The sequence below is a fragment of the Mauremys reevesii genome, linkage group 7, assembly GCF_016161935.1.
Source record: "Mauremys reevesii isolate NIE-2019 linkage group 7, ASM1616193v1, whole genome shotgun sequence".
In the NCBI taxonomy this organism is placed as follows: domain Eukaryota; kingdom Metazoa; phylum Chordata; order Testudines; family Geoemydidae; genus Mauremys; species Mauremys reevesii.
Window position 1 is genome coordinate 43,167,375 of NC_052629.1, and position 288,358 is coordinate 43,455,732.

At 41.7% G+C, this 288,358-nt stretch overlaps 4 protein-coding genes and 1 long non-coding RNA gene across 24 annotated transcripts in view; 4 read left to right on the forward strand and 1 right to left on the reverse strand.

Moving 5' to 3' along the window:
• Window positions 1–10,129: 10,129 nt before the first annotated feature.
• Window positions 10,130–29,048, forward strand: LOC120369469. 3 transcript variants are annotated; one of them, XR_005583173.1, is made up of 6 exons: window positions 10,130–10,328; window positions 10,677–10,758; window positions 17,412–17,690; window positions 18,291–18,384; window positions 28,521–28,581; window positions 28,789–29,048. It is a non-coding gene; the product is annotated as an uncharacterized LOC120369469 (long non-coding RNA). The 3 variants fall into 3 exon arrangements; XR_005583175.1 differs by having other exon boundaries at window positions 18,294–18,384; XR_005583174.1 differs by having other exon boundaries at window positions 17,573–17,690.
• Window positions 29,049–30,463: 1,415 nt separating this feature from the next.
• TET1 (tet methylcytosine dioxygenase 1) lies at window positions 30,464–155,042 on the reverse strand. Of its 4 annotated transcripts, none has more exons than XM_039481019.1 (12): window positions 154,738–155,042; window positions 137,815–139,638; window positions 130,520–130,570; window positions 101,491–104,038; window positions 97,150–97,240; window positions 96,432–96,525; window positions 65,470–65,678; window positions 63,525–63,675; window positions 60,605–60,694; window positions 60,083–60,220; window positions 42,713–43,052; window positions 30,464–32,807 (listed from the first exon to the last, which is right to left on the reverse strand). In XM_039481019.1, the coding sequence occupies exons 2-12, from the start codon at window positions 139,510–139,512 to the stop codon at window positions 31,666–31,668; spliced, it is 6,552 nt and encodes a 2,183-aa protein (XP_039336953.1). In that variant the 5' UTR covers window positions 139,513–139,638; window positions 154,738–155,042; the 3' UTR covers window positions 30,464–31,665. The 4 variants fall into 4 exon arrangements, with proteins under 4 accessions (XP_039336953.1, XP_039336954.1, XP_039336956.1 ...); XM_039481020.1 differs by lacking the exon at window positions 154,738–155,042 and adding an exon at window positions 154,512–154,642; XM_039481022.1 differs by lacking the exon at window positions 154,738–155,042 and having other exon boundaries at window positions 137,815–137,981; window positions 138,786–139,487.
• Window positions 155,043–172,014: 16,972 nt separating this feature from the next.
• SLC25A16 (solute carrier family 25 member 16) lies at window positions 172,015–202,300 on the forward strand. Of its 5 annotated transcripts, none has more exons than XM_039547545.1 (9): window positions 172,015–172,443; window positions 174,841–174,933; window positions 177,219–177,352; window positions 179,341–179,404; window positions 189,115–189,236; window positions 189,990–190,056; window positions 191,004–191,166; window positions 192,043–192,111; window positions 200,459–202,300. In XM_039547545.1, exons 1-9 carry the CDS (start codon window positions 172,365–172,367, stop codon window positions 200,613–200,615), a joined length of 948 nt encoding a protein of 315 aa, XP_039403479.1. In that variant the 5' UTR covers window positions 172,015–172,364; the 3' UTR covers window positions 200,616–202,300. The 5 variants fall into 5 exon arrangements, with proteins under 5 accessions (XP_039403479.1, XP_039403481.1, XP_039403483.1 ...); XM_039547547.1 differs by lacking the exon at window positions 172,015–172,443 and adding an exon at window positions 176,728–176,799; XM_039547549.1 differs by lacking the exon at window positions 172,015–172,443 and adding an exon at window positions 176,731–176,803.
• Window positions 202,301–207,462: 5,162 nt separating this feature from the next.
• DNA2 (DNA replication helicase/nuclease 2) lies at window positions 207,463–247,786 on the forward strand. Of its 3 annotated transcripts, none has more exons than XM_039547542.1 (21): window positions 207,463–207,865; window positions 208,898–209,077; window positions 212,345–212,528; window positions 213,692–213,837; window positions 216,119–216,250; window positions 217,428–217,647; window positions 219,246–219,363; window positions 219,681–219,846; window positions 221,361–221,555; window positions 222,748–222,975; window positions 224,400–224,516; window positions 224,614–224,723; window positions 227,036–227,145; window positions 227,891–228,115; window positions 230,088–230,281; window positions 230,379–230,468; window positions 230,560–230,761; window positions 242,752–242,841; window positions 243,450–243,632; window positions 244,338–244,484; window positions 246,573–247,786. In XM_039547542.1, exons 1-21 carry the CDS (start codon window positions 207,783–207,785, stop codon window positions 246,627–246,629), a joined length of 3,177 nt encoding a protein of 1,058 aa, XP_039403476.1. In that variant the 5' UTR covers window positions 207,463–207,782; the 3' UTR covers window positions 246,630–247,786. The 3 variants fall into 3 exon arrangements, with proteins under 3 accessions (XP_039403476.1, XP_039403478.1, XP_039403477.1); XM_039547544.1 differs by lacking the exon at window positions 207,463–207,865 and adding an exon at window positions 208,096–208,195 and having other exon boundaries at window positions 208,898–209,088; window positions 246,573–247,785; XM_039547543.1 differs by lacking the exon at window positions 207,463–207,865 and adding an exon at window positions 208,210–208,262 and having other exon boundaries at window positions 208,898–209,088; window positions 246,573–247,785.
• A 4,296-nt stretch (window positions 247,787–252,082) lies between these two features.
• The window catches only part of RUFY2 (RUN and FYVE domain containing 2), a 66,397-nt gene continuing 30,121 nt past the window's right edge, over window positions 252,083–288,358 (forward strand). For 6 of the 9 annotated variants that reach the window (XR_005582741.1, XR_005582740.1, XR_005582738.1 and 3 more), the window contains exons 1-11: window positions 252,635–252,790; window positions 256,611–256,784; window positions 258,142–258,259; window positions 264,034–264,135; window positions 268,297–268,420; window positions 279,704–279,765; window positions 280,229–280,294; window positions 284,133–284,202; window positions 285,477–285,578; window positions 286,429–286,545; window positions 288,050–288,217. Coding sequence is in view for 4 of the 9 variants with exons in the window: in XM_039481143.1 (XP_039337077.1) it covers window positions 252,709–252,790; window positions 256,611–256,784; window positions 258,142–258,259; window positions 264,034–264,135; window positions 268,297–268,420; window positions 279,704–279,765; window positions 280,229–280,294; window positions 284,133–284,202; window positions 285,477–285,578; window positions 286,429–286,545; window positions 288,050–288,217 (1,185 nt within the window). In the remaining 5 variants the exon portion in view is untranslated. Of the gene's footprint in view, window positions 252,344–252,633; window positions 252,791–256,610; window positions 256,785–258,141; window positions 258,260–264,033; window positions 264,136–268,296; window positions 268,421–279,703; window positions 279,766–280,228; window positions 280,295–284,132; window positions 284,203–285,476; window positions 285,579–286,428; window positions 286,546–288,049; window positions 288,218–288,358 lie in introns of those variants that run through there. The other 3 variants (XM_039481144.1, XR_005582739.1, XM_039481146.1) reach the window with 3 other exon arrangements.

The following is a 288,358-nucleotide window of genomic DNA, read 5'->3' on the forward strand; positions in this document are numbered from 1 at the left end:
TACATAAGTCAGCCCTTGCTGGGAAAGAAAGACTGGTGAGGAAACAACTTTAAATAAAATCTGTAGCTTTTTAAAGTTAGGGCTTAACTATTAGAAACTATATTTTTAACTTTAACTATTTCTATCTTCTATTTTGTATCACTTAACCCATGTCCTTTTGTTAATAAACAGGTTTTATTTTTATCATAAACAAACTTAGTGTTGTGTTTAAAGGGAAGGATACGGTTACCAGACTAATAAACTATAATATACTGATTTATTTAAAAGAGCAGCAAAATGATTATCTTCTGTGAATACCTGGTGATAGAGGCTATGCATTGCAGAGGAACATCTGAGGTGCTCAAGGGCTGGTGTTCACTGATAGTTCACGTTTGAGCCACGAGAGCCGTGAGGAGTTTGCTGCTAAGGAATACAGACTCATTTAGCAGGAAGCTACACACAGTCTAAGCTCCAACAAAGCTCACTCATACTGAGACAGAGGTAACAGTGGCTTAGAGCTCTGAGTGTTCCCAGCAGCATGTTACACTGTCACAATACAAACTGGAGCTGTTTAGAAAGGGGGTGGTGTTGAGGTGGATGGGGGTTACATCCCGAAAGCAGAAGAGAATGCATTGGCTGTCTGAGGAAAAGTTAGTCACAGCACTCCTTTCTTCCTAGGAAGATTATGAAATTTTTATCATCTGTGGGTACGTCTACACTACAGGATTATTCCGATTTTACAGAAACCGGTTTTGTAAAACAGATTGTATAAAGTCGAGTGCACGCGGCCACACAACGCACATTAATTCGGCGGTGTGCATCCACGGTCCGAGGCTAGCGTCGATTTCCAGAGCGTTGCACTGTGGGTAGCTATCCCGTAGCTATCCCATAGTTCCTGCAGTCTCCCCCACCCCTTGGAATTCTGGGTTGAGGTACCAGTGCCTGATGGGGCAAAAAATCATTGTCGCGGGTGGTTCTGGGTACAGCCTCACCCCTCCCTCCATGAACGCAGCAGACAACCGTTTCGCGCCTTTTTTCCTGGGTGAACTGTGCAGATGCCATAGCACAGCAAGCATGGACCCTGCTCAGCTCAATACCGCAATCGTGGACGTTTTAAACACCTCGCGCATTCTCGTGCAGTCTATGCTGAACCAGGACCTGCAAAGCCAGGCGAGGAGGAGGCGGCTACGGCAGCGCGGTGATGAGGACATGGACACAGAATTCTCTCAAACTGCGGCCCCCTGCGCTTTGAAGATCCTGATGGTAATGGGGCAGGTTCTAGCCATTGAACGCCGATTTTGGGCCCGGGAAACAAGCACAGACTGGTGGGACCGCATAGTTTTGCAGGTGTGGGACTATTCGCAGTGGCTGCGAAACTTTCGCATGCGTAAGAGCACTTTCATGGAACTTTGTGACTTGCTTTCCCCTGCCCTGAAACGCCAGAATACCAAGATGAGAGCAGCCCTCACAGTGGAGAAGCAAGAGGCAATAGCCCTCTGGAAGCTTGCAACGCCAGACAGCTACCGGTCAGTCGGGAATCAATTTGGAGTGGGCAAATCAACTGTGGGGGCTGCTGTGATGCAAGTAGCCAAAGCAATCATTAAGCTGCTGCTATGAAAGGTTGTGACTCTGGGAAACGTGCAGGCCATAGTGGATGGTTTTGCTGCAATGGGATTCCCTAACTGTGGGGGGGGGGGTGTAGTGAGGCGGCCTGGCTCCCGACGGCCCCTGAGAGAGAGGAACCAGAACAGCCACCTCAGTGGGCGGAGCCACCACCACCTGTTCCCGCCCCCCGGAAGTCAAGGGGCGGGACAGGAAGTATAAAAGCCCGGCCTCAGCACTCAGTTGGAGCCCAGCGGCCGGAGAGGACGGACGCTCCTGACCGGGCTCCTGCTGGACCGAGCCTGCCCCGAGCCAGGTACCCTGATGCAGACGGACCGAGCCTGCCCCGAGCCAGGTACCCTGACGCAGACGGACCGAGCCTCCCTCGAGCCAGGTATCCCGACGCGGACGGACCGAACCTCCCTCGAGCCCGGTACCCCGAGGTGGACCGCCCGAGCCTCCCTCGAGCCAGGTACCCCGAGGTGGACTGGCCGAGCCTGCCCCGAGCCCGGTACCCCAAGGAGCGGCCCGAGCGCCCCCTTAACCCGAGTCCGGAGGAGCAGCCCGACCTAGACAGCCCTCAGCACGCCGAGGAGCCCATGGTGTGGGACCCCGCTGCCGAGCCCAGCGATGAGCAGGTACCCATGGAGGGGGAGATGGGAAGTAGCCCGGGGGTAGCTGACCCCAGTCTGGCTACGACAGAGGAAGAGCCGATGTCGGTGTGTTTCGGTCAGGACCCCACCGACACAGCAGCAGACTGACTGCCGCTGTTAGGGCCCCGGGCTGGGACACAGTGGAGTGGGTGGGCCTGTGTCCCCCCTGCCACCCCACTCACGGGTGGCAGACTCCCCCTCCTACCAGCGGTCAGGCAGAGAAGCCTGCACTTACCTGCTGTGGCTCAGCACCTAACACAAGGACCTGAGCCCCGGTATCGTTGTGACTGCTCAGCTCCTGCGACAAGGACCTGAGCCGTGAACTATTGTTTATTGCCCCGCCCTGACTAAGGGCCTGGGCTTCCAGAACTATTGCCGTAGCTCAGCTCCTGAGACAAGGACCTGAGCCCCTGGGACTATTGTTTGTCGCCCCACCCTGACCTAGGGCTGGGGCTTACTGACCATTGTTGCTCAGCTCCTGATGCAAGGACCTGCGCCCTGAACTATTATTGCTGCTCAGCTCCTGCTGTAAGGAGCTGAGCCTAGAACTGCTGTGTTTGTTGCCCCGCCCTGATTGAGGGCCTGGGTTTAGCTTGTTAACTTTGTTACTGCTCAGCCTGCAGTGGGATCTGAGCTCCCTGGACTCTTGTGTGCTGCCCCGCCCTGAGCTAGGGCTTGGGGCTTACTGACATTGTAACGGCTCAGCTCCGGCTGCCAGGACCGGAGCTTAGAACTGGTTTGCTGCCCCGCCCTGAATGAGGGCCGTGGCTTATTGACTGTATGGGTGCTCAGCCTGCGGGAAGGATCTGAGCCTAGACCTAGTGTCTGCTGCCCCGCCCTGACTGAGGGCTGGGACTCATTGCAGTAACCGTGTGCCTTCTGTTCAGCCCCTGCTTGAGGGGCAGAACCCCAAGACCTTCAGAACCCGGAGACTGATTTGGGCCGTGTAGTGAGGCGGCCTGGCTCCCGACGGCCCCTGAGAGGGCACGACCCCAACACCGGACTATTACACGGGGGTAGATGGAACCCATATCCCTATCTTGGCACCAGAGCACCAGGGCACCCAGTACGTAAACTGCAAGGGGTACTTTTCAATGGTGCTGCAAGCACTGGTGGATCACAAGGGACGTTTCACCAACATCCACGTGGGATGGCCAGGAAGGGTTCATGTCGCTCGCGTCTTCAGAAGCACTACTCTGTTTAAACGGCTGCAGCAAGGGAATTACTTCCCAGACCAGAAAATAACAGTTGGGGATGTTGAAATGCCTGTTGTTATCCTGGGGGACCCAGCCTACCCCTTGATGCCATGGCTCATGAAGCTATACACAGGCAGCCTGGACAGTGGTCAGGAGCTGTTCAACTACAGGCTGAGCAAGTGCAGAATGGTGGTAGAATGTGCCTTTGGCCGTTTAAAGGCGCGCTGGCGCACATTACTGACTCGCTCAGACCTCAGCCAAACCAATGTCCCCTTTGTTATTGCTGCTTGCTGTGTTCTCCACAATCTCTGTGAGAGTAAGGGGGAGACCTTTATGGCGGGGTGGGAGGCTGAGGCAAATCACCTGGCTGCTGATTACGCGCAGCCAGACACCAGGGAGATTAGAAGAGCACACCAGGAAGCGGTGCGCATCAGAGAAGCTTTGAAAATGAGCTTCATCACTGGCCAGGGTAGGGTGTGACTGCTGTGTTTGTTTCCCCTTGATGAACCCCCACCCCCTTGATTGACTCATTCCCTGTAAGCAACCCACCCTCCCCCTTCGATTACAGCTTGCTTAAGGAAATAAAGTCACTATCGTTTAAAAATCATGTATTCTTTATTAATTCATTATAAAAAGAGGGAGAGAACTGAGAAGGTAGCCCGGGTGTGGTTTGGGAGGAGGATAGGAGCGAAGGAAAAGGCCACTAAAAAAATTTCACATTAATGACAGCCTTTTGGTTGGGCTGTCCACGGGGGTGGAGTAGGCGGGTGCACGGAGCCTCCCCCCACGCGTTCTTACACGTCTGGGTGAGGAGGCTAAGGAACATGGTGAGTCGGGAGCGTGGTTATACAGGGGCTGCATCGGCACTCTGTGATCCTGCTGCCGTTCATGAAGCTCCACCAGACGCCGGAGCATGTCAGTTTGATCACGCAGCAGCTCCAGAGTTGCATCCTGCCACCGCTGATCTTCGTGCCGCCACTTCTCATCTCGAGCGTCTCTCCTGTCCTCACGTTCGTCCCTCCTATCCTCACGTTGGTCCCTCCTGTCCTCACGGTCACTGGCATCTTTCCTGTACTTTGCTACCACGTCCTTCCACTCATTCAGATGCGCTCTTTCATTGCGGGTCACTTCCATGATTTCGGAAAACATTTCTTCTCACGTCTTTTTTTTTTTCCGCCGCCTTATCTGAGATAGCCTTCGGGACGGAGTAGGGATGCTTGAAAAATTTGCAGCTGCATGAGGGAGGGAAAAAGGGGAGAGAAGTATTTAAAAAGATACATTTTACAGAACAATGGTTATACTCTTTCACAGTGAACAGCACTATTCACCTTACATAGCACATGTGATTTCACTACAAGGTCGCATTTTGCATCTTAATATTGAATGCCTGCGGCTCTGGTGTTACAGATCTCACAGACGCAGGTCCGGGCATCAGAATTCAGCTTGCATGCGGCCATGGTAAGCCACTGTCTTTCGGCTTCTGCAGCCTTCATATATACACAGTGCTTTACCCCTCCCCCCACCGCATGGCTCGTATCATGAAAGCTCACTGCTAATCACCCCCTTCCCCCGCACCGCACCGCGTGGCTAGTAGCTGGGATGATCCCTGTTAGCCAAACGTGAAAAAGCTCATCGCTATTTCACTCCTCCCCTCCCCCCGCTTGGCTACGTGCAAGGAAGGATTTTTTTTTAAGCAGCAGGCCACGAACCCAGTAGGAAAATGGGCATCTCTGTCCCCTTAATTAAATTCCTGATTTTCAACCAGGTTACCCTGAGCGATATCACTCTGCTGAGGATAACACAGCGAGATAAAGAACAGATGTTTCTTGAATGCCAGCAATCACCGGGACCATACGCAGCTATGTTTTGTCATGCAATGATACCCGATTACTTGCTACATGCATGGCGTGGTAAAGTGTCCTACCATGGTGGACGGAACAAGGCTGCCTTGCCCAGAAACCTTCTGCAAAGGCTTTTGGAGTACCTCCAGGAGCGCTTCATGGAGATGTCCCTGGAGGATTTCCGCTCAATCCCCAGACATGTTAACAAACTTTTCTAAGTAACTTTACTGGCCGCGAATGCATCCCAAGTCCTCAGGGCAAATCAATCATTAAAAAACGCTTGCTTTTAAACCATGTTTTATATTTACAAAGGTACACTCACCAGAGGTCCCTTCCATGGCTTCATTGTCTGGGATAGTGGCTTGGGAGGGCTGGGAGGGTAATTCCGTCTGGGTCAGAAAAAGCTCCTGGCTGTTGGGGCTAACGGAGTGCTGTGTGCTCTCTGCAAGCTCGTCCTCCTCTTCTTCATCGTCATCTTCCCCGTCCGCAGAATCCTCAGCCATGGCTGAGATTACAACCCCCACCTCGGAATCCATGGACAGGGGTGGGGTAGTTGTGGCGCAGCCCCCTAAAATTGCATGCAGCTCAGCGTAGAAGCGGCATGTTTTTGGCCCTGCCCCGGACCTTCCGTTTGCTTCTTTGGTTTTCTGGTAGGCTTGTCTGAGCTCCTTAACTTTCACTCTGCACTGCACTGAGTCCCTGCTGTGGCCTTTATCCGTCATAGCCTTAGAAATTCTTTCAAATACTCTTTCATTTCGTCTTTTGGAACGCAGTTCTGTTAGCACTGAATCCTCTCCCCATATAGCAATCAGATCCAGTACCTCCCGTGCAGTCCATGCTGAAGCTCTTTTTCGATTCTCAGGAGACTGCATTGTTAACTGTGCTGATGAGCTCTGCGTGGTCACCTGTGCTGATGAGCTCTCCACGCTGGGCAAGCAGGAAATGAAATTCAAAAGTTTGCGGGGCTTTTCCTGTGTACCTGGCCAGTGCCTCCAAGTTCAGATTGCTGTCCAGAGTGGTCAGTGGTGCACTGTGGGATACAGCCCGGAGGCCAATACCGTCGATTTGCGGCCACACTAACCCTAATCCGATATGGTAATACCGATATTAGCGCTACTCCTCTCGTCGGGGAGGAGTACAGAAACCGGTTTAAAGAGGCCTTTATATCGATATAAAGGGCCTCGTAGTGTGGACGGGTGCGGCGTTAAATCGGTTTAACGCTGCTAAAATCGGTTTAAACGCGTAGTGTAGACCAGGCCTGTGTTCCTGGTATCTGGCCTCTCCCCACACTGAGCCATGCTTCCCAAGCTAGGGGAAATGTGAGTGGGAGAAGGATGCAGTTGGGGAAACAGTGTGGTGTCCTTTTGCTGTGAAGAGGCATGGGCTCTGTGTGGTGCTCATCTGAAACCTGTCAAAATAAAGTTGTGATGTTTCTTTCCTTCTCCATTTCACTGTTAGGCAGGCATGGGGACAGGATTTTCTGGTGATGCTGCAGTGTAGGGGGGATGGGGGCTTTCTTCATTTGCATCTCCCTTTGCTTGGAAACTCATCTACATGTGAGAATATAGGCAATTCCCAGTCAAATTGCTTCCCAGTTGTGGAAGCATATTTCAGCAACTACCTCTGACCCAATGGAATACAACTGTATCTAATGTTAAAACTATAGACCTGATACTACAGCTTATTCATCAAAACATATTTTAATATTCTGGTCCCCACAAAGGCTAATAGTAATGGGCCTTATAAATGCTGATCGCTCTTGGAAATGTAATTCCCTTGGTCTAGTCCTACATTAGCTCATGTTTTGGGAGTGTCCCATCACAATTTCAGGCATGAGATGGGTCAGAGGACCAATTTGATATTGGGTACTAAGCTGGAGCCTTCCCTCTTAAATGTAATTCTTAGATATGTCCCTAGTAGGTGGAGATTATGTGGTAACAAGGCAGCATGGCTCCAACATACAGCTGTGGTAGCTAAAAAATTTAATCCTGCAAAAATGGAGAAGTTGATCTCCACCAAATATTGATGCCTGGCTTGGTGCTATGACTAACATCACAGCTAAAAAGCAACTGCCCCTCCACAGAAAGGGAATGCCTGAAAAATTCAAAGCAATTGTGCTGACTTTTTAGAGGTCTGTTTAAGATATGTTGCTTCCCCGCCCCTCTCTTTATCCTAATCCTCTTTATTTACTTTAAAAGCAGCAAAGAGTCTTGTGGCACCTTATAGACTAACAGACATTTGGGAGCATGAGCTTTCATGGGTGAATACCCACTTCGTCGGATGCATGTCACTTTATTTACTTTGTGTGTTATGGTGAATCTTGTATTTTGGCATATTTATTTTTTCCAAATACAATCAATTTTGTTTAAAAACCTCACAGGTTGGTGTCAAGGACCAGCCCAGTTCAGAACAGCACAGCAGCTGGCTTGCTCCCTGACTAACCCAGTTGCACTGCCTTGGAACAATCAGAGTGGCCACAGCCCCTGACCTGCTGCTGGTTTAGCAGCACTGCTTACAAGCCTGGGCCCCAGAGCAATTAAGCGGTTACTCAATGTGTACCATGCTTACAGCTGTGAGAGAGGGGTCCCTTGAGGGAAAGGGGGGGGGGTGTCTGTTTCTCTTTTTGTAGTTTCAGTTCCCCTCTCATTTCTATCTGAGAGACAAGGAGCCTATATGGAAGGAAACTCCTGGGTGTTTCTTTGCTAAAATGTAGATTTGAAGACTCTGCCTGCTTTCTTGCCAAAGAATGACCACTTAGCAGGTAATGGTCCATCAGCCTTGTTTACACCTGACTGAGGCATCAACTTGCCCTTTGTGGCTGAGGAACTGGTTTGGCCACTCCCCAGGCTTATCTGGAAAATATACTTTTAGTCATGAGGTCAGTTTATGTTTTATAATTTCATGTACAATGCTGCCACATACATTTTGCTAAGATATTACTCCTTGGGGAATTCTGCACCAAAAAATTAAATATTTTCAAAGACTGCAAAATTATGCATATTTTGTCAAAATAACAATATAATCACACCAGTTTCAATTATTTTTGGTCATTTATTTCAAAATACCTGTTGGCATATGTCTGTAACAATACACACAACAAAAAAGATTCAGGAAATATTTTTTGACAAATAGATTCCTTACTAGGCATATTAATACAGTAAAAATTTACACTACAGTACAGAACCATATTTTCCCCCACCCTTCAGAAGCAGTGCAAAGGCTTGGGGGTAATGGAGATGCTGAGAGAGAGGGCAATAAATTGCTAGGGAAAAGCCAGCGTGTGAACTTGGAGGGTTGTTGGGTATGGGTGGGAAAAGTATGGAACAGGTTTTTTTGGGGGGTGGGGACAGGGAGGGATTGTTAGGGAGCTTCCCTGCAGACCTTGGCTGCCCCCTAGCCTCTCCCATTCAATCAGGCACATCTTCCCCAGTGCCCAAAAAGTCCTTGAACCCCCTGTCCATGTGTCCCTCTACCCCCACTCAAACATCTACTCCTCCCATACCATGTGGCCCTTCACCCCTTCCCTTGTGGCTCTGTCTCCCATCACCATGTGTGTCTGTGCTGCCATCCAGCCACTCCCCTGTCCCTATGTAGCTCTACACTCCCTGACCCATCACCATGTGGCCCTGTGCCTCCACTCCCATTCAGCTGCTGACCCAGTCTGTCCTCCCCCACTAGCCTTTATGAGTCCCATCTGACCCCTCCACGCTGTCTATCTCCCTATAACCCCTGTCTCCTGACTTGGCCTGACAGGCACTGCAAAAAAGGCAGGCTCTTTCTCTTCCCTAGCTGGCTAGGAGCTGCTGCTGTGTTCTATTGCTCCAGTACCCTCTGGTGGGCAAAAGGCGGAACTGCAGAAACATTTCAGCAGAAGCTTTTTTCTGCACACACACACACACACACACAAATGTGCATGGCTCATTAATTATGCACATGCAATAGCACAGAATTCCCCCAGGAGTAATATTATTGATCAGCAATTTATGAGTGTTAAAAGGGTACCTCAGAAGGCTGATCTTGTACAAACATTACAGTAGTGTGTAGGGCATGAACATGGGTATATTCTGTGTCAGATGTCTAGATAAACTTTATGGGCCTTTGTGCTTTATAAATACATAGGTCATTTCCATTTATCTCCCCCTAGATATCTCCCAGGAAAACCACTTAATACTTTTTCGTTCCTAAAGGCCATTCTTGTCTGGCACAATATAGTCCTTTGAACCCCCTGGTCTCACATCTCACCCCCTTGAGAGGTTACATACAATCCTGGCCAACAAGAATACATAAACAATTCACTTAATATAACAGATCTCCCCAAAGACACTTAAACTTAATTCAGTAAGGTCTCCTAAGGATATTGCAGGAAATGTCTGTATCTGTTACAACTGTCATGAGGGTCTTACAGTCTAAGTGGACCTCTGGGATTTCAGCTAGAAATAATAAAACAGTTGACAGTGCCTTTTGACACAAGTTGTGCTATACATTACTGAAACATGAGGGCCTGTTTTCCAGGCATTAGGCAACACAAGGAAGCAGCGTAATGTATTATCCTTCTTTTTAAACTGACAACAAGGGCCAGATTTTTTTATAAGGGCAAGATATGAAGCATGAGCATATGTGCCAAGGGCAAGCATGCCTAATTCCTGTTCAAGCACAAACTGTTTTGCAGTTACTCTTCAGAAAGGCAGCTCCTGTCAGAGAGACTGTAGAACTCCACTGTATGGGAGCTATAATATAGCAGAACACTTCTGCTATGACTAGTGTATAGTGGTCGCCATGGAAAAAGTCCATGTTTACCTAATTACCTTGCTATGGTAATAGAGATCTAGAATAAGAATATTCCAAGGTACCTCAGCTACAGCTCTGCCAGCAATGAAACCATGCGCATATGAGATGGATTGAGGAGGCTTAGTTTTTGTTGAGCAAAACCCAAACCAGCTCTGATTTTCAGACAATCAACATTTTGGGACAAAATGTCCCTGTTCTAGTGAGCATAATTTTGGCAATCTAAAAAATTCATTGCCAAAACACTGAAATCAATGGTTTCACATTAACAGGTGAGGCTGTGGCCATGAAGATTAACAGTGATAAAAAATGCTTTAATTTTAGGACCTTTTCTTCCATGATGTGCAAGACATTTTTCTAACCACTGTAGCCTGATTCTTTGATGGTAAATTATTGTATTGGTTACCAACTGGTACCAATTCAATGAGGAGGGTTCTAGTTCCAGAATCAGACACAACAGAATTAAAACAAATTAGTTCAATAACCTGTTGCGAATCCCAGGGTGTATGGCAAAGCAAAGCCTTAGCCACTTTTATTAACACAATCAGTAAAGACAAGAAAGCTCCAAAAATCACATAAACATTCCTTGCATATGCTCATATACTCACACTCTTCCGTAGGGATCTGGAGGTTAGAGACAAAGGACCAGCTCTGTCCCTGGCATGCAAATGAGTCCGATGGTCTAGACCCCAATGCCCAAAGGTCAGTGGTAGATAATCACAATGAAAAGCTGAAGGGTCAGTGGGTTGCCTGGTATTGTTACGTACTTACTCTCCTCTTAAGCAAGCTATTCCCAGTTTCCCAAAATCTAGGGTAACTGTCAGGCCATTTTATCTGTGCTAAGGGTCTTAGGCCTGCATCATTATACTAACCTGCTTAAGCGAGTGTCTTACAGGATACAAGCCTGTACGTTCCTTGGGTAAAATAAAAGGCTAAGCTAGCTCTATTGGCTATGCCACAAGGAGGTAGTTATTTCACTGTACTTATGATGTGTAACCCAAATAAAAAAACATGGAGTTACATTTCTGTGCTATTCCTTAGCTATGTAGGTGTTATTACTGGAACCTGTCCTCTGTAGCCATTGATAGGTTTATTAATGCACCTTTTTCAAAAAATCAGGAAAAAAAATTCAGATTCAAATACATTTCCAGCTATCTTACAGTGCCAGGAAAACCTGAGTTTCATCAAAGTTAAGGCAAGTATTTTTTCCTTTACACTTGAATCATAAAGAACAGGAATAGTATGCAATCTGCTGTACAAATGTTCTTGCACAACAGTTTTTATCTGAGGCTTTTCTTGAAATTGCATAATATACTGAAGCTTTATATTCCCTTAATGCATGAAACACCCATTGTTAAACATTTTGGTACATGGAATTATATTAAATATTTTACAAAAGTGTGTCTTGTCTGGCTTGAAGCCACAGATACAAGGAAAAAAAAATCAGAGTTAACTCAACCTTGTTATGCTTAGGTATTGTAACTCATTATATGTAAAATTACTGTTAGACCTTTTTACTTGAGTGGCTAATCTAAAATCAGGGTGCAGCAGGTGTTCCAGTTGGGAACAGAAACCGACAAGGGAGTCAGATATTTTCTTCTATGCAGCCTGATTGATCTACACAGGGCCGTCTCTACCATTTTTGCCGCCCCCCAAGCAAAAAAAAAAAAAAAAGCCGCCCAGACTGTGTTGCCCCAAGAATGGATGGAATGCTGCCCCTTAGCATGTGCCGCCCCGGTCACATGCTTCCTCCTCTGGTTCCTGGAGCCAGCCCTGTATCTACAAGGAATATACAAAGTCCTGTTTTTCTGAACACAGTAGGAATCAAATAGCACGTGACAGTTCCTCTTTTTGTTGTTTCAAACCTACCTTTTCAGCCAACGTTCTGTACCAAAAAAGCTTTTCCTCCTAGGTTTTAACTCAAGGCCTCCTTACTGTGCTTCTAGGCTTTCTGACTGGCTTTCTCCCTTTGCTTCTGTGTTGTCTCTGTCCCACCCATACAGATAATGCCTTGTAGAGCTCTCGCTCTCTCTTCCCCCACCAAATCCAATTTACTGGGGGAGATTATATGCTCTTTTTGTTTTAGGTGGGGCTGTTGCTCACAGATATCTAAAATTAGAGCTGAAGATCACAACAGCTCTGTTGAGGTTTAACCCCTTAACATTATCCTTTTATTTTTAAGAGCTGTGAAACTAGGTTACATGTAATGATCTGCCATAGAGTCTCAAAATGGAGTAAGCTAAAAATGGAGTTTGCTGCCTTAACTTGGAATTTGCTTATGTCAGAGCATTTATTTGGGTTTCCCCATTCACAGTTTAGACTGTGTCTCTGGCTACACCTTTGCATCTGTCCTTTTGGGGATGGATAATTTGCATGACTAGTATGGATAAACTGCCTCCCACTAATTTTGATCAGAAGAGCATTTAAAGTGCTGATTAACAATTGCTGCAATGTTCTGTTCAGTTTGAGTGGCTAATTAATTTTACTTTGACACTTTGTTTTGTTTGGCAATTGTGAGATGTTTAAATTCTCCTTTTTCCAAAATAGTGTGTGATATTTATTTATAATCCCTTTAGGTTGCCCTGTTCCTTTTGATTTCTGTTGATGCTGGCCATGCTTTGTTTTTAAAGGGCAACTTTATTTGTTCTTTGAATTCTGACTTTTCCTAGCTGCTTCTTGCAGGCTGCATCCTTCCCAGTTACATCTCCCAACACAGGAGCACACACACATCACAGTCCCTGCAAGAGCCCTCTCGCATTGCCCCACTGTATTTTAAGGGGGCCATAAAGCATTTATCTCATTCTTCCATGTCCCTCATTACATAAGTAAAAAACATGGCTATTTTTAAAAACAAACTTCAAAAACAAGTACAAATTACAACAATAGTAATAATTTTGTATATTATATCTGTAAACATTAGGAAGCCATTTCTAAAACTTTCTATTCCAGTGTCTTCACACATGTATGCATCCTATGCGCCAAACCATATTGCTTTAGTGGGAGCTGCGATCAGCCGAACTTGTGGACGCTGCAGGAAAACAAACCATCCTGGCCCATCAGTGGATTTCCCTAATGGGCCACGTGTCAAAGGTTGCCAGATGCTGATGTAGTGGATAGGGCCCTGGATTAGACTCCAGAGACCAGGGTTCAGTTTCTGACTCAGTCCCAGACTTCCTGTGTGATCTAATCATGTAATCTAGCCTATTCTTGTAACTTTTTTCTTTAAATTGAAATTAGAAGTGTATGGATAGGAGAAGAGAGGGATCCTTTTGGGGAGGGATAGCTCAGAGGTTTGAGCAGTGGCCTGCTAAACCAAGGGTTGTGAGCTCAATCCGTGACAGGGCCGTTTAGGGATCTGGGGCAAAAAAATAGTTGGAGATTGGTCCCCCTTTGAGCAGGGGGTGGGACTAGATGACTTTCTGAGGTCCTTTCCAACCCTGATATTCTATGAAAGTCAGACTATCTGCCAGATGGCTGAACCACAGCCCACAATGTTTTACAATGCAACTCACAACTGCCTTCATCTGTATCATGTACAAGGTGTGACAATGTAAAAGGGTGAGCCTGCCCTGTACTGCCTCCTGCTAGCCAAATATGTCTCTGTAGCACCCTGCTTCAGTTTCTCTTCTTGCAGGGCACAGTCCAGAGTTAAAGACAAAAATTCCCTGCTGGGGTTCAGCTTTAGCAAGTTCAAATAAACTTGAAATAAAGGCTCTCTGGCCTGTAGTCTCTTCTCTTGGGTTCAGGGATTGCCCAGCCCTCTTTCCTTGGGTCCTGTGTTTCTCAATCCTGGCCTCCCTTTGGCTTCAGGGGCCACAGGTTGCACAGCATCACCGCTTGGCTTCAGGGGCCACAGATTATTAAACAAGATCAGATTACACAGGAAGTCTTGGGGAGGGGGAGGGGCCACAGAGGGAGCAGGGCTAGGGTATTTGGTTTTGTGCCAATAGAAAGTTGGCAACCCTACATGGGTTGTATGATTGTAATTCCTTGTGGCTTGTATTTCTGAACTCTCAGCACCTCCTCTAGCAGCTTCCTCCAGGAACTCTTTCAGCAGCTGCCTCTATCATTCTTTCCCTTACCTCCCTAGGCTAAGAGGTCTACTGCTGTCTCCTCCATTCTTTTTATGTGTTACTGTGAAGCAGACTCATCTACTGAATCTAACTGCCACCTACAATATTCCCGGTATGTTTATACAACTATGCTCTTACCCGGCTCTAAAAGTAGAGCTTTTTTAATGTTACCCCACTTTCCCAATACTCTCACTATACCCCTCATAGTATATTCTGTCACCTTAAAGCATCTGAATTCTTCAGAGCCTTTCTTTCCTGGGTTCAACTGCTTCTTTAACCTTACATGTGTTACATAGCCCATCTTTGTGTCTCTGATCAATAAAAAGTATTGTTCAAACCACAGTGACCAATTAACAGTATAAATACAAGTACTTCACCGATCCTTTCCTAACTCTGGAGTAGTGCATTATCCTCTCTTTAGGGCACACTTCATAGAATCTTCTTCCTCTTTTCTCCTTGATCCACAATTCTTGCCATTCCTTTTAAAATCCTTTTAAAAACTAAGCTCTTAAATTCCCCCTTACTCAAAGGAATCTTTATATCAAATTCTCCATTTTAAAATATTTTTCTGCTTCTTTATCTGCCATTTCATTGCCAGGTATCCCAGTGTGTGTGCTGTAATCCAGGCTAGTATTTTGTTCATGTTGAAGCCTACTACGCTACTGTCAAAAACAATATTTAATGTTTTGGATCATGCCTGCTTTCTGAGGTACCCCCTTTAATTGCCAGGATAGCTGATGGAGAATCTGAAAAGATAAACAGGTGCAGCTAGGCTATATGTCCCTTATCCATTTGAATGCTAATATTACTCCTGCCAATTCAGCTGTTGTAATGGCTACAAAATTATATATTCTTTGAGATTTCATAACTTCAGTTTTAAGGATGCAAAAGTCTGCTCACACTCTACCTGTTTTTCATCTCCTCCTCCATTCTGAGGGAAGAGACAGTGTGTGTATATATACAGCCTTCTTCCCCAAAGAAGGCTTCTTTGTCCTGATTGGCTGGGAGAGATGGGAGCCTTGCCCCACCCACTCCACAAGGCTCCTGGTCCCAGGCCCTTCAACCATAAACAGGTGTTGGACTGACAACCAGTCCTCACTACCTTAAGGGGAGAGTCACTCTGTTACACTCAGTGAGACTGAGAGTTTCATGGTGATCCATCTTGATGTAGCAGATTGCATTGCCAGCTGGTACTCGCAGCTTCCCCAGATAAGAACTCGGTATTAAAAATGAGGATGGCTGCATTCTGCTCTAGTTTATGCCATTCAGATGCAATCCTTAACTAGATGCATATATTAGTGCACAATCAGCCTTCTCTACAATTCTTGTTAAAAGGTAAATGGACTAGGACTTGCGGCAAACCATAAGAAAAGCTCACTTGCCTAACAATTATGTAATATTCACCCAGATATAACAAAGCTCAAGTTACCTGAGTTGGCAAAGTTCCTACAGGTGGTAGAACCAAGTGGCCAAGGTATGCTTACCTTTAATAAATATAATGAATGCCGGAGGAAGTACAAATAATTAACACATTCTCACTGGGACAAGCTTTAAAAGCTTCACACAACGATTTCCAAATTAGACCTACGACCCACAAAGTAATCTTCCAAGTAGTATACTGTATGACTTCATTTTATATACCATTGTTCACACAAACTGTATTCCCATAATGTTTCACAGAATTAACTATTGCAGTAATTGCCTAGTTCAGCCACTGACTTCCATGGAATGACAACAGGGATGACTCAGCCCAAAAGTTAACATAAATATGTTAGTAGACAAAAAAGTTAAAAGGAATGGACAACATATGGTTCTGGATGAATTTTTAAATTAGATGAAAAGTGAGTGAGAGAGAGAGTTTGAAGGAGAATGAGGCAATAGAGGAAGGCTGCTCAAAATGTTGGCTACGCTATAGAGGAGAAGGCTCTTATTCTGGGCAATGAAAACCTCTCTTCACAAGGGAAGCTGCAGTACAGACAGAAGCAGTGCAAGTACAGTCAAAGTACAGATTTTTGCATACAGCCCTGCTAGGTTCAATTAATATTTGGACCAGCTGTTGCCTCAGCTATGGAGCAAATCCTCACAAACGCTCTGATTAATAATATGAATGAGCTGAAATGATAAAGTCTTGAATAAAAAAAATCCCCATAACAATGGAATAAAAAAAGTGATGGATTTCTTTAAAAAAGCAAGGAATTGAAATTTAACATGTTTCAGCTAGTTATTTAAAGCCCATTATGTGGAAACAGGACAGAATTATATTGTAGGACAGGAGCAATGCTGCCTGGAGACATCTCTGCTCTGCAGTAGTGGGACTGTAGGTCACAAAGCAGCAAGACAATCACTAAAAACCCCTTTCTCTGCCCAAACCCTTCACTTCACACACATATGTCTGGAGGCTCCCTGTGACTGACACGTCTGGAGGCTCCCCTGCCAGCTGTATGAAAGCCACGGAAAGTTGGCTTTCATACAGCCGAGCATGCTGGCTTGCCTATGCATGCTCGTTCTATTAAAGCCACCTGCCACCACAGAGATTTTCTTTACTATGTATAGAAAATATGTTTGGTCTCAATGGCTTTGAAATGTCAATGTCATGTCCTCACTTTGACAGTTTATGGGATCTTTTGGTAGGAAGTCCCCTTCTGAAGGTGTGTCTGTGCCTTTCACTAGGACAGGTTCTGCTGAGCCAAATATTGGTTCACAAACTTATGAATATGTCTTTGTTTTTATGTAACATTTTAGTTTAACATTTGGTTTTAATCAGAAGACTTCATTTTGTCCTCAAAGGAGGAGAGTATGGGAAATGCTGTTTCTAATTTTGTCTGAGAGGAAAGTTATTTATTATTATGAAAATTAATAAATTTAATGCAAGCCACTGTCTTCCTGTCTTCGGAGAGTCAACAGTGTTTTGGGATTTGTTTGAGGGGTTTTTGGTCAGGGTTGGTGTGTGTTTGGTACTGCCCATCGGCTATTCACAAGAGACAGTTAAGGGAGGGTACTAGGACAAATACCCTGATTGTGGGAATAGCTCACTAGGAGGTCCCTGGACCCTGGGAGGTTGTCTGCCCTCTTCCCCAAGCCAGCACACATTTGAATACTTTAGGAGAAACCTGGTTCTTCATGGGGCTTTACTTGGTAAATCAGGAGCCATTTTGAACCTGGGAAAGGCTTTTTCACTTACTCATCTGTAATCCCATGATAACACAGATGCATGGGGAATGGAGTCCCTATGTGCCTCTATTCTGGCCAGCTTATGAAAGGAGACCCCTCCCCACCTTTCAGGTCTGAGCTGCTTTCCCTGGAAGATCAAGTGTGTGTTGGCTGAGAAGCAGAGTGGCACAATTCGTATTCTGCAGCTGTCTGCATTCCGGGTCTCCTTCCCTGGCAGAGCAAGGATCTGCAGGGCTGAAAGCCAGACAAGCCCATTTCCTATTTTGCTGTAGCTGGATGGCTGGCTTCATTGAAATAACAGGCTTCTCCTCACGCCCAAACATGCTGCAGGGAGAGAGCACAGTGAGAGCTTCTGTTCAGGAAAAATACCCCAGCAAACACTTCCTCAAGGTAGGAGGGCAAAGGAGAAAAAGTATAAACTGTGAATTTAAAATCACTTGCCCATTAACAATGCAAATGATTTCCTGGCAAAGGGGATGCTTGCTTTTGCCTTTTTAGAGACCTGGAATCTCTGCCGTTTGGAAGACTTACACCTGAGCAGGCAGTGGGGGGTTCTCCTCTTCTTGAGAATCCTCATGCTCCTGGTTGAGATGTCTCATGACCACAGTGTGGTGGGAGTGTCGAGGATCTGCTGTACAGTCCAACTCAAAGTCTTATGCCCTGGCAGAGTGAGAGTTGGGGCTTGGAGCAGCAGGACACAGATCATCCTTGGTGGCTTCTGAAAAGCTGCCTGTAACACCTCTTGGACCGTCACCTGACTCAGTGCTTGCAGGGCTTTTCCACTACTGTGATGGAGGCATAGAGGGAGCCTGCTGAAGGTGGGCTGCACCTGAGGAACCAGAGGGCTATACCCTTAGTGCTACAGAGTTTCCCTAACTGAGGGACAGCAGTGCTAGAAGCTGAACCAAAGTTGCTATTATATGAAAAAAGATACAACTTAACCTTGTAAAACAAAATGGTCACAAGAAACTTAACAGCCAACTTCTGCAGCAGGAGGCAAAATTTCTGGTGGCCTAGATGGAAGAGGTGAAACTCCATCCTGCAGCCTCTACAAGCAACCTTGGACCTCCTCTGAATGGCACAGGTGAGAAATACTACCCATTTGTTAGGAGAGCAGCTGGGCAGCAAAATATAGCAGAGATGAAGGTTCAGATTCTGCCCTTTGGAAGAAGTGCTTTAGTTAAGAATTTTGGGTAACTTGTCTGTTATACAAGCAGAGGAAGTTGTACCAGGATTATGATCATTCAGAAAAGTAGATCAGATTGTGAAGAGATTTAGATTCGCCTTCAGAAAACACAGGGTCATTGTTCAACCAGTAGCTAATGTCATGTCTGGGATTAGATTTAAACTTTTTTTTTTTTACATTTATTTCAGTGTCATGGATCCAAAACACAGAGCAGGTTTCCTTAGTAATTTTTTTTTTTACGTTAAAGCACATATGTCAATTCTTAACCCAAAATAGCATTAGCTAAAGCACAATTTTGTTTGTGGTTTAAAAAAAAATCAGGTCTGAGTTTAAAAATTCACTGTAGTGCAGGAGATCTCTGCAAAGCCCTGCCTACTACTTAACTCCCATTTTAAGATGTAAGTCAAGTTTAGATGCATGTAGAACTTTGTGTGCCCTTTGCACTTCGCAGAATTTAACCCTCAATGAATAATCCTAAAGATTGTTCTACAATGGAGTCACTGGAGTGATATTTACAAAAATATGAACCAACAGTATTCAATGGAAATCTATGACCAGCATAAAAATCATTAAGATATCACAGACAGTATTTGAACTGCAGTACCATGCTCCTTCAGTCTAGTTATCAGATACTGGGATGCTTTTAAACACTGAAAGATAGCCCCTACCACAAATAAATAAATAAAAAAAATGGAGTTGCTGCAATAACTAATGTAACTCATATGCAAAATATGTGACAAGAACACTACAATTTAAAGCTCTATGACCCTACAAAATTAAAGGTACATAAATATTCTATTACCCTTCATACATGTTTTACAATATTGACATGTGAAAATTAATTTTACATATTCAGATAATAATCTGCCTCCAACTTTTGACATAAGGTGTATATTTGGCTGTGGAAAATATGTATCTGTTGGAAGAGTTGTTAAGTATGATGTGGAGAAAAAGTGGGGGGTGAGGCTGGTGGATCAATCACTATAAAAAGCCACAGGCCTGTATCTGCCCAGATTGGCAAGGAGCCTTCCTGTAATTGAAACCTCAGACCAGGAGAATTTCCTAACTTTAGAGGTTCCAGTTTTCAGAAAGAACTTGAAAATACAAGCTTTTTGGACTGAATTTTTGTAATTAAAAAACAAAAAAAAAAAAAAAAAAAAAAAGAGAGAAAAATAACCTGAATGGTCACAGTCTCCTCAGATCAGCTGAACAGAATTTTTCTGTGTAGTACTGTATTAATGGAAGTAGTGAGAGCAGAGCGTCAAGCCTGAGAGTTGCCGTGGGACACTTTTTGCAACAATGTTGGCTAACTTTTTTTTGTCTTTTTTGCTGAAAAACAAGAATTAAAATTTTTTGACCACTGCTGTTGCTGCGGGGCTTTGTACTGGATACCTCAGCCCTGCAAATAAACAAGCAGGGATTGGTGAGAGAAGGGCCAGGAATCCCGAGAGATACTGATTCCACTTGCTGATTCCCCCCTCCAGTGCAGCTAGCCCATAGGGTTAGATGGGATCAAACTGTACTCCTGGACTCCAGCAGGGGTGAATCAGTCAGTTTGTGTTCACCATAAATAAATACCCAAATATAACCAAAAGTGTTAATAATAAGATTTGAAAATGTTGTTGGGGAATTACTTCACAAAACTGACAGTACTTTTATAAGAAAACTAATGACAACTACTTTTTTTTTTAACCCCTTCCTTAATAAGATGAAAAGGATTTTTTTATTTTACGAATTATAAAAGAGAAAAGATGTATTCAGTGTACAGAATCCAGAGACTACCATGATTTTGGTGAGCATAACTGCCTCCAAGGCACAGCATATTTGGCTGAAAGATTATTAGCATCCTCATATGTGCTACAATATCAAAATATTCCTAGCTATGGAATCAGTATTTATTGCTTGATTAAAAAAAAAGTTTTATTTAAAAGTAAATTTTAAATACTATTTGTTTCAGCAATAAGTTCAATTATATGGGTGTAAGATTTTGTTCTACATTACATACTATGGCCCTGATACTGGAATAAGATGCAGGGGATGAGGGCCTGTAGCAGCCCTGTCCTCTTCAAATGACTTCAACATGCATTTTGCCTTAGCAGGATCAGGCCACATATGATCAGGAATCTACTCTTTTTATTTGTGTTTGGAAACACAAAAATAGTATTGCTATTTTGAAATGCATATTTACAAAACAGAACGATTTGGTAAATATAGGAAAGAAAAATTAGACTACTGAGTGCAAAATAGAAGTATAAAATTTATTTAAAACCACCCACAAAGTTCTGTGTAATCAGGAATGATACAATTTGTAATAGTCTTTTTTTAAAAACTCATGACAAGATTTAAAATATATTTTCAATTACAGTATTCATTTAGCCTTATTCAGTTAGGACGATAAAAAAATGAAAATTTACGTTCTAAACAGATGAGACACACAAGAAAAATATAACAGAACAGACAATTTCCACAACAACAATCTTTACATGTATGTTTCAACACTATTATCAATATTTCAATGCATCTTGCTACATAAACATGAAATCGTGTACAACAACTGCTTGCACCAAAAACATAGTTTAAGTAAGTCTTTCAAGTAACATGCAGTCACAACTCAAGTCTTCAAGTACTGCTGGTAAGAGTTCCCTTTGCTGCAGAGAAGATTTCAAGGGTCAGATCCTCACTGATGTAAATCCACATAGCTCCACTAACTTCAGTGGGACTATGTGGATTTACACTAGATGAGAATTGGGTCCCAAATGTATGAGAAATGAAGTAACTTTTTAACTTTCTTCTGTACATACTGTGACATAATGAAGTGCTTTTTCTTTGTTTTTTTTCTCCATTAGGAACTAAAAACATGTTAATGTTAAAAAGAAAATTGTATTTTGTCTTTCAAAAGTTATTTCATTTTTTCAGGTCTAAATACAGTAGGTTGATAACACCAAAAAACAAAAAAATAAAACACCACCACCAAATCCCCAAAACACAGAAGTTCAAAGCTGCAAAATAAATATTAAATGCATTCCATATAAAGAAAATCAAGAAATATACAGAATATATTGATCAAACAAAAATCAATTTTTCTGCTTTGGCATACTGTACCTTTTTAGTTTTTTCATAAAAGTCAGGAGAGAATCAAACTGCATTCTCGGAATGTAACATTGTAGCCTTAAAAAATAATGTTGTTGTGTCTGGTAATGCCAAGTTTTTAAAAAGCATTTATGACATGCCATGATATTGTGACATTACCAAGAACTGTCCCCTTCCAAACTCAGCAAAGAAATAGTAGAATAATTTAATGTTAAAGTATTAAATGTCCAATGTTAATATTTAAACAGATTTTTCTTTTAATTATATTATATTGGAATATTCAGTTTGCTTCTCTGGATTTGTAATAATTTTTTTAATCTTGGGAGATATTTTGAGGACTAGAGGCTTATAACATTCAGAATGCAAAGGTTGCCATGTGTTTTGCTAGAATTATAAAGTGACAGTCACAAAAGTAAAAAGAAGTCTGTTATAGTGATGTACAGTATCACCACAGTTTAGACATGTAAGAATGAAAAGCAAAATTTTTTTTCTCCCCAGTATTTACTTATTCGTAGGAGATCATTTTATAATTCCAATACAAAGTATAGGATTATAAGGCTCAATACTTGCTAATGCAAAACTCACACTGGCAGCAATGGAAGTTTTGCATGACTCAGGCATGCAGGATTGGGCTAATGATTTTGCTGTCTAATATCACCAAAAGTAGGGTGGTGAGAAAACTTTGGCTTTTAGCTTTGTGCCTCACATTTCCCTCTAGTGTGGCAATATTACACAGTATAACAAACCTCACTGGATCTTATGTCAGCAGAGAATGGAGCTGAGTGAATTCTCACAACCCCGCTTCAAGTGGTCAAGTAAAGCTGTCTAATAATAATAATAAAAATGTTGTGAATAATTATTTGAGGAAAAATTGCCTAAATTTGCAATTATTATTCACAATCCTACCAGTTCTATAGCCAGGTCGCTAATTTGAGGTACAAATCCCTTACCACATTCTTTTTGTAGGCAAGTGGGGAAAGAAGGTCAGCCTACAGTTGGATATCTAAATCCTACAAAAGAAGCTAGATTAGAATATCTTTCTAAACTACATTTCTAATTTTCTCTAAACTAAACACCAGCGTAAAGATTTGGATCTCGCTGGCCATTGTGTGCAGCAGAGATATTGTAAAGAAGATCATCCACTGATGATTGCACAGTCAACTTTGAGGCTTGATTCTCCGTTACACTAAGACTTCTTTACACCACCCTGCTAGAGTAAATACACCTTACTATGTGTCAGTTTCATTCACTTCCACTTTAATGCCATTTTGTTCTCCCAGAGGGGTGTTAAAGGGCCTTAGCGTAAATGAGAAAAAGGCCCTTTATTTTTATATTTTTAAAAAAAGTTTGCATTATAATAGTATATAACAAGAAACAAGTAAGACATCTAAAATGTTTATCAAACAATTCATAAATTCTTCCACAGTACAGTATTAAAATGTTCTGTGGCAACAATTGTGATATCAATAAAGTGTCAAATGATTGACATCTATTCCAATGTGAAGCTACAACAGCAATTTTTTAATACATTCAGTCTACTGCATGTGACATCTCTATGTAGCTTAATTGTCAATTGTGTTGTTCTTCCTATGCACAGAACATTTTGGCATCTATTTATAACAGTATTATGCCCTTTGACTTTATGTGGAAGGCTGTAACGGTGCACAAAGTCGGTAGAACAGTTGAGTGATACTATAGCCACATTTAAAAATGTTGTCAACCTGAAACAGTGATTGATGTATGACTCAACATATAAACAATTTAAGGCCCAATCCTGCAGTCATTGCAAATAAATCATTGGGAGCTTTTAGCATTTTAGAATTAGACACCAATAAACACTGTGTCATTGTACCATCAATTTCACTTCATTTGAATTAACTCTGCTGGTTCGGAATCACACAACAGTACAACTTATCTTGATATAGCAGCCTTCATACAAAGTGTTATAAAATGCTTAACAGAGGCAGAAGAGAGAAAACTTTCAAGCTGGGCACAGCAACTCATAAAAGGAAAAATGACATGGATGAAAATCCAGTAAGAGAAAAGAAAAGAGTTGACATTAAAAGTGATAAACATGCAAGTGTTCTTGCAGATTAGCTATGGTGGGGGAAGAACTGAAGTATGTAGTACTGAGTAGGATCTAGTGTCATTTGTAGGCTAAAGACAATGGGAAGATTTGGGCTAAAATGTGGCTTATGGCTACAGCCCATTTGGGATGGAGGGAGTAAGAGAAGACTGGGGAATAGTAGGAGTCCCAAAGAGAATTGTAACAGAGTGGAGACGCACACATCTAAACTGGAACCCCTACACCCTTTCACAGAGTGCAGTTTATGTTCAACTCCTTCCTGCTGAAGCCAAATCAGCCCTGCTTGCTGCTGTGGAGGGAGGAAGAAAAGGCAAATCCATAACTCCACTCCTCTTTGGAGAGTCTAGTGCCAGTGGTGGCACTAACTTTATGAAGTCCTTGAACTTCCCACTGGGACTATGGCTGATCCCTGCACAGGGACAAATAGAAGACACAAAGAAACACCATCTCCTGCTTGTGGGTCTTTGCAGGAACAGTCATAATCTTATCTGTTATGTTAAGATCTGAACAGAGTAAATCATACAGAAGGAAGGACAGAATGCCAGAGATACAACAGTACAAGCAAAGAATGATCTTCAGCTGTGGAGAGCTGAGACTGGGGGCAAAATGGACTTTGTTGGCTATATGTGGATAGAGGGTCAGAAAGGTAGGGTGCCAAAAGTTTATGGAGAGTTTTGAAAAATAAATGGTCAGTTTACAAGTGGATATGAAGATTGATAGTGAAGGTGAAGGGATGGACTGAAATGTCCCTCTTTCTTGTCATGAAAAAGTAATTTAACTGCAGCATTCTGGACTCCATGGAAGAGTAAGGCTATAACAGGATGATAAAAAAAGGGAACTATCAGCGTTAAGACAGAAAATGATTGACATGAATATAGATTTTGAAAGAGTTACATGAATAAATTCTTGTAACATTTCAGAGATGGAGATAAACAGATTTACAGCCAAGGGAGAGGCGAGATTAAAAAACAAAAGTCAGGAGCACGGCTGATGCTTACATTGCTACCCTTGGGAGCAAAGGTCTGTGCTAAGGAGAATTAGAAGACTTGTATGCAGGAAATTATAAGTCTTTAAAGCATTCAACAGCAGAAGGGTATAGGGTCACCAAGCACTGACAGACAAAATGGGTAAATACAGCAGATGAGCTACAAAGGAATCAAAGCATGAACTGAGCAAATTGTAGAGTTCGGTGTCATCTATACAGAACAGAAGTTAATGCCTAGGGTTGAAGCTAGCAAATAAAATGTCCTAGAGGGAGAAGATACAGTATACACTAAGAATTATCTCCATTATTTAGAAAACAAAGCAGCACACAAATGACACTTAAATATTACACTCAAACGGAAACATTTTACTAACTCCTCTGAAACATCTAAAATATTTTAATATAATGATAAAGTTAACATGAAGTGAGTACTAACTTTGAATCATTCACAGAAGGAAAGAGGCAATCTCTAGCATAGACAGAGGACAGAGTCTGATCTCAGTAACACCTGCGTATATATGGAGTAACTCCACTGACTTCAGTAGAGTTACTCTGGATGTACCTGAGGGTAACAAATCAGAATCTGGCCCATAATATTTAGAGGCTATTCCTAATCTTCTACATACTTGTGCCTAATTAAATATTATTAGAGATTTTTTTGGTCCCTGGGATAGCCTCAAGTGATACACGTCTCTCGTCTGTCAGAGTGTCAGGAGAATAGCATTCATATAGTTTTACAGCAGCATACATCAGTACCATATAAACAATATAATTCAAGACAATTTGTCTAAAATATCAGGTAATCCCAGAAAACTCTGATCTGTGGTTTCACTTCTACTCCACTAAAAATACTGAGCAATCAGAATCTCAGTACTTTTTACACTGACCATGCTTCTAACATAAGATTTAAAAAAGGAAGAGATGGATATAAATGTGCCATAGTTTTACAACTACTAAAAAAAGATTGTGTATTTGAAATTTGATATATCTAAATAAACAGTGGTGATATGGCTACACACTACCTAAGCAACCAAGAAACAGCTTAAGGAGCAACTCAAGTCAGGGCTCACAAGCTGCATGCAGTTCTTCAGAGCCTGGTTTATAACTATTTGGGGCTTCATATATCTGATTAGTCCTCCACTTGCTCTATCTGGATCTGAGGCAGAGTGAGCGATGATAGCAGTGCTCACATCTCTGTCCAGGGTACATGAATCTGGCAGATGTAAGTAAGAGTGACCTCTCTTTTTCCAGAGGCCAGTACAGATGAATAGAGAAGAAATTGATTCCGCCAGAGGAAGTGGAGGAACGGAATTAACATACATCAGTACACAGTGACATGATGTGATGACATATCCCTATCAAACAGAAATTGTTATGGCACAGAGATTGCAAGGCAATGCCAGAATGTCATAACACAATTATTGTCTTTCTTTGCACTTTACTTTTTGATGATAAAGTGGCCTTATAGCTGTTACTGGTTGAACAGCCACTTGGTTAAATTAAAAAACAGTTTCCATATGTGATTAGCCTATTCCTCATCTATAATTTCACAACGCGTGATCAAGGCCTTTCATAATGTGTTATGGTTAGCCAGCCAACTCTTCCATAGTAAGAAATAAAACACGACGACAATTTTACTGCAAAGACCTGCCACAAAGATCTCGCTACTGAAGAAATGCTATTTTAACTGCCACAGTGGATGTGAGAAGCTATTCATTTAATACTGCATGAATATCACAAATGTTGATACATGTAAATAGGCTGAAAATGGCATATAAATTAATTTTTCAAATATTGGGAGGGAGTATGTGTCCATACTACAAGTATTTCTGTGCAAATTTGAGAAGAAATGAGCTATTTATGCAGCCTGTAAATTAGAAAGCATATTTTTTTACTTGGCCTGACCAGGTAGCTGATTTCACACAGAGTCATATTGATCTTCCCCTGTGTAATTTAAGGTAGGATTGTGCCCTACCTGTTAAATATAAAAATGCAAATACAATTTTGTTAACAAGCTTTCCTAAAAATTCTACATTTAACTAGAAGCATATTAACATATTGGCCCAAATCCTACTGCATTTGCATCTGCAGAGCTCCACTAACTGCAGTGGGGTTGCACAGATGTGAATGAGAGTAAAACTTGACCCACTAAAGTTAGCATAATACTGTAATGGTGTTTGAAAGGTTTTTAAAGGAGAAAACAATTGTGTATTATGTATACTAGTAAGCATTAAAAAGTTGCCATTTACCTACAGTTACCACACCGTATCAGAGGGGTAGCCGTGTTAGTCTGGATCTGTAAAAGCAATAAAGAATCCTGTGGCACCTTATAGACTAACAGACGTTCTGCAGCATGAGCTTTCGTGGGTGAATACCCACTTCTTCAGATGCAAGACTATGCATCTGTATTCACCCACGAAAGCTCATGCTGCAGACCACCGTGTTACTTCAGATACTAGAGTTATTTCCTATTTTAAGCATAGGGACACATTCTGGTAACTAAGCATGACTTTGTTCTAATGGTGGTCACTGTAAGTGCAAAACATTGATTTATAAAATTAGGATTATTTGCAGAAAGATATGATCACATCTTAATTGTAGCTTATGAGCAATTAGTCTTTGTATGAGTTTTGTACAGTATTATTACAATATTTGAGGTGAGCTGGTGATATGGCCTTATAGTCATACTCTCTGCTACTATCTAAATGTCAGATCCCAGCTTGGTACCTCATTCCTTGGATCAGCATGTGCAGGAGAACTGCAGTGGTGACACTCACAATTTCAATGGGAGCTATTGTACTATTGCAGCAGTGGCCCCCTTAGAGTCAAACAGGGGGAATGATATTCTCTAGAGAGCATCACTCCTTTCCTCCAAAATGAGGTGGTGTGATGGTGCAGGGCCTATTAGAGGGAGGGTATAGGGATATTCCTACTGGAAAATCAAAGGTTGCTATGTTGTGTCACAACAGTCCTTGGTGGTATATTGTGAGGTGATATAAAAGGGGAGGGGGGTAGACAAACTGTTGTCAACTATGAGTTACATATTTGGAGCCCTATAGTGCTGTCTGTCTAGGAGCATAAACTCCTATTGAAATCAATATAAGTTTGTTACAGATCAAGGGAAGTATACAGTTTTTCCTAGCTGTCTCGTCTTCAGCAGGGCCGGCTCTAGACCCCAGCGCACCAAGCGCGTGCGTGGGGCGGCATTTTGCCGGCAGGCGGCTCCGGCGGACCTTCCGCAGTCATGCCTGCGGGAGGTCCAGCGGAGCCGCGGGACAGCTGACCTCCCGCAGGCATGACTGCGGAGGGTTCGCTGGTCCCGTGGCTCGGGTGGACCTCCCGCAGGAATGCCTGCGGATGGTCCACCCGAGCCACGGGACCAGCGCACCTTCTGCAGGCACGTCTGCGAGAGATCCCCCAGAGCCGCAGGACCATCGCCCAGCAGCACGCCCCCTGTGGCGTTCCGCCCTGCTTGGGACGGCCGGATTCCTAGAGCCGCCCCTGGTCTTCAGATGTGGTTCCTGACCTGGCTGGCCAATCTGGAAGGATCCTGCTGCTGCAATGTGCAGGAGGTCAGACTAGATGATCATGATGGTCTTTTCTGACCTTAAAGTCTATGCGTCTATGAGGGTGAGAGGAAGTCATAGAGCAGTTGTGTGGGATGGAAGTGAAAGAGTCACTTTCTAAAATTTGTAACTTTTAAGAAGACAATATTGTTGCAAGTACAACCTTACCCAATACAACATTGATCTGTGTGCACAAGACTGATAAATATTCTGAAATGTTACAATAAATAGCACACAGCTGTAAATACAGTAAATAGATGTATTTCTCATACTGCAGTATATTTACTAGAAAATATTTGCTTTTCAGATCACAACCTGCCAAGCGCCACATCAGGAAATAAAACTTGGCCAGCTAATTTTCTTATTAGGTATGATTTACCAAAATGTCATGTTAAAAATTTATTATACATTGTAAAGACAATATAATTTTGTTTGAACAGTATATTTTAGCTGTATCAATAACCTTAATAAAGCAGTCCTGAGGGTTTTCTCAGCTATCAATTAATAACATGAATATCTGTTGTTATGTTAAGACATACTGTTCTCTTTTAACATTGCCATTATGAATCTATTAGGGCTGGATTTCCCTGTTGGACTTGCTGAGTCTCTACTGATAGTCAACTGAGAAGACAACCATACTTAAAGATGCCATTTAAGATGCACCTCTTCTGCTTTCCAGCTATTTGAGGAAGCTGCTGTTTTCTCTGTTAATTGTTTTTAGCATTTGAACTGCCTAATCACACACAAGCCTAAAGGTCTGGAAGGATTCAAATGGAAATTCCAGCCATTTTAATATTTCTTGAATTTCTTGTCAGCAGAATAACGGTCCTGAAACTTTTCCTACCACATTTGAAATAAAAATGGTATTTAGTAGAATTGCTGAGAAATAAAGAATTCCTTCATTCTGCACTATACATGCATATGGCATAGTGAAATTATTGTGAAGCTAACGTGTCTAAATCTATCAGTGTTATCAGTGACGCTTACTAGTAACAAAGTAATCCTTCTGCTAGAAAATTGACCATGATGCTAAACAAGGGTACTCAGATAGCAAATATGTTGTTGGAGCAACTGGAGCAACTTAAAATACTACTTACTGTATATACAGCTGTAATTTTTACTATATCTTAGCCTCACAAAAAATAGACAAGTTTTAAAATGGAAATCTAAGGCACACAAAATACCATAATGATTTAATGTATACTGTACTTTACATATTCAAAAAGCAGAAAACTGCTGGTACAAAATGATGGCATAATATTGACTTTTTTATTATTTATAATCCCTTCACATCCTGTACTTGGACTAACAGGCTTTAAACTAAAATTTGCAGCATATGGGGTTTTCACAAACTTTACTTTGAGCTAGATAAAATACAAAGAATGGGTCCAATCCTCCTGTCCTTATGCCACCAAAATTCCTGTTAATTTCAATAGTCAGTCTACATAAGGATTTTAGATTTAGCCCAATATCATTGGAACTGCTCCTACGTGTAAATATTTTCAGGATCAGGGTTCTAGTTAGCACTGTGTGTAAAAAATAAAATTCACATATTCATTGTACCAAAACTGTAAATATCACAATTATAGAACTTCTCAAGAAAAAAGCACCTTGTCTAGGTATTAGATAAAGTGGATCTAGACATTTCAGATTATTTTTGTTACAGCACCACTGCATTATAGTATTATCAAGTATATTATTGGTATAAGTTCTCAATAGAAAATACTAACCTCAGTTACATCTATGGGGTTACGTAAACTGTGAGGATTCACAGGTAAAATTAAGGTAGAGCTTGATCCGTAGGATCTCATCCCACAACCATTATGCACAAGAGTAGGCCTTACTTGGGTAGTCCCACTAATTTTAATTGGACTGAGAAGGTGAGTAAGGCTTGCAGGACAAGGTCCTTACTTAAACAACTTTTTTGTCTGGTGATTAGATGATTCAATAAATAAATTATAAAACAGAAATGAGGAGGAGAGGAGAATCAGAGAAAGAAGAGTGGGATGGATACTACATTATTTATGAATGGAGTGTCTACTTTTCCTCATTTAGCAAAATGTAACCATAATCATTTGGTGATGTGTCAATTTTCCAACTGAAATGCAGAACATAAATTCAAATGTTTGGAACTAACAACTGTTTCCATATGAAATGTATAAATCATTGTTGAAAATGATACAAAACATGCTTCTAAAAAAACTGAACTGAAAAAGCATTCTTATTATCTAGTGAACATTCTGGAAGGGAATTATCAACTAAAAATTGCTGTTAAACATTAGATATTTGAAAATTTCTTACTTTTTTAACAATTAATTTGTCATTTTTATAACTTTTTTTCTGAACAGAGTAAGGCAACTCTAGGGGGTACTGTTTTTTTTAAAATCCCAAAACGATCCTACTCCTGAGGCATTAGGAACATTTGGTTGTGTCACATAACTTGCAATGCTTTAGATGAGTGAGACTAATGTGCTTATTGCTCAAATAAATCATAATAATTTCTGTCTTAAAAAATTAATTATTTAATTCCCAATAGCAACACACATTGACAAGATGTTTCTTCATTCCATATTTGTAAATAATTAAAAGTTTCTGCATTTTATTACTCTTCTGTTTATATGTAACATAAAAATCTTCAACGGAAAAAGGGAAAGTCTAAAAACAATCAAATATGTTATTAGCATACATATTGCAATTGTAACAGTATGGAAATCTACACAGCAAGATCAAAATGATTTCTTCTGTAGAGTATGCACAAACCTTAGACAATATGATCCTTATACTATACTAGTTCAAGTTAATTTTAAAAATAGAAAGTGCTTTTAAAATATATATTTACAGCTTACAAACAACTTCCAGCCATCACTAGTGATAACTTCATTTTATACATTATGAAAACTCTAGAGAGAGAAAATTTCATTGGTTCTCTTAAAAGGTTTATCTGTAATTTGGACTTTTTAGCAATGATTGGAAGTTGTTGGAGCAATGGCACCATGAAGTAATAATTCAGCTTATTTTTACTGTTTGATGTGGTTAAGCACCAAGAGCTGTGTAGAGCAATCACTGTATAACTTGATTTTACATCATAAAATGTGAATCTGTTAAAATCCCTATAAATGACTTGTTCTGTAGTAAACAGATTTGATTTAAAGCACCAAAATATAATTTCCTAAAGGTAATAAACTGAATGATTCAATCAAGGTTAATAACCTAACCAAAATCTTCTTTTATAACATATTAAAACTATACAATTTTTTTTGCTTAAAATGTGCTCAAGCACCACCAAATGTTAAAATATAAAGTCACAGTTTAAGATAAATCCCCATTTTTACCTCAGCCTTAAAATGGTTGAGATGAACAAATAGTAAACTACACATGACTCTGTTCTTTAACAGCACCTTAAAGAAATACTGTATAACACTGCACCAAGGCAAGGCATCAGCTACTAAAACCTATGCCCAATGGTTATAGGGCCCTGCAACTCGAGTGAGGGCATAAGAAGACACTGTTATTACATTATCTTGAGTTACTGTTAATGCTCTGCGTGATGGAATTTGGTTGAACTCATTTTCTTCATAGAAAATCTCTCTGGTTTCACTGCTCTGCTTGGTTTTCCTGCTGCTAGATTTTAGTTCACTATTTTCAGTCCCTAATCTTTCTGCTTCTTTTTCCTTCTCTTTTGCTCTCTCAGCCATCTTTGCTTCCCACATTGCTAATCCATGTTTTGGCTCATTTAAATTTTTGTGTTGGTAGAAGACTAAAGAGATTCGTGTGGGATGACTGCGGTTTGGTTTCTTAATGGGTGTTGTGGCATGGAGTTCACGTCTTGCACATTCAATTAAGATAGAACCGTGAGAAGGTGCCACAGCAACACCACCAATATCATTGTCCAAAAAATTGTGCTCACTGTCTGACCACATTTCCTCAGCTTTTTCTTCAGAATCCATTGCTTCTGCCAGCACATTTTTTTGCTTTTCATCACTAGCTTTGGAATCACAAATCTGTTCTTGATGGGAGCCACCTTTTTCGACTAGACATTTATGAGATGTGTTAGCTTCATTTCTGGTTACATCCTTTGCCGGAGAGTTTAATGGTACTGACATATCACAAGGGTTGATCGACTGCGAAGGAGCATTTTCTAATTGAAGTTGACAATTTTGCTTGTTGTCTGGTTGGTGTTCAAGTATACTGTGCAGGGGGTCTTTAAGGGTTGGGTGGTCTGAAACACTAATATCTGGAAGAATTGGTGGCACACCATTCCTCTTTTCATTCAGCAAAATTCCAGTATAATCTTTAACTGACACATCAAAATTCTTACATTTAATATAAGGTGTGACATGAGGTTGCTTACTACTGCATTCAAAATACCCGTAGGGAACTGAAAAATCTTGTTGAATATCAGTCACTGCTGTTATGCTAGGCTTATGTGTTAATGACGAATAAGGATGTAAACTATCCACCTTAAAAGGGGAGGAAGCAGTATATTGTTTTAATACAGAGCAACTTTTAGTAGCATTTGAAGTATGTTTCAGGGCATAAAGATGATCTGAAGTCTCCATTTTTATTCCAGGTTGCAAAGCATCTGTTTTGTTCCCTAAAAAAAAAAAATAAAAAAAAAAATGTATACCAAAATGTAAGTATCTTTTCCTTGTTCAGTTATTCAAAATATAGCTATTACAGTGATGTTTCCCACTTGTTCTATAATTTGGAAGATATGGACAGTGACTGCATTTTTTCAAAATGATCAAATTTATGGGACTATTTGTATGACTTTAAGGCATGCATGAGTATTTGCTGAATTAGAGTCTTAATCACTTCATTGTAGACTGGTCAGTGCCGGTGTATAAAACAGAAAATGTGCATAAAGATCTTGCCTAAATTATTTTATTCATTACTCTGCAAAATATTCTTGTATCGAATAAGCGCCATATGTAGAACTATCATAATTCAGTGACTGTTTTACCCCAAATTATGATCCAAGAACATGTTTATTTTAGCTTGTTTCCAATTTAACACAAAAACTTTCCTCTATTACAAGAACTGCTTAATTAAATAGCAGATTATTATTCACACAGTTCAATGGATTTAGCTGAAGATATGATCCAGGTAAATCCACTTTTGCAGAGTGGCAACAACTGATTTGGCTCTGTCTTCTGTTTGTTTGCCAAAGACTAACGTGGTTCCAAACATACTGGGCTCAATTTGTGTCTGTTCTTTAGTCATAGCTAGTCTTTCTTGACCTGTTGCAAATTGTGCACTTTCATGCGATGCCCTCCTCAAATGGCTTGTTCTTGTAATAAATAAGAGTTTGAGCTAAAGTCATAGGAAAGACTCCCATTAGCTTTGATGGGCTTTGGATCAGGACCTGGAATTGTTTAATGGCTGCCTTGCTGACAAATTGGCATGCCATAGAGAATTCTTGAACATTTTCGTAAAAGATAGGTTCTCAATAAGTTTCTTCTGTGCCCCATAAATATATGGAAGCTCTAGTATCTGTCTAATGAATACTAACTACAGAAGTATTATTCCCTTTAGTTGATGGTGATACATATATGCCTAACTAAAATGAAAGAAAAGGAAACTGAGGTGAAGTCAACACATAATCCAATTAGTACACAGGTGATCTAATTTATGGAGGTTACTTATCTAGATTGACATTTCTGAGTATTAAAAATCTTATAGTTCTTTTCTTTTAAAGACCCCCTCAATGAAATACAAAATAAAACATTAGTCATTTACTTAAAAACAATACAGACACCTTCCTAAAAATGTAACACAGTATGTTTAGCCTAGTAATTAAAATGGAATCTGAGTGACATGGTGGGTACATACCATAAAATCAAGAGAGAAACACAAATACATTTAAGCTTAGTAAAGACAGAAGAATCACAATTAAATTCCCAGTTGCTGGAAAGAATTTGACATTGCTTGGTGGTTACTAGTATATATTCTTAGTCACCTGGCAGTGAACTCCAGTTGAAAAGGCAACTGTGAATGTTGAGACTACATTTGACATAGTGGTAGAAGTTAATATTTTCCACCTAGAGAATATCCATATTCAAGCAGAGAAACACAAAAACATATTTTTTTGTAGATCTTGTAATATGTGGAGCTACAAACTCTTCTGAAAATAAAACCAAAACAAAAGAGACAAGAGATGGTTATGACTGGAAGAAAAAAATATTACAAAGGAGCCTGAAAAGTTAATTCAAAACTATTAGAGACACAGAAATTACTAAGTGTATATGTAGTTTCCAGGGACCTTCTCTCTCCAAACAGAAACTGGACTACTGGAGTTGTCCAGCATTTTGCCCTGTTTTGGTCTCACAGTTTGGGACCCATTTTTATTGGCATATAGGAACCAGCTGAAAAGCTTAGCTACAGAGCTTTTCATCTTTAAATTACTGGTTCAATTCTGCTCCAACCTAATAGAGACCACAAAGTCAGTACCATCTGATGGCAGTTTGGTGACACATATGGACTGAGCAAAGTCCAAGGAGTGAATGGTTATGAATAATCCTTTATCTTTAGAAGTGATTCATCCAGAACAGAACACAGGCACATTAGCAGGACTATGTGAGGAAGTTTGCAGTATCTCTACCTTTCTTGTACTTATTCTGTGCATATATGATTTCAAGATCTGTGAAAATGGGCATTTTTCCCAAGCACAAAAGTTTTTAAATTATAGAGGTACTCAGATCAGGAGGTGTAAGGTATTTGCAGGGGTCAGAGAGGAGAAAACCTCATTTAATACTCAGTCATCCACAAAGGACTCCCCAGAGCCAGTCACTATATATCAATGCTGCATGCATGCTGTACCTGCTCAAAGCAGCATCCAAACATGGCCTGAGACATAGGCGCCAACTTCTATGGGTGCTACAAGGCTGGAGCACCCATAGAAAAAAATTAGCGAGTGCTTAGCACCGCTGGCGGACCCACCTATCTACTCCTCCCCCTCCCTCCCAGTGCCTCCTGCCTGCTGCGGATCTGCTGTTTCGCAGGAGGCACTGGGAGGGAGGGGGAGAAGTGGGGATGGGGTGTGCTCAGGGGAGGGGACAGAACTGAGCGGGAAGAGGTGGGGTTGGGGTTTGCGGGAAGGGGTGGATTGGGGATGGGACCTGGGGCTGAGTGGGGGTTGAGCACTCCTAGGGAAAGTTGGAAGCCGGTGCCTGTGGCCTGAGGGTTGAAAAAAGCTCTTCCTCATCAGCATAAAAACCAACAACAATAATTTAGGGTCTCAGCAGAGCAAAGTATGTGCTTAACAAAGTTCACTCAATCTGCTCCTGCTACCACAATATTAAAAAAAAATATATGCAAATTTTATCTGATTGAAAAATTTGTCATGATCACTCCATGGGCACTTCAGAAGCAGGAATACATTTTATAATAGGAAGAGAAGATATATTATGAGTTATTTGTGGGTACTCTAGTGAAAAAAAAAAGCAGAGCTAAGATCAAAGGGGAGCTTTAATCTTAATGGTTTAATAAACACTTGAAAAAAGTACTGTACTATTTACCATTCATTTTCCCCATAAAAGGTTTATAGTGACTTACTTAATGAAGAAAGAGGAGAATAAAGGGGTAAAAAAAATGAAATAAATATGATCAAGTGGCACTCTGATTATAAGTAGCATGAGATAAAGTCAGAGTATTGTATTCTAAGGCCAAGAAGTCTAAAGACTATGAAGAATTGTATTCCCAAACCAAAAAGAAAAGGCCTTTGCTAAATGGAGTTAAGGGCATAGGCGCCAGGTTTGTATAATTTTTGGTGGTGCCCAGAACAGGTCCAAGCAGAGCCCTCCCGTCCATAGGATGGACCGGGGTGACTGGCCCGGGCCCCACGCTTTGGGCGGCCTCACGCTTCAGGGGGATGCGGAGTCCAGGGGGATTAGCGGGGGGCCTGGCGCAGGCAGCAGTGAGCGATGGTATGGCATGCAAGGATGGTATTGTATGGTATTGCCACCCTTACTTCTGCACTGCTGCTGGGAGGATGCTGCCTTCAGAGCTGGATGCCTGGCCAGCAGCCACCACGCTCCAGCCTCCCAGCTCTGAAGGTAGTGCAGAAGTAAGGGTGGCAATAGTAATTTGTGCATCCAAATTGACTTCAATTCACAGACTATAAATTCTCTAAAAACAATCCACTATAAAATACAAGCCTCTCACAATAGACACCACATATATCCCTCAACTCACCTGGTTACAAAAGCCCAGGAAAAGAGATGGGCCTCGTAGATGAGCTAAAGGTCAAAACATTCAAGTTCTGTGCAACCAATGGGGGCTGGTGAATACATCCCATATTCTTTTACATGACTGAATTATGCTGTGGCTTCATTTTGCTTCCAGCTGGCTGCAGTTGAATATCTAGCAGCAATGAAGTGAAAGAGCAATATTAACCAGCTTCTAAAGTCTGTAGCTGGCTTACTTCCATTCTCTGGCTCCTTTGATTAATCACTTCCCAGTTCTTTTCAATTTTTCCTCTAGCTTTGATTCTAATGACATACCGTACTCTTGGAGCCCAATTAAACAGTATGATCAAACTGCTTTGTTGTTGCTCCAGTCCTGCACAGCATCCTAAAACTACCTTAACAGTCTTTCTGAATCTCCTAGTGGCATAGCTGTCGGGGGCGGCTCCAGGCCCCAGCATGCCAAGCACGTGCTTGGGGCGGCATGTCGCGGGGGGCGCTCTGCCGGTCGCCGGGAGGGCGGCAGGCGGTTCCAGTGGACCTCCCGCAGACCTGCCTGGAGGGTTCGCTGGTCCCGCGGCTTTGGTGGAGCATCCGCAGGCACGCCTGCGGCAGGACCACTGGAGCTGCAGGACCAGCGGACTCTCCGCAGGCACGTCTTCAGTAGGTCCACCGGAGCCGCGGGACCGGCGACCAGCAGAGTGCTCCCCGTAGCGTGCCGCTGTGCTTGGGGCGGCGAAATAGCTAGAGCCGCCCCTGATAGCTGTGCTGTTGGGGAGGTTAAATCCTTCCCTGCTCGGCCACTGGCATAGGGTGTGTGGCCTGGGCACTTCATTGATCCCTGGCTGTGGGAACCAGGGGCAACCAAGTTTGAACAGCCTTCACAGAACTCTAGTGTGCATCAGACACCAGCCCAGTCCCAAGCCAACTCCAGAAACAAGAGACTATAATGGTTGCTTAAAGCTATCTTTACCCTTCCCATTTCTCATCATCTTACTGCTCCATGTACAGCTCATCTGCATTAAGGAATCTAGCCCTTGATTTTTATAGGCAAATCATAGTCTGAAGTGGAAATGGAACTCTCTCACTATATAAACATAACTTGATTAAATGCTTCTTTAATAATATATTCATATAGTTTTCTTAAAATTAAAGTGGACAAATTTGGATATACAGCTATCTTTAACACTGCTGAAGTTCTTTGAAGATATTGCTGACAGATAGAAATGGAAGAGTCACAGGATTAATAACAGATGTCAAAAAGTATTTGAGAAAGCAGTTAATTTCTGAGGTATAACCTACAGTAAAATATCAGAAAACTGGAAATAAAATAGGGTGCTGGAGAGAAAGAGTAGTTGTAGTGATTACAAGTTTGGTGGCACCTCCACGGTCAGTTGGAGGATGCATTTTGTACATAACATATAAATGACCTGGGAAACCATCAAAAACAAGATAATCAAATTTGTGGACAAAACTAAAACTGGGGACAAAGTTAATAAGGAAAAAGGTAACCATGTTCCAAAGGATTTGTATTTCTTAGGCAGCTGGGCCAGCAGATGGCTAATGCAATTTAAAGTAAGGTAGAAAAATGTAAAATAATTAGTCTAAAACCAAACTACCAACTAAGTAACCAATGAAATAATCCAATGTACTAATCAGGAAAAATGATCCAGCAGGTATATTAAAATCTCTCTAGGGAAAGAGTGTAATTTTTAGTGCCAAGCTTCAGGGACTCTCCTTAATATTTTTAGGAACATAGAAATTGCCGTATCAGATCAGAGTAGTGATTCATTTAGTCCAGTAACCTGTTCCTGACAGTGGCAACTACTTGATAGTGGAAAGGATGGTGAAAAGGTTACTCCCTCATTCTCCAGCTTGTGGGCAGGGAGGATTTCTTCCTAACCCTTGTACCATCTTCTGTTAGTTGTCAGCCTCATGTGTCCTGAAACATGAGAGTTTGTATCTTTTAGATAAAATGCTTATCCCATCTAATGTAATAGTGGCTGTTCTCATTTTCCATATCAATTTTTAATCCTTTTAAATTGACTAAGATCTTGTCCTCAATGATACCTTAAGCAAGGAGTTCCATAAGTTAACTATACATTATGTAAAAAAGTATTTCCTTTTATTAGTTTTGGACTTGCTACCTTTCAATTTAATTAAATGTCCCTCTGTTTTTATATTATGAGAAACATTAAACAGGAGCACCTGAGCTGCTTGCGTTGTAACATTCATTGTTTTGTCTAACTCTTGTCATGTCACTTCTCTAAACTACAGAGACAATCCTTGCTATCTTCTCATGGGGACGTTTTTCCATGCTTCTAATAATTTTCTAATTCCCTGTCTCTGAACCCCTTCCATTTCTGCTGTATCTTTTTTTAAACTGTGTGATCAAAACTAAACACAATATTTCAGGTGAGGATTGGTAAATTTCTTAGCTGATAAATTCCTGTCTGCTATCAGAATTGTGGAAGATGCTGCTACATATGGGCTATTCCCCTCCAGTGTAGTTTCCAGAGGCAGTTCAAAGCTGTAGCACAGCCCATGCTAGCCAAGCTCCTTCTCTAGCCAGCTGCCAGATGATTCATTCCAAAGCTATGCAAAAACTTGTAAATACAACTAATAACAATAACGTCAATGCTAACCAATAAACTGTACAGTAGACTATGGTCTACAAGCATAACTATCCACATTAAATACTGTTCCGTGACTAGAAAGCCATCCAGGGAGGGTAGAATTCTGGGAGATGCTGCTAGCAGAAAGGAAATTATCAGGTAAGAAAGTGATTATTCTGCAGCCCAACATCTCCCACCATTTTGATATGTATGGGAAGTATCAAGCAGTGAAAAGAACTAGGGAGGAATAAGAAAAACAGAATGAGATAGGGAAGACACCTCCCCGCACCCCGGGTTAATTGCCAAAATGCCAGTGGTATTACTGGACCACTATTTGCAGTACCTTTCTACCAAAGGAGGCCTCTGTGGAGGACAGAAAGTCCACTAACCCACTGTGCAACTGAGCTTGCCTGAGGAGTGCACAGTTCCAATCACTTGGGAGGATAGTCTAGCATGGCTAACACTTCCCTCTCAATAGTCAGGCTGTCAGATGTGGACAGTCTGGGTCTGGATGGTGGAATGAGCCTCTCTAAAGGATGTCTGGTCTCACCCCTAGCTGCAATGGTGTTTCCCATTTCAGTTCTATCAGACTGGATAACTCTGGTCTCCTTTGCCAGTGCAGAGCTAGCATTATCACCTTTGCGCCTTCTCACTTTATCTTCTGGATCATCTTTTCTAGAAGTGGAAAGGCAAGGAATGTGTATAGCAGGCCTTGTGGCCATCTCTGTGAAAGAGCATCAGTCCCCAGGGATTTGGGATCTACTTCCGTGGTGAGGAACTTCAACTGCCCTTTGTTCTTGCGATTGGTGAACAGGTTGACTGCCAGAAGGCCGAACTGCAAAACCACAGTGAAGACTTCCTGATTTAGGCACCATTCTGAGCTGTGCATCTGTTGAGCCAATCTGCCTTTTGATTCAGTTCTCCTTTTAGGTGTCTTGCTCTTATGGAAGGGAGAGTCCTCTCTGCCCATTCCATTATCTCCACTGCTTCTGTGTGTAGAGTTACACTCCTTGTTTCCCCACGGTTGTTGATATACAATCACAGTAGTCATGTTGTCTGACTTGAATAGAACATGTTCACCCTTTAGGCAGTCCAGGAACTTTCACAAGGCTAGCTTGGTAGCTACGAGTTCCAATGGATTGGCTTTCTAGTACCTTTCTCTGGAGTTCCAGGTATTCTGCACTGTCTTGTGCCTGAAATACGCTCCCTATTCTGTCAAGCTGGCATTGGTTGTGAGTACCTGTGAGTCTGGAAGGCATGTGGAAAAATCCTTGTGGACATTCTGTGGATCTGTCCACCATCTTAGAGAATCCAGTACTCAGTTTGGGACCAGTACTCAATCCTGCATGCATGCTGGTGAATGGTTCCATACCTTCAGAAGAAAAATCTGCAGGCATCTGATATGGGACCTCACCCATGGGGTGAGTCCACAAAACCAGAAAGCCCAGTAGCTGTAGACACTGAGCTATGGCCAGTCTTGCTCTCTTTACCAAGACGGATATCAGGTTCTGGATCTTGTGGAATCTGTCCGGTGATGGATAGACCTTTGGCACGGAAGTGTCAATTTCAACTCCCAAGTGAACTATCTTTGTGGAGGGAGTCAAGGAACTGCTCTTGGTATTTATCATAAATCCGTGTGCTTGAAGTAGATTCAGTGTCCAAATTGTGGCACTCTGTGGTGCTGCTTGGGTTGGAGCTCTAATCCTGATGTTCTCTAAGAAGGAATACAGGTGAGTGCTGTGAGACCTGAGTCTATCTATTATTACCACCAGCACCTTTGTAAAGACCCTGAGCCTGGGTCCAATGAAAGCCAAATAAGAGAGTTTGGTACTGATAGGACTGTGCCATATGCAAATCTCAGCAGCCTGCGAAGGCATGGTCACATGGGAATGTGGAGATACACATCTGTTAAATCCATAAAGCAAGGAAGTCCCCTTCGAGACAGGGATGCTACTGTTGAAGCTAGGGTCTCCATCTGGAATCTAATTTTCTTCATCCATTTGTTGAGCTGCTTGAGATCCAAGATTGCTCGATACCCCCATCCCTCCACCTTGTACACTTCTGGATAATCAAGAAAATGGAGTATAGTCCTAAGAATTTTTCTTCAGAGGGGACCTTTTATATATTCTCCTTTATCCAGGAGATGCAAGATTTTGTTTAACACTCACTCATGTTTGATGGGATTGCTGTCTCTGGTGAAGATTTAGACAGCCGTTAGGTTTGCCCACTATCACTTGCTCAGGTTGGATCTGGATTGTAGATGCAACCTTTTTACCTATGGTTTCAAACACTTCAGGGCAACCCCCTGCCCACCTTTGTTGCATTTTTTCTGTATCCTGCTCAGAACCTGAATCTGAGAGCTACCTTCCTCGGAGGAGGAGGTGTCTGAGGATACATCTACACTGCAATAAAACACCCACAACTGGCCCATGTCAGCCAATTTGGGCTCATGGGGCTTGGGAGGGTCCCAGAGCCCAGTCTCTAGTCTGAGCCCAAAAGTCTACATTACAATTTTATAGCCCCATGAGCCCGAATCAGCTGACATGGGCCAGCCACAGATGTTTTACTGCAGTATAGCCAGACCCTCAGAGCCCAGGCTCCAGCCTGAGTTTGAGTGCCTGCACTGCAATTTTTAGCCCCGCAGCCTGAGTTCTCTGAGCCTAAGTCAGTTGACCCAGGCTCTCAGACTTGGTGTCATGCGTTTTCATTTCAGTGTAGACGTACCCTTCATCAGAGGATAACTACCTCTTAGATTTTTTTATGCCTTTTATTTTCCTTTTTGCTATTTTTGGATTTTTTTTTTAGCCTTTCTGGCCCGCTTTGCAGGTATTGTCACCTGGTTGTGGACAGAGCATCGTCTTTTTGTGGCTTGCTTTATGCAGTGCGTTGAGCCCTCTGAATACATCTCCCTCAGTGTCCTCCACCTGAGGGTCCCGCTCTCTGTGGCTGGGGAGTTTCAGTATCAAACTGTTATCTCAGATAAAGCAGTGTAAATCTAAAGTAACTTAGAGCGTAGTGGCGTTATGCCACATTTACAATGCAGAAAGTGAGATCAGAGATTCCCAAGAGAGAGATGTGCTCATTTGTATCTCTTTATAATACAAAGCAAAATCTAAGTGTGCTTTATTCAGCCAGTATCAGATTCTGCCACTCCCTTACTCTCAGTATTTAAAGGAAAAAATTAGAACGAGAAATATTAAAACTTTTACCTTTAATTTGATAAAATTGACTTCTTTTTGCAAATCACTCGTTTTGTTGCACCAGCCATATAATCAAAGTGATGCAAATAAGAAAACTATAGTCAATTCATACTCCTTATGAAGAGAAAAACATCACAAACAAGCTGCCACACAAAATGTGGAGAAACAGTCATTGTACTTCTTTGTATAAATGACTGACATTTAGAGAACTCGCCCTGAAGTAACATTTCAAGATCTTCCTATGGTCATTATTAGAATAAGCAAACTCTGAAATCTTTCCATTGTCACCATATCATTATCTATAATTTTTACAATATAGTACTATGCATAAGTTTTTGTGTGATCACCTGCTCCCTTCTGCAAAAATATCTGAATATAGTGACTCCTCCACAAGTCTGTAGAAGGTGTAATATGCAAATATTTCTAAAAAAGTGAATGCTGAGGAGGCAACTGGTTTTGTAAATGAGATAAGACACATAGCACAGTATAAGTGTCACTTACCTAAATACTGTGAAGTTTTACCAAGATTTTCAGGAGCTCCATTTTTCTGCTTTGCTGGTGTTGAATATTTCTTATCTGCTAATGTCTGCTTTTCAACTTGAGTTTTCTTTGTATCTGGCTTCTTTTTCTTTGTAGCTCTAAGTGGCTCAGCTAACATCCGTACTTCTCTGGGAAAAGCAGTAAGCACCTGTATTGCTCCTGCTTTTATCTTAGCTTCCAGTCCCTCTTCGGTGCCAAATTCATCTGTCTGTGAAATTTTGTAAAGAGGCAACACATGTAGCTGTTCATCATTCGGTATCACCCCCACTGAACGGTTATCTTCTTTTGTTAATGTGCAGACCTGACCAAAAAAAGAAGATATAAATGAAAAAATAAACCTCTGTTTACAAGTTATTTGAACGCTTAATCACGTAACTGGATTTATGGCCCTAAACATTCCCTACAAGATTCACAGTAACAAAGAAACAGGCCTTTTAAACACATACATTTGACAATTTCAGTGATGGTCTGAAAGAGGATTTAAAATAGGGATGGATTAACTGGTTCTTACAGAGTAAGAAGAAATAGCTCCCAACTCTAATTCAAACCTTTGTAAAAATTTGGTTAATTAACCCTCTTTTCCCAACACTGACTCCGTACTGTAATAAAGTGATGAGGTCCAGCAAATCTACAGTCTCTCTGTTCAATAAAACTATATGCTGTTCTAAGATGCAAGATTTGAAAGGAGAAACCTGCTTGGATTGAGCCTGATAGGACCCCACGCCAAAGTTTTGGATAAATATTAGGGGTATTTATTCTAATAGTTCAAAACCATGGCTGAACCTTTAAGGTGCTTCCAAACTTCTGGACCTCTGGAGGTTTGGCTGTTACTAATGCAATAAATTCACCCTAAAAAAAGTTATTAAAATTGCCACTACCCTTCTTTCATAACTACAGAAGCTTTCTTAACAAGAGAAACATAGACTAAATTTATCTTGTTACATTCCATGCACTTCAAAGGATAAATTTTGCTGTACATGTATAAACAAGTTTATGATTAATCAATGTATTGATGGTATTCATAAGAGAATGATTAGTTTTCACAAAAATATACTGCATTACTAGAAAACCATGCATGAATGTTATGCCTTAGCTAATTTTCTATTTGTCCTGTGAGGTACTGACTGCACACATATAGCCATTGGAGCACCTCCCAAGTATGAGAGATGCTTTCTAAATAGAAACATGTCATTTCATAAGAATGTAGGTTATATGTGATCCCAATCACTGATGTTGAACCAAAATTTCCAGACTCCTGTCATCTTGCCCATAGTTCCAGGAGGGAATAACAATAATAATAAAACGTTTATTTTACAGCACATCTGTCATAAAATGCATCACAAAAATTATTTATAGAATTAATAATATAATTAATAAAACTAATAAAAACCTAAATTAGTAATCTATTTAGGGATCTATAAAGAAGTTATATACAATGCTGAATGACTGCAGAACATCAGAGAGAGAAAGAATTTAAGAGGCATAGATAATAAATGACAACTTTTTAGGTGATATTTTAAAACAGGATTTAGAGAAGGGCTCTTGAGAAGGGAAGATGAAGGAACAATTAGAAGCTGAAGAGTGGCATATACTGTTATGTTTGTCCACATTTACTTAACTCTACTGGCCAGCCTGTTGACTATGGGGTGGTGGTGGAGAGGGAGGAGATCTTCAAAGACAAAAATAGCAGTTAGGCATCTAACTCTCATTAGCTTTCAATGGGAGTTATGCACCTGTGCCTTTGAAAATCTTCCCCTATATCTGCAAACATATCTGCGTACTAGCCTCAAAAACATGTAAAAATCAAGAAGATTGAATCCATAAGAGAAAGTTACTTACCTTATAGTAAATGGATGTTCTTTGAGATGCATGGTCCCTATCTGCATTCCATTATGAGTACACATATGCTCCATGTGCCTGGAGCCAGAGAATTTTGAAAGCAATGTCCTTTGGTCTGCACATATGCCCTGGCTCACCTTGTGCCTCCAGTCCAGGAGGTAAAAGGCAGGATGAACCGATTGCCTCTCCAGTTTCTTCTCCACCTCCACCGTGAATCAAAGAAGAGCCGAAGCAGAGGGGAAAGAGGGCAAATAGTGGAATACAAATAGGGACCATGTATCTCAAAGAACCTCTAGTTACTAAGGTAAGTAACTTTCTGTTCTTCTTCGAGTGCTGGTCCCTGGGTGTATTCCACTGTGGGTGACTGACAAGCAGTACTCAAATAGGAGAAGGGTGCGAGAATGTAGATGGCTGAGGCAAGTGAAGGACTGCCATTCCAAAATGCACATCAGTGGAGAAGGCCTGTACCAATAGTGTCTTGCAAATGTGTGGATGGAGCACCATGTAGCTGCCTTGCAGATATCAAGCAGAGACAGCTCTTGAAGTGATGCCATAGACATTGTTGGCGTTCTTGTGGAATGAGGAGGGGGAAGATTAGACCGCTGATACAAGAGCAAAATGGGACACTTTCTGATTTGTTTTGTTCTCTGCAGGTAAAAGGCTCAGATTTGCTGAACACGGATGGAAGGAGCCTCCTTTCTTTGGAGGGTGCATGTGGTTTTGGGAAGAACACAGAAGCATTCACCCCTTCCCCAGGGCCACCAGTAGGGGTTGGGCCCTGCCCCGCTCTGGAGCCACAAACACCAGCATAGCAGGCAGCCAGTGTGAGTTCTCCCCTTTCGCAAGGGCAGTGGAGCTCAGGCTTCCGGCTTCAGTCCTAGGGCGTTGGTGGCAGGCTCTGGCCATGGGGCTTCAGGTTCCAGTCACAGGGCTTCGGGCTCCAGCCCCAGGCTCACCCACCTCCCTTCACCTATAGCCCCCGCTGCCTTTCCCAGCCCATGGTCCCTGCTGCCTCCCTACCCACCTCTCCAATTCAAAGCTTAATTTGTTCTCCGGCTTGGCAGGGGTGAGTAAGTCTGCTGTGAAAAGCAATATTAACAAACCTACAAATATCAGTTTTCACAGGAGCAGACTTACTGGCTAGTCAGTCTTAAATAAAAATAAAAAACAAACAAACCCGAAACAACAGAAAAGAGAAGAATGTGTAAGGCACCTTATTTTGTTTCTATTCTGTTTAGGTCTAGTAAAGAATAGAGACAACTGTACATTATTTTTATTATTGAGTCTGAAAAAAAACCCTACACAAATAAATTACAATGATTTGGACATGTATATATGCATATTTATTTGTTTTTCCTAAAGTTAAGTAAGTATTTTAGGAAAAATTGTCAGAGTGGCCACCAGCAAGAGTTGGTGGCCACATTCTAAGGCCACCAAAAAATTTCTTGTGAGAACCCCTGATTTAGGGTGTAAATGTAAATGTAATGGTACATCGTCCTTATGGAATGCAATGTAAGGACGATCCACCATCATTGCCCCAAGCTCACCAACCCTTTTGGCTGAGGTGATGGCTACCACCAATGCAAGCTTCCTGGATAGGGGAGACATGAAACAAGAAGCTAATGGTTCAAATGGAATCTTAGTGAGTACAGAGAAAAGAAGAATCAAGTGAGAAGCCATTGAGAAGCAGACTTTGTAATAGGCAGAAAGGTTCAGATTAGGGCTTTCCAGAATCTGCTAGTTACTGGGTGCACAAAAATTGAGTAGCCATGCAAAGGTGTATGGTATGCACTGACTGCTGCCAAATGGACCCATAAGGAGCTGATGGACAAACCTGCTGTCTTGAAGGAAAAAATATAGTCCAGGATAACAGGAATACCTGAAGCTTCTGGGGGTATACATCTCTGATGCTCCCGGATAGAAAAATGCTTCCACTTAGATAGGTAACATTTTCTAGTAGAATGCTTCCTACTGTTAGAAAGGATGTTCTCCACAGCTTCAGAACATTATCACTCTAGGGATGTTGTCCACCCAAAAACCAAGCCCTGAGATAAAGCGGACATGGTTTGGGATGTTTGATCTTGCTATTCCCCAGGGTCAGGATATTGGGAAATATTGGTATAATGATCAGTGTCCAAGATGACCTGAATAGGGGGCTCATGAACTAAAACTGTCTGGGCCAGCTGAGGGCAAAAGAGAATAACTCATAACCTTTCCTGTCAAATGTTGTGTAAAACTCAAGGCAGGAGTGGTGGCGGAGGGAAGGCATAGTTCAGATAGTCTGACCTGGGAGAAATAGAGTATTGCCCTGTGAGTGGCAACCTTGGTTCCTCTAGAACAGTATATGTAGCATTTCCTATTTGTTTGGGGGTGAACAGTTCCCTGGTGGGGGTCCCCACAGAGAAAAAATATTGTTCACCACCAAGTTATGTAGCTCCCACTTGTGAGACAGCAAAGTATCTGCTGAGAGTCTACTAGCATGTTCTGGTTCCTGGGAAGGTAAACTGCCAACAGGGTAATCTGATTGCCAACACACCAGTTCTATTGACTGACCACTTCTGCATGCAGGGGGACGGCTCACGCTCCTTCCTGTTAGTTGATGTAAAAGATGGTTGTGATGTTGTCTGACATTATGAGGGCATGGTGAGTTTGAATGAATGGGAAAAAGGCTTTGCAAGCCCTCTGATTTGCTTGCAACTCCAGAACACTGATGTTCATCCTGGGCTCTCGATATGTCCAGGTGCCTGGGCTGTACATTTGTCCATATGTGGGCCACAGCCCAACAGCGATGTGTCAGTAATGGTTGCCCTGGCCAGAGCAGAAGCAAGGAAGGGAATGCCATTGCATATGTGGCGGGGATTCTTCCACCATAACAGGCACAATATCACTTTGGCAGGCAGTCACTATGGTGTTTATGAACTGCCAGTTTGGTCAGTACACTGTTTGAAGCCACACTTGTAGGCAACAAAGGTGGAGTCTTGTCAATTGTGTGACGTAAATGCATGAAGCCATATGACCTATGACAGAGATACAAATCTTGACAGGTACTCAAGGGTTGCTTATGACCTAGCTTGAAACCTGTCCCTCAGCAGATAAGCCCTTGCTGTGATTTAATTTAAGGACACCTTGATGAAGTCTAAAGCCTGCATAAGGCTGAGGATGGATTTTTCGGCATTTATGCTGACCCCCAAAGAGGAGAGGAGTTGCAGCATTGTCGAAGTCGACATATAGGTATTCTGGCGTGGAGATGATGAGCTAATCATTGAAGTAGGGGAAGATGGTGAAACCACAGTGTCTGACATAGGCTGCTACTACAGAGACCACCTTAGTGGTACTGTTGGTAACTGAGGCTCTTGACGATCACGCTTCGTTGGTTCCAGTGGATCTCAGTGTTTGTGTTTGGGAGGTACCGGTGCCACCAGATTGCAATCCAGTGCCAATGAAGCCCTAAGCTTGTGGGCTTTCTTGTCACGACTTTGAGACTTAGGATGAACTAAATTCTCTTGGGCTGAGCTTAGAGAATTGCTCAGTTTAGAAAGGGCTGAATCCAACTTCTTCAAAGTGGATTTGAAGGAAGATTTAGTCTCATGCTTATGAGAAAGCTCCCTGCTCTCCCAACAGGGCCCCGCCAAAGGATCTGTGGGGATAGACTTTCTGGCTCCTGAGTTTGGACCTCATGGCAGGAGATGCACTCCTTGCTTAGTCAGACCAATGTATGGGGTTACCCCAGCCTGGGTCCGATTATGGCCCCATGGCCTTTTCCATTAGGTGCTTCCTAAAATGAAGTTCTTGCCCTTCCTGGGTATGGCTGGGGAATGAATGCAAGATACTGCACCTCACTGTTATGTGGGCTTCCCCAAGGCAGTGTTGGTGGTCATCACTGACCAAGAAGGATCATGGGCCGGAAGCACAATTTTTGAAGCCCAGAGTCCTAGGGATAGTCCAGTACCAAAAACAAGGTACGGGGGAGGGAGAGGGGTTCTCACCTTGAGAAGGCTAACTATAAAACTAACAGATACAACTTTTTAACTCTAAAACTTCTAAAAACTATTTACAGATATCTAAATATGTTAATGGATAAAGGAATAAAGCTGAAACTTTGGGCACTTGAGGTTCCAACCCAGACCATACTGCGGTGAGAAGGAACTGGGGAGGTGGTTGGTCTGTCCTGCTCTTTATCTCCATGGTTGGAGGCATGAGGTGAGCCAGGGTGTATGTGCAGACCCATAGACACTGCTTTCAATATTATCTGGCTCTGGGCGCATATGTACCCACGATGGAATACACATAGGGACCAGCAGTCAGAGAAGAATGCATGTCTATTTTAAAAATTAAAAGCCTGGTGCCACTTGTGGTGGCACATGTGTACATGGCATGCATTTTTGCACATCAACAGACAAGTGCCTGAAAATCAAGCCTTGTATGTTTTTAATATTTATTCTCATCTCCTATGTTGGAATCTTATCTGGGAATTTCACTTCTTTTAACCATTTTCATCTTTTCAGCTGACCTATAGGGCAGGTAGGGACAGGGAAATATCTTTTTTTCATTTGGCCCTGCATGGCAAAATGTAAGAGGAAAAAATATGGAAGGGGGAAGCTCATCCAAGTGAATGTCTATTTATATGACAAAACCAACACAAAATTCAGCACAAGTGGCAGTTTTTGTTCAATGAGGTCCAGGACTTGCACTGAAAGACTGTTACAGGTCAGGGTTGAGGTACATTGGCAGAGCTGTGGGTATGGACAGGGTTACTCCACAAGACAAAGCATTAAGACTATATCAAATAGAACAGTACACTTATTTACAAAATAATTGAGACATTATTATGCATGTATCCAAAATGCAGTGATGGAAAGTTTAACATTTAACATAGGTAAACTTTCATTCTAAGCATCTCACTTATATACCTGTGCATCTAAGACGAAGAATCAAATAGCAAGCAGACCAGACTAGTCTATGGGTTCAAAAATTAGTCCTAGAGGGCAGCAAATTATGATCCAAGAGTCTTTTAGATGCTCTAAGAGTTTGTAGAGAAAGCAGAGAAGTTCACTTAATGTGAAACATTAGGTTCAAAAGCCCTTTTATTAATCGTGGACTCTACATAAAGTAATCCATTGGAAAACCTTTGGAATGTACTGCTGAGAGCATTCAAAGTAGCTTTTTACATGAATTACTATTAGTATTCTATTTCAAACCAATCAAAGCAGATTGAAAAAGACAAAATGCTATATTATTTTGGATTTTAAGTATGAGTTATGTCCTCCTGCATCTCCTGCTGTACTAAATATTTTTTCCAAAAAGACACACTAGTTGGATCATCAAGGACACTTAATAGCCAAATGAGAAAATGCTAGCCAAATGGTTTGTTTGGATATCCAATAAACTTGAAGATAAAAACAGTTGCATGTTCAGATAGAAGCTGTTTTATACCCCTGCTCATTTTTGTTACCTTTTTCTGTACCTTTTCCAATTCTAATATCTCTTTTTTGAGATGGGCTGACCAGAACTGCATGCAGTATTCAAGGTGTGGAGACACCGTGGATTTCTGTTCTTTTTCTAAGATGTACCCATAAATTGAATGAAACGATTAAACCATTTGAAGAAACATCTGTAGCCAAAGAGTTCTGAATCCTGTAGTTCTTTGATCTGCGTCTTTGGCCACTTGAACTTCTTGAGTTGAATCTGATGTAGCCTTTTCCACTACATCATTAGTAAGACAGTTGTTTTGAACTGAAGATGCAGCAAAGTGGGCAAAATGCATTTCTGAATTACTAAACTAAATTTCCTGTATAGTTCTTCTCTATGTAGATTGAGAACAGAATAGATGTCCTTTGGGAACAGAATAGATGTCCATTCTCTCAGATATGCTGCATCATCATCTAGCTCTGCAGTGGCCTGCTAACATGGTCTCAGCACTTTGACAAGGCTATCCATTAAGGTCCACTCAAGTCATAAGAGTGATTCACCAATTTCACAACTGAATTACTTAGCTTACTTTACTTTTACTATTTTCTGAGATCTACAGTAAGTAGTTCTATTGGATTATTACAGACAGAATACGTTTACATTAGGTTATGGAAACAGTTTTGGAAAGCATTTCTGAAGCTCCTCTGCTTTTACGAAATGGAAAAAGCAGCAATTAAAATCCTTCCTTTGAAATGATATTGGTATTCTGAACAACCAGAAAATGCATTTATAGAAAGCATGGGACATTTTCCACAAATAGCTATAATTAGTTATGGTATGTATCATGTCAGGTCATTTATCCTTGACAAACATCCCATATTGAAGCTTGTAATACTGTATACCATTTATCAAACACATTACTGATATTGTCCAGAATAGTAACATACAGTCACCTTTATCCATTCTGAAAGGGCATTTTAGCAACTACTACAAATGTCTGAACTTGCATGAAAAGATGATATGATAGATTCATAACCAGAAGAAATTCAATGAGCTGTTGGGGATAAATATTCATTCCACACACTAATTCTAATGCATGTCAGTAGAAAAGTGGTCGTCTGATTCTTTTTTAGGAACTATTGATTGACTAATAGTTGATTGACAACATTTACTGAATCTTGCCTACAATATACTCTATATTATCCTGTGAAATTCTCACTCTGTCTGTAGAAAAGGCTGAATCAACTGTTAATCAGTTCTCCTAGTGAAATTGGTATTTTATTCAGAAACTGACCCCTTGCCTAGGAAGAAATGTTTAACTTTTAAACTCTTTATGTCACAGAGTGACTGGCCCCTTGTGATGGAAATAGTCCAGAGCCCTTACACCAGAACAGGTACTCCGAGCTGAGCAATTAAGAGGGTGGAACTGCACCTGGTTGATAAAGGGTCAAAGAGAGTTCAGTGAGGACAGATCTAGAAGGGGAACTATGTAGTAAAGCTGTACAGAAAGTCTCCTACCATGGTCCCTACAGAAGGGTGCTGGGGCTGGGTCAGAAGACCCCAACTGAAAGTTTAGTTTTCCTTTGGGAGATTACAAAGAAGGCAGGGCAGGCCAGGCCTTGCACCGTCTAGCTGCTCAGACAGCAGGAAGGGACAGTACCTCAGGGAGCATAAGGCTGGGCAGAAGATTTATTGTTTGTTTGCTTTTTGCAAATTGTTAATAAAGAAACCAGGCCCAAGGAGGTCTGTGATTAGATTAGCAAGACTGTAAGGTGTTTTGTTTAAGGAGTCCTGAAGAATGGGAAAACAGACGGAGGGCACTGCAGAGGCACTCTTGGCTGTGAAGGCGGGGTGTTCAGGTGCAGATCACTCTATTATACTTTACTATTGACATTTGTTTTGTTTTCACAATGAAGTCTGTACTAAGGACTTCCAATAAGCAACTCACTGACATAACCATATAAAAAGGTATCCTTGAAGTTTCTAGCACTATAAATTTATTTACTTTATTTATAGACCATCTCCAGCAAACAACAAATTGTTGCAGGTCCATTGAGTAGGTGCTTGTAACGAATTTTTAACTGCAGGTTTCTCCATGGAAAAAGCTGATGGTAAGCTAAAAATGAAGCCAAACTCAGTATGAAAGATTTGTACAGGACACTTAGATTCAGCCAGGCAGACAGCTGTCCTACCAAAGTGTTTTCAAAATCACAGCTTTGCCAAATGAATTAATACTAGTATTAGGTTTAGTAGTACTGGATGTTTGTGTGGAACTTTTGTTGGACTTTTCACCAGGTGGGTTAACAGAGATTTAGTGATTTTGATTAATCTAATGACTTGCAGTTATATGATAGCAGATGGAGTTTTACTGCTACTAACACAGAGATTGAATGACTGTCTTTAAATGCGGAAGGGTCTCTGTACTAATTATTATTATTAATTTGTATTGCAGTAGCATCTAGAGGCCCCAACAAAATCAGTGCTCCATTCTGCTAGATACAGAGTAAGGACAGTCCTTGCCTTAGAAAGCAGAGCTGACAGTCTAAATCTAGTTTATGGATTTGCATGTGAAAAGAATAATGGATTTTAAGTTGCATGGTTTAAAGTCTTTATTTTTCACTGTGGACTGTGTGTTTTTATAGAAGAACTCTTCCGCTTTTTGGTTTTCATTTCATGTTTATGTCCTCATTGTCTGGAATGGAAAACATTAGATACTAGGTTCTAACAATTAATCGCAAACAGTAAATCGGATTTAGAGAAACATGTCTTCAGTAAAGCATCATGCTGATACAGATAAATAATAGTAATAATAATTAACATTGCGGAACGTTATCTTTGCCATACATTTTGCATACAGAACCAAAAACCAAACCTCTGAAGAACCAACATCATGAACTCAAAGTCAAAGGATGTTTTTCACTTCCTTATGACCGGTTTTCTTACATAGTAAAAGTATGTGTGTCCAGTAGGGTATTGTTATTATGTTTGTAGCAAGAGCGGGTTTTTTGTTCTCTGCTGCTGACATTTTAACTTGTTTACCATGCAAAGTTGTGCAAGTCAGCTCTGCTTTTGCAAGTGTGTTTACAGGAAATTCCAGGAAGCTCTGCCAGCTACACATGACGGTGGAAAGACCTACTTACAGCATTGAACTAATGGAGGGTCGTCATCAAGACCAAATATGGAGGTATTTTTATTCTTTTTAAAAGATGGACTGACTGGTCTTTTTAATCCAAATAAGGCTCTCATTTTAAAACAGCTGTCATTGACACCAGCTTTGCTTTAAACATGAACTACAAATAAACCCTGAAAACACCTTCTATTTGTGTCACATGAGCACAATCTCACCTTCAAACTACCCCTTCTCCTCTTTCGGGTTCCTCGAGAGATGTAACTGCTGTCTCGAGCTTTACTTCAGTGCTTCAGCTCTTGTTCTATGGAAGTCCTGGAGCATGGATTTGGTTCTCAGGGGCTCAGACTAGTCTATTCACCCCCATCCCTTTCCTTTAAATTATTTGATATAGTTCTTCAACGTTTCTTGCTAAGTAATAATAAACTTTGAGAAAACACACATTAAAACAGGAATTTACTTAAATCCCTATGCAACAGCTCGATGAGAGCTATGACCCTACAGCATGGTGAGGCAACATCATTAGAGCTGGCTTCAACCAGATATGACTTTAAGGGCCCTAACAAGCGAAAGTTTGATTTTGTATAATAAAGTGCTGGGCGAAACTAGAGATCCAAGACAAAGCCTGACTAAGGAAGAATTCTGCAAATATTGCTAATTTTGAGATTTGTATTTACAGTTCATCTTTAACAAGGATTGCTGGGAGATAGCAACAGTAAGTCTTGCAAAAATTAGTTCACTAAGGTAGAACCTTCTGCCCAAGCAGACGACCACTTGGAAGGGTGCTTTACACACATCTCCACTAACCAAACACCATGAAACAATCTGTGAAGCAAAGAGAAAATTTTGCAGAGATTTTCTCTTAGAGCAATGTCTTTCAGAGGTGAACAGAGTAACGGTCATGCATTCCCTCAAAAGTGCTTTCTGTCTCTAAAGAAAACTCAGTTAATTCCCTCATAGTCAACCAAAGCTAGTGGATAACTGTCACAGTCCTACTGGTCCACAATACACAAAGTAGAGCAACTTCAATTACTTTGTATGCATTTGCCTACCAATTCTCCTTCAGCCCAAATGCACAAATTTTCATGAGGGATTGTGGCATGAATCAGCAGTAATCATCCCTCCCTTTTCATATCCTGTTCTATAGCACTCCTGAGGAGCTAGAACCTGCTTTTGATGCATTTGTACATATTTTAAATATTGTTCATATTTATACAGTTTGTACAAATTTCTACCAAATCCCTTACCCGTAACTGCTTGATTTCCAACATCTTGTCCTCTATTGGCTATCATGTAGTATACAATATGGTTTTGAATTACAGAAAATGCACTAATACAAGGAAAAAATAACCTCCTTGAGTTAATTTCTGGTCCTTCCAATTTTCATCTCTCTTGTGATGAAGTCACCAAGTTTTAAAGTGCTAAATAAAAGTATATTGGCCAACTATAGTAAACCACGGGTTCTCAATCTTTCTCTTTCTGAGGCCTCCCTAACATGCTATAAAACTTCAGGGACCAGTGGGGGTAGGAGGTGAAGAGGGATTCAGGGCTTCAGCCATGAGGGAGGTGCCTTGGGGCTCTGGGCTTCAGCTGCTGGGAGCTTCTGTGCCGTGGGGCAGTTGGGAGCTTAGGGCTTCTACCCCATGGGGCACTGAGGCTTGGTGCTTCTGCCCTGCAGGGTGGGAGAGTGTGTGTGTGCGCGTTGTGGCTTCAACTCTGCGCATTGGAGGATCTCCAGGCTTCAGCTATGGGATGGCGGGGCTCAGAGCTTCCTCTCTGCTGGGTGGCGGGGCAGCAGGGCTCTGGGCTTCAGACACAGGGGGTAGGGCTTGGGGCTTCCACCCCATGGGGTGCCGAGCTTTCTGCTCTGGATAGTCCAGCTAGTCTAATGCCGGCCCTGCCTCGGCTCGCAGACCCTGGGGGGCTGCAGACCCCTGATTGAGAACCACTATAATAAATCTCAGCCGTTTATCAGCCATTAACCAGATTAACTATCAACCCAAATTTTTCAAAAGTGCACACAACAACTAATGCATGCATGAAAGTCGGGGTAGTGTATATGAAAATCTACAATTTACACATGTGGATTGGATAGTAGCACTATGCAAGTTGAGCACGTGCTCTTTAGTTGGATGCATTTTGAAAATGTGGGCCCTGATCTTTAAAAACTACTGCACGTGTACCATATGAGGTAGTTAGGATGGGGCTGACCCCTGAACACTTCCAGTTTTAACAATAAAGCACTTCTAGTCTTATAATTCAGTTCTTCTTAGAATATCCATTTGTGGCCAACTGATACTTGTGAATTGCCTGTAACTGCCACAAGTACCACACAACACAAGCAATATTTCCTTAGGAACAAAGGTCAACAAGGGTTTGGTTTTTTTGTCTACACTAGATGCAGTATATTTCTGGCTCCACTGTATACATGCCCAGTAAGGCAATGCTAGTTTAAATATTTTGATAGTCCTTATCCTCAGGGCTTTAATTGTTTTTCATTCTGTATAAATCTATTAGTTTTACTTGGTGCTGTAGGGGGTGTGGTAGCCAAACACATTTCTTAGCACCTTTGGTAGCTACAGTATAGGCATGTACGTGCTATGCAGGGTACCTGGGCATAGCTGCATTATGTTCCAAAACTGCAGTTGTTCCATATCATAGGTTCTGCTACTTCAATTAGTCTTTGTCTCTGACTTAAGAAACTAATATTAAAAAAACTTAACCAGTTAAATAAATCCAGTCTCACCTGATCTCCCTCTTGCTTTTTGAAATGACTTGGTTGATATGACTCCTCTGGCACTTGACAGTATGCTAATAGTGATTCCACTAAGATGTGATAAAAAGAGTTTCCTGTAAAGCCATAGCTAACACAGGCTTCTCTGACTTCCTCTGCAATCCTAGGTAGTATTTGGCCAGTACTATGCAATGGCTAGTCTTTCAAAAGCCCTCAGTATCAGCCTCCCATAAGGGTGGCATTTTTTGTTTTTTTTCCAACAACCACATCAGAAGTCAAGATGAGTTGATGAAGGTAGTGTGACTTTAGGTGGAGCTAGATCTTCAGATCTCAAGGGTGCAGCCTGGTGGTAAATTTGCAGTGTCCTAATCAATTTAAACCATCTCTTATTCTGATCTTCTCTCTTCTTATCTCATTCTAGAATCCTACGGATGGAAAAAATCCTATTAGATTATCTAGTTCCTCCTTCTGCTATGCAGGAGTGTTTCCTACAGAACATCTAAGTACAAGTTGCCTCGGCCAAGTTTTAATAATTCCAGTGATGGGTATTCCAGCACTTTCCTTTATTCAAATTATTAAAGAATTTTCCTAATGTCCTGCCTAAATTTTCTGAATGTTAATTATTATTCTCCACTTAAAGCAAACCTGGACAATTCTGCTGTCCTTAACAGTGACATATTTCAAATTTGTAGATAAGTATATCATCCCATCTTTATAATCTATCTCTACAGCACTTACAATTCTCCTTATCTTCATAGGACAATTACTCCTTTCCCTTAACCATCTTTGTTTCTCTTCTCTGCATCTTCTCTGGTTTGTCAATCTCATTTGAAATACTGGTAGAACAGTGAAAAACATGCATGGTACTCCAAATTAAGTAACACTGATGCTATATAAAGAGGAATTATTGCCTTCTTAACCTGTGATATTACACATTTACATGTCTGGCATCTCCCTTACGTAGCTTTGGTTCACAATATTATTCCAAAAAAGAAAAGTTTACTGCATTTTTCCCAACCTGAACCTCATTTTATGAATCTGTCATTTCTCTAATCTCTCTAGTTTGATATTTGGGGTGTGATTCTCTTCTTGCACCAGATTCAAAATAGTGTAATTTTGTTAAATTCAAATCACTGACTTATGGTTTACACTGTGTGCGTGTGTCTAACAGAGAGGAGAATCAGGCCCTAGATTTGTACTTTATATCCTTTCAGTGTTTGCAGAGGATTCAAAGCCAGGAGAAGTTACATCTCAGTTTAATTTATTTTTTTTTGCTTCCTCTTTCAGGTCATTGACAAAACTACTAAAATAAAATAAAACTCCTATGTTAACACTTGTGAAATCCAAACTGATTGCAGTGCCATTTATAATTATTCTTTGCCCATCAGCCATTTTTCAGGCTTTTTAAAAAAGTAGTGTGGCTTATGTTTATTTGAATTTAATTTTTTTTGTAATAAACGTATTAACACATGGTTTCTAATGCTTCAAGAGGTCCCAATATGTCTCACCCACTATATGAGCTTCATGTATCATATTAGTATTCTACGTAGATCACAAAAAGTGATCAGACTCATATGGCATGATTTATTCTTCATGAACCTTCATGCTGCTTATTGTTCATGAACCAGAGTTATGGGGTACTATTTGTGCTAGTAAAGAAGAAATCTGTAGGCACCCGTGTGCTGTTGTGAGAGTGAGAAAAGGCACTCTTGCCAAGCAGTGAAGACAGTGTGAAGAGAAGCTGAATGGGCAATTTGAAAGGTGCCATCATCTCTTCTTTGCTCACTAACTTCATTCAAAGCTAGGGAATGCTTCTGCGGTAGGGTCTGAAGTATGGCAGTTTCCTCACAGCCATTGACCCTCTCTGTGCAGGTATCTTTTGCTACCCTACCAACCTCTCCTTCCTATTCAGAAAGGCCAAAAGGAAACAGGCAGCAGCCCTTGGACCACAGAGTCACTGATTTCAATGGATTTACACAGGCATGAAGTTGACCCATTTCAGCTAATCCTTTGAAGCAACACAAATACTTGAGAATAATTCAGATTGACACCTTTAATTCTTATACATCTGTCCTTGTGCCATTCAACTGTAATCATGGCTTCCACCTCACCATGGAACACTCTACCTGGTACCTGAATCATCCTAAGAAGATTGTTAAAAAGATAACAAAAGAGTCTGATGGAGTGAAAATGATGCTATATTTATTGGGTAAAAAAGGTGCTTTCATAAAGATAAAGTACATCCAGTATTTCCAAATACACAGGTTTCTACCCTTGTAGAATTTCTAAGTATTTTTACACCACTACAGAGCAAAAAGGAAATATTCACAGCTGCCCACTGGTTAGCTTTTCCACATAAATATAGTTTTAATACCTTCATTTTTTTGCTCAAATGTGATCTCCACAGAATCAATTCCCATAAAATAAACTAGATTTAAATTGCTCTAGCTAAAGATGAAGTTAATAAAGAATATGATTACACAACTAATTTGATTTGGAAAAATTCACAAAACATACTGCATATGAAAATATTCAAAGAAATACAGAAGCGTCCCTAATGAACATTTTCTGGTGCTGAAATAACACCAATGACTCTAAATAAATAAATGTATATTCAGTTGATCCCAATATGTTCTTTTAAAGGAACCTATATTAATTTAAGATCATCTAAGACATTCCTACTCTGATATACTGTATTTTCCAACATCATCATCATTTATCTTTTCAGGATCTATTCCTAAATAGGTGGTAGTAGACTTAAGTTCCATGTAATTATGTCTTTTAATATGAAATAATATTGCATGTACCAAAATAATCTTATTTTAGATAGAACCAAGTTATATTAGCATACAAATGTCAAATATACAGTTTAATCTCCAAAGGCAAGACACATTTTCAAATTCTGAATTCTTAAATCTTCCCTCTGAATTTCCACACTGAGGAAGTTGTAGTTCAATACAGTTACACTGTATGTACTTTAATAACATATTGGTTTTATACTTTTCTGTAAGGTATATTTTGTGAATAAGCTATTTCATAATCTTATCTGAAGATATTCATTATTAGCAAAACACTACAAGTCAATTCAGGTTTGCTGTTCATGGATAGCCGTTAAAGACTCTTACAGCCTTAAAGCCAGAGATCCCTATCCAACAAAGCACATGATTAACAGTAAGCATGTGAGTAGTTCCAGTTAAGTGACTGGGACTACTCACACGCTTAATGTTGGGCACATGCTCAAGTAATGTGCAGGATTGGGCTATATTTCTTAAACTACAGGAATATAACATTAAATTTTAATTTTCCAATTTTTGAAGAAGACACTAACCCTAATTAAGGCAGAGATTTTACATATACTTTTAAATACAGAGATTATGCTTGAATGCAATTTCCAATGACATTCACAAAAGCATCCCAACTATGCAGGAAGTGCTTGTAATTAAAGCTCACACTGCTGAAAACAATATATTTACAAAAGCATTCTTGGATTTATTTTGTTCTGAGCTTACCTGTCTTCAGGCCTCATTTTCTAAAAGGTTATTTAATAGAAATGGTGTTCCTTGTCTCACTTTTTTCCACTAATCATACAATAAACATCTATGGTATCAACCACATATCACGGAATGACAACTAGAGGGATTCCTTCCACACTGGGACTATGGGAGACTATTCCCCTTAATTAATACCACAAAGACTTTTTAAAATAACTCCAGCACATGCACCATGATGTTACCTGGTCTATTTTCCTACCAATAGCTACACCAGCCCAGAGCCTGTCAGGCACCATGGTGATAAGGAAGGAGAGGTTGGTGAATGTGAAAACCGGGAGTGATAAAATGTGACAGATAATGAGCTCATTTAAATAAGATGGCTGCAGGGCATGTTTCTTTTATTTTACTTCGGACATCAAACCTTTACTTTGAATATGTTACCTGTCCTGAGGTAGACTGAGCATGCAGGACTTGTATATCTGAGATAACTGTAGGTATTTTATCCTAGATTGCACCTTTGCTTTTCTTATTCTGCAGAATAACAAGGTGAATAATAATAAGACTTCTGCAGGCTAAGAATAAACACACCCAACTCCTGTGGATATTTATACGAAGATACACTCGTAATATTTTAGCACCTTAAATGCTTCATGCAAATGTATCACTAAATGAAGCAGCATTTAAAAATCACAACAGAAAACAGCACAAATGAGAAAATGAAATGTACATACCACAGTGCTTCCATTGTGCATGTTGTGTGTGTCCTTATGGGCGTGGGCACAGAAATCTATACAAGCTGTAACACCAGAGAAAGGCCTACCATCCTTGGATCCAAGCCGACAGTCTGGGCCCATGTGCTCATTTTCCACCTAAAAATAAAATAAACTAGGTTTATTTGGAGATGGCACTGAGAAACTTCAGACTCCGTGGGACACACTAGTATTGATTTTTAACTAAATAAAGGTAATCAGGTAAACTGCTTTATCAGAAAGTAAATATTTCATTGTGCAACTTGTAATTAATGTGACATTCAGTATAAGACATTACTAAGACAAACAGCTGAGCCAGATTTAAAGAATTATTAGACTCCTATAAATAATAAAAACTCTCTAGTTACAAAATAATTTACCAGGGTTATTAATCTTCAAGACATAATCTGAACAGCAGTTGGGGTCAGGAAGACATTTTCTCAAGGACACAGCATTACAAAATTAAGGTCACTTATCACCACTGCCTGAATCTCACAGACCTACCTGATTCTGAAAAGCATCAGGAGCAAGTTTCTTATAAAGTGGAGCCACATCAGTAGCTAAAGTTTGCAAATTATTTTCAAGATGTTCTTCCTACAGACAAAAATATTTACAGAGTTATAATTTACTTGGAACATTTAGCCCAGTTTGGAGAGGTACGGACACAAACCATCGAAGTCAGGAAATTCAAAATGAACATGGCTTCAATTTTATATTTTATTTATTTTACTTCTGTGGTTCCTGTGGTTAAAATAAACCTGCTGTTTGACATGGCAAAGTGTTAAAACTGGTAAAAACACTGTAAATTAAAATAGTCAAACAAATAACAGAGTAGTATACAATTCATGTTTGCTAGTGGATAGGGGGCACTACTTCATAATCAGTACACAAGGGGTTAACTTCAGTTTCGTTTTCCCCTTCACTTGCACAGGTAGTCTGGGAAGAGCAATAAAGCAAACATTCCAGAGACAGAAGTGAGTTAATGCCTGTGGGAATGCTAGCACACCCATGTGCTGAGTACTGGGAGAACCCCATCTTGGGGAATCTTTTTAATATGTTTTTGCTTGTGGAAACTTGTTTTGATTTAAACTGGTAAAAGATCTGCTCCACCTGAAAAATCCTACTCATTACTGCTGCTTTATATCTGCAGAGTCATCTCACCAATTTAGTACATCATCTTCAACTCCTGTTCGGGAGATAGCTCCTCCCACTGCACCACAGCTCTTGATTGTTTTATCTGATAATGACTGCCTTGGGAGGTATACAGGGGTCTCAATTAGGGCGTGGACTGAGGAGGTTTCTAATAGAGGGACAGGACTCTTTTCCTCATAGAAACAGAGGTATGAAAATTGGATAAACTAGATGCCTTTCCATGAGAGGGTAATATTTAAGCTCTATTACTTGCCCCAAAATGTGTGTGTTTTCCCCAAGAAAATCAGCAAGTGGCTGGGGAAATCGAAGAAGGCAGATGGAATAGGGTGACGTGCTCCCGATTATTTTTTTAAATGTGAAGACCAGACTTTTGCACTTGCAATTCCAATTGCAGCCTTACAAACACATTACAAAGCAACAAAGCATTATAACTTATGTTCTGCATGAGACTTTTCCTTCGGAGAGTGCATGTGTAGCTACATGCACACACGCACGTTTCAGTCTTGAATTAGATTTACATAATGGCATCACACTGTGAATTCATACAATAATCAATTTTTTATCTAGAGCTAATCCATGTTTCTTCTCGACTGTATTCTAGGTAACAGATCTTTAGTTTAAATCTATACTATATGCTATTCTTACCTAAATGTATTATCATACACTTCTTTACATTAAACCTCATCTGACTCCGTCCAGTGCCTCAAATGATCAAACGATCCAAATCTCTCTGTACATTGAATCTATCTTCTTCTTTATTTGCTATACCTCCTAGTTTTATGTCATCTGCAAAATGATCAATATCCAACATTTAGCTAAGATGAAGAAATACCTACTTGTTAGAATTAGTGACAAACCCAAAAGAAGGGAATAAAGGTTTTGTGATGACTTTTCCCTGAATTTTTTCCTGTATTTTTTTTTTAAATTGGAATTGGAACTCATTATCTGTGAGTGGAAAGGTGAAAAATGCAGGACTTATAGGAAATATTTAGCTTCAGTGGTATACAGAAGATTTGGGTTTTTCAAGGCTGACTGTTGAGAAGGAATGAATGTCAAAACTGCACAAAAAAGCATGAAAACATCCTTATTGTCTGAACCTGAACAAGTTGGATGTTTGGGTTCTCTGGCAGCAGTGGGTGGGACAGAGTAGTAGGAGAGGTTCACTGATGAAATAATATACAAGTATATATTGAATCCAATTAACTAAGAATAATGGCAACTTGCATATGATGTGTTTAAACAATATGTATTTTGAAGCATATCAGGATATCTGATCAAGGTGCAAACAATCTTTTCCTTCAGACCTCCAGAGAGAAGTGAAGCTAGAGACAGCTAAGATCAGAACAAAAGGGAGCTTGAGATTATTTTCACGTTCCCTCATGCTGGGTGAGCAAGCATGTCACTGCATAAGACAGGAGTCAGCTGTCATTTTTAAGAGCGTAAGTTTAATGGTCTTCACCTTTCGTTGTAAAAAGCTTCCCAACAGCATAAACAAATCCACTGGACACTTTTTAGTAGTGTACTTTTTGAATAATCAGTTTTTATATTTCCTGTGCTATACAAGCTGTCCCTTATCAGTCATGTTCACATGCAATAATTTAACAATTATTTGACTGCATCACGTTTAAGGTCATGTATTATCTCAGGGTCTCATGGAGGCATGATACCCAAAAGAAAACCAGTCCATTATACATGGTAGACAGGAGAACCAGTCCATCAGCTGGGCTGACAGCAGTGTGAAAGGGGCAGAACCCAGGGATGCCATTAATTTATTCTAACACAAGATAGGGAGACTGTACTACAGGAATGCAATCTTTGGGTGTCCAACAGAGCTTTACCCTTTTTTATTTGGGTGAGCCCTGAATTGACACAATGTACAGGCATCTAGGAGTGAAGTCTGTAACAGGCTTTCTAAAGGTGTTACTCTGGTATTACTGCTTGTAAAACTATTTTTTTGTCCTATTAGATGTTCACATAGTACATTTCACATGAACACAAATAAAATTACACAGTGTTGCTAAACCTGCACCCAGGAACGAATCAAGAGACACATAATAGCCATATGAAAATAATTTTTAGGGCATTACATTGCATAGCAAGATACACTGAATTTTCATCAAGTGGTGAGAAAGGTAAACGTATAAGTTCTATAGTGGAGGGGGCGCAGGCAAAGGTGCATGTATGCATATGTGATGAGTAAGTGGACATCTGTAGACTCTACCACTAGTTCTCTAAACATTCCTATCAAATTCTTTTCAGAGAAAGAACTTACTTGTTTAGGGTCATCTGTGAGAAGTCTAAATTTCCTGGGGTTTTTGCTTCTGGCAAATTTACAGCCATTGAAATACATACTCCATGAACAGCCAAATGAGAATGAGGCTCCACAAGTTTCAGGATCAAGTCCTTGACATGCACAAGTGCGGCTACAAGACAGGTAATTGCATGACAATCAGCCGGCAAAGCAGAAACTTTCGTTAGATACATAATTACTTACATGACTTCTATAATCCATAATGAAATAACTGAATGATTTATAAATATATCTGAAACCTTCAATCAGTTGTTTCTGTTAATAATTATCTATTTATGAAAGCATGATTGGCTTATTGTTCTTAAAGAGTCACTCATAAGTAACTCAAGCCTCAAAACTTGTATCTAACATGAAAATATATATCTCCTTGTTATACCCACCCTACTGTAATTTTGACTTCTCCAGCTTTGACTAATTAAAAAAAAATGCAAGTTATTACCACTCTTATTATAGCTGTCCCGCAGCCCAATAAATACTGTCCAAAGCTCTGACTGTGTGTGGAACAAGTATATCGAAAGTCATCCACATTTTGAAATGAAAGCATGCTAACACGGAGAAACCATTAAAAATAAATTAGATTTAAGTCACTGAAGAGTTGTAAAAGGATTCTGATTAGAGACAGGCCCTCCAAGAATCTGCACTGAGGCAGAGCTGCTCTTGGTGTCTGATTTGGCTGCTGTAAACTTTCCAGTCAATTTACCAACCAATGGGATGAATTAGTTTCATTTCTGATGTGCAAAGGAACATCCCAGGCTTGAGTGCCCAGGCTCTCTCACCTACAAAGCTCAAGAAGTTTGATCAGAACCTACTCTACTCTGAGCAGCACAGCATCAGCGGGAATGTAGCAGGGGTCCAACTAATGCAGAACCTTAGAGCATGCAGGGAAAGGTTTTGTTTTTGTCTTTTTTAAAGTCTGGACATCTGTATAGAAAACTCATGTGGAGAAAGAGAGAGACAGCCAGGCTTTTGGGGAGATGAGAACTGACTCGAAGAAGCCAAGCTGGTAACATTGCTCTGAGGATGGCTGAGCTATGGATGCCTGTAAAAGCAGACAGTTCTTTTATAGCTGGGTAGCTAGGAGAACTGTGGAGACAATTGAGCAAGGTGAGTGTGGAATAGGACAAAACTACTGAAGTACGCTCTATTTCTGTCTAGAAAAAAAAACAGTAAGAGGCCTCCATCACCCCCCCAGTATCTTGGTGTCTGCATTTATTTCAGAAGCCCCATGTTGCAACATATAAGATAATGGCAATCTTCAAAAACAAACCCATAAAACCATCCAATCAGCAGAAATCAAAATCAATACGAAGTGTGGGTACAACTAGCTAAAAAGCGTAAGACACTTACAATTTTCCATTTACAAGAGAGCTTGAAAAATTTTTACATATAATTTAAAAACCACCCCATTTAGAGACATTATGGGCTAGACTGTACCTGATATGACATGCACTGATAATGGGGTAGAGCCATACTGCCTGAGGGGGAAGTCCTGGAGCAACTGTACCACCAGGAGATGCAATTCCTCTGGGACTCCCACCACACAGAATAAGTTTACACACTGTGCTGTTCCTCAGGGAGGTGCAGTGTGCTTTCCACTCATAGTCCAACCAAAACTGATACAGGGTGGCAGTCACATTTCACCTCCTTCCCATCTCTTTGGGTGATGAGAGGCCTTGGATGTAAATAGAGGGAGCAGTCCGTGTACTCTCTTAGCACATGCATACCTGGTGCACAGTCTGGCCCTTAGTGAACAACAGGAATTGAACATCACACTAAAATGACACCCAGTGGTTTGTGTTTTAAATAAGCTTATATATTTTGATTTTTAAATCAAATACGTTTCCTTTTATGCAGACCAACCTACAAAACAAGGAGAAAATAAACAGGTGCTATGAACATCACTTACTCTTCATTTAATGCACATCTACGGCTTGTGGGACAGCCATATTTTCTGAGACTCTGTGTCAGTTCTTTATATAATGTATCAGCCAGAAGATGAGGAATCCCTTCCCAGGCCAAAATCAGAATCACTATGACGGCAGTTTGGCAGTGATGTCCTGCACGCTGACGTACCAAGCACAGCAACTTTTCCTCATCACTACTTCTTCGTATCACCTGCAAGAATCATTTTATTCATTCTTAGATTAGGAAAGGATATATTTCTAAGATCTTGATGCCACATCTTTACTCGCAAAATAAACCATTACTGACTCACCATATCATCTTATTATGCATTACTAAATAAATAAATTACATTCAAAACAAAAAACAAAAAAAACAAACCAAAATACTTAAATAACAGCTATGTATGTACTTCTCCCATTGAAGTCAAGAGTCATTTTTGGGACCTGTCCAATTAACTTCAATGCAAGTTGCATGCATTTAATTAACAGCAAAATTTAGCCCTAACACTGTTAAACAAGCTAGCAAAAACCAAGAAGAGCCAAAGTTAATGTTCTATAAACTTGGAACTTCCTAACTTTAGCTCATTTATATCACAAGCTTAATATTACTGAAACATTCTGTATTAATTGTGGATTTCTATTCTCTATGCTGGAATGCCCTAGATTTGAAACATTCTAGTAGGAACCACTACTGCCCAAAGAGGTCCCACAATCATGGGCTCTGGAGAGGACCATATCTTACCCTCTTCTGTGGAACATGTTTCTGTATTGCACTCTGGGCTGTGTAAGAAATCAGGAAATTTTTTCTGTGCCCCATTGGGTAGAAACAATCAGGAAGATGGGTTAAAAAGAAAATAATTATAGGGGAAAATGACAATCCTGGTATAATAGATCCACTGAAAACCTAATCTCTCCTGTGAATTGATATTGTAATGACAAGACTACCTCTAAAAAGTAAAATGCAGGTACATAAAAGAACATATCACAAAATTACATATACTTATGTGTTAGGATAGTTTCTATAGTTATTACTGGAGATCATATAATTAAAAGAAAGCAGTGAAAAGAGGTACATTGTTTTCTCCCTTTTGGCAATAAAACTATGAGTAAGACTTTTCCTTGATGCTGTTTATGTCAATATAGGCCTTAAAATAACTTCAAGAGAACTTGGAAGTTAGACTGTGTTCTGTTGGTCACATAATTTAATAAGTTAGCCAACTTCACTCATTTGATATCGCATACTGAAGACTAGATAGAATACAAGATCATATTATTCGTGATGCTGCAGAAAGGGAAAAAAGGGATACTAAATACCTCTAGTATCAGAGGGGTAGCCGTGTTAGTCTGGATCTGTAAAAGCAGCAAAGAGTCCTGTGGCACCTTATAGACTAACAGATGTATTGCAGCATGAGCTTTCGTGGGTGAATACCCACTTCGTCGGATGCACCTCTAATTCCTCTGTATTTAAATTGTAAATTTTTTAGGGCAGGGACCATCTTTTTGTTGTGTGTTTGTACAGCACCTAGCACAGCGTACTCCCAGGAAAATTCTGTGCCACTGTGCACATGCAGAATTCATGTCCCACCCAAGAATATTTTTTTCTCTGCAGAAAATATGTTCTGCTGGAGAGGGGCTGCAATTATGCCTTTCGCCCATTAGGGGCTGCTGTGTTGCCAGAACAAAAGACAGCTACTCCTAGGTGGGAGAAGCCCTGCAGATAGGGCAGAGAAGAGGCTGTGTTCCTCACATAATCCTCCCTGTGGGGCCAGGTGGGGAGCAACAGGATGGGGGGAGACAGGCAGTGTGGGGTACATCGGGCTGCTGGGGGAGAGGTCACAGGCACCCCCAAATTCAGATGGGCTAATAGGGAGGATAGATTGGGGCAGAGGCTGAATGGAAGTGGGGGTGCAGAGACGGGGGAGGGGGTGACTGAGTGAGGGTACAGGGCCACATGGGGATGGGAGTAGGGAGTAGCTGGGGGGGATGCAGAGATACATGGGAATGGGGCGGGGGCCACAGGGCCACTTGAGGATGGGGGAGGGGTGGCTGACTGAGGGTGCAGGGCCACATGGGTACAGGGGGGCAGAGGGGTGCAGGGCCACATGGGGATGGGGAAAGGAGGGGTGGCTGAGTCGGGGTGCAGTGACAAATGGGGACAGCAGGAGGGGGTGCAGGGACACATTGGGATGGGGTAGATGTGCCTGACTGAATGAGAGAGGCTAGGGGTCAGCCAGGGTCTGTATGGGGGAGGCTCCCCAACTCCCTAACAATCTCTACCTACCCCCCCCCAAAAAAACCCTGTTCCATACTTCTCCCATCCACACCCAAGAACCTTCCAGGTTCACTCCCAGGCTGCTTCCCAGCAATTACTTCCCTCTCCCTTAGCTCCTCCTTTATCCCTGACTCTCCCAAGCCTTTGGACTGTTTCTAAGGGGGGCAGGAAATACATTTCTGTATTGTAGTTTAAATGAATTATTACTCAAAGTTCTGTATTAATATGCCTAGTAAGGAATCTATTTGTCAAAAAACATTTCCTGAATCTTTTTTGTTGTCAGTAGTGTTACAGACATATTTCCTGACAAGTATTTTTAAATAAATTATCAAAATAATTGAAAATGGCATCATTATATTGTGTTATATTGACAAATAAAATATGTAGAATTTTAAAGTATCATGCACAGAATTTTTAAATTTTTGGCACAGAATTCCCCCAGGAGTAACAATGGGGTCCTGGTCCATGCCTAGTAATACAAATAATAATAGATAATCAGGAGTACTATTGACTTTATAAGACATGCAAAATTAAGGAAAAATTTGCTTGCTATCCTACTCCTATCTGTTCATTAGGTATTTGCCATAATTAGAGTCAAAGATACATTATGTCATTGTAGTGAGGCGGCCTGGCTCCCAACGGCCCCTGAGAGGGAGGAACTGGAACAGCCACCTCAGTGGGCGGAGCCACCGCCGCCTGTCCCCGCCCCCCGGAAGTCAAGGGGCGGGACAGGAAGTATAAAAGCCCGGCCTCAACACACAGTTGGAGCCCAGCGGCCGGAGAGGACGGACGCTCCTGTTCAGGCTCCTGCCGGACCGAGCCTCCCTCGAGCCAGGTACCCGGACGCGGACGGACCAAGCCTCCCTCGAGCCAGGTACCCGGACGCGGACGGACCGAGCCTCCCTCGAGCCAGGTACCCGGACGCGGACGGACCAAGCCTCCCTCGAGCCAGGTACCCCGATGTGGACTGGCCGAGCCTGCCCTGAGCCCGGTACCCCGAGGAGCTGCCTGAGCGTTCCCATGACCCGAGTCCGGAGGAGCAGCCCGACCTAGAGAGCCCTCAGCACGCCGTGGAGCCCATGGTGTGGGATCCCGCTGCAGAGCCCAGCGAAGAGCAGGTACCCATGGAGGGGGAGATGGGAAGTAGCCCGGGGGTAGCTGACCCCAGTCTGGCTACGACAGAGGAGGAGCCGATGTCGGTGTGTTTCGGTCAGGACCCCACCGACACTGCAGCGGATCCACGCCGCTGCTAGGGCCCCGGGCTGGGACACAGTGGAGTGGGTGGGCCTGTGTCCCCCCTGCCACCCCACTCACGGGTGGCAGACTCCCCCTCCCACCAGCGCTCAGGCCTAGAAGCCTGCACGCACCTGCTGTTGCTCAGCTCCTGTCCGAGGACCTGAGCTCCTTGAACTATTGGTTGCTGTCCCGCCCTGACCTAGGGCTTGGGCATACTGACTATTATTATTGCTCAGCTCCTGATACAAGGACCTGAGCCCTGAACTGTTATTGCTGCTCAGCTCCTGATACAAGGACCTGAGCCCTGAACTATCATTGCTGCTCAGTCCCTGCTGTAAGGACCTGAGCCTAGAACTGCTGTGTTGCTGCCCCACCCTGACTAAGGGCCTGGGCTTCCTGACTTTGTTAGGGCTCAGCCCCTGATGTAAGGACCTGAGCCTAGAACTACTGTTTATTACCCACCCTGACTAAGGGCCCGGGCTTCCGGAACTATTGCCATAGCTCAGCTCCTGAGACAAGGACCGGAGCCCCTGGGACTATTGTTTGTTGCCTCACCCTGACCTACGGCTGGGGCTTACTGACTATTGTTGCTCAGCTCCTGACGCAAGGACCTGAGCCCTGAACTATTATTGTTGCTCAGCTCCTGCTGTAAGGAGCTGAGCCTAGAACGGCTGTGTTTGGGGCCCTGCCCTGATTGAGGGCCGGGGCTTAGCTTGTTAACTTTGTTACTGCTCAGCCTGCAGGGGGATCTGAGCTCCCTGGATTCTTGGGTGCTGCCCCGCCCTGAGCTAGGGCTTGGGGCTTACTGACTTTGTAACTGCTCGGCTCCGGCTGCCAGGACCGGAGCCTAGAACTGGTTCGCTGCCCCGGCCTGAATGAGGGCCGTGGCTTATTGACTGTATGGGTGCTCAGCCTGCGGAAAGGGTCTGAGCCTAGACCTAGTGTCTGCTGTCCCGCCCTGACTGAGGGCTGGGACTCATTGCAGTAACTGTGTGCCTTCTGTTCCGCCCCTGCTTGAGGGGCAGAACCCCAAAACCTTCAGAACCCAGAGACTGATTGGGGCCGTGTAGTGAGGCGGCCTGGCTCCCGACGGCCCCTGAGAGGGCACGGCCCCAACCTCGGACTATTACAGTAATAAACAACAAATAACTAAATAATAACAGGTAGACTAAAATTAGCTTGGGAAGGACTCGTATTCTCCAAATAAAACTGATGGGGTACATCAGTCTCTCCATAGGGCATTGCCATTCCCACTGAAGGGTCAAGGTTCCATTTATGAGCTTAAATAACCACATAGTAGGAGCTTGGACCTCTCATGGGTAATACTGGGACAAATCTCCTCTTCATAGTCCATTCACACCCAAAACTGAACTATTGAGAGGTACCCCCCACACCTGTTGCAGACATCTGATCCTTAAACTGCTGATATTCTGTTCCAGTATCTGTGTGAGACAGCGAATCAACCAACCAGTTTATTTACCTGACTACCCCTTTTTGCTAACTAGGATTACCTGTTACAAAGGACAAGTAGTACAGAAATCATATATATGAACCCTAATGTTGTGAGAAAGTCATGAATCACAAATGCAGTAACAAGCATGTACAGGCACAGTATGGCAACCGCGACATCATGACAGAAATACAAGAAATAATATACAAGGACACAATCATTCATTACACTACACTACACAGAAAACCCAAACATTCAGCATGTGGGCAAGATAGTGCAAATGCAAGAAGCCTTCACCTGCCCATATGATACTTTTAATGTCTGGGTCAACATGTGGGTTGCCTATCAGATCAATGACCCAGCCTCCTTGTTGTTGCCACACGAGTCTAACTGTAGTACACGATCCTTGACCTAGTCATCCATAAGCATATGAAACATTCTGACTAGTTAATGTGAGGGGCCAGCCACCTTTGCAGTTTCCCTGAAAACTCACAAACAAACAGAGGGTGTTGAACAGATTTAATATTAATGGATTCAGAGGCAAACTGTGCCAGCTTAGCTGGAAAAGTAGGCACTATGCTCATTCGTGTTAAGAGAAAGGCAGCTTCAAATCATTTAAATTGAAAGCTGAATAATACACGTAACAAACACTGATATACCTTAAATTTAACAAAAAGCCTACTAAGTACTTCTAATTGCAGTACTAATCCTCAAAAACAGTCCTGGTAGCGACTAAGCAACCACAATTTGTTACATAGGCAAAATAACAAGAGTAGGAAAATACTTCATTTTCCATTTGGTCTAGGTTGGAAGTATTTACAGGAAGTTTATTGTGCCTGATATACAATACAAATAATTTAGAATTCATGACAGTTAATATTTTATAAACTTTTTAAAAACATAGTTCTTCCAACTCAACAAGAGAAGGAGGATTTAATGTAATTGTTCAATATAAAATATGATGTTTCTAGTCTCCCTAGTCTTTCTCTTTCTCCGGTTTCATAACTGGTATGAGAAAGGTGAATACCTCAGTTTCTCAGTGCAAAAGAAAGTTGTCCTTTGTGAGCTCTAATACCTTTTTAAACTGCAGATGTACAGTTCAGAAAATATGATGGACAGGAAAATAATTTATAGAGCCATCATACCTCCCTGGAGTGCAATATGACTGGAATTTGCTTCTTTATGTATGCAGAAAATAATGTGATACCTTTACTGGCCCCCCAAACCACATTATAATACACTGCCTTTCAGGTCATAAAGATGGCAAACAGATTTATCAGTTGTCTGAGTTTTATTTTTGTGGCTCTTCTGAAATTATGAGTATACCATATGCTCTTAATTGTATCGTGTTGGTTTGATTTCTGCAGCCTTAGTGACTTCTTCTCTTTGGGCTTGGCTACACTTGCAAGTTGCAGCGCTGGTAGAGGCTTTCCAGTGCTGCAATTAGTAACTGTCCACACCTGCAAGGCACATCCAGCGCTGCAACTCCCTGGCTGCAGCGCTGGTTGTACACCTGGTCAGGTTGGGGTGTATCGATTGCAGCACTGGTGATCCAGCGCTGCTCATCAAGTGTGGACACACATCAGCGCTTTTATTGGCCTCCAGGGAATAAGGAGATATCCCAGAATGTTTTTAACTAAATTACTCTCTTTGTTTTGTTATGCAGCCTCTCTTTGTTTTGTTGTGAACTCCGATGGGAGCTCCCTTGAACTGCTTATCTAAAAAAACAAACAGTGATCACAGCAAACAGGAGCTATCTGTACCTGGCTGTGAACGATCAAATGAGAGGCAGGGAGTGAATGTTTGCTTGACAGAGAAACAGCGTTGGATGCAGGCTGTTTGCAATTAAGACTAAGGGTTTGCGAACATTTTGTGATTTTTCAATCCAGGAAGCTAACACACAGTGTTGGCTCCAAAAATCCACTCTCTCTATCTTCCCCGCTCCCTGTCACAGTACACCACCCTCCACCCCCCTCTTTTGAAAAGCACGTTGTTGCCACTTGAATGCTGGGATAGCTGCCCATAATGCAGCACTCCCAACAGCGCTGCAAATGTGGCCACACACCAGCGCTGGTAGCTGTGAGTGTGGCCACACAGCAGCGCTGTTCCTGCACAGCTGCATGACCAGCGCTGCAACTCCCAGCGCTGCAACTTTCAAGTGTAGCCAAGCCCTTTGTATCCAAGGTAAGGTACTTTTCTCGCCTGGTAATCTAGTTGGAATTCACCATGAGGCTAAATAGTTACGTTCATTTCCTCCCTGCCAGCAGATGGTGACAGTGCTGCTAGAATTCTGGTGTAATGTAATTCCCCATATAAGTAGAGCATGCCAGCTCACATTCCACAGCTGACTGGTTGAACTCAGTAAAAAACAAACTCTGTCTCTATTAACACCTACTCATTCCACAAAAGCAACACCACATCCAACTTTAAGTCACATAACAGCAAACATTAGTTAGATGTCTGCACGGCTTGAGGGCAAATCCAGCAAACGAAGTTAGCAGGTAATTCTTGCAATATATCAACCCTTCTAGCGAGGCAAATTGCCAGAAAGAAAGAAAGAAAGTCTCAGAGTGACTTAACTGTGAGCTCTATTACATCTTTTTATTCATGGATTCCCAAAGAATTATTTGCAGGCCAAGAGCAGCATGTTGAGCTCTATAATACACAGGGCTGCCCAGAGGATTCAGGGGGGCTGGGGTCTTCGGTGGCGGGAGGCCCCTGCTTTGGCGGTAATTCGGCGGCGGGGGGGGTCCTTCCGCTCCAGGACCCGCCGCCGAAGTGCCCCAAAGACCTGCGGCGGGACCCCCGCCGCCGAATTACCGCCAAAGCGGGCCCCGCCGCCGGGTCTTCGGTGGTAATTTGGAGGTGGGGGGTCCTTCCGCCCCGGGGTGGAAGGATCCCTGGCCACCGAAGACCCGGAGCGGAAGAAGCTCCGGGGGCCTGGGCCCCGCAAGAGTTTTCTGGGGCCCGCAAAGCGAGTGAAGGACCCCGCTCCAGGGGCTCCGAAAAACTCTTGTGGGGGCCCCTGCGAGGTCCGGGGCAAATTGCCCCACTTGCCCCCCCTCTGGGCGGCCCTGATAATACACCTCTCCAGGGCTTACAATACAGCCTTGACTATTATAATGTAGGTGGAAGTCAGCTGTCCACTATTTTTCCCCATGTGCAGGGATGGGCTTCTGGAATCCTGGGTATTGGCCAGCTGGACTGCTCCTCCTTCCTTCCATGGGATTTGCTCTTACAAGTGGGACCCTAAAACATTCCAACATCACATTCTTTTCCAATGCACTCTGAGATCAGAAGTAATGTGGCACTTGACTTCTGACCAGGCATTCTACAAAGCAAGTAAAATCAAGGTTTCACTTGATTTCTGAGGAACACTTAAAGTACTAGTTTTGACCTATAAAGTCCTAGATTGATTTGGGAGCTCACTACTGAAGAGACTACCTCTCTCGCTGTGCAACAGGAGGCAGTACAGGGTTTTTCAGTGAGGAATTCCGAGCTCTGGTATCCACTTTCTGCATTGATTCCTCTGGATCTAGATTTCATAACCTTCAAGATACCCCCACAAAACTCACCTGTAATCCCAGCTGTTTCCTGGGCAGAACAGAGGATGCTACTGAACAGGGTAAAGTTACAAAAGAAGACATGATATTATGTTGGTTGTTAGGGAGATTAACAAGTATAGTTTTGAGGTTTATAACCTATTGAACTTATTTTGTTTGGTAAGGTTTGTTTTTAATTGTATTTAATGCATCTAGAGTTTATGAGAGCCGAATAAATAAGCTAAAATATGTACTAAAATAGGACTAATTAATTTAACAAAGTATTGTCACAGATGGCATTTTAGATCCTGTAGCCTGCAAAATATGCCCAAACTGAGCTAGGCAAAAACTTTATGCTTCACCAGTATATGCCAATTCAGCGGGGAAGGATGTTATTCCACTCAATGGAACTGATTGAGAACTGGGTACTCAATGTCACTTAAAAATCCTAACTGCACTGACTTAGGGGGAAGGGATAGCTCAGTGGTTTGAGCATTGGCCTGCTAAATCCAGGGTTGTGAGTTCAATCCTTGAGGGGGCCACTTAGGGATCTGGGGCAAAAATTGGTCCTACTAGTGAAGGCAGGGGGCTGGACTCAATGATCTTTCATTTCTAGGAGATCCCTTCCACTTCTAGGAGATTGGTATATCTCCAATTATTACCTTTACCTTAGGAAACAAATGCAATCAATCATTAATACTAGTATTAATAAAAATCAGTGAGTAGTGATATCCTATCAGATGAGTAGAGAAATCAAATTTTACAAATGTCAGTCCTAGATATTGGCTAACTTGCTTTAGAGTGAAGGTAGAATGGTAAAGTTGCTGCTAACGTTCAGTTACTTTTACCACATCAAGACAGTGTATCCATGTTCAGATTTTTAAAATGTTAAGTCTTTTCAACATTTTACTTTGTTGCACTGAACAAGTATGATATAATTCAATCAAATACACAAAGAAATACTGTTTTTAAAATGGCACTTTCAGATTTGTTTTGATGATTTGTCATTTAGGGCACCCTTTTTTTTACTGCTATTAATATCAGAGGGATTTCTAATTGCTCAGTTACATTCAAATGTCTGCTTGTATCAAATGCTTTACTGAAATCTAAATAACTTAAGATCACTGCATTCAATTTTACTATAAACTGGTAATTATCTGAGTGACTGGCATGATCTGTAAATAAGAATCCATACTGCTTATTGTTCATCAAGTTTTACTCTTAAGTGCTTACAGATTGACTCTCTTATTGTTTGCTTTAGTACTGGACCAAGAATTAAAGTTACACCAAATGGCTGATCATTTCTTGGATTACTCTTTTTATGCATCTTAAAGATGAACAGTACATTTTCCCCTCCCGCATTTGACTGTTGTAAATGAGTTAAACAAGAGAGTTAAACCGTTTCTTTGCCTAGCCCTTATGAAACCTTAGATCAGGAGTAGGTAACCTATGGCATACGTGCTGAAGGCGGCACGCGAGCTGATTTTCAGTGGCACTCACACTGCCCGGATCCTGGCCTCCGGTCGGGGCGGCTCTGCATTTTAATTTAATTTTAAATGAAGCTTCTTAAACATTTAAAAAACCTTATTTACTTTACATGCAACAATAGTTTAGTTATATATTATAGACTTATAGAAAGAGACCTTCTAAAAATGTTAAAATGTATTACTGAAGCGCAAAACCTTAAATTAGAGTGAATAAATGAAGACTCAGCACACCACTTCTGAAAGGTTGCAGACCCCTGCCTTAGATGCATGTATTCTTTCACTGTTTACAGGGCCGGCTCCAGACCCCAGCGCGCCAAGCGCGCACTTGGGGCAGCGTCCCGCGGGAGGGCGGCAGGCGGCTCTGGTGGACCTCCCGCAGGCATGCCTGCGGAGGGTCCTCTGGTCCCGCGGCTCCAGTGGAGCATCCGCAGGCGCGCCTGCGGGAGGTCCACCGGAGCCGCGGGACCAGCGGACCCTCCGCAGGCACATCTGCAGGAGGTCCACCAGATCCGCGGGACCAGCGACCGCCAGAGCGCCCCCCGCAGCGTGCCGCTGTGCTTGGGGCAGCACAAATCCTAGAGCCTCCCCTGACTGTTTATCAGTTCTTTTCATCAACTTGTTTGGAAAGCACCTAGCATACTTTGATGTTACAAACATACAACAGCAGTAATAATCTAATAAAACTCTCATTAGAATATAACACAAATTCCATAGTCTCAATGTTTTATTAAAGACTGAGATGAAGTTACTGCGTGTTGCAGCAAACATGAACACTCTAATATTGAATTCCCCATCTCATTTTAGCTTTGGTTCTGTTCTCTGCTTGACTTGTTATTTACCCCTAATATACTTTTAAAACTAAATTTATTTCCTGTAGTTAATTCATTTTTCACATTTGCCATTCAACTTTTCTCAATGCAAGTTTTTATTGATACCACATACTCATGCCTTCCTCCTTTCCTTTTTTTATTATTTTCACTATTATAATTTCTCTGTTTCCCTTGGTCATCAAAGTAGTCACAGCAGCATTTTCTTATTCTTAGGTAAGACAACTGCTTCCTGTCATTTATCTGTTACAGTATCTCTTAGGTTCTTCCATTCCCTCTGCATCATTTTGCTTCCAGTTATTTTTACACCTGGGTCCTCCTTGCCTGCCTCCACACTAGTTCATTTGATTTTCTACATTGTCAGACAGTTAGGGTATGGCTACACTTACAAATCTGCAGCGCTGGTAGTTGCAGCGCTGGTTGTCCAGCTGTGCAGGGCCAGCGCTGGTGTGTGGCCACACTCACAGCTACCAGCACTGGTGTGTGGCCACATTTGCAGCATTTGCAGCGCTGTTGGGAGTGATGCATTATGGGCAGCTATCCCAGCATTCAAGTGGCAGCAACGGTGCTTTTCAAAAGAGGGGGGTGGGGTGCGGCGTAGTGTGACAGGGAGTGGGGGGAGAGAGAGAGAGTGGATTTTTGGAGCCAACACTGTGTTAGCTTCCTGACTTGAAAAATCAGAACATGTTCCCGATCCCTTACCCTTAACTCTTAACTGCAAACAGCCTGCAGCCAACACGACTCCCTTTCTCCCCTCTGCCCCCGCTGTTTCTGTCAAGCAAACACTCACTCCCTGCCTGCCTCATTATCTCATTTGATTGTTCACAGATTGATCACAGCAAACAGGAGCTGTGTTTGTAGATAAACAGCTCCTACGGAGCTCGGAGTTCACAACAAAACAAAGAGAGGCTGCATAACAAAACAAAGAGAGTAATTTATAAAAGCATTCTGGGATACATCCTTATACCCTGGAGGCCAATCACAGCGCTGGTGTGTGGCCACACTTGATGACCAGCGATGCAGCACCAGCGCTGGAATCCTTATTCCCCATGCTGAGTGAGGTGTACGGCCAGCGCTGCAGTGTAGCCATACCCTTAGTGTATCTGTTTACTATAATGGTCCTCCCTCAACAGAATAGACTGTTACAATTATGCAGAATAGGATGGCTGTGTTTGCAATTGTAAATGAATTGGCAATTAAAGTGCTTAAAATCAATCCCATCTTACTTATTATTTACATTGGATTATATGTATACAGGATATTAAAGGAGATATGCTATGAACATATCAAAGCTAGTTGCTAAATTTGCTTTCCAGATTGCAGAAAGTGCAGAAATTAGTTGGCAAAACCTCTCCCAAGAGTTTTGCTGATATTACTTATGATGCTGGTGATGCAACTGACAAAATAAGGAAGTAAATAATATGTTGCTACCATCTGATTAATTTTGCTCCTTAATGTATAGAAGACTGAGAAAGGAAATCAATATTTGTGGGATGTGAAAGGATAAAGCTGTTAGGAAAAGAAACAATTTTCAGACTTTTAAGGTTTTATTATAAAAGATGGAATGCAAACACATACACGCACAATAAATACTAGGGAAAATACTGCCTGTGTTATCTGAAAACAAATGGAAATGGCAATTAACTTTTAAAAGTTAATTAACTTTTCAATTGCCGTTTTAATTTTATTGGGCTGAAATTTGACATACACACTATAAAGCCAGCAAATAACTTAAAAATTTACGATGGATGGGTGATTTACTTAGTGTGCAATTATACAGTCAATAAAATGGGTTTGCAATGGTTTTAGATGTTTTTCTAACTAAAAAACTTCCTAATTTTACAAGATTAAATTTTGCAGCCATTTAGGGCTAGATTTTCAAAAGGTCATTTTGGCCAAACTGTAACTATGAGTATTCATTTACACCCATCAGAAAATTGCCTAATTTACAATGACTGTAAGCTATAAAATGTGTTTTGAATGTTTTAAGTGAAATCTAATACTTGTTAAAACTAGTGGACTAAGCACTGCAGATTGAAACCTCCTAGTCTCAGACTAAGCATAGGCAGCAAAGAGGACCAACTCCCCACAGTGTTCTGCCAACATCCATCAGTCCTATTCTAAAAAGACAACTTTTGGACATGAGTGTAAACTGAGTCTGTATGACCATTCTATCCTTCACCTCTCTGCTATTATAGCCTTTTCTAAGAACAACCAGTGATGACTGCACTGAGACCAGCAACTCATTCCATGTAGTTTTGATAGGAGGCCCATACATATTTGTACACAAAGCTATACTAGGTATCATACATACAATATGCTTGATTTTTTTTTTGTACTTTCTTTCAGTGTTGCATTTGTCACCTACTAGTCCTGCACTACTTAGGATGCCAAATCTTCACAGTATTTTACAGCTGGTTTTCACTGCACTGAGTTATTTTGTAACGTAAACTCTATGCATGACATAATTCGTATTTACTGTTTATATGTAAAACTGTAGGCATCTGAAATAACATGTTAATTTGCACATTTTTTTAAAATCACAATTTCAGTCTGTCTGTGTTCAAATTGTTCCTAACCAGCATCTTTTATTTTGGATCACTGATAAGAATCATGCTTTATACTAAATGACACTTTCTTTTAATTTTTAAAGAATTAAATGTGTTTGGTCTCCTGCTCTGATTTATTATGGTATATCCATGGGTTCAATCTAATCACACTAGAGGAGATCGTCAGGTCTTATTTAAATAATTCATCTTTTGGTTAGTTAAAATAAAGATGTCTTAGTGAATAAACTATAATAGGGGAAGATTTTATGGGTAACTGATGAGACAACAACCTCTTGGTCAGAGCAGAAATATAATAAACAGTTGTTATGAAATAAATGATAGCTCAACATATGTTGCAAAAGGTAGAAGTGGGCATCATTTTCTTCAGGAAATACATGGCCCAGTAACTAGAATGGGATTACTAAAGAACTATGTCATAAAAAACTGAACTTCCTCCAGCAATTAAGCTAAAAAGTATAACAGAAACAATAGGAAAAGCCCATCTCCCAACCATGAGCTAATTACACTGCTGCTAAAAAAGCTCAAGAATATAAGTGATATGGAGACTCTCATAGGAACTACTTTGCTCTTTCTTAGTTCAGCTCAGTAATACTATTGGTGCAATTTGCTTCAACTGTGCACATGCTTTAATTCTACTTACTTGAATTATTTCTTTAAGATTGCTGAAGTAATTGTCTCAACCATTTGCAGGAGCTCTGGAATAAGGAATAAGTTCTCTGTGAATAAAAATTACTTGATGTATATTTTCCCTTAAAATAAGCCAGTCTATCTAATTAGCATGTGCATGAATTAAGGTACACAAGTAGGAAGAATTAGGTTTTTTGGTTGAAGCCTAACATGTTAGGTGCTGAACTGTTGTGTGAATAACAAATTACTTTGCAATTTGTTAAAGATTACCAGTATGGATCAGTTAAAACTCAAATACAGTATGAATGGGACACAATCAATTAAATATGAAATTTTACTTGCAAGTAAAATATGAGAACACAGGAAATTACTGGACCAAAAAAATCGCGTGACCCAACAAGTCCTCGTTAGGGCTATTTCATTTTCCCCATTCTCTCCCACCACTCTGCTCTGGAACTGCATGCCTCTCTCTCTCTCTCTCTCTCTCTCTCTCTGTTGTCCCATAAAAGTGCACAGATGTCTCCTTGTGGGATTTTTTTGTCTTTTTTTTGTGTAAGGGTTTTTCTTGTGTCTCCAGGTGGGATTAGACTGGAAGCATATCTATTCCCATAACTATTCTATTTGTGAGTTTGTTCTGTGTGAATTGCCTGTTTATTGACAATTTCCTAATCTGTAGACTTTTTTGACTCTCCTAAGCAGCGGGAGCAGTTTATTTGTGTCAACATCTCTCAACTACCTCATTCATACAGTCTGATTTTCCACTGCCTTTCACTTTTGTAGTCATTTACACCGGTGCAACAGGAGTGCAAAATGGGTGTTAAACATTACCTGCTGATCTGATAGCTTTTTATACACTGGTGTAAATAACTACAAAAGACGCAAGGCAGTGGGGAATCAGCTCCTCTAAATCCAGTGGCTAAAGCAGATTGAAACAGGAAGGGGAACTCTCATTGCTCAGTGCTCCAGCCAAAGAGGATGGGATGCTACTCCTACGTGGCAGTGAGAGAAGGGGATGCTCTCACTTTGTTTTTAGCACTGGAAGTGGGAGCACACTCTCCTCTGCTCCCTCATTCATTAATCGCTGTATACATCTATTAAATCATGTTAAATTCTTATCTTTTCCATTGAGAATATGTGATATCTCTTTACATTTACCTTGTCACAGAGATGGTTAATTCATTTTTAACCTATATGACCCATGATGAAGCTTCTCTAGAGTACTAGCAGATTCTCCGTGAGAAGTGAGCATAGTATGATTATTGTCCTTAATATGCTGAACCTATAGAGCAGTATTTGAGATCTTCTTACAAAGTGTTTTACAAAATTTAATTACGCATCATAATACTCCTTTGAGATAGTTACAGTGAGCACTAAGAGGAGTTTCCTTACCTGTAACTGGAGCTTCTTCATGATGTGTGGTCCCTATGTGTATCCCACTATGGGGTTATGCATGTGCACCATGTGCCCGGAGCCAGAGAATTTGAAAGCAGTGTCCGCTGGTCCGTACATGCAGCCTGGCTCACCTTGTGCCTCTAACCAAGGAGATAAGAGGCGGGGTGGACTGACTGCCTCTCCAGTTTCTTTTCTACTGTGATTCAGATAAGATCCAAAGCAGAGGGGAAGGAAAGTGGGTAGTGGAAGACAAATAGGGATTACACATCTTGAACCTCCAGTTACAGGTAAGTAACATCCTCTTCTTCTTCAAGTGATGGTCCTTATTGTATTCCACCACGGGTGATTGACAAGCAGTACCTAAGTAGGATGAGGGTGTAAGGATGTAGACGGTAGAATACTGCTGTCCCAAAGGAGGCATCCGCAGAGTAGTCCTTCACCAGGGCATAATGTCTTACAAATATGTGAATGGAGCCCCATATGGCCACTTTACAGATGTCATGGAGGGGCACCTCCTGAAGAGATGCCATAGTTGTTGCTTGCACTCTAGTGGAATGAGCTCTTATCCCATGCAGGGTGGGACGTTTGAAAGCTGACAGAATAGAATGCAGCCAGTGGAGATTGTCTGGGTAGAGATAGCGTGCCCTTGGATTCTTCTGCTATAGCAATGAACAGTCTCAGGGATTTCCTGATTGGTTTTGTTCTCTGTAGGTAGAAAGCCAAGGCCCGCTGAACATTGAGGGAGAGGAGTCTTCGTTACTCTGCAGAAGCGCACAGTTTTGGAAAGAATACAGGTAAGTGAATGGACTGGGTAAGGTGAAATTTTGCTTTCCCGGAAAGCAGACTGTTGATAGGGTGATTTGATTGCGATACACCAGTTCCACAGGGTGACTCTTTCTGTACACAGGGAGAAAATCTCTCCCTCCACCCCGCCACTGATGTAGAAGACAGTCGTAATGTTGTCTGACCATAAGGAAATAGTGAACACAGATGAACAGAAAAAAGGACTTGCATGCCTTCTGGACTGCTTGCAACTCCAGGATATTGATGTGTGGGGGTGAGAACAGATTTTTCAGTGTTTACGCTGATTCCCAGTGAATAGAAGAGACACAGAAGTATGGAAGTTAACACATAGGCTTTCCGGCAGGACTTGGCAACAAGGAGCCAGTTGTCGAGGTAGGGGAAGACAATGAGACCATGATGTCTGACCGCTATTGCTGAGAATAACTTGGTAAAGACTCGTGGTCAGTCACTCTTCTGAAGGGGAGTACTCTGAACTGAAAATGGTTGGAGCCTACCATAAATCTGAGAAAGTCATTCATCCTGCCCACAGACGCTATGTGAAGGTAGGCATCCTTCATATTAAGAGCCGTGACCCATGTGCCCTTTTCTAAAGATGGAATTATCGCTGCCAACAGGACCATACGAAATATGAGTTTGCGAATGAAGCAGTTGAGATGGTGGAAGTAGAGGACTGGTCTCAAATTGCCCTTTTTCTTGGGTATCAGGAAGTAGGCTGAATAAAACCCTCTCCCTTGGTATTGAAGAGAGACGAGTTCTATCACTCCTCACTGCAGTAAGGAGTTCACCTATTGTTTGAGATTACTGTCATGGCAGTGGTCTCTGAAAAGGGGTATAAGAAAGGGGGTTTTGGAGAAAGTAGGGATGCAAGCTCTATCGTATAGTCAGAGTGAATGACATTCTGCACCCACCCTGTTCATTGTTATCATACTCCAGGTGTTGGAAAAAAAGTGCTAGGTGACCCTCCAAATTTTGTGTGGGGGTAGGAAAGTGTTGGGCTTAGTGTTTTGCGACTCTTGAGCTCCCGTCAAAAATAATATCAAGCCAGGGGCTGAGACTGACATCCCAAACCTGTTGCACAATGTGTAGGGAAGAGGGACTTTTAAACCCTCAGCCTTCTACGTGGTGGATCACAGGGCCTCTAATGGAAAAACTGCAAAGTCATTTGTCTTAGGTGAAACTTCCTCTCAAGGGCAGGTGTGTATATCCCCACCGAGCAGAGGGTAGCCCATCAATCATAGGTGCTAGAACTAGAGATGTGAGAGGTTCTGCTGCACACCCTGGCTTGAAGTGGTTTCCATTATATACAGGGTTTACAGTTTGATTCAATGGCTATCAGCACCCCCACTATAAAAACTGTTCCAGCACTCCTGCCTGCAATCCTTCAGGGTATGAAGGGACTTGTTTGTCTTCTGGTTGAAGAGGTGTGATTAATTGACGGGTAGGTCCTCAGTGGTATTGGACCTCCCTAAGGAACACTGATGCATGGATCCTGGGGTTTGGGAGGAGCCAGAGATGGTGGTACTGACAGAACACAATCTGGTATCAACGGAGCCCAATGCTTATGGACTTTCTTGTTGTGCTTCTGGAGGACTTAGGACATCCTAAATCCTCCTGGGCCGAGCCGATAGGCTTGCTTACTGCCAAGTCCAACTTTTTTCTGAAGTGGACTTAGAGGCAGACTTAGTCTCATGGTTATGAGAATGCTTTCTAGCTTCCTGACAAGACCCCACGTGGGGTCTGTGGGGGTAGATTCTCCGGCACCAGAGTTGCACTTCGCAGCAGGAGGTGCACTGCTTGCTGAATCAGACCGATTAACAGAAGGGGGACATTTCCCTGAGCTGGGTCCGATTCAAGTCTCATGGCCTACTCCATGAGGTGTTTGTGGAGATGAAGTTCTAGCCCTTCTCAGGTACGGCTGGGGAACGATCAGCAGATACTACATCTCGCTGCGATGTGAGCTTCCCCAAGGCAATACAGGCAGCACTGGTGGTTGTTGTTGACCGAGGATTGTCGGCAGGAAGCCAAGAGTTTGAAGCCCAGAGTCTTGGGCACATTTCAGTACCCTAACAGGGTACAAGGCGGGGGGAGGTCCCCCTGGAGACTAATCTAATGCTAAACAATAACAACTATAAAAATTGTTAAGCTATTTACAAATTAGATTATTCCTATTTTGTAGAACGAAGCCAAAGCTGTGAACAGTAAAGGTTCTGACCTGAACCATGCAGTGATGAGAAAGAACTCGAGAGGTGGTCGATCCTCCCTGCCCTTTATCCCATCAGTTAGAGGCACGAGGTGAGCCAGGGTGCATGTGTGGACCAATAGATGCTGCTTTCAAATTCTCCGATCCGGGCGCATGCATAACCTCACAGTGGAATACAGATAGGGACCATCACTCAAAGAAGAATCCAGTTTACAGATTAGTAAACTGAGGCACAGACAGGTTAAGTGATTTGCAGAAATAGGAACAGAATCCAGTCTCAACTCCCGCTGCCCCTACTCCAGCTACCAAACAACTTCCCTTCCTGTTGTATTAGAATTTCAAACCAGTGCAGTTTTCACCATCAGAGAAACATATTTTCAGAATTTGTATTCACTCATTTGGTTCATATATCAGGTTTTTGTATATTGGCATTCCTAATATCTGACTTGTGTCCATTTATTCTTTTATTTTATTGCACTATGTCTGATTCACCACTGGCCTAAGGCCCATGAGGAACCTTGTATCAGTGGTGTAAATTTGGGCTGCTAATGTGAAGTCCTCACTTGTGTCGGGGCCAGGCAGTGCCAAATCAGGGAGCTTCAACTGTATTGAGGCTTTTACCTTTACTGTAATATACCTTTATTACCTGTACTCCTGCTGAAAATGCAGAACTTTATATAATGTATCTCAACCACAGAGGGAAGAATGGCCTGGGTAATTGTAATTATATTATTGGCAATATTTTCACATTAATCTTCAATTTAGAAAGGGCTTCAAAGTCCTTATATAACAGGTTAGATTGTGGTTTTGAAGCCATAATCACAGCAATGGGAACCTCACCCATACCTTCTCCCACCCAAAGCAATTCTGGTTGATTCAGTCAAAATTCTTTCAAGAGCATATACCAGAGCAGCCACTTGTACACAATTTATCTAGGTTTAGTGTGTGCTCCCTTGCATACTAGCTCCACCCCACTCAACTATGTGGCATTTCCTTCTGCCTTCGAGGTGTTGGGCTGATGCTTGACTTCCCCAGCCTTTACACTCAGACAGTACAAAGACTAGGATTGTGACTGGTCTCTGTGAAGGGGCACAAGGGATTAAGGTTTCTTCCATCCCTTGCCCTACTTGCGAATCCATGCAAGGTCAGACACAGGTAGACCCAAATAAAGCAAAAACACTGGCTGTACACACTGACCAAAATGCTACTTTCGACTGAGATCGGACAGGATCACACCGCAACACTGAACAACACAAGAGTGAGCACAAAAAACAATTTGTACATTATTAATTACAGAGATATGGGAAAATAAAAAAAACAATGTTAACCCTACTGAAAAACAACCTACCAAATTAAATTCATTTAGGCCCAATCTATACCAGTCCACATTAATACAAAGCTCCAGTGAAGATCCACTATATCAGTGTATGACAGGGCTTGCACTGCTGCTATTTACCCCAGTAAACTATAGAAAAGAGGGAGCAAAGTGAGGAAGGGCCAGGTTTACAGTGTACAAACATAATCAAACTGTGGAATTTACTGTTACCAGAAATCAAGGCAAACAGTTTTGAGAATTCAAAAAATGATATTGATATGAATAAGTATGCACTAATTTATCCTTGCGAGATATTTAGGTCAAAAGTTACAAGGAAGCAACCTTCATGCTCAAGTACTTAAGGTGTATATTTACCGTGATTAGGAATTTTTTATGACATAGGTGTATTTACGGGGTGTTTCTGACTTCCCATAAACCATCAAATACAGGCCACTACAAGAGAGAGAATTCTGGAAAGAATTCTGAGCAATGATTTGCTTCAGTATGGAAGATCTTATGTATTTATAACAGAGTAAATAACTGTGAACAATATAAACAGATTAAGAAAGACTTGGTTCTTTTAATTGATCAGGCTAGCCTGAGATAGCAAATCCTTCTGAATTACTAGTGGAGTATTCTTAAAGCTATCTTCAAAACAGTGTAAGGATATTAGTTCAATAAAAGCTATACGGTTGACTTTTTTATAGTTCTTCAGAACTCTGGTAAACCTATGATTAGATATTAAAATTCTATTCACTAATTTTTCTAATTTAATTAGCATAAATTGTTTCTGAAGTCTGTAAAGAAATCTGTTTCCACAGCTATTCGGTTATCGCTCCAACAAGTCTGCCAATTTTCCATATCTTCATAACATGAAATTTAATATATCTGCTGTCCTAGAGATTCAGTTTTTGATCAACTTTTGTCTTTAAACAGTTCCCTTCCTTCTCTTCTTCCATACTTGCAGGTGGAGAGTTGGCCAGTGAATATAAAGAATATGGAATCTTCAGTGGATTAGGGTAAAAGTTTATAATTTATCATTTTAGCTTTCCTTTTTTATCTTATTACTATTAACTTGTATTACAGTATTGTCCTGAATCAAAGTCAACCTCAGGTCTCCATTGTGTTAGGTGCTGTACCTACACATAGTAACAGAGTCCTTGCCTTAAAGAACTTGCAATCTAACAGACAAAACATACAAAAAGTCTTGACATTTTATTATGGAACTCTATGCTTTATGAAGTTTTACCCCAAGCATAATCATAGTTCTTGGGACAGCTCTTTCCAGGAGCTCTAACAGCCATAACCCACTCTAAAAGGGACAAGGAAGAGTGGAGTGGAGGCAGAACTACGGTCTTCACAATCCTTGATAGGAAGACCCCCACACCATAGTGTAGTTCCACTCCACCAATTACTTACCGCTGTTCCTGAATGACAAAACTGACCTCCAAAACCTCTTTCCTCCTTTCCTTTGTAGTTAGTATAGGATTTCTCCAGCTATTTCTGTTACTTACACAGTACGTCCAGACTACCCGCCGTATTGGCAGGTAGCGATCGATTTTTCGGGGATCGATATATTGCGTCTCATCTAGATGCGATATATCGATCCCCGAACACACTGCCGTCGACTCCGGAACTCCACCGGAGCGAGCGGCGGTAGCGGAGTCGACACGGGGAGCCGCGGACATCAATCCCGCGCCGTGAGGACCCGAGGTAAATTGATCTAAGGTACTTCGACTTCAGCTACGCTATTCACCTAGCTGAAGTTGTGTATCTTAGATCGATACCCTCCCCCAGCGTAGACCAGCCCACAGATTCCTCTATGTAAAGCAGACTTTCTGTTATATTCTCAGTAATGCTGCTCAGACATTATGACTATAGTTTTGCTTTCCTTTCTTTCAGAGCACCATTCAAATGTCTCAGAAAGTATTTCTTCAAACAATAGAGGAAATTAACATTATCCAACACAAATAGTCTTGAAAAACATAATACAATGGAATTCTTCAAACTTTCCATATCAAATACTATCATCTTCATGTTCTCCCATTGAATTCTATGATGGGCAGTGTGTCTTGTCTACCTAACATGACCTTAATCAGCTATAGTAAGTTTATTTAACATTTAGTGTTATATAAATTATGCTTTAATCTTGTAATTTATGCTGTGTGACAGTTAGCTTGTGAAAGGAGATAGGTCCCTTTACATAGTAATGAAACATTCTCTTCCAAACAGTAATGAAGGCTATCAATAGGGCGGATGAAACTTTTTGTGAATGTCTTAGATACCTCCAGCTAGTTTTACATAGTCAAAGTGGGACAGAAAACCTTTAATTAAATGATCATCAGTGTTTGTGACAGCAGATAGGAAAGGAAACAAGAAGCGATATCAAAGATATGATGCCGGTATCAAGAGGGGACAGAGTCCTGTGGCACCTAATAGACTAACAGACGTATTGGATTGGAGCATAAGCTTTCGTGGGTGAACACCCACTTCATCAGACGCATGTGGTGGAAATTTCCAGAGGCAGGTATAAATATGCAGGCAAGAATCAGTGTAGAGATAACGAGGTTAGTTCAATCAGGGAGGATGAGGCCCTCTTCTAGCAGTTGAGGTGTGAAAACCAAGGGAGGAGAAACTGCTTTTGTAGTTGGCTAGCCATTCAAAGACTTTGTTTAATCCTCAGCTGATGGTGTCAAATTTGCAAATGAACTGAAGTTCATCAGTTTCTCTTTGGAGTCTGGTCCTGAAGTTTTTTTGCTGCAGGATGGCTACCTTTAAATCTGCTATTGTGTGTCCCGGGAGGTTGAAGTGTTCTCCTACAGGTTTTTGTATATTGCCATGGTGATCCAGAGAGATCCATGACTAACACAGCTACCCTCTGATACTTGTATCAAGAGGGTATTCCATGACACCAGGGACAGGAGGAGGAAGAACTTAGTACAGTGCACACAAACTTCCTAAAACTAAGCTGACAGGCTAAAATAAGCCCTTTTTTGTTATTTCCCATGAGACTGTAGCCACAGACTACCCTCAGAAAAGATTGCTGCTGTTTCATTAAAAGGTTAGTATGTGGGGAAAGTCAGGCTGTCCCTAGTAAAGATGGCCAACCATTGCCTATTGTTTTTGTTGGGAATGAAGCCAGCTGGCTACTAGGAAAGATGGCTGCCCTGTATGCTATATGTTTAGATAAGTTTACTGCGAAGACGGACTATGATGATGTCAGGAAAAACTCCACATATCAGAGTCTGCAATGCAAAACCTATAAGTGTTGCTATTGGAGCTAACTTAGGGTATACACTAGAAACGCTACAGTGACACAGTTGCAGTGCTGTAGCAGAGATACTTACTACAGGGACAAAACGAGTTCCATCACTGTAGTAAACCCACCTCTCCAAGAGGCAGTAGCTAGATGAATGGAACAATTCTTCCGTTGACCTAATGGTGTCTACACTAGGGCTTAGGTCAGCTTTATTACATCGCACAGGGTGTAAAATTTTACACAGCTCTGAGCAATGTAGTTAAGCCAACCTAACTTTGCAGCATATACCAGCCGTAAAATGCCTCCGCTCATAAGTTAAGATTGATATTACTATGACCCCAAAGAGTATTTTACAACGATCTTACAAGCAAAATTCTGTTCTCACAATTGTTTTATAAAACAAAAATTACAAGAAAAAAGTTCACTTTCTTGTACCATTTCACAGTTGTCTGTAGCTTTATTTTGCTAACCCAATTTCACATTGTCACATAAGCAGCTAATAACATGGATTTAAACTCTATACTTAGCCAATAAATCTTAAGCGATCTAATTGTTTCAGGAATTCTAGGAGTGATACACTGACCAAGTTCTCTGTGACACAGAAAATAACAGGTTTAAAATCCTCTACAGTTCACTAATTCCGCTTATCTCCTACCTCCATGCAAAACCCCAGCGGCTTCTTCAAGACTTTTTAGTGTATATGGGCCCAAGCCAATGCACACTGAAATCAACAGAAGGGATTCATGGGAGGTGGATTATACAAAAAAGAGTTATACTCGCAAGATAGGTATCAGATACACATAGAGCCTGATGTTGCATCCACTGAAGTTAGTAACTACAGTGGTTCAGGATCAGGCCCAGAGTGAACTGCTCATGATCAACCTATACAGAAAATTAATCAGCAAAATATTTCACATAAATTAACTACAGTAAATCTTGATTTGCCATCAGACAAGGCTAAATTAACTGAGTAAATTATTTCCTATGAATGATTCACTCAGCTCTTGTCACAAACACTGATAAGATAATGGAACCAATTGTGTTCACTTCATACATCAATGGCCTGCAATAAAGAATGTGCAGTAATGTCATGTTGCTTCTACTATACAATTGGGCTAGCATTTCATACAAACAAGGACAAAACAATTCAGAATGACTAAGATCAGGAATACTGGCATTAAATGCTTTATCAATTCAGTATGAAGAAATGTAAGGTAATGACATTAAGTACAAAAAAGCAAGTAAAAGAGATGCATTCACTTTGGCAATATGGCAAAGAACAAGGAGATAGTAGCTGATCACATATTTATTACACATACAATTTTGAAATCTTAGGCAAAATTCTGACCTGGAGTATGTAATAAGCCAACACAATTTGATGATGAATAAACAGAAGTCACAAAAATGCAAGTCTGTGGAAGTTATTCTGTCAGTGTATAAGAATATAATGAGCCCAATGTTTACATTGTTACACGCAGTTTAGCTCATTTGATTATAAAAACAGTATTACAGGTACTGCTGACAGCAGCCAAAGTGCTAATGGAATTCAAAGGGGGAAATTATGGTCCTACTGAAGTCAATAGGAAATGGAAACTCCTTATTCTTGTCCACTTAGAGTTAAATATGATCTATGAGTAAATTTTTAAATTTAGTTTTCTCTCATCACATTCACAACATTATTTGCTTCATGGTGAGTAACGGTATTTTGTGACTGTGATTGGTGAAGAATATTGAAAACATTTGATATAGACAAATTTTACAACAAAATTTCTTCTGCCATGCTCAAATCCCAAATATAGCCACTTTCCGTGAACATTTTGCATTGAGAATATAAATTGTAAATTCTGACACTAAGTATCTGAACTGAAAATAGTATATTTTATATGGGATGGAACTCTTCTTAATAACAGAGGGAAGAGGTTCCTAAAACCGCTTACCAGAACCTTTGCACAGTGCCAGTTAAACTAGCCAGACAAGGATCAGAACGCTCTCATACTAACTAGAGCCAAAAGCTGAACCTCACACTTAAGAGTTCACTATTGCACCACATTGTACTCACTGGTTTTACAGATTAGGAAATATGGAATTATACAATAAATAGGGCTGTCAATTAATCGCAGTTAACTCAGGTGTACAGGGCTCACTTTATATTATTATTTTTATTACAAATACTCGCACTGTAAAAAAGACAAACAAAAGAAATAGTATTTTTCAATTCACCTCATACAAGTACTACAATGCAATCTCTTTATCGTGAATGCAACTTATAAATGTAAATTTTTTTTACATAACTGCACTCAAAAACAAAACAACGTAAAACTTTGAAGCCTACAAGTCCACTCAATTCTACTTCTTGTTCAGCCAATCGCTACGACAAACAAGTTTGTTTACATTTATGGGAGATAATGCTGCCCTCTTCTTATTCACAATGTTATCCGAAAGTGAGAACAGGCGTTCGCATTGCACTGTTGAAGTCAGTGTTGCAAGGTATTTACATGCCAGATGTGCAAAACATTCATATGCCCCTTCATGCTTTGACCACCATTACACTGTACACTTTGTTTTCCGTGTTGTAATTGAAATCAATATATTTGAAAATATAGAAAACATCCAAAATATTTAAATAAATAGTATTCTATTATTGTTTAACAGTGTAAATAAATTTAAATTAATCATAACTTTTTTTTTTATCGTTTGACAGCCCTTGTTGATAGGAAAGATCAATTCCTGTGGGGTCGATTTCCCCTAAACTGTGAGATTTGGAAGCATGCGTTCCAGCCTATCAGGGAGACATCTGTAGTAATGATCCTCGTGGGCGCAGGCTGCAAGAATGGAACTCCCCCACACCCCTTTTGTGGATCCTTCCACCAGTTTAGAAAATTGAGGACCCTCCAAGGTACAGACGCCTGCCTGGATAGACTGTGGTTGTTCGAATGTAGACAGTTCTCAGACATTCCTGAAGACACCAGGAATGTAGTCTTGCTAAGGATATCACAGATGTACTGGCTGCCATATGGCCCAGAAATTTCAGGCAAGCCCTGTGTTGTTTGTGGGCTCTGTTGTATTGCTGAAATGAGGCTGGACATTGTGGCAAATCTGTCCTTTGGCAAGTATGTTATGGCAGTGGAAGAGTCCTGAGGGGCCCCAATGAAGTCTATTAGCTGAGTGGGTGTGAGGGCAGATTTTTCCTTGTTGATGCAAAGGCCTAGTGAGTGGAACAGAGAGAGGGCTGTGCTGGTTGCTATCTGTACTTCAAGAAGTGAGCAATTTTTCAGGAGCCATTCATCCAGTAGGGAAAGATAATTATTCCCATCTGGCAAAGATGGGATGTGGTGGCCAAGAGAACTTTGGTAAAGACCCTTGGGGAGGTGGAAACGCCAAAAGGTAGGACGTGATACTGGTAGTGGTCCCAGCCAATCACAAAACATAGGAAACATCTGTGCAAGGGGTGTATGGTGATATGAAAATAAGTGTCCTGAAGGTTGAGGTGATAAACCAATCTCCCAGATCCAGAGAGGGAATTATCACTGCTAGGGTTACCATCCTGAAGCATTGAGAGCAGACAAAGGTGTTCAAGGTCCTGAGATCCAGAACTGGTCTCCCACCCATCCCCTCTCCCCAGATTTTCTTTGGGATGAGGAAGTATCAGGAATAGAACCCTTTTCTGACTAAATCTGGGGGAACATATTCAATCGCTCACAGTGTTAGGGGGGATTGTATCTCCTGCCTCATGAGAACCTTGTAAGTAGGGTACCTGAAGAGGGACGGGGTAGGGAGGGGCATGGAGTAAGGACGGGAACTGGATGGAATAACCTGTAGAAATCACCTCAAAGCTCCACCTGTCTGAGATGATGAGCCCCCAGGAAAATAGAAAATGAGAGAGATGGTCCCTATAAAGGTGCAAGGGGGAAAGGTGCAGCATAGGATCCAAACTAGGAGAGTGTTCATGACCCTCAACCAATGAGTCAAAGGGGTTGTTTTGAGGATGTCACTTTCTGGGAGTTCGCTGTAGAGCAGTGGTTCTCAAACTTTTGTAATGGTGACCCCTTTCACGGTGCAAGCCTCTCAATGTGACCCCCCTATATTTAACCCCAGTTTGAGAACCCCTACAGAGGTTGGTCCATTCTTAGTGAATCTGGGCTTCTTCCTAGAGAGTTCAGCTGTTCTCATGTGCTGGTAGTGGAATGTGCAAGACCATTGAGCCATCTGTAATCTACTGTATTTTCCCTTTGCCGAAGGTGGCCCAGAGAGCATAGTGTGACCTGAGAATCTTTAAGAGAATGAAGTGACCTGTGGCATGACTCAGGGTCCCTCAAAGGGAAGATCCTTGAGGGTAAGTAGGCTCCAGGAGGTGAGCTGGTCCTGGTTGAGCGTGTCTCTTGGAACCCCTCAGCAATGATGATTCATGCTCTCCCATAATTCAAAGGTCCTAATGGAGTAGGACCCTGGATGGTACTGGGGACTCTGGATAGAGAACCTCAGGAGTCAGTATGTCAGGTGGCTCTGGAGGCAGTACTGAAGTGTGATCAGTATGCCTTCAATGTCTGGTTACAGAAGACAATACTGATGACAATTTCAGCTTGGCTCTGGAGTCCTTGTGTTTCAAAGGCACTGAGTTCGGTGCGGATGCCAGTGGCACTCTAAGCTGTTTACCCGATTGCTTCTGGGTATGCAGCATAGTCTTCTTAGCTGGTGCTGTGCCCTTGGTACTGGAGGGGAGGGACCTTCAGCTGTATCCATGTGAGGACACTAGGTCTCCTGAGACCCAGATCGATAGGGTGACTTTCCCATTTGCTTATCCCATTCTGGAAAAAGGGGTCTTTTCTTCTTTGAGGGTTCAGACAGTGTTGAAGGACCCCCAGGGTCTTTGGTTAACCTTGCCGCAGAGATGGTTGCCAGGGCTTTCTGAGCAACTGGATCCAAAGTACACGGGGTGAATCAGACCCCCCCCCACGAGTCTCACAGAGTGCTTTACCAACAGGAGTTGTAGTCTGTCCTCCCTCAGTTTCTTAGATCTGCTTTAAAACCTGAGCAGAACTTACATTTGGAAATGATGTGAGTCTGACCCTAGGCCAGTGGCTCTCAACCTTTCCAAACTACTGTACTCCTTTCAAGAGTCTGATTTGTCTTCAGTACCCCCAAATTTCACCTCAATTAAAAACTACTTGCTTTCAAAATCAGACATAAGACATGTCACAGCACACTATTACTGAAAAATTGCTTACTTTTCCATTTTCCCCATATAACTATAAAATAAATCGACTGGAATATAAATATTGTACTTACATTTCAGAATATAGTATATAGAGCAGTATAAACATGTCACTGTCTGTATGAAAGTATAGTTTGTACTGAGTTTGCTAGTGCTTTTTATGTAGGCTGCTATAAAATTAGGCAAATATCTAATGAGTTAATGTAAACCCTGGAAGACCTATGTGTACCCCAGGTATGCGTACCCCCGGTTGAGAACCACTGACCTAGGCAGTAGAAGCAACTTGAATGTCCATTGCTGTGCGGGGGGAAAAAGACCTATGGCTGATCTGGTTTGAAGCCCAGGGTGTTGGGCATAATCCATATACAAGGCTGCAGATCAAGGCCCAGACTGGGCAAAAGAAAAAGGGAAGGGAATGCCCACCCCCCTCCTCAAAGCATAAACTGTGCTAAATAACAAAGAAAGAAACAAAGAAAAATAAAGAAAATACCAAAGAAAAGAGAGGAAGAGAAGTGAGAGAGATAGCAAGCTGCATAGTTAGGTAACGTACACTGCGACACTCTGGCTCAAGCCACAGGCAGTAGAGAAATAACTGGAGGGACAGTGGGACTGCCCACTCCCTATATACCAGAGGTGGGCAAAGTACGGCCCACAGGCCACCCTCCTGTCCGGCCTCTGAGCTCCTGCCCCCTTAGGCTAGCCCTCGGCCCCTCCCCTGCTGTTCCCCCTCCCCCGGAGCCTCAGCTCGCTCCGCCGCCAGCGCAATGCTCTGGGCGGCGGGGCTGCGAGCTCCTGGGGCAGCACAGCTGCAGAGCTGGGGCCTGACCCGGTGCTCTTTGCTGCACGGTGGTGTGGCTGGCTCCAGGTGCTCTGGGCAGAGCAGCTGTAATACTCCCAGCCACTGGTGCTCCAGGCTGCGCTGTAAGGGCGCAGCGGGGGTTGGATAGAGGGCAGGAGAGTTCAGGGTGGTGGTCAGGGGGCGGGGGTGTGAATGGGGGCAGAGGTTCCCAGGGGGCAGTCAGGAAGGGGGGGAGGGGTTGAATGAAGTAGCGGGAGGCAGTCAGGGGCAGGGGTTCCGGAGGCGGTCAGGGGACAGGGAGAAGGAGTGGTTGGAGAGGGCAAGGGTCCCGGGGAGACAGTCAGGAAGGAGAGGGGGGGTTGGATAGGGCAGCGGGGGGCAGTCAGGGGCAGGGTTCCCCGAAGGGCACTCAGGAAGGAGCAGGTGAGGGGGTTGGATGGAGCGGCAGGAGGGCAGTCGGGGTAGAGGTCCCCGGGGGGCAGTCAGGAAGGAGCGGGGTGGGGGTTGGATGGAGCGGCAGGGGGCAGTCAGGGGCATGGGTTCCAGGAGCGGTCAGGAATGAGAGGAGGAGTTGGATGGGGTGGCGGGGGGCAGTTGGGGCGGGAGTTCTGTCCCCTGACCGCCCCCAGGGAACAGGGGGTTGGATGGGGCAGGAGTCCCGGAGGGGCCATCAGGGGGCAAGAAGCAGGAGGGGTCAGATAGGGGGTGGTGCTGGGCCACACCTGGCTCTTTGGGGAGGCACAGCCTCCGCTAACCGGCCCTCCATACAATCTTGGAAATCCAATGCGGCCCTCAGGCCAAAAAGTTTGCATGCCCCGCTATATACCCTCGTATCGGAGCACAAGGGTGTTTAGGGTGCAGGGGCAGACCCACGGACACTGCTGATGAATGCACTTCCTGATGTGAAGTACCCACAGGGACACTATTCGAAGAAGATTATTTATTTTCCTCCATGAAAAGAACTTTATAATCTTTTTTTGGGTCCTCAATTCACTTAAAACTTATGAATTTTAAAACATCACATGCACATGTAATGAGGAACACTTGCTGTGCTAAGTCTAAAAATATTATTTGGTAATTCCAAAAGTATAGGTAATATGTGCTTAACATACAATATTGCTCATGCACATGTATATAAATCTCTACGTTTTTGTTGTACAGTCACAGTATTATTATATATACTTTATCTTCACCATTTCAGCTATGAAATTACTTTCTAAATCTACCTCTGATTACAAAGTCCTGAATGTCACAATGAAAATATTTCTAAAACCACTTCCATTAAGATTTCCAAAATCTAGCTGCAAGACTTCTGCCTACATCAACTGTTCCAGCAAGAATAAAGACAACCAGTTCTTTCCTAGCTCTTTCCTGAAACTTGTCTCTGTTACCACATTTCCTGGCTCCCATAAAACAATAAGTGATACAAGTCATAGGGTAAAAACTAAATGCTATAGTATCTACATTTCCGAGATCCGAGTTCACTTCCTCAAAGATAGTAGTGAGTGCTACGGTATCTCAAAGCTGCACTTCTTTATCCACTTCCACCACACTTTGTTTGTTATCTTCAGGCACTCACAGAACTGAAAGGTGGTTTTAAAATGTCATTGCACAGCTTTCCATCTCTCCTGAGCAACCATGCCTTCCTTTATCTCCTTTACTCACAGTAACATTGTTCACTAGGGACTCTACCTTCCAAAAACTGTCATGATCCTCCTTTTCTTGATTTGGTCACTTCTCCTTTGAGCACCTTTCTATCTTTCTGTAGTGTAAACTACAGTACGACACAATGAACCAGAGCTTAAAAATATAAAACAATACCATGAGTGTAAGTTTTCCTCAGCTGTAACAGGCAGGAGATATCTATGAAGAACTACATATTCAACCAAGAATCAGGTGCCATTTATGCTGCAAAACTATAATGTCAAAATGTAAACACACAAAACAGAATTCCACTAACAGAAAAACTTACCCATTTGGCAATCGGACACCCCTGAGAGCTTTTTCCTTCCTTGCCTGTATAAACCACTACCTCTATTCTTACAGCACTTCCTTTTGCTCCATACCTGCATAAAATGAAAAGTTTATGAATATAAACTAGACTCCCTTTTAAACACCTGTTAGTAGTTTAAACTGGGAACTGAAAAGAAACAAAATATTTGTCTATTTTAAGATGTGAAAAAGCGCTTTTTACATTAAAAATAAATCTGCAAATACCATTTTAAAATCCTCCTTTCTTCCCCCAAAAAACTACTGCAGCTCGTGTTGTGTCATTTTGGAAAAAGAAATTGTCTCTGATTTCTGTATGTAGAGAACTTGTTCTATAACTTAATTTATTCTTTCATTATTTTGACTCCTCTCTATATTTCTGCATATATATATTTGCCTGTCTGCCTACAGGGCTCTTGAGAACCAAATCTTGACTTCCTTGGGAGTTGAAAGAACCCAGCACTTGGCAAGACTGGAAATTGCTTTTGCTCTAAAAAGATTACAACATTTGGTGTTGATGCAATAGTTCAGTCCATGTACATCAGAAAGAGAAGATGTGGTACAAATAACTATTGGGAGGGAAAAGAGGCGAAGGCAGGCAAAGGCCAAACAATGTCAGCTGTACCATATTATTTTCTTCTTTTATGTTTATACAATAATAAATGATTTTTATCACTATGTAGTGAACTGATTTTTCTCACCTGTTTTCCATTATTTCCCGGACAGCAGCAACACTTGGTCCTGTCCCAAGGTGTGTATAATATGGGCCTTCATCTTTCTCTATAATTTGCTCTGCAAGAAGGATCAGAAAAATAAATTTGGCATCTACAAAATTTATTTACAACATTAAATAATAACTACACAAGTTAGTTACATAATTAAATGTTACATAATGGAATTAAATGCATAAAATCTTAAAGCCTTTAATCAAGATTAATACATAGTGTATTAATAGGCCTCTTCTTAAAGAAGCAATAAAATGCAACCTTTGTGAAATTTGCTGTCTTCCATAACCTGATAATGGACTTTTTCCTTGACATTCTAAATAAATCAGCTAATAACAACAACAATATTCTGTACTTCTAGAGCACTTTCTATGAGAGATTTAAAATATTTATGAATTAAACCTCACAATACCCCTGTGAAGTAGGGAAATTTTCTTTCTTCAGTTTAGACATAGGGGAATTGAAGCATAGAGAAGTTAAACCCAGTGTCACACAGGAACTGGCAACAGAACTGGGAACACGACACAAATCTCCTCACTCTCTATTTGGTGCTTTATGCACAAGACCAGAATTTTAGGACCAGAATAAGAAATCAGCCCCAATGAGCATGTTTTGTTGTTTGATCTGATTTAGTTCACACAAGCTGGGAAGTGAATCTACCCTGCACTAACCTGCCACAGACTAACCATATGGACGCTGCTGATGCACATTAACAGTTTGTTAATGCACTTTGATCTAGTTCATTTTCAAAGAGTACTAATCAATGAAGCTTTAATGTGCATCAGCAGAGTCCACAAGAATGGTTAGTCTGCAGCAGACCACTGCAGGGTACATTCACACCCCAGTTTCCAATGAACTAAGGATATGTCTATGCTAGGCAGCTTTTAGCAACACAGCTGTACCGCCACAGCCGTGCCACTAAAAGCCACACAGTGTAGCCTCTGTTTGTTGGCAGGAGAGCACTCCTGCCAACAAAGTGCTGTTTTGTCTTTCAGGGAGGTGTTTGTTAACACCTCTGAATGACAGAAGTTTTGTCTTTCACTTGCCAGTGTAGACAAAGCCTAACTGTTCCTGTAGACATTCCCTTAATCTTTGTCACCTGAGTTCTTTGAAAGTCAGAAAACATGATAGAACTACATATCATTGGTGCCACCAGTTAAGCAGTGTCAGTAAAACTCTCAACACCATATTTGTTCTGAAGGTTTCTAGCCAGAACTTTATTACACTTTTTTAATGCCACACCTCAGAACAAATCAACCGAAAGAGTTACCTGGTACAGCTGGTCAAAAACATTCCAACGAAACATCTTTCCATCAAAATTTTCAATTCATCAAAACTGAAATGTTTGGCAGAGACAGTTTGATTTTGACAATGTTCCAATGGAAATCTGCCTTATTTTCTTCCAGTTCACCTGCTTGGCTCCTGGTCAGCCTGCCAGGTGGACTACCACAGGTTATATCTACACAACAGACCTTACAGCGGCACAGCTGTACTGCTGCAGCTGTACCACTGTAAGGTCTCCCATGCAGCCACTCTATGCGGATGGGACAGAGTTCTCCTGACAGCATAATTAAAGCACCCCCAGCAAGCAGCGCTAGCTATGTCAGCAGGAGAGCATCTTCCGCTGATACAGCACTGTCCACACCGGCGCTTTTGTCACTGAAACTTATGTCAGTCAGGGGTGTCGATTTTTCACAGCCCTGACTGACAAAAGTGCTAGTGTACACAAAGCCCCAGAGAGCAGGGAACTCCTGGCTCCAGGGCAGCCCTGCCAAGGAGATATCCAGAGCCACAGCCTCAGTCCCTTTTGTAGTGAATTTCAAAATGTTGGGGGGGAGGGTGTTCTGAATTAAAACTAAACCCATTTTCAAAATACTGAAATCTTCCATGAAGTGGAGTTACCTTTCTCCCCCAGCTTTATTCCTTGGCCAACCTGAGTCCTGAAGGTGTCCTTTCACTGTAGGCTTTGAAGGCCTATGGGGTCCCATACTGACCTGTGGACTGCAGTCCCTTCCCACCACAATCTCTATCCACAGCATTCCCCCATGTAGGGTATGTCTACATAGCAGTGTGAGCAACACTCTTGCATCCACACACCAATTGTGCTAGCCTTGGGCTCAGACCCAGGGTCCCAGGGCCTTGCAGGGCTAGAGGGTCTGAGCCTGTGCTAAGCTGGGACCTACAGTCCAAGCCCTATTGCTTTCCTGTGTGCACATGCCTCTGGTTTAACTTGGGTCCTGGAAGTCCTCCGGATGTATCCCAGAGTTCCCAGCGGCAGAGGAGCAGTGCTGCAGGCAGACAGTGTAGCAGCTGGAAGTGCCATTACTGCCTAGCCAACTGTGCTTCCTCTTCCTGCTCTGTATCCTCCTCTCTGCTGCGCAGAGCTTGCCCAAAGCAGGGAGCAAAGCTGACAGGTGGTAAGCGGCTCTCAGCTGCCAGGATTTTGGGGTCATCCCTGCCCCAGCCGTGCTGTGCCAGGACCTCTCCTGCTCCCTCTCCCTGCAGGGCCGTTACTTGGTCCTGCTCTGCTTTCTGTTCCTTGCTCCCAGGAAGCCCCCACCCTCCCTAGGGTTGTGTGTGCAGAGGTGCCTGGGTAGCATGCACTGTGAGGGCAGTGAGTGGGAGCCAGCCCCAAAACTTCCTCCCAGTCTCCTGGGGATCTCTTATCCTGCGTCGTGCGGTATGCATGTGTGGGGGCAGGGATAAGTTATCCCCCAGGGGAGGGGTGCTGGAGCACACTGCACCCCAAGCCCTGGAGATGTTCTTCACTGTTTTGCAGCTGGCAGCAGACAGGCTGGGGTTTGTGTGTGTTTTTCCTCTGAAACCTACATTTTATGTAAAATTTCAAAACAAACAGACAAAAATAAATAAAACACAAACCAAACCAAAACACTTTCATTGAACATTCCATTTTAAAAATTAAGAATTACAAAGTTTCATTTTAATAGTTTGACAAGCCTAGAGACTGATGTCCTAATTACCCTCAGAACATGGTCCGGCCAATCTGACAGCCTACAGGGTGGAGAGTCCAATTCTCAGATTAGACGGTAGTTCAATATAAATCCTTCTCAAACTGCAGTCACTGGTTCTACTGAGACTGCCACCAAGTGAGTTAATTATGCAGTTTATGTATTTGTGGGCTCCTTATGGGCGTCTGAGTCCCATCAACAGCACCGCCAGTTAAGAAACAGGGTGGGAAGTAGAGTTTTCCTACATTGCACCACATTCCTAGAGCTAGAGTGTCAACATTGCTGTGTAGATATACCCTTAAACCGTCAGCTTCACCCTGTGAGGATGCCCAGTGTCTATGTAAGGCATCAAGGTCCCACACCATGGGTACAAACTGTTATGCCATTAGCCTCATCTCCCACACCCTAGCTAAGGGATTGTATACACTACTGGAAAGATCGATGGGCAGCGATCGATCCAGCAGGCGTTGATTTATCGTGTCTAGTATAGACACGATACATCGACTGCCTATCACTCTAGCGTCGACTCCGGTACTCCACCTCAACGAGAAACGCAAGGGGAATTGACGGGCGAGCGTCTCCCGTCGACACACCGCAGTGAAGACACCATGGTAAGTAGATCCAGGTACGCCGACTTCAGCTACATTATTCACATAGCTGAAGTTGTGTAACTTAGATCGACCCCCCTGTAATGTAGACAAGCCCTGAGACTCTGGGATAACAGACATCCATAATCCTTCCGCAAGGACTCCCACCACAGTTGTGACAAACCAGTCATAAGGACCACCAATTAAGGCATCATGACCACCCATATCTGTGCCCTATCTCAAATTCTAGGTATGAATGTTCTCCCCTGCCTTGTCATCCCTGTGCAGTATTTAGAAGAAGGCAAAAAAATCCCTGTGGCTTGGCCAATCTGTCATGTGGAAATTCCTTCCTAACCTTGAAAATAATGATTGATGAACTGGAGCCCACTCCCATGCACCAAGCCAGTAGTCACAAAGTCAAAGGTGTGAAAATGGCCCTTAGCTGGAGGGATGAATGAATGTCTCTCCCTCCCCACACAGGCCAATCACTGATCTGGTGACTTAAAACTTACCAGCTGCAAGGCAGAGAAAGCCCATAAAACCACCTCACTGAAGTTACCCACATAAGATGGGGTGGGGGAAAAGCACCTTCCTCCCTCCCCTTGATGTCTAATTGGCAAGGTCGCAGCAAACAATGACCCTCATGGAGACAGAGGTCTGCACATAAAAATATTAAAAAGGTGCTTTCTTCTATTAAGAGGAGTGATGTGAATATATATTATTTGAAAGGTTCATGCAATAATTACCTAATAGGCACTTACCAACACAGTCACAGATTGGAATTTCAGACTGTCCTTTTTTGGTAGGTGTATCGATCAGATTTTTTGTAGGAGTGTCTAGGAACTTCATAGGAGATTCAAGAAAACTGCTGAGTGTATTCTTTGCCGGAGAACATCCCAAGTCACCTATACTCTGGGGGTTTTCAGTACCCAAGCTTGTTGATGTCAGAACTGTAATTTCACCTGCACAATCTATATTCCTGAGAGTTTCTATTGTGTGTGGTAAATGGGTCTCACAACAGGTAACTGGGAGTGTTTGCAACTTCTGATCCAATTGTTGCTCTGCAGCATTCTGCTGAAAATTTGCTTGATCTTCATCAGATATCTCATGAGCTCTCTGGTTAGACTGATTAAGTGTTTGAGGCAAGGGATATGTCTGAATGACATTCATTGTTTGCTGTACCTGAGAATTATTATATTTTTCTGTAAACATCTGTACATTTTCACTTGGTCTGTTTGAACACGATTCTGTTTTAAGTTGTGAAGCAACCATAGGATTACTGGAGAGCAGGCCATTGTATTGTGAAGAGGTAACAACAATGTCACTTTTCAGTGGATCAATACCTAGTGTGTCACTGGACCCTACAGTTTTAATGTGCTCAGTTACTACTTCACAGCCAAACAGCCTGTCTTTTGTTTTCTCCCATGGTACCTCAGGTAGATGTCTATGGATTTTTATCTGAGTTTGTGGAAGAAATAATCTAGTTTTTTGTTGTGATGATAAATTACTTTGATTCAGTTCCTTCTGTACTTTGGTTCTGGGAGATTTTTTTTTTGATGCAGCTATTTTCAAATCCCGTGGCATGGTACGATCAAGTGGTTTTGATGATATCCAAATGTCCTGCAATTCATTATGCTGGTATGCCAACTGCTCTTGCTGTTTTTGATTATTTTCTTGATAGTCCGGTACTTGAGGCTTCTTTTTGTGTCTTTGTTTCCATGGTACAGTTTTTCCTTTTTTATGTGTTGGCTGTTTTTGCTTTACTAACAATGAGCTATAATTGTGCCTTATAAACACAGATTGTTTTTTCTTCAGTAGGCACTGGTCCTGGTTATGTTTTGGCTGAATCTCATGTGATATTAGACTGAGAAGTGATGTCTTTACATCATTCTTCTGCTCTGGACTTGTATGATTTGATTCAATTATTGCTGCAAGTTGAGTTAACTGTGTAGCTACATCTTCTTCATCCTGGCTGTGAATTCCTCCTTCCTTCATTGCAAAATTACTTTTCAAGTTCAGATCATTATAAGCTTTGTTTTTCTCAAACTGGCTCAATTTGCTACTTGTTTGATGGACATTACATGAATTGTTGAAACATGTAGCAATGGTAACTTTATCATACAGACAGTTTTTCTTGGTAGTATGACCTGAACATGACTTTGCATTAGGTATTGAAACAGATAAAGATTTGGTATCTCTTGGGGATACATGTGATCTATATGATCCACCGGTAGTATTAACAGATTTATCATGGGGTTCAGAAACAGTACTTTGACCATTGTACAACACTGCCTTATTAAGGAGCTGCTTCTGTGAACGAGCATAGCGACTCAAGAGATGTTGTTCATTCTGTAAGTAAGTCTCTTTGATTTCTTTTAATGTAGAAGAAGTCAAAGAGCAGGAAATGTCCCTTTTGTAATTATGGAGTAAATGGGACGTTGTTTGTTCTGCATGTTCAATAGTTTTTGTTTTATCTGGTGCAGATGCTTCTAATGGGGCTTCTGATAATTTTGTTAATGCTTCAATAGCTACAACCTGTTCTACAGTTAAATTTCTGTTTTTAATCAGGGACAAAAAAGTTGGCTGAAGTGAGGAGTTTTCAAGTTGTGTCTCTTTGTTTGTTATTTTAACAGCATCTTTTTCAACATGGACTTCCTTTTCAGGCACAGGTGTATAACATGATCTTTCCTGTGTATTCACAATAGAATTAGTTTGCAAAACTAAATTGTCAGATCCTTGAAAGGTCTTGCAGGTACAGTTTGACTTCTGCCTCAGGAAAACATTTCCTTGTTTTTCTGGATGAGCACAGCAAACACCAGTTGTCAAAGTGCTTACAACATTATTCAGATTAGCAGTATTTGTTTGATGTGAAGGGGAGTTGTTTTCTCTGCAGTTGTTTGTCAAATCTGCCCTTTCTTCTACAATTACTTTTGTCTGTGATACATCTGATTCTGATGGTGGATAATGTATATTTTTAATGCCATTTCTACTGGTTTGTACAAACAACTTTTTTGGCTCAACTAACTCACTGGGAGAGACTGCTCTTTCTTCTTCAGAATTTTTCAGGTGTTCATTATCTGTCACAGTTCCGTGGATATCTCCATTGACACAGATGCTAAATGATGGTTTTTCATTATCTGTCCACTTCTCTGCTTCTAAGCCTGTCATGCTTTCTTTTTCATTAGACTGTACATTTTCAAAGGATACTGTTTGATTTGTTTTCACCCTGTATTTTTCACCATGACCGCATATACTGCATTCCATGAGTTCTGGTCTGAGGCCATTTACTGGTTTGTTTTCTAAATCTGCCTAAAAAACAATACAAAAAATAGTTGTATCAGCTGTTTAAACTGTAAGGTAAGAAGCAGTGACCCTACACTAATTAAACCCTTTCATGGTTGATGTAAGGAATGCCATGATTGAGCATTAGCAAACAGAGCAGCTGCAGAACAAGCCAGTAGCACAAGCAATCCATAAAAGAAGATCTGAAGACTAAGGACTTGATTCTCACTTATACTAAGGACCCCTTACACCACTCTAGCAATAAGTGCAAATGTAATGGGCTTTAGCGTAACAAGAGTCAGGCCCTCAAGCCTCAATCCTGAAATGAACTTTGTACAAGTAGACATCTTATGCCTCTGTGGAGCTCACTGAAGGATTAAAGTCTAAGGCAGGGGTAGTCACTAGGAGGACTACTGGTCAAATCGGACTTTGAACAGACCCCGAAATCTTTTTATTTACATAATAAAATAATAATAATTAATAATATTATTTTCTCTGGAGTCTGAACCTTGACTATACCTTGCCCAAGAAATTTTGACCTTGACAAAAAATAATTGATTAACCCTGTTCTAAGAGCTTGTCTACATGAAAAAGTTTTACCAGTTATATCTATATAATTATACCAATATAATTAAGCCAGTATAGTTATACTTGTGTAACTCCCCATGTGGACACTCTTATTTTAGTATAAGAGTAACTTTTGGGGGGTTAGCTTAAACCTCTTCTAAAGCAACATAAGCTAACCCCCCAGAAATCACTCTTATTCCTGATTAAGTGTCCACATGGAGAGTTAAACTGGTATAACTATATTTGTTTAAATTCACACCTTAAATTATAATTTAGACCTTTCCCATGTAGACACACTCTAAGAGAGATTTAAGCAGTAAGTAATACTTGTACGGTGATTTTAGATTAACTATATTTTACCCAATTAAATGCTTCATTAAGTATCAGTACCTCTTGCACAATGCACCATCAAGGCTGTTGTATATACACCATAGTGACTCTAGGAAGAGTATTAGGAGGGTACCCCTTCACTGCACCAGTTTAATCAAAGTCTTCCAAGTTTTAGACTTTGATTTAAAATAAAAAGTTTCTAGTCCTAATCACTGTGAATAAAACCTTCCAAATGTGACACAAACATGTCACAATACACAACTGTCTTCCTGAAACTTCAGAGAGCTTGAAACAATGGACAGATTCTATCCCAAGCTCACAGTGTTGCAAGTGACAGCAGGATTTGGATGGAAAACTCTAAGAGAGGTCTGAACTCGCAGCATTCAGCTAAATACTGCTTCAACTTTGAGGTCTGCCTGAAGACAACATAAAAAGTCTATATTAATAACATTTTCAAAGCAGGGGAGATGGGTGGGGATCTAAGCATATGCAAATCCCTGAAGGCTTGTGATAAAACTCTACACACCACTTAAGTTCTCCTTAAGCCTTAGCACAGAGTTTAGGCAAGACTTAAATGTATAAGGCCTTGTGAAGGCCCTCTGCACAGGAGTGAATTTTACCATATTTAATGGAACAGAACACCGTGAAGTTTCTTTTGTGTGGCAAATTGATGGGGATCTCCTGATGACAAGTGGAAAATTGGTACATATACATGGCTCAAGTGAATGTTTGCATTGTATCTCAGCAGAGCACTTTCTGACCACTGAACGTTCTCTAATGTAACTGAGCAAATGTTTTTATTTTTCCATTTTAACTTCAATATTTTAATAATTTTTAAGTGAAATGTGTTCTTCATCTTCACTGGGACTACACATATATTACCAGAACCACGTCAGGTGACTAGACGGAGTTGGAACATTTCATATTGGGAAGAACGCTAATAATGTGCATCACACAAGCTATTACTTTATGAAGGAAGGATCTATGTAATTTAAGAAAACATTAAAGCAGGCCATCTGGGTGAAGAAAAATTGATGTTTTGATTTCTTTTTTAATTAAGAAATTGATTATTAATTTTAATTTGATTTTTTATTGAAATGAAATACATTTTTATTTTAAAAAATAAACCCATTTAAAATTAAATGTGAAATTATGACAACCTATGTTAAGGCCTAAACTTTCTACAATCCATTAAAATCATTTAACTTTTTTTTTTTTAAAAAACCTACATCAATATGCTCTCCTCAAATTTTAATAAGTTAAAGAGTGTTGCATTTTTAATTATATAGAGACTCAGGAGAAAAACATTTTTAACTTTGGGGTCAACTCACATTATAAATATGTCATAATTTCATGTACCGCATTAAGTATGTATCCGTATTATTTTCAGTCTTTACAATATTCAGAAACACTTCCTGTTTCTGTGCAGAAAAGCTTTTGCATTAATTATTTTTGGTGTGAATTTAGCAAACAGGTGCAGAGACAATATTTTCTTCATTTTATTCAAAGTGGAGAAACCATCTGGGAATTGAAAAAGCAGGAAAGCTTGTTCTTGTTTTCCGATCTATAAATAAAAAACCGGTGGCAGAGAATCAGATCTACTAATTTAAAAAATGTAAAGGACACGGGACCAGATTTTCAAAGATATTTAGGCATCTAAAGAAGCAATCCCTAGGGATTCTGAAAACACCTAAGTAGGTTAAGCACCTAACTAGCTCCCATTGATCTCAATAGCTGTTGGACACCTAACCTGCTTTGGCACTTCAGAAAATCCCACTAGGCACCTGTCAGCATCTAAATACTTTTGAAAGTCTGGCCAATTGTGACCAGAAACAAACTGTCAATTCACTACCTACAATTAATACTTTATCTGCTTAATAAATCAGTTAGTTTTAAATGCAAAACATGTTTTTAATACACTTTTTTTCTTACATATCTATCATATTTAAAGTAGTTTTATTTAAATCATATAAACTATTTTAAAATGCTGTTTTTGTGCGTGTTTATTGAATTCTACTGTCCATCCAAATGCAGAGTGACACAAATCCTGAATAAAAAATGATCATCCAGTAAGAAAGATAGGGGTCATTCTCTATTTCATAATATAAAATAAGTAAAATTTAAGACTCTTGAATAATTATATTAAGCAATATGATTTCTTAACTACATGTGCATATAGTATATCTCCTGGTTAGCAAAAAGAAGCACCAAATTTAGTTTAAAGCCTATATTTAACTACAGATCAACATATTTTAATGGTTATATCAAGCAATAAGAATGAACCTTTCTTTAGGAAAATAACTAAAAAAGTACAAATGCAAAAGAGGATTAATATCCATTATTTAAATCAAGGTTTCCTTTCAGTCATTTCAATCATTTTGATTTATATCAAACCACCCCAGCAGGCAATGCTTCCAGAAATCCACCATTCAAAACTAAATTTACAGCTCAGACACCAGATGGAGCTTGGTGTTCACTTTAAAACAGTTTTCTCTTTGATAAACAAAATAAGATAAGAAAGCGGGGACCCTAAAGTACACATAGATAACACCATCGATTTTATCAGAGGCATCACGAGACCTGTTGGGTCATGGTTGTGAAAACAGATTATTCAGCAACTATGTAGTAAACCAAAATCTAGGGAAACCAGGTTATGAAAATATGAGACCTTATTTAACAAACTTTCATTAAACTGAGATATTTACCTATGTTCTTATAAGCTGCACCTCTCTGAACCATCTGAACCAGAAGCTGCATTTAAACTAAGACTTTTTTTAATTTAATTTCATTTTATAAGAAGGTGAACTGAAAGGTGAAACTGTACTTTCTGTTCAACAGAAAGTTTGTCATAGGTATGAAGACCCTTGTTATGGAAGGCAAAAAGGCACTATAAACTATATTATGCCAGTTGATACAGAATATCTAACAAGAGAATAATGTCTACTCAATAATTAAACTGAAAAAGATGGTTCACAATTGATCAAGGGCCTGTGTGAAGCAGAGCAAATCAGGCTCAGAGAAAGTGGTAGCCCTTACACTGAGGCAATTACCTTAGTCCATGTAAGTGGGCATGCTGAATAGGAGGCCTTGGGTGAAACCGTGGTCCCCCTGAAGTCAACAGAAAAACTACCCCTACTCTTTAATGCCTTATCCCATGCCAGAGCCATTGTCTCTCTATGACAGGAGACAAAGGGATTCTGAAGTATATCCCTCAGTTGCTGGTCATTTTGAGCACATCCCTCAGATCAGTTCCAAAGTTGCCCATGTTCTACACAAAATTGGTGTCCTCTCACTTTTGCCTTTAGAATCAAAGAATTATGAAACTGAGGTAAAAGAAAGAGTTCTTTATGTTAAAGGAATGAATCCCCACAATTATTTAAGATTCCAGCATGAATAAATTTATATTCCTTGCATTCTGGGTCATTGTCACTCACTTGCATTTTGGGCTTTGCCAGACTGAGAGGCATATTCTGAAGAATCAGAGAGTTGCATAGAAAAAAGAACAGGACAATGTACCAATTTGCTTTTATTCACAGAGATTGGTTTACCTACCAGCTGGCACCTTCAACACACAAGGTCCATTGACATAGAATACTGAGGTTGGAAGGAACCTCAGGAGGTCATCTAGTCCAACCCCCTGCTGAAAGCAGGACTAATCCTCAGGCAGATTTTTACCTCAGTTCCTTAAATGGCCCCCTCAAGGATTGAACTCACACCCCTGGGTTTAGCAGGCCAATGCGCAAACCACTGAGCTATCCCTCCCCCCAAATAGATAGAGATATACCTTTCTCATAGAACTGGAAGGGACCACGAAAGGTCATTGAGTCCAGCCCCCTGCCTTCACATCATGTGAACTACATGATTCTTCAGAGCAGACCTTTAATTTTTTTGTTGCAATACACTCAATCATTCTGTTCTTTAATAAAATTATTTTAACAAACCTAGTATTATTGCTGGGCTTGAAAATTGTCTGGAGAGTCACATAGGCCCCAATCCTGCAAGTGACTAAAGTGTGCGCAGGTGCACTGCTGTGCCTGTGCAAAGCCCCAGTCACCTCAGTAATAAAGGGCTTTATTCTAAAAATCAAACTATTTCCTGTACTCCATAATTTCCACTAACATTTTTGGAAGTTATCCATATGCACTGAGCAGAAAAAAGATCGTGATGAATCATGTCATTGGCATGGTTTGGTCTACATCTCATTTTTCCATATAAGAACTGGAATTATCATGACATTTGATAATTTTTATTGGAACATATTCTGTACCATTTGACCACTAGGTTTTTTTTTCTCTTTTACTTGTGCAAAGATATTAACACAGAGTCACAAAATACAACAGATTTGTGTTCTTGTGATCAGAATTTCTAGTGGCTATTCTTGTTTAATAACTAAGGTTGTTTTTTCTTTGCTTGCTATATGAACGTAAGAACTGCCATACTGGGTCAGAACAATAGTCTATCTAGAGCAGTATCCTATTTGCCAACAGTGGCCAATGCCAGATATTTCAAAGGGAATGAACAGAACAGGGCATTATCAAGTGGCCCATCCACCCCGTCATCCAGTCCCAGCATCTGGCAGTCAGAGGCTTAGGGATACCCAGAGTATGGGGTTGCATCTGTGACCATATTACTAATAGCCATTGATGGACCTATCCTCCATGAACTTATCTAGTTCTTTTTTTAATCCAGTTATAGTTTTGGTCTTCACAACATCCCCTAGAAATGAGTTCCACAGGTTGCTATGTCCCGTTATAAAAAGAAATATTCACAGAGGACTTAGCAGAGCAGGTTTCACTTAATTATTTTCTCGGGTCTAGGTCTGGCAGACCAAGTACAGTCCAAGAAAAGCCTCTGCTATAACTGAACAACCTGAAGGTAATATATCTTGAGAGCTATGTTGTAAAACTTGAAAGCTGTACAGCCATGGAGCAAAACTTGCAAGTAATGGTGCCTCCAAAAGCCAGGATTTCAAGCACAAGACTCATCTGATTAAAAAAATTAACAAAACTGTGAGTACTTTCAATGAGGGACTAAAGAATGAAGTGGAGTCCATAAAAGCTGTTTCACCTCCCCCTCATTAAGGTGAATACTGCTCTGTCTGGAAAATGTGAAGTGCTAAGAAATCATATTCAATCTAAAACTATACAGTGTGGCGTATAAAGGAGAAAACCGGGGGGAGCTGAATCTGTTGTGAGAATTGCTTGAATATTTAACTTGTTTCAGATATTAAATCTAATCCACTCCTTCAGAGGCATCTGCTAATGCTCCTTGCATGGATGAAAAGTCAATCGGAAACAAAGTTTCTGATAAGGGTCAGACTTTAATGGTGACTTTTTCTTAAAACAAGAGTGACAGTGTCCTGAACATACCAAGACAGCTTGGACAGAGACTATACCTTTTTCTTGACACTAAACAAGCTATATAACAAAAATAATGAGGGCCTGACACCCTGAAGGAAGAATTCTCTCATACCGGTGCAGAGATTAGTTCATAGTTACATAGTGTTAAATATTGTTTTTCAGCTACTAAGCTCATCTTAGTACAGAAATATGCAGGAGAAAATGCCTGTGCATCTTCCCATTAGTACAACTCCTCACTTATTCTGCTTACATATTGTGACAAAGAATGGACCAACATTCACCACAGGAGTCCAGAGCCATCTCTAAACTCTATGCAGAACCAAACACTCTTGGTTGATATGTAGTAAAAGATGATGGTCCTTGGTATCCTGGTTTCAACCCTTTTGTTCCCTACATACAGTAGCATGAGGTACTGTGATAAGCAGATGTAGCCCAGAACAATTACTTCTATGACCTGGAATACGAGATAACACACAGACCCAGATCCCAGCAAGAGCGGTTAATGGGATCAGCCACTCCAGAGGAATTATATAACAAGAAATGACAAGATCCTTCCCCTTCACTGGGTGCATGGGGTTCTGCCCAGGTGTTGCACAATGGAGCTGCAATGCAGACACCAGTCCGATATTCATAGGAATGCTACAAACTCTTAGCCCCCGTGAATGACTGCAATGACTTGAGAGTGCAACTGTTCCCTTGCACATTGTGTCCATACACAGGGAACTGATGTGTGTGTGGGAGCTGAACAGTTGTACACAAGGCTTCTCTTCATCCAGTATTCTAGCTGTACCTACTGCCACACTACTTGAGAACACACGGTTTTCCCTGCAAGTCCATTCGGATTGGCACAGAGCTGGTGGTATCTGAGGGATAACTCTCTACGCTGACGGTGTGCTGCACATTGCTGCCAATGATGGAGGCTTGTACAGGATTTGCTGGCAGACTGCCATTAAATATAGAACAACAGTTGATTCATGGGCCCACCTACTGGCTGATGCTCTGTATCTCAACATGGACCTCTCTGGCAGTTTTAAGTAACTATATTGCACTATGGCAGTGAATCTGAAACGTTTATATCTTGTAGTAAACTGCATACTTGCTGCTGTGTACACTGGTTTATCTATGCACTTCTTTGCTAATATATTGAATTGGGTCCTATGACAATACATTAAAAAAATCCAGATGCAAAATGTTCTGCTCCTCAAGACGAGGATAGGTTATACTGGCGCAGCATCAAAAGAATAAGCTGGTGACGCCCCTTCCAACTTTAGACGATATTAAAATAAAAGAGTATTTCTAAAAATTACTGAGGTTATATATCCCCTTACCCTAATCATTTGGGAATACTTCTGAATACCACTCAGAGGAGGAGTTGTGGAAGTGTTTTAGCAGAGGCGAAGGTCAGTTTGTGAGCATGGGGGAGACTTGTCCTGGGAGTGGAGGGGGCCTTTGGAAGCAGAAGAAGATGATCAGATTGGTGATACATAGGTGAGATGAGCTGCTGAAGGGGTTGGGATGATGGTGTTTTTCACTGAGGGGACAAAAAGGGATGCCCTCACTCATGACCTTCCCTTCCTCTAGGATTTCAGAAGTATCCACCATTGCCTATTCAAAATATATAAAAGAAGGTACATTCAACCAAAGTAAATAAATAGATCAACTGTCCTCCTCCAATCACTTCTCTTTACACTTTTTTTTTAAGTAGAACAAAAGATAAGAGCTCAGAGCTCCTCTTCCACCTGCTCACAATGGACTCTACAGCTCCAACTGGAAAGTTTGCTCTAGCTGACGGAGTTTACATTTGCAGTACTTAGTGCCCTTACCCCCACCTGGAAAGAACTCTCAAAGAAACTTGAGTCTTAAACAAATAGGAGATTTGGAAAACAGCAGTCTGCTCCTGTTTTCTCCCTCCCTCATAGAAATAGAGCAAGAAAGGGCCAGCAAGAGGTTCACACATTCAGAGTATGTCTACATAGCACAGTAAGATCAGGCTCTGATTCAGGTTTGAGCCCAAGCTCCCTTCCACCCACAGAAAAGACTCAAGTCAGGAACTCCTTTGGACTCGGGTCTGCAGACCTTGCTGGGAGGGAGGTCAGAGCCCAAGTCCTGCTGTGATCTAGGACAATACCCAGGCATCTTGCAGTATGGATGCAAAACAAGTCTAGGTTGCCAGGCTCGGGTCTGTAGAGTCTGCCAACACTATCCCACAATCCCCTGGGTCTGTGCTTCCCAGTCCTTCAATCCCAACACTTCCCACTCGCTTCCCAAGAACAAGCAACCTCCTAGTTCAAATGCAGCTGCTCAGCATTTCAACCTTAATTTCCACGTGGCCTGCTCAATTGGAAATACAATCAGAGTGTGTATTTCATCCATTGCTTGCTTTAATATTAGAGTCCAAATTACAGCAGAGGGAGGCAGTTTGTCTCTGTACAGACGCATGGTACTTGTAAAGAGATTCTCCTGCATCTTCATGTTAAATCAGCACCTTGTTGACTTTACCACGAAGTTTCACCATTGCTGACTGGTGATGAAAGTGAACTTCTCACAGAGTAAGAACTCCAGATAGTTGATTATGATCCAGGATAGTCCATATGTACTAGGGCTACCTCTAACTCACAAGCCCCCTCCATTACGAGATGTGCTGGTCAGCCACTAGATGCCCAAATATCTCCTTCTCATACAAGGATAGCTGTCCTCCACTGACCTGAAACAGAAGTTCATGCTTCCATTGGCAACCTCCTGACTATCAGTCAGTCCTGCCTAAAAGGACTGAAAAACCATAGCTAGTGATTAGACTATTCATAATTCCTCTCCACCCCTGAAAAAAATGAAGGGGATGTACAAATAATTTAAATTTAATTTTGCATGTGTATCTTACCATGTGTGATGAATTTCTTTGCTGCTCCAACTGATGTGTGAAGTGGCCAGTGGTTTTTGTGTGAATAAAATAAAGCCCATTGATAAAATTTATCATCCTTTGAACTTGTATTAAAGCAGCCTCTTTGACAGAGTGGAAAATGTAATTTTTTATCATGGTCAGACAATAACATGGTCCCTCTCTTTTCTTTCAAGGCCCTTTCACATCCACAGGGCAGACACACAGCACCAGCAACCTGGGGGAGCAGACCCACCCATTGCGGGCAAGGAGAAAGAGAGTCTGGGATGAGCTGATGGAGGAGATTCTAGACAAAACTAATTGGCACATAGAGTTCCAGAAGGACCAAATGGAGCATCAAAAGAATAAAGATGCAAGAAGGGCAGAAAGAGAGAGAGAGGCTGCACAGAGCTAAGAGAGACTGGTGGACAGATTTATGGAGCATGACCTCAGGTTGAGAGTGTAGCAGAAGGAGCTGTTCAAGTGATTACTTGTGCTTATGGTTACCAGAGTGCAGGCTCCACTGGCACTGTTAAGCTCTTGCTCCAGCCCCATGCCCTGAGTCCCCTCCATGCTATTGTGTCCTGCAAACTATGCAGCATTGGACAATTCAGGGGCTGCCACACCACCACTAAAAGTTGATTTGCCAACTCCAAACCGGTTAGCCACAGAGCTGAAGCAGTTTGGGGTAGCCAGCTTCCAGATGGCTATAGCAACCCACTTTTGGACCGCCATGGCCTTCTTCATGTGGATGCTCACACTGGAGGGCAAGGGCCAACTAATCACAAACCTCCAGGAGCACGTTCTCCTTAATGCAAAAGTTCAGGACCCACTGTTGGTCATCCCTGGTCCTCATGATGATGTAGTCCCACCAATCTGTGCTTGTAGCCTAGTTCCAGAAGCACTGGTCTACATGGGGGAAATCTGTGGCTAAGACAACTGTCATGAGCAGCATCAGCATCGCAGCTGGCATGTCAATATCCCCTGAGGTGCCTTCAGCAGTTCAAAAATTGTCACCAAAATGTCCCACAGTGTCTTGCAGATGCTTGAAATAGGAGTGACAGCATAAGGTGGAGAAGTTCTTCCACCACGCTGGGATCTATGATGATGGCTCCAGCTGCTGGTAGTGTGCAAACACAAAATGGCTTGGCTGGATGTGTTCGCAGGCTAAAATCACCTAAAATACTTCTGGCCAACTCCCATGGGACAGACACACAAGTTCTCCCACAACCCACTATGAACCAAACCCTAGAGCAGCGTCAGCAGGAGAAGGCCCTAGGAATCCTGGGATATAGCGGTATACACCCAAGTTCTGACTTGGGTCTGTGTAGTGCAGTATGGATGCACCAGCATGGTTGTGGGGCTCAGGTTTCCAATGAAGTATGGATGCTCAAGTGTGGGCTTGGAAACACTGAATATGCAAGCCTGCATCATGCAGACTCAGATTTAGTGTGTTGTGCAGACACACCCACACCAGCTTCTATGTCTGATTTGCCTCTCACTTGTACCAGAGTAAATCAAGGGAAAACCCATTTGAGTGATTGCAACAGTGCAAAGTTATTAATGAGATGAGAATGAGGCCTACAACCGCTAGCTTCCAACTCACTGCCCTCTGCAAACCCACCTTCCCATGCAATGACCTGCAGCAGCCCCTGACATTCATGACAAACTTGGGACGCAACTGCCTCTGTATGCCATCTGCCCACCTCACTGTTTGCTTCTGTGCGTGTTGGAACAATGCAAATTGTGGGTGTGATCTGGAACACAAGATCAGAATTTGAAATGCCCCAGTTGGCACACAAGGAATCCAGAAAGTAGCACACCAGGTCTCAGACCAGTGACAGGTGGGACCAGAACTCAAGTAAGGTATGGAGGAGCAGTTAGGCAACTGAGGATGCAGAAATGGGAGACAATCCCTTAGTTTCAATATAATCAGCTAGTACACCAGTACATCCCCACATTGTTGATAAATGTGCTCACTCTATCCTTGAAACCTGCAAGGACAATTGATTTTACTTTTTCAAAATTGAGTTCTGTGTACTTCATCTGTGATCTATGGAGCAAAAACTGTGCTAGTCAAGGAAAGGAGTCACACTATTAGTTCTTTCCCTCCCCCTTCCAGTTCAAACAGTGAAATAAAATACTCCAACTATATTCCAATTCCAGCTCTCGCCTTTTTTAAAGTTCTCCTATCCTGCATCTGGGACTCAGTCTACCAGAAAAACATCCAAAGCATTTTAGGACATGCAACACCTAAAAGGTTATGGATAATGGCAAATCTGTTCAGCAAAAAGGTCCCCTAATGTAGGACCATATTTAAAAAACAAAAACCACGACTCCCAACCTCTTTAGGTCAATGTTGTAACTTCAGTTGGGAGACAAAGAGTTCATGCAAATGATCTCTAAGGCCTGGTCTACACTAGGAGTTTATGTCGAATTTAGCAGCGTTAATTCGATTTAACCGTGCAACCGTCCACACCAGGATGCTAATTAGTTCGACCTAGAGGGCTCTGTAGTTCGAATTCGGTACTCCACCCTGACGAGGGGAGTAGCGCTAAATTCGACATGGCTATGTCGAATTAGGCTAGGTGTGGATGCAAATCGAACTTAGTAGCTCCGGGAGCTATCCCACAGTGCACCACTCTGTTGACGCTCTGGACAGCAGTCCGAGCTCAGATGTTCTGATCAGTCATACAGGAAAAGCCCCGGGAAAATTTGAATTCCTTTTCCTGTCTGGCCAGTTCGAATCTCATTTCCTGTGTGGACGTCATGGCGAGCTCAGCAGCACTGGCAACGATGCAGAGCTCTCCAGCAGAGGAGTCCAGGGAATCTCAGAGTAGAAAGAGGGCCCCAGCATGGACTGACCGGGAAGTCTTGGATCTGATCGCTGTGTGGGGCGATGAGTCTGTGCTCCAAAAAACGGAATGCAAAGACCTACGAGAAGGTCTCCAAAGCCATGGCACTCAGAGGATACAGCCGGGATGCAACGCAGTGCCGCGTGAAAATCAAGGACCTGAGACAAGGCTACCAAAAAATCAAAGCGGCAAACGGACGCTCCGGAGCCCAGCCCCAGACATGCCGCTTCTACGAGGCACTGCATGCCATTCTCGGTGGGTCTGCCACCACTGCCCCACCAGTGACCGTGGACTCTGAGGATGGGATAGCGTCGATGGGCAGTTTCTCGGCGATGTTTGCCGATGGGGAAGGGTTTGTGGAGGACGAGGCAGGCGACAGCGCTTACAATACTGCTTTCCCCGACAGCCAGGATCTCTTCATCAGCCTCACAGAGATCCCCTACCAACCCTCCCCGGCCGTTAACCCGGACTCTGAATCAGGGGAAGGATCAGTCGGTAAGTGCTATAAACATGTAAACATTTATTTTTTAAAAAACAGGAATAAAAACTATATGAAAAGAAGGTCAATACATATAGGGATCGAACAGAAATCCTCTTGGGACAGTTCCACGAAGCTCTCGTAGAGGTACTCGAAAAGCCTCCGCAGGAGGTTCCTGGGGAGAGGTGCCTTATTGGGTGCTCCATGGAAGCACACTCTTCCGCGCCAGGCCATCCTGAGGTACAGTGGGAGCATTGCCTCGACCTGCATGGCAGCATAGGGCCCTGGTCTGTGCAGGGATTCACGCAGCATGCGCTCTCTGTCTCTCCTAGTGACCCGCCTCAGGGTGATCTCACTCGGCGACTGCTGCATCTAATTAGGGGAATTACTGTAATGTTACTATTGTGAATGCTTGACTTTTCCTTTGCATAACAATGACCGTCGTTTAACAGCCACGTGGTGGAGGCTGCAGAGGAAAAGCATACAGGGATCTTTCCCGGGGACAGCCGCGAGGGGCTGGAACAGGGTCAGACTTTATGCTTTCCAGATTGCCTGCAGCAGGAGGGCACTGCTATCCATTAACTGTTAAGCAGCCTAAAGTTTACAGCCTACCAGGCCTGGCTGCTACATGGATTCTGCTGTCCTGCCCCGCTTGTCCAATCTCCAGTGCAAGACCCCAGGCAATGAAAGCGAATGCCGAAAATTCGAACTTGTCCTGAGAGCACATGAGATAGATGCCCTGTATGGTCTTGTTCACAGAAACTGAGTAGACTGTGTTCACTGTTCGCAAACATGTATCTTTGCAAGGAAATCACTTCCTTTTCCCCATCACACAGCTGCGGCTCTTTCCCGAACTGCCCCGGCATCCCCCTCACAGAGGTTGGCGCACATTAGGCGGCGAAAGAAAAAGACTCGGGACGAGATGTTCGCTGAACTGATGGCCTGCTCCAGAGCCGAGGTGGCCCAGCAGAGCCAGTGGAGGGAGACCCTCTCTCAGCAGCAGCGCTCGCACAGCGAACGGGAGGACAGGTGGCGGCAGGAAGACCAGCAGGCGACTCAAACGCTGCTTGGACTAATGAGGGAGCAAACGGACACGCTCCGGCGCCTTGTGGATGTTCTGCAGGACCGCAGGCAGGAGCAGAGAGCCCCCCTGAACTGTATCTGCAACCGCCCTCCGCCACAAAATCCTGTCCCCCTCACCCAAAATCACAAGAAGGAGGCGCTCGGGGCCCTGAAAACTGTCACTCCACCCCAGCAGAGCGCTCATGTACCAAACAGCTCTCATTCCCTAAAGTATGAGAATTGCTTCCCTTCCTGGCTCACCCAATCCAAAATCCCAGTTTCATCCCCCAACTGTGTAGTTGAGTATTACAAATAGTTTGCTGTTCATTACTGTTTCCATCATGTTTCTTTGCAGAAGACTTTGTGTGAAGGGGAGATAGGGGTTTGTTAATTGCATAGGACAGCCACCATTACCAGGGTACAGACATGGGGGCAGGATCAACAGCAGGTCACACACAGAGTGCAGTCACTAGGCACCCGGGTCAGTCTGGGAGGTGTCTGCTGCCCCAGGTCAGTCTGGGAGGTGTATGCTGCCCCAGGGTCCGAGCGCCTGGCATCCACAAATGGCAAGGCAGGCTGCCCTTACCATGCCCTTCCACCCTAGCCATGAACCTCTCCGATGCCCTGAGCCCCAGCCAGAGCCATCATCCCCCTACACCTACTCACCCTTCCCACACACCCCTCACCCCTTCCTGCAAACCCACCCCTTCCTGCACACCCTCCTGTAACCGTCCTCCCCGCAGAGACCGCTGTAGGAGCAGGAGCCTGTCAGCCCTCGAGTGTAGAAGCGGTCTGTACATCACTGCACACCGTACCCACCACAGTCTGCGTCCCTGTTTGAACCCTTGAATGCGAATTCGTTAGTAAAGAAAACTTTGTGAATTAAAAATGTTCCAATAACTTTATTTTTAAACGTCTGTTGGAAGGGGGGAAACCTGGTGAACGGGGTATGTAACCACTGAAATTGTGGAGCACACAGCAAGCTGCAATAACGATGGGGATATTGGTTTCGCTGAGATCCGAGCGAGTCAGTAAGCTCCTCCATCTCCCCTTGAGACGTCCGAAAGCACACTCCACCACCATTCTGCACTTGCTCAGCCGGTAGTTGAAGAGCTCCTTGTCACTGTCCAGGGCGCCTGTATAGGGCTTCATGAGCCAGGGCATTAGCGGGTAGGCTGGGTCCCCGAGGATCACTGTAGGCATCTCCACATCCCCAACACTTATTTTGTGGTCCGGGAAGAAACTACTTTCCTGCAGGCGTCTAAACAGACCAGAGTTCCTGAACACACGCGCGTCATGAACCTTGCCCGGCCACCCGACGTAGATGTTGGTAAAACGTCCCCTATGGTCCACCAGTGCTTGCAGCACCATTGAAAAGTAGCCCTTTCGGTTAATATACTGGCTGGCCTGGTGGGCCGGTCCCAGGATAGGGATGTGAGTGCCATCTATAGCCCCACCGCAGTTTGGGAATCCCATCGCGGCAAAGCCATCTATGACGACCTGGACGTTTCCCAGGGTCACTACCTTTGAGAGCAGTAGGTCAACGATTGTGTGGGCTACTTGCATCACAGCAACCCCCACGGTAGATTTGCCTACGCCAAAGTGGTTCGCTACTGACCGGTAGCTGTCTGGCGTGGCAAGTTTCCAGAGGGCTATGGCCACTCGCTTCTGCACACTCAGGGCTGCTCGCATCTGGGTGTCCTGGCGCTTCAGGGCAGGGGCCAGCAAGTCACACAGTTCAAGGAAAGTGCCCTTACGCATCCTGAAGTTTCGCAGCCACTGTGATTCATCCCAGACCTGCAGCACTATGTGGTCCCACCAGTCCGTGCTTGTTTCCCGGGCCCAGAATCGCCGTTCCAGAGCATGAACGTGACCCATTGCCACCATGATCTCCGCGGCGTGGGATCCCGTGCTTTGTGAGAGGTCTGTGCCACTCTGACACTTCATGTCCTCACCGCGCTGCCGGAGCCTCCTCGCCCGATTTCTCAGCAGCTGACTGTGGAAGAGGTGGACGATAAGGTGCGAGGAGTTGACAACGGCCATAAGTGCAGTGATGATCGCAGCGGGCTCCATGCTCGCAGTGCTGTGGCATCCGCGCTGTCACTGACCAGAAAAGTGCGGTAACAGATTTCCTGCCGGCGCTTTCAGGGAGAGAGGGCGGGAGTGACGGTTGAATGACGACAGTTACCCAAAACCACCCTCGACACATTTTTCCCCCAGCAGGCATTGGGGGCTCTACCCAGCATTCCAATGGGAAGCAGGGACTGCGGGAACTGTGCGATAGCTGCCCAGAATGCACCACTTCCAATGTCGACACTTGCCCCGTTAGTGTGGACTCACAAAGTCAAATTAGTGTCCTTAGTGTGGATACACAAATTCGAATTCATAAGGTCGAATCCACAAATTCGACCTAAGTTAAATCGAACTACTCTTGTAGTGTAGACATACCCTGAGTTTACCACTCCCCTCTGCTTAAATCTTTGGTCACTGCATTTTCTCCTTAATGGGTGCTGGGAACAGACTGTAAAAAAGAAAGAGGTAGAGAAAGCAACTCATGGAGGATTTGAAGACTAGGAGGAAATACTGGATTTTGAAATGGAGCATTTCCAGTAAGGACTAATGTTGAAAAGAAAAGAAATTTAGACTCAGGAGAAGGCCAAAATGGACAAAACATTGGTACTGGCTGCTTTTAAAGATAATAAATGAGATCACCCAGTACCTGAGAAAAAGGTTAATTCCTGATTTACAAATGTAGCGTTTTATTTTTTCTTTCCATATTATGAAAAACAGAAATGTCAAAAGCAACCTCACACCACACTATTAGCAAACTCTTTCTATCTTTGAAGTTTCCCATACCCTTTGCCTCCTCTTAGCAAACCAGTTATCTATTCAGGAATGAGTGGAATGACAACAGATCTGGTGGAACAGAACTTTTAAAGCAATGTCAATTCACATATTGTTTAGAATGGAAACACCATTCAGAATGACTCTCCTCTTATTAATATTGATCTGAATATTTTTAAAAGGTACCAGTAAGTATTCAGCTATAACACTGATTCTACTTGCTCCTTCCACACAAATTTCATATTCATCCCTGCTGTCAGGTCCTAAATGTTTGGCTTGTCATCAAACCAGTTTGCTTCCTGTGTCTTTGGGGTCAGTAAATTCACTTGAGCTCACCTTCAGAACATTTCCCAGACCTGACACTAGACTGCCCCTCTGCCAAAACTTTCACTGATCCCTCCGCTTCTTATTCCAGTAATTCTTTCTTTATGACCTTCAACTCCCCTAAGCTCCAGGTTTGCTCAAAATATAGTTTCATCCCATCCATACTTGTATTAGGAACACATCATCCAATCCCCAGAAATCTTCACTAGCTTCCTGTCCATTAAAAAATCCAACATAAATTCTCTGTAGCTATTACCTCCCTCCCCCTCTTTCCAATCTCATCTCCATTTTATCTATACTCTTATCTGTGCTCCTCAAATAGCAAGCATCTTTCCCCAGATTGTCTCTCCACAGAGAGAGAGATTTTTCTTCACAGCTTCTTTCACTATTTGGAACTATTTCCTTGTGCATGATCCAGTTTCAGAAAGACAGAATAAGAGAACCAATATCTTTTCTTCACCTATAGCTCCTAATTCTCTCTCTAAAGGCCTGATCCCCAAAAGGTGCTGAGCACCCACAACTCACATTAAAAACAATGGGGGTTTGGTGTGCTCAGGACCTCTCACAATCAGGCCTCAAGGGCCTGATCCTGCTACCCTTCTTGCTTAATAACTTCAATGAGACTACACACATGAATAAGGTATACAGGATCAGCTCCTAAATGATGGTATGTATCAGTGGTATCTATGCTGTAGTTTGGAGCCATTTCTGGCTCCCAAGTCTCTAAATTAGCGCCCTCAAAGGCAACTGCACTAAGGAGAAAACTTGTATTTGAGTATGAATTTAAAATGTGCACTGAGCTTTAAAATTATTTCCATCAGACCCATTGCTACAGTAAGTAGATAGGTAACTTCCCTGCCAGGTTAGAGAAGCCTCAGGGAGAACAGGATAGAATTTCAAATAGCAAAGGATTGTGCTCCTCCCCCAACAGTCACTCAACACACACCTCAGGACAAGGATAAAAGAGAAGCTGAGCACAGAATTGTATTTCTACTCTCAGAGATGCTAATTCAACCTAGTATCTTGTCTTCTTCTTACTACTTTTTTTTAAAATACATTTTAGCATTTGTTTTCTAAACTGAAATGTAGTGAAATAAAAGTGATGCTGATAACACCGGAAAATGTAGTGCTCTGTTAATCCATAAAAGAAATGTGGTATGATCCGTAGCAATGTGCATTTCCTCACATTAACTCAAATTTGGAGTGATTACCTCTAGAGGCAAGAGAAGTTCAGTCTCTGTATCCATCTATTAAAGCTAGTTGCTCTGTCTACATATTTATACAGTGTCCATCACAATAGCATATGAATACACTGTCTTGTCTACTGAGAATACTAAAAAGCATGTCATTAGATAGGATAGTCAGCATATTGTGGATCTGTGTTCACTAGAGACAGAAGCCACAATTCACTTTATATAGTTCTAGTACACCAAACTGGCACCAGGTAGAAGCAATTTTCATTCACTATCAGCACATCTTAGATTTGAACTGGTGACTTAGAAGTAACATATTCTACCTTCTATTATCAAAACAGTGAGCCATCTAGTTCCTTAATACAAATACTTTTGAATCTGGTTACATTACTTTTTGTTTTTCTGTTCTGCCACTAATTTTATTATTTATTACTTGTTGCACTCCAATAATGTACTTGGATCCAATCTACTTCAGACACAGCCAATAAATATTAGGCATGTTTATCTGCAGACTTGAGAGAACTTGTTTTATGTCATAAAAAACAGAGATCTCAAATACACACCCCTTTCCAGGCCTGAACAATTTCTGTTTTTAGCAATGCTCTAGTCCTGTTTTCAAAAGGTTAAAATGAGGGCATTGTTACAGTTTCAGTAAGGAACAAACAAGTCAGTGACAGATACATTAAAAGTTTGACTACAGATACTTCAGATGAAAAAAAAGTCACAGGACTGACAAGGTGTGTGTCACCAATCACCTACCTTGTGTGCTGCAGCACTTCCCAACATCTTTCATCTGTATTTTGTCTATTTAGATTGAAAGATCTTTGAAATATGGACTGTGTATTCTTTTATATCTCTAAAGCAGCTAGCACACTCTTCATTCTGTTTCCATTTTCTATTGCACTCTGCTGGGACTTTCACTTTTCTTTTTAACAAGTTTCACTCTTAATGTTCTTATGCACAAGAACAATTCTGTAAAGCTCAGACTGCAAGAGTGCAGGACAATGCTTATTTGAATAAAAAATACACTTTTTTGGATTTATAGAAACTTTTCTTTTAGTCATAGGTTCCTTGATAATTTTATTTTACAAAAACTAAATTTTGGGCCATGTTTAACTGGACAGTTGATTAAATATAACAAGACAGACACCAGAAATGAAACAGCAATATGTATATTTGTTCATAATCAGCTATTCATGATGTGACACAGGCTACTGACCACTGAACTAGCACTGAAAATTCTATCATTTAATTTTTTTCCCCCAAAAAATGTTGAATCATGATGGCAAGGGTGGGTGAATAGCTTTTAAGCCTGGGCTGTTAAAGCTAATAAAAAGTGATTCCACTTAATTTCTTTAGCTATACCATACACAGTACTTTAATATTTGTTGTATTTTGCTTTGAGATACTTCTATGGATTTGTATATTACAAAATGGGAAATGACTGCCTTGGAAGGAATACTGTGGAAAGGGAGCTGGGGATCATAGTGGACCACAAGTGAAATCTGAGTTAACTGTGTAACGCTGTTGCAAAAAAAAGCGAACATCATTTTGAGATGTATTACCAGGAATGTTGTTCACAAGATATGAGAAGTAATTCTTCTGCTCTACTCTGCACTGATTAGGCCTCAGCTGGGGTAGTGTGTCCAGTTCTGGGCCCCACATTTCAGGAAAGATGTGGATAAATTGGAGAAAGTCCAGAGATGAACAACAAAAATGATTAAAGGTCTAGAAAACATGACCTATGAAAAAATTAGGTTTGTTTAGTCTGGAAAAGAGAAGACAGAGGGGACATGATAACAATTTTCAATTACTAAAAGGTTGTTACAAGGAGAAGGAAGAAAATTTGTTCTTCTTAACCTCTGAGGATAGGACAAGAAGCAATGGGCTTAAATTGAAGCAAGGGAGGTTTAGGTTGGATATCAGGAAAAACTTCCTGTCAGTGTGGTTAAGCACTGGAATAAATTGCCTAAGAAGGTGGTAGAATCTCCAACATTGCAGATTTTAAGAGCAGGTTAGACAAACACCTGTCCGAGATGGTCTAGATCAGGGATGGGCAAACTATGGCCCACGGGATTACCCCTGGTGGTGCTGCGGGCCCGGCGCTGCTCTCAGAAGCAGCCCCCGGGCCGGGAGGCAAAGGGCTCCATGTGCGCACGCAGAGCCCTCTGCCCCGCCCCCCAGGGGCCGCAGCACTTCCTGGAGTGGCGTGGGGACAGGGCAGGTATGCAGGGAGCCTGCCTTGGCCCTGGTGTGTGCCACTGCCACCCCGGAGCCACTTTAGGTAAGCGGCACCGGGCTGGAGCTCAAACCCCTCCTGCCCCCCAACTTCCTGCCCTAAGCCCTCTGCCTGTACCTCGCACCCCTCCTGCACCCAACTCCCTGCCCTGAGCCCCTTTCTGCACTCCTGTGCATTCCAACCACCTGCCCTGAGCTCCCTGCTGCACCCTGCACCCCAACTCCCTGCCCTGAGCCCCGTCCTGCACTCTGCACCCCTCCTGTACCCCAACCCCCTTCCCAGAGCCCCCTCTTACACTCTGCACCCCTTCTCTGCCCCAATCCCTTGTCCTGAGCCCCTTCCTCCACATCCCGCACTCCACCCCCCCTGCCCTGGCCCTGCATACAATTTCCTCACCCAGATGTGGCCCTCGCCCCAAAAAGTTTGCCCACCCCTGGTCTAGATAATACTTAGTCCTGCCATGAGTGCAGGAGCCTGGATTAGATGACCTCTCAAGGTCCCTTCCAATCCTATGATTCTATGAAAAAAGAATTTACTTAGTAAAAGCCTCTCTGTATGGGTTAAATATCCTGCATAAGTGATTGATTTAAATCCTGAAGCCTTGACACAGGCAAGACTCTTAATGAAGTAATGGAAACTTTGCCTGAGTAATAACTGCAGGATCAAATCTTTGGTATATTTTGTCACTGAATACACTAACTCCATACAATATTTAAAGGACTAAAACAAACACCAGACATGAAATCTGGTCCCACTGAAGTAAATGGGAGTTCTGCCTTTGACTGCATCCCAGGTCAGCTAGTGAAGGCAATAAGTGGCCTTCTTAGTCAATACAATAATATTAGTTTAAAAGATTAATAAATGCCAAAAATAATTTTCAGAAGCTTGTCTATTTTTAATGGATAAGCTTGTGTTTATGGATTTAAAGATATACAAATTTACACCTCACTTTTGAAATTTGGAAAGAAATTTTAAATGCTCTTCTGTTTCGGGAAACTTAATACATAAATTTTACAAGCTAAGTAAAAGAGAATCAATCATTTTTACCGAACATTCAATAATGAGTGCAGACAACATTAATAATAGTTATTTGAGTTAAAAAGTTTAACTTTATTTTGTAACGTAATTTCATTAAGAATTTCTAATGATACATGAATTGTGAATTAAGCGTTAACCTTTCCCCATGCCTGGACATGTATAACTTGTAAATTTCCTTTCAGCAAATTAGCTTACTTTTTATTTAATACTAAAAGTCAAACTCCATTTCAGAATCATGACAACATTTTCTATGAAATTTTAGAAGTATCTTTCAGAATGTTTATTCTTCTAAAATCATGCAATATTTGCAGCTCTAACACTGCAACATGACCTAATATTGTGGACTTCTGTATCCTTACAAAACACCACTGAAGTGAACAGGACACTACACAGGTGAAAGGATCTGTGTTTGTGGTTCAGTTGGGCTGTTCATAGATGTAAAATTACTCACATGTGTAACTGTTAGCAGGATCAGGGCCTGAGTTATACCAGTACAATCCCACTGGCTTCAACTGAGGCCTTGGCTACACTTGCAAATTTGCAGCGCTGCAGCAGGGTGTGAAAACACACCCTCTCCAGCGCTGCAAATTGCGGCGCTGCAAAGCGCCAGTGTGGTCAAAGCCCCAGCGCTGGGAGCGCAGCTCCCAGCACTGTACCTTATTCCCCACAGGGAGGTGGAGTACGGACAGCGCTGGGAGAGCTCTCTCCCAGCGCTGGCGCTTTGACTACACTTAGCGCTTTGAAGTGCTGCCGCGGCAGCGCTTTGAAGTGCAAGTGTAGCCAAAGCCTGAGTAGCACCACCATAAAGGGAGGGGAAAAATTAACCCATAAAATTATAGAACACCATCAACTTAAAAATAACACACTGTATGAAAATGTTACCTATTATTGTTACAAACAACAACTAGTTTACTATAAATGGAAGATCTTAGAGGAAGAATTTCCCCCTCCCCATTTCTTTAATTTGTGCATTTTAAAACACTTTGTATATTGTTAGTTTTGCTCCTCCACCTTACATACTCAATTGTTTTTCCCTTTTATTTGTGTGCCATTCACACAATAAAAACAGAGCAAAACTCCTTTTTTTAAAACCACAAAAACCGACTGAGAGGTTTAAAGGCAGGTATAGTAGAAATTTTCACTAATATTTTTTAATTGGCTAGATTTTAAGTTGAGAGTGTCCCTTTAAAAACACAAAATGTGAGATAGTAATTTTCAGGATAGTATTATATCCAACATGTGTAGCATCATTCTATCTTCCTCCTCTGTAAGATTCCATTATAGTGGGGCTCCATCCATCAAGTTGTTGATATCTTAAAAAAAAGTAATAAAAATGAATTACTTCCAGCTCTGTATTCTGGCAGACGTTCTTCATTAAAAACATATCATATATCACAAGTTGGAATAAATGGTTTAAGATTAGTTCAATCCAAGATCACTAAAAGCATGATCACATTCATTAGCAGCTGCTTTTCTTGTCTTCTGTTAACATTTATATTTCAGAAATGTGTATCATGTGGGTTTTCTTAAAGCAACATAGCTAAAATTGCACTGTGACCAAGGCTAATAGAAACCTTGACATCTTCATATTTGCAAACTGGTCCTATGTAGACATGCAGGAACTTATGCATGCATGCATAGGGAAAGAATGAGCCATTTTGTACAAGTGTGTTAAAATATGTATTTGCATCATTCATTGAAATGTGACATTTATAGTATTAGATACAAATAAACCAAAAGTATCAAGTATTTAATCATCGCTTGCTTTTTGTTTAGCTTAGACTGAACTGATTTTACAGAATTCAGCAGTCACTGGTTCTCCCTTTTCTGGCACACATGGAGTATACTTAGAGTGTTTATAAACAAACATGTGAACAACCCCAAATCACAAAGTACATGCATCCAGTTGTAATACTCACTTAGCAGTGTTTATATTATTGTTGACTCTTGTATGAATTCTGGATCCCTCTCATAAGCTCTTCCTTTATTATCTCCATCAATGTAGAAAACTTCTGCGGCCATTCAAAAGGCAACCTTGGCATTGTAGAACCTAGTGACAAGACCATGGATTGTACTTCTTCATCAGCTGTTGTTCTGTGCATGGGTTCCTGACTGTTCCACTTCTTTCTGTATTGATAATAGCAGTTCTCTCTGACAATCTGATGCCATAATCAATGTTTGTTTCTTCTGATCTGTGCTTTCATTTTACTAAAGTGTGATTGTAAACATTTCCTCACTGTGAAACGGGGTGCATTATACACAAAGTGGGTGAGAAATACCATTAAATAGGTAAAAGAAAAAAGCCACTCTCTCACCCCTCTATTTGTTGAAAATGTAAATGAGTGCCTCAACAGGTACCAGGTACCGCAACAAGTAATAGGTCCTCTTGCATATGTTTTCCATTTATGTACCAGAAACAAAATGCAAAAGGTATTTGCTTCAGTAAGAAGACATTGTGTAATGTTTGCAAGTGAAATTGTAAATATTCTCTTTGGTTTTAAACAGCTATTCGCACAAACACACATTACTTTTGCCTTCAATGAGTGTTTGTTTCCTAGAATTTACAGTCAGATTGTTTAGATTTTTATTCACACATCTGTACAATTATGAAAATAATAATATAATGTGTCAGAAAAATTAATTTTGAAGTTACTTTATATGATAACAAAATGGTAGCAATAAGGTACAAAATAGTAAATTCATCAAAGTAAACAAAATCTACAGTAGTGTAACAATATTACCATATGTGAAGTTAATGCTTATAGCAGTGCAAACTATTTCCAGCAAGCAAATATTTTCCTATTTTGAGACATTTATTTTCTACCAGATAGGGTACTGTTATTAAGAAAAGTAGTAGTCCCAACAACTTGTATCTGAAAGTTATATTTAATTGATTAATCCATATTTTCCTTAAACATACATGTAATTATATTTACAAGAACTACCTTTCATTATTATCTAAGGCTGTGTCTACACTGCCACTTTTAGCGCTAAAACTTTTGTCGTTCAGGAATGTGAAAAAACACACGCCTGAGACACAAAAGTTTTAGCGCTGAAAAACGCCAGTATAGACAGTGTTTTTCACTGGGAGCTCCCGGAGATAAAGCTACCACCCCTCTTTTGGGGTCGTTTTTTTTTTTTTTAATTTGCTGGGAGAGCTCTCCCCCAGCAATAAAGCGTGTCTACACTGCCCATGTCACAGCGCTGCTACGGCCATGCTGTAACGTGGGCAGTGTAGACATACTGTAAGAAAAATTAGAAACACAAACTATCAGATTCTTCCTTAGAACAAAGAAAGCTAGAAATTCTCCTTTAAAGGAAGTTTACATTACTATTACAGTCAAAATCACATTGCAAGCAAACTCCTTAAAATGCTAGAAGATTATTATTTAATTTTAAGTGTCACTTGCTGGATTCATACATCTGCCATTAATCATTAAATAAAAGCTCGGTGTTATAATTCAATACATGTTACTGCAGAAATGTTTATGGCATTTCAAATGCCATCAATTGAAAAAGGAGGAGCAGAAAAAAACTACTATTCCAGAGTATCAGGTATCAGACTGTACATGATGTATATTTCATTTTGGAAAGTTTATTGCCTCTGATATAAAGGGAGTCTAGTTCCGTATTACACACAGTGAAAAACAACATCCAGTACTTTTAGAATGACAAACACATCCAGAAACACACTACTTGACATAAGCCAATAACAAATCTTACCAAATACAGATTCAGTAACCATGCACTAGGAGTGAAAACTAGAAGACACAAAGTACAGTATAAAACCAGAGAGAAATAACTGTACAACCACTTCAACAGAGGAGAGATCAAAGCAGAAATGCACTTTCCAGTCCAAATGATATAGTATGCATGAAAATATTTCCTCAAAATTATCAATAAGATTTTCCATTAAAAATCAAGGATGAAAAACTGTGCATAAATCTGTGAGAAAGAAAAGGGCCAACAGAGACAGCATCATGCTCTATAGCAACCTGCCACCAAATCAGAAACAGACAATGACAAATGGACATGAGATAAAATCTTAAACATACTGTGAAGCCCTACCCTTGGCAGATATTCAATACAATGTAGCTGCCTCTGACAGAGACCAGACTTCTGTTCTTTTTGCACTTTGACAACATTGGTGTAACTTGTCATATCAACTAAGTATTATAGAATGAACAACAATTAATTTATGGACAAACATCATTGTCACCAACAGAGGAAAAAAATTCACACTACAATCAAACATTTTTCACCGCGTATTTTCTACAATGAAATCAAGTTATAATTCTGATATCTGTTGTGCTACAAAAAGCAATTATTAAAATGAAAAATTAACACATTATGATGATTTAATGAAACATGTTAGTTCTATAATTGATTAATTCATTTAATGAATGGAAGGTGGAGCTTTTACTGCTATTGTACCACTACAATTACTGTTATAAAAGATGCAAGAGGTGTTTTAAAATGCACAACTGCTTCCACATTAAAACAGACCCCTGAGGTTAGACACATTTGCAAGTCAAATACAATTCAAAAACTCTGTTCTTTCCTTAATCTGAGCATTTTATTTAATGTTGTATTACTGAATAAGTTATAATTTTATACATGTGTAGTTTCTTGTGAACCATTTATCATGCAATAAGTGACATAGGTGGATTTTTCATTTTAAAACGTCCAAACTTATAAAATTACATTTTATTGTATTGTACTTCTACCAAATTCCTCATGTCCCAAAGCTTTTGAAAATATATGAATGGTGAAACAATGTTTAGATAAATAATAAAATTCTCACACTTAAGTGCACTTTGTAGGATAAAAAATAAATAGCATGTTTATTTAAAGGTCCTTTCATTTGCTGTACACAAGTTCTTACTATCCTCTTTAACTAATTTGTAGTTTTAAAATAAGAAAAGAATTCCTGAGTAAATATTTCTATATATAACTTTTTAGTAATGATATAGTTCTGACTTCAAATATTTAAATTTCAGATCCCATTAAACCTATATGCTGAAAAAAATCACCAAACTCTTACTCTCAGTATATAAATATTAAGCTATGACTACATTAAATTTGAATTAATCTTCAACACACTGGAAGAAGGTAAGCTTTGTAGACTACAGACTTGTGCAGAAAGATTCAAATATGTACATAATATATAAACAGAAAATAAAACCTTCTATGCTTTTAAAATGAGCTAATACTCTGAAAATCTGGAAAGAACTGATGTCCAGCAGTTAACCCTTTGACTTCCTATTTCAAGTGACAATAAAATACGGTTTAAAATGGGGAGGGGGAGAGGAGGGAAGTATTATTAAAGCAATGATTGGTTACCTTTAAAACTCTTTGCTTTCTCCTCTGAGGCCTTTTGTTTTCAGTTAGCACCTAAAAAAATATCAAATTGCAGAATAAAGTTTAACTTAAAAAATTAAATCCCCAATTTTATTAGAAAACTGTAATACTGTAAATACCCATAATGCTTTATATGCAGCATTTGAACTGATGGAGACTTTACACTGTAAAGTCACTGCAACCAAAACAAAAAGCTGTGCTATAAAAACGTAGCAGGGAAAGAAAAGACCCTTTTCCCCCCTGAAAGTCTGCCTTAATTAGGCTCTGCATTCTTCACAGCAAAAACCCACGAGGTGGCCATCTTGCTTCCTTCTGCAGAGGAACCCTCTACAGTGTAGCACTTCTTGAGGCTGCTTTTTGGGTATTATTATCATGGTGTTTAAAAGCAGCAGCCCCTGCCTGCCAACGCTGGGGACGTGCTGGGCATGCCTCTCGCAAAAAGAGCTCCAGAAAGGGCCCAGCCAATGGCAAGGCGAGGCCAGCCGCTCCAAACTGATCTTCCCTGCCTAGCCCTTCCTAAACAAAGGGTCTCCTATGTGGGCTTTGCTGTGAGCAGAGGACACAGGGCAGGCACAAGCTGCGACATGGATTCGCGGCGGCGGATCCGGCCCCGCGCGGCGCGCGCTGGAGAGGCTGAGCTCGCTTCCCCCGCGCAGCGGAGCAGCCGGGCCGATCTCCCCGCAGCAAGCGGGCTGGCCCGGCTCGGCTCTGGTGTGGGGACGAGGCGACTAGCCTGAGTCGGCGTGAGGGAAGCCGGGCGGCGGCGGCTTGGCCCCCCTCCAGCCGCCGGGGCTCAGGCAGCGGGCTCCGCTGGGCGCAGCCCTCCCGGCCCCCCCGAGCAAGGTACGGCGCAGTTTGACTTTATAAGGCAAGGCTACATATTAGCGATATTGAAAGGAGGCGGAGGTGATGCGAGGACACGGCCCCGGGCTGGCCAGGCCCCCGCTGGATGCAGCAGGCGCGATGCCCACCACTCTTTGATGGCTGTCAGTCAATGTCTGCTGCTGCCGGTGGCCACGGGGGCCGCGCGTTCCTTTGCGAACACCCCCGCCCCGCGTCCTGTGCTGGCTTGTGCCCTTGTGCTCAACACGCTGCTGAGGTTTTATTTTTCAGGGAGTCTGTCAGGAGCAGCTCTCAGCCCGCTTTGGCCCCAGGCAGGCCCCCTCTCGGCGCCCATCCGCTTTTATTCAGTACTTCCTCTGCTTCCACTTTGCTTTTAATACATGAGCTAATGAACAAAAACTGTCCCTGGATAGTTTAGGGAGAGAACTGAATTAAGTACTCTAGCAAACTAGTTTCCACGTGGGTCCCAGCAACAGAAGGTTCCAGACATCTCTCATTAGATTTAACATTTTTTTCTTTTTTAAAAAGGGAATCAGGTATTGCACATAAACTAGGGCCTAGATCCAAAAGCCCCTGACTTCTAGAAAAGACTGTAATTGACCTCAGAGGGCTCTGGACCAGACTGGGTCTCATCAGGCCCAGTTTGACAATTACAATTTATTGTTTACTTAAAACTTCACTAAAGAATTTTCAGTAAATGTCTCTCAGCCAGAAAATTGGCTGTACATTTGTGTACTGCCTCTGGAAATAAAGGGAAATTCACATCTGATAGTAGCTGCCGCAGAGAACTGCCCACATTTTGCATCTGCATTTGAACAACACAAATCCAAGTATATGCATGTCTAGCTACTTTATTGTGGGTGTAAATTAGGCAGCTACAGGTGTAAATATGGAGATTTGCACCAACAATGCTTTTTGAAATGTATCAGTTAAATTAGAGGTAGTGTTGCTATTTGTTTATTGCATGATACTAGCTACTTGAACCCTAATTTGTTTTGATAGGACTGGGTGACATAAGGTATTCAAGTTTAATGTTATGTTAAAATACATGTGGTAAACCATATTAAAAATTATAAAGATGTACATATGCTGTGGTTTAATTCTAATACCCTCAGGCCTGGTCTACACTGGGGGGGGTTCGAACTAAGATACGCAAGTTCAGCTACGCGAATAGCGTAGCTGAACTCGAACTACCTTAGTTCGAACTACTTACCCGTCCTGATGGCGCGGGATCGAAGTCTGCGGCTCCCCCCTCGACTCCGCCACCGCCGTTCACGGTGGTGGAGTTCCGGAGTCGACGGGAGCGCGTTCGGAGTTCGATATATCACGTCTAGATGAGATGCGATATATCGAACTCCGAGAAGTCGATCGCTACCCACCGACCTAAGATTTTATAGTACCGCAAAAAATGTATTTTCATTTGTTTAGAGCCAAGCAGTGTTAACTTTTTTAATTCAGGCAGTCACCTTAATTTGTGTGTGTTGCAAGAAATAGAACTAATAAGAGTGTAAGGTTAAGCAGGACCATCCTCCATCAGTTAAAAAAAGTTAGCCACTATTATTAGAAGTAATATGTAAGATTATTCTAGCTGGGGGGGAAGCAAAATATAGAATTTTCCCCTAGTTTATTAGCTGTGTGAGTTTGAGAGTTCTTGGTGTACAACAGGGGTCGGCAACCTTTCTGAAGTGGTGTGCCGAGTCTTCATTTATTCACTCTAATTTAAGGTTTCATGTGCCAGTAATACATTTTAACATTTTTAGAAGGTCTCTTTCTATAAGTCTATAATATATAACTAAATTACTGTTGTATGTAAAGTAAATAAGGTTTTTTAAATGTTTAAGAAACTTCATTTAAAATTAAATTAAAATGTAGAGCCCCCCCGGACCGGTGGCCAAGACCTGGGCAATGCGAGTGCCACTGAAAACCAGTTCGTGTGCTGCCTTCGGCATCCGTGCCATAGGTTGCCTACCCCTGGTGTACAATTAGTTTTGGGTTTCACTTTCCCCTGTTGTTTGTGTGGGTCTTTAACATAACAACAGGGAAAAAATGTTTTTTAACATAAAAAAATTGTAATTGACAAAAATGGCACAGAGGCTTAGAGGAAGGTTCAATGTTCAAACTATTTTTAAATCATTATTTGAAAATTATTAGATATCAAGGTCACAGCTTCTATTTATCTTCAACACTCAGTACCACAGAGAATACCAAACTAGTGTAAACTATAATTATTTTGCATGTACACTGAATGCCAAATCAAAGCAAGTTACACAACTTTGTCACCTTGCCACTTGAGCATGATCTGCAACTTATACAACCATATACAGCACTGCTGAATTTTCCCTCGTAGATCCTACAACATTTCCAAACGCAGACATACACTGAGACTCAACAGCAATGAAACAAACTACTGAATGAAAGCGAATAACCTGTTTTGGTAGAGTATAGCTGTGAAATAACCCAAAATATCTATATTGCATGCTGAAATTATACAGCAATTTGTATTAGAATGAAAACAAGACAAAAATGTAAAAGGTACATATTCATAATAGTTAATAAAGTGTTTCTGTAACATTTATTGTGAGATCTGTTAAATATAAAACCTTTATTGTATTTTTAAAAGCTTAGCGCAGTATTTTTAAAAGTTTAGCGCAGTATTTGTTAAATATAAAAAAATTATATACCTTTTATCCTATATATTTGAGATTCTTTCCTTTGTACTACCAACTCATAACAAAATGTTATGAATCCATCAAAATGAGGTGTATTACATAAAAACAATTGTGCTACACATACAATCTATGAACTAGAGCACACAATGCTTTAACCAGATTTTCATGATGTCATGTCTCTGCAAAATCCATTACATTCTTCAAGGTAAAATATTCCTGAAAGTTTATGTGGATGTTATTTCAAAGAGATGTACGCGTGCCCAATATAGTTTTCAAATCTTATATCTCAATTATGTGCAAATTCATTAAAGTAAGAGAATAGTAACTAATATTGGCTCCAAATGTGAAACTGATTCTCTCTAGGTTGATTGTGCATGCATAACGGCACTCAGATTTTAGACCTCAGTCATGGACTCTACCAGCTGGGTCTTGTTGTCTCCAAAGGTAAATCCATATACAATCTTAAAAGTCGTCATTCCTTTGCGCTAAGCAAGGACAACTAACCCATGCTTTGTATCTTCAAAGACATATCCTGAAGTAATTCCACATGCAGACTTTCACAGATTTCAGTGTGCATTTTGTGCATGGTAGAATGTAATTCTAGCACTTCGTCTAGTTGAAACTAGAAGGGAGAATCCTTCTTTCGAGAGGAAACATCTTGCATAAAATGTAGTTTAAGGATGAGAACAGCTACCCCCGGCTCTCCAGTAAATCACCTCAAGAAAATACTAACATTCCACCTACATGAGGCACAGACCTATGACTCTTTGCAACCAGCAATCTACTGAAACTAGCCTGATTCCCTTCTTTAAAAAAATATATTATTTTACTTTCTACACCCTGGACAGAGTCCTAAGGCATTTCCCAATTCCCTTCCACTTGAAAAACAAAACCTTCTCACAGAGCAGTCTTAAACCTTGCCAGCCAGGGATTCCCTTCTGAGCAGCTAACACTTCTATCTTATCTGAAAAGTAACCTTTGAGCATTGCAAGACACTGCTACCCCTCCCCCACTACCCTCCTGGGGACTCAGCACCTCTACACTACACTCCTAGACCCTGCCAGATATTTATATTTCAGAAATACTGTTCAATTTCTTTCAATTTCTCAGACAATTCTGTGTTATAGCAGGATTTGTTGTTTACAAATATTCAAAGTAAGAGTCTCTGTATTTCATTCAAATATATAATTTTACAAGAAATTATCCAATGGTGTGTTCCCAAAGGGCAGGAGTACACATTTTGCTCAACCCAATCTTCTAAAACTTTACAAAGTGAAAAGTATTTCTTGCCATCTACTTGAAGAGGCAAGGAGGCCTTTTGGGTTGTAGTTTTAAAACAGTTGGATATGCACAGTATAAAATATACCCCTTTTTTTTTCTAAAAGTACACCAGAAAATGAAACTACTGGAGCAGAGGAACATAAAGGGGATATAATTAAGAAGGCTTAAAGAAAAAGAGGTGAAGAAGCAAAGCAGAATACAAAGGGAAGGTCAGACTATGCAAGAAGAAAATAAAAGAAAAGCATGTTTAGCCTGGAAAAAAAGATTGACAGAAAAGCTGGAATTCATCCTTTCCTTGACCCTGCCTCTGCTAAAATCCTTTTTCATGCCTTAATCACCTTATTATCTCATCTCCTGCAATGTTCTCTTTTAAGGTCTTCCTAAGTCCATACTCATTAAAAATAAGGAAGAGCATAATGTTGCTGCTACATTACTCTTTTGCTGTAGGAAGCACGGAGTTTCCCCATACTCCATTCTCTTCACTTGCTTGTTATTCATTGATTTTCAAATCAAATTCTAAATTGGCCTTGCCTCAATTTGTTTATTCCTTTTTTAAGTTCTCAGAAGAGGTCATGTGACACACATATAGTAAACCTCATTCACAGTGAACCCTGAGGCCAGCTATTTAATTTTTTTTACCCCCCCACTCCAACATTATACAAAAACCACACACACATCACATCCATCCACTGGTGTAAGGATTTTCTGCCTACTTGCCTACTCTGAAGAAATGGAACTGACGTATCTGTAAATCTTGTAGGTTGTGGGGTGGAGACATACAATAGAAGTTTTCCCAAGGCACTGTCATCTATCCTAAACTCATGCTTGATGCAAGAGTCAAAACTGGCTTTACCTTACCTTTCTGCCTCCTCTAACTTTGGGGCTGGCCAGAGGTGGAATTGGTCACCACCACAAGTAGAGTAACTTCAGGCCTGCTTTAACGTACACCAACTGGAACAGTTCTCTAGTGACTACACTACAGCCCAGGAAAAACAGTAAGTATCCCCTCCTTTCCCCTACACCAGGGATGGGGGGGGAGTAACATGGCATAAAGCTATCTATGCCAAATTTATACCAGCAGAGCATTCTACATCAAGGGAATCCTCAACTTCCCTTTAGGGTTGGTTTAAAAGTCCTTTCACATCATTCCAGCAACACAAAGGGACCTTAGCAGGATCTGAAAATGTGGCCCAGAAATTTGATTGTCTCTCACTTTTTCTTTTTTTCCTCTCTCTTTTTACACTGAGAAAAAACAAGTGAAAGGTGGTATTTTCCCCCAACAAAACAATACATTGTTTACATTTTTAATGTTTCAACAAACAAAATTCTAATGAAAAAATCAAATATACATATTTTAAATTTTTCACAAAATAAAAACTTACCTGTTTTTAATCAGCTATACTTATGCGGTACAGAGGAGATGAAGGTGGGTATCCACGGACCATTTTTAGCAAACTTTGTATCCATGCAGGGCTCTAGTGATGGGATCAGCTGATGGGGGCAGGATGCTAGTGGGCAGAGGATAGATTGGGAGCAGATGACTGGAGAGACTAGGTGGGAGTAGTGAGAACATGTATTAGAGTCAGGATTGATAAGAGACAGATAATTCATGGGGCTAGGGGAGGAGAGGAAGTTCAGGGAACAAAAGATGGATAGATTAAGGCAGTTCAATTGTGAGGAAGGATGGAACAGGGGGATGAAGAGAAAAAGAGATTGAGAGCCTCCAGAAACAGCAGAAGGCTTTAAGGATGTTTGGGGAGTGCAGAACAGAAACTTGTGAGAGGGAAGAGCAAGACAACAGACCATTGGGACTGAAAGATCATAGAAGGAACAGAACAGGGAACAGAGAGGAGATTGGGGGTATAAAGAATATATGAGCAGGATGAGGTATGAGACCAGGCTGAGTAACCAGGAATGAGTGAGATGCACGAAACAAAGGGACAGGCAATTAGAAAGGAGGAGAGATTTAGAGGGAGAATGCAAATAGAATATGGAGCCGGAGGGGGGAGGGTGTTGTAGTTTTGTTCGTATTTTATTTATTACCAACCAGTTTTTCTAGAATTCCAAATACAGAGCAAGCTACCCCCATCCTAAAATCCAGGCATTTGCACCTGGTATTTCACAATGTGGTGAGGGATGATCCAGCCCACCTCAAACCCTCTTCTTAAATCCTTATTGCTCTCTCTGGCCCCTGATTAGTTTAACTGTCTCTGGGCCTACTTTTCCACATTGGCCAATATGACCAGATTTGCAGCAGACTAAAAGTTATGCCCACCTCTAGTTATATGAATGCATGTGGTATGAGCAACAGAAACACTAGCTCACTCTAATCTTCAAGGCTTATAATTGGAGAATAAATTAAATTGTTATGGTTAAATTTGATCTAATATGTTGTCCAAATCTACACAATAACTAATACTTTTAAGAATTTTATAAATGGACCTCAAATCTTACAAAGGTGTATTGTTTCTGTTTCTTGCTTACCTCAAAAGGTAGCATTATTGGCGGTGGCGGCTTTTTCAGTTCTTCACATTTTCGCTTTTTACATATCCGGTGACTAGTTTTGCGTTTCCTGCAACAGCTGCATTCCTCACAATTAGTTTTCCGGAGACAAGGTTCACATACCCCACACCGTCTTCGTTTCTTTTTTTCTAACATAGGGAGCAAAGATGAATATGAGAGAGGGTAACTGTAAACTGGGTTTGTAAAGGGGGATGGTTCTAAAGCCTCAGTGGAACCGATGCTATTGCTCTTGCTGTCCTGAACAGAGTTCAAGTTTATTCCAACACTTCCTGATTGTGATGAAGAATCCTTATACCGCAGTTTTGAATCAGTTGGTGAATGTACATTTATCTCTCTGTCAGAGGTAAGAGTGGAGCTTCCTGTGTTTGAGGACAACCCTGAAACAGAGCCTTCAGAGGAATGTCCAGTATTTTCTTTGAAGACTGCAGTTGTTGTAGAGACTAAGGCTACTATGCTTTTTTCTATGTTTGATGATGAAATAGGGACATAACCTGAGTCCAGAACTAAAGTTTCTTTACCAATGTAATTAACAGGTTGCTGCACTGCAAGATGAACTGGTTCACAAACTGTGACCACATTTTTTGTGTCAGATTCTGAATCATCTCTTTTACAGCACAAGTCAGAATTTGAGTCAGGTTCTTTATTAACAGGCACCAAATCCAAGTTGGTTTTTATATGGGATCCAACAAACGAGCCCAAATCTTCTAAATATATGATAGAATTTGATTCAGTGGTAATTAAAGAGTCAGAATTTGAATCGGGTTCTTTATTAGCAGGCTTCAAATTTAAGTTCATCTTTACATGGGATTCTGCAAATGAGACTGAATCTTCTAAATGGTCTTTTGCATTTAATTCAGAGGTGATTATAGAGTCAGAATGAAAAGGTGCGGGAACAAGCTCAGAATTCTGAGCAAAACTTTCATCTGAGCTACCTGTACTGATCTTACTTGATGTCCACCCACAGGGCGGCTCTTCACACTCATACTTCTCCTCTGATACTTCTGGATTGTAAATGCTTGGTAGACTCTTTGAAGTGGAGACACTTGATTCAGGTCTCCCTATCTTTTTGTCTTGACTATCACATTTAATGGAGGGCTCAATGTCTGTATCACATAGAATGAGAGGGGTTAATTCATTTTGTGCTGAATCTTGTTTCGAAACCCTTTCAGCAGCTTCAACTTTTTTTTCTTCCAATATAGTAAGGGTTTCTTGTTCATACTTGTCCCTTTTTTCTAATCTTTTCTGTGCTGTAACTTTCTTGGTTTTTGTAATTACTGCAGTTTGGGACAGTCTGTGGGAGAATGATCGGCTACGAAGAGACATTGCAAAGCCATTGACGTTTAAAGAATCCTGGTTATGAAAGAGAATATTATCTGTTTTCTCCATATTTACCCAAGATGTTCCAGATAAAGCTCTAGTTACACTACTCCTGAGAAATCTAACTGATGAGCTCAAAGGTGGTTTCTTTTCTTGTTGCTTTTTCTTTACATCATTTTTTTCTTGCATTGAGTTTTTGCATTTTCCAGAACTCACAGCCTTTTTGGAATTCTTCTTGGCTTTCTTTTTCACTTGGCTGGATTTCTTTTTGCCTTCACTAGTTTTCCTTTTGCCTAACTCTTCCTTTTTGACTAATCTGGAAGGTCTGGCGTGGTGAGCCATGTCTATCAAATAGTTGATATGTAAAAGGAGTAGTGGAAAAAATCATGGGCTCTTGAAGGAATTTTTCACTTCCGTAGAAAATTGCATACTCTTATTGCTGTTCTATGTCATAATACAGAGTTGAATCTGAAATTTAAAAAAGTTTAAGATTTTTTTAATTTAATCATAAAAGTCTGTATATCAATATTATATAAAAGTCTCAGTTAAAGCTAAATATTTAAAACACGGAGGCAAAAATAGGAATATTTTAGTTTTATCATATTAACGTCTTATTAATATAGCACCCTTTTAATTTGCATATCCTCTATAGTCCTTTCAAAGTGGGCATCTTGCTAAAGTGGACAAAGAGCAAAAGACCAAGGAAACTTCACACTTTGCTGACTCATCATTTGTACACAAATATATAAAAGAAGCCTGAGTTCACTTCAATTTGTTTCAGGTTAATTAACAGCCCTCCTCCCCCATATGATTCAGGACAAGAGTGTGCCTGGTTACATGTGGCTGCACAGAGGGTTAAGACCTACCTCCACAAGGCCATGTAGGACCTACTCTTATCATGCCTTAGGAACAGATCACTTGATACACACATCTGCCCATCCCAAAAAAGCAGCCAGAGAGAGCTAGTGCTTCTCCGCCCACATGCTGGCCAGTAGACTTGGCCAGGTGAAAGGTGAGGGAAGTAACCTGTATCCTAGAAAGGGGTATTCAAAGTTACTTCTCCTCCCCGTGAGCCAGAAAAAAGCAGGAGAGGAACTGGGATTCTGAGTCACAATTCCTTCTGGGATGGTGTGACTACATATTGCACCATATTCAGCACTAAGCCTAAAGCACACAATCTTGCTGTCAGTGTTACATAAATACGTTATGTAGGTAGTGGTCACTTCTCCACAGACATTAAGGTTGTTGCCACCAATATTCAATATAAGGCTTATCCTGCCTTCCCAATCTCCCATAACTTTTAAGTTTAAGGAATTCCTGGTCTGAAGTTTTCCGTAATAAATGCATGTCTGATTCTTAGATCAGAATTGTTTAGGGGACAGAGTCAATATATATCTATGTTTTTATCGGGCTGTGAAGCGATTAAAAAATTAATTGCAATTAATCGCGCAATTAAAAAAATTAATCGTGATTAGTCGCACTGTTAAACAATAATAGAATAGCATTTATTTAAATATTTTGGGGTATTTTCTACATTTTCAGATATATTGATTTCAATTACAGCACAGAATACAAAATGTACAGTGCCCACTTTATATTTATTTTTTATTACAAGTATTTGCACTGTAAAAAAACAAAAGAAATAGTATTTTTTTCAAATCACCTAATACGAGTACTATATTGCAATCTTTTTATCATAAAAGTTGAACTTACAAATGTAGACTTATGTACAAAAAACTGCATTCAAAAACAAAACAATGTAAAATTTTAGAGCTTGCAACTCCACTCAGTCCTACTTCTTGTTCAGCCAATCGCTCAGACAAACAAGTTTGTTTACATTTGCAGGAGATAATGCTGCCCGCTTCTTGTTTACAATTCCACCTGAAAGTGAGAACAGGCGTTCTCATGGCACTGTTGTAGCCGGCATCCCAAGATATTTACATGCCAGATGCACTAAAGATTCATATGTCCCTTCATGTTTCAACCACCATTCCAGTAGACATGCGTTCATGCTGATGACGGGTTCTGCTTGATAACAATCCAAAACAGTGTGGACCGACGCATGTTCCTTTTTCATTATCTGAGTCAGATGCCACCAGCAGAAGGTTGGTTTTCTTTTTTGGTGGTTCGGGTTCTGTAGTTTCCACATCGGAGTGTTGCTCTTTTAAGACTTCTGAAAGCATGCTCCAACCCTCATCCCTCTCAGATTTTGGAAGACATTTCAGATTTTTAAACCTTGAGTCGAGTGCTGTAGCTTTCTTTAGAAATCTCACATTGGTACCTTCTTTGCATTTTGTGAAATCTGCTGTGGAAGTATTCTTAAAATGAACAAAATGTGCTGGGTCATCATCGAAGACTGCTATAACATGAAATATTTGGCAGAATATGGATAAAACAGAGTAGGGGACATACAATTTCCCCCCAATTAGTTCAATCACAAATTTAATTTTTTTTTTTTTAACAAGCGTCATCAGCATGGAAGCATGTCCTCTGGAATGGTGGCTGAAGCATGAAGGGGCATACAAATGTTTAGCATATCTGGCATGTAAATACCTTGCAATGCCAGCTACAAAAGTGCCACGCCTGTTCTCACTTTCTGGTGACATATTGTAAATAAGAAGAGGGCAGAATTATCTCCTGTAAATGTAAACAAACTTGTTTCTCTCGGCAATTGGCTGAACAAGAAGTAGGACTGAATGGTCTTGTAGGCTCTGAAGTTTTTGAGTGCTAAATTTAATTTAAAAAAATAGAAAGTAAATAAAAAAAACTTTATTATATGAACATTAAGGTTAAGTTAAACTCAGAGAGGCAGTGGTATGAAGAATAGGGAACTTGTCAGGAGACCTGGATTCTTTCCCTACTCTGCCACAAACTTGCTACATGACCTTTGGCAAGTCACTTCGCTTCTCTGTCTTTCTGTTTTCCCTCCTGCCCTTTGTTTGTATTATCTATTTAGACTAATTTTGGGGGGACAGGGATTGTCTCTTCCTATAGGTTTCAACAGTGCCTTGCACACCCAGAGCTACTGTAATGCAAATGTTGCTAAGAGCAATTCAAGAGACGACATCTTTAAACTAGAGCTGTCAATTAATTGCAGTTAAAGCCTGCTATTAACTGAAAACAAAATTAACTCTTATTAAAAAATTAATTAATTTTTTAACTGCATTAATCACATACCTCTGAGTGAGGTATTGGCTGCAGAGGGACCGGACAGCCTCTGGTCAGGTGCAAATCTGCCTCCGGAGGGTGAGAAGAGAAGAGGAAGTGGTTCCTATCCCGGCTCTGATGGAGAGGTAGGGATCCTGATCCCGCCATGCCCCAATACCCCCAGCCTGCCCCTCATTCTAGGAACCAACCCACTCCACTCTCGCCACACCATGTCCCATTGCCCCCAGCCAGCCCCTCGCTCCGGGGACCGACCCCTCCCCCCGGCACTATGCCTCATTGCCCCCAGCCGACCCCTCGCTCCGGGAGGTACCCCATAGAGAATAGGGCCTGCGAGCTCAGCCTCCCTGAACCAGCCTCTCGTCCCCTGCCACATGCTGAGTCCCTGAGGTAAAATCTATCCTCCCTTGCAAACAAGGGCTCGCTCAGCTGAAGGGAGTCCACCAGTGTTTAATTCAGCCCCGGCACCTCTAGACTTGGAAGTTCATAGCCCCGGCAGCTCTGGGCTTGCTCCATCAGTTATGAATGTAAAAATATTGCTTGATCCCCAGCACCTAATTGCTTGATCCCCAATACCTCTTTCATTACAAATTAAGCTCACCTAGCTCAGTAAAAGGAGGCAATCCTGGTGAGCCAAGTAACAGAAACCACCCTTACAGAAGACACCTCCCTCACTCCTCCTGCACAAGTCATTGCTAGCTCCCCATCCCCAATCCTCCCTGAACACTGAATGCAGATTTCTAAGATTAAACTCTCTTCCTCTTCAGGCAGGAGGTGAGCCTGGCAAGCTCAGAAACCCAACCCAAGAGGAGCAGCATCAAGAATTCACCCTTCCCCTGCACAACTCATACCACTCCCATCTCCAAAATATTGACTTTCTGAGATCAAAATATCTTACACCTTCAATAAGCCAAAACGCCTCTAAAAGGAGGAACAAGAACTAGGACTGAGTGGACTTGCAGGCTCTAAAGTTTTACATTGTTTTGAGTGCACTTATGTAAAAATAAAAACAAAAAATAATTCTACATTTGTAAATTCAACTTTCATGATAAAAAGATTGCACTCCAGTACTTGTATGATGTGAATTGAAATGCTATTTCTTTTCTTTTTTTACAGTGCAAATATTTGTAATAAAAATAATATAAAGTGAGCACTGTATACTTTGTATTGTGTTGTAATTATATTGAAATCAATATATTTGAAAATGTACAGAACATCCAAGCATATTTAAATACATGGTATTCTATTAATGTTTAACAATGCAAATAAAACTGTGATTAATCCCAATTAATTTGTTTAATGGCTTGGCAGCCCTACTTTAAACCCATTCTTTTAAAAAAATCTCAACTATATAGTATGGAAATGACAAGCTAAGATTACTTAAACAGTGCTGACACCAACCTTAGCATTTAGTTAATGGACATAGACTATTAAACAGAAAAATCCCAATGAGCAACCAAATATACTCAACTCTGCCCTTGTAAAAGAACGTTCACAATTTCTACAAAGTCTAAATAAATGTTATCTATTCATCACATAGTTCTGTCTTAGAACGGTACATAAAAACTGTAATAACTTATTCTTATGTATACAATGGTTTTAAAATGCCTGGTTTTTCATACTACCTTACACAATCCACAATAATCAAAGATATGTTTACACTTCAAGAGTACTTGTATCATCTATGTAATACAAATGTAGAGGGTTTTATTTGTGATAATCAGTGATTTTCAACCTTTTTTCATCTGCAGATGGGTTGCTGGAACAATTTTTATAGTGGGGGTGCTGTGAAACATTGAATCAAACTGTAAATCCTGGATATAATGAAAACTACTTCAAGCCAAGGGGTGCGACAGCACCCCTAGTTCCAGCACCTATGTTTGTGGACCCCTAAAATTTTTCACAGATGCCTTAGACACAATCTGCAGATCCCAAGTTGAGAACCCATCTCCACGGTATATAAATCACCCATCTCCATGGTATATAAACACATCCAAATATCAGTCTTTTACTGATAAAATAGTTCTATGTACACCTAATGAAACAAACATAATGAAACAAATTTACCATATGAACATAGGCTAAACATATCTCAAATCATAAAAATATGTCCACTACATTAAAACAGAAACCATTCCTGTCATAGCAAGCCATTAAACATGATGCTAGAATAAATAATATACACATATGCTCAATTACCCACATCTTATGTTAAAAAGGCATATAAGCAGTCCAGGACCCAACAAAATTAGAACACTACCATTGCCTTCAGTGAAAGTTGGTTCAGACCCTGAAATAGCAACACAAATCCAGAGTTGGAGTTGAGGTTGTTTGAATGCTGGTGATAGAGAATTTTTTTTGTTTGACTGCATGATCTGTTTCAAGACTTAAGTCAGAATTGCTTACATCAGCAGATCCCAAAGCATGGTCAATGAAGCACTTGCAAGTAGTTTGCAGAAAGCTAGCTAATTAATCACAAGGTGCTGGTCTCCCCTAGTTTCCAACTGCTTTTGCAAGCCTCCAGGCTATTATTTTCAATGAAGAGCCCAGACTCATAGAAGCAGTTTGAAACAAGGAGCAGGCAGCATGTCTGTTGCCCTTAGCGGCCAGTGCGCTACACAGTAGTAGTAAAAGAAATACAAGCTACTTTCAGGGACCTGAGTTATCAGCCTCTAGTGTGAGAGGGATGTTCAGGGGGGAAGAGAACAAGCCCAGCAGGAACTAAGTCCAGTGAAGCAAGGGAGAAGGAAACTGAACAGAAAAGGAGCATGTACGAGGGGAGAGGACTGAACAAGATGTAAGTATGTGCCGGGGTGGTGGACCAACTTTTATAGTGGGGGTGCTGAGAGCCATTGGACCAAACTGTAAACCCTGTATATGATAGAAACCACTTCAAGCCAGGAGGTGCGGCAGCACCCCGAGCTCCAGCACCCAAGAGTAGGTGAATGAGGAGGAGACCAGGCAACACATAACCTTTTTCAGAGGATCACTGGGCGACAGAGAGGAACAGAAGAGTGGGGGAGGGGGAGAGATAAAAGAGCAAAAGTAGACAGTGACTGAATTTTGAAAAATTCAGTGAATCTCATATTTAAGACATTGAAAATGTATGAACAGTTTTCCATAAAAGCAGTGTCTGTAGTTGTCACAGGGATGTTATGAGATCCTGAAAGGTGGGACATAGTCTCCAAGATAATCTCTCTACTAAAAGGTATTCCACACTTTAAAAAAGTTTGAGATCTGGTTTATATAACTTAAACATTAAAAAGTATGGACATTACAAGCTTAACAGTAAACTTAGGCTGGCCAGCTCTACAGAGTTTGATCCTCCTATAAGTCTACAGGGAAAGCTATAGAGGAAGAAATATTTAATTAATCTACAAAGTATTTATTCATCTACAGAGGAAGTACTATTTATTATTATTTACCCCCTTCTAAGGCCTGGTCTACACTTAAAAACTTTACCTGCATAGCTGTGTAGGTAAGGGATCTGATTTTTACTGATATAGTTATACCAGTACAAGCCCTAGTCTAGATGCAGTTCCATTGATATAAGCATTCTTTCACTGCTATATCAGTCTACAGAGGGGTGGGATTTCGGGTTTGCTGCTTTCATGATGACAGCAAAGATAAAGTAGCAAAATGTTTAAGTACAGACAAGGCCTAAGTGGCTGCCTACCCCATTCCTCTGCAACCAATCAAAGCTGGCTGGATATATTGAAGGGACTGCCTGATACCACAGCATGTGTAGTAACCAATACCCCACACACATACATGCTGTTTGTTTTTTTAAAAGAGCTGCAAGAATTCCCTTCCCCCTTACAGCCAGCTACTTCGGACTAACTCTGCATCTCCTCCTCCCCCCACCCCCACTAGTGTAGAATGTGAGAGAGGACTCCAGGGTTAACTTTCTGAGGGCTGGAGGGGTAAAGTGAAGATCTCAATTTATCTCCCTTGCTGCAGCTGCTCAGTGGGGGAGGCTCAGACTACTGTTTTGCACTCATGCACACCCCAATCACCACTTCAAGAGAGTTCAGGCTAGATACTCCATAATTTTGCATGGGACCAAGGCAGGAAGATTTCAGTGTGTTCCTCTCTGCAAAGATTCTGCTGAGGAAGGAGATAAAAGCCAAGAGACTCACACCTCTTTCATTTCTTGAAGGCAAACAAGGGAAGAGAATAAGATTCTAAAAATAAAAGATCATGGAAAAAAGGCTTAAAATGCCCACAGTAGGGAGTAGGGGACAGAAGGTGAAATGCTGCAGGTTTGATGTGGGGAAAGAGTTAAATGGTGGAAGAGAGGAGGGAAATTATTAAATGCTGGGATGGGAAGGAGAACAGAATGAGAAGTGAGGGGTGGGGGAATTCAGGGATGAAATGTTTGGGTGAGGAACATAAAGAGAGAGCAGAGGATTAAATGTTGTGTGGAGAGGAGGTGAGATGATAAAATAGTGGGGGAGGAAGAAGCAAACAAACAATGGGATGGTCAGTAAAAAGTGATGAGCTGGGGAGTAGAAGTTGTCTATCTGGGAAAGAGCAAGCCAGAAGTAATTGATATTTCTGAACAGAAGTGGACTTGAATTGTTAGAAGGGGTACGTTGGGACAAGTGGAGAATGGATTGGGAACGGAGGAACACATCCAAGACTGGACTGTGAAGGACAACAAAGGGAGAATGAATGGCTTGGGTACCAGAAAAGGAGAGGTATGGACATGGAAGGCAATGAGTGGCTTTTGGGGAAACACAGCAAATGGATTTTAGAGTTGTGTGTGGTGGAGTGAGTGAGGGGTGGATGAACGAGGGAGAGACTTGGAAGCATACAAAGTTACAGATTACCCTTTCTTGCATGTTTCAACACACACACACAAACAACTCCACATATCCTAAAATCACAAGCTCTACCATCCACACACACTTTTTTCCTAACAATTTATCCTTTTCCTTGTAGTTTGTAATATGAAGAAGGGAGAGATTGAAAGAGGAACAATAAGTAATGGGGATGGGAACACTACATACTCTCATGCAAGAGGAGAGGAATTAGAAATTTCTGCCCCACTAGGACTGCCTACACCCACTTCCTAGGATTGCCAGGTGTCCAGTTTTCAACTGGAACGCCAGGTCAGGACGCCTGGCATCTCTGGTCAGCACAGCTAACCGGGCTGTTAAAAATCCAGTTGACGGGGCTGGCAGGCTCCTTACCTGGCTCTGTGTGGCTCATGGAAGTGGCAACATATCCCTCTGGCTCCCAGGTGCAGGGGCAGCCAGGGGGGCTCTGCATGCTGCCCCCACCTCGTGCACCGGCTCTGCAGCTCCCATTGGCCAGGAATCACAGCCAATGGGACCTGCGGGGGCAGCGCCTGTGTGCGGAGGCAGCATGGCACGTGCACCACGCAGAGCCACCTGGCTGCCCCTATGCCTAGGAGCCGAGGAACATGTTGCCACTTCCAGGGAGCTGCCCAAGGTAAGCGCTGCCAAGAGCCCAAACCCCCTCCAATACTCCAAGCCCCTGCCCAACCCTGAGCCCACTCACACCCTGAACCCCTCATTTTTGGCCCCACCCTGGAAACCACACCCCCAGCCCAGACCCCAGACCCTCCAACACCTTGCCTCATCCCGGAGCCTCCTCCCACACTCTGAACCTCGCAGCTTCACCCCCCAGCCCGGAGCCCCCTCCTGCACCCCAAACACCTCATCCCCAACCCCACCCCAGAGCCTGCCAGAGCCCTTACCCCCTCCTGTACCCCAACCCCCTGCCCAGCCTGGTAAAAATGAGCAAGTGAGTGAGGGGAGGAGAGAGTGAGCAACAGAGGGAGGGGGGAATGGAGTGAGTGGGGGCGGGGCCTCAGAGACAGGGCAGGGGCGGGGCAAGGGTGTTCAGTTTTGTGCAATTAGAAAGTTGACAACCCTACCACTTCCTGCTATCAGACCATTGGGAAACGAATTGGCACATGCTCCTCAAACCACTAGCAGCCAGGGCCCACACCAAGGGAGGAGCTGGTAAATCCTGCACATTCTGCAAGTGCTTTGATAGTGATACAGTAGAACCTCAGAATTATGAGCATCTCATGAATGGAGGTTGTTCAGAACTCTGAAATGTTCGCAACGCTGAACAAAATGTTATGGTTGTTCTTTCAAAAGTTTACAACTGAATATTGTTTCAAAGCTGTATTAAGTCTTTACTATGCAGAAGAAAAATGCTGCTTTTAACCATCTTAATTTTAATGAAACAAGCACAGAAACAGTTTCCTTACCTTGTCCATTTTTTTTAAATGTTTCCTTTGTTTTTTTAGTAGTTTACGTTTAACATAGTACTGTACAGTACTTGCTTTATTTATTTATTTTGGTCTCTGCTGCTGCCTGATTGCATACTTCCTGTTCCAAATTAGGTGTGTGGTTGACCGGGTAGTTCATAACTCTAGTGTTCGTGACCCTAAGGTTCTACTGTCAACAAATGTTTACAAATTAATATTCCTCTGGTTTATTGCCAGATGTCACATATGTAAACATTATTTATAATGATTTCTGTTTAATGATCTGGTGTTATGAGTAAGCACAGATTAGGGATTTTTTTTAATACATCAGGTTTTATTTTAACCTGACAGTATTCCTTGCACTGCATTAGTGATTCTCCCTTTTCCAGCAATGAGCTAGAGACAACTCATCCAATGCTGTTCCTTGCATCAGATAAAAGGGTCTCATGGAGAGTGGCATATGGCATGACCTCTCAAGGGCAATTTAATGCAACTTTACATCATCTTAACTTTTGTAGCAGGTAAACAATCTAATTTCAAAATGTTTACACTAACTAGTCAATGTCCAGATATAATGGGTCAATCTAACAAATTGTCAGTTTTAGGACCATGCACAGAGATGTAAAGCTATTCTGCTGACTCACCTGGCAGACAGACCAGATGGGTCCTATTGTCTCCATTCCAGGAGCAGTAAAGGGCTTGAGCCTGAAGTAGAAGGAACTAGAATGGGAACAGAGAGTCCTGCAGAGAACAATTCTAAAATAGACCACTACAGGTTGAAGCTGATTTGTTATTTACATTAAAAATAAAGGGGGAAGAGGAAGGGTTTAAGTTTGAACTATATCCTTTCCTTGTGCACTATGCTAGGAGCAAATGCCAGATACTTACAATTACAGTCTGCTCTTCTTTATACTGGTATAAATGTGGAATGATTCCACTATTTAAATAATGCCCCATATATAAATATAACAATGCTATGAAGCTAACCAAGAGCTAATTCTTCTAATCCTTACTTAGGCAAAACTCCCATTGAGTTCCATGGGAGTTCTGTTTGAGCAGCAGTTGCTGGATTTGGCCCCAAATCACGGGCAAGCTGTAACAAAGTCATATATTTTTGAATTTACTTTAATTCTTCATATAATATAAAAATAAAAAATCTTCCACATATTATTTTCTTTACACTAGAGTATTTTAGAAGTAGTATGTTTATGACACTCATGCTTTTCAAATAGAATCTTTTAAGAGGAGAAAGAGAAATTGGAAGCAATTAAAAAGATGTAGGTTCTTTAAATGATAGCAGTCTTTTAATGACATCATGAAAGAGAGCAGTGACCCCTCAAAAACACAGCTGCAAGGGAGAAAACAATGTGTACCATCCAGGCAAATAACCAGAAACAGTCACAAACAATGTAAGGACTAGGTTAGGACCCCAATTTTACCATGCTTGGACACACTAATGAAACAACATTTTGTTTCTGTGTATACATATGTTTTTAAAAGTCAGAGATCTGCATGATGGGAAAAAAATACCTTGGAAACTTTAATATAAACTATCTTTGAAAAATCCAGGTACATAATATTATGGACCAAATTCAGATTTCGGAATGTAAGAGTTGCCATCCTGGATCAAACCAAAGGTCCATCTGGTTCAATATTTTGTCTCCAATAGTGACCAGCACCAGATGCTTCAGAGGAGATGTAAGAATTCTGTAGTTCATAAGAACATAAGAAAAGTCATACTGGGTCAGACCAAAGGTCCATCTAGCCCAGTATCCTGTCTTCTGACAGTGGCCAATGCCAGGTGCCCCTGAGGGAATGAACAGAACAGGTAATCATCAAGTGATCCATCCCTTGTTGCCCATTCCCAGTAGGCAGATGTGGGAAAAATCGGCCCTCACATTATATCTCAAGCTAATTTCTAGCAGTTAGCAACTGGCTTATGCCCCAAAGCATATGGTTTTGATATCCTTTCCAAGACTTTTGTTAGCATTTAGTATCACTGTGGATGTTCTTGTTTCTGTTAGCCATATCAATGTCCAAGCTCTTTTTAAATCTTGCTAAATTCTTGGCTTCAACCTAATGTGACAATGAGTTCCACAGTCTAATTATGTGCGAGAGTAGTGTGGTGAAGAGTTTTTTCCTTTTTATCAATTTTGAATTTGCTATCTTCTAATTTAATTGACTGTCCCCTTGCTCTTGTGTGTGAGACAGGGAGAACAGAAGTTCTTGATCTGTCTTCTCAGTACCATTCATTATTATGTCTCCTTTCATTAGTTTCTTTTCCTAAGGTAAACAATCCCAATCCGTTCAGGCTCTCTTCTTATGAGATTTTCATGCCCCTACTCATTACCCTTCTCCGAACCTCTTCTAATTCTGCAATATTCTGTTTGAGATGTGATGACCAGTCCTTCATAGTATTCCAGATGAGGCTTCACCACTGACTTACATAATGACATCATAATTTTCCCATATTATTCTCCATGAATACACCAGACTTGGTGTAAGCAGCCAAATCTGAATTTGTGCCTAAAATTTCTAATAGTGTAACTGCAGAAATTGGTTAATTAAATTGTTTACAGACTTTACTGTGTGCACAATGAATGAAGCACTGTGGGCAATGTGCACTGAAGAAAGAATCCTTCTCCCATAAAATCCATGGCAAAAAAATAACTTTGGCAGATGCTAGATCAGACACCAAAGTCTTGATCCCAAAATCTGTTCTGCCCAGATGCAAAGGTCTACCAAGTGGAGCAGCTTGTAGGATCACATCCTTGGTGAGGCAAGGGTGCTTGATTCCTGGCTCAATCCTCCAAACTGCTGAGCACCTTTAATTCTGCAGGACTTCAATAGGAGATATGGGCACTTAGCATTTTGCAAGATTATGCCCTCAATCCACAATTTACAGTATGCACAGTGAATAAGACTGATAACCACGCTTGTCAATATTTTGAAAATAAGACTATAAAAAGCCTTTCACAATTTTAGCTAAATAGGTATGAGCGATAAAAAGGTTGGAAGACACGACAGCTAGTTGGTGCCACAAGAACAAAGAAACCCTCTTAAATATTGGCATAAAATCATTTTAAAATGTGTACACTTTGTGTGCATGGCCTGGTGCATTCTCACCAGAGGTGTGCAGCTCTGCCTTATTCCATGTTCAGTACAGTCAACCTTTGCTCCTAATATTGTGAAATTGTACTAAAAAATGGTACCAACTGCTCTATTGGCCCAAAGTAACTTTTAAAGGCGCATCACTCAAACTGAAAACAGTTATTACTAATATAGTCCAATGCACTTTTGAATTAACTGTTCCCCTCTAAGACATAAGGTTTTCTATCCCATGCTACTTCTGCACTAAAAATATTTAAAGCTTAAATGTTGCATGTGTTTTCACAGAGAAACTGTTTTTCTGCTTTAAAAAAAAAATGGTTGAACCACTTTAACTAAACCGTAACAAAAAAAATTAACCTTCAGGCAGAGACTAAGCCTGGAAAAAATCAGTCTGAAAGGTGAGTGTTTTGGAAAGTAATAAGTGACTAAAAACAGAGCTTAGAATGCAAATGCTTAGATAAACATTCACAGTTGTGAGCAGCATGCCAGCTAAAATAAAACACAATCAATAAAGACTTCAAAATATTATAGATCGAAGATTTGTATTTGCTGTGAAGAGCTCTCAAATGTCACAGAATTATTTTGTACACCTCACTTTTCATTTAATTCTTTGATTACCTGCTTTACATGATCAGTCCATCCTTATAGACCCAAAATATGGTCTATCTCCTGCCTGAGAAGCACTAGACATGATTCCCTTCAGGGCACATCAGTGCTACTCCTCAGCTGCTGAGAGACAGCCGCTGTTACCTTTAGTGCTAACTAAGCTATTTCTCCAGCTCCGTCCAAACAGAGAAGTAAACTGATTTTGATTGACTTCAATGGGAGCGTAAGGAGCGCGGCACCTAACAGGCTTGGATTCACAGAAGAATTCCCAAAACCAGAATAAATCTTAGCTTAAAAAAAAGTTACTGAAATCAACCAGAGCGATCTGTTATTTAGAAGTCTTCATTTTTATATAAATTTTGTTAAGTTTAATTTCTCCGTTGGCTTTGAAGTTTAAAAAGACACAAATCTACAAGTCATTCTTTTAACCAGTGTTTTTACTAAAAGCATTTTAGATGCGTCACATTTCAAGGGCATATTTGTCCAGTTTGACAATTTCCTAATTTTATATTAAGATTTTTAAAATTGGAGGCATTAGGCCAAATTTATTCCTGGTATAACTCCATTGACAAGTTTGTTTACACAGCCTGATTCTTGTAGCTCCACGTGCATGGTGACATCAGCATGCTCATGCCCTGCTCTGGATGCCTACATGCACACTTCCTTCTACTCCTTAAAGGAATAGTATCTCATTAAGTTGAACAGATGTTATGTAGCCAGAGATACAAGTGATGTAATAAATTTAAACACCTCCACAGATTATGTCAATTTGTAACTAGTCAAATTTATCCCTAGTGTAACTCCACTGATTTCTGCTATGTTACACCAGGGATGAATCAGGCCCATTTTTAATAGCATGTCTTTTTGAGATAGTAGAGATGTAAATTATAAGTATGTTAACCTCTGCCCCCTCCCAAACAAGCCACCTGGCCCCAATCAATTTTATCCAGTAAACTACCCTACTCCCTCCAAATTCCCCGAAGACCAACAGTAAACTGTCTGTACCAGATCTCTCCCGAGTCTTGACAAACCATCAATTTAAACCTTCTGACTCCTACCAATTCACCTAGTCCCCAACCAATCTGCCTCTGTTTATTTCTCCAGGTGGGAACTCCGCAGCCCCTCCTCAAGACCAGCAACAAACTTGTAAGGGGAGACCCGGTCTTCCTCCTTTTCTACTAGCAAAACACCCTTCTATGAGAGATATTTTTGGTACTCCCCCACAACTGTTTGTGGAGCAGCAGCAGCAATAGGAACCACTTTCTTGTGACTCACAATTAAGTGTGGCAGGAGGGCCTATTCCCCTGCTGACCCTCCATCTCAGCATGTATTCTAAGTGTCTCAATGTGAGGGGCCTCACTGGCCACATAAGCAAATGGCTGGCTCACTATGCTCATGTTTTTAGGAGTCTCTGGAACCAGCCCTACAGGCAAGTTGCTATCCTTCTCCAGTTGCCTGTATTGTGATGGGCTCTTAAAATGAGAGGCCTTGTTGAGCACATGGGCAAATGACTTGCCCTTTCTCGTGAGTGCTATGGGATGTGTTATTGCAGTGTAAAATACTTGCCAGCGCCCAAAACAAGCATCTGGCCCTGCTCCTACTCAAGGCATACCTGGGGATTTATTTTTGCAAAAGGTAGAAATGTAGTCAGAGGTGGTCCTAGGCTACTATTGTAAATCTTCTCATGCAGAGAGGAGCCAAACAATGGGTCATATTAGGCTTTCACTTACAGTGATGTAAATCAAGAGAGACTCCATACAGATCCATGGAGTTACACTGCTGTAAATCTAAATGAACAGACCAGAATTTGCCCCAGGGCTTTTAAAGAGAAAGAAAGGGGGGGGGAGACATATTTACTTAGATTAAAACCTCCAAACCCACATTAAAGGCAACTTCCAAAGGATGCTGTATGGCCGTTCCTTTCTTTTTAAAAGGCACACTAGAGCCCAAACTCCTGGTCAGTGTCCCTTTAATTGTTCCCTGCCCTTCCATGGAGGTTTAAGGCAGCTTTGCTTGCCTGGCGGGTTTTTCCAGGCAGGCTCTAGCTAGCTGCTGTAGAGCAAACAAGGCAGCAGCACAGGCAGAGCCCGGACTGTCTCAGTCGCTTAGCCAACAAACTGTCTTTCATTTAAATACACGCCAATATTTCCCCCCCTCTCCAGGTCCATGCAGAGCTCTACCGCCCCGTAAGAGAACTGCCCAGACAGCTTACCGACTAGTTGTAAGTTTTACGAGCTGCTTGCCTGGGTGTCCCTGATTGCACTTTCCACGTCTCTCCTAGGGAGGTTGCAGCTAAACTTTGGAACTATGGCAGAAGTCGTTACTATACTTTAACCAAGCCACCAAAGCGGACATGAAACAGGCTCCATGCATTAAAGGGGGCTTCGCCGCCGACTCGGGCGCGTTAACGGCTCCGGGAATTGATTCCAAATACATACCAAGGCTGTTGCATTGTCAGTAGGATACTAACAGGAAAGGGCGATCCGTGCATGGCTGGGCGAGCCACAGCTGGCGAGGAGCAAGTGGAGTTCCATGGCTCGTGCGGCGCGTCCCTCCAAGCAGCCAGCTCGGAGAGCAAAATAAGCCCCGTGCGGAAGATGGATACCCAGTGGCACTGGGGAGTAAACTATGCGGCTCTCCGCGGACGGCTAGCCTCTCCCCAGGCCAGACCCTCTGGGAGGGAGGCTCGGCTATGCTCTCGCTGGACCTACCCCTCCAAGTAGAAAGCAAAACGCGAGCTGGATCCCCCTAGCTGGAGTGGGATTCCTTTCCCTGCCCTCCCTGGCCTCTTTAGGCAGAAGACTGCCCTTTCCCTCTCTCATAACAGGAGACTGCCTGAGGGAGAAATTAGCTGAGAATACCATGTGCAGCGCAAATGCTCCCATAATACAAGAGATGCCTTCAATAACAGCGAAATTGCCCAATTCTTTACAGAATCATTAGGAGGGGAGATGGGAAAGACCTATTTGGTTCTATTTGGTCCCTTCTGGGACCACTGCAGGTTTGTCCCCTGGACTTTGTTTTCTAACCAGAAGTTTGCGGACTGGTCAGCGTATAGGGCTTTAACCTAAAAACAGACACTGAAAATAAATTTAGACACAACGTTTTGGCTTTAGGTTTTAAAAAATGTGCGAAACAAATTCTTCTATTAATTATGGAGTGACTGGTCATGGTTTCATAATTAAAGTTAATCACCTCTTAGTAGGTGATGCCCAATGTGCCTGTACAAATCATGAATTTATTAGATCCGGGGGTTCAATGTTGGGTTGATATTCAAGATGGTGTGATTGTTGGTTTTAAAACATTGTCCTATTATTTTTAATTCAAACAAGGAGGGAATGTGCACATGCCTATGAAATATGCATCTGTGTGTACATGGCCTATAGTAGAACAAGCATCATAATTACATGCTCATCCATAGGTGCTCAATTAGCCACTCATAAAGAAAGAGAAGCTGCTACCATTCCCTCCCCATCCAAAGGAGGATACACAAATATGCTGAGGGAGTTGGAAGAAAAATAAAAGCGCCTGTTGTGTCCCCACCCCCCACAGAGAAAAATAAGAAGCTTCTCTGGTAGTCCCACTCTCCCCATAAATCCCATATGCCTCCATGTTATTCCTCACTGCACACTTTCCTCTACAGCCAGTGCAGAGAAAACTAAAACCAAGGTTAGCTTACAAAACAACATACTCAGCAAGATGGTTACATCAAAGTGGGGTGCAGCCCTGCTCACTTTTTCAATCAACAATACTAGGACTTTGCTAGTCCTTAACTGAATGCACTTGTGCAGCGTGGACATGATCCCCTCACACAAAGAAGTTAGATTCTGTACTTAACAGCATGCTGGCTGCTATATTACAGGATACCTTAAATATAGTCTCATCAACAGCCTCTAAATACCCACAGGTAGTGTTCCTTCTGATATAAGGCAGTGCACAGATCCAACACATCCACTATATGATATAACTTGGACACTATGTCGACTGAAGTCACAACAAAGTTTTCTTACCACGGTTAGACCCCTGACATTGTCAACCAAACAAGAGTTCAGTTATGGCAAACAAGAGTGGAGAACAACCCTGTAGCCTGAGTGCTTCACCTCCCACTAGTTGAACATCTACCACCCAGTGCAGACCAGCCCTGGACCATATAAAACATCTTAATCAACTCCTCACTGGAGTTGGCCAGTTTGTTAATAAAAAATTCATGGCCCATGGCCTGTCCATGACTTATGCTACAAATACCTGTGATTAAATCTTGCTGCAGGTGTGTGGGGGGCCACTGCTCAGGGGTGCGTTGGGGGGGTATCCGCTGCTAGGGGAGAACGGAGAAGGGCGCTGCTGCAGGGGTCACCTGGGGCCAGCAACATTAGCTGCCGGTGGCCGAGGACCGTGGCTGCTCAGGGACTGCTGCCAGGGCCAGCAGACCGTGGCTGCTCCAGATAGCAACCTGGGGACTACTGCTGGGGACGAGGACCACCAGAGAAGCAGCTGGTGTGGCTGTCCCCAGGGCCCCTCCAGCAGCGGCTCATGTGAGTGCCCCAGGGGCCACCTGAGCAGCTGGCCCCGGAGCCAGCTGCTTGTGCAGGCCTGAGGTCAGCCACACTGGCCCCTGCAGAAGTCACAGAGGTCACAGAAAGTCACGGAATCTGTGACTTCCACAACCCCCGCAACAGACATAGAGCCCTACGCATGTGTATAGATGTAATAAGAGGCAGTATGAGGACACAACAAGAAGACTCTCCTTATGCCTCTCTCCCCCCAGGAGAAGAAACTTCAGACAAATCTGCCCACTACTTCCCAGAGACAAAAGAAGCAAGAGTGACTGGAAGTAAGAGCAAAGTCAGCCCTCCCAAATCCTTCACAGTCAGGAAGACTGATGCCATGTCTACACGAGAGTCACTATAAAGGGATAGCTATGGTGCTGCAAATGCTTCCTACAGCGATGGAAGGAGTTTTTCATCACTAAATAATCCACCTTTCCAAGACTGCACTGCAGGTTAATTGTCAGCTTAACTTTTAAGTGTACATCAGACCTTAAAATATTCCTGTTATTGCCTCAAACATTTTGTCAAACTGGAAGGTGGGCCACTCTCTTTAATGTGTCTCTAAATTGGGGAAATGGGCTAGTTCTGTTACTTGCCTGAAAACTGCTCCTGCGATGGTAGCAGGGCTGGGAAATACCCAATTTGAGCCAATATGCCAAACTGATACTTCTCTGATGATACTATCTTGTTCTCCAGAATCTCAGGCCTGGTTTACACTTAGAAGTTAGTCTGACTTAGGGCTGGTCTACACTGGGGGTGGGGGGGATCGAATACGTGAATAGCGTAGCTGAAGTCGAAGTACCTTAGATCGAATTACCTACCGTCCTCACGGCGCGGGATCGACGTCCGTGGCTCCCCATGTCGACTCCGCTACCGCCGTTCGCGTTGATGGAGTTCCGGAGTCGACAGGAGCACGTTCGGGGATCTATATATCGTGTCTAGATGAGACGTGATATATCGATCCCCGAGAAATCGATTGCTACCCGCCGATAGGGCCGGTAGTGAAGACGTACCCATAGCTACAGCAGTCAGGGATTCACACACCTTAGTGCTGTAACAATGCCAACCTAACCCCCCAGTGTAGACACAGCTACCACTTATCAAACGTGGATTACCTACAGTGGTGGAAAAACCCCTTCCATTGCTGTAGGATGTGTCTACATCACCTTAGAATGTAGACATGGCCTCAGTTTTCATTTTTGAATAACAAACAAGAAGTCTCTAGCTATTTCAAAGATTCTTAAAAATGTGAACCAACCCATGCAAAGCTGAGTCTGCCGAAAGCCTGGCTTGACAGCTCTGAGAGGTCTGAACTGTCCCATTTACCTTGGTTAGGTGTTAACACACATGCCCAGTGATGATTTTAAATGACAACATTATTATTTAATTCCTCATGTAAGAAAAGAAAGGGTGGATCATAGATCTACACATTTTACTGACACATCTAATTTTGGTGCCACAAGTAGGTGGCACTTGACAGATACCACAACTGATCATAAATGGAGTTACTGTCTGGGGGACCCCACATACCCTCTTTTGCCTGGCAAAAAAAGGTTTATTTACACTCTCAGCTTGTGCAGAATGGTGGCTGAATGTGCGTTCAGCTGATTGAAATCCAGTTGGTGCTGTCTGCAGAACCATTTGGATTCCTATGTCATCAATGCTGTCTGCATTATTGTGGCTTCCTGTTTTCTTCAACAATCTTTGCAAAACCCATGGTGAGCCATTTGACTCTGAATGGACCTATGACAGTAATAGATTGCTGAACCAGTACACTCAACCAGAAAGTGCACTTACCACAGCTGCGCAGGAGGCACCTGGGCAATACAGATCAGGGACACTTTGTGCAGCCCAATTATAGATTTGCATGGCCCAATGGAAATGAGGGAATAGTACGTTTATAAATGTGCTTCTACAATATTTACAGTAACTGAGGCACTGCCACATCATATAAAACATGGGGGAGGGGGATTGACTGCCATACATTGTACTTGTGAACAATATAACTGCTTATGAAATGAGGGTGATGGAGGTTGATTCCCATGCATTGCACTTGTGAATGAGATGACGGCTTATGCAATGGGGAGAGGGCTGTGTGGCAAGAATTGTGGATTTACAGTATGGCGTATGGCTTGAGGTTGATAAAAGTATTAAGAAATAGAGATTGGATTCCACTTACCAGTTGTCCCTTATCATGTGTTTATCTTTATTATCTGAAATACACTTTATATGATGTGATGCACTAATGGTAATAACATTTCTTAGTAAAATAAAAGTCTTTAGTTTTGAACATGAATTAGAAAAAAATATGTATAAAACCATTGCCAGCCTGCCATTAGCATACCAAAACACCAGTAATAAACTAACAACAAAACCAGTAATAAAACGAAGTGCATAAACCAAACATTGAACAGTGAAACCAGTGCCAACAAATAAACCCCTACTGTGGCATGTCCCATACCACACTTTTCCTGTCTTTCCACATTTAGAACGCACTTGGTGCTGTTGCGAAGGGGTGGAGGCATTCTGGGGGGTACTTGTCTGCAGAAGAGTGAAAGTATGTAGGAAGTACTGGGTCAGCACAGGGGTGGACGTATGCAGCAGGAGTGAAGGACTGCATGGGTCAGATTTACCCTGTCCAGCTGCTATTGAGTCCCACTTGTCTGGGCCACCCAACCATGGAAATGTCCAAAACGTTCCTGATCTGCAGCACATGGTACTGTGAAGGGGACTCAGCATGTAGTTTGGGAGCAGCAGGAGCCTGTAGTCTGGTGGCCATAAGCATCGGCAGCCTCTTGAACAGGTCTTTCTGCTGGATGCTATCATCCTCCCTCAGCTGGTGTTCCTGCTCCAGAAACTGAGCTGCAAGTCTCTCCGTGTGCGCTGAAATTCTCTCCTCTTGCTCTACAGCCTGGTTGTACCTTCCCTCTTGTCGGGAACCCTTCTCTCTCTGGTACTCTACCTGCTTGTTGGCCCTGTCCAGAATGTCCTCCTTGAAAAAGCATTTGATTGGACTGGTCTGTCACAATTCTGCATCCCAGGGACCTGCTTCAGTGGGCCTGCACTGCCGAGTTGGAAGAGGCTGAAGGGAGTAAAAGCAGAAATCAAACAATGCATTATTATTTCAGTGCTTCAAAATAGGTTCTGGGTATCTATAGGCAAAAGTTCCTTATGGAATCTCAAGGCCAAAAAATTATATTTTGGAAAACTGAGCTTCAGTATCTTCTGAGAGGATCACCTGAGCTCCAAGAATCAGAATTAACTCAAATCAGTTAATCACAGTGAAAAGTCTACACAAACAATGGGAAATTACAATTTACTATTGCTTTTTGTTTCAAAATTGTAGACCTACTGGCCCTTTGCATGGGGAGGAGAGCCATGGCTTACTATATAAGCCTTCTCTGTACGTTCAGGCATTCCACATTCTCGGGGACATAACAATTCTAGGGGTTCCAGAATGGCAAAGGGAGATTTTATTCCAAGCTGTCAGTGCCAAGCCAGCTGTGTATGCCACAAAGGTTTTCAAACTTATGGTGACAGGGAAGCATATTTATGAGTGGAGTGGGCTGATGACTTAGAGGATGGCCTGGGAAATGTTCCCTTTTCTGAAATTTTACTATCTACCTGGATATCTTACTATGGGAAAAAGTTTGCAGCTTCATCATCCAGTATTGAGTCTAAATTTGTGGGGGAATCAACATAAGAATGGCCATACTGGATCAGACCAATGGTGCTTCTACTCCAGTATCCTGTTTTCTGACAGTGGCCAATGCCAGGTGCTTCAGAGGGAATGAACAGAACAGGGCAACAATTGTGTGATCCATCCCTTGTCATCTAGTTGCAGTATCTGGCAGTCAGAGGCGCAGGGACACCCAAAGCATGGGATTGCATCCCTGATTATCTTGGCTAATAGCCATTGATAGACTTATCCTCCAGGGACTTATCTAATTCTTTTTTTAACCCAGTTATACTTTTGGCCTTCACAACATCCCCTGGCAACGAGTTCCAGAGATTGCTGTGCATTGTGTGAAGAAGTACTTCCTTTTGTTTGTTTTAAACCTGCTGCCTATTAATTTAATTGGATAGACCCTAGTTCTTGTGTTATGTGAAGGGTAAATAACACTTTCTTATTAACTTACTCCACACCATTAATAATTTTATAGACCTCTATCATATCCCCCCCTTAGTAGTCTCTTTTCCAAGCTGAACACTGACAGTCTTTTTAACCTCTCCTCATATGGAAGATGTTCCATACCCCTAATCAATTTTGTTGCTCTTCGCTGTACTCTTTCCACTTCTAATATATATTTTGGAATGAGGCGACCAGATCTTCACACAGTATTCAAGGTATGGGCATACCATGGATATATATAGTGGCATTATAGCTACTGTCTTATCGTCTGTCCCTTTCCTAATGGTTCCTAACACTCTGTTAGCTTTTTTGACTGCTGCTACATATTGAACAGATGTTTTCAGAGAACGATTCACAATGTCTCCAAGATCTCTTTCTTGAGTGGAAAAAGTTAATTTAGATCCCATCATTTTGTATGCATAGGTGGGATTATGTTTTCTAATGTGCATTATTTTGCATTTATCAATACTGAATTGCATCTGCCATTTTGTTGCCCAATCACCCAGTTTTGTCAGACCCCTTTGTAACTCTTTTGCAGTCTGCTTTGGATTCAACTATTTTGAGTAATTTTGTATTGTCTCCAAACTTTGACACCTCACTGTTTATCTCTTTTTCCACATCATTTATTAATAAATTGAACAGCACTGGTCTCAGCACAGATCCCTAGGGGACATCACTATTTACCTGTCTCCATTCTAAAACCTGAACATTCATTCCTCCCCTTTGTTTTCCATTTTTTTAACCAGTAACTGATCCATGAGAGGACCTTCTCTCTTCTCCCATGACTGCTTACCTTTCTTAAGAGCCTTTAGAGAGGGCGCTTGTTAAAGGATTTTTGAAAGTCCATGTACAATATATCCACTGGATCACCCTTGTCCACATGTTTGTTGACCCCCCTCAAAGAATTCTAATAGATTGGTGAGGCATGATTTCCCTTTGCAAAGCTGTGTTGACTCTTCCCCAACAAATCATGTTCATCTATGTATCTGATTATTGTCTTCTTCACTATACTTTCAACCAGTTTCCCTGGTACTGAAGTTATGCTTACCGGCCTATAATTGACAGGATCGCCTCTGGAGCCTTTTTTGAAAATTAGCGTCACATTAGCTTCAGTCATCTGGTACAGAAGCTGATTTAAGTGACAGATTACATACCACAGTTAGCAGTTCTGAAGGAACTCAAATATGAAATTGCAGTACTCTTGGGTGAATACCACTTGATCCTGGTAACTTATTACTGTTTAATATATCAATTTGTTACAAAACCTCCTCTACTGACAAATCATTCTGGGACAGTTCTTCAGATCTCTCACCTAAAAAGAATAACTCAGGTGTGAGAATCTCCCTCACATCCTCCGCGGTGAAGACTGATGCAAAGAATTAATTTTGCTTCTCTACAATGGCTTTGTCTTCCTTGAAGGCTCCTTCAGCATCTCTATCATCCAGTAGCCAGACAAATTGATTGTCAGGCTTCCTGCTTCTGATGTACTTTAAAAAAAATTGTGGTTAGTTTTTGAGACTTTGGTTAGTTGCCTCTAAGTGCCTCTTTTACTCTGTTGGTTAGCCATGGTGGCATTTTTGAGGGTCATCTTACTGTTGTTTTTCTTAATGTGGGGTATACGTTTATTCTGAAACTGTATTATGGTGTTTTTTAAAAGTTTCCATGAAGCTTGCAGGCATGTCACATTGGTGACTGTTGCTTTTAATTTCCATTTAACTAGCTTCCTCATTTTTGTGTAGTTCCCCTTCTTAAAGTTAAATGCCACTATTAACTGTGATGAGCTTCTTTGATATTTTCCCCCTACAAGGATGATAAATTTAATTACATTATGGTAGCTATTACCAAGTGATTCAGCTATATTCACCTCTTGGACCAGATCCTGTGCTCCACTTAGGACTAAATCAAGACCTGCCTCTCCCCTTGCGGGTTCCAGGACTAGTTGCTCCAAGAAGCAGGATGATGCTTTAGTGTCCGTGTGGATGATTGCCTCCCTACTGCTTTTGATACAGGCTGAATGCATCTAACCAGGGACTACATGCAAACACAGACAGACTTGCAAAGAAATACACAGCCATCTCCTCCACTCCCTGTAATATTTTTGGACTGCATACAACCCCTAACCGGCTGACCAAACTTCAGACACTTCGATTTTGTCACTCATAGACTCTATTTAACCTATCCCCCCATTCCCATCTTCAACAGTTTTCTATTTACAGGTGGCTTGTAATGTTGTGGCATGCCCACTTTGTACGGTGCAGCATACTAAAAGGGAAGACAATGTAAGGTTCTTACTTTTAACACCGCAGCACAGCTCTATAAAAATGTGTGAATTTCAAGGAAAAATTTAATTTTAAATGCTTGTTTCACTGTTTGAACTTCCTGATCTACATTTTTAATTCTACATGGTGGTGGTGGTGGGATGACAGCAAGGTGCTGGTATGCTATCTGCCATAAGCAGATATATGCTGCTGCCTGCAGCTTGTAATAAATTTTACATTGGCTCATAAACTGGAAATCCCTCCCCATCCCTATATTAATAACAACAAACATGGGGTAAGAAACTTACCAGGCTGAGCGGCTTTTTTTGCCTTGTGTTTCTGCTGCCAGTTCTGCAGTGGTTTGCTCCTCACCAGAGGCATCAAAATCTTCTTCTGACTAGGGAGCCAGAATGTGCTGTAGCTGCTCTGGTGGCAAAGCCACTTCAGGGACAAGACTGAGCACAGTTCCCAGCACTGGTCAAACTCCTTGTAAAAGAAGCAGCATGATAGCAAGTTCACAAGGTTCGGTTCTCATCCCTGGCTTTCTAGTAGTTGTTGTTGAGCTACTTAATTAGCTCCTTGCACTGGTCACTGATCCGGTGAATCCCCAATGCTGCCACCTTCTTTGCTGTTTCCTGGAACTCATGCTAAAGTCAAACTGTTTCCTTGCCTCACACTATAGATGAACCAAAATCTGGTTGTGCTCCTGTGACCAGCTAGCAACCACATGGCAAAGGTCTCCTTTGTGTCAATCACCATTACATACAAAGAAAAAGATTCATTCTGCTTGTAGCTCAATGATCAGAATAAAATGAAAGGGTTAAATGCCAAGCAGCTGTATTTGAACCAGAGGTGTGACTTCCAGTTCCTAGGAGTCAATTGGCCAGTCTTGGGATACAAAGGACAACATCCCATGGGACTGCATTGATGATCTCTCAGGAGTAGACTCAAGTCTGTGGGCCTGGGCCCAAGCTGCATCCACACTGCAGAATAATGGAGTTTGGGCCTGAGCCCTGGAGCACCCATGGAGAAAAATTAGAGGGTACTTAGCACCCACTGGCAGCCAAGCTCCCCTCCCTCTCCTTCACTCCTACCTGCCACCAGCCCCCACCGATCAACTCCTCCCCCTCCCTCCCTGCACGCTACGGAACAGCTGTTCAGCGGCGTGCAGGAGGTGCTGGGAGGGAGGGAGGGGGAGGAGTGGGGGTGGGGCATGTTTGGGGGAGGAGATGGAAAGAGGCGGGGCAGGGGTGGGAAGAGGTGGGGTGTGGTGGGGCTTTGGGGAAAGGGTGGAGTGGGGGCAGGGCCAGAGTGGAGTGGGGGCAGGAAGATGGGAGGCAGGGGTGAGGTTTTGGAGAAGGGGTGGAGTGGGGGCAGGGCCTATGGCTGAGCAGGAGTTGAGCACCCCCAGGGAAAATTAGAAGCCAGAGTCTGTGCTGGAGCCCAGGCCCAAGTCAGATGGAATTGTTTGAGAATGGAAGTGGGGTTTGGGCTTACATTGCAGTGTAGACATACTCTTAGGAGATGGTAGATGATTTAAGGGTGAAGATAGCATTGCTCATGATTACAGCTGCAGATGTGTCAAGGTAGGAAAAATGTCACAGATGCTGTTATATTCCCATTTGTCTGTGACTTGTTTTTGTATCCATAACTTATCCTGCACTGGTGGCTCCTTTCTCATGGGCCTGAGGCTAGCTCCCTGCTCTGGTGTTGCGACCTGGTGCATGGGGTTGCAGCGCTGCTCAGGTCTGGCCCATGGGGATGGAGAGGCAGCTGGGAAAATTTGAATGAGTTTCACTGTGATCTTGTGCACCAGGTCACAGGGCCACTCACTCTGATTTGTCCCATCAGACCTTCCCCATGATGACTAAGAGGAAGGTCAGCCAAATCTGAGCTGTGCTGTGACCCCAAGCACCAGGTCACAATGCCCAGAATGAGGAGCTCTGCCTGGCGGGACAGGAGTTGCTGGGTTGAGTTGGGCAGGCTTGCTCTTCAGGTCCTTCCTCCCCCCCGTCCATCATTTGTCATATTTTTGTATCCAAAATCACAAATCATGTGACTTGTACTAAATTTACTGTGACTGCTCTGACTTTTTTTATTAAAAAATGCTGTGACAAATCTGTAACCTTACTCATGTGACTAGGGCCCTACCAAATTAATGTCCATGAAAAACGCATCACAGACTGTGAAATCTTGTCTCCCACCATGTAATCTGGTCTTTTGTGAGCTTTTACCCTACACTACACAGATTTCATGGGGGAGACCAGTGTTTCTTGAGTTGGGGGTCCTGATCCAAATGGGAATTGCAAGGTTATTTTAGGGGAATCGTGGTATTGCCACGCTTACTTCTGTGCTGCCTTCAGACCTGGGTGGCCAGAGTGCAGTGACTATTGACTGGGTGCCCAGCTCTGAAGGCAGCGCCCCACCAGCAGCAGTGCAGAATGAAGGATGGCATACCATGCCACCCTTCATTCTGCACTGCTGCCTTCAGAGCTGGGCAGCCAGAGAGTGGCAGATGCTGACTGAGGGCCCCGCTTTGCTTACCATGTCATCCTTACTTCTGCAGTACCACTGGCGGTGGTTCTGCCTTCAAAGCTGGGCTCCTGGCCAGAAGCTGCCGCTTTCCAGCTGCCCAGCTCTGAAGGCAATGCTGCTGCCTGCAGCAGCACAGAAGTAAGAGCAGCAGTAACGCAACCCCCGCAACTCCTTTTTGGGTCAGGACCCCTACAATTACAACATGTGAAATTTCAGATTTCAGAAGCTGAAATAATTAAATTTACTATTTTTAAATTTCTATTACTGTGAAATTGACCAAAATGGATTGTGAATTTGTTAGGGCCCTACTCAAGATACCCAGGGGGAAAGAGTCAAGAAGTTCTTGGATGAGCACAGTATAAATATGTAGAAGAATGCTAGGATTATGGAATGGAGGCATGAGATAAGAGGATGTTTATTGGGATAAAATGGGAATTAAGTGAAAGTTTCTGAGGGTCTTGAAGACTGGATAGAATAAAAGTTGAATGACTTGGAGGTAAGTGGTGAGGGGAGGACTGCAGGAGATGGAGGTATGCTGGGTGAGAGGTAAATTTGGGTTTATAATATAGTTTTTTAGGTGTGTTGAGAACAATTTGTAGAAGCAGGGTAATATGCATTTTTGGAGAAGGAAGCAAGTTTTTTTTGAGAAAGAAGTAGTTTGTGGTCAGGAAGGCCACTGCTAGGATTCTCCTGAGGGAAACAAAACAAGCGATGAGGAGCTTTCATAAGAGATCCTTATGCATGAGTGGAGAAATTGAAGGGTCAGAATATATAGGAGGAAGGGGAAGTGAAGGAGAGGATCAGCTGCTGTCTGAACATGGGGCAATGGGAGATTGAAATTATTACACATATAAGAGAAAACTTGAACATAAACATAAAATCTTGTTTCACTCACAATGTGGACATATAATAAGGAAGAAATGTATAGTAGCAGAGAGATAATTTTGTCTGTCTCTAATTTCTAATATTTCTCTATGATTTTGTGAACAGCACTAAGTTAATAAACTTATTTTTAAACTGACAATATCATTTTAATGAAAGGAATAACATACACCCAAGTATACCTGGGCAGCAAGGGTACATAAGGAGCAGTGCAACTAATGTAAATAATTTAAAAAAGGAGTTAAGAGAGAGATTAGAAAGTGAAGTCTTGTATTACAGAAGTTTGGTTCAATGCCCTGACCACAACACTGGTTGCTAGAACTCTGGAGATCTAATCCTGGCTTTAACGATGATTTTCTCAGAGACGAAAATAACTTAAATTCTCATTTCTGGAGATGATAATATTTACCCACCTCAGAAGGTATTAACTATTAATTAGTTAAAGTTTGGAGAGCATTTTGAACATGAAAAATTCTAACCATTAATATTAATACTGCTAACTGAAGAGAGGGAACACACCTAAACAGATGAGCTAATTGTCTTAAATCTCTAATTTATTCATACTTCTTGCAATATGTACTGGAATGTTGTTCATTTGTGTTTCTCTTGGAAGGGGCAGTGTGTCCTGTAGCAAAGAAATGCACTGATTCTGAAGAAATGAGTAGGGATCTTGAGGTTCAGGAATTGTTTGGCAGCAGCAATTCTATGATGATGTACCGTAGTCCTTTGCCAGCTTCATAGACACTGCTAGAAAATGTGAAATTGTGCCATTTATAACGTACTTTTCATCTGAGGGACTCAAAGCACTTTTCAATTTATGACTTACAATACTCCTGGGAGGTAGCTAAGTACTATTATACCCATCCTATAAATGGATAAAAACAGGTACAAGGGGTTAAAAGTACAGAGTGAGGTTACAAATTTCTAAACTAGTCCATACAAGCAGACCTTTGTCCCTATGCAGAGCCCCGTTTACTTGAATGGTATTGTGTGGGAGGCAGGGGTCTGTTCAGATGGCTCTTATTGCAGGCTCAGAGTCCAAGTCAGAGGTACACCATGGAAGAGAAATCTTGAGTCTTGACTCCATGCAATGCTTTAAAAACTTGATTTGTACACACTCCTTTCTGCCATTAAAACCTTAAATATTTTGAACTTTTATATAAAAATGCATTAAAACAATAGGATTTGCAGACAGTTTAAAAGGTTATTCAGACAGCTTGGCCCAGATGAGGGGGACTAGACCCTGGGTCTCTGACCTTCCAGTTGGCTTCCTGAACCATCAGATTACAGCACACTCTCTTTCTACCACTCATCCCAAAACTCTTTAATTACACTGCTCTACAGGCGAAATGCTTCTGAAATAAATGTTGTCAAACTTTACTAATTCTGGGTCACTGAGAACGAAAATGATGCTTAAAATTGTTGATTGGCTCTAGTTTTCAAGCTATGCTATTGGGTCAGTATATACGACCCTTGACTTAGGAATAGCGGAGGATAAGTGAGTTATAAAGGGAAGGGATCTCAATTTAAACCAGAAATGACTAAAATACATCTTTGACTGGATCTATGAATAAATCTATGACTGGGTTTGGACAGTACTTGCTTTTTAGGCAAAATAATGAATGATGCAATCTGAAGCTGGTATTGCGTCATACATGATACGAATTGCATCATGTTATTCCTAGAAGTCATGGATGATGCAATCATAATGAAGCTTACATCACTCTGCTGAACAAATTGCCCTATAGCAGCTCTAGAAATCATACAGTGTCGTGCCCTCTTATTTGTCAGTGTTTGATTTTGCAAAGGGAAACATTTCTGTTTAGCCAAAGTGACCAGAGATGCCTCGTACTTGTGTGAACAGTGCAGATAACTTCTGCTATGTTTGTGGTAAAGTGACTTTTGCATCACAAAAGCGCAGTATAACCATTATGGTTAAGAAAGCCTATCACCTTTATTTTGGCTGCAAAATTGGAGATCAGGACAAGAGGTGGGCCCCACACATATGCTGCAACACTTGTGCAACAAATCTTCGCTAGTGGTTGAACGGGAAAAGGAAATCTATGCCTTTTGCAGTGCCAATGATTTGGAGAGAGCCAACAGATCATACCAGCAATTGTTACTTCTGCATGGTGCCTCCAGTTGGGAAAGGTGTGTCAAAGAAGAAAAAGTGGACTGTGCATTATCCAAACATTCCATCAGCTATACGCCCAGTACCCCACGGAGAAGGACTGCCGGTTCCTGATGCACCAGAATCATTCTCATTTGAGTCAGACGAGGAAGAGGAAGAGGATGAAACTTCTGGTCCTGAACCATCAATGTCACAGGACCCACATTTTCTCCCATCCTCCTCCTCTGAACCACACCTCATAACACAAGGTGAACTGAATGACCTTGTCAGGGATTTGGAACTACCCAAGAGTAAGGCAGAGCTGTTGGGCTCCAGACTACAGCAGTGGAATCTCCTGGCAGGTGATGTTAGGGTTTCCATGTTCCGTGACCGTCAAAAGGATCTTGTCCCATTCTTCTTCATGGAAGGTGATCTTGTAGCCTGCAACAACATCGATGGTGTGATGGCAGCCCTCAACATCGTTCATGATCCAGATGAATGGAGACTGTTCATTGATTCATCGAAGACGAGTCTTAAAGCTGTTTTACTGCATAATGGCAATGTTTTGCCATCAATTCTAGTTGGTCGTGCAGTCCATATGAAGGAAACCTATGACAACGTGAAACAACTTTTGAGGTGCATAAACTATGACCAACATCAGTGGCAGCTTTGTGGTGATTTGAAGGTTGTTGCTCTCTTGCTTGGTCTGCAGACTGGATACACAAAGTACTGCTGTTTTCTCTGCGAATGGGATAGTCGTGCAAGAGATTCCCACTACATCAAGAAAGATTGGCCAGTCCGACAGTCATTGGAGCCTGGGAGGAAAAGTGTTCAGCATCCACCACTTATTGAATCAAGGAAGATTTTGTTACCACCCTTACACATCAAGCTGGGTCTGATGAAGAACTTTGACAAGGCCATTGACAAAACACTAGCAGCTTTCAAGTACCTCCATGGAAAATTTCCAAGGTTAAGTGAAGCTAAGATAAAGGAAGGTGTCTTTGTTGGTCCTCAGATTCGTGAACTTCTTCGAGATGATGCATTTGACCATGCACTGCGTGGCAAGGAAAAGACGGCATGGAAAGCCTTCCAGTTAGTGGCAATAAATTTTCTCTGAAACAACAAGGCAGACAACTACAGGTTGTTGGTGGAAAACCTCCTCAAGGCATACAAAAGCCTTGGTTGAAACATGTCACTAAAGATACATTTTTTGCACTCTCATCTAGATTTTTTTTTTCCACCGAACTGCGGAGCAGTGAGCGACGAGCACGGCGAGCGATTTCACCAGGACATTGCAACAATGGAGAAACGCTATCAGGGCAAATGGAGCCCATCAATGCTTGCAGACTATTGCTGGACAGTGACAAGAGATGCTCCATTTAATGAATACAAGAGACAAGCCAAGAGGTGCCGAGTAGACACTGAATAGGACTAAACTATGTACATAATAGTTTTTTTCCTTTTGTTTCATAATAAATTTTAGTTATATAACCCTTTTGCTGATTTTTAAAGTGTTACATAAACAGGACAGGTGAAATATTATCATGTAAAGCAACCAAAAACACATGAAAAGACCTAGGTTTACAATTTATGATTAAAACTCTACTATCTACACAATATACATAGACATAAAACGTAAAAACTTAAATATCTTAGAAACAGTAGCCAATCAGTTGTTTTAATTGTCATATTTGAATTCAGCACATCAAAATACATAATAAATACCACAGTTATCTCTGAAGCAGACGACTTCTCAAAAATTGTAGACCAGTGTTATGTATACAAATTGAACTAGTTTCAACAGCAGAGACTGAGGATACTCCATTTTAGAATATCCCATAGCCCAGTGGTGAGGGCCCTCTCCTGAGAGATATGGAAGGTCCCTGTTCAAAATCTTTTCTCCCCTTCAGGCAGAGGAATTGCACTCAGGTCTCCCACAACCTTGGTGGGATGCAGATAAACTATGCAGATAAAAACTATAACCTCTTCCTCTTCAGCCAGATTTTTGAATGGGAACTTATCCAGCACAAATACTGGTTCAGGCCCCACAGGCAAGATAGGCAGGCATTCTGCCCCTATTTTCCCCTAGTTTGTGGATTGTACTGAAGGGCTTAGTTGGGAGATAGCCATACAAAGTGAGACAACAACGTGCATGCCTAAAGGCAGAAATGTAGGCACTTAGGGAAATTTTGCCCTACAAATTGGGGCACCTATAATACAGGGTTTGGCAGCAGCTGTGCAAGGGTTTTAGGGTTTGCAGCGCAGTCTAACATTGGGACATAGGTTCATAAGTACCTTTGTGGATCTGGGACCTACCAGAGCAGGGGTGGGCAAACTATGGCCCAGGGGCCACATCTGGCCCTCCAGAAATTTTAATTTGACCCTTGAGCTCTCACCAGGGAGTGGGGCCCGGAGCTTGCACTGCTCTGTGCGGCTCCTGGAAGCAGCAGCATGTTCCCTCTCCAGCTCCTATGCATAGAGGCAGCCAGGGGGCTCCACATGCTGCCCCCGCAGCTCCCATTGGTCAGAAACCATGGCCAATGGGAGTTGCAGGAGCAGCACCTGCGGACGGGGCAGCATACAGAGCTGCCTGGCCACATCTCCATGTAGAAACCATAGTAGGGGCATGCCATTGCTTCTGGGAGCTGCTTGAGGTAAGCGCCACCTGGATCCTGCACCCCAACCCCTTGTCCCAGCTCTGATCCCCCTCTTAACCCTTTGGTCCCATCCTGAAGCACCCTCCTCTACCTCCAACCCTTCACCCCCCAATTTTGTGAGCATTCATGGACTGCCATACAACTTCCATAGCCAGATGTGGCCCTAAGGTCAAAAAGTTTGTCCACCCCTTACCAGAGTTGACAGGTCTCTGAAAGAAGTTATCAAGTAGCTGTGAAAGCACAGGCCAAAGCCATCTTTTTTCAGCTATGCTGAGGCCTCTGTGCCTAGTCTACAGGAGCATTTTGCACACCAGCCCTCCCTTTGGCCCGGCCAAAAAACAGTGCCTGCAGTTTTTCCACCCCCAATGAACAGATGGTGTCAATCTGGGTAGTCACATATACAACTTTCTTTTCAACTTTCCCTTACGGTACTTGTTGACTATCGGTCTTGCACTCTTCATTCTTCGGGGGGAACCGAGCACCCCAGGCGGGAACTGGGATCAGCACAGACACCAGCCTGCCCCAGGGCTCAGAGCCAGAGAAAAGTGTGGCGGGGCGGGGGGTCTGGACAGGTGCAGGAGGAGCCGGGGCTGGTCCGGGGCGCTCTCAGCGCGCACACGAGCCGCCCCGGGGCTGCGCCGCGGGTGGGGGGGAGGATACAGCGCCCGCGCCGGGCCCTCCCTGCCTCTGACGCGATCAGCCGGCGCCGCCCGCCCGAGCAACTCCGAAGACTCCTGACCCGAGGCAGCGGCCTGGGCCATGCCCGGGCAGGAGAGAGGGGGCCCCGACACCTTCCCGGCGGCTCCGGCGCAGTGATCGTGGCTGGCTGCTCCGCTCCCCCTCGGGCTCGGGTTCGGGCTCGGGCCGGCACCATGTGCTGGAAGCGCCGGGGGCTCCCTGAGTGAACCTTCCTCCGCGGAGCCGGCTGCGCCCCAGCTGCCCCCATGGACACGCAGGGGCCGGCGGGGCCCAGTGCCGCAGCGCACAGAGACTTCTACTGGCTCCGCTCCTTCGTAGCGGGAGGTAAACGCCCCTCGCCCCCTGCTCTCTGCCGGCGGAGGCCGCGGTGAGACCCCTGCTGCTGGGCACCCGCCATGCCGCCGCGGCTGGGGCTCTGCGGCACCAGGCTTTGCCCTTGTGGCCACCAAGCCCATGATAAAAACGGACGTTAACCTATTGGCTGCGTGCTGTTCCCCGGGGGCCCCTGGACACAGGGGATGGGGGCGGTAGTATATGGGGCCCGCAAAGCGGGGGAAGTGAATACCTTTGGCACAGGAGAGGTATGGTGTTTGTTATATGGGGAAAGAGATAAGACGCTTTCATTTGAACAACCTCACATTGTGCCCTTCTGCCCCTGTTACTGATAGGGGAAACTTGGGTGCCAGGAGATTATCAAGGTCACATGGCAGAGTTAGCTGTAAACCCTAGGCCAGGGGTTCTCAAACGTCATTGCACCATGACCTCCTTCTGACAACAAAAATTACTACACGAACCCAGGAGGAGGGTCCGAAGACGGAGCCTGCCCAAGTGCGTTCCAAAGCTGAAGCCCAAGGGCTTCTGCCCTGGGTGGGGAGTTGTAACCTTAACAGTGGGCTATGGGGCTGCAGCTTGGGCTTGGGCTTCGGCTTCAGACTTGCTGGGGCTGAGGGCAAACACCAGCCTGGGTGGGTTGCGCCCCACTTTGGGGTCCTGACCCACAATTTGAGAACCCCTGCCGTAGGCCATGCTCCATTTTATAATCACCCTAGTGATCATCTAGCCTTCAGAGAACTGTCAAAAATGGTACCTGCCATGGAAATAGTTAACATATTGTATATAGGTTTCCCTAATGTTGTTAGCAACATCTGGTATGGCTTCTGTTGGGGGTGGCAGAGGAATATGTTCGAGTAGGTCTTTCATAACTACTATCAACCCAAAAAAATGAGACAAACAGCCTTTTAATTCCTTCTCTAGGATGATTAGTGTTCTTAAGGATTGTGAGAGGATCTTGAGAAACATGGTCATGAACCTTATAACCCCTGCCTCCCCACCCCCAAAAAAATCATTACAGTATAGTTATTTCACTTCCAAAATGAGTTAAATTTACATGCAATAAAATGCCAGATAATTTGAACTCCCCCACACCAATTTTGTGTGTTGATGCAAGGCAGTTTATTCCCCCTGAAAACTAAAGTTATTCCCAAAAAACCTTTCTCATGGTACACAAAGCTTTAGAAAAAAGAAATGGCCCCCAATGTCTTGATCCTGCCAGCTAATCAGTATGCATGAAATTGCAGGATTGAGATCTAAATGTTAAGTAGGATTCTTTGATATGTTTTAGCATTATCTAAATAATCAGATTGGTAAAGACAGTTGGAGTCTCTTAAGTGTTTAGGAGGTTTTGGAGACCTGTTGGTGCTAAACCTAAAAATTTGAAGGCAAGAAATTTCAGAGACAACATTGCTTTAGTATGGTCTCTTTACAGCCCTTTCCCCTTGAAAACCGGATCTTTCTAAAGACATGGTTGGAGTCAACAGAACTAACTAGTAGACAGTTTTTTATATTAATATTCTTTAGAATATTATAAATAAGTGGTGGCTTGTGAGGGGAGAGTTACCTGTATGTAGCAGGTACCTGTATGTTTCTGCTTAATACAGCTTGTTTAATTCATGCACGTACTCCTATTTGTATGCTTTTCAGAATCAGAAAAGATCATTACCTAACTTCTAACTGGATGCTGAATGCTCAGGCAACCTCATTAGCACATTTAGAAAAGTCTCTTTCATGTGAATGAAATATATTGTGCCTGTAGTTGTGACTTCTGAAAAACAAGGCTGTTTTAAAAAAAGAAAGAAAAGGGGGGAAATATTAGAAAATGGTCTATCGAGAAAACACAGACTTATTCCACACAGATAGGTCCTCATCTCTCATCAATGTTTGTAAAGTGTCGTAAAGATCTGTCTAGTTAAGTTTCTCATTCTGCACTCATCACCGTGAATCTTAGTTTCTAATTGTTATATGTACCAAATATTACTGTTGAACCAGCACAGAGCTTGACCATGGAGAGAAAGCAGCCAGGATGACAGAGAAGTTGAACTCTGTAGACTTAAAGAAGAAAAGTAAAAAGAAGATGGGAAAGTTAAAATAACTTGCTGAATAACTGAATGTGGTTGTTGGGGGCATTCAACAGCTAAGTAGAACGGTCTTTTAAAAAAAATCTAAAGATCGATTTTACTAATTTCACCAAGTTTTTTAGGATTTTTTTTAAAAATTATTTTTTCCTGAAAATGAAAACTTATTTACTTTTTTAACACTTTAGTTCCTGGGGGGCGGGGGGAACATTGTTCCATTTAAAAAGAAAATATGGTGGAGAAATACATGATTTAGCTGTTGACATGAACAACTCAAACTTCCCCTGTTGTTGTTGTTGTTGTTGGTAAGGTGTTGCAGGATGTTGTGCCAAAACGACCATAGCACCATTGGATCGAGTAAAGATTTTACTGCAAGCTCATAATCACCATTACAAACATTTAGGTAAGATGGCTACTGTACATATTAAAAAGTTTAAATTTTATACTATTTAGGAAAGTAGTGTCACTTCTATTTGCCAATATGATTGTTGTAAACAAATGCAATGATTGGATAGGCAGTTGCTTTTTATGAGCACAGTTTCATTGTCTGCTTGCTGGATTTGGTAGGCCTGCACACAGGGGACTGTAATTAATGCTATGAGATTGTTTATCCAAGACCAATGTTCAGTCAAAAAATGTGTTTATAAACAGTGAGATCCTGCAAACCTTATCCATATGTGTAACAAGACTAAGAAAGTGGAGCTACTTGGACAATTAAGGAGTGCAGGTTTTGGCACTCCATTTAATTTTTTTTTCTTAAATGACTGTGTAAACTCCAGATTAACTACTGTAATTCAAAATTATTTCCAGAACAACTGTAACACTGCCCCCTTCTGCACATGATTAGAATCATTGCATGGATGATGCCTGGATATTCTTTCACAACTTCATTGAGTTATAGGCACACAGTAAAGCACAACCTTGAGTTGGATGACTTGTACATGTAAAATACTGATTATAAATCACATTAACTTAGAAATCCAAGAAATTTTGTTTAAAAAGAACATTTGGCGAGGAGAAATACTGAGTTATAATACAATATTGAAATGATTGTGCTTGTATTCAGTTTGATGTACAAAAGCAGAAGGGAACGGCGGGGTACTTGACTGCAATAGCAGAGTCTGAATATGCAATCTAACAATCATAAGCTGAAATAGCTGCATGGTTGATTCTAATATTCTTCTTATCCTCTGATTTTTTTTTATTAGAATATGCAGTCATCAGTTTATACGTTCAAATCAAATTTCACCATACTGCGGATGTGTGATTTGATACTGGAGTACCAGGAATGACTTTGATTTGAATTGAATGCACATTTTAATTAAACATTCAGCAGAAAAAAAAAGATGGGGAAGGGAGAATAGGTGAAAAATAGATATAGAGAAGAAAATGTTACATAGGTTCAGTTAGCCAAAATCCATGTTAAATATTTATACTGTCTCTTACTGTGTGAAGTTAAAGAAATATGGACCGCATGACATGCATCTTTTAAAATAAAAGCAGTTTTCAATAAATGGCTATTTTTTGAGTGGTAGGAGGGAAATTCTAACCATGTCAAAAGTATTTGTTCTCACTGAAGTTGTAGCAAGTATGAATTTCTAAAACCAAACCTTGTGAACATGAAGAACCATTCTTTTGATGTGTGAAAAATGCCATCCTTTTTGTTTGGATAACTAAACAGAATTTTAGCAATTTAAAAAAAAAAATCACTTTTGGGCAGAGGACAAAGATAAGAAACTTCAGTTGAATGAGTAAATATTTGTCAGTCAGTATTAAAAATTACATCTGAATATGAAAAATGTTTATATATTACAAATCTTTACAATTAATTGAAAGAGATGTGAGAAAATATTTGTTTTTTAAAATTTGTTTAATTTATGCATTTGATAGCAACTGTGTATAGTAAAGGCCCTTCACTGGGACTTGGGAGGGCAGGGTTTAGTTCTTGCCTCTGCCACAGATTTCCTATATAATCTTGGGCAAATTATCTGTTTGTAATTCAGTTCCCCATCCTTAAAATGGGGATAATAATGCTGCCTTTTCACAATACCCCTCTGGGATAATAAATTCATCAGTGTTTGTTAGGTGCTTACATACCTTGGTGGCGATGTTGTAGTAAAGTCTGTGTATAGTTTTTTTTTTCTTTCTATTTCACCTTTGTAGTCAGTTGTTTATTCCCTCTTTGTGTTCTACACAGCAGCGTTGGAGAAGAATAAATTTTAAAAATAGGAGAATGATTGTAAAACCACAAATACTGACAGACTGAGAGGCAGGTGTAGTAAATTAGTCACTTTGTAATTGACTAGATTTAAAGTTATCAATGTCCTTTTTAACTTCTGTGCTGTTAGTGTCCAGTTTTACAGTATTTCTTTGGGGGGATATCATCACATGGAATAGATTTCCCTCCTGCTAGGTTACATTTCCCCAATTCATGGGGTCTCAAATGCATAGATTCATAAGGAGTTTCCACAGAACCTGGGTGATGAGAAGGCTGGTGGAAATAGGCCCAAATCTCCCTCCCTTTGACTATGTTTGGGCATTGAAAGCTAGTTTTCTGCCCCCCACACTTACATAAGAACAATATAATCTGGCCTTAGTTATATGCATACTGTCTTATTGTCAGTAATACTTACTGGAACACTTTTTCATTGTAACTCTGTTAAATATCTTTTTTTGTATTGATGACAGGAGTGTTTTCTACATTGTGTGCTGTCCCAAAAAAGGAGGGTTACCTTGGGTTGTATAAAGGAAACGGGGCAATGATGATTAGAATATTTCCATATGGTGCAATTCAGTTTATGGCATTTGACCAGTATAAAAAGGTAGTTTGATTTATTTTGTTTCCTTTTATGGCTACAGTGAATATAGTTTTAAAATGATAAAATAACATTACAATCATGTCATTAACAAGCTCCCCCTTTTTTCACATTGGCCTAAATTATGTATTAATCTATTCATTTGAAAAAATGGGGGCATAAGTGAGAATATTTCCACTTTTGCTATAAGAAAAACTGTTCAAAATTTTAGTTTACTGTGTTTGTCTCACTATGAACAAACTGAAATATTTTTGAAAATAAAGCACTCTTGAACCTCCTGCTGGCCATCGTGCTAAAAAAGTGGCCCCTCTGATTGTAAAGAATGTAGCGGCTCAATGTAAAATGTAACTTCTTTGTTCTTTTTAATACTGTATAGGAAGGTTTATTACTTTTATAAATCAAATAGTTCATTTAAATTTGAAAGACATCCTGTCAGGGTTGGTGAAGCCTATATTTGACCTGCACCGTCATCTCAAGAAAAAAATTGGCTCTGTAGGATAAAATGTAGTATTTTAGGATCCCACCAGATCTGTGAATTCTCTTCTTGTGTAGTGCATTTACTGCTCCTATAATATTGGAGCTTCAATATTGGTATAAGTGTCTACTTGAGCATTGCTTATACTCAATCAAAATTAGGCCTTTACTATTGGAACGTAGAACTTCAAGGGTCAGATCCACCTTCCATTGAAGCCAATGGAAGGACTCCAATTGATTTCAGTGGGAGTTGTGTTGGCCCCTGAACATGGCTGTGAGGGCTTCCTTCTCAAAGAAGGAAATTCCAGATGACATATTTTTGAGGGGAGGGGAAGGAACTACCTGTAGCCAGTTTCAGATGTTTAAATATTATTTTTTTTCCCTTGTACATTTAGCTCTCTCTGGAAGCTGTGAGTAGTTCAGGAGAATTTTGAGAGTCCAATCTTCTGAGTCAAAAACATTTTTTAAAATCTTTGTATTTTATGTTGTGCTGTACACAAGAATACATGCCATACTTCATAGCAAAAGGGCTTAAGAATCCCAGAGACACCAGAGACCAAATCATGAGGTCTTTCCTCCTTTTGTCTTAAATTCTTACTCAGATAAATTCCCACTGATTAATACTGATTTGAAAATAGAGTGTAGGCTTGAGGTAGATCCTAAACTTAATCTCAGAATCTGAGAATTCCACTTGGTGCAGGACACAGATCTGATCAACAGTGAATTTCTTATTAGGAATATAACTGTCATACAATACTAGATTATATCTGTAGTCCATCTAGTTTAGTATCCTGGCTGTCAGTGCACATTATTAGATGGTTCAGAGGAAAGTGCAAGAAACCCTGTAGTAGAAGATATGAAGTAATCTGCCTATGAGGGAAGTTTTTTCTAAACCCTCATCAGTTGCTTGGCTTATGCCTAAACACATGAGGTTTTATATCCCTTCCAAGACTCTTTTTTTTTTTTTTTTAACCAGTATTAATATAACATGGGATGTTCTTGGCTATATAAATTTCCAACCCTTTTTAAATCCTGCTAAGCATTTGGCTTGAATGAACTCTTGTGGCAATGAATTTCACAGGCTAAGTTTGTGGTGTGCGGGAAAACTATTTCCATTTCTCAATTTTAAATGTGTTCCTTTTCAACTTCACTGAAAGTCCCTTTGCTCTGTGTTATGATGGTGAATAGAAGGCCCAGTCTGCATTCTTTGTACATTATTTTTATACTTGTATTGTGTCTCATCTCTAAAAGTCCCATTTTTTTCAGTTTTATCAATCTACATTTGCTGATATAAAAATATTTTCAGTACAATGGTATACATAACAAGTGAGGAGTATAAAAAGATGATTGAGGAGTGCTACTACTTCTTAACAGAAATTCAGCATTCTGTTTTTCATTTGTAGTGTCAGATAGTTGCTAACACACTTTGAAACAGTTATATTTACAGTAAACTCTGTGATATGCTTCTTTATCATATATCATGTGACTTATTACTGTTATAAAACTTTTTTACTTTGTAGCTAATAAAGAAGAAGCTTGGAATTTCTGGGCACGTGCACAATTTAATGGCTGGATCCATGGCAGGTACAGATTTATTTTCACTTTCAAACACCACCTATTTTCAAAGGTAAATATTGGTTTAGGGGCTTAGATAGTGTTTCTTGAAATAAAATGCCACTGTAAGTCCATATACAACAAGACGTCTACCGAAAGGCTTGATAGGATGAATATTTCCTTTGGAAAAATTGTTCTTAATTAAAATAAAACTTTTAAAGAATATAGCAACTTAAATTTTGAATGTGTTAAATCTTGTTAAAACAATATTTTTTTAAAATGCTTTAGAAATGCTTCCCCAAATATTTTTATAATTACACTGAAATCATCTGTTTTTAATCAAATAAACAGTACTGAGAGCATGAAAGTGAAAATAGATTAACTGATAATCATGTCCAAGCTGACAGAAATATAAAGTAAAAATAATGAGAAGCAGGATTTAAAAAAAAAATCATTCACTTTTAATAATTTAAGGTGGTTTAGCAACATTTATTAAATACATTTCTTAATTTTCTTGATTTTTCTCAGCTGCTTAGGCATGTTTGATTTAATTTATTTTTCTAGATAAGAGAGACTTACATATGTTCTGCCATGTTTGTGAAATGTACACCGTTCACAAGAAGGACAATAAAAATAAAAATGCACGTCTGTTCTGCATTTCTTGGGGGGGGGGGGGATAACTCAGTGGTTTGAGCATTGGCCTGCTAAACCCAGGGTTGTGAGTTCAATCCTTGAGGGAGCCATTTAGGGAACTGGGGTAAAAAATTGGTCTGGGGTTTGGTCCTGCTTTGAGCAGGGAGTTGGACTAGATGACCTCTTGAGGTCCCTTCCAACCCTATGATTCTATTCTATGATTCTATGCATTTATGAAGAACCTGCTAATATAATTACAGTACTAAAACTATATTCCTAAGGGGCTTCCCATGTCAATTTTGATGCATAGTGTTGAAATTAACACCTTACCTTATGACAGTAAAATACAGTATCATACATATATAGTATAGAAAACGTTAAGTTGCAGTGCAGAATTGGCTCCCCAGCTTGGGTACCATAGATTCTAGTTCTAGTATGGGTATAGAAAGATATTGGAAACCAACATGAAATGGAGACCCTATCTTACAAGAGGAGACAAGAAGAAGTTGGCTTAGTTAGTCTAGCAACAAGAAGGCTGAGAAGGAATATGTTTGTTCTCTATAAAGACACCAGGGGGCATAAATCGAAGAGGGAGAACTATTTAAGTTAAAGAAAAATGTTGGCACAAGAACAAATGAGTTTAAACTGGCCATAAATAAACTTAGGCTGGAAATTAGAAGAATGTTTCTAACCATTAGATTTGTAAGGTTGTGGAACAGCCTCCTAATAATATTAGTGGGGACAAACACCTAATAAATTTATCTAGCTCTATCTTAAAATTAATCAGTAGGATTGTATGATGGGGTTGTGTGCTAAGATGGGGGTGAGAGGCTGGGCTTGGTGGCTCAGGGAATATACCTTCTGATCCTGTCTCTTATGTTCCTAAATCACATACTTCAGGATTTCAGCTTCACTTGCAGGGGTCAGATGAAAATTTTGTCCTCCCAATTTGTTTGTTTTTGTTTTTCCCTTTCCTCTAAAGCATCAAAGATGGCAACAGCTGGAGGTGATACACTGGATGGGGTGGGCTGGTGCTCTGAGATGGTATTAGAGAATCCTTTGTTTTAGATGCCTGGCTGGTGGCTCTTGCTCATGTGCTAATGGTCAGAGTTTAAGAGGTCAGAAAGCAATTTTCCTTCAGGTCAGATTGACTGGGCTCTCGTGTTTTTTGTGTGTGTGCGCGTGCCTTCCTCTGCAGCATGGAGGTACAGGTTGCTTGCTAGATCATCTGAGTATCTCACCAAATCAATTCCCTGCTTATGTCACAGAATAATTCAGTTTCCTGAGGGGTGTAATACTTCAATCTAATCCAGGTTATTGGGCTCAATACTGGAGAAACTGGTTGGGGTTTAGAGGCCTATGATGTGCAGGAGATCAGACTAGATGATGTGGTGGTCCCTTCTGGTCTTAAACTCTATGACTCTGAAATGGGTGGATTCTTTGGACCTTCGTACGATCCCTGGCCTTATATGACACTTTGGAATATTGTCATGGAACTCTTCTCAGGATGTACAGTCGTCTTTAAAAAAAAAAAAATCTGAGTTCTAACAATTATTACAGTATTAGAAGAAATAACAGTTGCAAGCTGTGAGTGTAAAATACGAGGCATGAATTTTTATTTCTCCACTCAACCCAAAATAGCTAAGGAAGACAGTGGGGAGGTAAAAACTAATTCTTATTCCTGCTTTTATACGAAGAGGACTTAATATTGATTGACATTTTCCACATAGTCATTAAATGGTATTAAATAGGTTTTTGGTTTTTTGTTTTTGTTTTATTTAAAAATTGACTAACAGTGGACTGCTGACACTGTTGCCTTCAATTAAGTGGAAAAGAACCTCATAAAATAAAGGGTTTTTCCCCTCTCCCCTCCAAACTGAACAAACAAACAAAAGAAGAAAGAACAAAAAGAAACAATCCATAAAATCCTAAAAGCTAACAAAATCCGTTTGGCAAGACATGGTCAAGAACTTGGCTGGCTTTATACAGTATGAAGTGGAATAAAAGCTTATCTTTCTCGCCCTACTCTTAGGGAAATGTGTTTTCAAAAGTTTATTCCCTAGTTTTGCTCTACTGGTCTTAGGAATGTTGAGAGTCCTTCTGTAGATAGAGCTACTGCAGCTGCCACCATTTGAAGCACCATGTTGGTTAGATTACAGTAACTCTTTTATTTGTATTACAGTAGCACAGTGGTCCCCAACACCATGGCGCCTGCCAGGGCATTTATGTGCGCCCGCCTAGTATCCAGAAGGGGAGAGAAGCGGCGGCACCGCGCCTGCTGGGGACAGAGAACTCCGGGGCTGCAGGCTGCGGGCGCCAGTGTTCTCTGTCCTCCCGGCTTCTCTCCGGCTTCTCTCTGCACTGCCCAGAACTGGTGCCAAAAAAACCCAAAACCCAAAAACAAAACAAAAAAACCCAAACCACTCCGACTCTGCAGAATGGACGGAATGCCGCCCCGTAGCATGTGCTACCCCAGGCACGTGCTTGCTCCACTGGTGCCTGGAGCTGGCCCTGCATGTGAGCAAGTGTTGGCGCCCGCCACACTCTTCTGAAAACATGAATGTGCTACTGGCCACAAAAAGGTTGGGGACCACTGCAGTAGCACCTTGAGACCAACCAACTATTGTGCTAAGTATTGTACAAATACTAGCATAAGAGACAGTCCCTGCCACAAGCAGCCTAAAATCTAAATAGACCAGATAGAACCAGTGGTCCTCAACCAGGGGTATGCAGAGGTCTTCCAGGGGGTGCATCAACTCATCTAGATATTTGGCTAGTTTTACAACAGGCTACATAAAAAGCACTAGCAAAGTCAGTGCAACGAAAATTTCATACAGACAAAATGAGAAAGTAATAATTTTTCAGTAATAGTGTGCTGTGACACTTTTGTATTTTTATGTCTGATTTTGTAAGCAAGTAGTTTAAGTGAGGTGAAACTCGGGGGCACACAAAACAAATCAGACTCCTGAAAGGAGTACAGTTGTCTGGAAAGGTTGAGAACCACTGCAATAGACTAAGTGAGGAGCGGGAAAGAATATAACATACATGCAGAGGGAAAGGAAGGGGTGAGCATTGGAGTGAGGGTGGCAAAGGGGTCGTAGGAGAAGGGAAAGACGAAGGGTGTGAGCATGGAAGGCAGTGGAGTAAGGCTGAAGTGAAGAGACTGTGTATGAAGGTCTAGAAGGGAGTTGGAGTAAATGGCCATTTAGCACAGAGGAGAGAGAAAATTGAGCAAAGAGTCAGACAAAATTAGTGTCCAACTGTGCCAGGTGCAACCCATTTACTTCTGCTGGCTTGAGTCTCTGGTTGGCTCTGGGGGAAGCATGGCACTTCACGTGCCCAGGTACCTTCGGAGAAGGGGTTTTCTCCAGCATCCCTGGACTGAGAAATGTGTCACAGAAGAGGTGCAGGGAGAATTACCCTCTTCTCCCTTGTGATGCAGCTGTATGTGCTGCAACTGCTTCTGTTAAGTTGTGTTTTTAAACACTGGAGATGTGGTAGTCCTGTCTAGCCAGGGTTCCCAACATTGCTAATGTCAGTGGGACTAAATCAGTGTTAGCAAAATGATGGAAACGGAACATATTTCCTAATGTATGCCAAGTCAAAGGTATCCTTCTGCAATCAGAAGAAAAGTAGTATGGGGGAAGTACAAGTGAATGCAATGAAAAAAACCATTGTAATGCATATATTCAAGGAGGCCGGGTTAAAGTTACTGTGGAGACTGTAACTCTGAATTTCCTGACTCTTTTGTGATTCAAATTTCAGCCATAACACTTAATTAACAGATAATTGCTTTATCATTTCCTTTAAGGAAAGAGAGAATTGGTTGAGAGGATAGAAAAAAATGGTAGATATTAGAGAATTGTTTAGAGAAAAAACAAAACAAAGAACCCCCTACACACACAAACTCTCTAAAAGGAAGGATTTTGAAAACAAAGTCATTTGAGTTCTCCAAATGTAAAAACAACTATACTGAAGCACAAAAACATGTGTTTCCCCCCTACTTCTGATGAACTATTTTTGGCTGGAACAGTAGGGGGAAACACTGTGCTTCAGTATAGTTGTTTTTATAATAATTGTTGTTTTCAGAATAATTCATGTGGTATAAGGGTAAGTATAAGAAACTTTAGCCCATCCGCTAATTTATAGAAAACAACTGAAAATAAGGGTTTAGAATGAAACTGCCATCTCAGTATTAACTACACCATCCCTATCGCTGTTATCATATTAGGATGAGGGTACAATACAAAAGGAACCATTCAGCTAACTCCTTGAGGTGTAAGCAATTTAATTCTATTTTACAGGTCTATGAACTGTAGAATTTCCTGTAACTTTCCTGGGCTAGGGAAACTCCTTGACCTGCCTGACAGGTCTGCTAGACTTCAACTATTTTCTCATATGTACTGTTGCTACAGAGAAAAAGAATTCCTTGTGCTGTAGTCATTGGGTTCCATTCATGGTTTAAAAATAAATTCAGCATGGGTAACTTAGTCCATTCCCCTACACTAGTGTAAGACTGTACCTTGTGCTATTTGTGTATTTCACGTTCCTTTTGAACATTCACTGACAATATAGACAGATGGGACTCCCTTTGTTCTTCAAGTTAAACTTGTCATTAGAAGTCCTATATTTGGGGAATTTTTTCGATGTAGGTGTTTTAAAAAAAAAAGAAGGTTCTGCAGTTTTTGTCTCTTTGTAGAATGATGGAACAATAGAGAATAGTAGTTTTCCACTTGCCAGGAAATATTATTTTTAATCAAGGCTGGTGTATATGCAATACATACATTTCATAGGCACAATTCTCCTTCAGCCTTTCTTTGCTCTAGAGGGATGCTTTTTTTTTTTCCTCTTTAAACTTCCATTTGACAAAGAAGAAAGAGTAAGAAGGTGAAATAATGGTAGGAAATCCTGAAGAGAACTAGAGATGAATGCTTGTACAGCAAATCTCACTAACAGCTCCCAGGTCCAAACACCACTGGGGAAACAAAACAGAGTGTTTGAATTAATCCTTGTTGTGTTTCATGGCTTTATGTTCTTTTTGAAGAAGTGGTTTCTTTCAGCAAAGAGGGAGCAAGTTGTCCTATTCTTACAGGTCAATGCTATGCTCTGACTGCAGATTTCAATTCCTGCCTCTTAGCCAGGAAGTATCCTTACTATTTCTAATCCTATCACATCAAAGAAGAAGCTGTGGAAACGATGTTAGCCCAACTCCAGATAATTATGGATAATTTGATCAGCTGTCAAATTTTGTGGTGTGGGCTGAGCTCCGACATCTCTACTGTCTAATATTTAGGCAGTAGAGATGAGATTAGACCCTAGAATTTATGCTGTCTTTTCCCTTTGGCATTCATTGTCACAGTTTGGCTCTTGAATCTCCCAGAAGAGGTAGTATCTATTCTAAATCAAAAAAGAAATATTGATACTTCCTGCTGTATTTCTGCCTACAGGAGGGGTTTTCAACCTTTTTCTTTCTGAGGCCCCCCAACATGCTATAAAAATTCCACAGCCCACCTGTACCACAACAGTGTTTCTGCATATCCAGTAGATTAAAAGCTAAGACCGGTATTAGGGGGTAGCAAGCAGGGCAATTACCCAGGGCCCCCTTCCCCAGGGGTCCCTGAGAAGCTAACTTGCTCAGGCTTTGGCTTTCAGCTTTGGACCCCAACGAGTCTGGTCTCTGGTTATTTTGGCGGACCCCTGAAACCTGCTTGCGGCCACCCAGGAGGCCCCGAATCCCTGGTTGAGAATTGCTGGCCTAGAGGAACAGTTTAGTGTCTTTCTCCCACTATTTACCATTGATTCCCAAGAAAACATGGAGATTGTGGCCCACATTGGATTTGTTGAGTCATTAGGTCTTTTCAGAGTGTACATCCTTTCATTAAACTTCGTGGTTAGAGGACTTCATCAAAAACATGTAAAATATGGGTCTTGTTAAGGCCGTTTCACATGCAGTTTTCTGTACTCCTCCATTCGGAGTTTTCCAGATTCAGATACTGTTTGGATTTAGGTTTGGCCACTTGTGTGCACCAAACTCCTGGAGGTTCTGTTGGCCAGTCTTTGTCTGAGGAATATGCATCCAGCTTTACCTGGATGACTGCCTGATCAGGGCAAGGATTAGATAGTCCATTTCCTCAAATATAATGGCTTTTTTGTGAACTGTGAAATCCCATCTGGATAGGACTTAAGTTACTCCACCTTGGAATAGTGTTAGATGCTCCATTAGGGAAAGTCCAGATGTTGCCAGATAGACTGTAGTCTGTTGGGACTTGCTTTTGGTAGTGCATTTTAGTTGGGACTTTGCAATTTACATCAATTGAACCCTGGGTGACACTGCCCCAGAGACACTCCTCATGCAGATGCCTGTTGTTTTGTCAGAAAAAAACACTCCACACTCTCTGAAAGGTATCTTACTTTTCTGCGGTGAGTGTATTGATAATCTAGGGGGCAAGAACATTTGGTTCTGACTTGAGAAGCTTAGATTGCATAATGACCAATGTCAGCTTTCTGGGATGGAGAGCCAGTCTGTGGATTCTTTACAAGCTCAATTGGAGAGTCTCATTCAGCTTACTACAATTTGAAGAAACTTCTCTGGAGAAGTCACCTTGTTCTGGTAATGTATAGAAAGATGATGGTGCCTATTTAATCATGGTATCACTACGAGTATGCAGTTCCAAGAGGAAGCCAGTTTTCTGCCAATGTGTAGAAGCTTGTTCCCCCTCTTCAACGTATCTCTCCTTCAAGACTTATCTATCTGCTATGGCAAGTCAATTTAAATGTTGATTTGTTTAGCAGAAGTGATTGGTTCTGCGGAAAACCGTATGAATTTGTGTTTGTTTGTTTTTTTTTTTCCTCTGAAAGGAAATAATTACTGATTTTGTCACTGGGATGTCACCAAAGATGAACACCCGAGTTTTGCTTCTTATGATTCAGTTCCTTCATGGGTTAGGGAGTGGAAGCTTAATCACTGTCCTTTGTAACCTGAAGATTTCATAAAACTTGGCCGCAAAGTTGCAACAAGAAAATGCCCCTTCTTTGAGCATTCTAATCTCGAGATCATCAACACCTATGCTTCTAAGATGCTAAACAGAGGCCTTCTGTAAAATTAAATACTTATTGTAATAAATCTGATTCTGCCAATAATATATCTGAATGTGCTTTCTACCTTTCCCAACTGAAAATAAAGTTTTAAATATATTTTTAATAGTCTGAAGAGGAGATTCCAAGATTGCCTGGATTTTATAGTTCCTTTGAGACCCTGAATAATACTGCAATGTATTTCACTTATCTCTCAGTGGTTTTCATTGTAACTGAATCCTACTTTGGAAAAAGTAGTTTTACTCACTAGATGGCAAATGTGTCCTTGAATTTTGTTAGGCCTGGATTAAGGAATTTAGTACACCTAATTAGCATGCGCTCATCTTGTTTTCAAGCCTCCATGAGAACTTTCAAATCCATTATGGCAAAATATTTGGCTTGCTGCCTTTGCTCCCTTCCAGAACAGTTAAGAGGGTATTCCATTAGACTTCTCTCTGCTTAGACTGAAGGGGCTGAAACATGGTCCCTTGGTGCCTGCAATGTGTCAGTATCATCTCATTTTCCATTCTAACAAGGGTCTGTTCTGCAAGTTTGTGTTTGAGTTTAAAAACTGCAGCATGATGAGTCTACCTCTTTTTTGGATGTTGGTTGCTCTGTCTGCCCTGTATACTGGACAGTACTTGTAGGATGGAGTAGAAGAGAAGTAACAAGACAGAATTTCATACCTTGTAATTGTTTGTTTTATCTTCCTCTTCTCTCACTTTACTATATCATCTTTGCCCCTTACATTGTGTTTTTTTTCTTTTATACTCTAAATGTTTCTTGATTGTGTGTAGGTGGGTTGTGGAGGGAATATTAAAATTATATAACATACCCTTACCTTAATAGAATCTTCTTTGCTTCCTGGGTTATAATTGTAAAATGGGGATGGGGTGTGGGAGGGGGAAACTACAGCAATCTCAGATATTTGTACGTGATTTTAGTTTTCCCTCCATGTTCCTTGTAAACAATTCATGGGTTACTATCTACCTCATATCTTAGTGATAGAGAGAAGCTAATTATTTAAATGATGATGTTAGTGAGGACCGTCATTTTAATCTATGTTCTGTTTGTGATCTGCCCCTAAAATGGTGACATCTGAGCCTCTATGCAGATTTGGAGCAGCATGATGATAGATCTTCAGATTTCTATTGTCCAAGTAAATATCATCTTATGAAGTCTAACTAAAGAAAAATACAGATAGAGAGATTTATAATGGAAGTGATTAAATAAGTTAACTGCAGGGCATGTCAATGGTGCTACAATAACACTTGGTCAGATTTACAACCCTTAATCATGCACGTAGGGTTTACTCACACAACACTGACTTCAAATGGGCTACTTCCACAATTAAGTGCTGCATGCATAATTAAGGACCACAGAATGTGGCTCTGTAAACAATGTGGCATTAACTAATTTATTGTCATTCAGCTAAGAGTAAATAGAATGATTAAAAAAACAAATTAAATATCAACATAAATTAAAACTATTGTTAGCCTTATTTTAAGTTTTCATTTAGAATATCTTCCGTCTGTTCAGATACCATTTAAATATACACTTATAAATATATAGTAATTGTATTGTTAGACTTTTTTCTAACATCACTTTTTGGAAATTAAATGTATAAGTCTGGAGTGCTTTCTCATTTAATGTTTGAATATTTAAATATGGCAGGATTAGGTCCTATGTCCCTGCTCCTACAAAGATTTACTCACTACTCATGCAGGTGATTAGTCCCACTGACTCCAATGGAGTTATGAGTGCAGTTAGTAACATAAGCCTTTGCAGGATTGAGGTTTAATTGCATAGCTCCTATTAGTGCTGATGGATACAAATGTAAATACTCTCTGCATGTCTGAATTTTGTTCTCTTAGCCTTTGATTAAAGGTATACTTTTAAATTTGACTTTTAAAAGTTGTTGTTGAGTATACATCCATATATTAATTGTTTGCCTTGAAAGGATCCTTTGTTGCTTAAAACTATCTAAGATCAATTAAGGTCTGTGGTGGTGGTCTTTTTTTTTTTTTAAATAGGTATAACAGCAGTCATTTGTACTTACCCTCTTGATATGGTAAGAGCGCGTCTGGCATTCCAAGTAAAAGGGGAGCACAAGTACACAGGGATTATTCATGCATTCAAGACTATTTATACAAAGGTATTTCATTTTCTCCTTCCATATTTGTTAAAGAAAAATGTGTTTATATTTTTTTTAATGCTGTGCAACACTATTAGCTCAGTGGTTTGAGTATTGGCCTGCTAAACCCAGGGTTGAGAGTTCAATCCTTGAGGGGGGGATTTGGGGCAAAAATCTATCTGGGGATTGGTCCTGCTTTGAGTGGGGGGTTGGACTAGATGACCTCCTGAGATCCCTTTCAACCCTGGTATTCTATGATTCTGTTTAATGACCTGATGGAAACTAATGTGAATTTGTCTTTGACTGTGTGTGTAGCACACTCTCATTTTACAAAAGGGTCTGGATGCTCCCCTTTTACTCAAGCTGGTGGAGAGCGGCTCAAGCTGGTGGAAATGGCAGAGGACGACAAATTGGGAATAACAGTGAATTAGCAGTGGTATATACTCCTGAGGATTTTGCCTCAGAGAATAATATTTATAACGGGGCGGAAAGATAACATACTTATTTGTGTGTATTGGAAATCATCTCTCTACTTTGTGATCTTGGGTGTAGGTAGACCTGCCTTCTCCTCTCTGTCTCCTAAGTAGCCAATTTATAGTCCCTCCTCTCAGCATCTGAGGAAGAGGTAGACGAGGTTAATATTAATACCTCATTGCGTGGCTATCAGTGTCATACAAACGACTTGTTGTCAGTACAATCAGTTCCATCATAATCTAACTATTTATAATTCTGTTGGTCAAGAATTTGTTTGTATTTTTATTTTTCCTTCAAAAGGAAGGAGGTTTCATTGGATTTTACAGAGGACTGATGCCTACAGTTGTAGGAATGGCTCCTTATGCTGGTAAGTTAAAAATATTGTTGACAGCATTATACACTCATCTCACAGTTGTATTTGCAAAATTTGTATTAGCTTCTGTTAAACTGAAGGGCTAAATTTCTGCTTGGACAGAATGAAAAGGGCAAACTGCAGGGAGTCATTTGCAGCTTCCCGATTTTATGGTAGATCAGCTTATGATGATGATCAGTGCAAGTTAGAATAGCTGCTGTAACTTATACCACTGGTGAAAATCCCTAAGTGACCTTTCTGAGATGTGAGGGGCCAGTGACTGGGTTCTCTCTCCCTCCCCACCCCTAAAACTTCTCCAATGGAAAAAGGTGCAGGACCTGTTCCTAAACTTGGCCAATCTGGCTATAGTTGCTGTGTGAAAGGCCCGCACAAACTAAGGAAAATAGACTGACTATAAAGGGGAAACAATGAAACTGACTGTCTGTTCTTGAATGAAGTAAATAAACTGAAAAGATAAGAGATTTTTTTGTCTAATTTCTTTCATTTATACTAATCTTAGGTGTTACTTGTAACTATAACATGTTAAATTAAAAATCGCTTTTTTTCAAAGTCTTTTAAGATCCTTGGTTAGAAGTTACAGGACAATTGCAAAGTATTATTGTATGCACACTTCCATTGCATGTATAGTACAAAAAACAATTATTAAAATTAATGCCACACTTTTTTCCAAAGTGTTTTCTCAACACGTTGCAAATTACAACAAGCTGACTCCTAGACCACACTTAGGTTTGCTATTGGATAAACATGTAATATTTGTATTGACTTATGTAATGTATGTAACTTTTTTCTCTCTTTCACAGTATTTAATAAAAACCTCATAAAGAATCAGGAATTAAATAATTCAGTGTGTGATTACTGTCTTATGTTACAAAGACTATGCGTATCAGTAAGAAACTTGCTGTTTCCTAAAGTCTACATAAAATTACATTTTTCTCTTTCAGGTTTTTCATTTTTTACCTTTAGTACCTTAAAGAGCATTGGACTTTCCCAAGCACCTAACCTGCTTGGAAGGCCTTCATTAGATAATCCTGAAGTCTTAGTTTTGAAAACACATGTAAGCTTGCTATGTGGTGGCATGGCTGGAGCAATAGCACAGACAATATCGTAAGTTTTGGTGGGGTTTGTGTTTGTTTGTTTTGGGGTTTTTTAGCTGCACTTATTGAAGAAATTATATGCTATTTTGGATTAAGAATTTTTCTTAGATGTAATATTTCAGAGTTAACCTTTGTTTACCTGATAGCTCAGAAACTAGAATGCACTGACTTCATGGTACTTCACTTTCTAAATGTGTGTTAATTTTGAAGATCTTTAAAAGTATATGTATCAGATCAAATCCTGCTGTCTTTATTCTGACAAATTTCCACTAAGGTAAATTAGAGTCTTACCTAGAGTTGGAGTTGTTTTATACCAGTTCATTTTAAAACAAAATCATAGCTACAAATATATATTTGTTACTGTATTTTTAGCATCATTTATTTTTATTTCCCCCTCCTTCTCTACTCACTGCCTTTGTCAGATTTTCTCCATGGCCCAGAAGCAGGTGAATTGATTGGATTTATTTATTTGGTATTTAGTTTTTTCTAAACTAGTTAATTACAAATGTCACACATGCATTTCTGTTGATATTTCAAAGGTGAGTTTTATTTTTAATGCCATTGTCTCCCCACTACATTCTGTTTTACACAAACTGTTTTATGCTCTGTCTGATATTCATGTATCTTCTTTACTTGTGCCTAACAGAATATATTAAGATATCTGATTCACTGTTTTTAATTGTGGTGGGGGAAGTCTCCCTTTTTGGCTAACTTTCAGCTGTGTTGGGCACTGAGTTTGATCCTTGACTCACTGTAAAGGGAACTTTGAGGTTTCAAATGGAATTTTCATATATATATGTGTGTGTGTGTGTGTATTCATATTTTTGTCATGCAAGTAGTTAAAATGCTTTAAAAAAAAAAACAACAAAAAACCTCTCTTCTTTAGATATCCACTTGATGTAACTCGGAGGCGAATGCAGTTAGGAGCGGCTCTTCCAGATGCTGACAAGTGCCTGTAAGCATTTTATTATAATATCCTTTTCAACTGTAGTAACAGAATTCTTAAATGTATAAGTAAACCTCTTAGTTTAAAACTAATACATGATCTATTGTGCTATAGATTCCTTCATATTTTCGACTCGCGGAGATGGTAATATGTTTCTATGCTCTTAACTGAGAGGGAAACTGGTTTTTTTTCTTTATTGTGATCTCTTTTTAAAAAATCACAGAAATGAATTCTGCTAATATGAGATCTGTATTGTTGAAGTTCTTTGTGTTAGGCTTCAATTTACTACAGCTTCACTTGGCATAAATAAGCTCCAAGGGCCCAATCCTGCTTCTGTTGAATCTCAGGGCAGGTCTACACTACAGCTGGGATCAATGCTCTGAGATCGATCCACTGGTGGTCGATTTAGCAGGTCTAGAAAAGACCCGCTAAATTGACTGCAGATCACTCTCCAGCCTACCCCGACTAGAAGAGTAAGGTAAGTCGATGGGACATTTTCTCCCGTTGACCCCCTGCAGTGTAGACCCTGCGGTAACTCAACCTAAGGTACGCCGACTCCAGCTGCGTTGTTCATGTAGCTGGAGTTGCGTAGCGTAGGTCAACTTACCACGGTAGTGTAGACATAGCCATGTAAATATAGGACCAGAAGGGATCTTGAGGAGTCTTGTAGTCCAGTCCCTGGCACTCAAGGCAGGAGTGCTGGGGACCGTTGTGTCAGCAACTTCCATTGTCTTAAATGGTGCAGGATCTGGCCCCAATGTGAATGATAATTTTTTTCTTGTTTACTTTCACTTTCTTGTAACCACAGTACTGATTAACAATACAGTTATAGTTGGACACAGAGGGTATATCTACACAGCAATTTAGGCCTAGAGCTGAGCCTGGGCTCAAGCCAACCCCCCTTTGCATTCACACTGCAAATGTGCTAACCTGGGGCTCAGACCCAGGGTCTGAGCCCATGTTCAACTGTGACCTAGACCCCATTGCTTTCATGTGTGCATGAGGCCCTGACTTGACTCAAGTCCCAGAAGTCCTCTGGATGCATCCCAGAGGAGCAGCGCTGCATGTAGTCAGCTCAGTGACCAGAAGTACCATTACTGCCTGGGAGTGTGCTTCCTGTTCCTGCTCCTCTCGCTGCCACGGCTCTGGCTCTTCCTCGCCTCTATGCAGAGTTTTCCCGGAGTGGGGAGCAAAGCTGCCAGGCAGGAGGTGGCTACGGGCCACCAGCATGTTGGGGGTCGTTCCTTTCCTGGCATGCTGAGCCGAGAGCTCTGCCTCTCTGCCTCCCTTCAAGGCAGCCACTTGGTCCCTGCACCACTCCCTGGCCCTTGCTCTTGGGCTCCCCTGCTCTCCCTGCTGCTGCATGTGCACTGGCATCTGGGCAGTGTGCTCTGTAAGGGCAGCCAGTGGGAGCCAGCCCCAAAACTTCATGGCAGTCTCCCAAGGATCCCTTATCCCTGCCTCTCCAGGTGCATGAGGGACAGTGATAAGGGATCCTCAGGACATATTACCCTTGACTGAAGTTAAAAAAGGAACACATCTGAAATGAGAAAAAGGAATTAAAAACATAATGGCATTGTGCCAGATGGGTAGCAACATCAGGTTGGCATTCTGATGCTTCACTGGCAGCTAATCCTGCTCTGAGCTGGATTAATTTTCAGGTTTAAAATATAGTTGCCATAGTCCACGCAGAGCCAGGATTTTGGCACTTGTGAAGCAGAAAGGAGGAGGACTAGGGAGTGGGGTGAGGTGATCCAGTTATATAACTTTTCCATTCCCAGTTGAGTCACTGAGGCTTTGATACTGTATTAAAGAAAACAATAAAAACACGCCAGCTCTTATATCCATGCTAAATTTCTATTCAATGCATTTGAACCAACCCTCTCCCAGCCCTCAAACACTTGGGCCAAATTATAAGAAGTAAGACTATTGGACAGCAAAAGTAAAGTAAAGAATGCTATTTAGAGAAATGCAAGATTTTCTTTAGCCTAGGAGAGTGAGCTATCAAAGATGGTTCCAACCCTGTAATGATAATACATAGGATCAAATCCTGCTTGTCTTATTTGTGTGGGTATTCCTGTTGACGGAAATAAGACTTACATCTGAGCAAGGACTGAAACCAGGACTTCAGTATTTGGCCCTATAAAACGATAAGGGATCCCCGAGGGGTGCTGCAGCAGATTGCATCCCAAGGCCTGGGGATACACTTCACCCTTCTGCAGCCAGCAGCCCACAGGCTGGGGTGAGTGTGTGTTTTTTCCTCTGAAACCTACATTTTATGTCAAATGTAAAAACAAACTGACAAAAACAAATATTCTTCATATTCTTTCACCCACGAAAGCTCATGCTGCAAAACATCTGTTAGTCTATAAGGTGCCACAGGATTCTTTGCTGATTCTTCATTGAACATTCTATTCTAAAAATTAAGTATTGCCAAGTTTTATTTCAGTAGTTTAACAACTCTAGAGGCTGATGTTCTAGTTATCCTCAGAACCTTTTCCCGCCAATTTGAATCAGCCTAAAGGTGAAGAGCATAGTTCTCAGATGCCATCTCAAACTGCATTTTTTTCTACTGAAACAGCCACCAAATGAGCTAATTATGCAGTTTATGTACTCATGTGATCCTTATGGGCTCCTGAGTCACATCAATAGCACCTCCACAGGTAGGAAACTGGGAGCAGTAGAGATTTCCCACAGTGCACTGTGTTCCTAGGGCTAGAGTGTTGACATTGTGGGAGAGGGGCGCTAGGCATTTTGGGATATATTTACTTTGACTCAGGTCTGGGCACTGCAGTATGGATGCCAGCACCCTAGGTTTGAGCATGGGTCAGAAAATTCTTAATCTGGTGTTAAAATGCAATGTAGATGCTCAAGTCCAGGGTTTTCTGACGCAGGTAAGCTGACTTGAGTTCCACGAACCCTAGGCTTACGTTGCTGTATAGGGATAGCTCAGTGGTTTGAGCATTGGCCTACTAAACCCAGGGGTTGTGAGTTCAGTCTTTGAGGAGGCCACTTAGGGATCTGGGGCAAAAATTGGTCCTGCTAGTGAAGGCAGGGGGCTGGACTTGATGACCTTTCGAGGTCCCTTCCAGTTCTAGGAGATTGGTATATCTCCAATTATTACCTTTTATTACAGTCTAAGATCAAATATCTCAGGCTTTTCCATAGTGCACTTTGGTAACACTAAGTGAAAACTCCATAATAGAACATTGTTCAAATCCTATTAAATTCACACTTTTACCAAGAACTTGCATTAATTTGCATGGAACAAATGGAAGTTGAAATCCATTAATTTTCTATTCAGTTATATAAACATAAATCTTTTTAGTTCTTTTTGTATAAAAGGTCTGATTACTGGTTTTGGTGATCTCTTGCTTCTTGGGTTTGCAGGAACTAACCATTCTAAAGACACTAGGTCTTAAACTCAGTATCCCTACTAAGTTGGTATTTCGGAGGAGTCCATATCTCTGACTCTCAGGATGGATGGACAGTGGTCATAATGTTGGTATTTGAACATGGAGAAAAAGAGGAATTAAAAGACCTCAAGTTTGGAGGATTATGGGAGATGTGTTCAGGGAATAATTTCGTTGGTAGCCCGTGAATGCTGAGCCATCTTGCAGATCTCTGGCAATACTTTTTTTTTTTTGGTCCCTATATTTTACCATCTATTTGTTGATAGTTATAGTTTCTTCACTTCTGTAAGAACTCCAGTTATTAGGAAGAGACCGGTATTAGTAATGGGTGATTTGATCATTAGAAACAGAACAGGAATACTTGTGGCACCTTAGAGACTAACAAATTTATTTGAGCATAAGCTTTCGTGGGCTACAGCCCACTTCTTCGGATGCATAGAATGGAACATATATTGAAGAGATACATATACACATACAGAGAGCATGAAAAGGTGGGAGTTGTCTTACCAACTCTGAGAGGCCAATTAAGTAAGAGTTGGTAAGACAACTCCCACCTTTCCATGATCTCTGTATGTGTATATATATCTCCTCAATATATGTTCCATTCTATGCATCCGAAGAAGTGGGCTGTAGCCCACAAAAGCTTATGCTCAAATAAATTTGTTAGTCTCTAGGGTGCCACAAGTACTCCTGTTCTTTTTGCGGATACAGACTAACACGGCTGCTACTCTGAAACCTGTCATTAGAAACAGAGATAGCTGGGTTTGCGATGATTGGGGGAACCACATGGTGACTTGCCTGCCTGGTGCAAAGGTTGCGGATCTCTCAAGATATCTAGATAGGCTTATGTGTAGTGCTGGGGGGGAGCTGGTGGTTGTGGTACATGTAGGTACCAGCGACATGTGGAAGAATAGAGAGAGGTCCTGGAGGCCAAATTTAGGCTGTAAGAGATTGAAGTCCAAGACCTCCATGGTAGCATTTTCTGAAATGCTTCCAGTTTCACATGTAGGGCCAGTTAGACAGGCAGAACTGTGGGGTCCCAATGCTTGGATGAGACGATGGTGTAGGGAGGAGGGGTTTAGTTTTATTAGGAACTGGGGAAGCTTTTGGGATGGGGGAGCCTATACAGGAAGGATGGGCTCCACCTAAACCAAAACGGAACCAGATTGCTGGCGCTTAAAATTAAAAAGGTCGTAGAACAGTTTTTAAACTAAGGGCTGGGGTAAAACTGACAGGTGCGGAGGAGCATGTGGTTCAGACATCCTTTAGGGGAGGATCTATAAATTGAGATTCGCTATGTCCTAATAAGTAGGAGAGGATGGAAAATGATAAAATACAGGGAGGATCTGATGAGAAACAGTCAAATGGAAAAAAAGTCCCATTCAGTTACGTCCTGCAATAGGGGACAGCCAAAAAATGACAAGTTTTTAAAATGCTTATATACCAGTGCTAGAAGTCTAAATAATAAGCTGGGTGAACTAGAGTGCCTAGTATTAAATGAGGATATTGATATAATAGGCATCACACAACCTGGTGGAATAATAATCAATGGGACATAGTAATACCAGGGTACAAAATATATTGGAAGGACAGAACAGGTTGTGCTGCTGGAGGAGTGGCACTATATGTGAAAGAAAGCGTAGAATCAAATTAAGTAAAAAGCTTAAATGAACTAAATTGTACTATAGAATCTCTATGGATAGTAATTCCATGCTTGAAAAATAAGAATATAGCAGTAGGGCTATATTACAGACCACCTGACCAGGATGGTGTTAATGACTCTGAAATGCTCAGGGAGATTAGAGAGTCTATTTAAAATAAAAAAAACCTCAATAATAATAATAATAATAATGAGAGATTTCAACTATCCCCACATTGACTGGGTACATATCATCTCAGAAAGGGATGCTGAGATAAAGTTTCCTTACACTTTAAATGGCTGCTTCTTGGATCAGCTAGTCCTGGAACCCACAAGAGGAGAGGCAATTCTTGATTTAGTCCTAAGTGGAGCACAGGATCAGGTCCAAGAGGTGAATATAGCTGGACTGCTTGGTAATAGAGACCATGATATAATTAAATTTAATGTCCCTGTGGCGGGGAAAACTCCACAGTGACCCAACACTGTAGCATTTGATGGACCTTTGGTTTGATCCAGTATGGCTGTTCTTATGTTATGCTCAGAAAGAGGAAAAACAGTTATCTGCAGATCTAATGCATATACTGCTTCACTTATCAGTTAAAACAGGCTACTTATAAAAATTGTGCAGCTGGTACTCTTTTCAGAGATAGTTTGGAAATTCATCTTAGGGCAGAGTCTGAAATACAGAATGTGTTCCAAAGCTTGAGCCTTAAAGAGAAGTGGATGGTCTTATAGTTAACATAAGAGTGGCCATACTGGATCAGACAAAAGGTCCATCTAGCCCAGTATCCTGTCTTCTGACAGTAGCCAATGCCAATTTCCCCACAGGGAATGAACAGAAGAGGTAATCATCAAGTGATCCATTCCCTGTTGCCCCTTTCCAGCTTCTGGCAAACAGAGGCTAGGGACACCATAGCTATCCATCCTGGCTAATAGCCATTGATGGACCTATCCTCCATTAATGTATCTAGTTCTTTTTTTAACCCTGTTATAGTCTTGGCCTTCACAACCTCCACTGGCAAGGAGTTCCACAGAGTTGACTGTAGGTTGTGTGAAAAAATACTTCCTTTTGTTTGTTTTAAACCTGCTGCCTATTAATTTCATTTGGTGACCCCTAGTTCATGTGTTATGAGAAGAAGTAAATAATACTTCATTATTTACTTCCTTCACACCAGTTATGATTTTATAGATCTCTATCATATCCCCCCTTAGTTGTCTCTTTTCCAAGCTGAAAAGTCCCAGTCTTATAAATCTCTCCTCATATGGAAGCCGTTCCATACTCCTAATAATTTTTGTTGCTCTTTTCTGAACCTTTTCCAATTCCAATATATCTTTTTTGAGATGGGGCGACCACATCTGCACGCACTATTCAAGATGTGGGCATACCGTGGATTTATATAGAGACAATATGATATTTTCTGTCTTATCTATCCCTTTCTTAATGATTTCCAATATTCTGTTCACTATTTGGACTGCCGCTGCACGTTGAGTAAATGTTTTCAGAGAATTATCCACAGTGACTCCAAGATCTTTCTTGAGTGGTAACAGCTAATTTAGACCCCCATCATTGTATATGTATAGTTGGGATTGTCTTCCAATGTGCATTACTTTGCAATTGTCAACATTGAATTTCATCTGCCAGTTTGTTGCCTAGTCACCCAGTTTTGAGAGATCCTTTTGTATCTCTGCAGTCTGCTTGGGACTTAACTATCTTGAGTAGTTTTGTATCACCTGCAAATTTTGCCACCTCACTGTTTACTCCTTTTTCCAGATTATTTATGAATAGGTCTGGTCCCAGTACAGACCTCTGGGGGACACCACTATTTACCTCTCTCCATTCTGAAAACTGACCAATTATTCCTACCCTTTGTTTCCTATCTTTTAACCAGTTACCAATCTACGAGAGGACCTTCCCTCTTAGTCCATGACAGCTTACTTTGCTTAAGAGCCTTTGGTGAGGGACCTTGTCAAGGTTTCCTGAAAATCTTAGTACACTATATCCACTGGATCCCCCTTGTCCACGTGCTTATTGACTCCCTCAAAGAATTCTAGTAGGTTTTCCCAGTCATTGCAAACCCAGCTATCTGTGTTTTTAATGATTGAATCCCCATAATTATTATCTGTCTCTTCCCCATAACTGGAGTTCCCTCACCAAGAGAGGTATCCTCATTGCGAGAGGATACAACAATATCATCTGGCAGGAGGGTCCCAACTATAGGATCGTTTCCCTCTGCTCCAGTTGGATGTTCTGTTCCCTGAAACTTTCATCCTCCTCAACAGCACAGAGGGTGTCAAACCGAGGGTGGGACTGTTCTACTCTGTCCCAGAAAGTCTCATATAATATACACCTCTGTGTCTCCCTTAGCTCCTCCAGTTCAGCCACTGGTCTCCAAAGTCCGTACACGGTCTCTGAGGGCCAGGAGCTCCTTGCACCGAATGCACAGATACACCACCTGCCCATAAACTGGATAGCCCCCACTCTGTTGCTGGACTTCTGCCTGCATTCCCTTTTTACTCCTGCAACTTGTTCCTTTGTTGTTGTTTTGTTTTTATCAGGGTTTTTTTTTGGCTTTAAGTTTAAAGAATGTTAAGTGTATCGAGCCCCCCCGCCCCATATTCCCCCTTTAAACTCCCTCACAAAACTCCCCCGTTATCCACTCCTGTTTGCTAGCTCGCTAGTTGATGGGTGCTAAAGGGCTTAGGGATCAAAGCCTCGTTAAGAAGCTCTCAGCCTTGCCTAGAAGGCCACTAGGCTCAGCACATGGGCCCTGAAACAAACAGACCACACAGAATATTTCAGTCAAACAGCAAGCCCACCACAAACACACACTAATGCACTGGGACTGAGGCTCAGATCTGTGTTCTAATCATGGCTCTGCTACAGATTTCCTGTGTGACATCAGTTAGGGCTTGTCTGCACAGAGAGTTAGCATGCAGCAAGCTAGGCAAAAATCTGCAACACACCAGCTTGCCATGCATTAACTGGCCATGTGGACCTTGTTAGCATGCACACAGTTCTATAGTGTACTTTGAGATGCACTTGTGTAGACAAGCCTTTAATTTTTCTATGCCTTAGTTCCTCATTTGTAAAATAGGGTAACGCTTACATACCTCACAGTGGCACTGTGAGGATAACAGAGAAACCTTTGAGAAGCTCAGATAGCTTGAGTGGTCACATGACTTTCATTAGCTATCACTTTTTTTTTTTAAGGAACATGAAATGCCTTGTATTTAAGATAATGATTTTCAATATTAAATAAATCTATGTATTGCATAAGGGCTTGGATTCTTTTTATCTTTTCAGTACAATGGTGCAGACACTGAAGTATGTATATAGGCACCATGGAATACGAAGAGGATTATACCGTGGTTTATCTCTGAATTATATTCGTTGTATACCGTCCCAGGCTGTGGCTTTTACCACATATGAGTTTATGAGACAGTTGTTGCACCTCAACTAAATTTTTTTCTTAAACTTCACTGAAAAACTACAGTATCCGTCTTCATGTTATGTTTGTGAGTAAATTACTTGAAATGGGAAATTTAATCTGTCACTGTGAATTATTGGAATTTTAGTACTTAATTTTATTTGCCAAAAAAAAATAAATGCATGGGGTAATAGAACCTTTTGGAATCAGAACAGGAAATTGCCTAACATGGACATTAGCTAGCTATAACCAACTCTTTGCACTTGTACCTGTAGGCTCCATTAGGTTAATACAAATACATTATATAATTTACAACCGTCACAGTTATATGGAAAGGAACTAGATTTTGATACGGGTTTCAGACTGTTTGATGTTTAGCTTTATGATGTCATTCCAGGATTTTAATATTATTTATCATTGTATTACTTGTTAACCCAGAATTTAAACATCTAATTTTCTTAAATAAATAAGATTAAATTAACTTGAATAAAATGAACCTAATTTTCACTTGCTTGTGAGATTCTGTAAAAGTAGAACTTGGTCACCCACAATCTAAGGGTTGCTCTGTTTTATTGCATATGAATTGTTTGTGTACAGTTAAATAAATTAATGTTCTGTATCTTCTGATTGATAAACATTTCAAGATATGAAACTCTTCAACTGTTACAATAAATACTAGTAATGAGATTCATTTAAAAACAGAATCTTGTGATTTTGGAAGTCAATAGCTTTGCTTGTTATCTTTTAAAAACAATGCTATTACTAAGTATGCTATTAACTTAAAATAGGATCTGATAAATGAAAATTCCTACATTACAATAACAAATGTTAGACAAGTCTCTGGGCCCAATCCTGCAAGATACTGCATACCATTTTGTAAGGTGTTGAATGCCCTCAAGTCAATTTTCTGAGAGTTGAGGGCACTCTACACCTTGTCACATTAGCCCCTAAATACATATTTGTCTTTGCGTTGTGAGGGAGGAGAAAGTAGGGACAAAATTGTGTATGCTGCAGCATTTACCTGTCTGGACCATGTGCACACTTTTTGGGGAAGGGAAAAATAAAGGCTGTACTGGAGTTTGTTTACAACTGTGGACAGTTATAGTATGAATATATAAAATGGGTGTGTGCACTATGCTGGCTGCGCAGTATACTATTACCCTGGTTTTTTTTTTCTGCTACAGTTGCTGCTCTTCTTGAGGTAGGAAATGACTTAACAGATCTGCTCATACATGATTTACACTGGTACAATTTCAATTTAAACAACTCCTTCTTAGCTGAAGAAACTGTAAAACTAGAATAATTATTCTTTCAGTCATTTACTTTAGGTAATGTAAGTTTATTGATTGTAAATATTTTGAGTGATGTTCTGGTAATGGATATATTAACTAAACTAGTGATTTCATGATCAATATCACTTATTTTTGATGACAAGGCCACAACCTAGAATTTGAGTTTATACATCAAGAATAACTTTTGTGGTTGGAATTTTTTCATTTTATTAAAATATATATTTCTTTGATATTTACCTGTGTCACTGGCAGAGAATGCGATGTATTTGAATTTATTTTATTAAAAAAAAAACCTTGAATAACAATGAAATATCTTTATATGATTTGTAGATATTGCAGACAATAGAAATACATGTTTCTGGAATTATACTATATTTCCCCTTGTAGGTAAACATAAATAAAATTGTCATACTTGATTAAAAGTGACTACAGTTAAGATTTTGGTCTGATTTTTAGTTTTATTTAAAGGAGAATCAATTGTGTTAGTGATTTGTGATCTTGAAGAGATCCTTCTAAGTATATGTGTAGACTTAAATTGCAATTGTAGTCTGAAGAAGAGCTCTGTAAAAACAGCATTGTGAGATTCTTTTTTTTTTTTTTTGGTTGGTTTTTAACTCAGTCTTGCAAGCTTTGTCAGTGGGGCTCCAGGATTCAAGCTTAGTTCTCTTCCCTTTTAGTATCACTGCAGTAATAAAGGTTTTGCAGGCTAAATTCTGTCTTTAATAACACATGTGAAGCCCCATTGTCTTCTGTGGGATTGCACATGTATAATTAGAATTTAAACGGTCCTGCTGCACAAGATGGAATAGAATCCGACACAAAACGATAATCTTACTCTCAGGTATTGTCAATAGCAACAAGAGCCACGTTCAGTGTCTAGGGTTTCCTTTTAAAATTACAAAACAAAACTGACCTGAGCCCGCACCCAGAAATCTGGGAAAACTAAATACTTCCTTGTGGCACCCTTAATAGGCAATACTTTCCCACTTATCGCAAGCACTAAGTTTGTGTATAAAATAAAGAAAACTTGTATTAAGGGCAGAGGGAACAGAGCACAGCAACATTGACTTAAAAGTATGCAAATAATTAAAACACACACCCCACAGTATCTTGGGCAGTAGTCCTTTGCCTCAGTTTCCTCACCTTCCAGTGTGAAAGTCCATTGGACTTTAACACACCATTTTCCCCCATCCCTCTACTGCATCTCAGTTTTTTGTCAAAGGTTAGCAAAGTTACAGAGTCCAGTGGTGTGTTCAGATAGGTTCAATTCCAGCCCCTTCGCTGGGGGAAGGGAAGGAGTGCTGCCTGACTCCTGTGAAGAGATGCCTTGCTGCCCATCTCTTGTCTTGCTGCTACTGCTTTTTTGCATCTAACTTAGCTGTCTTGACTATGCAGGGTTAACAGGTGTGAAAAGCAGTAAAAACTGTTACTAAAACAAGCAGCTATGACTCTGAATGAATATAAAGAGCAGATCTACCTAGTAAGATAGTGCCATTTTTGCTATTTCACTTTTCAGAATAAAAATACTTTTAAAATGTATTTATAGTTTAAAACAAAACTTATTAAAAAACTGGTTTGCCTTGCTAACCCAATAATCCCAACTTTTTAAGGAAATGTATTGTTGTCTAGAAGATAGAGAAATTCAAATCTCCCCCTAACCTAACCTAAGTGTCTGAGTTTATCTCTTTCAACTCTCTCCCCTTTTTCTGAATAGGTTAGTCTCCCTTATGCAGCTAAAATAAGGACTCAGTCATGAATGCTAAACCAGTGAGAGAGAGCAGGAGGAGGAAAATTATACAAACTTAAGTGTGAAAGAGAATTGAGTCCATTCCCTATCATCCCCTGCCCTAAAAAGATATTTCTATTTTTCGTTAGGAGAGTTGAGTCCCTCTTTTCCCTAAATTTCTGTGTCTTTGTCTTCCTTCCTCTCCCCAACCCCTGTATCACTCTGTGATCTGGGCTTCAGTTTCAGCCAAAGAGCGTTCAAGAGCAGATCAGTTGGCTCCAGCCAAGGTCCCATCACTACCGTAGTCAAATCAGCCACATGCTTTCATATTTCTCTCTTTACATGCTCAGCAAAGGAAAATGTGGTAGAAAGTTTGATTTTTCTAGTAGGGCTTTCAGGCGATTAAAAAAAATAATTGTGATTAATTGTGTGATTAAAAAATTAATCACGATTAACCGCACTGTTAATAATAAAATATTTAAATATTTTTGGATGTTTTCTACATTTTCAAATGTACTGATTTCAGTTACAACACAGAATAGAAAGTATACAGTGCTCACTTTATATTTATTTTTTATTACAAATATTTACTCTGTAAAAAAACAAAAGAAATAATATTTTTCAATTCACCTAATAAGTACTGTAGTGCAGTCTCTTTATCATGAAAGTTGAACTTACAAATGTAGAATTATGTACAAAAAATAACTTCATTCTAAAGTTTTACATTTTTATTTTTGAGCCTACAAGTCCACTCAGTCCTACTTGTTCAGCCAGTTGCTCAGACAAACAAGTTTGGTTACAATTTGCAGGAGATAATACTGCCTGCTTCTTGTTTACAGTGTCATCTGAAAGTGCGAACAAGCGTTCGCATGGCACTTTTGTAGCCAGCATTGCAAGATATTTTTGTGCCAGATGTGCTAAAGATTCATATGTCCCTTCATGCTTCAACCACCATTCCAGAGGATATACTTCCAGGCTGATGATGGGTTCTGCTTAATAACGATCCAAAGTAGTTCAGACTGCTGCATGTTCATTTTCATCATCTCAGTCAGATGGCACCAGCAGAAAGTTGATTTTCTTTTTTGGTGGTTTGTGTTCTGTAGTTTCCGCATCAGAGTGTTGCTCCTTTAAGACTTCTAAAGGAGTGCTCCACACTTTGTCCCTCTTAGATTTTGGACGGCACCTCAGATTCTTAAACCTTGGGTCCAGTGCTGTAGCTATTTTTAGAAATCTCACATTGGTACCTTCTTTGCTTTTTGTAAAATCTGCAATGAAAATGTTCTTAAAATGAACATGTGGTGGGTCATCTGAGACTGCTGTAACATTAAATATATGGCAGAATGCGGGTAAAACAGAGCAAGAGAGATACAATTCTCCCTCAAGGAGTTTAGTCACAAATTTAATCAACAAATTTTTTTAACGAGCCCCATCAGCATGGAAGCATGTCCTCTGGAATGATGGCCAAAGGCTAAGCATTCCTATGCCCCTTCATGCTATCTGGCATGTTAAATACTTCACAATGCTGGCTACAAAAGTGCCATGTGAACGTTTCTCACTTTCTGGTGACGTAAATAAGCGGGCAGCATTATTTCCCGTAAAGGTAAGCAAACTTGTTTGTCTTAGCGATCGGATGAGCAAGAAGTAGGACTGAGTGGGCTTGTGGGCTCTAAAGTTTTATATTGTTTTGTTTTTGAGTGCAGTTATATAACAAACAATCTACATTTGTAAGCTGCAGTTTCACGCTAGATACTGCACTACAGTACTTGTATGAAGTGAATTAAAAATACAATTTTTTATCATTTTTACAGTGCAGATATTTGTAATAAAAATATAAAGTGAGCACTGTACATTTTGTATACTGTGTTGTAATTGAAATCAATATATTTGAAAATGTAGAAAAACATCCAAAAATATTTAATAAATTTCAATTGGTTTTCTATTGTTTAACCATGCGATTAAAACTGTGATTAACTAAAAAAAAGTAATTGCGATTAATCACATGAGTTAACTGTGATTAATCAACAGCCCTATTTTTAAGGTGCTTTTTTTTTTTAAAACAGCAAACTCCATTTCACACTTTTCTTTGAATTTATAATGGTGAAAAAGTAGCTGTAGTGGGGTGCCCTAGGTTTAGAATTGTTTTCATATAGCTTTTTAGCAAAGTCATGGCCATATATCATGTACAGATTAGACTAATTCCCACTTCCACCATGCATTCACCTTGCATATAAATCTTGGATATTTTTTTTTGGTCAGAGTATCCCTATTCCATGTTTGTCAAACAGAGCTTAAATCAAAATTCCAAGTAAACCATGCACACACTAAAAATATAGCCTATTCCATGCCATAATAACCGGTTCTGATATTGTACAATAAGAAACATACAACCACACAACAGAAGATTTTTCCATTGATATTTGATACTTAAGTTATTCACTCTTTTCAAAATAGTGAATTAAAGTTAACCCCACAGCAGTTGTCCATATCTCTTTTTGGTGGAGCTTGAGGCAGCTCTGGTGTGTAATTTAAAGTAGTCCACACATCTTAACTTTTTTCAATTTGTTTTGAAAATAAGTGAAATGTTCTATTTCCAACCATCTGCCATATATTACATTAGAGAAAGAAAAAGAGCAGAAAAGGGCAGGGGGATAATGAGACATGGATTGTTAGCTCACTGCTTAGATTCTGCCAGATTGAAATGATCACTGTTGCAGGATGAGTTGTACTTTAGAGCCCTTTTAGTCCTTCTGAGTGCACCCTTCAGGTGATAGGCTTGGCTTCCTTTACTTCTCTCAGGATCCAACCACCTTTGGACTGAGCTCTGGGTTGCAGCCCCCTATTTCCCAACTGTGTAACCATGACGGGCCCAATTGTACTTATTAACAAGAAAATTTCTTTCTGGGAGTGTGTGACCCATGACTGAGTAAAGTGACATAACACAATTTTATCAAAACAAACATATAGTTTATTCACCCAAAGGTACATAGCAAACAGGGAAAAAACAAGGAAAGGCTGGTTCTTGCCTATGCTATTTTTCCCTTGGACGTGTTGGGTAAATTGCACTCTGCTCAGACATCCCCTGCCCTGGACTAGGAGTGAGAGACAGCCCCTCTAGCATGCTGTCTATTTTTCCGTCAGAGACTGATCTCCACCTGTTGCTATCTACTTAAGGCCCCCTTCCTTCCTGTGCTGGGGACTTGGTTTAAGAGACCCTTGGATTTGAGATTTGGATCTGGCAAGAATAATCTTGGTTAGCCCAGCTGGAGCTAGGCAGGTGAGTGTTGCGCAATTAATAGTTTCCCTATTGTTTCTTTGGGTACCTTTGATACTTTTTTTTTTTAAAGTATGGTACCTTATCTTTGCTGTGGTTTACACTCTTACAGGTTTCTTTAATTTGACTCCTTGCAGCCAGGTAGGGTATCGAGTATATGAACTGAAGTGCACGATGTTCATTAAAAAATTCCCTTTTTCTCCCTCATTTGCCACTGAAATAAAGGGGATACTTTCTCTTATCATGCAGTGTCAGTGAGACTGCTTCCCTGAAATCAGCACTCAAGGTTTTGAAGCAAAGACAGCGAGAGAAATCTTTGGCCTAGAAAGGGACTTTTCTTAACTACTTACGCTGGGAAGATGATTATGAAGTGACAATCAAAAAAGGCTAACAGTTTTGGGAATCATTAGGAAAGGGATCACACCAGCAAGGAGCGGGTACCAGTGCCACAAGTCCAGCTGCACTACAGCCGAGCCGGCAGTAGCAGCCTGGGGCTAGGCGTGGGCTGAGCGGATGTGCGGGGATGGCGCAGTGGCCTTTGAAAGTCAAACGGCACTTTCCGAAACGTTAGCCGGGCTAACGCCGCGCTCGACGCACTCGGGACAAAGCGCCACATCCTGATACCTGGGAGCGACGCCCTCTCCCGCCAACGTGCCCTGCGCGAGCTGCTGGCTGCGCTGACCGGCCTTCCGTTGGCTGAGCGCCGCTCGCGCCCGCCGGCCCCCGCACCAGCCTGCAGCACGCGGGCAGGTTCTGTCCTGCCCCTGGGCTGAGCGCGTTACTGAGCCTGCGCGACGCTTCCAACCTGGCGGGACTTTAATTCATGGGCGGGAGAGCCTCCATGACCACGCCCACTCCCCTTGTGCGCCACTCTCCGCCCGGTAGCGGGTCTCTCGGCTTTCGCCGTTCCTATGGCGCTGGGGCGGGAAGAGCAGCGGGTGCTGGAGGAGCCGATGGAGAAAAGCGTCTGTGAGGAGCTGGCCCCGCTGGAGAGGTACCGCCCGGGGGAGGGGGAGGGATCCGCCACAGCGCGCGTTGTTCGAAATAGGAGCGGGGCTCAGAGCCAGCCGCCTTCTCAGCCTCCCTGGCGCTCTCCGTCCTCTCGCTGCGGCGACCGACTTCTCCTTTCCGCCGCGTGTCCCGATTGTCCGGGGATCCCCGCGCCGTGTGCCGAGAGCCCCTGCCCCGGGGGACCGGCCCCGCGCCGGGGCCTGTCATTCAGAGCCCGGGGAATGGCTCGGAAAGCAGCTGTAATTGCAGCCTGAGCTTTTTCGCTGTGGCTGGTGTCTGTGTGAGGTCGGGGGTCCCAACATGCAGTTCTCCGGTAGGAACGAAGGAGTATTGTTTCCTGGACCCAGCTTACAGGCCGCGTCTCGGTACTGAGGAAAGGGGTGGGTGCAAGCCACGTTGCAGAGCTCCCCGGTCTGTCTTTGGGGTGGGTGGGACGGAGTCTCTTTCAAACAAAACAAAAACCTCCTTGGAACAAATTGAATGTGGAGTTTCTACACTAGCGGTTCTCAAACTTCATTGCACAGTGATGCCCTTCTGACAATGAAAATTACTACATGACCCCAGGAGGGGGACCAAAGTTGGAGCCCGCTGCTTGGGGATGGGCGGGGGGGTCCAAAGCTGAAGCCCAAGGGCTTCAGCCTCAGGCAGGGGGCTTGTAAAGTGAGCCCTGTCGCCACCTAGTGCTGAAGCCCTCAGGCTTCGGCTTCAGCCCCACGCCTAGCCCAGCAAGTCTAAGCCAGCCCTGGTGACCCCATTAAAATGGGTTGGTGACCCAGTTTGGGGTCCTGACTCATAGTTTGAGACCTGCTGTCCTAGACCAGTGCATTGTTGATGTAGGTTCCAGAGCTTCTTTTCAGCCAGGTTTCCCAGAAAAACTCTACCTTGGGATAGGATGTGGCAGAGGAATGAAAACTTGTTTTACGTTAGGAATCTGGCTTCAGACTTAAATATGGACTGGCTATGGCCTCCAAATTCCACTGTGTATTTGGTTGCATTAATATAACCATTTCTTAAGTTTTCAGAAGAGAGCAGTTGACTTCTGTGACACAACACTCAGCAAAGGTTTGAACAACAGATACTGTGTATTAAGAATCAACATAGTACAGAAACATGAAGATGGTCCTGAGAAACACCTGACAATTACAGCTTCTCAGTCACTTGAAGATACAGAACTGTGTATTCTAAGGAATGACTGGTAACCGATATGTAAATATAAACATTTTCTGTGATGGGGATATGGTGTTAGATTATGAACTAGTTCTCTGCATGTTCTTGTGGGTGGGTTTTTTATAGGGGTGTCAACTGATCAGACAATAATGGAATACCATTTATTTAAATATTTTTAGATTTTTTTACATTTTCAAATATATTAATTTCAATTACAACACACTACAAAATGTACAGTGCTAATTTTATATTTTTACTACAGATATTTGCACTGTAAAACAGCAAAAGAAATAGTATTTTTCAATTCACCTCATACAATACTGTAGTGCAGTCTCTCTTATCATGAGAGATGAACTTACAAATGTAGAATTATGTACAAAAAATAACTGCATTCAAAAATAAAACAATGTAAAACTTTAGGGCCTACAAGTCCACTCAGTCCTACTTCTTGTTCAGCTAATTGCTCAGATAAACAAGTTTGTTTACATTTGCGGGAGATAATGCTGCCAGGTTCTTGCTTACAATGTCATCTGAAAGTGAGAACAGGCATGGCACTTTTGTAGCCAGCATTACAAGGTATTTACATGCCAGATATAACTTAGATAATTTTTTCACATCTTAGCTCATAGAGCCGAGAAGCACATATACCCCTTCATGCTTCAGCCACCAGTGCTTCCATGCTGAGGACATTCGTTAAAAATGTGTTAATTAAATTTGTGACTGAACTCCTTGGGGGAGAAATGTATGTCTCCTACTCTGTTTTACCTGCCTTCTGCCATATATTTCATGTTATAGGCGTCTTGGACCCAGCACATGTTGTTCATTTTAAGAACATTTTCACTGCAGATTTGACAAAACACAAAGACCAGTGTGAGATTTCTAAAAATAGGTACAGCACTCAACCCAAGGTTTCAGACTCTGAAGTGCCTTCCAAAATTTGAGAGATGAGGTGTGGCGCATACTTTCAGAAATCTTAAGAGCAACATTTTGATGCAGAAACTACAGGACCTGAACCACCAAAAAAGAAAATCCGTCTTCTGCTGGTGGCATCTGACTCAGATAATGAAAATGAATATGCATTGGTCCTTATTGTTTTGGATCATTATCGAACAAAATCCGTCATCAGCATGGACGCATGTCCTCTGGAATGGTAGTTGAAGCATGAAGGGACATATGAATCCTTGTGCGTCTGGCACGTAAATATCTTGCGATGCTGGCTACAACAGTGCCACACAAACACCTGTTTTCACTTTCAGGTGACATTGAAACAAGAAGTGGGCTGCATTTTCTCCTGCAAATGTAAACAAACTTGTTGTCTGAGCAATTGGCTGAACAAGACTAAGTGGACTTGTAGGCACTGAAGTTTTACATTGTTTTATTTTTGAATGCAGTTATTTTTTGTACATAATTCTACATGTGTAAGTTCATCTTTCATGATAGATTGCACTACAGTACTTGTACGAGGTGAATTGATAAATACTATTTTATCTTTGCTATATTTTTATTACAAATATTTTCACTGTAAAGTGAGCACTGTCCACTTTGTATTCAGTATTGTGATTGAAATCAATATACTTGAAAATGTACAAAAACATCCAAAAATATTTAATAAATTTCAATTGGTATTCTATTTAACAGTGCGATTAAAATTGCGATTAATCACAATTTTTTTTGAGTTAATCGCGTGAGTTAACTGCGATTAATCCACAGCCTTTGCTTTTTACTGTCTTTAAAGATTAAAACAAAATTCAGAGTATATTATCTTAATACAGTTGACTTAATATAATATCAACATGTTAGTGCCTTTTATTAATGTCGATTATATTGTTATCTTACAGTTTTCACATAATTTTGTCATGGTTTAGTAATACTCTAACAAAGATGCAAAATGATGAAATTGTAAGTGGGTAGTTTTATGTTTTGAGGTGCTAATTGCAGCAGTTAGTGCTGGTCCCAGGTTTGAGCTCATTGAAGTGATGCGAATATACAGAGATGTCCTTGCAGAATTGGGTATTACACAAGCTGATTAAAACACCTCTGTTAACTTTAGCTCCACTGAACAGAAAAGGAGCATATGACAAATTATAGAGGATAATAATTAGTAGGCAAAGGAAGCAACATAGTTTGAATGCAAGAATCTCTTGCTTCCTGAGGTGACATGACTTCCAGGAAAACTGATTCTGTAAAGTATGTAGGTTGCACTTTTTCAAGATATACAGTCTCAGTAAGAGTTTCATAAACTTAGTTTCATTTCAGATCATTAAATTTAGAGTAGCTGTTTAGGGGAAAATACAGTGGAACTAGTTTAATGCAGAATCACTATCCTCTGGATTTCATGGCTCAGTTTGTGGGAGCTCTACTGCAGATGCTAAAGCAGTTGGCAAACTTCAGTTATATGAAGATAGGGCAGTGCCAAAAAGCAATCACTTTAAATAAGTTAAAGACAGGCTTTCAAGAAGAGGAAAGTTTGTGGTAGAGAATTAAATCTTGGTAGGGATGGCGTGTATTCAGAGTTTGATTGCATTTATAAGGGGCACTGGCAAGTACTTCTTCTCAAATGTCTTATTACATTGGATAATCTGGTAGAATGTCTTCCTGATTCTGTTCTATTCTCAAGTCATTACTGCAGTTCTTCTTAAAAACTTCTTAAATTTTACTTTCAAATGAGGCTATATAGAACTGATAAAAATCTTGCATAATTCTATTTGACATTACTGTAAATGAGTAGAAATGCAGTTCTGTACAAAGTCCATGATCATGTACAAGATCTGAGTGCAAAATATATTGGATTAGTTTGTGAGACTGCTCTTACTTGGTGGGGTTTGAATTATTTGAGTATCTGTGTGTTGTCTGTAAAATGGAAATTTGTGCAATTTTTTTGGAAACATGTTTTCTCACAAATATTAAATACTGTTTCTGTAACAGTCAGTAAAAATCATACACCTCTACCCCGATATAACGCTGTCCTCTGGAGCCAAAAAATCTTATTGCATTATAGGTGAAACCGCGTTATATCGAACTTGCTTTGATCTGCTGGAGCACGCAGCCCCACCCCCCTGGAGCGCTGCTTTACTGTGTTATATCCGAATTCGTGTTATATTGGGTCGTGTTATATTGGGGTAGAGGTGTACTTGTTTTACTAGTGTAAATTGCTTTTTATTTAATTTGTTTTCAGTGGTTTCTCCAGGCTAACTTCTTGAAAAATTGGATGGTTTACTCTGATTTTGGAATATGAACTTCATTTCTAATATCTTTGTCTTGCAAATGGTTATGTCAATTTGTAATTACTTTATAGGTATTCTGTTCCAGTAGTTCCAGGAGACATCATTCACTTAGAAGGAGACTGTCATTCTGGTACCTGGATAATAAATAGAGACTCTGGATATCTAATTCTGTACCCAGACTTGCTGCTTTCTGGTACTACAGTATCAAATAGTATTCGATGTATGAGAAAAGCAGTACTGAGTGAAAAGTTCAGGGTAAGTGGTGAAACCATGGAATATAAAACATTTTAAAATTAATGACAAATCACATCAAAAAAAGTCCATGCTTTGGAGCAGGGACATAAACGCCACTATCTGCCAATGTTCGTCTGGGATGTGCCTTTTGCCATCCATGTGAAAATCTGCTGAAATTTGGCCAAGTTATAAGCCTATGAAAAATCTTAGTTTGCACATTATTAGAGACTTTGTGGAGCTTTGCAGCCAAGTTCACTGGAAAATTCCTTGTGTGCTGAGCAGGACTTTACCTGTAATTGCAGCTTTGGGCTGCTGCAAGCCAGGGTTGGGTCCAGGCGCAGAACTGAAAGCAGGGAGAATCTTCCTGTTCTCTCCCTGTTGCCTCCCAGGTAGCAAGGGTGAGGAAGCAGCCTGATTTGAATGCAGAGGGGTAGGGAGAGTTCATGGACCCATTCCAGTGGACTGAGGAGAGGCTGGTCCCTACTGCTGGCAGCAGCATTCAAGGGTTGGGGGTGCTGAAATGAACCTGCTACTGCCTGCGTGGGGGAGGGGTGAAGGGCTGGGGGCAGTGCTGTTCTGCTGTTTGGATAGGGGTGACTGGTCCATGCATTTTGGGATGCAGTGGCAACTCCCTCCTGGGGACCATGGTGTGGAGCGGGGCTGACTGTTGGGCAGAGAGGGGAAGACCCTAAAATGCCTTACCTGCAGGAAGTATTGAACCAGCAGGGAGGGGTAAGTTTGTGTCTGTGGAGAGCGGGGGCGGGGGGAGGAGGATTCAGGGGCTCTTGCCAGGGCTGAAGCTCCTGGGAGAAGCTCCTGCTTTCATGGGTTTCTAAATTTGTGATTTTTAATTAAAACTCTTGAAAGCTAATAGGTACTCAAATCACTGCCATGTATGCCTATGTCCCCCATATGTGTATGTATTCATGATAAGTCATGGAAAAAACACCTTACACTATTTATATATTAATATATTGTAAGAAGACTTAAAAGTGCAAGCTTGCCCATGGACAAAAATGTAATGCTCAGTGGAGTCTGTAACCCACTCAGGAAAAAAAGAAAATGTAGAGGGGATGTTAGAAGGCAACCTTAACAAAAAAGGGGCTTATTCATGAGGATTTATGACCTGTTTTATGTACATTACAGTAAAATGTATTGCTGGTTGTGATTTTTCTTCCTTGTAGACTTGTGAATCCAGTTCACGGCAGATGCTGATTGGTACAATCCTTCATGAAACTTTCCAGCAAGGAGTACCAAATAACTTTGCACATGAAAAACTACAAGAACTTGCCTTCAGAACTGTCCATGGACCGAAGTATCTAAAAGAAATGTAAGTGACATTGCAGATATCTGTGTCTAGATTTGAAGGATGGAAGAAGATAATAGTTCTGTCTTCCAGTTTAAGTGTTGTCTGTGGTGCAATAACTCTTTTAAAGTGCAGGATATTCAGAAGTAGAATTACTAATTGAAGGATATTCCACCAAAATAATCTTTGTTTGTAGAAGATATTCATGGTTTTTATAAAGACACTTCCTTGTCTGAGAGTAAAATATTTTACTTAAATTGAATTCAGCAACTAATTAAGCCTTCAAAACCATAACCACTCGGGAGAGGTGAGTAAAATTATTCTTTTGGCAGGGTGGGCAAGTTGATTTTTTGGGCCTGGGCTATTAGATTTTAACGAGTTTTTCAAACCTTAGGGAAATGTGACAAACATAATTTAAAAAAATACTGTGCTGATCCCTAGAAAATTCTCAACTGACAAAGCAGTGAGGCCTCTCATTTTTTACATTACTAATCTAATTATTTTATGCCACTCATCTTAAATTCTAGCTAAACACACTACCAGTTAGAGAAATCTCTCTTCAATTCCCAAACTCCAATTTTGTATTTGTGGCCAGAAGTGAAAGTATTAGATATGATGAAGGCCATCAGATTTGTGATGCTAATCTCAAGACTTTGATTAACTTTGTAGCAAAGTCCATCAATTATGAATAAGGCTCCCTCTTTGTCACAGAAGTCATGGATTCCGTGACTTCTGCAGCAGCCTCGTGTGGCTGGCCCAGGAGGCGCCTGAGCAGCTCGGGCAGTCCCCGGGTCAGTCGCGCTGGCTGCTGCTGGGGCAGTCTCTGCCCCCTCTCACGCCTGTCCCCCAGCAGCAGTAGTTTGGGCGTGTGGGGGCTTGGGGTTGGGGCTGCTGATTACCTGGGAGTGGGGGGGGGCTCCCCCCCTTCCCTCAGCTCCCCTTGCTCCACATGCTGCCTCTGCCTGCAGCCAGGTACTGCGCCCACAGCTCCCACTGGCCGCAGTTCCCAGCCAATGGGAGCTGTAGAACTGGGGCTTGGGGCGGAGCGGAGGTAGCTCTAGGGAGCTGGGGCTGCTGCTTCCCTGGAGCTGGGTAAGGAGCCTCCCCCAGTCCCTCTCAGCACCCGTTCCCCGGGGCCACGACTCCGCACCCCCCTCCCCAGCACCGATGGTGCTTCCCCAGGCTGTGGCCCCCTTCCCAAGCACCTGCAGCGTGCCCCCCACAAGGGACGCAACTTCTCCCCGAGCACCTGCGCCCCCCTCCCCAGTACGTGCAGCGCCCACCAAACTCTCTCCCTCCCCCCCAGTTTTAGTCAAGGGTATTTTTAGTAAAAGTTATGGACAGGTTATGAGCCTGTGAATTTTTATTTACTGCCCATGACATGTCCATGACTTTTACTAAAATACCTGTGACTAAAAGGTAACCTTAATTATGAACTTAAGTTTGTGCAGAAAGTACTTTCTAAATCACAGGCTGCAGGAAAAAATGCAATGGTCGCTTGTCCATGGACAGTTAGAAGTTCAAACAGTGAACTGATAAGAAATATATCTGTCCCAATTCTCAGATTGGGGTCTTATTCTCCCATGTGAGTTAACCATAGCAGCAATATTTCATTTTATCTAATGGTATTTCTTGCTCTTCTACTTGCTCTGTTGGTAGCTATTGTGGCAGGTTTCTTGTTTAATTTTTGGGGTATTTTCCTTCAGTTGTGTTAGTGTCTAACTTTGTCATTGCTTTAAAATAAACTAAAATGCCACTCCTGTCATCACTCTGAGCTTGAATTAAAATTGAAGCGTAATTCAATTTAAGTAATTCTAATGCATAAATAAACTTAAGGATAATGGATGTCAGGTTTGAAATCTAGACCTGATGATACAGAATACCACTAATCTAGTCCTTAGTTGGTGCTGCCTAACATTATAGTAGAGTATCCTGTGCCTCTGTTCACATAAATGTTCATAGTCCCCTTTGAAGCTTTTCCTTTTGTTTTTAACTGAGGCTAATATTCAGTAAAGTACTTCAGAGTGCACAAATATTTGTGTGTAAATCTTTCCGCAGAGATTAAGTAACTTTTCTTTATAGCGGTTTATAACTAATTGTCTCAGATGCTCCATTACTGCACACTCTTAACTTCATATAGTGAGCAATCCTACAGTGCAGAAAGTTAAACACTTGTGTAAGTCTTTGCAGGATGGAGGCCCAAATAAACTAGATTCTATGTTCAGTTTTGAATCTATTTTCCTTCACCCTATATCATTCCTTATTTTCTACGTGGTACTTAATGTATATGGGTTCAATTCTACAGGTACTACTTAAATCTGAAACAAGAAGAAATCATGCAAGAAATAGAAGAATATCTTCCATCAATATCTAAATGGGCAGAAGACTTCATGCACAAACCTAGTCAAGCTAACCACAACAAAATGCAGCTAAAACTGTAAGAAAACATTACTTGCACATAAAAACCTGTTTTATTGTTACCTAGCAAATATATCACTAGTGAAATTACTTAACTTCGTCTCATGAATTTGTTTGGTTCATCTTAATTTTAAAGCAAAACCCTTTATTCTTGTCTGCGTTTATTGATGTGGAGCTGACTCATGGCCTCGCTGTCTAGAAAGTTGGCCTTGTTATGCAACGAATGACTTGGTCCACAGTGAGCTACTTATTTAGCTGCAGTTGCGTTGATTGTGAAACAATATTACAGCTATTACAGGTTTCCATGGTGATGGAGAATGGCTCTTGTAGAAATAACACCTTTTGTTCTTAAAGATTCTAGTCACAGTACTCAGTGTTGGCCAATTCACAGAGTGGAAATTTTAGAATTGGAAGAACTAGGTTATTTGGTCAACTGACTAAGCTATAAAAATAAAAATATGTAGTTAAGATTGAAAATAATACTTGATCATTGCAAAGTTTTCTTCCTGCATATGTTTCCCTGCCATTTGGCTGCCTGCTCCCAGGGATATAATGGTCAGTCACCTGGTGCTCTATTTCCTTTTTATTCCTCAACAGTGCCAGTTTAACTATAAAAGTGCTTTTTAAATAGTGTTAACTTCAAGGTAACTTATAAAAAGGGTAAATATTTTGAAGATCAAATAAATCATGTTCTTCAGAAGGAATTCATGACCCTTTAAATTAAATATTTTTGCACATCTGAAACATTTGAATTACATTTTTAAAAACATAACTTCTTCAGACTGAGAAATTACCACATCAGTGTAAAATTTAAGGTAGCCTTTTGAGTTGAGGCCTGATCCACATATAGAAGGTTTGCTTGAGTGGGCCTTAACACTCTAACCATCTTAAATTAATGGCTAATACTACACATGTAATTATTTTTGCCATTGCCATGCATGCACACTAATAGAAGTTCCCTGTGAAGATTTAAATTTTTGGAACTCTCATGGGTGACTGTTTAGAGAAATACAGCAGCTTATATCTGTTTCTAAAGTAGTCTTAAAAAAAACAGGAGTACTTGTGGCACCTTAAAGACTAACAAATTTATTTAAGCATGAGCTTTCGTGAGCTACAGTAGTAGCTACAAGTAGTCTTGTAACTCTTCAGATGATGACAGTTACTTGTTTTTTAAACTTGTTTTGTTTTCCTCCTAGACCAAGTGAAGGAAAAATAGAAGATTTATCTTGTAATATTGAAGTTACAGAGTTCCTGGATATTGAAGAGAATATCTGGTCTCCCAGGTTTGGATTAAAGGGCAAGATTGATGTTACAGTTGGTGTGAAAATACACCGCAAGTCTGGAACGCAATATAAGATAATGCCATTGGAGCTTAAAACTGGCAAGGAATCTAACTCCATAGAACACAGAAGTCAGGTAGAAATGTTAAATGTTCAGCATACACAATTGTAATATACTTGTTTGCTCTTCATCTAATAAATGATGGCTGAACCAGTTTATATGTAATATAATTAGGTATTATGGATGGTTTATGATAATCTCAAACCTGTATATCTGAATGTAAAGACTTCCACATTCCTCAAGTCATCAAACTTCAAGCAGAGGTCCAGATTTCCATAAGGGAGTGAGGAGGTAATCTCAATGAGGAGCCTTTTGCTGAGTCGTCTTTATTGGCCTCATGGGAGGAAACCAGGATCATTGTGTGGAGACCTTGTATCTTTAACCCCCAGAGCCTTTGTGAGAGGCTTTGCAGAAGAGAAAATATAGCTTGAAATTTTGTTCTTTCAGGAGATTTCTGCAGGGCTGGATGGGTAACTATTCATTCCTCCATAGCTGATACAGTAACTCCCCACTTAATGTCCCCTTGCTTAACGTTGTTTTGATCTTACGTCCCTGCTCAGTTACAGAACATGCTCCATTTACAGTTGTGCAATGCTTCGCTATAACGTTATTTGGCTGCCTGCTTTGTCCACAGCTGGCAGCTCCCCTACGCCGCCCCACACAGCGCCTCCTGCCCACCAGCGGACACCTCGGATCAGCGCCTTCCCCCCTCCTCTCCCCGCCTCCTGCCCGTGGCAATCAGCTGGCTTGTGGCATTCAGGAGGGAAGCGGGGAGGAGCGAGGACTCGGCACACAGGCTCCCACCTCCCTCCCCTGCCTGCTGATTGCTGCAGGCAGGAGGCAAGGGAGAGAGGGGGGAGCCTGCGCGCCGAGTCCTTGCTCCTCTCCCCTCCCTCCTGAATGCCGCAAGCCTGCTGATTGCCGTGGGCAGGAGGGATGGGGGAGGAGCAAGGATGCTGCATGTGGAGTAAAAGGGGAAGGTGGGGGTAGAAGAGGCGGGTTAAGGGTGGGGGCTTGAGGGAAGGGGTGGCGTGGGCGGGTTGAGCCCCCAGCCCCTGGTGCTTGCAGAGTAGGGGATACTGCCGCTGCTGCTGCGCAACATGCTTCTCCAAGCCTACAGCACCTTCCGCCTCCTTGCCTGCCTCATTGTCTCCAGTGCCAGTGGACTGTGCCTGTGTGGGGTAAGACGGGGGGACCTCCCAACTATAGTATTGTACTGTATGGCAAAACATTTTTTGCCCGGAACCTAGCGCTCCCCCCCCCCCCCATTTACATTAATTCTTATGGGGAAATTGGATTCGCTTAACATTGTTTCACTTAAAGTCGCATTTTTCAGGAACATAACTACAATGTTAAGTGAGGAGTTACTGTACCTCAGAGAGGCCGCTTCAGGGTCCAGAGAAGGGGAGGTATAATGTTACAGAGGTGGCAGAGTATGGGTATTTACTTCTGGCATCACCAACTAAATAAACAATTCTCAAATTTCAACTTTGATTTTTATTATGGAAGATATCTTTAATGAAAAACACCAATTAGATGATAAATATTTATTCTTTGTAATCTTGTTGGCAATGATAAGGCTGCTTAACTGTACAACCTTAATGTATTCACATGACATGCATATTATGTAAATATCAAAATGCACTTTAATATATTTTTTTAAATGTCTTCAGGTTGTTCTGTACACCTTGTTGAACCAAGAACGAAGAGTGGATCCTGAAGCTGGATTTCTTCTTTACCTTAAAACTGGCAATATGTATCCTGTGTCTGGCAATCGTATGGATAGGAGAGGTGGTTTTTCCCAAAAACAGTGCTTAACTATTATAATTTCTAAGAGGTTTTTTCAACATTAACGGTTACTACATTGTTCACTCTTGAAAATATTTATACTGGTTGATGTACCACTTCCAGAAACTAGTAAACAGTGTTGACATAAGTTATTTGTTTTGACAAGAATGCTTAATTTTCCTGGAATAACTTTGGATATAAAAAAAATATACTCTACACCAAAAATATCTTTATGATGAATACTATTTTTGCTATGTACGTGCCCATTGTTTGGGGCTCCAAACCAATTCATAAATGCTCACTATTTTTCTATTTTACAGAATTACTAAAGCTAAGAAACCAACTGGCATTTTACTTATTCCACAGTATGTGTAAATCTGCCCTGGGAAATAAGCAAACACACCTTGCGTCTTTGCCTCCTGTAATTGATGACAGTCGGGCCTGTAAATATTGCTCACAAATGCACAACTGCTTTCTTTATAGCAGGTAAAAAGAAACTTTTGGATAGTAAGCACTTTAGGATTAATTAGTTTAAAAAAAAAATTTGGATTGTCCGTGGTGATTTCACAGCATTGATTAACACTTTCCCTTGGTATAATGACTTTCTCCAAAGATAAGTATTGCTCCATTGATTCCTCCTCAACCTTGACAATTTAAGAACCTGTTCCTACAGAGGCTTATCCAACTGTTTATCTTTATGCTCTGTGAGTAGTCCCACTGAAGTCATATACAGAAGCCTTTGCAGGGTTGGGGCCTAAATTTGTGATTTATCTTAAGGCTTGTCTACACAGGGAATTAACTGTCATAGCTATAAGAGGAATAATTACACCAGAATGGCAACCACACGGGGAGTTATGCTGACATAACTATGCTGATATAATTATTCTGCTAGAGCTATACTAAAAAATAATTCCCACATAGACAAACCCTTAATTACTGTTTAGTGCATCACAACTCTTGAAATTTTTCTGCACTTAGTTTTAAAAATTGAATTTTTAATAACAAACTTTGATTTTTTTTGTTGCCTGTCCAACGGTAGTGAACTTTATAGTTTTGTTTTATCATGATAAAAGAATACAATTAAAGGCAGTCTCAAAGATATTAAATAGGTTTCAATAAATTAACTTTTATTAATTATAATACAGTGATTCATTTGTATGTTACATTTCAGATTTACATCATTTATAAGCATTGGGTATGAGAGAGTACCCCTAAACATAGTGGCCAAAATTGTATGCCTAAAATTATATAGTCAGGAGATCTGGCCCCACATGCCTCTACACAATACGTTTTTAAATTTAAATCACCTATATTCCTGTGATATTTTCCTTTTTAAATTCAGTCTCATAGTGTCATCCAATAAAGACCATCTTAAAGCTGCCTGACATTTTTAGTTAGGTTAAAATTGTTTCCTTTCAGAAGTGTTGTTTTCGCACATGATGCTATACCAAAAAATCTACAGGTATTGCATTTGAAACAGTTGGAGGGCGAGCCCATTATGTATGTTATGTAAGTATGTACATTAAATCAAATAAGGGGATTCCATGTTCATAAGACAAAATGATGCTATATTAATAAATATAGCCTTCAGATTCTTTACGCACCTGGTTCGTTTTGTGAATAGAAATAGCATTTTTTATGTAGAAGACAGAAAATATTATGCTTGAATTATTGAAAATAAAAAAAAGTGAACTTTTCATCTGTGGACACTCCAAATTATTACCGGGGACATCTAGTCACTAATATGAATGTACTAGTGTAAATAAGGGATGTAGGAACAGGTTCTGTATTTGGAATTTCATGCCCACATGTAAAGACTTGGAATAGGATGCTCTTCTCCTAAGTTTGATTTGTTCAAATAGATATTTTCATTTAGCTTTTGTATTTTACCTTATGGTATAAATGCCATTGAATTTATTAAGCATATGTAGTCTTAAAAGGAGGAAGAAAAAAAAAAAAAGGAAAAGTCATCTTAACTTAATGCTTCTGTCAATTTTTAGAGCTGTAGAGCAACAGATGGATAATGTCCTTATTCCTCCTGCTTCGGTACCCATTATTGAAAAAGAGACCCAGCATCTGAAACTTTCTCACTTACAGTATTTCAGCCTGTGGTATCTGATGTTAACCTTGGAGTCACAGTGTGGAGAGGGCAAAAAGGGACGTAAAAATATATGGCTGATGCCTGCTTCAGAAAGGTAAGTTGGGAGTGAGGGCATTGTCTATGGACAGCTCTTACCTGCTTGGTTTCTTGCAACTCATTGTGTCTCCTGCCAGAGACAAGATCATTCTTTCAATCCTTGGTTAAATACTCTGATATACAGTTACCTGCGATAGCAGGAAGTGCTAGTTCATCTGTGTAGTGGGGGGGTCTATCAAAAGCATTGGGCTAGTAGATCTGGTGATATAGTATCAGCAACTGGTTGTTAGTTGTTTCTTGGGGGGGAAGAGGAGAACCACAGAAGACCCAGGAAGAAGATGATAAATTGTGCTTTGCAATCTTATTTTATAAGAATGAAGGTAATTCTTTTATTAGCCTCACCTCCCTGATGTGTGCAGCTGGATATTGTCTGCCACCCCAGCTCCTTGCGTTGTCTCCCTGAATCAAGGTTCTTGACAGGCTGTATTCTGCTCTGTGTTGTATTGCTAGTGCAGGCTGCTCCATAGGTGGCTGAAAGTGGCCTGAGGGTTCATGGTAATGCATCATTTCCTGTTAAAATCTCACCAGCAGCCATGCATAACCTTATTGGAGAAATGCAGTAAGAGACTGTTTCAGTGAAGCATGGGCAGTAATATTTACGTTTTATTACTGAAGCTCTAAAAATCAAACCTACATTTATAGTGCGATACAACCTTTGTTTCAGAATTTAATACTTTGACTTATCTTGAGTAATCTCCACTGTGTTGAGAATCTGTAGACCACTTATCTGGGAGTTTCACAAAACAAGCCGTGTACTTTTTGTTTTGAAGCCTACATATGCTTGCTTCCAGCTTTATCGCTTTCCCTTTTGGGAAACAACATCTGAGAGGGTAGGATAGAAATGTAATGGGTTTTTTTTGTTTTTTTTTAAGGCTAGAAGAGACCATTATGCTCTAGACTGACCTGCATAACACACACCATAGAATTTCACCAATTAATTCCTGCTTCAATCCCATAATTTATGGTTGAGCTTAGAATATATATTTTAGAAAAATATCCAGTCTTGAATTGATCAAGGCTTTGGAACATAACTAGTACATTTATCTTTGGCAGAAAAAGACAGCCAATATGGTCAAACAAAACTACTATAGGACATGAAATGAATTACTATTAAATCTTAAACTGATAAAAAGCTACTTCTAGAAAATTACTCAAGGCAGCTTACACTTTTATTTTTAATGTGTTCATAGAGAAAAGGCTGGAGACTGCATTGGAAATATGATCAGAGTTGAACATGTGGAGGAAGCTTCTGAAGGACAATATCTACATTATTTCCAGCGTAAAAATGGTACCATGCCTGGAACAAACCTGTTGGTAGGAGATAGAGTTGTTGTGAGTGGAGAGAAGACATTACTTGGCTTGTCTGCTGGCTATGTTAAAGAGGTCAATGTGACAAAAATTTCCTGTTTATTGGACAGGTAACACAAACAGAAAAATATGGCTGTTTGAAAGGAAGTATGTGAGTTGTGATAGACCCAGGCCAGTTGGGAACAGCAGAGTAGTCGAAGGGAGATATACTGGCCACTGGATACGCAGTTTTCTGTTCCCTGAGTGACCAGAGCAGGGGCTGCTCCAGGCTAATGAGAACACCTGACTCCAATTAATCTGCTAAGAGTCAGGTGAGTCTGTTAAGCACCTGACTCTAATTAAGGCCCCTCTGATGCTATAAAAGGGCTCACTCCAGTCAGGCCAAAGGAAGTCAGGGGAGAGGAAGAGTGTGCGAGGAACTGGGAGCAAGAGGCCTGCAAGAAGCTGAGAGTGAGTAGGCATACTGCTGGAGGACTGAGAAGTACAAGCGTTATCAGACATCAGGAGGAAGGTCCAGTGGTGAGGACAGAGAAGGTGTTGGGAGGAGGCCATGGGGAAGTAGCCCAGGGAGTTGTAGCTGTCGCGCAACTGTACCAGGAGGCACTCTAGACAGTTGCAGTCCACAGGGCCCTGGGCTGGAACCTGGAGTAGAGGGCGGGCCCCCCAAACCTCCCAACTCCTGATCAAACACAGGAGGAATTGACCTGGACTGTGGCTTCTACCAGAGGGGAAGGTCTCTGGGCTGTTTCCTGACCCACAGGGTGAATCTGTGAGGCAAGCAAATCCGCCAATAAGTGCAGGACCCACCAAGGTAGAGGAGGGACTTTGTCACAGAGTGCTTTTTTACCAATCTAAAATTAAGCACTTTTTTTAATGCCCACCATCATAAAAAACAAAAACAAAAAAAGCCCTGCAGTGAATTCAAATAGCAAAACTTGGGCTAGGCCTGAAACCTGTGTGTGTGTGTGTGTGTCTCTCTCTCTCTCTCTCTCCCCGGGGGGGAGTTGTTCACCAATTACCTAGGCTATTGGCTAATAAGCAAAATATTATGGCATGTTTCCAAGCTCTGTCTATTTGTGACAACAAAATGAGATGCTGGTCATAGACTCTGTGGAGCTTTATATTATATCATCCCTTTTCTTTCTTGAATGCAATGGTGTTGGAATAACTTTTATAGTGGGGGGTGCTGAAAGCCATTGAATGAAACTATAAACCCTATATATGATGGAAATCACTTCAAGCCAGAAGGTGCTGCCACACCTTCAGTACTCCTAGTTTCAGCGTCCCTGCTTGAATGCTTTCATCACTAGTGAAATGGGTACCACTGCTGATTTAAATTATCAGGCTTCAGAGTTCTCACCTTGCTGACATGAATAGGGGTAGTTTATTTCTTCTTGAAGCTATTGTTTCAGGCTGCCTGCATACGTCAGGCAACATCACTGACAACAATGCCATAGGAGGTGTATAAGCAATAAGCAGATGTGGAAGCAAAGGCAATTATGTTCCTGCTTATTATTCCTATTATGTCTTTCAGGAACTTATCTAAACTCCCTAAGGACACTATATTTAGGCTAGATCATGAAGAAGGAATTTCTGGTATTGATGCCCCCCTAAGAAATCTTTCTAAACTGATGGAGAATTCTTCTGCCAGGTTTGTAGAATTGAATTGTTTTCAAATATTGTTTAGTAATTGTATAAATGTTCTCACTGGTAGTAATTTTGTCTAATTCCCTTTTTTCCCTCCCTAGTGAAAAGCTTCGTAACTTAATAATTGACTTCCACAAACCACAGTTCATCCAGCACTTGAGCTCTGTTCTTCCTCCTGAAGCAAAGGAAACTGTTGCAAACATTTTAAAGGGTACACATTATATTTAACTCATAGTAGCAGCTTAAATGTTTCTTTATTTTTTGTAGGACTTCTCATATGCATTGACTGACATAATTAATCTGTTTAGAAATACATACATCAATTGCAAAGCACCTGGCACCTTACATCAGTAAAGTGTGAGCCTTTCTACTTTAAGATTCAGATCTGAGCAACTCCAACTTGCCCTTATTTCTACTATTAAATTAGTCTTAAACCAGTAAAAAGGTGTGTGCATGTCTTGTGCATTTAAGCTCTTTAATTTCTTCCTCTTGCAGACTATTAGAGGGAACAGGTTCAAGAGAGATTTACCTTTCACTAAAAACACCCTTTTACTAGCCCATAGAGTGTAACTGTGAGAACAAACAACAAAAGTGACCCTGTAGATTTTAACTTCCGGGGTGGGGGAGGGGTGTGTGCAGAGAGAGAGAGAATCTGTCAGATAACTTGACCCCAAATCACCTGAGACTTTCTAGATCATAACCAACACTGGAAGCAAATATGTAGCCACTGTGAAACACTGAGGTAGTGTTATGTACTTATAGCAATCTCTCTTCTCTCCTCTTTCCCCCCCCTTTATCTGTAGTGTCCAGGTGTTTTTCAGGGGTAGCCCTAGATACAGTAACTTGTAGTAAACTAGTCTAGAAGATAAAAAATTGATTATTGTGTTAAGGTCTGCATCAGATAGGAATGGGTACAGCCTCCTGGCTGGTAGAAAAAGGGGTAGGGGGAACAGGAGGAAGAAGAGCTGTGTGTACTTGAGAATTCAGAAGTAATAATGGGTAAAGAATGACTCTAAGACTGCAAATCAGACTGTTAAAGGTTAAAGATGATGACTTCTAGTTGAAAGTGCACTTGCAACACCTACCAATTAGTTTAAACATTTCTTCTCTCTTATCTATTTCAACTGAGGTTTTGTCTACACTACCTTGCTTTTAGCAACACGACTGTGCCGCTAAAAGGTGCGCAGTGTAGCTGTTGGTCGGAAGGAGAAAACCCTCTTGCCGACCAAAAAAAATATATAAAAAAGTGGACCCGCCACAGGCGGCAGCGGCCTTCTCAGCAGGAGAGCACTTCTGCTGACAAAGCGCTGTTCACACCAGTGCTTTTTGTTGGTAAAACCTTTGTCATTTGGGGGTTTGTTTTTTTGTTGTGTGTATTTTTTTTTTTTAAACACCCCTGAACAACAAAAGTTTTGCTGATGAAATTCCAGTGTAGACAAAGCCTGAGTTTTATCTGGGCTTAACCTAGGCTGGGTAGCTTGCATCTGTTCTCTCCTGGGAAAATGAACTCATTCTAATGTTTCTCTTAAATAGTAAGATGCTCTGGCCTGCATTTTTTTTGTCTTCCCTAGAAGCATTGCATACATGTTACTCTTGTTCAACAAAATGGAAACCCATATTTGAGATCCTGTATAGAGGAAGAAAGGGAGGAACAAATCATAAGCTATACTTTGGGAGGAACAAATCATAAGCTATTAAGATTACCGTATTTTCCGCACTATAAGGCGCACCGGATTATAAGGCGCAGTCTCAATTACGGGATCTATTTCTGTACTTAACCCATACATAAGGCGCACCGTATTATAAGGCGCATGCTAAAACATACGGTCCACTTCCGAACCATAGATTCATTGATGTTGAATTCTTTCGCAGCTGCTCTATTCCCATTTACAACCGCGTAACTGATAGCCTGTAGTTTGAATTGTGCCTCGTAAGCATGTCTCTTCACTGGTGCCATTTTCGGGGGTCCTTAGACAAACAAATGTTGTTTTGCAGCATACCGGTAGTATACCTACCGGAGGAGTGGAGAAGGTAAACGTACGTACTTTACGTATTACGTAATGTTCTCTGATTGGTTTATCGCTGCCAGTGTACGTAGTTTACGTATTACGTCCCTGTGTCAGCGAAAAATGGTCCGACAGTCAATCAAGCAAAGCGCTTACCAAAGTCGCACAACAACTTTTTTACAGATTTTGGAACTCAGTGCACACACAAGGCGCACCGGATTATAAGACGCACGGCCAATTTTTGAGAAAATTTAAGACTCTTAGGTGCGCCTTATAGTGCGGAAAATACGGTAATTTACTTTTTCTGAAGCCAGGATAGACAATGAATATCTTATCTACATTTCAGTATTTTTAAATAAACTCTTTAGATAATTTTGATAACATTATAAATGTTATGCACCAGTAAACAAGTTGTTTTTTTGTTATGATGAGGAGTTTTTAGTGGGGAGAAGTAGCAATTCAGGTTGCATATAGGACTAACTACAAATATTTAACTTTTTTCTTTTTCTAATTAAAGGTCTGAATAAGCCTCAGAAACAGGCAATGAAACAAGTGCTACTTTCAAAAGATTACACGCTCATCGTGGGTATGCCTGGAACAGGAAAAACTACTACAATATGTGCTCTAGTAAGACCATAATGTGACCTAATGTTAGAAGTAAATTGTTAATTTAAAAGCTTGGAGGGCAAGCATCAAATAAGCTGTATGTGAAGCATCCTCTTCACAATTGAGATTTATACAGGACTGCTGTCTGTGTCATTTACATTGAAATAAATATGGAGCCAGCTTTACGATAAAGAACATTAGCACTAGTAGAATGACAAAATGTATCCTTTGGTGTCAAGTGGTGTGTTTTTTAATCCCATCCACCAGTCCCATCCTGGAGGTGGACAATGACATATTGATCGATTTTTACAATGTTTTAATGCTGTTACAATCCTTTGGCACCAGACTACAATAAAATCTTCCAATTTTGAAGCAGATCTGAGGTTTGGAAACAAGCACTTCATTAGCAGTAGATGTGGTGTGAGAACCCAAGGTTTGTCTGCACTGGGATATTACGTGCTGGTGTAGCTGCACTAGTGCAAACTCCTAATGTTGGCCTGATTTACACTGGTGAAGCTTGCCCCATACAAGTTGTGCTGCACTGGTTAGAGACAGAGGGTTTAAATTGGTGGGTAAAATCCCAGTGTAGACAAGAGCCTGCTTGGGACTCTTGTCCCCTCATATGACTTTTTGGCTTCCTAGGTCCAACACCAATTTAGAAAAATGTAGACTAATTATCCTTTTGAGAAATGAATTACTGATTACTATATTCAAACTAATATCAGGGTTTTTCTTTTTTCTCTCCTTGCTGCTACTCCTATTTTAGGTAAGAATTCTTTATGCCTGTGGCTTCAGTGTTCTGCTGACAAGTTTTACACACACTGCTGTTGACAATATCCTGCTGAAGTTAGCCAGGTTCAAAGTAGGATTTTTGCGCTTGGGGCGAGCTCAGAAGGTTCATCCAGACATACGGAAGTTTACAGAGGAAGAAATTTGCAAATCTAAATCAATTAAATCTATAACTCATTTGGAGGAACTCTATAACAATCAAGTAAGAAAAATAATATTCAGTAGTCCTGCAACATATTTAGGACCATATAAATTAGTGCATCTATTACAAATGCTGTACAGAGACAAAACTTACCTCTGAAGGGCCTGGGTGCCTCAGTGATCAGAAAAGAGATCTTCAATTTCTGTCATCAATTCAAGTTTGGCCATTGTCTTGTGAATCAGGTTACCATCTGAGTCGGATGGGTGGGTTGTGGTTTGTGGGTGGGTTGTGTGGGGTATGGTGTGGTGTTTTTTTTTTTTTTTTTGGCATTTCTTTTGCTTGTGTGAAATGAAATGAGCTGGTTAGTTCACTTCTTCTATTTGTATAATAATAGTGCCTGAAGATCTTTGACTGAGGCCTCATTGTGCTAGACTAATAAAATAAATACACACTCACTCATTCACCACTAAGACCGTCATTGTCCCCAGAGAACTTACAGGAAGGGTCTACATCACAAAAAATTCTGTTAGTTGTCTTGTTGGTAGGCTCTGCAGCGAAGCAGAGGACTGAATTGGTATGGGAAGTGACTTGGGTTTTTACCTTTGATCACGTCAGTCAGGGTGCAGTTGGGGTGAGGAAGATTGCACTGCCATCACCATATATGTCTTTAATCCAGAGAACAGGGACACTGACACTTCCTGGAGGTACCCAGAGTTGATGCACTTTGCTACCACCTATCCTTAGTGTGAAGAAGTCTTGTTTGTCCCTGCCATGCGTCAGCACTCCCTCCACCCCCCTACCAGCCACTGGCAACAGAAACACTCCCCTCTAGGCCCCACTATCATTCTGTAGATTAGCAATAGGCACACTCAAGCCCTCCAAGCGTGTCCTTAGAATGTTCAGCCCCTGGCCCGTTGGACACTTGCAGCATATTCCAAAGAAACAGTACACCCCAATTTACCAGTACTACCTCAGATTCATGTTAAATCTGTTTATTTCGCAAAGCATAGCAATTCAAGTAATAGGAAGTAGAAATTTTGGAAACAAATGGTTACATACAAAAAATAACACAAGTTCTGAGCCTAGACTTGATTAACAAGTCTCATGTCTAGTAGAGTATTGCTCACCCAAAATCCTTGCAGCATTACATAGCCAGCTGGCTGTGACCCTTGTTTCATGAGACAATCTTTCTGTAAGTTTTGTCTCCTAGGTGAAAGATTCGGAGTGCAACCCAAGACACTACATTATACAGGATCAATCTTTTGTCTTGATTCATAAGCAGGACACCCCCTTGCTGTTTTTCTTCCTGTAGATTTCTTCTTGTAAATTTCATAGTATCTCAATGTGGATCTTGCTCAGTATGCAAATAGGCATACAGTGTTATGTAGGTATGTAATACACAAGTGGCCAGCCATTGTCTTCTGCCTAAAGGGACTATCTCTGAGATAGCTGTACAACTTTAAGAGCATCGTTTTCAGGATAGATATCGAACTTCTTAAGTATTAGCCATACATATATTTTTCAATTATTATGACAATCAATTTTCTCAACAAAAGATCTCACATGCCACCCTTTGGTGAACTATTATGCAGATATATGACCCAGGGGAATCCCTGTACAATCTCTGCACTCCTGTGCCCCCTGCCACTTAACACCAAGTAGTCTCTGTCACAGACACCAATCTTGAGGGCAGTCAGTCCAGCACCATTCACAAGCTCCATATTTGTTTAATTGAATTTAAAAATAGAATCCTAAACACTTAGCAGGAATGAATCATGAACTGGATGTTAATCTCTGTATTCCAGAACTACTTTTGTTTTGTTTGTAAATCAATATATTGTAAAGTTTTTGGATTATATGGAGTTTAAGGGCTATGTAAAACTCAGACTCCCAGTATTAAGGGTTAATGGGTTTTTTAAAAAATGTAGCTTTATTTGATTAGAGGTCAGACTTATTAATGTAGAAATTGTATTTAAAATATGAAAAGGGAAGAAGATACCTTTTTATCTGTAAGATGTGTCTAATTTTTCAGCCAGTAGTTGCAACAACGTGCATGGGAGTAAACCATCCAATTTTTGCTCGGAAACTGTTTGACTTCTGCATAGTGGATGAGGCGTCTCAAATAAGCCAGCCAATCTGCCTGGGTCCACTCTTTTATTCACATAAGTTTGTGCTGGTGGGGGACCATCAACAGCTACCTCCACTTGTACACAACACAGAAGCAAGGTAAGATAAAATGCTATTGGAAAAACAAAACGTGTGGTGTTGGGGCAACAAGTGGACTTTCAAGGCACTGACTTACGCCTCTGATATTTTTTAACAGAGATCTTGGCATGAGTGAAAGTTTGTTTAAGAGACTGGAACAAAACAAGAATGCTGTTGTCCAGTTAACCGTGCAGTACAGAATGAATAGGTATTAAAACTATTTCAATTACTAGTGATTTTTTTAATGTAAATTTCAATCTATAAGACTTGAAACCTGCTTTTGTTTTTAAACTCCATAGTAAAATTATGTCACTAAGTAACAAGTTGGTGTATGAAGGCAAATTGGAATGTGGCTCGGAGAAAGTGTCAAAAGCCACTGTTATCCTGCCAAACTTAAAAAATTTGAAGCTGGAGCTGGAATTATTTGCAGATTCTTCAGAAACATGGTTGAAAGAAACACTTGAGCCCAACAATCCTGTGTGTTTTCTTAACACAGAGAAGGTAAACTTTGCTTGCATAGTTCCCTTTATCTTCATGCTATCCTGCCTTCAAAATACTGTATTATTTTTATTTTGATGTTTGTAGACCATATTTGCAATATAGTTAAATTGCTTAAAGTTTAAAATTCTTATGGCTTTTCTTATCAAACTTGTACAACTTAGAGTATAGGCAACAGTATGTAGTCTTTAAAAAAAAAAAAAAAAGTCTCTTCCAGTTGTATACAAAGTGTTCCGAACTTCAAGTGCTGCATTAACTGAAATTATTTAGCCATGAGACAGTCTCATCCTTGTTGTATGCTTACACTTTATGGTAAGCAGGCAAGAAGTCAATTCAGAAGTCTGAGCATTGGCTGTCTTGAAATGTTTTAACATCCAGCATCTTTAATGTTATGAAAAATTCTAAATGTGTTTTTCTTGAAATGTACCAACTTCATTAATATTGAGCCAAATTCTGCACTCCATTACAAGAATGGAACATGAGTGATATTACTGGAAGTTCTGAATGTGTAACCAAATGGTATCCCTTTCTAACAGTTGGGAGACTGTTTCTGAAGGTTTTCCATGGGGAAGATACGAGTTGCTTAGGATGAACGTTTCCAGCAGCAAGGCAGATTGTGACTCTCTGGTTGTAGGGAATTTTCACAAAATCTTTCTCTTTGGACTGTACCTCCTATATAATCTGCCTTGCTGTTCTGTATCTGACTATGGGCTGGAACCTAACTTGCGGAAGAGAGTGAATTACTTTCGGAATGTATGATGATCATTCATGGGGACTGGAGATGGAATTATCTCCAGGGAAGGAAGGAGGCTGGATTGGAGCACTTCAATGATTGTGGGAGGAGAATGAGTGTTGTGGGCAGAGAACTTTGTGCTCTAGCCGCTATACAACACTGCCTAAGGCTATGTCTATACTGCAAAACATTAGTGGCACAGCTGCGCCACTGTAAGTTCTTCTTCGAGTGATTGCTCCTTTCCATTCCAGTTAGGTGTGCGTGCCGTGCGTGCACGGCTCTCCGGAACATTTTTACCCTAGCAACTCCGGCGGGCCGGCTGGGCGCCCCCTGGAGTGGCGCCGCTATGGCGCCTGTTATATACCCCAGCCGGCCCGTCCGCTCCTCAGTTCCTTCTTACCGCCCGTGACGGCCAGTTGGAACAGTGGAGTGCTCTCTCACCTCCACAGCCCTAGCCTTTCTCCGTCTCTTTAGTGTATATAGTTGTTTCACTTAGTTTAATAGTTAAGATTAGTTGAAATAAGTTGTTATAGTTGTGATAGTAGGGAATTAGAGGGGTTAGCCCCTCTTCTTCCACAACCGGTGCGGGCTCATGCCCAAGGCACCGGGCTTTAAGCCCTGTGCGGCTTGTCAGCGGCCTGTGCCCATCGGCGACCCGCACGATTCCTGCCTGCGCTGCCTCGGGGAATCGCACAGGACTGATAAGTGCGCGATTTGCACAGCATTCAAGCCGCGCACAAGAAAGGAGCGGGACTCGCAACTTAAACAGAGTTTAAGTGCGGCACTTCAGCCCCCCACTCCGTCCCCGGCACCGCCGAAACCGTCCTCGGCGCGCAGCGCACCAGCGGCACTGAGCCGTCCCGGTACCGAGGCTCCTAAAGGCACGCAGACGGCACCGAAGTCCCGGCACCGTTCCCTCTCCCCCCAGAGGAAGCAGAAGACGGCGCACCTGGCTCCAAAACCTGCAGCTTCGGGACAGTCTACCCAGCCACCTCCGGCACCGGCTGTGGTAGTGCACAAGCCGTGCACGGTTCCGCTGACTCCGGCACCGCAAGAGCCGTCGAGTCCGGTACCTCCCTGCTCCCCGGCGCCGGCCGCGGTAAAGCTGCATCTCCTGTCCACCCCTGAAACGTTTGTGACGTTGAGAGAGCTTATTCAGCTCGTAGAGGCACCGAGCCTCCGGCCCCCGGCACCGCCAGTGCGGGCTGTCAAATCGTTGGGCAAGCCTGCAATGATGCGGCCCCAGACCCCTGACGGAAGAGAGGGGCGACGCTCCAAGCCTTGGTCCCGGTCGAGGCAACGGTCACCGTCACGCCGGTCCCGATCCCGGCACCGATCCCAGTCTCGGTACCGCACCCCGTCCCGGCACTGGTCGCAGTCCCGGTACCGCTCAGTCTCGCAGTACCGGTCGCACTCCCGGCACCGCTCACGGTCCCGGTCACCGGACCGACGGTACCGTCGGAGATCCAGTTCCCGGTACCGATATCGACGCCGCGACTCTAGCAGCCGCTCTCGCCACCGGCGTTCAAGGTCACGCTCTGGCTCCCGGTACCGAAGTGACCGACGGTCCAGATCACCGTCCTGGCACCATGACGGCCGGCACCGCTCCTCGGCACCGTCCGGGGATAAGCTGCCTCATTCAGCGGCGCATTCCATCAGCGCCTCGGCACCCCCGTGGCCTTCGTGTCAGCCATCGGTCGTCTCCCAGGCGGACAGCGAGACAGATCTCCGGGCTCCCACCCAGAGCCAACATCTTGGACACCAGCAGTGGGGTTTCTGGGTCCCCTGGGCCGGCTATGAGTCCCAAGGGCTCCCCTTGTCCCAGCGCCCAGTGGGTGCTGTACGCAGCATACCAGAAGCCACGGTGAGCCGCCCTCCCCCAACACCAATGGGGGGAGACACTTCCGTCGTCGGACCCCGCAGGGCTTCCATCAACCTCACAAGCCCCTGAGCAGCCTCCGGCAGAGGAGGTGGTACAGACTCTGTCTTCATCCTCCTCTCCGGATGAGGCAGTGGCGGGCGCCGCTACGGTGGACCCTCCCCCGATCGACCTGTGGGCCCACCAGGACCTTCTCCGCAGGGTGGCAAAGGCCATTGACCTTCCGGTGGCGGAGGTCCCGGAAGATGAAGACCCGGTGACCAACATCATCGGCGCGGAGGCCCCGACGCGGGTGGCCCTGCCTTTTATTAAAACAATCCAGAAAAATGCCACGACCATCTGGCAGTCGCCGGCATCCGTCCCCCCCCTACGGCAAGGGGCGTGGAACGTAAATACTCGGTCCCCCCCGCGGGATACGAGTATCTGTACACTCGCCCCGCTCCGGACTCACTGGTCGTCCAGTCCGTTAACGACCGTGAGCGGCACGGACAGCCAGCCCCAGCGCCCAAGTCGAAGGACGCCAGGCGCATGGACTTGTTGGGCCGCAAGGTGTATTCGGCGGGGGGGTCTTCAGCTGCGCATTGCAAACCAGCTGGCCCTCTTAGCCCAGTACGCCTTCGACATTTTCGTGTCCCTCACGAAATACACGGAACTGATCCCGACGGATTCCCGACGAGAGTTTTCGGCTCTGGTCGAAGAGGGCAGGACAGCCTCCCGCTCTTCCATCCAGGCTGCTCTGGATTCGGCGGACTCAGGGGCCAGGACCCTGGCCTCTGGAGTAACTATGCGGCGCATATCCTGGCTGCAGTCCTCCACCTTGCCGCCAGAGGTGCAGTATACCCTCCAGGACCTGCCCTTTGAGACTCACGGCCTGTTCTCAGAGAAAACAGACTCGAGGATACAGACCCTGAAGGACGGTCGTGTAGCTATCCGCACTCTGGGTATGCACACGCCAGCTACCCAGAGGCGCTCCTTCCGCCAACAGCAGCCCTTCCGGCCTTTTACCCAGGCCAGGTCAAGGCCTTATAATAGTCGGCGGAACGGCCTCAACCGCCGTCGACCTTCAGGCAGCAGGCGCAACCAGGCCCAGGCGTCGTCAAGGCCCGCAAGGGCAAACAGCAATTTTGATGGGACGCCCGAGGTCGGCTCATCAGTCTATTCCCAGGATCCAACCCCTTTATTTTGCAACCGCCTTTCCCACTTCCTCCCGGCGTGGTCCCAAATCACATCGGACAGCTGGGTACTCTGTACTATCCAGTATGGTTACCACCTTCAGTTTATTTCGCCCCCTCCTTCCCACCCACCTTCCCCGTCCCTCTTCAGGGACCCCTCTCACGAGCAATGCCTCTTGCAAGAGGTCGAGACTCTGTTGAGGTTGGGTGCCATAGAGGAGGTGCCGCAAGACAGGCGGGGCAGGGGATTCTATTCCCGTTATTTTCTCATCCCCAAGGCGAAAGGAGGCCTCAGACCCATACTGGACCTCCAGGAGCTCAACAAGTACATGATCAAGCTCAAATTTCGCATGGTGACCTTGGGGACCATCATTCCCTCCCTGGATCCGGGAGACTGGTTTGCCGCCCTCGACATGAAGGACGCATACTTCCATATTGCTATTTACACTCCCCATCGACGCTACCTGCGTTTTGTGGTCAACGGTGCGCACTACCAGTTTGCGGTGCTACCCTTCGGCCTATCCACCGCTCCGAGGGTCTTCACGAAATGCATGGCAGTGGTTGCTGCAGACCTCCGCCGTCGTCGAGTTCACGTCTACCCTTATCTCGACGACTGGCTGGTTCGCGGGCCATCCCGCCAATTGGTAACAGACCAAGTTGCCGAGATACTCTCCCTATTTCGGGCACTGGGTCTTCTCCACATTGACGAGAAGTCCTCACTGACTCCATCTCAGAGGGTGGAGTTTATTGGAGCGGTCCTCGACTCCACGGTGGCCAGGGCCTGTCTCCCTCGCGCCCAGCACCAGACGATGGTCTCCATCATCCGAGACCTGCACGCTTTTCCCACTACGACGGTTTGGTCCTGCCTACGCCTCCTGGGCCACATGGCGTCGTGCACGTTCGTCACCGCCTATGCGAGACTGCACCTTCGCCCATTTCAATCTTGGCTGGCGTCGGTGTACCGCCCACACCGCGACTCAATGGACAGAGTAGTCACGGTCATGAAGCCTACCCTTGCTTCGCTCAGTTGGTGGCTGAACCCAGAGGTCGTATGTGCAGGAGTCCCGTTCCGCCCTCCTCGTCCGTCCTTGACACTGACAACAGATGCCTCGGCGTTGGGATGGGGAGCACACCTGGGCGACCTACACACCCAGGGCCTCTGGTCGCCCCAGGAGCTCTCCCTCCACATCAACGTCAGGGAGCTGTGCACAATTCGCTTGGCGTGCCACGCCTTCCACGCCCGTCTGCGAGGCCAGTGCGTAGCGGTGTTCACGGACAACACGACAGCGATGTTTTATGTGAACAAACAAGGCGGAGCATGCTCCTCCCCACTCTGCAAGGAAGCGATGCTCCTGTGGGACTTCTGCGTGACCCACTCAATTCACCTGGAAGCATCCTTTCTTCCGGGAGTGCAGAACACGCTGGCCGACCGTCTCAGCAGGTCGTTCCTCTCCCACGAGTGGTCCCTCTGTGTGGATGACATCTGGACGATCTTCCGGAGGTGGGGGTTTCCCCAGATAGACCTATTCGCCTCCAGAGAGAACAGGAAGTGCCACCTGTTTTGCTCGTTCCAGGGTCGCTCGCCAGGCTCCCTGTCGGACGCCTTCCTTTACCCCTGGACGGATCGTCTCCTCTACGCCTTCCCTCCGTTCCCGCTAGTGCACCGAGTGCTGCTGAAGCTTCGGAGGGACAGAGCCCGCGTCATACTCGTAGCTCCGGCCTGGCCAAGGCAGCATTGGTACACCCTGCTGCTCGAGCTCTCCGTTCGGGATCCCATCCCCCTTCCGTTGTGGCCGGACCTCATCACCCAGGACTTCGGCAGACTCCGCCACCCGAACCTGCAGTCCCTCCATCTTACAGCTTGGTACCTGAGTGGTTGACCCACGCAGAGAGGGACTGTTCGGCGGCAGTACAGCAAGTCCTGCTAGAGAGCAGAAAGCCTTCCACTCGCTCCACTTACCTTGCTAAATGGAAGCGATTCGCACTCTGGTGTGATCAACGAGGACTCAATCCATTCGTAGTCCCGGTCCCTACCATCCTCGACTACCTTTGGTACCTTAAGGAGCAAGGTCTTGCGGTCTCCTCCTTGAGAGTACACCTGGCAGCAGTGTCCGCCTTTCGTCCATCTATGGTAGGTCGGTCCATCTTCTCTAACCCGATGGTTTCCCGCTTCCTTAAGGGCCTCGACCGGTTGTACCCGCCGGTGCGGCGTCCTGCCCCGACCTGGGATTTGAACCTCGTTCTGGCCAAGCTTATGGGACCGCCCTTCGAGCCTCTAGCCACGTGCTCTCTCCTTTACCTCTCCTGGAAGACGGCCTTCCTCGTCGCAATTACATCAGCGAGATGAGTCTCTGAGCTCCGTGCTCTAACGGTTGGACCACCATACACCGTCTTCCACGGGGACAAGGTGCAGCTTCGACCACACCCGGCCTTCCTCCCCAAGGTGGTGTCGGCCTTCCACCTCAACCAGGAGATCTTCCTCCCGGTCTTTTTCCCGAAGCCGCACGCCTCCCCTCGGGAACGACAGCTTCACACCCTGGACGTCCGCAGAGCCCTTGCCTTTTACATCGAGCGAACGAAGCCCTTCCGGCGTTCGACCCAGCTGTTTGTGGCAGTCGCCGACCGCATGAAGGGTGAGCCGGTCTCCTCCCAGCGGATTTCCTCCTGGGTAACGGCATGTATCCGGACATGCTACGAGCTTGCTCGCGTGCCACCATGCCGCCTCACTGCTCACTCGACGAGAGCGCACGCCTCGTCGGCCGCCTTCCTGGCCCATGTCCCCATCCAGGACATCTGTAGAGCGGCCACCTGGTCTTCTGTCCACACCTTCGCCTCCCATTACGCGTTGGTGCAGCAATCAAGAGACGATGCAGCCTTCTGCTCCGCAGTCTTACACTCTGCCACGTCTCACTCCGACCCCACCGCCTAGGTAAGGCTTGGGAATCACCTAACTGGAATGCATAGGAGCAATCACTCGAAGAAGAAAAGACGGTTACTCACCGTAGTAACTGTTGTTCTTCGAGATATGTTGCTCCTATCCATTCCAGACCCGCCCTCCTTCCCCACTGTCGGAGTAGCCGGCAAGAAGGAACTAAGGAGCGGACGGGCCGGCTGGGGTATATAACAGGCGCCATAGCGGCGCCACTCCAGGGGGCGCCCAGCCGGCCCGCCGGAGTTGCTAGGGTAAAAATGTTCCGGAGAGCCGTGCACGCGCGGCGCGCACACCTAACTGGAATGGATAGGAGCAACACATCTCGAAGAACAACAGTTACTACGGTGAGTAACCGTCTTATATGCAGTGTAGCCACTCTTTGTCGGCAGGAGAGAGTGCTCCTGCCAATAAAATAAAACCACCTCCAATGAGGGGTGGCAGCTTTGTTGGTTGGAGAGCAACCCCCACCGACAAAGAGCTGTCCACACTGGTGCTGTTCATTGGTAAAACTCTTGTCAGTCAGGGGTGTGGAAAAAAAAACAACCCACCCTGACTGACAAGTTTTACTGACGAGAGTGCAGTGTAGGCATAGCCTAAGTCCTGTAAGGGAGGCAGAATGGTGTAGTGGTTAGAGCAGGTGATTGGGAGTTGAGGATGTTAGCGTTTCTCATCTCTAAAACTGATTTTAGTCCTTTCTATATCACTCTCTACAATGGCTTTGCCAGTCTCTATGGCAACTGGAGGAAGTACAGATCTTTTCTCTGAGCGAGGGATTGGTCAACTGCCCCCTCAAAGAACTCTCCAGAATTCCCAGCCTCCAAGCAGCACAGACAGCAGAGTCCAGGTCTCCCTTTGTAGCACTTTCACAGGAGCTTGTCCATGCCCCCTTCTGTGGCTGGCTGCCAGAAAGATTTAATTACATGTATCTCAATTTCTTGATTAGCTTTGAGGATTTTCTTAAAACTGTTAAAGTATATTTTTTTGTTTTTGTTGTGGCTTTCTGAGGAGGGTGTGAAGGTACAGCACCTCTCTTTCCCTCTTCATAAATGTCATAGAACGCTGCTGGAACTCTGCTTCCAGATGGCATGTGGTCAAGGTCCATGCCAAAATGGTTGTTACTTTTTAATTGTACAGGAGTTTATCGAATCCTACACACCCCCTCCCCAGTGCTGGTTTACTGCTTTCTATCCAGGGTTGTTGTTTTTCTGTCTGTTGCTTGCTTGTCAAGTAGTTTGAAAGGAAGAAGTTTTTCCTCCATTAAATTCCTAAATTTCATTTATGCAGTCTAGTGTCTCCCACAATTCTGTGAAACCTGGGCTGTTCTGGAAATGGTTCAGTATCACACTGTAGCCTGTGTTGTCCGTGCCTCCAGAACTCCCGTTTCTGTGGCAGTAGTTAGTGGTTTGCTTTGCTACTGACCAATTCCTTTGCTAACTTTGATTTTTTTAGTGTGTTTTCAGGAGTAGTAAACTTCTCCTTTCCTAGTTCCAGGTAATTGGCAGCATGGTGGCCTCAGCTACCTGGGGCTGCTTGCAAAGCACCTTCCCTCTGACACACACCTGCTGCCCCTCAGGCAATGGGAGAGCTGTCCTGGAAACATAAGGCTAAATAAAAGCAGCCATCTATATTGAGGCAGCATTTACAGTCTCTTCAGAGGGTGAATTATTCCCCTCCTATTCGTAGCTATCTGATCCTGAGGAGCTGCAACTTCAATGCAGAAAGGCCTGATCAGAAGCTTCTGAGCATTTTGGCGAGAGAATCTAAGGACAAGGTTAATGCAAAGTCCTGCAAAAGACCTGGAAGGAAAAGTCCTTTTAGAATCATTGAAGTCCTTTTTTCTTAGGCCAAGATACTGAAGTGGGTCCACAGCTTCCCCCAAGATGAATCTGCGGATTCCTATGAACAGACCCCATCCCCCATGCAGAGCCACAAGAGACCTTATCCCAGCCACAACAATGCAGGAACCCCAGAAGAAAAGGGAAAAAGAGCCAAAAACAAAGGAAGCATAAAAAGAAAAGAAAAATATAAAAGATCGAACTTTCATCCTCTGGCACTCCTCCTCCTCCATTGAGGGAGAACTTTCTGATTCAGGCTCTGAGCAGAACAAGGAGAAAAACAGCCAAGTTTTTTTCCCCAAGACGAATTTGCTACTGTGTGCAGGAAAATGCCATCTTGTGTATAGCGCCAACCAGATGAGGTGTTAGATGAGAATTCAAAGGGTGAATACCTGCCAGGGAAATCCCTTCCTGAGAGAGGAAATTCCCATGCATCCTTTTTTTTGAAGCTGTAACCAGAGATTAATGGGAACACCCTGATAAGGGAAAGCATACTTAGCATATTTTGACTGATGCATGTTTTACAGCTTCGATCAGAAATACCAAAGGTAGAGGCCACCCTTAGGAGGAGTCTTTGATTTTCTCAGCTGCTCTGAGCATCCATGTATGCTTCCTGTTTTGGAAGAGGTGAAGTGGCCTGACTAGACTATATCTAAAGGCCCTGGATGACAAGGATCGTCCTGACTTCAGGACTATCCTTAAGAGATTGTCCCTGGTAACTGCTTGTGTTCACTAAGCCATCTGCAATTAAATGAGGGTCTCAGCCAGGGACATGGCATGCAGATCAGCAACCCGGTCTGTTTTTATGCACTTGGATAGCAGATGGCCACTCCAAACAAATCCAAAAGTCTTAAACATGATCTTACAGACACTTGGCCTTTCATCTGTGGAGCTTTCACCAGGAACAGAAAGCTTGACACTGTATTTCGCAAGGGAAACAATTTACAGATCACTAGGCACAGATGTTCTTTCACACAAGTGGCTGAAGCGCTTTCTTTATGCATTCCCACAACTTCTGCTTGCAGAAAGGGTGATTTGAGAAGATAAAATGAAAGGAAGCAAAGTTGATAGTTCTAGCTCCACACTTGCCAAGCAGATAATAGTTTTCAGATTTGGAGACTTGGCATTGGATCAACCAGTGAGTCCACAAATCCTTCACCAAGGTCCCATTCTCTAGCCCAAGTTGTCTCCATGTGACAACAGAGCTATTGAGAGGAAAGTGCACCCTGTTTTCCTCCAAGGTGAATCAGGACTGTACTGGCCTCTGCATAGACTTCAATGCTAAAGGGCTACTTCTCCATCTGGGCATGGGTTAGCTCATGGTGCCAAGCAGATAGAAATCCCAAGGACCCTGGAATTTCACATATTCTGGATTTCCTTCAGAACCGTATGGACAAGGGACTGTTGCCTAACACTGTAGAACATTAGTTGTCAGATTTAAGCAGTGTCTTAACACACTGCATCCTTGGGCTCCTCAGCTGAAAGTTTGCAGGCTGCAAGATTTCTCAGAGCAGTCAAACTGGCTATAGACAAACTGGGATTTACCACTGGTGCTAAAATCCCTAACTGCTATCCATTTGAACTGTTAGCTGTTAAGCCTTTTTAGTTTAAGAAACCTTGCTTCTTGGTTGCTAGCATGTCTGCTAGATGTGTCTTGGAGTTGGCAGCTCAGGAACCATACTGTGTCCCCTATGATAACAAGGTGGTTTTAAGGACTCCAGAATTTTTCTTATCAAATCCCTCTTTTAATTCTAGATGTGCCAGGAAAGGAGCTTCTCATCATTTTTGTCCAAAACCGAAAAGGTGTGGTATAATCTGGATGTATTTAGAACACCAAAGTTCTACCCTCAGGTGCATTGAATCGTTGAGAAGATCAGGCTCCTTGTTCATGTTCTTTCATCTAGAATTCCAAGGCCTTCAGGTATCCAAACTATTCCTGGCCAGATGGATTAAGTTGTTATGCATTGTGGTGACACACAAGGCACCAGATAAACCTGCTCTTGAAGAGGTGTGTTTTTTAATTCTTTTATGATCTCTAGCAACCTCTTGACAGAATGACATGTGCCTCAGCTGAGGAAACTTTCAGGACAGCAACATGGATTTTTATCAACACCTTTATCAAACACTTTAAGACAGACTTTCTATCCTCTTCAGAGGCCTCCTTTGGAAGGAAGGTGCTGTATGCAGTGATCCAAAAGTAACTTGCCATTTTACTGTCAAGGGGAGACTTCTATATTTCAGTCTGTTTCTTTGTCTTTCTCATACTATTTACTTTCCAAGCATCACAAAATTCTGAGAGATGCTAGGCTACGAAATAAAAAAACCACAACACTTTACCTAATTATCTTTTTGCTAGCAGCATCTCTTCCAATTCTGCCCTCGCTGATATGACTTCTGTAGTCAAGGGGCAACATTTATTTTGTCTAGTTTGTGAAGGAGGTAGCCTACTGTACATAGTTCACTGCTTGGCATTAAGGCTATTATTTGATTATGTGCTAGGAGTTTCTACACAGCTTTGGAATGACTCTTCTGGTCGGCACCTGGAGAAGGGGGGCATGACCAGTATGGGCTGAACAACTTCCAAAACTGTAGAGCAGGGGTAGGCAACCTATGGCACCCGTGCCAAAGGCGGCTAGTGAGCTGATTTTTTTTCAGTGGCGCTCACACTGCCTGGGTCCTGGCTACCCATCCGGACGGCTCTGCATTTTAATTTAATTTTGGATGAAACTTCTTAAACATTTAAAAAACCTTATTTACTTTACATACAACAATAGTTTAGTTATATATTATAGACTTTTAGAAAGAGACCTTCTAAAAAGGTTAAAATGTATTACTGGCACGTGAAACCTTAAATTAGAGTGAATAAATGAAGACTCGGCACACCACTTCTGAAAGGTTGCCGACCCCTGCTGTAGAGAGTAGGGGAAAAGCCCAAGTATCACAGAATTGTGTGAGACATTGCTAGAAGAAAGGAAGCAATGAGATAAGAAACTTTCCATTGTCAAAACTCTGTTGCAAGTGGTTTCAGTTGAAGAGTACTTACAAATTTTATTTCTAAAGATGAAAAATACTATTATTCTGGAGAGTTCTTCCTGAGGGGTGGTCCTAAGACCAGGTTTAGTTTAAAAACAAAACTGATCTGCCTCCAGTTACTATGGAGACAGAATCCCCACTGTGAAGACTGACATGGAGGTTCCTAGAACGGAAAGTCACAGATAAACAGATTTTTCATTTTCTGTGACATTTGGACAAGCCACTTTGTGCTTCAGTTTCCCAGGTGTAAAACAGTGATAGCCACCTGGATAAATTGCTTTGTGGTTTTAGGATGAAAGTTGCTATTTGAATATTAATAGTTTTACATGAGCAAGTGTAATACAATTTCATTGAATTACTGAACAAAATATAACTTGTGCATGTGATAGTCATTTGACTTTTTATACAGGTTCCAGCACCAGAACAGGCAGAAAAAGGTGGTGTAAGTAACGTGACAGAAGCCAAACTAGTACTCTTCCTCACCACCTTCTTTATTAAGGTATCTCTTTTTTTAATGTTTGGAGGAAGGGCAAAATAATTGTACTTTAACAGTGGTATAAAACTACTGGAGAATGCAAACCTGCATGTTCAGGAATGAACTGGAACTTCAAGAGTAAACTGAAGGCTGGTTGAATGGCAGTCCAATGCAGGGGTTAGAATTTCAGGATCTCATTTTGTCTCCTGCCCCGAGCCTGGCTGGGTCTACAGTGCATTGAGGCAGCATGTTCGGTCCTTGAAGGAATGGGGAAGTGCCTCTTTCTTCTTCAGCGACTTCTAGAGTGAACTTGGGATGGCATTGACTGACATACTCTGGTGAAAGCTATGTTCAGCCTTCTGAAGGACAATCAGCTACAAGGGATTTCTTTTAAAATATGAAGTAGAGGGAGAAATGAGGACTTGGAAGACCCCCTCCCTCCTAAAGTGCCAGGGAAGGCCAAAGCTTGAGGCCTGATTTTAACTAATAACTGTGCTTAGACTTCCATTGATAAATGATTAGTCATATTCTGTAGCATTGGGAGTTCCTAGAGGATCTCTTGGTTGTAGAACAGACCCCAAACTAATTACTGTCATGTTTTCAAATCACTCTTGCTTTTTCTTTCCGTTAAGGCTGGCTGTAAAGCTTCAGATATTGGTATCGTATCTCCATACAGACATCAGTTAAAGATAATCACTGACTTGATGACAAGCTCATGTATCAGTACAGTGGAAGTAAATACTGTGGACAAATACCAAGGAAGAGACAAAAGTATCATAATAGTATCTTTTGTTAGGAATAACAATGATGGAAATGTGAGTGGACTACATTTAACTAAATAATTCGAAGACATTTCACAAAGTTAAGACTACCATTAACTGAAATCTTCAAAATAAGACATGAATACTTTTTACTGAACATGCATGAATATGTTTGTCATAGTTACATCTATAACAATTGCACTTACACTGGGAAAACTGAGTGGATAGTTGGCATTTACAAAGTAATATAGACAGATTAAGGATATTTTTGTTAAAATGCCATTTTTAATTGTTTGTATAGTGTCAACAATTTGCTGAACACTTTGATAGCATGCTTATATTTTAAAATGAAATATTTTAAATTCAAATTTAGTTAATTCATACTGTTTGGCTTTGTTCTCACTTGAATAATGAAAATAAATTAGTGGGTTTAACCTTTTTGTATTTCTAACCACTTTCATTTTTTCTCCTCCTCTAGCATATTGTTTTAATGTTTGGGTTGGAAAAACTTAAGAGTGATTAACAATGTTATATTAGGATTAAAATAATGATGATTTATGTTGGCTAAATTTTTTTTAATCTTATAGAAACATAATTTGGAACTAAATTTTACATGTTCCTTTTTAAGAAATATAAGCAACCTCCTTGAGATTTAAAAAATTGAAGATGGGTTGTACTTCTACACTTTTCATTCTTTTTAAAAAGTTGGAAATTAAGGTGAGAGAGAGAGAGAATAAATAATTATATTAATTTCAACAGCTTGGAACACTTCTGATGGACTGGAGGCGTCTTAATGTTGCTATTACAAGAGCGAAGCACAAATTAATCATGGTGGGCTGTGTTCCATCACTATGCCGCTATCCTCCTTTAGAGAAGTTACTCTGCCATTTAAATTCTGAAGCCATGATATCCTTTTCCTATGCATTTCTGTATATCCTGATACTCTTCCTGGATAAATATGTTCTCCTTAGTTTTAATATTTGAAAATGGGATAAATTACAATAGTTGAAACTGCATACTTCTATTGAAACAGACTGGAATTATATGCTGAGAAGGGTATATACTACAGAGAGTGCTTTGAAGGGAAGGAAAAAGTGCTGCTAGACTGGGGAGCTGAAGCTTTGTAGCATGGGAATTGCATTTTCAATTTGCCACAGGCTACATCTGACTTTTATATTTACAATAAATATACATTATTCTTAGAATAGACAACCTTAATATTTGCCCATATTTGTAACTTGCGTTTTTGCCAACAAGTTTCCATTTAGTAATGGATGTTGGGGTGAAAGTCCTCTTTGAACATTAAACTATGAAACAATTACAATAAAATACTTTGTGCTGTGGTCCCCATCTCAGTGCTGTAGACTTCTATGTTTGTAGCTAGTCTACTTATTCAGTAACTTAACAGTTGAATAGGCAGCATCTCAAGAAGAACAGGGAGCACCTTATAGATATTGTAGATTCTTCATCTTGCAAAGTTGTAACAGCTTATTGAATTACAAGTTCTCTTATTCAGTATGGTCTTCCCCATTGGCTATTGCTGCTATGAAACATATTCTGTGTTCTCTCATGATTTGTAATCAACACCAGCAGCCAAAGGAGGCTACTCAAATACCATTTCCTTGAATGTTGTGTCTAGTGTCAGGAGTTGTATCTGTAACAGAGCTGTAGCAAGATTTGGGGCAAATGTTTCAGACTTTTCAAGATGCACAAATCGTGGCCTGTACTACATGTTCAACCTGTATTATAGTGGGAAAAGTTACCCCTTTAATATGTTTAGTTGGTATGCTTTGGGTCCAGCTAATAAGTGAGTCCAAAATTTGTAATTGTATATTCCACAATTTGCAAATCAGCTTTGATTTTAAGGGCTTGTTTACACAATGTGGCAAGAGTCTCTAAAGCGGTGTGACTTGCAAAGTGCTCTAACTGCCTGGCATAGAACCTGGTGGTGTACTCTAAAATTTGGCTGGGCCAAATCTGAGAGAATGGTGGTGTGACCTTACGCATCAGATTGCAAAACTCAGAGCGGGGAGCCGGGCCCAGCCTCATGGGATAGAAGCTGCTGCTGCGGGGTGAGTGCAGGGCCAATTTGCTCATCAATCCTCCCCTGCACACAAGGCTGGGAGAAATGTGTTTTTGTCTAGGCTCAGTGATGGGCTAATGCGCCCCTGGACATGGCACCCCATCTAGAAACTTCCTGTGATCCAGACATACTGTTTGGGAAACACTGAACGAGGCTACACTTTTTAACATTTTAAACTAAAGCTACATAAAAACAGGCCTCTATTTAACCCTGTTTTTCTGTCTATCCATTGTATAGTCCACTAGATGTGGTTAACTTGTCAACTTTTTATTTTCTTCAAACGTGTGGAGGGAGAGGGCATGTATTTAAAAGGAATTGTATTGATAGTGCAATAATTAATAAGGCTCCTAGAACTGAAAAAATGGGTATCTTTTTATATACATAATCTCTCTTGTTCATTGAGTCTTTTCATTATACTTTGTCTCTTAGGCCTGGTCCACACTGGGGGGCAGTGTCGAGGTAAGATATGCAACTTCAGCTACGGGAATACCGTAGCTGAAGTCAAAGTATCTTATCCCGACTTACCTCCCGTCCTCACCTCTTGGGATCGACGTCCATGGCTCCCCCGTCAACTCCGCTACCGCCACTCGCTCCGGTGGAGTTCTGGAGTCGATGGGAGCGCGTTCGGGGATCAATATATCGCGTCTAGATGAGATGCGATATATCGATCCCTGCGAAATCGATTGCTGCCCACCGATTCGGCGGGTAGTCTGGACGTACCCTTAGAGTAATTAGAGAAACCTATAACTGCTAAAAGAGAGCCTGTGAAGTGGGAAGGTTTGAAGATGGCATTGTGATGCGCCCAGAAATTACTTTTGACACAAGACAGACCCTTACACTTATAAACTGTCTTTTGCAAGAACAAAATATTATCCAAGTATTTGAAGTTTATTTTCCTTAACTTTTATTACATTTTCAATCTTCCGTCAGGAGCACATGAACGTGTCTATCAGTGTAACCTCCTATGACTATAAAGATGAAGAATTTGAGGAAAAAAGTCATCTTGTTCACTTTCTACATGTGCTGCTGAATGCAAATAATGGTTTAGTAGACTATGGGTGCTGAGTGCAGCATGTAGTCTGAATGGATTTGATTTCAGTCTGCTTTCTCAAACTGTAAAAGTTTCTCTTCACCATATTGCACAAATTCTTATAAAGAAAACAGGTAATTTTATTACCAGTGTGACACTACCATATCAGTAGCACAAAAGTCTGCACTTCTAGAGGTACTAGATAGCTACTCTCGTATTCCATTTTCCTTTGGATATATATTTATCTATATATTTCTTGTGGGTGATAAGAAATTGCCTATTTGCCACTCAGTACAAATAATAGACACTGCTTTGAGTGACAATACATTTGGGATCATTTTGGCTTTGCAGATTTTAAAATGTAGTTCTTACATAGAAATTCCCTTTCTTTCAAACTATAAGATTGTATTTTTGTGCCTCTTAGAAAATGAGTTCCCTTTTCTATTTCCAATGCCCATCCTGTTGCCTTCTTTTTAAAGTCTATCCTACGTGTAAGAAAATAACACTTATGTTTTCATACATAATTGTATTCTAGACTTCTCACGCTGACACAACTTGATAACATATTTCCATCTTCCACTAGCTTATGGATATGTTCTGAGAAATGTGATGTTGATATACCTATTCGCCTTTAAGAGTTAAATTATTTTAGCAAATGAAAGCTTTTTAAAAACTTATGGGGTGAAATCCTGGCCAACCTTGAAGTTAGTGGCAAGACTCTTTTGACTTTAATGGAGCCAGGATTTCATATGTAGTATTGGCTTTCTTTTGGGAGTTGTTGGTTTGGGGACAGATTTGTAGTTTACTGTTAATAAACTTACATGCCAGGTTGCTTCCTTAAATGATGCAAATTTCCCTTTACTTGACACAGTATAAGAAAGCTAAAATAGAACTACCTCATGCTTAATCCTTTAGTTTATGCTATTAACCTAACATTCATTTGTAGATTTTAACTTTTGACTCTTCAAAAAGACACACATGCTATTCATTGTATTTTTTCACATTTAGTTTCTTTAATGTCAAAGTTGTGTGCAAAGAGTTGTTCATGACTTTATACATTAGATGTGGGCATTTCTGGTTTTAAAATTCACTATTTTTTTTGTAATGTAATAAAAATTTGCTAAATTGTTACGATTGGGCTAGTTATGGCACTGCTTGAATCAAACAAAATATCAGTATTTTCAGTTGAAATGCATAGACACAATGACTTGCTGTGTAACTGAACTCACGTATGTTACTTTTTTTTTCAATAGCAACATAGGCAGCTGGTGAAAATATCCTTTGAGGGGGCTGAGTCCACTGCAATTCACTCTGCAGAGGCAGCTTCTTTTGTGCACGTTTGGCCTAGCTACCCATTCTGGCCTGTTGGGTCTCGATGCTCGCAGATTCAAAGGAGTGCACCACTGGGTCACTTGATGTGCCTGCCTGTACACAGGTGGTTCCTCCTCCCCTGCAACATCTGCCTTACTCCCTTCTTGGCCCTGGAGCTGCTGGCCACTGGGCTTTATCGGCCAAGCTGGGTGGGTGGTGGGCAGGGCCGATGCAAGGATGTTTTGCGCCCTAGGTGAAACTTCCACCTTGCGCCTCTCCCCCGTACCCCCGCCCTGAGGTGCCCCCTGGTGGCAGCTCCCTGCCCCGCACCCTCTGCCTTGAGGCACCCCCTGCCCCAGTTCACCCCTGCTCCGAGCACAAGCACCCCGAGCACACTGTTGCTGGTTCACTTCTCCTGCCTCCTCCCCGAGCACACTGTGGCTTCTTCACTTCTCCCGCCTACCAGGCTTGCGGCGCCAATCAGCTTAGGAGCTGCAAGCGTGGTAGGTGGGAGAAGTGAAGAGGCCACGGTGTGCTCGGGGAGGAGGCGGGGCAGGGGTGAGCTGGGGCAGGGAGTTCCCCTGTGTGCTGCCCCCTCCCTTATTTGCTGCAGGCGGCCCTCCCTGAGCTCCTCTGCCTAAATGCCGGCAGCGACCGGGGTGGCCAAAGATCCAGCCGCCACGGTCACTGCCGAAGAAAATGGCGCCCCCCAAATCCCAAATGGTTGCACCGGCCCTGGTGGTGGCCAGGCTCAGAAAGTAGATTAAGTACGGCTGCTCCCCTTTAAGTCTTAGCAACCTGCCACCTATGATAGGCAGCAAACAAATATTTAAAGGTGGGAAAGTTTTAAAATGTGTAAAAATTATATTTGCTTCCAATACTTCAGTAAGCATGCTGGAGCAATCTGGCATCTCTTTCCACAGAATTTTTCCTTCAGTTTTGACTTGTCAGTAATTGCTTATGTTTTGAAGTTTGAGATATTCAATATTATAAGCCAAATCCTCAGCTGTTGGAAGTTGACATACACTGATTTATACTAACAGAGGATCTGACCCTATTACTGATAATCAAAATCAGTATTATGATAACTTAAATGAAAAATTTGTAAAATCTCACTTACCCTGATTATGCCTGATTTTCATGTAGTGTAAAAGTCAGCCATCTCCCTCTCCTCCAGTAGTTAAAATGTGCCCTCTACAGAGTGGAGTTTAGCTGAAACTAAGAAATACCTACAGATAAAACTGCACTACATGAAAATCAGGCATAAGGGTTTTTAAGTGGTGAATAAGCACAAAAATTGTTTGATTCCAAACTTATTTTAGGCTAACGCTTACAAATAAAGGCTAGTGCTAGCTGCTTCATTCAGCATGACTGTATTACTGCTGGCCTATAGGTACTTTTCTATTGCTTCTCATCTGTACTTTATAATCTCTTCCTGATATCTCTTCATGAATTTCCAGTCATCTTAAACTCAGTGTGGTTGAAGCTGAGCTCTTCATCTTTCCTGCCCAAGCCCTCTCTGTCTGTCACCATGGATATCACTGCTATCCTCCTCATTTAATATTTTTAAATGAGTAATTTTTAACTTGGCCCTCTGGCTGGATCTGTGTGTTCAGGCTATTTCTAAATCTTGCTGTTTATACTTGCCTAAAATCTAAATTCCAGCTTTTCCTTTCTATCCTAGAGACAAAACTTCAATCCTCATTATTTCATGTCTTGACTGCTTCAGGCACCTCTTTGCTGGCCTTGAAGAACAGATTTAAAAATTTTATTAAAGTGAATGTTTGAAATGAAATATAGACAGTTTGGGAGGGAAGGTACTGTACATCTGGGGTCAGGCTTGGGTTACACCCTTGCTTTCTCCAAGTCTATTCCAAATGCTGTTGCTAAAAATCTTGGTTCATTGCTCCAATCATGTCAACCCCCCCCTCTGAGTGCCTCTACTGCTCTCCTCCCCCACCCGTCCAGACTTGTCTCCTCAGCCTTTCTAGAATCTTGTGGATGTCCAGCTGTCAGTTCAAGTTCAACACTGCTGAAACAGCACTTAATTTCCAGCTGCCCCCTCTAGGCCATCTTTGCTACCTCCTTTCTCAATCATTTATAGATAGCATCATTGTTTTGCTTGTCACTTAGGCCTGTAAGATGTCATGTTTATTGACCTCTTTAGGTCCTCAATTGCAGGCTGGCTAAATCTTGCCTATTCTTTCTGCATAATATTGCTAAGATATGACCTTTCCTATCCATCCACCTGGACAACTCTTGTTGCAGTAATCAAGATGAGAGCTTGGGCATACTTTTCTTTGCCCTTGACAAGTCTAATCTTACTCCCTCATATCCATTCAGACTACTGCTGCAAAGACTATTCTCCTTGCCAGTTGCTTTGAGCATATCATTCCTCTCTTTGATCTCTCTAGTGGCTCCTCGTCCCCTCTTGTAACAAACATGTTACTCGTCTTCACTTTCAGTGCCTTCCATTTCAATTCCGTTTCATTCACTATCCAGATGTCAACTTCCACTTCCTCTCTGACCTGATAGCAGCTTCTATCATCTGTTTGTTAAATTTTCAAATAAATACCTTTGTGCTTTCTCCCATGGTGACCTTACTGCTTATTGTAATCAGCTGTAATGCTACTTCATTCTCCACTTGCGACCCTCCTCTTTGAAACTCCTTTTTGGTGATGGTCCACATTTTTTCTATGCACAGTTAGACTGTGGGTGCACTGAGACTAAGATCATGGTCTATCATGCTGACCAATATTGTCTCATTGTGTCTTTGTACTCACTTACCTGTATCAATTTCTTGGCTCCTATATTACACGTAGTAATTGTCTTTCATCTAGTTATACTATGCCTAGAATAATGGGGTCCTGGTATGTGAGTAGGGTTTGTAAGTGCTATGGTAGTACTGTTACTACCTCCAAGCTTTTTACATTTCAACCTCTTCATAATTCCCGCCCCCCATCTAGCTTATCTATTCACCATTCATGTTGCTGATCATGTCTTTGCTTTACCAATATTTCTAACCTTTTATTGCTTGTTAATCAGTTTGTTCCTTAAACAGCTCTGAAGGCTTTTGCATGTCCTCTTATATGTAGGCAAAACTCCCTCATAAAACCCCATCAGCCCTTTCCTTAACTTCTCTTTATAAGAAACCTCTTCCACCTTTCCTAGTCCACCCTGCTTTCTGAGCAGCTGCTGAACTGTGACAAGGCCTCTGATTCCTTTTCCTACTCTCCAAGTGTGATGCTAAATTAATTAGTTTGAGGGAGCAAGGATTTTGTTACATGTACTTTATAGAATAGGGATAAATGTCTGATTATTTACCATATTGAAGCTGAATGTGTGAGCTGCAGCATATTTGTTAACTTTTCAGTCTAAGAGACTTGAACTTTTTTTTTCTTCAGTAGCCTTGACAACCAAGTTTAACAGGTCCCTTGTCATACAGTTCTTTAGGCACACTTTCACTTATGAAAGGCATGAGAATTTTTTTACATATACATATTTCTGCCACAGGTGCTACATCAATCACACCTAATTTGCTATAAGTGGAGGGCACTTTTACATTTATCCCAAGAAACTAGAAGCAGCAGCAAACTGTCAAGCTTGGCCTTCTCTTCTTCACGTACTTTTGACAAGTAGAAGGGGGAATAGTTTATTGGTGCATAAACAAAATCTATCTAATGTGGGGAACACTCATAAAATATTTATATAACCGTACTGCGCAAAGACTGGATGCTGTACAATTAAAGAAGAGACAATCCCTTCCCTCAAGGGTTTACAACCTAAAGTTACAACAAAGCACTGGGTTGTGCAATGCAAAATACGCCCATTTGTTAATACAAAAGGAAAGCACACGCGTTAGGTCAGAAAGGGTACCTGAATGCATACGTGCAGAAGTGAAAGAGGCTAACGTTTTCTCTGAACTGGTTGTTATAAGCCCCCCCGGGGCCATTGCTGCCCGCCTGTGGAGGGCGCTGGTGGCAGCTGATCCCTGTGTAGTTTGGGCTACTTATGAAAGAGGGTCAGGATTGGCCCCCTAGTTGCCTCCCGTTCAATCCTCAGGTGTGGGGCAAGGCTGGTTCTAGACCCCAGTTTTGCGGCGTCAGCCCCGGTCGAGCAGCGGCTATTCTGTGTGGCTGGAGCCTGGGGTGACCGACGCTGCGCTCTGCCCTGCGTCCAGAAGCAGCCACTCCTAGCTGGTTGCGCTCGGGGGTGGGCAGAGAGGGGCAGGTCCTCCTGCCGCCGGGGGCGCAGTGCGGCTTGTAACGGGGGAGCGGAGGAGACGGAGCCGTGCAAGGGAAGCCTGCCTGTGACGAGCTGGCTGCTGTTGTGTGGCCATGGGTAAGGGGCGCCTCTGTTCCCCGCTCGCCGGGGGCAGGCCGCACTGGGGCTCCCCGCTGGGGGCGGGGGGGGCGGTAACGGGGTGAGGCGGCGCCCTGTGCAGCGCGCAGCCCCCGTCCGGCAGCAGCCCGAGGCGGCGGCTGCTGGTCTGTGCCTGGCCTGGCCGCCTCGCGGCAGAACTTGGGGTGGCTCCAGCAGCTTCTGCGCGCCCGAGGCGGGCGGTATGCGGGAGCCGCCTGCTCCCGGGGGAGGCGGGGCGGGACGGCCGGGCAGGTAACCAGGCACCAGGCCGCGGCTCCCTGCGGACAACGGGTCTGAGCAACACCGGGCAGCGCGGTGACAAAGGAGCGGAACCCCCGAGAACGATGCTTGTCGGCGTGTGGGGTGCGGAGCGGGCGCCTGCCCCCCGCGGGGCAGACAGCTGCTGGCGGGCGGCTGCTGGGCGAGGTGCTGTCTGGCTGCGGGGGTGGCGGCTGCCTCGCAGGGAGAAGCCCACCAGAGGTTTTGTGGGGACTGGGGAGGGCAGAGCAATGGGAGAGCCTTAGCCCGTGTGATTGCGTGGGGGTGGTGATGGGAAATTGGTTCTTTTTTGGGAAAGAAAGATAAGCATGATTGTTTGGAGTGCTTTTCAATAGAGAAGGATCTGCCTTTGCGCATAGACTATCAGGGTTGGAAGGGACCTCAGGAGGTCATCTAGTTCAACCCCCTGCTCAAAGCAGGACCAACACCAACTAAATCATCCCAGCCAGGGCTTTGTCAAGCCAGACCTTAAAAACCTCTAAGGAAGGAGATGCCACCACCTCCCTAGGTAACCCATTACAGTGCCTCACCACCCTCCTAGTAAAACCTGCTTTCTACAGCATCCTTGGACCTCCCACTGCCTGCAACTTTACAGTCTAACTGAGCAGCTCACTGACTTTCATAGTCACCTGATTCCCAGCTGATCAGTCCAGGGTTGCCAATTTTGGTTGGGTGTATTTCTGGAGATTTCATCACCTGCCATAATCTTTAATTCCTGGAGACTCCAGGCCAATCCTGGAGGCTTGGCAACCTTAGATCAGTCTCTGCTGGGATGCGGCTGATCTGTCAAAGGTGAGGCTGGGCCCAACTCCCCTTAAAGGGCCAGCTACCCTGTGACTCCCCCCTTGCATCTGTATCGTTTATAAACATTTTTTAATCTGTGCCATCTTGGGCATGGTGCCACTCCTTGTATAGTGAAGTAGAATGATAGTCCCAGTTGTGTTAAAGCATGGGCATGTGCAGGTTGCCATCCTGATATATAGCGAAATGGTTCAATAAAAAAAAAATAGGACTTAAATCATAAAAGGGTTCAACTGAATGGCCCATCTTAGTCTAGTTAGGAAGTGCCTGAACTCTCAATGTGTGCACTTGAATGATGTGTAAATTTACAGAATACAAGAGGTTTCCAGAAATGGTCCAGCTGGCCCCTATCCAGCAACACGACCTGCTGCACTGGAACTTTGTGTCTGCCTTGAATCCCAGTGAAATCAGTGGGACCCCATGTTGTAGCTGGTCACATAATGGCACAGGATCAGGGGCTAAGGGAGGACTGATCACTTAAAGCTATCCAAGTTTCTGTTCTTTTCAGACTTTATCTGTCTTCTGTGAGAATCAAGTGGATGCATGAGTCTTTGCTATTATCAAAGGCACTTTTTTCCATAATAAAAGAGAAACAGTCAGTATCTTCTGTTGGCTCCCAACGAGGTCCTAAATCATGGTGACTTTGACAAATAAGCTGTAATTTTCAGTGACTAATCATATTTCCTGTTGTGGATACTATTTATATATGCAATGAATATCCAACACTCTACTAATGGAAACTGTATATCGGGGTGGGCAACCTTTCAGAAGTGGTGTGCCGAGTCTTCATTTATTCACTCTAATTTAAGGTTTCATGTGCCAGTAATACATTTTAATGTTTTTAGAAGGTCTCTTTCTATAAGTCTATAATATATAACTAAATTACTGTTGTATGTAAAGTAAATAAGGTTTTTAAAATGTTTAAGAAACTTCATTTAAAATTAAATTAAAATGCAGAGCCCCCCAGACCAGTGGCCAGGACCCGGGCAGTCTGAGTACCGCTGAAAATCAGGTCGCGTGTCGCCTTCGGCACACGTGCCATAGGTTGCCTACCCCTGCTGTATATCCATATTGAAAGAATACGATATCTTAGGGCCAAATCTTGCTTAACTTCCACAAGTCCATTAAAGCCAGTGTATGCAGCATAGTCATGGCCATGTCGGTCCCAGGATGTTAGACAGACGAGGTGGGTGAGGTAATAATATCTTTTGTTGGACCAACTTTCGTTGGTGAGAAAGCCAAGCTTTTGAGCCACACAGATCTCTTCCGGTCTCGGAAATGTACTCTGTGTCATAGCTAAATGTATGGTGGAACAGATTGTTTAGCATAAGTAGTTAGCACATATTCAGTCTGTTCCACCTTGCATTTAGCTGTGATGCTCAGAGTACATTTCCCAGACCTGAAGAAGAGCTCTATGGGTGGCTCAAAAGCAGGTTGGTCCAGTAAAAGATATTACCTCACTCACCTTGTTTCTCTAGTGTCATATATGAGCAGTCTCATTGACTTTCTTGAGTAAAGTGAGCAGGGTTTAGCCCTTTATAGTTATTCTGTTCCATTTAGAGGGAACCTACCAAAAGAGATCTGAGAGTAAAGGCCAGTGTTCCCTCTAATTTTTCCCATGCATGTGCGGAATTAATTTTGTTATGTGCACCAATATGTAGTGATGTGTGATACATCACCTCCATATTGGTGCACATAACAAAATTAACGTGGTGGGGATGGGGCCAAGGGGTTTGGGGTGTGGGAGAGGGCTTGGGGCAGAGGTTTGGGATGCAGGGGGGGAGGAGGAGGGAGTGAGAGTTCCAGCTGGGGGTGTGGGCTCTGGGGTGGGGCTGGAGATGAGGGTTTGGAGTGCAGGCTGCCCCAGGGCTATGGTGGGGAGAGAGGACTCCCTCCAGCTCTCTCTCCCTGTGGCAGCACCTGGGCTTGGGGGGAGAGGCGCCTCTCCCCGCCACGGTAGCTCTGGGGCTGGGGCCGCGGGATAGGCATCTCTCCCCCAGCCATGGCAGGTGCGGGGCTGGGCTGGGCTGGGGCTGGTGGGGAAAAGCATCTCCCCCCGCTGCAGCCTGAGCACCTGCGCAGCGCTTAGAGGGAACTTAGGCAAAGGCCACTTACAATATATTTGAAAATAGGAGCATAAAAACCATGAGTCAGGCCCCAAAATATCACAAGACTGGGTTAAAAATCATGAGATATAACAAGATACATTTTGAGTTATTTGCCTTTTCAAACTTTTATTTATAACAGTAAGGACTAGAAACTTGAAAGAAAGAAAGCTTAGATTCTCATGTGATCTCTTTGATCTCTCAATTTAGATTGCTTTGGAAAGTTCTATGTATTATGGGTAGAAATGTTTGAATGAATTTTAAAAAAATATGGAAAATTAACTTGGTTTTGTGTGTCCACTTTAAACTTTCCTGTGTAGAACTGTAAACCAAAACTACAGTATTATGCTAGTGGGTGAGGAACTATGTCCTGATCTTACAAATGCTTATGCATGTGCTTAACCATGTTCTACTCATAGAATGTAGTCAGAGGGACTTTACAGTGTGTAAAGTTAAATTCAGGCCTAAGTCTTTGTGGAATTAGGGCTACAATACAAACTGTTTATATGTTAAAGAGATAATTGACATCTGTTTCTGTGCTGGATGCATAACTTGGATTCAAATAATGTTGCTGGATATACTATATTAATGAGACACATCTCTTATACATGTGTGAACGCAGCTTTGGTATCATAGAAGAGTCTCTGAGCCCTGTTAACCAGCTGATTTTTTTTTTTCATTGCTTTTTCCATATTCATTGTCAGTGCTGCTTTCACTTGTCTTCTAAGCCAAGCTAGGTTGCCCTTCTGGTCCTGACCAGTGCTGAGATGAATTGAGACAATAGTGTGACTCAAATTATGACATCCCATATAGTGCATGGAAGAATGGAAGGCAATAACAGCCTACTTCATTTTTATTTACATATTACACAAACATAAGATGTGTAAGCGTGTTTGTTTTGGAGTGCATGCTGTTTTATGGCACTGTGACTTTACAGCAGTTAATGGATTTTATTCCTTTGATTAAATACAGATTGGGATCAAAGTGCTTTGAACAGGAAAGCATTTAGTGAATTTTTTTGCTTTCATAATTGAAATATGCTTATTTTTCCTTTGTTTTAGCTGTAAAAGACCCCACAGCTGTAGAAAGAGCAAATTTGCTGAACATGGCTAAATTGAGTATCAAAGGACTGATTGAATCGGCTTTGAGCTTTGGCCGTACTCTGGATTCTGATTATCCACCTTTGCAACAGTTCTTTGTCGTTATGGAGCACTGCCTTAAACATGGTCTTAAAGGTGCAGTAATCATTTTATTCATGTATTTCCTGTCCCAAACCATTTTGAAATTTTGTTTCTAGAATGTGATGCATTATCCTCTTTGTACAACAGTTTGAATATGTATAGCACTCTATAGTAAATCTGAAGCTGTTACCACTCAAAAAAGAGATCTTGGAGTTGTGGATAGTTCTCTGAAAACATCCACTCAATGTGCAGCAGCAGTCAAAAAAGCAAACAGAATGTTGGGAATCATTAAGACAGGGATAGATAATAAGACAGAAAATATCATATTGCTTCTATATAAATCCACGGTATGCTCACATCTTGAATACTTTGTGCAGTTGTGGTCGCTCCATCTCAGAAAAGATATATTGGAATTGGAAAAGGTTTAGAAAAGAGCAACAAAAATTATTAGGGGTGTAGAACAGCTGCCATATGAGGAGAGATTAATAAGACTAAGACTTTTCAGCTTGGAAAATAGATGACTCATGGGCGGTATGATAGAGGTCTATAAAATCATGACTGGTGTTGAAAAAGTGAGTAAGGAAATGTTATTTACTCCTCATAACACAAGAACTAGGGGTCACCAAATGAGATTAATAGGTAGCAGGTTTAAAGCAAACAAAAGGAAGTATTTCTTCATACAACGCACAGTCAGCCTGTGGAACTCCTTGCCAGAGAATGTTGTGAAGGCCAAGACTGTAACAGGGTTCAAAAAAGAACTAGATAAATTCATGGAGGATAGGTCTATCAGTGGCTGTTGGCCAGGATGGGCAGAGATGGTGTCTTTAGCCTCTGTTTGCCAGAAGCCGAGAATGAGCGACAGGGAATGGATCACTTGAAGATTACCTCTTCTGTTCATTCCCTCTGGAGCACCTGACATTGGCCATTGTCAAAAGATAGGATACTGGGCTAGATGGACCTTTGGTCTGACCCAGTATGGCCGTTCTTATGAAGTACTGATAACCATAACAAAAATTTTTTACACACTTACACTTTTTTCTTCTTTGTAAGATATCCCTAAGTGACTATATATATATGTTTGATCAGTTTCCAGGATCAAATGCATGTTACTTATATTTTGATTTCATTTCACTCTTACATTGACATGGTTATGCTTCAGCATGTCTGTTTCAAACATGAAAACAGAATTGCTACTTTATAAGATTCTTTTTAGAAATTCCCAAACCACTCTGACTTACTTTTAAAGGTTAATCAAAGTTTGTTATATAAATACTTGTATTCACAGTACATTATTTTAAAACAATTTATGTAGACAATTTCTAACCCAGGTATGCTGTTGTGAACTCTATGTGAGAGAGTGAGCTAAGTAACTTAAATTGTCAACTAAATTATTATGTTTTCCTTTTCTCAGTAAGAAAATCTTTTCTAAGTTACAATAAAACAATCTGGGGCCCACTGGAACTTGTGGAGAAGTTGTACCCAGAAGCTGAGGAGATAGCAGCTAGCGTCAGAGATTTACCTGGTCTCAAGTGAGTAGTGTTGGTAAAAACATAACATTTGCTGCAGTAAAGGTTTAGGGCCTGATCCAGTGCCCATTAGAGTCAATGGAAGGGCTCAGACCCTTAAAGTGCAAAATATATTGTGCCAAAACTAGTACTTGGATTTTAGATACTGCGTTGAGAGAATTTAGAAGAAGAACCTTTCTCACATTGAAGAAGCTAAATACTTTAAAAATGAAATGCCTTTTATTGTGTTGGTAGAATCATAGAAGAATAGGACTGGAAGGGACCTTGAGAGATCATCTAGTCCAGTCTCCTGCACTCATGGCAGGACTAAGTATTATCTAGACCATTCCAGACAGGTGTTTGTTTAATCTGCTCTTAAAAATCTCCAGTGATGGAGATTCCACAACCTCCCTAGGCAATTTATTCCAGTGCTTAACCACCCTGACAGTTAGGAAGTTTTTCCTAATGTCCAATGTAAACCTCCCTTGCTGCAGTTTAAGCCCATTGTTTCTTGTCCTGTCCTCAGAGGTTAAGAAAAACAATTTTTCTCCCTCCTTCTCGTAATATTTTATGTACTTGAAAACTGTTATGTCCCCTCTCAGTCTTCTCTTTTCCAGACTCAACAAACCCAATTTTTTCAAACTTCCCTCATAGGTCATGTTTTCTAGACCTTTAATCATTTTTGTCACTCTTCTCTGGACTCTCCAATTTGTCCACATCCTTCCTGAAATGTGGCGCCCAGAACTGGACACAATATTCCAGCTGAAGCCTAATCAGCACGGAGTGGAGCGGAAGAATTACTTCTCGTGTCTTGCTTACAACACTCCTGCTAATACATCCCAGAATGATTGCTTTTTTTGTAATGGCATTATACTGTTGACTCATATTTTGCTTGTGGTCCACTATGACCCACAGATCCCTTTCTGCAGTACTGCTTCCTAGTTAGTCATTTCCCATTTTGTATATGTGCAACTGATTTTTCTTTCCTATATGGAGTACTTTGCATTTTTCCTTTATTGAATTTCATCCTGTTTATGTCATACTATTTCTCCAGTTTGTCCAGATCATTTTAATCCTATCCTCCAAAGCACTTGCAACCCCTCCCAGCTTGGTATCGGCTGCAAACTTTATCAGTATACTCTCTATGCCATTATCTAAATCGTTGATGAAGATATTGAACAGAACCAGCCCCAGAACTGATCCCTGTGGGACTCCACTCATTATGTCCTTCCAGAATGACTGTGACCCATGGATAACTACCCTCTAAGTAATTTTTAACTTGTTCTTTCCCTATTTTAGCCTCTTCTGATCCTACCTCATTTTCACTGGCAATCAATATGTTAGATGTCCAATCACCACCAACCCTCTTGGTGAAAACCGAAACAAAGAACTCATTAAGCACCTCTGCCATTTCCACATTTTCTGTTGTTATTCCCCTTCCTCCAACCACCCCCCCCATTGAGTAACAGGCCTATCCTGTCATTGGTCTTCCTCTTGCTTCTAATGTATTTGTAGAATGTTTTCTTATCACCCTAATGTCTCTAGTTAGTTTGATCTCGTTTTGTGCCTTGCCCTTTCTAATTTTGTCCCTACATACTTGTGTTATTTGTTTATATTCATTCTTTGTAATTTGACCTAGTTTCCACTTTTTGTAGGCCTCTTTTTTGATTTTTCGATACTTGAAGTTCTCCTGGTTAAGCCAGAGTGGTCTCTTGCCATACTTCCCATCTTTCCTACACAGTGGGATAGTTTCCTCTTGTGTTCTTACTAATGTCTCTTTGAAAAACTGCCAACTGTCTTCAATTGTTTTTCCCCTTAGACTTGCTTCCCATGAGGTTTTACCTACCAGCTCCCTGAGTTTCCTAAACTCTGCCTTCCTGGAATCCATTGTCTTTATTGTGCTGTTCTCCCTCCTACCATTCCTTAGAATCATGAACTCTATCATTTCATGATCACTTTCACCGAAGCTGCCTTTCACTTTCAAATTCTCAACCAGTTCCTCCCTATTTGTCAAAATCAAATCTAGAACAGCCTGTCCCCTGGTAGCTTTCTCTACCTTCTGAAATAAAAAATTGTCTCCAATACATTCCAAGAATTTATTGGATAATCTGTGCCCTGCTGTGTTATTTTCCCCACAGACATCTGAGTAGTTGAAGTCCCCCATCAACACCATGTCCTGTTCTTTGGATGATTTTGTTAGTTGTTTAAAAAAAGCCTCATCTACCTCTTCTTCTTGGTTAGGTGGTCTATAGTAGACCCCTACCATGGCATCATCCTTGTTTTTTTACCCCTTTTGTCCTTACCCAGGGACTTTCAACAGGTCTGTCTCCTATTTCCATCTCAACCTCAGTCCAAGTGTATACTTTTTTAATATATAAGGCAACACCTCCCTTTTTCCCCGCCTGTCCTTCCTGAGCAATACCCTTCTATACCAATATTCCAGCCATGCATATTTCCTACCAGGTCTCTGTGATGCCAACTATGTCATAGTTGTGTTTATTTACTATCATTTCAAGTTTTTCCCCTCTTATTCCCCAGACTTCTCACATTAGTATTCAGACATCTAAGATACTGATTTGATAGCACTCCCAGTTCTGTCTTGTCTCTTCTTTATCCCTGCTATAACAACCCATGCTACCTGCAAAAGTAATACCCTTATGTCTCAGTTGTACTAATTTTCCAAATGTTGCATAAAAATAGTATAATAACGACTGTCTTGTAGGTTAGCTAGTGAACAGTAATCCACCTGCCTTCCCATTCTTAGCTTGATCAGACGTTAAATGAAATCTTGTCTCTATTTCCAGCATCAAATATGATGTATATGATATCAACTGGTGTTGCTGGTATCTAATTATTGGGGGGGAAAAATAAGGTGATTGAGACAGTCTTGTAAATGTTTTATTATTTTTGGTGTGCTGGTGTCTTTTGGAATCCTCAAGTTTATTTGTTTACCGCTAGCCTTATTTCAAGTACATGATGCTCCCATGGCATCAGCTGGAGGATGTAACTCTAATCCTCATATTGTGGCAAACAGCACAGTCACTAGACCATTGCAGTCACTCTCAGTGATGCAGTTTAGTTTGCTTCGTATGCTAGGAAATGTATAGCATCTAATAGAGTTTCCCAGTCCGTTATGTATTCATCCTCTTTGCATTTTGTTCAGTGTTTGGGACACACCTTTATGTTAGTAAAACTATCTTGAAAAAAGGTATCTGTCTAAAGATAGAACTGTGCAAAATATAGAGTATTCAGTTTGTGTGGGTCGCAAGAACTGGACCTCCCTGCACAGTTTGTTAGTGGATGTCCACATGCTTTTCTTTCAAACCGTTCTGACTTTGTGAGGATTTGAAAGCAGGGCTGAAAATAACAGGGACAAGGGTTGACAACTGTACAGAGGCCCTAACCTGTGGGGCCCCCCGAACTTCTGTAACTGGGATAAAATGGAAGGGGTGGGCCCCCAGCAAACTTGATGTACCTGGGCTCTAAATTTCTCTTGATGGGCCTGTTTGCAAGATATTCTCCAATTTTTTCTAAATAAAATACTTTTTTTGAACTTCTGTTGTAAACATTTGTAAAAGGACACTGTCAGATTAAGAATCATCTATTTTTCTTCCCTGTATTAGTATTAGTTCCTTAACCAATAAAAAAGAAATTATATTTTACCATTTTGTTTTTTGTTGTTTTTACTTTCTACACAGTACTTTGCTTGGACAATTAAAATAGTGATTGTTTTCACTCTCTGATTCTCATGCAGTAGCACAGTACTGCACTGTTTGGGTTGCAAACACTGCTGGAAAATGTTGGCATCCAAACAAAAACTATTTTCCTTCAAATATTTTCAAAAATAAATCCATGAAAACATTTCTAGTTACAAGGTGGATAAAATCAATAATGTAAGGGTTTTTTTTTGTTTGTTTTGTTTTAAATTGGATTTTTTACTTAAATACATTTTTTGGGGGGGGAAAAATGTTTAAAATTAAATTTATTATGACAACCTATGTTAACCTAAAATTACTGTAGTCTATTAAAATAATTTAAATTATAAAAAGCTACATCAATGAGCCCTCCTCAAGTTGTAATGAGTTAAAAAGGAGTGGTGCATTTTTAAATATATACAGAATCAGGAGGAAAACATATTTAACTTTTGAGGTTAACTTAAGCTTTATGAATATATCACAATGTTGTGTACTTCATTAAGTATCTGTATTATGTTCAGTCTTTACAATGGAGTGAATGCTGGTATTTACATATTTTTAAATGTAAATACTTTCAGCTTGTTATGTAGAAAAGTTTTTTGCCTTAATTGTGGTTTTAGTTTTAGTTAGCAGGTGCAGAAAATTTGTTTTTCATTTGTACAAACTCATTCAAAATTGAGAAACGGACTGGGAGGTGAAAAAGCAGGAAAGCTTGTTTTTTGTCTTCCAATCTATGGGGAGAAAAACAGGTTGGGAGAAGATGAGATCTAGTAATTGTGAAAACTTAAAGGATGTGGAGTGACCCAAGAACCTCTTAATGCCAGCTGGCAAGGGGGTGTAGAGAGGTTATAGGGGTCTCGTGGATCTGACCTATACGTTCCAGTTCACCAAAGTGTGTCATGTGAGGACTCAAATGAAAGCCAGTGTCACATTTGTTATCAATATTGTGACATGTATGCACAGATATTATGTAAGGACTTATGTATATACAGTATGTCTAGGGCCTGGTCACCAGAAAAGGTGAAAAGTAGTTTTTTCTTGAAGCAAGATATGCTTCTTCCAGTGATTAGTTCTTTTGTGTATTCCGCACGTGGGTATACATATGCACAATGTGCTTGAATCCGGAGTTTTTTTAGTAGGCAGTGTCCATTGGTCCACTCATGTGCAGTTGTTTCTGGAATTGGTGTATCAGAAACCATATAACCCTCTTCACAGTATACCCACCAGGTGTGCAGAACTCCCCAGCAGCCAGTCTCTGCAGATGTTTTCCCACAGATCATGAATGGGAGTTCCATGATTCTGTTCTGAATGAGATGTTCACCCAATGGGGAACACTGTCTTGGGATCTCTTTGACTTGCAGAAGAACAAGAAACTGTCCCTGTACTGCTCTAGGGCAGCTCTGGCCATGGCTTGAAGGGCAACACCCTTCTGCTACCCTGGATGGATCACCTCATAAATACCTTCCCACCCATTCCACTAATACCACAAATCCTGTGAAAAATCTGTTATGACATGGTTTGAGTTAATGATCCCTTTGTCTAATAAATCAGTTTTAAATGAAAAGTGTTTAGATAGACTTTTTTTTCTTGTGTATTCTGGATCATTAGCTCGTACAAAACAAGCATTTTGCTTTTTTTATATTTGTAATTGAATTCCAGTTTTCCAAATGCAACTTGAAGCAAATCCTGAGTAAAAAATTATCATCTAGTAAATTCACCATTTTCTAACATAAGAGTGTAAACATTAAGAATGAGTAAATGTATGGCAATATATATTAAATATAGTATAGTCTCCTTCTTAGTTTAAAAAAAAGAAAAAGTACCAAATGTAATGTAAAGGCTATATTTGGTTGCAAATCAGCATGTTTTAACAGTTATACTAACCAATGAGAATGTTTGGTGTTTTATCTATTTTTCTAAAAAAATAAAAAAAAAATAAAAAAAAATTGTGCCCTGTATCTTGACTGATTATTGAGTGTTATTCAAATAATAACTTTAAATACCTTTTAAAATCTGAATTTGCATATTAACAAACTGATTCATGAAGGCAATAAGACTAATTGATGTGCAGCTGTATCCTGACTAATTTTTTTTTCTTTTCAGAACACCGTTGGGCCGTGCCCGGGCGTGGTTACGATTGGCATTAATGCAAAAAAAAATGGCTGATTATCTACGCTGTTTAATCATTCAAAGAGATCTTCTTAGGTTAGTGATTTTGTTGAAATTTTATCTTTTTAAGTTTAAAAAAAAATTGTTTAGGAAATCAAGTCTAGTGTTTTATTTGGCACTTTACTATATCATAAAATGTAACTACATTATAACTTCTTGTTTGTGATACTGCAGTTGAAATATATATGAACTTCCATTATAAGCTCCAGGCAAGATTCAGGCTATAAGGGTCTTCCCCACATGGGAAAAAAATTGGTTATCCTTAGGGCTGTCAATTAATTACAGTTAACTTATGCAATTAACTCAAAAAAATTAATTGCACTTATAACAATAGAATACCAATCGAAATTTATTAAATATTTTTGGACTTTTTTTCTGCATTTTCAATATTGATTTCAATTACATGACAGAATACAAAGTGCTCACTTTATATTATTATTTTTTATTACAAATATATGCACTATAAAAATGATAAAAGAAATTGTATTTTTCAGTTCACCTCATACAAGTACTGTAGTGCAATCTCTTTATTGTAAAAGTGTAACTTACAAATGCAGATTTTTTTTTGTTTACATAACTCCACTCAAAAACAAAACAGTGTAAAACTTTAAAGCCTACAAGTCCACTCAGTCCTACTTCTTATTCTGCCAATTGCTAAGACAAACAAGTTTGTTGACATTGACGGGAAATACTGCTGCCTGCTTCTTATGTACAGTGTCACCTGAAAGTGAGGACAGGCGTTCACATGGCACTTTTGTAGCCACGATGGCAAGTTATTTACATGCCAGATATGCTAAACATTCGTATGCCCCTTCTATACTTCGGCCACCATTCCAGAGGACATGCTTCCATGCTGATGATGCTTGTTTAAAAAAAAAAAAAAAAAGCGTCAATTAAATTTGTGACTGTACTCTTGGGGGGAGAATTGTATGTTTCCTGTTCTGTTTTACCTGCATTCTGCATATATTTCATGTTATAGCGATCTCGGATGATGACACAGCACATGTTCATTTTAAGAACACTTTCACAGCCGATTTGACACAGTGCAAAGAAGGTACTAATGTGAGATTTCTAAAAATAGCTACAGCACTCCACCCAATGTTTAAGAATCTGAAGTGCCGTTCAAAATCTGAGAGGGACGAGGTGTGGAGCATGCTTTTAGAAGTCTTAAAAGCAATACTCCGATGCGGAAACTACAGAACCCAAACCACCAAAAAGGAAAATCAACTTTCTGCTGGTGGCATCTGCCTCTGATGATGAAAATGAACATGCATCAGTCCACACTGCTTTGGATCATGATCAAGCAGAACCCATTATCAGTATGGAAGCATGTCCTCTGGAATGGTGGTTGAAGCATGAAGGGACATATGAATCTTTAGTGCATCTGGCACATAAATATCTTGCAATGCCAGCCACAACAGTGCCATGCGAACACCTATTCTCACTTTCAGGTGACATTGTAAATGAGAAACAGACAGCATTATCTCCTGCAAATTGTAACCAACCTTGTTTGTCTGAGTGATTGGCTGACCAAGAAATAGGACTGAGTGGACTTGTAGGCTCTAAACCAGGGATCGGCAACCTTTCAGAAGTGGTGTGCCGAGTCTTCATTTAGTCACTCTAATTTAAGGTGTCAGTGCTAGTAATACATTTTAATGTTTTCAGAAGGTCTCTTTCTATAAGTCTATAATATATTAACTAAACTATTGTTGTATGTAAAGTAAATAAGGTTTTTAAAATGTTTAAGAAAATTCATTCATTTAAAATTAAATGAAAATGTAGAGCCCCCTGGGCCGGTGGCCAGGACCCAGGCAGTGTGAGTGCCACTGAAAATCAGCTCGCGTGCTGCCTTTGGCACACATGCCATAGGTTGCGTACCCCTGCTCTAAACTAAGTTTTACATTGTTTTATGTTTTACATTGTTTTATCTGGTTTTTTTGTACATAATTCTACATCTGTAAGTTCAGCTTTCATGATAGAGACTGCACTACAGTACTTTTATGAGGTGAATTGAAAAATATGATGTTTTTGTTTTTACAGTGCAAATATTTGTAATAAAAATAAATATAAAGTGAGCACTGTACACTTTGTATTCTGTGTTGTAATTGAAATTAATATATTTGAAAATGTTGTAAACATCCAAAAATATTTAAAATAAATGATATTCTAGCGCAATTAATCACAATTAATTTTTTAAATTGCTTCACAGCCCTAGTTCTCCTGCATGAGAGTTATATAAGCTACAAAAAGTCTTAAGACTTCTCATGTTGCTTTCGTTACTGAAATAAATGACAAATACCTAGAGTCACAGATCCACATGATTGGTGCTATGGCCCCAGATTTGGAATGGTCACTAGGAAGGCTCCCTTCAGTGTGCCAGACCTGCTAGAGGTCTCACCTTTCCTCCAAGTAAGCCATGTGGCTTCACCGCCTCCTTAGACTGGACCTCTGGGCCTTCAGCACTCTTGTTTCACACTATGAGCTCTGTTCAGCAAGTCCAACAGACTTCTCATGGAGACTCATACACTCTTCAGAGATTAATGCATCTCACCGAGCATTTGCAGTAACAGTCACACACTGCTGTCAAAGCAGTAGGTTTTATTTGTTTATTGGAACACTGCATAGGAAGTCTTTAGGGTAGTATAGAGAACTGAAGGTTAAAGCATAGTCCATTCTGGTTAACCCAGAGCCCACTGGTTCAAGCTGTAGAGAACTCACTGGTTCAAGCTTTGTATCTCTGTCTGACCACCTTTGTCAGACTCTAGGTGAGTAGCCAGCTGTTATCCCCCACCTCAACCTCTGCAGTACTTTGATCTCGAACTTGGGATTGTTGTTCAGCTTCCCTAAGGAGAGATGGGGAAATCTTTATCCCTCTGGGTCATTGGTTGCTAGGTGTTAATGTCGTGGCAATTGGATTTGCCATTCTCTTCTCAGATGCTCCACTGATATGGAGACTAAAGCCCAGACAGCTAGGTGACATCCACACCTATATGTCTCAACCTGTCCTGAAAGCAAACAGTCCCTTTCCACCCACTGGGTAACAATGCAGCATAGGGGAAACTGAGATAAAAATATTACAAAATATTTCCATTGCGTCACACCTAGTCCTTATCAGACAGTTTGCTTACAAGTACCTTAAATAAATAAATTTTAAAATATAAAAAATAATTGAGCGCACACACTCAATAAGAAAACCAAAGCTTTATGAAAAAGTTTACCAGTGGAGTTGCTGTGAATTGATACTTTTTATAAACTAGTAGTTACTGGCCTATCCAGGCATGTAGTTCTGGAATTGGGTTGTAACAGTTATCAGAAATAGCTTTTCTTAAAAAAAATCTTCTAGAAAATTTTATTCTATATATTTTAAGGGGCTTAATCTTGAAGTGGGCAATGCATCTCAGTAACTCAGGAATTTGCAATATACCTCTGCTCTAAATATTAAGCCCCTGATCTTAAAAACATGTGTAAACTTCATATGTGTGTATAGTCTTACTGAAATCAATGAGACTAGTTGTGCATGAAGTTACACTAGATCTATTGTAACAAAATATCTGTGATTTGACTCAACTATTACTTTGAGTTTGTGTTCATCATGGTCTGTCACTCTTTTCTATTGAGAGCACTGTATTTCTGTTGCATACTCCCAAAACTTTGTTTTTAACAAAAATAAATTCAGAGAAGTAGGAAGAGGAGGTGAGATTTTGACACAGTGTCTGTTGGGCATGTAACTTTGTTAGTGGAGCATACATTTCTTTAACGACTGCTACAGCTTTAGGAAACTCTTCCTGCCCTTTTCCTCCTCCCACCAGTCTCTTGTCTGATTTCTTACTCTTTTGATTTCAAGCCCCAATTCTCTTAAAAATTCAAATACACTATGTGTGAAGTATCCCCAGAACATTTCACAAATATGACAAGATTTCCTTTAGCATTTTTACAAAACATGTGGCACTACTTCCCATAATTATCACTTTTCCTGCATTTTCTAGTGTCCCTGCTTTCCTTTTAGTTAAACATCAGTGATGAAGTCACAATATGTACAAATCTGATTACTCTTTAAGAACATCAGAGTAAGGCTAAAATTACAGGAACAACTCAGATTTACACTCCATTTAGCAGTGACTTAATAAATCTCAATATGTTAAAATGTTGCAGGAAATAAATAATTATTCTGATACAAGACATTTTATTACTTTACAGCGAATTTTATGAATATCATGCACTGATGATGGAAGAAGAAGGAGCAGTTATTGTTGGGCTCTTGGTTGGGTTAAATGTGATAGATGCTAACCTGTGTGTAAAGGGAGAAGACTTGGATTCACAAGTAAGTTAATTATAAACTTCTTTAACTACCCAGTCTTTTGAAAGGAACTTTTAAAGAAAACGGCCAATGCTTTCGTAGAGGCAGATGCATAGCTGCTTATAAATATGTTCCCATCTGTTCATCCATGACAACGCATTTTCTTTACAAATTATTTGAACTTAAAGACTTTTAGTGATAATTACCGAATTCCGAATTTCCATAGTTAAGTAGAACTGCCTCTTACTAAATATCAGTTAACTACTGAATCATAGAGGTAAGTTGTCTACAGTTGTTGCTGTTGTTTAATTGTATTATTGTACTGCCTGCAGTGTGCTAGGCACTTATTAGAAGACATAGTTTGTGCTTTGAAAATTTATAATCTAAGATGACAAGCAACATACAACTGCCAATAAAGAAATGCATGTATATTTTATACATTTTTTTAAAATTACATAAATTCAAATATCCCCAAATACCTCTCTACCCAGTCTTGGTTAGTTTGCTAATTTGTTATAGGAGACAGGGTAGAAATGAGTCTTGAAGAGTGATTTAAAGGAGAAGATAGTGGCCTTACAAATGAGTTTGAGGGGCGTTCTGTGTGTAAGGGTCGATGTAGGAGAAGCTGACAAATAGGGCATTATTGACAGTAAAGAAGGCCTGGAGGTGATGCTGTCAGAGGCAAGATAGGATAAGTAGAGAGTGACAGTTATGAAGGGCCTTGGAAAATTAATACAAGAAGCTTGAACTTGGTGTGTAGAGCCCTGCAAATTTGTGGATATCTGCTTTACATCTGCAGACTATTTCTGCAGATAATGGATTGGATGTGGATACAAATTTTGTGTCTGCACAGGTCCCTACTGGTGTGTTGGAAAAGAAATAGGTAATGGGGAGGGGACTTAATATGGTCAGAATAATAGGCAAGGGAAGATGACCTCAGCATTTGTTTTTCGTATAGACTGGAATAGGGTGGTATGGATGTCAGGCCAGATTAAGGAAGTGGTGAAGTTATGAAAAATGAGGGCATGAACAAGAGTTTTAGCTGTGTGGACAAAACTTGGATTTGGGCACAGCGTGTATGTGGGGAAAAGAAGAGGGGTAGGGAGGATGGTAGTAGTGTCAGCAGAGAAGAAAAATAGAAGGGTGTGGAGACGGTGGAAGATAGAGAATTCAGTTTTGACCAAGTGAAGTTTAAGCTGACAGCAAGACATCTGGGAGCCAGTCTGAGACAAGAGCCTGGATCCTGGGAGACAAATCCAGAATGAAAAGATAGATATGTCAGTCAAGAGTGTAAAGACTGAAACCATGTGCGAGAGAACTATGTGTGGTGGGGTGCAACAAAGGACAGAGTCCATGGAAAGTGTGAGTAGACAGGAAGAGGGGGGGACATGTCAAAAGAAATATTGAAGGAGCATGAGGAGAACTAGGAGAGAACAGTGTTGTGAATATGAACGCCAAAGGAGGGCAAGATTTCAAGGAATCATTTATTCTCAGTAGTTTAAAAAGTAGCAGAGAGATCAGAGGATGAAGGTGGGCTAGGGGCCCTGAGATATGGCCATGAAGAGGTTGCTAGAGACCTTGGTGAAGTGAAGAGAGCAGAAGTCTTGGAGGGAATTAAGGATGGAGTCAAGGGAGAGGAACTCAAGGGAACGATTGTAAATTGCCTGTTCAATTATTTCTTCTTCTTTGGATTGTCCTTATTTGTGGTGCACTTCAGATTGTGCATGTGCTCCTTGCACCCAGACTAGAGATGTTTCTTCCCTAACAATGTCCATTGGTCTGTGCATGTGCCCGCACACTCCTTGTGCTTCGCACCAAGGAGATAAATAGGGCAGCCGGACCACTACCATCTTAGTTTCTTCTTACTGTTTATGCTTTAGAAGGGAGCTATGGTATTTGTGCTGGTTTCTTCAGGTTCTCTCAAAATAGTTTAAAAATTTTTCTTATAATTAGTTAGTTTTTAGGGTTTGGTTCCCTAACTATACAAAAAACTGTCCCATAACTTTGCGATCTCCCCCCTGGGTTGGAAGCAATCTCTGTAACTAACACAGACACAGACATTCACTCCGTCCCTCTCTCTAAACCTGGTCTTCCTATGGTTGCAGGAGAGTATGACAAGAATCCCCAGATTTAAAAGCTGCATCAAATGCCACAAGCCCTTCCTGGTTACAGATTACCATGACACCTCTCTGTACTGCCACATCCCTTCCAGGTGCAGTATCTGTAGGTCGTAACCAATATGTAGGGCCCTTCCAAATTCACGGTCCGTTTTGGTCAATTTCACAGTCATAGGATTTTTAAAAGGGTAAATTTCATTAATTCAGCTATTTCAATCTGAAATTTTACAGTGTTGTAATTGTAGGGATCCTGACTCAAAAAGGAGTTGTGGGGGGTCACAAGGTTATTGTAGGGGAGGGTTGCAGTACTGCAACCCTTACTTCTGCGCTGGTGCAGGCAGCGGCGACGCTGCCTTCAGAGATGGGTGGCTAGAGAGCAGCGGCTGCTGGCCAGGATCCCAGCTCTGAAGGCAGAGCTGCCACCGGAAGCAGCGCAGCAGTAAGGATGGCATGGTATGGTATTGCCACTCTTACTTCTGTGCTGCTGCCTGCAGAGCTGGGCCCTCAGTCAGCAGCCGCCACTCTCCAGCCGCCCAGCTCTGAAAGCAGCAGCGCAGAAAGTAAGGGTGGAATGATACGGTATTGCCACCCGTACTTCTGTGCTGTTGCTGGTGGGGCGCTGCCTTCAGAGCTGGGCGCCTGGCCGTCAGCCACCACTCTCCGGCCATCCAGTTCTGAAGGCAGTGCAAAAGTAAGGGTGGCAATACTTTGTAGCCCCCCCCCCAAAATAACCTTGTGGACACCCCCCCCCCACAACTCCCTTTTGGGTAAGGACCCCAATTTGAGAAACTCTGGTCTTCCCCGAAAAATTGGTATAATATAGGATAAAAGCACACACAAGACCAGATTTCATGTGGGGAGACCAGATTTCATGGTTCGTGATACGTTTTTCGTGGCCCTAAATTTGGTAGGGCCCTATCAATAAGACCAAGCCGTCGAGGGAATTCTGACTCTGAAGATTCCTCCTGGAGGAATATGTGAAAGTGGGTTCAGCCTCTGTACATTGTCCTGAAGAAGAAAGGAGTGGCCCCTCTTCTACAGTGCTGGGTGGTTCCAAGACCTCTGTCCACCTTCCAGTTCCAAAAGACTCTGGAGAGCAGAGCCAGGGCAGACAGGGAAGGGAGACATAAGTGCTCCCATAAAGACAGGAGGGAAGGTTCTCCATCCAAGCCCTTTAAGTGGAGGGAGAAGTCTCTGTCCTATACCGAGTCACTGGAAGATTTATTCTCCAGTGTTGGGACCATTTGGTACCTGGAAGGACCAGGCTGGGACTTCTTTGAAGAACAAGACCAGAGGCACCCTCCAGTACCAAGACTGGTACTTGAGCACTGAAATCTACCATGTCAGTAGCACCAGATCTGGTGCCTCCTGTTTCAGCAACTTGGGTTATGAAAACGACTTTGTCAAGTCTGTCTCATTTATCAGCTCTGGATGACCTCTTGGTCCTCCCAGAACTGGAGTCAATGCTGCTTTCTGGACTCTTATGCCGAGCACCAAGACTTCAGCCAGTACTGATCTCCCTGCGGTACCCCTTCTCTGTCTCCATCCTTGAGTAAAGGTCAAGCCAGACTGTTGCCAGAACCATCAACCAGTAGAGACAATCATTACTGCCTCCTCCTGTACTGAGAGCTCTTCCTTGGGATTTGGGCTCTGAAGCCATGGAGATGGAAGAGGACTGTGCCAGGCACCCATTCCCAGACTATGCTCCTTAGGTGTTCTATGAGGGCATTGAGTCCTGACAGAATGGCAGGAATCTCCAGGTATCTCACAACTCCCATTTGAGAGAGTATCCCAGACTGTTCAACATCATTCATAGCTTGGGTCTCAGTAGAGTGGCACTTCGTCTTAACAAGACCATCCTCAAACTCAACAGGATGCTTTGGCAGACTCCTGCCATGGTTCCACCAGTATTGAAGCAGCTGAAAAGAGATACTTCATACTTGTGGAAGGAATGGAATACCTATTCTCTCACCCATCTCCAAAATCATTGGTAGTGTTAGCAGTTACTGAGTGTAGCAGACAGAGACACGTCAGGTCTATGCCACATGAGAAAGAAGTGAAGAGGCTTGATCTCATTGGGAGAAAGGTGTATTCCTTGGCCTTTCAAGTCTCAAACTGCTGAGCGTTGATGGCCAAGTATGATTTTACCATCTATGGCAAACTAGTTGGCTTTGCCAATAAGTACATTAGAAACCAATTTGAGGCTCTGATTGGTGAGGAAAAACTGATGACGAGATCGGCCCTCCAGCCTTAGATGTGGCAGATGTGGTGGCAAGGTCTATGGTGACTGCTGTGGTATTAATGAGACACTTGTTGTGGCTTTCCTCCTCGGGAGTCCCAAAGGATGTTGAAACTATGGTGGAAGACCATCTATTTGAGTGGTAAAAACTGTTTACAGTGAAAACTGGTGAATCTCTCCACTTGCTGAAAGACTCTTGAGCCACACTTCACTTGCTGGGTGTTTACACATCTGTAATTAATGATTTAGATAATGGCATAGAGAGTACACTTATAAAGTTTGCTGACGATATCAAGTTGGGAGAGGTTGCAAGTGCTTTGGAGGATAGGATTAAAATTAAAAATATGGACAAACTGGATAAATGGTCTGAAGTAAATAGGATGAAACTGGCTTTGACCAGCCGAGCTGGCTTGCAGCCACTTAGCTAAATAAACAAATAAAGTTAAAAAAGCCTATAACCATAAAGTAAAAATAAAAAACAGCAGTGTTTCCTACAAGAGCCTGCTTGTGGGTGAATATGCCCCCCTTTAGAAGAATTAATTAATTTTAATTTTAATTAAAAGCAGCTATAAGAATTGCTTTAAACAAACAGTCTCACCTGCAGACCTTGGCCTTGTGGGTGCCCAGGAATTCCCCATGCTGAAGCAGTGCCTACTATTAGCCCTCAAGGACAAGGCATGGAGGCATTCAGTGTTAGAAGCCAGGAAATAATTAAGTGAGCGTGAAGAGTGAAGGCAGGACACGATGCTAAGGCTAATGGGGGAGCAAAAGGACATGATGAAGCGTCCGTTGGAGCTGCAGGAAAGCCAACAGGAGCACAGACCCCTGCTGCATCCATTGTATAACCGCCTCCCCATGTTCCATAGCCTCATCACCTGGACACCCAAGAACGCAGTGAGGGGAGGCTCCGGGCACCCAGCCACTCCACTCCAGAGGATGGCCCAAGCAACAGAAGGCTGTCAAACAGTTTGATTTTTAGTGTGACTACAATAAGCAATGTGGCCTTGTCCTTCCCTCCTTCCCCACCCCATCCGGGCTACCTTGTCTGTTATATATATATTTAATTAATAAAGAAAGAATGCATGGTTTCAAAACAATAGTTACTTTATTTCGAAGGGGGGAGGGGTGGTTGGCTTACAGGGAATTAAAATCAACAAAGGGGGCGGGTTTACTTCAAGGAGAAACACACACAACTGTCACACCGAAGCCTGGCCAGTCATGAAACTGGTTTTCAAAGCCTCTCTGATGCGCAGTGTGCCTTGCTGTGCTCTTCTAATCGCCCTGGTGTCTGGCTGCTCAAAATCGGACACCAGGCAATTTGCCTCAACCTCCCATCCTGCCATAAACATCTCCCCTTTACTCTCACAGATATTATGGAGCACACAGCAAGCAGCAGTAAAAATGGGACTGTTGGTTGCACTGATGTCTGACCTAGTCAGCAAACAGCACCAGCGAGCTTTTAAACATCCAAAGGCACATTCTACCACCATTCTGCACTTGCTTAGCCTATAGTTGAAATACTCATTACTACTGTCCAGGCTTCATGAGCTATGGGAGGAAGGGGTAGGCTGGGGTAGGTGCGACTGCACGGTGTGAACGGCTAGGAGAGCAGCCAGAGGCAGAAGCCTCCAGCTCGCATGATATTCCAGGCAGTACTGAATTTCCATGAGATGAAACTTAAAGAAGAGAATGACCTGGAGTCTCTGGCTCTCATTCGGTGCTCTAAGAGGAGGATAGTCATGTCTGTCCAGGCGCCCCTGATCGACCTCACCGAGGTCTGCCAGCAGCACCCAGGAGACATACAATGGTTATCAGTCCTACTGCACCATCTGCCGTGAAGGCAAGGAGCTGCTGCTGTGTAGCAATGCGGTACCGCGTCTGCCAGCAGCACCCAGGAGACGTACAGTGATGGTGGGCTGAGTGGGCTCCATGCTTGCCGTGGTATGGCGTCTGCATGGGTAACCCAGGAAAAAAGGCGCAAAACGATTGTCTGCCATTGCTTTCACGGAGGGAGGGAGGGGGGCCTGATCACATGTACCCAAAACCACCCGCAACAATGTTTTTGCCCCATCAGGCATTGGGAACTTAACCCAGAATTCCGATGGGCAGTGGAGACTGCGGGAACTGTGGGATAGCTACCCACAGTGCACCGCTCTGTAAGTGAATGCTAGCCATGTTAGGGAGGACGCACTCCGCCGACTTAATGTGCTTAGTGTGGACATACGCCATCGACTGTATAAAATCGGTTTCTAAAAACTGACTTCTATAAAATCGACCTAATTTCGTAGTGTAGACATACCTTATGTGTTTTAATATGGCTACACGTAAATGTATACATCTGAGAACAGAGAATGTAGGCTATAGAGTTGAAGTCTGTTTCTCACCTCTATATATTATTTATTTATATTTTTATATATATTTATTTTAAAACATTTTTGCTGTTAACAAGCATGTTACCTCTGGAGACACAAATCCACAGTTTGAGAACTGCAAGACTAAGCATCTCTAATGGTATCTTCTAGACTGAACACTTAGCAATTAATTTGGCAATTGATCTTTGATTATCAGCAGGTAAGTATGCCCAGTGGTCTGTGATGGGATGTTAGATGGGGTGGGATCTGAGTTACTACAGAGAATTCTTTCCTGGGTGCTGGCTGGTGAGTCTTGCCCACATGCTCAGGGTTTAACTGATCGCCATATTTGGGGTTGGGAAGGAATTTTCCTCCAGGGCAGATTGGCAGAGGCCCTGGAGGTTTTTTGCCTTCCTCTGCAGCATGGGACACGGGTCACTTGCTGGAGGATTCTCTGCACCTTGAGGTCTTCAAACCACAATTTGAGGACTTCAATAAGTCAGACATAGGTTAGGGGTTTGTTATAGAAGTGGATGGGTGAGATTCTGTGGCCTGTATTGTGCAGGAGGTCAGACTAGATGATCATAATGGTCCCTTCTGACCTTAAAGTCTGTGAGTCTATAACTGATAGGATGGGGGACTCTATCCTGGGAGCAGTGACCCTGAAAAAGGTTTGAGAGTGATGGTGAATAATCAGTTGAACACGAGCTCCCAGTGTGATGCTGTGGTCGGAAGAGCTAATGTGATTGTGGGATGCATAAATAGGGGAATCTCAAGTAGGAGTAGAGATGTTGTTATTTTACTTCTGAATTTGGAACTGGTGCAACCACTGCTGGATATTGTGTCCAGTTGTGGTGCCCGCAATTCAAGAAGGATGTTAATACATTGGAGAGGGTTCAGAGAACAGTCACAAGAATGATTAAAGGATTAGAAAAATGTGTCTTATAGTGACAGACTCAAGGAGCTCCGTCTGTTTAGCTTGACAAAGAGAGGGTTGTGACTTGCTTATAGTCTGTAAATATCTATATGCGGAACAAATATTTAATAAGGAGCACTTCAGTCTAGCAGAACAAGGTATAATACAGTCCAGTGGCTGGAAGTTGAAGCTAGATGAATTCGGGTGGGAAATAAGGCATAAATTTTTAGCAGTGAGAGTAATTAACCACTGGAACAATTTACCAAGAGTTGTGGTGGATTCTCCATCACTGACAATTTTTAAATTAAGATTTCTAAAAGATCTGCGGTAGGAATTATTTTGGGGAAGTTCTGTGGCCTGTGCTAGACAGAAGGTCAGACTGGATGATCATAATGGTCTCTTCTGACCTTAGAATCTATGAATAATATGAGGAAAGGATTTACCACCCCAACGCAGTCACGCTTCTCTGAGGGCATGGTATTTGGATGGATCTCAGAAATAGAAAAGGCCTACTCGGTTTGCGTCCAGACCATCCTGAGCAGAAGTAGAAAGGACTTTACCAGGAACTGTTATTGTAGCCTGATTCTTTAAATTATTAAATTAATAATTGCATTGGTTGCCAATTGATACTAATTTAATGAGCTGGGAGGTAAAAGGGTTTTATCCCAGAATCAGAAACAACAGAATTAAAACTAAAAAGTTCAGTATCTTCTGGGGAACCCCAGAATATATGGCAAAGACACACTGAAGGCAAAGCAAAGCCTTAGCCACTCTTATTAACGCAATCAGTCAAGACAAGAAAGCTGCAAACCACATAAACAAATAGCAATATTATAGCATTAGGGATATCTTTGGTATCATGCATATGCTCATATACTTACCCTTCCTTGGGGATCTGGCGGTTAGAGACAAAGGACCAGCTCTGTCCCTGGCATGCCAAATGAGTCCAATGGTCCAGACCCCTAATGCCCAAAGGTCAGTGATAGATAATAACGATGAAGAGTGAAGGGTAAATGATGGAAAGCTAGCACCCGTTACATGGTGGCTTTGCCTATTATGGGGCCTGGGGTCTATCATGAATATTTATTTAGATACCTAGCCTCCCATATCCATATCTAACTTCCTCACCCTATAACATTGTGATGTCTTTATCCTATAGGGTAGCATAATAATGCCTTTTGACTCGCTACCATATACGTCAACTATTGCTGAAGCAAGTTTTGATTAAACATCTGCCAACAATTTTATCCTAAAATAACCAAGCCTAATATCAGTTCTGTATTCCTGTGGATGCCTGGTATCATTATGTACCAACTCCCCTTGTAAGCAAGTTATTCCCAGTTCCCCAAAATCTAGGCCATATTATCTATTGTAAGGGTTGTAGGCCTACTTCACTTATGCTAACCTGTTTAAGCCAATGTCTTACAGTATACAAGCCCGTAGGTTCCTTGCACTGCTGCTAAATAAAAGGCTACACTAGCTCTATTGGCTACGTTATGAAGCAAGTGGAAACGATTTATGTTTTGGTGTGACCAATGAGGAATTTCCTCTTCATGAGCACAGATTCTGGACATGTACTCCACGGGGCTATCTATTGGTTTCCTTGGGCTACCTTGGCAGCCATCAGTGCATTTAATCCACCAGTCATCAAATATTCTTTTTTCCCCCTCACCTAGTCTCTTCCCACTTCTCGAAGGGTATGACTAGACCCTTCCCTTTAGTGGCTAACCTGGTACCAGCCTGGGACATGAACTCTTTGTTTTTTCAACCCTCACTAAATCACAGTTGAAGCCTCTAGCATCTTGCTCTCTGATGCATATCTCTATGAAGGTAGTGTTTTTGGTTACTATCACATTGGCCAGAAGAGTTGGAGTTAGGGGTGCTTATGACAGGACCTCTCAGTCAGTTTTTTTAAGAATACGGTGTTCATGACACTGCACCCAAAGCTTCCATTTACCGGTATTCTAGCCTAAGCCTCCCTCTAACAGAGAAGTGGCATGGCACTCACTGGATGTGCATAGGACTCTTGCCTTTTACCTGCAAAGGACAAAATCATTTTGAGAGTCTCCTAGGTGCTCTGTATCATTTGTAGAATGAAGGAAAGGAGAAGGGACCATTTCCTCCCAGAGGCTGTCATAATGGATTTTGGGATTCATCCTACTCTACTATGAGATGAACAATAAGCCCCCTGAAGGCAGTGTGAGAGCACATTCAGTAAGAGCTGAAGCAACGTTGGTAGCTTCCCTGAGAGAGAGATCCCTCTTACACCCATCTGGAGAGAAGCAACTTTGAGTTCTGTATGCTCTTTTGCAAGACATTAGCTGCTGATGCAAGCAGCCACCTCTGATGTTTCTTTTGGGCAGGGTAGTTCTATAGTTTGTTGTATTATAGGACTTCAGGCACTGCTTGTGAATCACCTGAAGTGCACTGCACAGGGACAGAAGAATGGGTTACCTTGTAGTAACTTGAGTTCTTTGAGATGTGTTATGCCTATATATAGTGCACCACCTGCCCTTCTTCCCTGCTACCTGGTCACTTACTGGGAACTGGTGGTAGAGAAGGAATTAAGATGACTGTGGTCTGGCAGTCCCCTTTATTCCCTTGGTGCAGAGCATGAGGAGAGTGAGGGCACATGCACAGACCAGATGGACACTGCTAGGGAGAAGTCTGTGGTCCTGGATGTGTGGAGCGCACGCTCAACCTGATGTATGCTACACATAGGGGCAACACATCTCGAAGAACTCTAGTTTTACTACAAGGTGAATAACCCATCCTTTTGAGGTGAAGGGAAGAAGGGAGATGAAGCAGTAGTTAGGCAAGGGGGGAAAAGGTAGTTTGTTTTGCGAGGATGGTGAAGATCAGATCATGCGTGCATTGTGCTGGAAACAGGCAGTCAAGGAAGACATGAGAGTGAAGGTAAGGGAGGTCAGTAGTCAGGATGGGATAGGATCCAAGGGGACAGGTTTGAAGAGTTATAGACTGAAAACTTTGACATTTGTGACAGTGTTGGAGGAGGAAAAGTTGTGTAAAGAGGTGGAGAAAGAGTGGAAGGGAAACCGTACATCTTATATGTTTTCTCTTTGAAAAAATTGACAGAATCTTGTGCTGATTGGCAGCAGGGTATGAAGGGGTCTTAAAGAAAGGCTAAGGTTGTGTATAAGTGGTTGGAATTGTGGTTATGGGAGTCAATGATTTTGGAAAGTCATGCAGTTTGGCAAGAAATACTGTGGAACTGAAGAAGGTGAGAACAAAAGTGTAGTGGAAGAAGTGTTAAAAATCTATTTACTTAGAATGAGCAGGATTGCCATGTATTTAATAGAGTTCCAATAATGAGATATAAATATTTTTTTCCCTATTGCTCCTTGAATGAACCCACTCAAATATAATAAATATGTTCCTCCAAGAACCAAAAGGATTCATTGGATGTTTTCATTGTGCTCCTAAGGTTATATGATTCTAAACTGATCGTATATATTGAAACAGAAAATTTAAGACTTCTGTTTTTCAAATAATTTCTTAAAATAAAGATCAACTGAAAAAATGTTAGCATTCATGTTTGCATACTCCAAGAAAATGTGTCAAGGCTGGATCACTCTTAAAGAAGTTGGACTAACTGAAGTTTTGCTAGTTAAATACATATAAAGGCATGAATAACACAGTTTATTCCAACATTATTCATTCTAGGTTGGTGTGATTGATTTCTCTATGTATTTAAAGAATGAAGATGATATTGGGGGTAAAGAAAGGTATGTTCTGTCAAAACACCTTGGATTTTGCATATGAAGTTAAATGATTTGTTGAAATTTTTAATATTTAGCATATTTATTTTATTTGTTTAGGTTTCTAAAATGCACTAAGTAATTTTGTGCATAATAGTTTTGTCTCTAAATCTGTGGGACCATGTTCCTTCAACCAAATAGTTGATTTTAAAATGGGCTATTTTCTTTAAGTTTACACTTGCTCACAAATTTTAAATATAAATTTACAGTTATTTGCAATAATGCAGTATCAGGTTTTGTCACATGGTACTTATTACTACACGATATGCTGGTAGAGGTTGTTGTTTTTGGCAATAAAATCAAACCACGTCCATGTATTTTCATAGAATTTTTAATATGTATATTTTCATATGCTTATAGAAGATACATCTATGTTTTTGAACGTATAGACAAATGTGCTTGCTAAAAATTAATTGCCTTCTCTCTTTAGAAATGTCCAGATTGCTGCAATTTTGGACCAAAAGAATTATGTAGAGGAACTGAACAGACAACTAAAGTATGTATTTATTGGGGTTTGTGTGTCAGTCCAGACTTCCTCCAGGTTAAAACACATCTTTTCCCCTCTGCTCGTGTATCATAACATTGGCAGGAGAAAAGTTCAGGGGAAAAGATTAAAAATCCTTCCTACTTAGTCTGAGGATGGAGAAGAATTGCCAGACATATATTCTCTCCTGAGGAGACTGGAGGAGAGGAGTCAAATGTCAGTTTGTTGATTCGATGGCTAGACCCCTTTCCTTTTGATCTGGAGAACAGGAAAAAAAAAAACAGGGCAGAACTGAAAGTTATTGAACTACATTGTGTTTACAAGACGCCACAGGAACAGGTGACTGTGCCTTATCAGAAAATCTTTGGCCTTACAGCATGTGATGTGTGACCACATCAACATTCCACTCTAGCATGTGAGAAAATAATGTGAGAAAATTATGATTGCTCAAGGATTCCATAAACTATTTCTCATGCCAACCTCCATGGCACTTTGGTTGTTGTTGTAGTAATGTTGAGGACCAAGTCTGAATAGAAGAGGAACAAAAATGATTAAAGATCTAGAAAACATGACCTATGAGGGAAGATTGAAAAAATTGGGTTTGTTGAGTCTGGAAAAGAGAAGAGTGAGAGGGGACATGTTAAGAGTTCTGAAGTACATGAAAGGTTGTTACAAGGAGGAGAGAGAAAAATTGTTCTTCTTAACCTCTGAGGATAGGACAAGAAGCAATGGGCTTAAATTGCAGCTAGGGAGGTTTAGGTTGGACATTAGGAAAAACTTCTTAACTGTCAGGGTGGTTAAGCACAGGAATAAATTGCCTAAGGAGGTTGCGGAATCTCCGTCATCAGAGATTTTTAAGAGCAGGTTAGACAAACATCTGTCAGGGATGGTCTAGATAATACTTAGTCCTGCCATGAGTGCAGGGATCTGGACTAGATGACCTCTTGAGGTCCCTTCCACTCCTGTGATTCTATGAATGGTTTGGTGGACCCTGACCATATCGGTGAACACTGGAGATGTAGAAAGAGTTTTCTGGAAAGAAGAGTTTCCCAACAAGTAGCCAATGTAAGTGGAACTTAGTACAGAGGTGATAGCTTTTTCTAATGCACATAAAATTGGTATTTGGATAGATCCTGATTTGAAGACCTGTGAATATGCTGCCTCTTCTTAGGAAAAGTAGATGGAATTTAATTAGTGAATGAAGCATGTGGTAAAACAAAGAGAGCAACTTTCTCAGGAACTGATTCCCACATGATTGTCGAGTTCAGGTTTCCAATATTAGGTACAGCAGAGGCTAAAGTATGGAATATGATGGAGGTAATTTTTTTTTTTGATGAATGAAAAAGGGGATTAAGGATCACTTCTGCTGGTAGCAGCTTTACCATTTTACCATACAAAATCAAAGGATGAGAAAAAGATTTTCAGATTATATTTTATTTTCATAAACATTTGACGTGAAATATCCATATCCCATATAATGTACTATCAAAACCTACTTTTATTAAATCTTTACTTTTAAGAGCAGAACCTACTGGGACTTGAGACGAGCCTCTGTTCTGATTTTGGGAAGTACCATTCTTCCATTGCTGAAATCCCCCAGCAGAGTGTTGCTGTGTAAAGCTTAGGACTTTCATTGTCCAGCTATGCCAGAATGACAGGAGTCACAGGATTTGGGTTTAATTAGGCTGTAACTTTAGTCTTAAAATACCTGGGACTACCCAGTAGATACAATTGTACAATGCAGGTAATTCCATGATCGTTTCCTTATACTCAGGGGCTGTCGTCATCTGTCCCTCTTTGCCATCCCACTGCTGGGACCCTGCCACTGACCCCTCTAGATGAGTGTAAAGGGGGCTGTAAAGAATGGAGGATTGACTCTCCCTCATGGAAATTGTAGAAATCCCTTCCCCCTTGTCCCCCCTCACCTTTACAGCATGCCTCCTTTAAATCCTTTAACCATCTATTTTTTATCTGATCCATATCCATTCCCAACAGAATACCTGCACCAGACATCTACCACAAGTTTCCATAATGAGTTGCAACTTTAAGGGCTAACCCCCCTTTTGCCCCCGTAAACCCCCAGCTTGCTGTGGAGAAGGTGAAAAACCCACCTCGTCTAGGCCAATCTGGCAGTGAGGGAAAATTCCTTCTCAGCCATCTGTTCCCTTCCCCCCCATTCCTCCCGAGAGAAGAGGGGACTGACTGTAATGCCTGCAGTGGATCATGACAAAACGTTGTATTATAACTCCTTCCATGGGTGGGACGGTAACTGGGGCACTGCTCACCTGATCCGGTTAAAGGGGGTTCTCTCGAACTTCCCTGCGTATGAATACTTCCCATTTCTTGTGGTCAGCTGTGGGGAAAAGGAGCAGTGTCATCCCCTGCCAACTTGGTCCAGGTGTACAGTTTTCCTGCTTCCTATCTGGAAAAGGTAATCCGCTTGGGGGCAGGGGCTTAAGCAGGCAATGACCCCCTTTCCACCGGCTTGCCATACAAGCTTCATTCCTGCAGTTAAAGGGGGCAATTTTCCTTTTCCGTCCAGCTGAACAAAGCTCCCCTCCCGCCCCCAACTTAATGCATGGTGAGGATGTTCACAGTATTGCTGTGTAAAGGAAAAAACTACTGCAACAGAAGTTAAAAATATCTGTAGAAGCTATACTGAAGCTATATTATTTCAATCTCTTTATCACATTATTTTAAACATCAGTAATGTGCTTGTTGATTATTATTTATTATGTGTTGCGATAGCAACAAGATGCCCCAATTAGTAGTGGGGCCCCATTCTGCTAAACACTGTGTGAACACCTATGAATTCTCTAATAGGAGGTATGAGACAACAAATGGGATGTGACAAATGAAAGTGGGGGAGGGCAAGTGAGTAGAATTGCTGCAGTAAGGCCAAGTGAATTGATCGGTTGCCTATGTTTATAACTGGATGATTTCAAGATATTTAAAAAAATATTATACACACATGCACATACCCCTTTCTGTACTGAACACCCCACGAACTAGCTGCTCCCATGCACATATAAATTACAATCAGCCCTCCATCTAGCTATTGATTACCAGTTGGGAGCCTTCTATAGGCATCATAGTAGAAGTAGGTTTAGAGGAAAGAACACTTGTCTTTACAGACTAGGTTGGGGATTGTTCAATGCATAAAAGTCAACCTTGGAAGATGCTTGTGGGAGAAATTGGCAGTCAGACAGTGGAAGAGGCTTGGTGGGAGGGAGAAGCTATATAAGAGATGAGCAGATAAGTAGGAAGGGGCACAGCTGTGAAGGGCCTTAAAGATAAGAACAAAAAGATTGAAAATAATGTGGTGGGAAAAGGAGGGATTTCAAGGAGGAAATGATATGAATAGAATGATGGAGAAGGAAAATGATTTTAGTAGCTGTGTTCTGAATGGACCTTAAGGAGGAGTGGAGGCCAGGGAGGAGTAGTATGCAGTAGTTAAGCTGGGGAAGTGCTGAGAATCTGGACAAGAGTTTTAATTGTATGGGAAAAAAAGCAGACAGAGCTGTGGAAAACACATCAAGGACAAAGCAGCAAAATTTGGACACTGTGTGGTTGTGAAGGATGAAGGAGCAAGAGTCAAAGATGACACCCAAATCATGGGCTTGGGTGGCAGGGATATTGACAGTGTTGTCAACAGTGACCAGCATTGCAAAGAGGAGAGCATATCACATAAGGGAGATAATCTGTAACATTTTTAGAAACAATTTCCAGCTGCAATGATGCAGTCCTATTGGCTGTTGCCAGTAAACTTAGTGTTTGACATAAAACTTTTTGTGTGTGTTTGTATGAGTTTTGGTGTAATACTGAATATTGATTTCTTTATTACTTTCAGTAGCACAGTCAGCAGCCTTCATACAAGAGTTGATTCATTAGAGAAGTCAAACACTAAACTAATTGAAGAGGTATTGTTTCTTAGTAATGTGTAATACTATTTTTTAACCAGTGGTGAACGTGTTTCCTTTTTTCCTCCCTCTACAAGTACAGTCTAATTAACTGTATTGATACACTGCCTAATACATTCAGCTACATTTGTCTCAGTCTGAAGAAATAACACAATGGTTGCTGGGACTTGTGGTCAGCTTTATCCCAGTGGACTATTGAATTAGTAAAATGCTGTAAAACGTTGCAATTTCACAGCAGGATTTAAGAGTGTAGAGAAGAACCCTATCTTAAATATGCTGGGAGTTGCTGTCAGTTCCATTTTGTGGAGACCAACTTTGAACAAAGGCATTCTTCAGACTACCAATCTACAGGAGAGCTAGATCTAGTTGAGTGGACAATGTATAATTGTCTCAGCTCAAGCCAAAGGACTCTTTTTCTAAAAGCTCATTCACAATATGCAGGTATAAGTTTGTCTGCCTCTCTGTGCCAGATCGTTTGTTTGTTTTTTAAACATCCCGTAGTTTCCAGTGTCTTAATACTTGAAGTAGATAACATATTTGGGATTAGGAGTGGAAGATCAGTTTTTTCCCCTTCTTACCTGCCCTGAAAGAGAAATGGGGGAAATATGATATTTCTACATTTAGCAGTTGAGGAGGCTGTTTATTCTGGATGTGAACAAATCCAGATAATGAACAGCATGTAAACCGCCCCTTACAAACCCTCTGCTCTCCCCATAGTCCACCCCTTCTGACACGCCTTCTGCCTAACTCCCAGGATTAAGTAGGGGCCTCTGCTGAGGCCTTTCTTTATTCTGTCACACTGTAGGACTTCCCTGTCCTCTGTGTCCCAGATTTATCTTTCCTTACCCAGGAAATTTGCTTGTGTAAGATGCTGCATAATGCAGCATACAGTATACCTGGAGGTTCATGTTGAGAAACTGCTTAAAAATAGAAAATATATCCATTTAACTTGAAGTATATATAAGAACTTTAACAAGGGGGAATAAAGGAAGTATGGATACTTTAGCTAGAATAGAGTACCACTGAAAAGCTATTCCTCTGTACAAGAGATGTAAAATAAAAAAGACGGTCCTAATTTAGATTTATTCTCACCTCAGTATGTGACTCCTACTATAAATGGTAGTTGTGCATGCACACAAAATAGATGTCTTATTCAGCACACTATGAGACTAGAGTAAGCAGTAATGTTAGCTATGTACATATTAAAATAATGTTGGGGTCTTTTTAGTGTTCACAAAAATAGTATACACTTTCTCTCTTTTTTCCCCTTTTAGTTAGCAATAGCAAAAAACAATATAATTAAACTTCAGGAAGAAAATCATCAGTTAAGAAGTGAAAACACACTTATTTTAATGAAAACACAGCATCACCTAGAGGTATGTGAATTCAGTATAATTAAATGTTACCTGGCTTATCATTTGAATGTTTTATGTTGGCAACTATAGCTCAGCAAATAGTGGAACTGCCTTAAAACAATTTTATGCAAGGAATAGGCCTACGTGATTTGTTACATTTATGTCTTACGAGAAAGCTTATCTAAATATTGTAGGAATCAGTCTAGATTAATTTATTATTCTAAACAAATTTTTAGGATTTTTTCCTTACATTTTGCGTTTGATCTTTGAGATTTTACAACTTTCTGTTTGCAGTGGTTAAGGTAATATTTTACTGTAAAACTTGTCAGAAAATAATTTGTGTGTTGGACTGGGATATTGTACATCCTGTACTACTATGAACAGTCATTATGAATAATTTTAGATTCAGTTATTGAAAAATATTTCTGGATAACCTGGAGACCCCTATATTAGTGATATTTAAATAACTGGGTGAATTAAATGCTTCCGGGGTTACTCAGAGACCCAGTGAAATACTGTACCACAAATTACTCTTCCGGGCCTCAATTCAGCAACATACTTAAGCACATGCCTAATTTTAAGCATGTGAGTTGTCTCCTTCTGGCTAATGGGATTACTCACATGCTTAAAAATTAGGCATGTGCATAAGTAACTTGTTGAATCAGAAGTCTGCAATAAGTTCATTTAATTTTGCAAGGTTTACGTTTTTAAGCTAAAATGTAATTCTCAATTTAAAAGTGATAAATACATAATGTGTTCAACCTTGGATCCCGTTGGTTCAGTGTATGTATTGTGCTTACATAGTCCATTGTGAATTTAAGCAATGTTTCTCTCTCCAAATTTGTTACATTTAATTATAACAATTGCATAGGTAACCAAAGTGGATGTTGAGGCAGAGCTTCAAACGTACAGACACTCCAGACAGGGTCTGGATGAAATGTACAATGAAGCACGCAGACAACTTCGAGAAGAATCACAATTACGACAAGTGAGTGTATTTAAAATGTGCTATGTAAACCTCGACAAGATTAACATTTACTGTCTCTTTAATACGTTATTTGACTATTTCTAGCTTTACATTTTTTCCAGGGGATGTGTGCTGCTAGTAATCTACCACACTGTTTCTCTAACCTCATGAAAAGGTTGTTCCAATTTTTTGAAAACTTGGAGCCATTATATTAGTATTTCTTTAACAGTAGTGTCACTAAGCATAATTAGGAAGAATATTGATTTTTGTATGAATAATGTACTGGATTTTAGCAGCTATGTTAATTTCAAATGTTTAGCCATCATCAGTATTTTGAGTAGGTTTCCTATATACATGCATTAAATGTTTTTTCCAAAAGTAGAAATTCTTACTGTTTTTGACTTTTTAATATTGTAAATAGAAAATTGACTCTTTTATTCTTAAAATATTATTTCACTTACAAGAAATTATGCAAATTATGATATTGCATAAAATGAGGTGGCTTTTATTAAGATACAAACAAATGAACACAAGTCACCAGATGCATGACTGAGTATAATGTTTACATAATATTTACAGTATCTGTTTTGCCAAGTTTCACAGAAGGTAGAGATTTGTGAAGGTGAAAGATCCAGCACTGCAGGACCTGCAGTGTCATATCTTAGTTTTCCATCAGAAATACTAGATAAAATGTTGCATAGCTATTTACAAAATCTGTGTTGACAGAGAATAGGGTTGCCAACCCTCCCGGATTGGCCGGGAGTCTCCTGGAATCAGCCTCAATCTCCCGGTTGCTATTGAAAACAATCCAGGAGATTTTAATAGGCCAAAAGTCTGGCTGGCGGGGGCGGCGCAGCAGGGCTAAGGCAGGCTCCCTACCTTCCCTGGCTTGGTGCAGCTCCCGGAAGTAGCGGCATGTCCCTGTGGCCCCTAGGCGCAGGCAGGGACAGCCGGGGAATCTCTGTGTGCTGCCTTCGCCCTGAGCGCCAACTCCACAGCTCCCACTGGCTGGGAACAGCAGCCAATGGGAGCTGTGGGGGTGGTGCCTGCAGGGATGGGCAGAGCTGCCTGGCTGCCCCTGCCTGCGCCTAGAGGCTGCAGGGATATGCTGCCGCTTCCGGGAGACGCCAGAGGTAAGTGCTGTCCAGCTGGAGCCCACACCCCCTCCTGTACCCCAACCCCCTGCCCCTGCCCTGAGCCCCCTCCTGCACCCAAACTCCCGCCCAGAGCCCACACCCCCTCCTGTATCCCAATCCCTTGCCCCAGACCAGAGCTCCCTCCCACACTCTGAACCCATTGGCCCCAGCCCAGACCCCGCATCCCCTCCCACACCCGAAACACCTACCTCAGCCTGGTGATAGTGAGTGAGGGTGGGAGAGATGGAAGGATGATGGAGTGAGTGCGGGGTGGGACCTTGGGGCAGGGGCGGGGCAACAAGGCAGGGAGTGGGGCAAGGGTGTTTGGGTTTGTGCAGTTACTTGGCAACCCTAACAGAGCATAATATGTGTTTTTGTGCAACTTGTAGGATATAGAGAATGAGCTAATGGTCCAAGTTAGTATGAAACATGAGATAGAACTTGCAATGAAGTTGTTGGAGAAAGACATTCATGAGAAACAAGATACCCTCATAGGCCTTCGACAACAGCTAGATGAAGTTAAAGCAATTAACATAGAAATGTACCAAAAGCTGCAGGTAAAGGAGAACTTTTTTACATTGTTGAAACCTCTTTGAAGTATAAATGTAAGATGTGTGTGACTTTTGAAATAGTGCATGCTACTCATGACATTTGAAACAGTATAGCAATAGAAGATTATCAGCTTTCTGAAGCAAATA

Excerpts from the sequence above, each read along its gene's own strand:
- TET1 (XM_039481019.1), bottom strand. The coding sequence starts at position 139,512 with ATGGCTCACCACGCCAGACCTTCCAGATTAGTCAAAAAGGAAGAGTTA. Across the intron at positions 130,571-137,814 it reads CAATAATGCTACCTTTTGAG|GTGCTAACTGAAAACAAAAG; the intron begins GTAAGCAAGAAA and ends ATATTTTTTTAG. Across the intron at positions 65,679-96,431 it reads GGTGTCCGATTGCCAAATGG|GTGATACGAAGAAGTAGTGA; the intron begins GTAAGTTTTTCT and ends TGATTCTTGCAG.
- SLC25A16 (XM_039547545.1), top strand. The coding sequence starts at position 172,365 with ATGGACACGCAGGGGCCGGCGGGGCCCAGTGCCGCAGCGCACAGAGAC. Across the intron at positions 172,444-174,840 it reads CCGCTCCTTCGTAGCGGGAG|GTGTTGCAGGATGTTGTGCC; the intron begins GTAAACGCCCCT and ends GTTGTTGGTAAG. Across the intron at positions 192,112-200,458 it reads CCAGATGCTGACAAGTGCCT|TACAATGGTGCAGACACTGA; the intron begins GTAAGCATTTTA and ends TTATCTTTTCAG.
- DNA2 (XM_039547542.1), top strand. The coding sequence starts at position 207,783 with ATGGCGCTGGGGCGGGAAGAGCAGCGGGTGCTGGAGGAGCCGATGGAG. Across the intron at positions 212,529-213,691 it reads TACTGAGTGAAAAGTTCAGG|ACTTGTGAATCCAGTTCACG; the intron begins GTAAGTGGTGAA and ends TCTTCCTTGTAG. Across the intron at positions 228,116-230,087 it reads AGGAACTCTATAACAATCAA|CCAGTAGTTGCAACAACGTG; the intron begins GTAAGAAAAATA and ends CTAATTTTTCAG.